Here is a 278,001-nt window from a genome sequence, read left to right on the forward strand (position 1 = left end):
GTGTATTTAAGCCCTGTGTTTCTCTGTGTCCATGTCGCGATCTACCGTTTTCCTAGCTGTGTGTTCTGTCATTTCTCTAGTTTAAGTTTGTTTTGAGTTTTTTCAGTTATGTTATATTTTTGAGTACCTAATTAAAGCCTTTTTGAGTTCACGTCCGTCTCCGGAGTCTGCACCTTGGGTCCTATTCCTGCCTGCACACAGCCACACCTAACAGAAGATCGCGACCATACTATGGACCCAGCAGACTTTGAACTCCAGGAGCGACGCCGAGCAGCCTTTGCCCAGCTGGAGGAGGAACTCCGCTGGAAGCCATGGCTCACCCCTGACGTCGGGCGCATTTTCCATGGCACTCGGCTGGCTCTCGGCGGTCCCCGGAGCTGCCAGAAGTCTCCACCTGTTGCTCCGCTAGCACGCAAGATGCGGCCGTTTCAGTTGGGAGTCCTCCGCGTGGCTTCAGGCACTCACGCTCCGGCCTCAGCGTCACCATTCTGTGCACTGGAGGCTCAGTTGCTCACGCCGCCAGCTACCTCTGCCCGAAGGAAACGGCGCTCACGTCGCCGTCATATGGACACGTCTGAGCAACCTCAGGTGGTGAGTCAAAAGGACTACACTTTCCAAACTCCACCTGAGCCGTTGAACAGTAAAGACTATGAACTCACCTCAGACACTTTTGGGATTTCTTTTCTCGACGAGGATTTGGATTGGGAGGCCAGTTTTGGTTTGAATCTTCCCACGCTAGTTCATCGCAATAAGCATTCGTCTGAGATTTTTAGTTTGAGGTCTGCTCGTTGGGGTGGGAACAAATTAAAACCTCAGTTTGCCGAGTCTGTTTTTTCTGAGACTGTGAACACTGCTAAATCTAAGACTGTACAGACTGTTAAACGTGGTGGGGAAGGGTCGTCACCTGTTTTTGATGAGCCAGTTTTCAGTGAGCCTGCTCCTTTGCCTTCCGGTGCTCCTTTGCCCAGGGCAACTGCGGTCCAGCCATCTCCTGCACCTGTATCAGTTCCTCAGGTGAGGGGGGCTAGGGCCCAGTTTGTCCCTGCTCCAGTTTCCAGGCCAGCTGAGGCTCCGCTAGTCTCTGCGCCCGTGCCTATTCCGCGGGTGGGAGCGGCTACTGCCCAGCAGGCCACTGCACCGGTTTCTGTCCTCGCTGGAGGCTCGGGTGAGCCCGTCCAGCAGTTTTCCGTAGGCTCTGAAGACATAGCTCAGCTTAGTGCTCATCCACCACCTCACCCACCATTACTACCATCTTTACAACAGTCGATACATATTAGACTTCTCTCCATAGCTCAGACATTAGCTCACCTATCGGCTCAGTCACCTGCTCAGTCACCTGTCTCCGCTGGAGGGTCCGAGGGGCCCGTTCAGCCACCCGTCTCCGCTGGAGGGTCCGAGGGGCCCGTTCAGCCACCCGTCTCCGCTGGAGGGTCCGAGGGGCCCGTTCAGCCACCCGTCTCCGCTGGAGGGTCCGAGGGGCCCGTTCAGCCACCCGTCTCCGCTGGAGGGTCCGAGGAATCGCTTCAGCCACCCGTCTCCGCTGGAGGGTCCGAGGAATCGCTTCAGCCACCCGTCTCCGCTGGAGGGTCCGAGGAATCGCTTCAGCCACCCGTCTCCGCTGGAGGGTCCGAGGAATCGCTTCAGCCACCCGTCTCCGCTGGAGGGTCCGAGGAATCGCTTCAGCCACCCGTCTCCGCTGGAGGGTCCGAGGAATCGCTTCAGCCACCCGTCTCCGCTGGAGGGTCCGAGGAATCGCTTCAGCCGTCTCTTCCTGCTGGAGGATCCGAGGGGCCCGTTCAGCCTCCTGTCTCCGCTGGAGGGTCCGAGGAACCGCTTCAGCCACCTGTCTCCGCTGGAGGATCCGAGGGGCCCGTTCAGCCTCTTGCCTCGTCAGCTGGGGGTCCGGGAGGACCCAGCCAGCACGTCCCAGTGTCTGCTGCTGGTTCTGGCGAGGCCGTTCAGCCACCACCGGCTCCACCGCCTGGTCCGGCCTCCGAGTCTGCGGCTCCATCTGGTCCGGCCTCTGCAGCTTCGCCTGGTCCAGTCTCCGAGTGTTCAGCTTCGTCTGCTCCTGAGGTCTCCATGCTGTCTGTTCCTGCACGGCCTGCACGTCCTGCACGTCCTGTCCGGCCTGCACGTCCTGCACGTCCTGTCCGGCCGATGACTGGACGTCATTGCCGTCATGGACGGCCCCCTGAACTACGTCGCCGTCGGTGCCTCCCGCCCGGCCGGCCTCCTGAACTGTTTTCTGGGCTCTTGGACCATCAGCCTCCGGGCCGCCCCCCTGAACTACCCGGGTTTGGACTATCGTGCTGTCAGCCTCCGGGCCGGCCCCCTGAACTTTTTTGGGACTTTGCCTGGGCCTTGGTGCTGTTGTTTTGGACTTTGTTGCTGTTTTTTGTTCTGTTGCTTTCCGGGCTCCAGTGTTTGCATTTTTTTTTTTTGTTTTGTTGTTTTTGGCTCCTTGTTTGGTTTGTTTCGGGCCCTCCATCCTGTTTCCCCCGCCGCCCACCCTGGTTGGGTTGTTTTTTTGTTGTTTTTTTTTTGTTTTTTTTTGATTTTGGTGTTTTGGTTTGGGCTGTCTGGAAGCCAGCCCTTAAGGGGGGGGGTACTGTTAGGATGCCTGGGTCGTTGACCCAGGGGTTTTGAGTTTATTATATTATTTATACTTTCTAGTCTTTGGTTTCTTTGAGTTCTGTTTTATAGTTTATGTCTCTGTCTTCTCTAGCTGCTTTGTCTCCCCTGTCAGCTGTATCCCCTTGTCTAGTTCGCGTCTCTGTGTCCTTAGTGGCTATATCCCCGTGTCCAGTCAGTGTTTGTGTCTGCCCTGGTCCCACGTCTCTGTTCCCTCTGTTGCAGTGCGTGCGAGTCTGTGTCTTTGTTCAGTCTGTGTTATGTGTTTCCTGTTTTACTTTGAAAGTCCATGTCTGATGTTAATGTGTCTGGTTTTGCTTCCCCTTGTCTCGTTAGGCCTGATTTGCCCCAGCTGTGTTTCCCTCCTGTTACCCATTCCCTGATTGCTCCCTCTGTGTATTTAAGCCCTGTGTTTCTCTGTGTCCATGTCGCGATCTACCGTTTTCCTAGCTGTGTGTTCTGTCATTTCTCTAGTTTAAGTTTGTTTTGAGTTTTTTCAGTTATGTTATATTTTTGAGTACCTAATTAAAGCCTTTTTGAGTTCACGTCCGTCTCCGGAGTCTGCACCTTGGGTCCTATTCCTGCCTGCACACAGCCACACCTAACATCTGCAAGATATCTCACTATTTTTGACTTTTCTGAGCCTGTCAAGTCCTTCTTTTGACCCATTTTGCCAAAGGAAAGGAAGTTGCCTAATAATTATGCATACCCGATATAGGGTGTTGATGTCATTAGACCACACCCCTTCTCATTACAGAGATGCACATCACCTAATATGCTTAATTGGTAGTAGGCTTTCGAGCCTATACAGCTTGGAGTAAGACAACATGCATGAAGAGGATGATGTGGACAAAATACTCATTTACCTAATAATTCTGCACTCCCTGTATGGTGGCCCCATTAAGGCCATGGTGGGGACTTGAAACTTCCTACAATGGACTATACTTCTCAGTACAAAGTGTTTGCACGTTGGAGCTCACTTGATTGTTGAGGCTTTCACCAGAGTATCGTAGGGTCTTTACACTGTGGTATAAAGTGGCTTGAGGTAACTGTTGCTGTGATTTGATGTTATATAAATGAACCTGAATTGAAGTGTCTTCGCGCCATGCTGTTCTAGGACAGCCATTTTTAGGACATGAGACATATTTAACAAAAAAAGGTAAATGCTCATTAAACCTTTAGGCCAAACATTTAACCTGTTAAAGTTCATTTTGATTTGCTTTTTCTTAGACAAAGAAAAATATTTGAGACTTATGAATGCAAAACTGTGGGCAACTGCAACTAATCACATTAAAGCATTTCTTTATTGCTCTTGTGTATGACTGATTTTGTCAATTTGCAACTTGATCCCTGTGTATGACATTGCTACAATACTAGACTTTACAAGCACTCATATTGTTTAAGTCTTGGCCAGTACTAAGTGTATCTCTCTTATATTGTAGCTTTTTAATGGCTACATTTATTAGCAATTTAGTGAATTAGTAAATTTAGTGAATTCAGTAATTTAATGGATACAATAAAATACCCCAGACAGTGTTTTTTTCCTTAATTCTCTCTGCCTTGCTCCCATTTTCAAACACAAACACTAGTGTTTCTTGCTCTCCATTTCTACATCTCTCTGATCCTCTCTCTCTCACATACACACACACACACACACACACATTACTGGCGTGCTCAAACACCAGCAGACAAACACCTTAACCTCAAACCACACGCTAGGTGCAGACAGGACCACACATACTGTCTCACACACAAAATGTTTGGAATGCTATAAACATTTATTTCGGTTGAAAAGATGATTTTTGCAAGTGCGTGATGCATACATGTGGGTGTGCACGCATGTGTGTGTGTGTGTATGTCCTCTTTTTTTCTGCTGAACAGGAAGGCAACCAGGTCGAGAGAGATCAAACATGACCAAATATTTTGGGTGTGTTGTCCATAAAATGCGACAGGTTTATACATAAAAAGAGTTAAACCCATAGCTGAGTCATCGCTTACCCACAAAATGTTCCAAAAGAACAGCAAAGTGATTTATTAATTTTGTACATTTATGCTTTTGCTTTTTAGAATAGTTACAGAGTTAGGACTTGAAAACTGTGGGTGGGGGGGGTAAGTTGTAATTTATGATGGCGTGATTATTGTTCATCTGTTTGTTGCACATTTTGGTTATAATACTGTAGTCTATAAAAATCCATGTTTTTGCATTTAAATAATATATAACAAAACAAATTTCCCATGCGTGGGACTAATAAGGGTTATCTTATCGTAACACAGTTCAGCAGTGTAATGTAATGATCTGGTGTTCATCCCCAATATAAAGGTATCAATTAGACTGATTTGGAATGAATGATCTCTAAACAAAAGGTACAAAATGTTCCATATACTTTTGTTTTTATTGCTATAGAGTGTATATATAAAGGTGTGTGTGCATGTGTGTCTGTTCATGTTTGCCCTGTGTGGGTAACAGACCTCCCAGAAAGTCCATCAAACAGAACGTGGCCAAGCAAAGACACACACAGATGCAGAAAGCGAGCTGCAGTTCAGATGATATGGTCAAACTCTCTCTTTTCTTCTTGCAAAATCCTCCCTCTTCCATTAGCACTTTTCCTGTATAAGTCTATATTAATCTTCCTCTGTTACCACCTTAGTAGATCTTTAAAACAGTCTTCCTGTACAGCCTTTATCGCACGGAGACGCTCGAGAAAGGCCTTTACAAACTTGATAATGACAGCCTCTGCATTTGCAGCACGCTTTTTAAAAATATAATCATTTCACTTTTAACAGTTGAAGCTGCTGTACTCTGTTACCGAAGAGCCAACATTTACCCTCAGATTCATGAAGACCACAACTATTTTCGATGTAATTTTCAGAAAAAAGGAATTGTCTTATAATTGAGTAAATACGGAGTCTAGTAATGGAAAATGTGGCCGAGCGATAGACAACAATTGCCAGTATTGTAGCTCAACAGGGAGGGATGCAAATGGATAACATACACAGTCAGATGGGTTATAGAGACCCTCAAACAGCATCTTACAGAGAAAAGTGCCAGCGCCCTGCAGCAGGGAGTTGTCCAGCTTTTCCCACTCTGGCTTCTCAAAACCCAACCCAGATATTTCCTGGTTCTGACACCAGCTTGGCTCTCAGATCCCTCCTGAAAGCAGAGAGAAACAAGAAAAGAATTACTCCAACTGTGTTCAAGTGAAAAGGAATGAATTTCAAAGGTCTAGTGACGCAGACTGTTGAATGTCAGGTGGGAAAAAAAATGACATTTATTTGCGAATCCCCAAAAAACACACTTTATATCACAGTTGTTTGAAATATAACATTTCACAGCTGGTTTTGAGGCTGATGATGAACAAATTTGCATTCTGGGTTTCAGTCCAATAAAACAGTGACAATGGATCTTGTGAAGTATTTCATAACAAAAGGGAGGTTTTAGCATGCAATAAACTAAAGTGTATTCACAGTAAATTAGAAGAAAAAAAAACGAATCACATCAACGAAGGAATGTAAAACAGTTTTTGCATCTCTGCCACAGTGAGACATCTTAATCTTTGAACTGTGAGCATGTGCGTTCATCTCTGACACTGACTGGGCGAACGTGCCGGTTTTAGTTTCCATAGCAGTGGTAAGGGCCCCACAGAGCACTGGCCCTGGAAGTGGAGCAAACACAAACCACAGTGTGTGTGTGTGTGTGTGTGTGTGTGTGTGTGTGTGTGCGTGCGTGCGTGCGTGTGTGTGTGCGTGCGTGTGTGACTTTGTATGCTCTGCAGTACCCACCTCTAAACTCAGAGGGAGGCTTCAAACACACACACAAGCACACCCATGCATGTACACTCACACAGACTCTCGCCTTGGCTCTGTTCTCTCGCTGGGTGGTCTGTGCTACAAATGTTTATGATCTAAACCAAGCTAATCCAACTGGCTTGTTTCAGTGAACTGAGAATGATTTACAAGATGCTGCAACAGAGCCAAGGAGGGAGAGGAAATCAGAGGAAATCTTAGGGCTCCATTTCAAGTCACTCAACGATTAGACCTGCATGACTGTCTCCATGTCTGTTTGCATGCATATCCCCATCTGGTTCTGTCTCGGAGTTGTGGCATTCTGTTTTGGACCTTTTTTCATTTTGTCTTCCCCTAACCGCTCAGTCGGATGTCTTCATTTCTGACAAATAAAGCGTTTTTTGAAAATATGCAAAATACATACGCACAGGGAATTTTTTTAATTTACATGTGATTCCTCTTTGTCTCATTTTTCAATTCTGTTTTCTTCTCCCTCGTTTTCCCCACATATATCAAAGAAGTCAAACTGTGATAAACAATGTGTCTCTGTAGGGCTCCTCCTTACAATGAACATGCTAAATGAAGAGAGAGATTGTTCAATAGCATTGTCGCTATGTGTATGGAAGGATATCCTTAGGGCAGTATATAATGACAAAGCCTATTAGAAACCTTTCTGCAAGCAAACCAGAGTTTTCTGAAAAGTTTCCCTTTTTCTATAGTCAGTCAAAGCTGCATTAAAAATAGAGAGATTAAAATCTTTAATAACCTTGAAAAGCAATAATATAAAGAAACATGAATATGAATGTGGAAGTATGGAAAGCATAAGCAAGAAACATTGATGTCTGAGGGGAGGAGGAGAGAAGCTGAGCCATGTAAAATCTTTGTACTTAATTACATTTTTAAGTAATACAGAACTTAGCATACAACACATGCACATCTCATCAACTGGCCAATCACACTGTCTGAGCAATCAGTTAGCATTAGCCAAGAAGTTATCTATTGCTATTAAAAACTAAAACACTTACCATTTATTCCAGAAGAGAGTTTTATGTAAACAAACACTTTTTTGTTTCCTCACAAAATTCCAAAGCTTTTACAACACAACATTATTATGAGAACAACACCATCACAAGGATTTCACATCCACTATACAGGAAAACTCAAGTAATGTGCAGATGACATCAAACAAAAAACTTCTATACTGACCCCGTTTTTTTATTATTATTATTATTATTATTATTATTATTATTATTATTATTATTATTATTACAAGAACAAACAAACAAACAAAAACCAACTTTGATATCCTTTTAGACATGTTTGCTTTCTTGCTGTTTGAGCTTTTCTTGTAACTAGCCAAGTTCTCTAATGTCTCACACACTTCAGTTCCCTGTGGTTAACCAGCTGAGTTAAGCAATCTTTGTGGTCTTTATTTGACTTTTACTGTGGCCTTTTTTTGTGGCACACACACCTTTATATATACACTCTAATTTTTCCCAGATTCCTTGATATGAACTGAGAAAGATGCCACCTGCCTTCTGACAACACCTTGCAGGCTTGAGAAGGTGAAGATGATAAACAGAAATGATCATATGTCCGTTAAAGTGTGTTTTATAAGATAAATAGCATATGGGATTGTTTGATTTTAGAGTTTATTCTTTTGTTATTTGTCTACATGGCTCTTCTGCACTGCTTCACAGACAGCAAATGCAGCTGGACACCCACTTTTTCAGCAATCACCATTCACGGTGGAGAAATTGCATTCAATAGTTTCAGCATTATGGTGTTTGGGCAACAACAGGCAGTCAGGCCTCTTCGTCTCTTTGTTGTTTTCTTTTTCTCTCCTTCTTCCCACCCTTCTCGTGCTTGCCTGGCTTTGAGCAGGCAGTAACGAGCAGTCAAGCTCATCTCCTGGCCAGAGCAAACAAAACCAGAGCCACATTCCCCAAGCTCAATTTGCTGTTACGTCTCAGCTCTGTGAATTGGGATTTTTCTAAGCTTTTGCTGTTTGGCTTCTGGCCGCTAACCTGCTCACATTTTTACAATGTGTGAACATTTGTAATTCCTTGTACCATAGCTTTAAAAAAAAAAGAATATTCTTTATCTGTTTAATAATGTAAAACAATTATCATCATCATCACTCGGAAAATTAATTTAGTATAAATCATAGTTTAGCTTGCCAGCATGATGATATTATACCCTAGCAGAGTGAAGATTTTTTTTCTTTTTAAACAGATCTGTCCTTCTCAACCACACCTATTCCTCCTTTTCCCCTTGTCTGTAAAAAACTTTAGTCTATGACAAATCATGGTCTAGTTTTTCTTCTATTCTCTGATCGGAACCATACTACAGAGGAAGTAGTTTCCCGCACGGACGTATTTCACTAAAGGCACGCAGGTGTCATCATTAAAATGCTAGTTGCTTAGCGTCTTTTGCGTAATTACTGTTAAATTATTTGGCGAGAAATCTAATATCTGTTATTTACTTGTATTTAAGTTACCTGTCGGTTTTCAGAAACGTGTCCGGTTGGTTGTAATCTATCTCTAAAAAAGCGGCATCGTTTACTGCTCGTTGCTAGTCCTTAGCCGAGTGCTAACAACACTGACGGCAAGTTACATGCGTCTAGCACCGCTGTCATTTCCAGGCAGCCGAACAGCTCGGAGGGATTCTGACAGGTAGGTAAAGTTTTATATCTCAGTGCTTCGGCTTTGAATTAATTCTTAAAGCATGGGTGTGCTCTCGGTCAACAGGGTATGTCCTGAGCACACATGCCAGTTTGACGCTAGTGGTTACTACAGCGATGACATGATGTCTGTTGGATATAAACGTTCAGGAGAGCAGGCGCTGTGTGAAGCACACGCTGTACTGAGACTAAGAAAGCTGTGACTGTGGGAGTCAAATAACTGCGTGATTTTAGATGTCATATTTCATCATGATAAACACAATATGCAGATTCATCCTCTTTTTCCTCATTTTCAGCCATAGGTGCCGTACGTTACAATAAAGCACAGGCATCTTTGTTTACATACAATGAAGCACAGTTGTGCAAACTTGTTGGTGATGCACTGGTATCATAGTGTTGAAGGTCGATACCACTGAATGCTTGGGGGGGGAAAAGACACTAGGAGTCTATTCAACAAGTATTAAGCTGTGCATGCTCTTGGTATGAAGGTGAATGAAACAGATTGTGTGCTGCCAGTAGGGCTGGGCGGTATAACTTCAAAATCAAATCACAGTATTTCAGTGAAACTTGCAATAACAGTATTACTGATGATATAGAAAAGAATTCTGAACAAGATTTTAGTGATGCTTGCAGGCATCAGCATCACTGTAAATAAAGTGTATTTTCCATTCTTCTTTTCCATTGATGAAACACTAATTTAAATTCAGTTCAATTTTATTTATATAGTATCAAATCTCAGCAACAGTTGCCTCAAGGTGCTTTATATTTTAAGGTAAAGACCCAACAATAATGCTGATTGAAGTATGAATCTATTCGGTTACCAGAAGTACCAGCACGATACTGAAGTAGTGATTACATAGCATTACATTCTTGGATGTTGTATGTTGGTTCAACAGCCTTTTAACCAGCTGCTTAAAGTCCTGCTTATTCCACTATATAACCACATATGTAATTTCCATCCACTGTTTGTTCTCCCTGGCATTTAGAGAACAGCTAGTGGTCCTCGGTGGAGCCATTTGTTTACATTTGCACTGTATCTTCTACTTTATAGCCTGGTTGTACAATGTGTGGCCATGTGTATTTCCTCCAAGTGCTGAAATATGTTTGTTGTTTTCGCTTTTAGTGGGAACTACGATATTTTATTAGTATGGTTTTTGTTTATAATAAACCGTCATTGATTCTCACTCTCAGAGATGCCTAGTCTTGTCCCATTGTCGTCGTGTGCACTAGGGAATGTAAATGCATGGCGTTGCTATAGCAAGAAACTTGCGATAAGACATTTTTGTATTGTGTGAAATTTATACTGGTATTATTGTGGTTGTTTTGATGTGGCACTGCCCTAGTTGCCAGCATGATCATGACATTCAGAAATGTTAGAAGCTAACTCCTGTGCTCATCCATCAGCAACGAGATCTCATTAGTGACATCAAGCCAATACCATGAAAGACAGAAAAACACAGTTCTTGATGATCATAATGATGATACTAGTATTTTAGGGAATTCACAGTTTCAGTCTTTTGAGTAGGAGTCCACTGATCCCTAACATTAATGTCCTGACTTTGTAAAATAAAATCCGTCTAGCATCACTGTTCAGTCACACAGGCTTGAGAGTAAATGAATCATAGAGAGCTTGTCAGTTGTGTCAGTTCACGTGGCCACAAATTGCAATTTCACAAACTACTAAACATCTGAAGCAGGTCTGGAATGCCTCTAAACTGCTAACCTTCTGTCATTAGCTTCCTGTGTGCTAGCCAGCTGGGGCCTCTGTGTGGAGTTTTCATGTTCTCTGTGTTCCTCCCACAGTCTGAAGATATTCATGGGGTTAGCTTAATTGGTTTTTGTAAATTGACGATAGATGTGGATGTGAGCATTATCGATTGTCTGTCTGTGTTAGCCTTCTGTTAGACTGGCCACCTGCAATCTTGGCTGGTGTGAGCTAAGACTTTTTGAATACGGTAAACAGGGTAGAGCAGAGGGAGTGTCACTTGGAAGACTGATTGGAGTATATAGCTGAGGCACACAGCATCATCAGTATGTTATATGTGTACATTGAACACACTTTATTTAAAATGAACATAACAGTAGCATTAAATGCATTTAAAAACTAGTAATTAAAGTAATAAAAAGACTTACTTCTTTAACAAGGATCTGTTTGTGCTCTTGTGCATGAACTATATTGAACTGATGTACAATAGCCCATTTACCCATGGTGTCCATTTACATTTAGGAACTCACATTATTGCTAATATGAACATAATTTACTCTTTGTGCTTTTATATACTATTTTACAGAGTATTATACACAAATATTATCGACAGTATTTTAGTGCTGTATTAATTTGTTGAAGTACTAAGTCTACACCTGTGGTCAGTACTGTATGTTATACGTTTTCATTTACAATGTCCCCTCCTCTCTTAGCCATCTGCAGCAGACATGGAGCTCCAAGCGGTGCTGATGGCAGCGGGTGGGGGTTCTCGTATGACTGATCTGACATACAACACCCCCAAAGCTATGCTGCCTGTTGGCAACAAGCCCCTTATGTGGTATCCCCTTAACCTTCTGGAGAAGGTGGGATTTGAAGGTGAGAGCTAGCAATAAATATAATGCTTCTTTATCTCTTGGTTCAGCTATTATTTCAGCTGATACTGAATATTAGAAATATTATTCAGAGGTCTGGGTGTCCATAATATGTGAAAATATTTGTTGCTTTATAGGTCATCTTAAGTTATAAAATCAGGTCTGATATTGTAGCGTACAGCTCACATCAACTGTATTTGTTGCATGTAAGCTTTGTGTAAGTGGTAGCGGGGGAGAAGTCTTAAAGTTAGGGCTAAGTCATTCTTGGTTTCCACATAAAATGTAAAGAAGCAAAAATCCTGCCAGTAAGTTTATGTGGCCCACTTGGAAAGTCTGGAACAAAAAGTGGAAACTCAGACCTATAAGAAAAATAGTTTCACCTCCTATTATAACTGAGGACTCCTTTTTTTCATGTTAGTACTGTCAGGATTAAATTACAGATACAAAAACTGATGTAGAAACTGTGAGCACTCTTAAAGGGAGAGAGTTATTTGTGCAGTGACATAATGAAGAGAGAATGTCAGCGGAGGTCATAAAAATGGTTTTATGATTACAATCATGTCAACTGTGACTTAAAAAATGATATTTCTTTCATTGCTGGTTCATCATTTGGAGTGTTAAAGCCAGGCAGAATCCAGGGAAGTGCAAACTATAGCTGTGTGTTTAATAAATTATCTGTTTTGGGGGATAAGCAATAATTTGCAATACTAGACTTTAAGCAAGATCTATCCTACACAAGTAGTTGTTGACCAACTACTTGGACTCTAAATTCTGGGGAGTTAAAACTGGTTAGATGTTTTTCACCATTGTTAAAACATTCAAAATACCTAAAAGAAACAACAAGTTACTTTAAAATGTGTTATGCTTTTCAAACTCTAAATATGTAAAAGCGAAGCCAGTTGTAATTCTTTATTCTCTTTAAGGTCAGTGAAAGTTTTGCTTTTGTTTGGCACTGAAATCCTCAGTTAACACCATTACAAATATTTTACATTGAGTCAGATTTTGCTCTGGTCTGTTTTAGTTGTACTTCCATCAGCTTGTCAACTTGACATTGTCAGCATGTCAGGTGTGCATTTCCTCACTATTTTTTTTACAGTCAAGTTTTCTGACTCTTGTGCAGCAGCATGCAGTGGGGCTCAGAAAGCCTGACCTTCTAAAGTATTTATTTATTTATTTTTGGCAATATGCTGTTCATTACAAAAGCCTGTGCTAGGTTAAATAAAAGTTGCTTTCTATACATAATCATTCTGTGTGGCCAGCAGTTTACAGTGTGCATTTTCCTAGCCAAATCTGTGCAATTAGGTTTTACTAGGCTGACACAGCTAGAGTGAGCAAATGCCCGGTATAAACCATTTAATGCAGGCAAGGCTAATTAAACTAGACTGATTCTACAACATTTTAGATTCGTAAAGTGGTCTAGTACTGTTCCTACCAACTTTATAAAAAACACAAAAGTGGCTTATTTGAAGCTCACAACATATTATAGCCATGTAAGCATCTGCTGTGGCTTGTCTCCTTTTTTATGAAGGTAAGATAATCAAAGGGATACTTTTGTGAACTGTGTTTTCAGAGGTGATAGTGATCACTACCAAAGAGGTCCAGAAGGCGATGAGCACAGACCTTAAAATAAAGGATGTGAAGATGAAACTGGATGTGGTTTCTATCCAGGAAGATGGCGACATGGGTACCGCTGATGCTCTCAGACACATCCAGCCAAAGATCAAGGTGCGTATGTATTTGTGGGTGTTTTTTGGGGGGGAGGGGGCGGCATATTTACTCTCAATCTCTTGGACCTTTATTTGCTATGTATGGAAAATAAGTATGAATTAGATCAGACTGAATTAATGAAAGGGTTACACTAAAGGCCTCAGTCACAAGGGTCCGGAGCACCTTTTTAAAATGTTTTGTTTGCAGTGATAAGGCACAACATTTATACATTACTTTGAAGGTGAATAGCTTACATTTCCATCATATTTTTCACAGTTTCATTATCACTCTGCAACTACGGGGCTAGTGTTTGCAGACAAGTCGTTGTCTGAAATTGTGGGCAACTGCGGAACCTGGTATAGCACCCATTTGCAAGCGACTCCCAGCAACCTCTAGCAACCATTTCCCAAATGGTGGAAGAATAAACTATTTTTCCCTAGCAACTGGTTACTAGTTTCCAGTTTCTAGTCCTGCATGACTGCGACTATCCTAACACTTGTTCCAGTGTCTACAAAAATATAGGATACTGTTTGCAGTGTTTTTTAAACAAAATATTATGGTTAAATTGTTTATTTGCAGGAAGCATTGGTTTGAGTTTTGCTTTATTATGCAGTGCCAGTAAAGAGTTGCATGTTGCATCCACAGACACTGCATGTTGCATGTTCTGCTCTGTAATACCATTCTCCATTGCTCTGATTGACAGTGTTTTGTAGGGAGTTTTTTTTTATTTATTTATAAATTTTTATTCTGTTTAATGTCACAGCCATACAAAGAATTGCAGAAAGGTTTTAGGTAAGGTAAAAAATTGACAAAGATTGCGGGGGAAGTTTAGGTGGACATTCACTAGGGCTGCCACAATTAGTCGACTATCAAAATCGTCGACGACTAATTTAATAGTCAACGCGTCGTTTGAAGCTTTGTAACATCCCAAAAGACGCAGGGATAACTAGTAGGATTTAAGAGTGTAATAGCGGACTGAAACAGAAGATGGCAGCACTGCATTTACAAGGATGTCAGCTGCCGTTAAACCCCGAAGAAGAAGAAGCTCTGTCCCAGAATTCAAAGCGTGGCCCAGCTCAGTTTCCAACAATGACGGCAGCTAGTTAGTTTTAATATTACTCTTATTATTCTTTCTGGGTCACAAAATAAACGTGTAGCCGTGTAAACCTCAAATATCTGCTCAGTTTATCAAGACACCACATATTTTCAAAAGCGCTCCGACGTTTTCGGAGACGTCTGTTACCCACCAGCTCGATAGCTAGCTGGGGTTCAAGGCTCACTAGAGCCGGTGAGAACACCGGAGTCCTGGCAAATCGTTTTCAAACCCACCGCCGTCTTTCGCTACTCAGGTTAAACATATATACCGTAATTGTCGGGCTATAAGCCGCTACTTTTTGCACAAGCTTTGAACCCTGCGGCTTTTAGTCAGGTGCGGCTTTTCTATAGATTGTCCATGATTTTTGTGATATCGTAAGACGATTTGTTTTGTTTGTTCCGCTGTTGTACGGCACTACGTTGCCTGGCGGAAGGATCGGGGTTCAAGAGTGGTATGTTGGTCACATGTCCATCCGCCAGGCAACATAGTGCCGTACAAGTAGCGCGAAAAACAAACTTCAAAGTAGCGCTACGCGTTCAGCGGGAGTCGTGGATGACGAGCGGCGATAAACTTGCGAAAAGCAAGTTGTGCTCAACTCCACCGGTGGATTCTGACAGCGTGGAAAAGTGTGAAAACATCCACGATCACCAACGGATTTCGAAGGGCTGGACTGCTGCATGATGAAGAGGAGGACACCGCCACGGCCCTTCAGAGGGTGTTCGACTCCGACACTGACAATGACAATGAGGATTTCTTTGGTTTTGAAAGTGACAACGAAGGAAAGAAGCTGAGAGTGGATGACGAAGCCATCCTGATCCTGTTCGTATCCGACACTGGAGAAGAGGACTTTGGTGGTTTTAGAGCGCAGGAAGATGGTGGTGAATGACTGACTTTTCTTCTTGTTAAAGCCGTGTCACTGCACCTGAGCCTAAAAGGTAGTCCGAATCTATTTTTCTGGTGTGCTGTAGGTTATTGTTATGTAATACATTTGTTACTCATTTATGAAGCACAGCACATGTGCAAATATGTACCCATAACTTGTTTTTCAAAATATTAATAAAAGGGGTGTGTCTCCAAACAGCCATCTCTTTCCTGACAATTCCCTTTGTGCATATTCTCTTACATATGATGAGTCAACATTGAAACACCTGCGGCTTTTGGTCAGGTGCGGCTAATGTATGTACAAAACAGGATTTTCCCCTGATTTTAGCTTGTGCGGCTAATATTCAGGTGCGCTTTGTAGTCCGGGAAATACGGTAAGTCACTTAGATAACTTAAAAATGTTATTGTTTGGCTTTTTTTAGTATTTTATTTGTTCCTGAGTAAATCGGTTTGGCTGAGATTAAAGTTATAGTTTTTACACAGCTGAATAAACGTCAAGCAGACAACTGATTATCAGAAGTGTGAGATGCTCGAGAATATACTCCGGTGTCCTGTTATATTTTAGATAGCAAGGAGCAGACGGCTGAGTTTATTAAACTCCACCGAAACAATCTGCAAATTTCATTAAAATGTAATAAACTATCATCTTGTCTTTATTTTTAGTTAGCACATACCTTAAACACTTAAAGCTGTAAGCTAATGATAGTTATATAAGAGCAGATGCATGCTGGTGTAATAAGCTGTACGTTGTATGTCCAATGGATGCATGATCTGATTAGTTGACTAATCGCAAAAATAATCGGTGACTAGTCGACTATCAAAATAATCGGTGACTAGTCGACTATCAAAATAATCGGTGACTAGTCGACTATCAAAATAACCATTTGTGGCAGCCCTAACGTTCACACTGCTGGGCTGACCACCGATCCATGCCTTTTCCTGCTTTGAATGGCCAAGGCCGCCGAGGTACCTCATTGCACATTTTTAAAATACACACAAACATTCACAGGCACACACGTGTACATATGCTGTCTTGGTATCCATGACCCCCAACTGCAATTTCCATACCCCCCTCTATATCCTGCCTGCTGATCCCTCCATCCCTCCCTTCATCCGATTCACTCTAAACAGATGAGGTCATGGTTAAGACTCAAACTCCTTGTGCTGCCAGTTTACCCAGTGCACCATTTATTCTCATGCAGCAGTCATGCACATCTGTGCAACATTTGTGTTTGGGTATGTAAGGGTGTATGGTGACCCTGTGTATATGCCATTGTACTGACTGGCCCCTTGTGTCCATGAAGACATGTTTATATGAGTTTAGGGTTAGTTTGGGGTTAGGGTTGGCCGCTGATGTGTTTCAAAAGCAATTTCTCTTGTTTATTGTTTTACTATCAAAGAATTGTATACCACTGGCTTAGTTAGAAATGTCAGTTTTAAGAATCACAATTAATTCAGACTCATCAAATCTTAAATGAAGGTGATACTATGAATGCTTTTGAGTAATTAATTCATTGTGATTCATGCGTATGTCAATAATTTAAGGTTTTATGGTTGTTTTCAGGCTTTCAGCCAATACATATTTACAGTAATGCTATATGAAATCAGCAAGGTAAATAGTGCTGATCTACGGTACTGTCTGACTCAAACATTTACAAGAAAAGACACATTTTTGGCAGTTACAGAAATGCAGTCCAAACATTTTGCCATACAAAATTAACTTTTGCATCCAGTCACATCTTTATTTAATCAAGACGAGTTTTTGTTGGTATATTTTTTTAATTATATTATGATCTGAACCAAGTGTTGGTAGGTGATTGGCCAGAAGATCATGACTTTTTTTTTCTGGCACAATCACAACTCTTGATCTGGATTGTGATTCTGGTCAGGGGTTTGATCTAGGGCTGAACGATTATGGAAAATAATCTAATTGCGATTTTTTGCCCCAATATTGCGATTGCGATGCGATTATTTTTTAAGGTCTTTGTCTTCTGTATTATTAAACAAAGACAAGCAATACATCATATAGTATGGCCAATACTATATTACATTAATTTTAAACTGTTCTTTCCTGGAAGACAGACCTCTGTTATGATGACATGAGGTGATGCATGAATTGATGACTGACATTTTTATTTAACTTCTTCAATCACAACAGTATATTTGAACATACACAATAGTTTATTTTTAGCTTACAAACATCTGAGCATAAAGTGCTGACAAGGAACCCTGGTGTAAACATTAAAATGAAAGTCAGTACAATGTGCAGATTGCAGAAATATACATAAACAAAATCAGTGGCTTTACCACACTCAGTTTTTCGACATCTGTGAACTACTAGACAGTCATTCAATTAAAAAATAATATTAAATAAATAAAACTAATAAATAAAAAATACACACATCTTACTGATCTCTGCAGTCAGTAACATTACACATAAAGTGCAAACATAATAGCAATTGTATAAACACACACACAAACACGCCTTTAAAATTTAAAGGCGTGAAATTGGACGGTCTAGCCTTCTGATTAGCGTCACCGCTGTCTCGGTGGAGTTTAATAAACTCGGCCGTCTGCTTCTTGCTATCTAAAATATAACCAGACACTGGTGTAAATTCTCGACTGTTTCATACTTCTGTTTAATAAGTTTTCTGTTTGACGTTTAGTCAGCTGTGTGAAAACCAAGGAGGAACCCACCCGGGGGATTAATAAAGTTTTATTTTATCTAATCTAATAACTTTAATCTCAGCCAAACCGATTTACTCACGAACAAACAAAACACTGAAAAAAGCCCAACAATAACATTTTTAGGTTGTCTAAGTGACTTATATATTACGTTTAACCCGAGCAGCGAAACTCCGCGGTGATCTGAAAATGATGTGCCGGGAGTTGTGCCGTTCTCGGCCGCATCAGTAACCCTCGAGCTCCCGGCTAGCTGTCGAGCTGGTGGGTAGCAGACGCCTCTGAAAACGTCGAAGCACTTTTGCAAATATGGGATATCTTGATAAACCGAGCAGATATTTGATGTTTACACAACTACTTTCTCGCCTGAAAATATGTTAAAAGTTTATTTTGTGACCCAGAAAGATTAGTATGAGTAATTTTAAAACTTAGTAGCGGCCGCCATTGCTGGAAACTGGAGTTTGGCTGGGCCGCGCTATGAATTCTGGGATATGGTAGTAATTTGGACAGCCTTCGGTGCGTCGCTGTGACGTAATCGGTCTACAAATGCGGCCTCAGGAGGATGCAGCCCATGAATTTGGACATGTCCAGAGTATAATCGCAGCCTTTGCGGTTAGAAAATTGCACTTGATCATGTCGCGATATTATCGCAAATGCGATATATCGTTCAGCCCTAGTTTGATCCCTCGCTCCTCCTTTTTGGCAAATTCCCAAAGAGTGTGTATGTGCAGGTGGGTGAATGTGTTTGCTTGATACTTAGAAAGGCATACGAGTGTAGCTTGTAGTAAAAAGCTAGATTATTAGAAGAGTCAACTAATTTCACAATACCAGAACCACTTAATTATCAACATATAGAAAAGAGGAACAATCTGAAACAATATCGCCCGCCCTTAATCTTAAAAGGAAGAAAAACCACAGGATCCTAATATTTCCAGGAATTTCCATTCCCAACACTAAGCATCATTACATGCTACATTCCTACTGGATGATAAGTAGATGTAGGGCGTAGTAGGGTTGTCAAAAAAATCAATTCTCAGATACTAAAAATTACTATCAAATTACTCATTTGTATCAGTATCATTACCACCAGTGCAGTCTTTGCCTCCTCTAGTTGACACACTTCACCCAGCACCTCTCCTCACTAGCAGCTGAAATATTTGACATTAGCAACACTGGACAACTTTATTTAGATTAATTTAGAGGGTTTTTTTAGCCTTTTTTCGTGACAGGAGACTAGAGTAGTAAGGAAAGGAGGGAGAAAGCATGGACATGCAGGAAATGGCACAGGGTGGACTCTGCAGAAGCCTTTAGGCATTTGGTTTGACTGTTCAACCCAATGAGTTATACCAGCACCCCAAGACTGAACAAGTCTTTACAAAGAGTAAAGTATTACATACTCATAAACGTTAGCCTGACTGACACACACATTAACGTTAGTCATTTAACTATAAGCAGTTCCTCACAGTTCCTATATTAGCCATGTGTTATTAAGTTGGTAAAGTTTGTATTGTTCTAATCTTTTTCCCCCTGTGCTTTTTTTTTTTTTTACACTGCATTTCGGTAAGTTTGACATTCTAGTATTTTGATAACCCTAGCAGGCTATAGTTTCAGTTACAATGTGAGTTGTAGCTTCTTTAACTTTGTCCCAGGTCAGGTCACAAACAGTCATCTTGAAATCTCTATCACAATCTGATGTAAGACTGTTGTTTTAGAGCCTCAATCACTACAATTACCGTATTTTTTCGGACCATAAAGCGCACTGGATAATAAGGCGCAATGTCGATGCACAGGTCTGTTTTCATACATCAAGCGTACCGGATTATAAGGCGCATTAATCGAAAGCAGAGCTGTGTGTTTTAATTTTTTCAGAAATCTCTCAATCAGAACATGCTATATCATGTTTAGGTGGAAACTAGCAAGCTAACTTCCTGCTAACTTCTAACTCTGTTAAATTTAATAAATTCTGTTTTCATGGATGCCTGCATGTTAAATTTAATTGTTACACCTGGTAAAGCAGCAACGCTGATCATTTTATTAAAGATGAAAGAATTTAGACAGTTTTTAACTATTATTATAGGGCGCACTGTCGATTTTTGAGAAAATTAAAGGATTTTAAGTGCGCCTTATAATGTGGAAAATACAGTAATCTTTTTGGTCGGCCACACTTGACATGTTGCATAGATATTCAAATGGGTTAAAAATCTAGTGATTCCACGTGATTCTCTGGGTGTTATTGTCCTGAAAAGAGAGTGGCTCTTCTCAAGACAGAAATGTTAAATCATGGATAAAGCTGATCATTGAAAACAGCTTTACATTCAAGTTGCCAGCAAAATACTCCTCACAGTGTAGCAAAGGCACTAAATGCTCTCACTGTAATGATAAAGCTTTCAGGGTTTTTTTTCTTTATTTTGTGCCTGTCTGTACAATCGAAGATAAAAATGTCCTTCTGACATTCATTCTTTACAACATGATCAGTCTTTCAGTTCTTTTGGTCAAATGGCTTTAATCGTTTTTCTTTTTTCCCCTTTGAATTGGTGTACAGATTCTAGTTATTTTCTTAGCTAGATTAGTCCTTTTAATAGATGCTTGGAATTACCACATGTACAAATATTCACACACTTAGGCAGAACTAGCTTCAGCATGCTCTCATTGAGAATCGTTGAGTTTCTAATCCTTTGAGCAGCCAGCTGGATGAGAGGCATTGAGTTACAAACACTCACACACTGCAAGGTGATGAGTGAGGAACTGTAACCATGGCCTGCCAAATCCCCGCACAGAGATCACTCAATCTGTCAAACCGAAGCCTGCGCACAGTGTAGACACTCACACATCTTGATGCAAACACCCTTCCATGAGGGGATTTGGTGTAACCGATCAAACAAAATAGTTACAGGAATCGGTGTGTGCTCTGGGTGAGCACAGTCGGCCATTTCTCTCGAACACTGAAAGGAGAGATTACAGGGAGCATTTTTTATTTTGTTCACTCTGCAAACAGTGAGGTTACACAAAAGTGGACGGATATGCTGATTAATGCTGAGTTCTTTCACAATAAGCCAAACTAGTGAAAGGAGTACTTTGCATGCACGTTTTGCTTTGTACGCCAAAAGCCTCTTTGACATTTTTATTATCGTTGAGGCTTAATCACCTGGTATAATGAGCGCGTATGAACTAAAACAGCTATATATACATTGGAGTTTGTGATTCAAGGCTTCACCTTTGGTCCACATCTGTTAGTCAGCCTGTAAGACTTGACACAAAAGGTGAAGAAAGAGAGGAGTGAGAGATGGGACTGAGGCTTTTCATGAAAGCGGCACAGCAAACATGCTTAGATGTGTCTTTTTTTATTTCTTTCCCTCTTTCAACAGTCTTGCTCCACACCCTTACTCCATGTGCATTTTCTCTGTTTTTTCACTGAACTGCAATGTTGAAACTTCATAATCTTAAGAAGACCAGGCAAGACTTGTACATGTTAAAAGTGACCGACATTACTTTTATCCCAGGGTGATGGAAAATATTCAGTGGTTTGTTTTTGTTTTTTTTATGATGAACACATTAGTCAAAGCTTGTGTATCCTTCAAACCTACACTGACTTGATGACCAGTGTCACATAGCCGAGTCATTTCAAGTTCTTAGCCTCAAAAATCCTTTGAGGAATCAAAATATAAAAGAGATTGAACAAATAGACTGTTTTTATTGGAAGTGTGGTAAAAAGTCTGACTGGCGTGCATGCATGCATGCAGCTGAGCGAAAGTATTGTCAGTTTTCATACTGCAGTATACCATAAAGTATACTTCAGTATACCAACAAGTGCACTGTAGCTCAAAACATTCACTGGTACTGAATATACAATTATATGGAAATCGTAAAATAACATTATTTTACCTCCGACACGCAGCTAAACGCTGCTCTGGGCGAATCGCTTCTTTGAAAAAGGTGAAATATTTACAAAAGCAGTCATGATAGAGCTTCAACTCCTGAATCAAACCATGAAATTCTCCCTGCTGCTGTCTTCTCATGGGAATTGGATGAAGCCTGAATCTCTGTTTCATACTTTCTTTGTTTATTATATACATCATAGCTTTCTTTATGTACGTGACATTGCTGAATTTTGTAACTTGTAAATAACAAAGTTGTGAATGTCAGCCTTTACTGGTGGATTCATACCTCATACAACAAAGAAAGTGTCCTTGAAACGGGTCAGGATTGTGCAAGCACTAGTTTTGGATTGAAGTCAGTTACCACTAGGACAAATCCGAATCTGTGTGTGATTGCTTGTGCACCAGTGTGTGTGGTCCTGACCTGTCCAGTGATCCTGGCTGTTGAAAGGCCAAAGTGTCTTTGCCTCTCCAGCTGACTCCACTCGGCTGTCGCCTCTGAGTGTACGCCTGCGTGCGTGCATGTGTGAATGAAGCAAGCACGCCTTTGTCCATTTAATGTGTGTGGCTGTGTGAGAGTGCTCTGTTTCTGAACATGTGTGCGAGCTTATCAGTCTGTGATAGAGCGAGGAGAGAGCTGAAAGGTCTCAGAGTCTCAGGAGTCAGGAGATCTCTTGCAGGCACCTTCAATTTTACTGTGGCAGCTTCCTGTCGCCGGGTCAAGATTAGAGTTGCATGTAAATCTAGGTCAACTTGACCCTTGATCTCATACTCTACATACTTTGATCCTTTTTTAAACCAGATAATATATTACATTTATTCTATATAAATACTTTTTTAAAAACAACTTCACTGTAATCTTTCCTTTTCTTTCTTTTGTTTGACAGTCTGTGGATTCTTTGCTCATGTGTTTTTCTTCCTTATCCCCTCTCTCTCACTCTGTGTTCTCCTTCACAAACAGAGCAATAATGTCTCTGTCATTAAGGCTGCTGGTGCTAATGGTGGGATTAGTCCCTATGCTGACAGCCTTCATCTCTTGACAGACAGATAGATACCGCACACAGACACAAATGTGGCTGCACCCACATGCAAACACACATTCAGACAGTGGAGAACAGTTCAAATGACAGGTACTGCTTTTGCTCTCGCCATAAGAGCAAGTGATACGTCAACTGGAATTCACAGCTGCATATTTATTTGTGTTTCCAAACATGTATTGATTTACATGTGGTTAGATAGTAGGGATACTGATACTAGTTTAAGATAGTCATCTTCTAAAATAAGACCTTTCTCAAAAAAAAATGTGGGCTCTGTTTTAAGCTCAAGTGCATTTTGTTGAACGCTGGCTGGTTTTCTCTGCCTGTGTGTAACGTTAGAGCAGTGTTTTATGTGGATCAGTTCACAGAAATGTACTTAAAACCAGCCAGCCAGGGTAAAATGGAGAAGGATAAGGGAGTTATGTGATATTGTGTCACTGAATGCAGTGAGTGCAGCATGATTTAAAAAAAAAAAAAAAGACTCAAATATGGGCAAGACTTAACATGTGGATGTAAACACAGGGTGGAGTTAATCTTCCTTTATTTAAGGCAGGTTTTTCAGAGAGATAACTGCGTACACACACTGAAAACTAAACAGGACAGATGTCTAATTTGTCAGGCGTTTTCAAGCACTTCAAACAAAAAATAGAAAATTGTGAGATTGCAAAAGATTTAAACAAATGTCCCAATCACATGTAATTTCTCTTTTATACAAATTCAAAGCTTTTGAAAGATGTAAAACTACTCATTTGCAGTAATTAGAGAGAGTAAAACTAGCATAAATGGCTTACTGGAAGAGCAGTAGGCTTGTTGCATAACATTTTATTAAAATGTATAGACTGTGACATAGTGTAACGTATTACCAGCAATGTTAAAGACCTGATAGAAAGCATTAATTTGTTATGCCAGAAATATTGTTCAGTGTATATAATCACAATACAGACTGGGCCGTTTTGTTTTTGTTACAGTTCCTGTTTTTAACATCTGTAGTTTAATCACCTGTTGAGACTTTTTTGTCGTTTCGATCTGCTGTGGGCTTTTAGGTGAAAAATAGAGCAAGGTTTTAAGGACTTCAGAAATCTTAGAAGTATCACAAATTAATACCAAAGTAATTTGACGAAGACCACGTGTTTATGAATTGAATTGTCTGCTTAGATCCAAGCAAAGAGAAACAGCAGAAAAATATAGTTACACTCACTGTTTATGGATTCTGTCTCTCAGACCTGAATGAATGGAGAAGGGAAGGGAGCAAAGAAAAAACAGGTACTCTGGGATTTGTGTAACTCACTGTTGTAGGGTTCTTGGCTTACAGCATAAAGTGTCTGGAGATAACTTTTGTTGTCAAAAGTTGCTGAGTAATTTCTTCGCACCACCTCTGTGCTTTTTACTAGATCAGCAGCTGAACTTTTTGTCTGACATCTGGTTCAGCTTTGTTTCCATGAAGACAGATGCAGAAACTCTTCACTACCTTATACCACAATACCTTTATTCCCTTTTGATTCAGGCTCCTTCCTGTTTTATTTAGATCTGTGCTTTTTGGTTTAATTTTTTTTTTTTTTAATTTACCGTTTAACTGAGCTACTCAAGTATAATTTTTTTTTACCTTTATAAGCTATAACCTATTGCATAACAAGGCAACTTATATTGCTTTCGTATTAAAACATAATGTCAAACAACAAAATCAGAAGAGAAATTGTATATTCTCAAACAGAGATGGTGAATAACAGCAGAAATCATTACTCACTACTCTCTGTAATCAGAGTTTAAGTCACTTTAACAAAGGGCCAACAAGCACCTGCGGAAATAAAGTTTATGTATACAATAGTCTAAATGCTTCACCCTGCCAACTGTATTTCAGCCATTTCTGTGTCTGTTTCAGAGTTTTGTGTGTGTGCCTGCAAGCTCCTGTCAAAAGGTTCATTATGTTAGACATTCTGTTGTGTCTTACCGTTGCGCTGTCAAGTAAATACATCAGCATGAATAGATCACTGTGATTTTCTTTCAAATCTTTCTCTTAAGACCGACATCCTGGTGTTGAGTTGTGACTTGATAACAGACGTAGCGCTTCACGAGGTGGTCGATCTGTTCCGGGCGCACAACGCGACAATGGCCATGCTAATGAGCAAAGCCCACGAATTCACAGAGACCGTCCCAGGCCAGAAGGGCAAGAAAAAGACAGGTAAAATGAAAATAAATCTTAGAAAATGAGACCATTTTGCATCTGCTGTTTATGTAATCTATAATTTTTTTTTCCCTGCAGTGGTTTAACTGGGCAATTTTTTTTTTTGTATTAATAGTATATGTTGTGTATTTTTCCCCAGCTGAGCAGAGAGACTTTGTTGGTGTTGATAAGTCAGGAAAGAGACTGCTCTTCATGGCCAATGAGGCTGATCTTGAGGACGGACTATCAATCAGGAAATCCATTATGAGGAAGTAAGTCTAACCACACATTGCTTATTTATATGTCCAAATGAGCCATTAGAAATTATACATATATGTGAAAATCTACTCATTTCTGATTGGTTATCCACTTTCATTCAATCATTTCACTGTTGAGTCTTTGTTTTTGTTCACTTCAAAGGGGTCTCTGTCTTCTTAAAGGCTCCTGATTCTTCTGTATTAGTGGAATGACAGCTGTCCACAGCACGGTTTGTTAACCAAAGCAAATCAGTGTTCACTTTATAAGTTGCTGAGCATGTGCGGCACGTGTTCTCGTGCAGGTTCTTATTCCTCCATGCGTGGATCAGACTTTGGAGGTTTGCCTGATGGTGACGTGTTCTGTACATCTGTAGGTTCTTAGCTCTGGCAAAGCAGATGTTTAAGTTTCTAATCAGAGTCGGTGTGTTTTAGGGCGAAGGTTCTGTGGTGGCTGTGTGGGATTTTTGTTACAGGAAGAGTGTTCTAGGTAGGTTTTTGTTTCGAACTCCTAAAATGCATGTATGTGTGAAAGCGGGTGTTTTGGGAGCTTGTAAATACTTCATGGAGCCAAAGACACAGTAAATTCTGGCCAATAAGAGGGGGGCCAGAGCAGCTGCTCGCATGCTTCTCTGCACAGAGAAACTCTTGAGGCACACACTAACATATATACACACACACACATTCTGTCTTATTTCATAAACTCAGAAATGCTTATATGAACGCATAACACAACCTCGAGGCGGACATTGATGGAGAGAAAACAGTCACACATTGTCACAGTGTTATGGAAACCTATTGAGCCCACAGCTAAACATTTACAGCTTATACTGAAAGACTTCCAACACTGAAAGCACCTCTGATCATTTATACGCTCGCATGTCACACACCCACACAAAATTATTTTTTGCCTGAGGTAGTAAGCAGAGTAAATGCCAGAGTATGGATTCCTGTTTCCCACCTGTAGCTACCTGACTGTTTTCAAAAGCAGTATCACCCACAGAGTAGTCACAGCTTACACGTACTGTACATACAGGTTATGAAGCGTCTTTTGGATATTAAATGTTCGTATTCGTGTTACATTTGTACACATTAACATTTCACACCTGTAGTATCTTTTGCAGTTGGTTCTTTTCAGTTTCTGTGGAACGTTAGTGAAAGAAAAATGAATCGGTGAGTGCAACCCCCTGAATTTCTTCATTGACTGGCGTCCGTTTAATTTTCCACTTCATTCACTTCATTGAACCAGTTCTTGTTGTGTGCATCCCTCCACACAACCAACCATCTGTTCTTACAGTCTCCATGCTTGTTCTGCCTCAGCCTCTCTGTAATTTCTCTTCCCTTTCCTTCTCTATAGTTTCCACATGGTTGAGGTGTGTTAGCTCAAAACATTCTGCACATGTGAGATTGTTTGACCTGGAAATCGCTTAAACGGTGTGAAAGGAATCCAGCAGAGCTTCCTCTCATACATTAGGCTCCACCTGTCAGAATGTTGTGGATGTAGGTCTGGAGAAATGGTTGACTGTGTATTAATCTGCTGATTTAACAGGATAGTTCGGAAAACTAGAACGTTTCAAGCAAAACAAGCAAAGCCCCAAGTTTAGCAGCTAGTTTTGGGTTTTTGGGAGGTTTTAAAATTATGACATACACTTTAGGTGCGCCTGTTCAGCTGATCTTTAATGCAGATATGTGATTAGCCTATCGCATGGCAGCAAAACAATGCATTTGGGGATGCAGACATGGTCAAGACGTCTTTTCGAAGTCCATACTGAGCATCAGAACGGGTAAGAAAGTTAATGTAGAAGTTTTTGAATGGGACATGGTTTTTGGTGCCAGACTGGCTGATCTGAGTATTTCACAAACTGCTGACCTTCTGGGATTTCTCACACAAGCATCTGTAGATTTCGCAGAGAATGGCTTGTTGATGCTAAAACTGAGCAGTGCTAATATGCCACTGCTTACCTGCTTAGTATGTCCATCCCCTTGTGACCAGAGTGTATGCATTTTCTAATTGCTGCTTCTGACAGCGATAACATCCATGCCATAAAGCACAAATAAACTTTGGTTTCTTGAACATGATAGCAAGCTCACTGTACTCAAGTCAAGAGATGTAGTGAACAAGAGAGTCACATGATGGATGGGCAGCTGATAAATCTACCACAGCTGTGTGATCCTATCATGACGATATGGAAATCACTGGGGCATTTTTCCAGGACCTTGTTGAATCTGTGCCACAAATAACTAATGCAATTCTGAAATCAAAAGAGTGTCCTAGTACTAGCATGTAGTGCCTAACAAGTGGCCAGTAAGTGTATAAAGGAAAGGCAAGGAAGCTTAGGTCAGATCAACTGCAGTGATCTTCAGCAAAACAGACTCGGAGTTACTTACATCTGTTACTAATGATGGCACACGTGGGGCTAAAAGCCAATAAACACAAATATTACACAAAGTACCTTTTAAAAAAAATTAAATAACTTCCCTTCCAAAGATCCTTGTACTAAATTTACTAAACATATGTATCAATGGTCCCACATAATGAGTGTGTTTGCACAGGATTTGACAGCTATCAACATTAGTCTGACTGCACTTGCAGAGCCATGCGCACTGTAGGCTTGCAACACAAGATCAGATATGTGAATTCAATTGAGAAAGCATCTATGGGGCTAGTTTAATATTACGAGAATCGCAAATTTTGCTTTGGAGGAGTGGTTAAATTGTTTTTTTAAAAAGCCCTTCAGCACTGTTGGCTCTTGTGAAAACCTGACTAATGAGGGTATTAACGGTCATTCTGCTGCATCTGACTCACCATCCGCTGTGGGGTTTTAGTTGTAACTAAATAAGACATTATGCTGTGTGTGTTTGAGAGCGAGAGATGTGACTCCTCTCTCCCACTGAGGACTTTAGTGGTACTTTAGTAGTCAGTCATTAATCCAACAGTTGAGTCATCCCTGCCTGCAGAGGCACTAAATTCCTGCTCCCTTCGACAATGAGCTCTACAGCACTCGCAGCAACCAGAAATCACATGATGCTGTTGTTAGGAAAGGCAACTTGATTACTAATGTTCGGGTAATATATGTACTGTTACAATGGTGCGTACTCATTAAACACGAACATTTCAAAGTCAGCATGTGTAGAAGTAGTTAGTGTGCTCATGCTTCAGACTCCTCTTAAAAACTCTGTTTCCAACAGTTTTTTCTGCTCTTGGGTCTGCGGTATGTCAAGGGGAAGGGATTTTCTTAACATGGCATATGCAGACCCCCCAAAGGTGTTGTTCAAATGTTCAGTTTGTCAGTTACAGGCAATCAAAGAAAGTTGACTTTGAGGAAGACGAGCTAAGTAGTTAAACCGAGGCTCAGTATGAGGGAAAATAAGGACTTGTTTTGAATTGGTGATCATGCAAAGCTGCTATAATAGATTCCCAGAATAAAAACATATGGACCTCAAAATTATTTTAACGAGGCCCCCTTAAAAAAAGTTAATATGTTTTGGTTTTATACTGCAACAGTCTTGATATGGTGATACTTGTACCTACTGTGCTGCTTTTTATGGCTACTAACATATTTTTATTATGATTCAGGGCACCTGTTCTTAACCTACAAACACACACACACACATCGTCATTCATAACCCAATTATCCAAGGCTCTGTCTCTTGCCCGTCTGCAGGTGCTAAACAGTGATGTCACATGCTGGGTGTTCTGATGAGTTTTACTTTATGTATGCGATAGCCACACAGAGACTTACACCTGGGACACCCGTAGAGCATGACTGTGTGTGAGAGTGAACATGTGTTTTTATGCTTTTTAATAAAATACCTCAACACAGACAGACACGCACCGAGTTTGATTTAGAGCTTTTACCATCTGGTGTGTGTGTGTGTGTGTGAGACTAAGTAATCCTCCCGAGTCACTCCAGTTATACTGTAAGCCTGGTGTTTGAGGTGGGAGGGGAAAGCTTGTCGAGAAGATCTTTTTGATGGCTCCTGTGGGGTCACCACAGATATTTTTCTCCTCATTTCTTTTATTGCTGTTTTAAAAAAATTGCAGTTTAAATTATTAGTTGTGTGTATGAGGAGAAAAAAACCCAGTTTCAGTTCAAATCAGTTAAAATGATCAAAATAACACTTTTTTCTTTTTCTCTCTTTTTTTTTTTTAAACATTCACTAAATCTTGGTCATATATATATACATAGTAGGGGTGCAACGATACACAAAATTCACGGTTCGGTTCGATACTTTGGTGTCACGGTTCGATATTTTTTCGATACAAAAAATGTTCATGCCTTTTTAATTTGTCATTTATTAAAATTGTAAATATATATTTTAACTCAAACGTACAGTTTTTAAATTTAATGTTGCTGAAACAACAAAGTAATAAAAAAGTAAATCTATCTGTAATAAACTCTCTTTTCCAAAGAGAGTTTTCCAAAGAGAGTTTATTACAGAGAAATGTCTCTTTCCAAAATAAAAGCTATACTATACGCTTCTTCTGGGCTATATTCTCAGCAGCATATTAAACATATCAGGTCCCCATAAGGAGAATCATGTGCTAACAGCTGTCTAAATGACTCAGGTAAAGCTTGTAGCATGCCTGCTTGTTGTTTTTGTCTGCTTCCACTTGTCTTTGCACTAGGATGATGTTGGAGTAAATGTGCAGTCATATTCGTTGTGTTCCCACTAGTGTTGTCAGCGTAAATCTCATTGAAATGACGTTAACGCCACAACACGGCAAATCTCCGTTAACGAGCTACCGCGGATCGCCCCGTGCGTGGGGCTGGACGGCGAACACGTTAACAAGCTAACTGCGCTAATGCACTAGTTCCCACCAATGTAATTGAGCATTGCGTGGCACATCCAACATACTGTTTTACTTTAGTCCATGACACGTAAACCTTCAGGGTCATACGTCACATGAAAACCAAAATAGTTCCAAACGCCAGATCTGAATTAGGGTGGGGGAGGTTTAATTTGCCATGTTGCAAGGAGAGCTTAACTTCTGTCTCGCTAGCTTGCCCTGCGCTCAGTGAATCTGCGTTCGACTACTCCGCCTAGGCTGCACTGTTGAGCGCAGATCCACTGAGCACTCAACACAGACAGCATCGTCAGAAGGAAAGTTGATAAAATAAATTAAAAATTTTGTATTGTTCAATACATATGCGTACCGAACCGAAAGCACTGTATCGAACGGTTCAATATCGATACAAGTATTGTTGCACCCCTAGTACATAGAGGTTGTTTAATCAGTGTTACATGCTAATTCCAAAAATAGGAGAATTGACATAAAGAGAAGGTGAAATACATTTAAGTGGAAATTCACAGACTTACAATCAGTCATGTGAAAAATACAGTGTTCACAGGACTCTACGCAGTCCCATGAAAAACCAAGTACACCCTTATTGCCTCCAAAGGAATTCAGAGAGAAAGAAGCAACCAGGTGCTGGTAATCAAATGCACTTGATTAACTCATCAGCAGCAAGTGTGCGCCTCTATAAAAGAAGTAGTTTTGGCAAGTAGCTGGTGTGAAATATTCAGGTGTGTGTTAACAGAATGCCACAATCTTCCCAGGAGTTGGGGAGATTGTGGCTCAAAATTGTGATGCTCAAAAAATCTGCAAAATCCTAAGAGCTATAGTTCAGACTCTGCAAGTCTCAGTTAGCAAGTTAAATGGAGAAAAAGATGGAACAAGTGTCGGTTGTTTGGAAAGCGTCTTATCTCTAAAAAGAACATGGCAGAACAGCTTGGGTTTTCAAAGTTGCATCTGAACAAAACCTGAAGACTTCTGCAGCAATGTCCTTGGGGTGGATCAGACCAAAGTGGAGATATCGGGCTGTAATGCACAGTACTACTTTTGGTGAAAAACAAATACAGCATGTCAGAACAAACAGTTCATACAGTTTTGGAGGGCTGATGATTTGGGCTTCTTCTGCAGCCACAGGAACTGGGCACCTTGGAGTCATAGAGCGAGCCATGAACTCCTCCGAATACCAGTGTTCCAGAGTCAACTAATGCTAACGCTTGGCCAGAATTGGGTAATGCAACAGGGCAATGATCCCAAACACAGCAGTAAATCTACAACAGAATGCGCAAACAAGAAAAGAATGGAGGTGTTTCGATGACCCAGGGAAACTGCTGTGGTGGTACCTGTGCCTGAATTGTGCATAAACGAATGCACACAAACGTCAATGAACTGAATCAACGCTGTGAAGAAGATTGAGACAAAATTCCTTCACAATGATGTGAAAAACCGATAAATTCAAACAGGAAACAATCACTTCGAGTTATTGCTGTTAAAGGTGGTTCTACAAGTTTTTAAATAATGGGGTGTACTTAGTTTTTCACAAAGCTGCATAGAGTTTCTGCACAACTGCAGTTGATTTGTTTTGGTTTCCTTAATTTTGTATGACTTCTAAATTTTTACACATCTTTGAATAAAACTTTATCACGTCAAAGTAATGTTGGCGTGGCTTCCTGCTGTCACACTCACTTTCCAGGGAGAGTTGTAATTATCATTCCTGTTGCTTTTAGTGTGGAATAATAAATCAAAACTGAACAACTCTGCAAACAGTGGATGTGTCTGTTTTTAATTTGGTCGGAGTTATTGTGTGATAATGAGACAGACTTCAACCTGTTTGTACAACCTTAAAAATCTAAATCACTGCGGCATGCTGTGAAAGATGGTAAGCAGTAATGAAAGGTCTATGTGATTGGTAATAAATGGGCTAAAAGTGGTATGGCCCTTTTAAGGAGGAATGCACCCCACAGTTTTTATTATGTCGTGGTTGAAAGGGCAGAGGAAGAAAGGGTAAGTAGTCGGAGAGGACGTAGGGGTGTTGATAGATTTGTTTATTGAAACGTCTGGGACTGCATTGTTTTCTTTAGGTTGTCGCTTCGTAAATGTCACGTTCAGACTTTTGACTCCGCTTCTCCCTATGTGAAAAAAATTGTGTGAATGAGTGAATGCATGACGGCTGCCCTCGGGGCGACATCTATGGTAGACGGCAGAGGACAATCACGCATTATAGCTGGTTTTGCCGTTTTTTTCATCAAGTGTTATAGTCCTGCGTGCAAAGGAACACAGATTAAAAGTGGCTTGAGCAAACGTGAAGTAAGCATTAAAGATAAAACCAGCAGGTGACGAAGAGAATCAAAGCACACTCCCCCAGAGGTAGCACCCAATTAAGATGGTAAAAGCAGCGCAGGTGTGCAGTGTGTATTTTAATCTATTCGTTTCTGTGCATCACACTTTTCCATTGTGTGCAAACGGTGGATTTTAATGCTTTGTTTTCACGAACTGAGGACACTTTGTGAGCTTTGATTTCCATCTCTGTTTTTCCTTTTACCCACAGACATCCCAGGATGCTCATCAAAACGGGCTTAGTGGACGCTCACCTCTACTGTCTGAAAAAGGCTGTCGTGGACTTCCTCACAGAAAACAAGTAAGTTTGGGGGGGTTGAATCTTTATTTTAACAGGAAGTCCTACTGAGATCAGACTGTTTTACAAGAGAGACTATACAAACTCACAAAATATTTCCAAAAATCTGCAAGAACAAAATACAAATAACCACACCAAGAAACACTAGTGAACTCTCAAGAAAAACATGTCTCCATCACCATATTCTTTATGATGCTTTTGAAGTGAATAATGAATATAAGTATGTCTATGTTTAGATCTTTCTGCAAAGTAAGTCCACAGTGGACATAAAAATTTCCCCAGACCTTTTTCACTTATTTTTGACTGTATTTTTTTTTGTTGAATTTTGAAATTTTCCTGTTTATGTCTGCTCCATGAGAGGTATTACCCAACAGACTTAGACACATATAGACACAAAATATATGCATACGCCCCACACTCAAGCTGACATGAACTCTACCTTGCTGCTTAATCTGTGTGTGTTTAACATGGTTACATGGTGTGTAAGGCTTTGAAAGGTTCTGTTAGCATGGTATTCTAGTGAGGTGTTAATTTGTTTTACTATGTGCCACTGAGACAGGCTGTTAGGCCTTTAGCCTCTGAAGTGAAGCGGTGTGACGGGGGAGCTCGCTATAGCCGGAGGAGTCTGTATAGGAGTCTGTCTCTGTGCTGCATCTGAAAAATGAAAGGCTAAAGCTGTTTTCACTATTTTGAGAATCAGGGTTTGTCAGCACTTGCTCTTGTTAACCTGAAACAGACAACAGGAAGCGGGCCGCTTCAAACGTTGTCACTTCTTGAATGCTGGGTAAATGCTTGCTGTGAATTTCTTTGACAAAACCTTATACAAATGCCTATTTTCACACAGGTAGTGGGAACTAGCACTTTGAAGTCCTAAAATTAGCATTTGCATTCTTACATTTTCCTTTTATATTAAGCAAATTGATGAAAATTGTTTTGACAATTTTGAAACAATATTATTTTCAGCAATATTGATTATTTGTCATGATTATTCGTTCATTTTAGGGTCAGTAATTTTCTAAATTTAACACTGCTTTCACTTCCATGTGATGCAACATGTTCCATCTTTATGTAAAAATAAAACTACTTTTCTTCATTTACCCAAATTGAGTGCATCTTTTAGAAGGAACAAAAAACATAAAAATATGAAAAGCACAAAATTACATGAGAGGGGACTGCTATCTTTGGTCAATGGAAGTGTGATTGCAGTTGTGATTTCAGCACATCTTTGTGAAGGAATATGTAGACGCACTGCACAGCCTGAGTTTTGTGGACGATTTGCGTCAGCAACAAAGCATTGTTTTTCTTGGCCTTCATGCCTTAATTATCCTGCAGTTTGTGGTGGTGCATTTTCAGGCATGTGAATAAGTGGCTTATATTGCTTTGAGGCGCAGACACACCTCTACAGCACTGTTTGCATCTGATTTCTTCTTGGTTAATATCACTAAATCCAAAGTATCTCCAAACAGCAGATGATAGTCCACTTTAAGCAGAAACTCTTTACCGTCTGCTGTGCCATACATTTGATTTTTGTTGTGCGTCTGTCTTTTAACACACTGTTAGTCATCCTGAGTACATCCAGGAAACCTCTAGTTGTCCAGTGCAGGGAACAGCTGTGATTGTCACATGCAGTCGCATTGTCAGGCTCTGATATAGGGAGCGCTTGATTTGCTTTTGCTTTGTGTTCTATTGGCGAAGCATTTACTTTAAATAGTGCTTGATTGTATCCGTTTAATTTTGGGAAGCAAATATAATATTATTTGTTGGCAACTTCCCAAAACTGGGTGGCGATGAGACTTCCACACGTGTATTTTGTAACTTGCACATTATTTCATGAAGAAGTGGGTACCACGCTGAAAGCCGAATTGTGGAAATCATTTATTACCCATTGTTAAAGTTCAACAACTATAAATGGAGTGCATCCACACCAGGCTACTTTTATTCCACTCAATAAATCCAAAGCCAAGCCAACAAACACAAATCCCCTTTACTAATCCTGTGAATATTTTTGGTTAAAGCACTTGAAAGTAGCAATTTGCCATAGAGATGCAGATGTAAATCTTACATCATTGCATCACCAACGCACCCTCTACCGCCACCATATATCATCTCTCTTGTTAGATGACTCATTTCTTTCTTCAGCTCTTTTCTTGGACTCTTTTCACGGCTCCTCTTTGCCTCTCTTCCTTTCTCCTCAATGTTCTTTCTCTGTCTCTTGCTCAAGGAGAGAAATGGACAGAGTAACTGTTGTTTTTCTCCTGTCATTCAGATGGAAATTCTAATCTCCCTTTAAAAGAAAGTAAGAGAGGGCAAGTGGAGGGGTGTGTGGTGTGGTAGAGAGGAACACTGAACACAGCGCAGTCCAGAGAGGAGGAAAAAGAAATTAAGATGAGGATATTGCCTCCTGATTTACACAGAGAGAAACTTCGAAGAAAGCTCACTGTTAGCTCTTTTTATTTTTTTTTAATTAATGTATTTCTTGCTGGAACATCATCAGTCTTTAGTCAGTGCTTCCTTTCCTGATTTTGATCGACGTCTTTATAGGGACAATGACTCCTTTATACATCATTCAATTATTTATTACATGCTGTTATTGAGTGTTACACAATTACTGCTTACAACTACTCTGGTGATATTCATAAAATACAACCATTTAATTCCAGTATAGTCTATATCTTTTCATTTTTACCGAGATATTGTAAGATGTTATGATTGCATAGCATGAACTAGTGTTTCTTACCTGATCCAGTTGCTAAATGACTAAATTAATGTTTCTTTTGTATCCTAGGTCTATCTCATCGATCCGTGGAGAGTTGGTGCCATATTTGGTGCGTAAACAGTTCTCCAAAACTGTTAACAGCCAGAAACTGAAAGACGACACAGACGATCAGACCCAGGAAAAAAACGATGGGCCTGCAAACCACGGTTATTGTTTGCATTCACATAACATATCTTCACGCTCAGAATCAGAGGAGGAACAGCATTTAACAACCCAAGCATGATTCTTCTTCTTTGTCTTTTGGCTGGTCCCTTTAGCGGCGCCACAGCAGATCATCTGCCTCCATCTCACCCTGTCATCAGCATCCTCCTCTGTTACAACACTCTGCATGTCCTCCTTCATTTATCCTTGTATTTTCTCTGTGGTCTTCATCTTTTCCTCCTTCCTGGAGGCAAAATAATTGATATCCTTTGTTCAGTACATCCACTATCCCTCCTCTGCAGATGTCCAAACCTCAGTCTTGCCCAAAGACTGCAACCTTTTTAAAATTCTTCTTCATCTTGCTTATAAACATTCATCATAAAGAACTTCTAGGTTAGGGCATCGCTGCCTAAGGCATCAGCTTCTAACCCTCTTCTCTTCCTGCATCTCTTCCTCTTTTGGTGTCCAGAGCTCCTCATCTCATCTCGGGACGAGCCTCTCCTCCAGCTGGCGCAGGAGCGCTCCTGCTGGAATGACCACCGTGGTGATATGAGTGAGGCCTACCATGGAGGAAAGCTGCGCTGCTATGTTCACATTATGGACCAGGGTCTGTGCTGCCGGGTTAATACTCTAGCTGCTTATATAGAGGTGAACCGACTGGTGAGTCAAACATTCGACTGTTTGTTTTGTTTGTTTGGGGTTTATTTTACGTGTATGGCATGACTACAATAGCCTAATCGTGGTTAAATGCTTATGTGTACATGCTGTTCCCAGAAAGTTGATTCTGTTTGTCTGGACGTAGCAACATCAGTGGGAGAAACGTGAGAAACCAGACTGAAGAAGTCACTTGAATGAGTGATGAAATGCATCTCCCACTGAAAACGCTACATCCAAATGAGTCAACTTTCTCTAATTTCCTTTCTTGGATGACATCACACCGCTGTCAGTAAAATGTCATCTTGAAACTTCAGATTTAGTATTTTCGGTCACCAATTTGATGATAAATTTACTCAGGTCATACATTTAGTAAGAGCTGGTCCTTTTATCAAAGACTTTTTGCAGTTGGACCGTGGGAACTGCCCCCTGATGGCCATTTTTAGGAATGCACTTTTAAGTTGACTTTACTTGTGAAGGAACATTTATGCCTCTCAGCTATTCTAAAAACTACAAACCTTGTGGTCAACATGTTTGGCTTTTTAAAAGAAACGTTGTAAACACGCGGACACTCCATCCATCTTTTGTTTACAGTCTGTTTTCAAACTCATTACTACTTTCTTAATCACTCTTTCACTCCCCCCGTTTTCTCTCTGCTAGGCCCCAAAGCTGTTTGAAGAACCATCAGTCCATCCATCCGCTGACATTTCTGAGAGATGTCAGGTGAATATAGACTACAAGCCATGCTTGTATTTCAGTTATCTAGCATTTCCCTCTTGTTTTGAACTTTTTCAGATTGTCTTCACTTCATCAGAGCCTTTTATTGTCGTCTAAAGGCACTTTACAATACGTGGACTAAAATTGTGTATGCATGTATCTCCGTTGCTGTTTGTGGTGGGCTTTCAGATGGGATCAGATAGTATCATCGGAGCTGTGTGCCACATTGCAGACAAGACTTCCATAAAAAGGTCTACTATTGGAAACTTCACCACTGTAAAAGAGAAGGTCAAAGTCACCAACTCCATCATCATGCATGGCGTTACCATCGAGGAGGGGTGAGAACACACACAGTTGTACACAGACATGCACACACTTGCTGAGGTTGTGTACTTTGAAATGGTTTCTTGAACGCATTAATTTAACCTAAAAAAAAAAAAGGGAATTTCACCTTGAAGGCATGTTTATAGATTAAAGTTTTAATTATCTGGCTTGTTTTTTTAAGTGTGAAGTTGCTACTTGCATGTGGTGGGTGACAAGCAGCAGTTAGCAAGCACACGTTTCTAAACAGAAGCATGAAAAAACACTTTTATCCTCCTGTTCAGCTGTTTATATTATTTACTTGACTTGAAGTGAAGGAACATTTATGCCTCTCAGCTATTCTGAAAAACCACTAAACTTGTCATCAACCTGTTTGGCTTTTTTAGAATTTATAAAAGCATAGATGTGGCTCCCTCTTCATTCGCTGCATACCTTTTTATTGAAGTGTGTGTGTGTGTGTGTGTGTGTGTGTGTGTGTGTGTGTGTGTGTGTGTGTGTGTGTGTGTGTGTGTGTGTGTGTGTGTGTGTGTGTGTCCGGTGATAGGACGTGTAACAGGTTTTTTGTTTTCTGCGTTCTGTGGGATCGCTGAGTTAACAATGTAGCTATTGGTGTGCAACCAGCCAGAGACCAGTTCCAAACAAACACAGAGCTGGTGAAGTGAAACACACAACATCCATACATTTCATTTAAGCGCCTAAATTACTTGGCTATACCCAGTTTCCCACTGGTCCTAGAATTTTTGGAATACCACAGGAGTTCAGATGATGCTTTCCCTAATAGCCCGCCGCTATTTAATAAAATCACGTGTTTGGTTTAGCCTTTAAGGATCAGTTGTCCCTCCAGTTTGCCATCTTTTATTTAAAGAATGGTTTCAGCACAGGGGTCTAATCAGGCTCACCAGGAGGTAAACATTGTAGTTACTTCACACATGCACGTCTGTGCTTACATGTAGAGTGTTGCAAATTGTGTAGTTTTTATTTTTATTTTTTATGATGTTATTCTTCCACTTCGTATCATTTTTAACAGCAAAACAAAAACCCACCATACAGCCAATGTGCTGCAAATTGCATCATGTCAACTTGAGATTTAGGAACTCCAACTTGGTTAAAGAAACACAGAAGCTCAATGGAGAGCATGTCAGATGTTGTAGTTGTGATTTGAGTCCAGTCTGAGTAAGGATGCAGCAGGATTTCTATCCAGTCCAGTTTCAGCTGTAGTCAAGAGTTAAGGTGGAAAGAACTGACTGCTTTGCACAGAGAGCAACAGTGTCTACTGTAGAATTAGCATGTAGATTGATCTGTTTGGTGTCTTAGGGCAGGAATATTGGTTTAAAGGGACTCATCTTGGCTCTGGATTTTAATGCTCTCATTCACAGGCTCCTGTTTCTTTTATCTTAATTCTTCTTCCTCTCTCTCTTTTCTTTACATCAAGGCCTCAACGCCATCTCCCTCTCTTTCTGTCTCTTGCAATCTCTTCTTAAGCCTTTCAGGGACCCCAGCCAGTTAGCATGGGGACCCTCATCATGCCCATGTAGGTGCACGCACAAAGGCGTGAAAGAAAGAGAGACAGGAGAAGGGAAGAAAGAAGCGAGGGGAAAGCAGGCTAGCACGCAAGAAAGAAATTGCAATTCTTTCTTTTCTTTCTTTGAGGACATAAGAAGGAAGGAGAAAGAAGGAAAGAAAGAGCCAGTATGAGGGGATTAGCAGACCCCAGCCATGTCGCAGAAACCCCTCGCGTTTCTGGTTTCTTTGTTTGGTGCTGACCAGAGCTTGTTGACAAAGCGCTGCATGTTTGGGAAGGGGATAGTTGGGGTCAACTTTATAGGGGAGGGTTGGCACAGGAGGTGGGGGGTTGACATGCGTGTGTGTGTGTGTGTGTTTGTGTATGAGTGTAATAGAGAGGGAGGATGGTGGGGGGGGGTCATGGCAAGGAGGAGCCCTGGTGTTAGTAATTAGTGGTGTTTCAGCTTCGAAGCTTCTTTGGTGGTCTCTCTCTCGCCCTCTCTCTCTAATGTTACAAAACTCTGAATCTTGTAATCTCCCATCACCAACTACCACCACCACCACCTTCTAGGTAGTAACTTAAACACACACACACACGCACACACTCTTTTCTCTGTCTCCCTCCAAGCCTAACCACCTGAATAGAATGAGCCAATACAAACCTGTCTGTGTGTGAGGTGCACAGGGCCAAGTGTGTGTGCGTCACTGCCTGGGCAAGACCTACATGTGTTCTCCACTGGGCTTCCCGAGCTTCTGAAACACACGCGCGTTTCTTACCCCACACACACATTCGCAGATACACGCCCTTCATGGTTAGTCGACACAGGACACACAGGACTGTCTGTGTCTCTCTCCAAGAATTTTATGGTGATGGTTTGGCTGAATGTGAGCATGCACAGTCGGTTGGCACTGCCAGCTCAGGTGGGACTCCAGAACGGGGCCTACAGCGTACACACACACACACACATATATGCGCACACAGCGTGGGCGCCTTCCTTAACTTAATAGAGATGCTAATGTTGTGTCATTAAGTTTGTTTGATTGGATAGTTTGGATAGTTTTGAGTTTTCGGAGCAGGTGTGAGGTGGGGAAAACAGTCCGAATGTCTGTGTAACCTCCGGTGTGGCCCTCAGTCCATGACGGTGCAAGTAAAGAAGCTTAGCGCCCAGCTGGAAAGCTGCGCCTTTCCTGTGAAGCTCCCAGTGCTGCATGAATGTTCTTTGCTGTGTGTACCTGCCTGTGCGTATTTACACAAGGGCCCAGAGAGCAAACAACTGAGCTGAAAAATAATGTTTTAGGACTAATGATCTACTGATTCATCCCTTATTCAGGTAATACAAGATTTATGAGTCTTTTAAGAGGATTTTCTTGAACTGTATGTTTAGGAAGGGAAATTTGTGCATTTTTTTAAATATTTTGAGGATAGTGTGGAATAATATTTATGTCAATTTTAGAAGACTGAGGAAATAGTTCTCTTGGACAATGTGACTGCTTTTGTTACTCTTGTAATGGTTTTCCCTCTCGGCCAAATCACTCTTGAAACAGCGATTAAATCCCGATGAGATTTTTAGCTGGATGAACAAGGGTATTTTTCATGAAATCTCTGGTAAAGTGGTGATGCAAAGAGAGCCACAAGTTTGTGGCATCTCTTCATGTAATGTCAGTTTTCTTTCCTCTGTTTAAAGGAGCGTTAAGGTCCCAGTATACGTGCCGCATTGGTCGCTTCGTGTGCTGCCGATAACGTCATCTCGCAGCCACGTCCGTTTATGCTCATCGCCACAGTGTAGGTAGCTGCTGCAGTTTTCTTCTGAACAAATAGGTGTGATCACTCTAAAAACACCTTCCCATCAGCACTGATATTGGAGAGAAGAAGTCAAAACCAGAGGCAAAGAATTTTTTTTACAAAGTCTTATATTTTCAAATTGTTGCAACATCTGTGATTCTATGAACATCTGTACTGATATACCATTAAAACTGCAGTAAAAACCGACATGCTGACGAATGGCATCGTCGTAAGATGCCATTCACCAGGTACCGCACGGCAGGTATAATGTATACCTGTTAGCTCTCCATGCATAGAGCCACCAGCCATCACTGTGGGAACATAGTGGCCAGCACACATGCAGATTTATTGATATAAAATCAAATTCATGCAGTTTGTGTGTGTGTTATTTTCAGGTGTAATATCCAAGGCAGCGTGATCTGCAGTAATGCTGTTATTGGCAGAGGAGCAGACCTCAAATACTGTTTGGTGGGAAATGGACAACACATCGAACCAGAAGGTAAGAGGCACCGAGATAAATACACACATATGAAGAAATGGCCTATCGGTGTTTATCACCTGATTTCATTTTATCCTGTTCACTCTTCTCAGCATGCCAACGTCTTGCCGTTCGATTTTAGCTATATGAAACAGTCTACCTCGGCAGGTAGTTTGTCTGGTTGTAAAGGGTTTGTGAACATTATAATTTCTGGCTTTATAAGCACTTATATGGCTTTATTTATTTATTATTTGACCAGTTGGCAAAGCAGTTTCACCACAAGGTGAGTTTAATAGCTGCTCTGGTGCCCACACTATAGTCAACTCCTGTTTCCTCTGTCAGTACTCGCATTTCGGTTTGTACATTTGGACTTTTAATTCTTTTAAATGACACAGTTAAACAGGAGCATGTTTTCAATCCCCAAACTAAATGGACACTATGGGATAAATGATGGCCTCAGTAAAACAAATATCCTGAGCAATGGGCAGTAAAATCCTAGTATGGACAAAAAAAGCAGAGACATCTTGCACTCTTAACATTTTCCAGCACAAAAAATAGCTCTGACAGGCTGTAACGTCCAGGTTTTGTTGATGCGCTTATTTGTACTTCTCCCTGGCTGACTCGGATAAGGTGTTAATGTATGTGTGTGGTATCTGTTTATAAGTGCCAAGTGTTTGAGCCAACTAGGAAAGTTTCTTCATTCTCAAGTCTGATTTGTCAGAGATTTTTTTTTTTTTATTTCCTTAATCCTCTTGTCCCAAAAGCTAGCTGTGCGTGTGTGTATGTATGTGTGTGTCACATTGATGGAGAGGTTAGAGAGCAGGGCCAGAACAGGACCACCCGGAATTCAACAGCCTCCAGCCACATCCACACACACTCGCATTCACACACACACATACACATATAGAGAAAGAGAGGGCGAGCTCAGCTACCAGACTGAGCAGCCTAATTGAGTGAACAACAGGGTGTTCCAAGAAACAACAGTGTGAATTTGAGCTAAACTTGTCTAAAACTGTTGGAAACAGCTGAAGCCTTTTGGAGCATCCAGTGAGCGATTGCTGCAGGAAGTCTGATCTTGCTTCAGCTGTTTTGTTTTTTTTTCCCCCTTTTTGCTGTTAGACAGTTCCTGGCATTATTATACTAAACACTGGAAACTTGGACCTGTGTTTGCATGTGCTATAAGGCCAAAACAACAGCAAAGATACAGCCTTTCACCATAAATTGTCTCCTTTTATTTTAACACGTCCAGTGTATACAGCAAACTGAAGTCAGATTCATCAGACAACCCAAAGCCAGTCGTCTTCCTTAGAAGATTTTACAGTTTAAGAAAAAAACAAAAAAAAAAGTAGCAGATGCAGCAGAGAGATTTGATTCGGTGACTGAAGTTGCGACATGCCATAAAGGTCCTGGGTTCACTGAAATGTTTGTTATTCCTCTAATTTGGCACATAAACTTACCTTCATATTTTGGCATGCATGTGCTGGATTTCAAAATCAATTAGCAGGCTAGGAAATAAAAACAGACTGAAAAAGAAGAGTGTCACACAGGTTTTTAATATATGTTCGATTAATCTGCCGTAACCTACTTCAAAAGATTTAACACAACAATTCTGGAGATTCAGTTTAACAGTGGCTCGCACACAGCCTGGCTGTGTATGAAGAACGGGTCAGATCAGATTATTCTGTGTAATGCTTTGCAGTAAAGATAAGCCTTCTTTCCCTCCTGCATTACATTGTTACTGCAGGAGAGCACAAGATTACCTCTCACCACCAAATTAGCTGGCTGACAGTGGGCTGCTAAAGACATTACACACCCACTCTGCTGCTGAAGCTGTTAGCAGCTAAGGACCACCCTGACAGTTAGCCACGCACACACACGTGCACGCATGCACGCACGCACACATACAATACACACGTCTACGTCCATCAGGTGTTGATATTTTAAAGATACATACCTCTCCTGTAGATGTTCTGACACTCAGATATGCATTCGCTATTGCAGGTGTCACACATACACTGCCTTTTATTTACACATGCCAACGATGCGAGATCACGCACTGGTCTTAGATGCTTTTGAATGTGTGCTTTTATTCTGTGAGTTACAAAACAATTCAGTGTTTTCTTTAAGAAAGCTCTCTTTCTTTCTGATTATATGTGTAGCACATTTTATGATGTAGGCATAGAATAAGTGGGCTTCAAAAACATAGACAAAAAAAGGCAAAGATTATCTATGACCGAATGCAAACAGCAGCTTTTGATAAGAATGCTTTGCTATAAGAAGGATGGAAAAGGAAATAGTCACAGTAATAATTATTCCAAAACACAGGTTTTTTTACCCCCACGTGTTGGCTCCTTTTATGTGTGTCACAGGCCCAGCAGTAGGAATATGTAACATGTAATGTTACATATGGTCCTAATACATCTACAAACTCTATTAGTTAGTGACAAATTATCTGGCCCAGTGTGAGTAACCTTTCCTCCCTTTCTTCCCAGTCACTCCCTCTTGTTCCCGCTCCTGCTGTCCCATGCTCCATTTGTTCTCCCCTCTTCACAGCTGAGGATAAGCTCATTCTGAGCAACAGATTCCTTCACACTAAAACCTGTCTGTGTGGATGGAACATAACTCTCTGCCACCGTTTGCTTTGGATCAGTACCGACGCTCGGGGATGGAGGGAAAGAGCCATGCACGGGGGAGTCGGGGCTGACTTTCCTCATGTTAAACTAGCTTTGAGTAGAGAATGATTTAAGAAAGGAAAAGAACCAATTAACTCCTTATTGGATGTGTATTCAGTTTGTTAGCTACTAGAAATATTATGCAGAAATAAAAAAACAGACTTTCTATTGCACTAAATATTTTGTTAGTTGATTTTTTTTCTCCTTCAGTTAATGAAGGTTACACTAAAGGGACAAAAGTGTTAGGCCACACCTCTTAATCTTTTAGGTTTGGTGTTTTCAGTAAAGTTGTTACAGGTATATAAGATCAAGCACCTAGCCATGCAGTCTGCCTTGAAAGCGTTTGTGAAAGAGTGGGTTGTTCTGAAAAGCTCACTGGATTCGAACATGGTACTTCAATAAGACACCACTGCTGCAAAAAGTCAATTCATAAAATGAATTCCCATCTAGATATTCCACGATCAGCTGTAAGTGTTATTATCGCAAAGTTGAACAACAGCAACCCGAGGAGCGTAGATTGTAGAAATCACCAACTCTCTGCTGACTGAATAACTCTAGATTTCAAACCTCCTCCAGCAGTAACATTAGCACTAAAACTGTGCTCCGGGATCTTCATGGTATAATGTTTATAAACAAATGATTAAAAAAACTCACGAAGAAGTGCACGAGTAGTCCAAGGTATAAATCTAGCTGCCAAATGACAAATTTTATTATTAGAAATCTTTGCATTCTTACGACAAAAAATCTAATATTTGTTTGGCGCCTGTAGCCAGTGATGTCAGCACTGCTGTGTCTGTGATGCGGAAGGGAAGGTGTTCACATTACAGGCAGTCGTTTTCAAACGATGAGCACATTATGGGTATTGTTAAAGCCCAACAACAACGATCTATAGTCATTCGGCATTTGAAATATTTTTTTTTTAAAATGTGTTTAGTGCACCAGTTGGCAATAAAGTGCAAGTCCATATTGCATGGTGGCAATATTCAGGAAGAGATCACTGAAGCTGACATTTGTGGATTGCACATTTTTGAATTTGTTTTTTCCCCTGTTTATTTTTTCAACTGTGAAGATCACAAGAGCTGCAACTGATATAATCTCTTTGTCATATCTCTTTTCTGCAGCTGAACGGACTAACGAGATCATCGTTGGAACAGACCAGCTCATGGAGATCTAGTTTTCACCTCATTAACCAATCCAAGTGCAGCAAAACACGGCCCTAATTCCCCCAGCGGATAGGCCAATCAGAAGCCTAGACTTTGACCTCAATTGGCTTTTTTGTACACAGTGTCCAAATAAACTCACGTCAGCTTGAACCTGTGGATCCGTGTTTTTATTTTATTTTATTTTATTTCTTTTACTGTTTTTAAGAAATCCTCTTTTTCTTTCATTTTACAGACTTTTTCTGTGGCAGTACCGAGTCAATCTTAGCAATCATGTCACCACATTAGTTATTATCAGATCACTACTGTCTCTTAATAGCAGCAGTCAATTACTCAATTTAGCCTGTTCCAGAGGGAGGAGCGCGCACTCATGCACGTTCGAATGTTCACGGGTGTTTACACATGCACACTGTGCAGCTGTGAAGACCAGAGAAGGGAGAGAAAAGGCAGTGGGAGGGAGACCACAATGGCGTGGGGGTTGAGTTTATTTGTACACAAAAATGGTGTATGTGTAGGCCCCGGACCACCCAACTCGATCCTGTATCAGTTAACACCGACACCCCGCCCTCACACGCACACGCGTTCACGAACGCAGCAAAGGAGGAAGCCGACTTGCACCCGATGCTTTTCTTTCTTCTCCTCTTTCCATTACTGCTCCTTTTGCTGTCACGAGATTTATTGCATTCCATCACTCGACTTTTTTCTTAAATTACAGGTTTGAGGGTTCCTTAGTCACAAAGGAAGAAGATGAGGACAGGGATGTCTGCAGGGATGCTTTTTTGTGTACATGATTTACTGCGTGATTTACTGTCCCCCGTTTCTTATTGTGTCTGTGGCCTTGCATGAGACATTTAGACTGTCTCTTGTGGCCTGATTATGTGATGTTCCCGTGTGTGTAGGAGAGAGATTATCGTGGTCCGGGTTTTTTTTCCCTTCCCCTCTCTGGTGTCCTTTAGATAGCCTTGTTTGTCTATATCAGCTATACAGTCATGTGTTTCAAATACTCACTAAAAATGACAGTTACTTCTCTGACTTTGTATGTAAACTCTTGTAAAGTACAATTTACTGCCATAACAGTTTAACTATGCGAGATATGGACTAAAGTATGAATCATGCAGTTAAAAGTCAAAACTATAGATTTCATTCATTATTTGAGTTTCTTAAAGCAGTAATAGTTGACACAAAGTTTTACCCTTAAAGGGTTGTTTCTCTGATTAATAAACTCAGTCGGTGGTTTGTGTAATGTGTCGAAAATAACCTTGATCGTTTAGGAAAGAGAGCAGGAGCTACTCACAGCTTGATCTTGGAAAACTAAATCATGGATCTTAAATTTGTAGAAAGACATTTTCTTTTTTGTAAGCTTAATTAGCAGCGACTTACTTGTCCTAATTAGCTTGAGAAGGATTGTAATTTCTCTCCATAGCAGTTTGTTTCAGGATTTGTAGAAAACCGGGCGGTCATCTTTAAATAGAAGTTTAGAATATGCATGTAAATGTAAAATGACACTATCATGAGTTCAGATTTAATCTGGGGGGTGTGATACAAATAAGAGTTACACTTTATTTATAAGTGTGTGCATCAGGCTGAAAAAACGAGCTTTCTCAGACACTTATGTGGCTGTTGAGGATGCACCACAGAAATGTCTTCTCACTGTATTTACTGAAAGTACACAGACTAAATTACTTTGCAGCTTCTTGCTTTTTCTGCCTCATTTTATCTTTATTCCAATTTCTGTGTGAAACTTTTGCTAAAAGTTTTACTAATCATTTTTATGCTTATTTAAACGTTAAATCTACCTTTCATTCTCAATGTGAAATTGTCTCATTTTTGATGAAGTATTGCAATCACAGCAGTCACGACAAGCCAGTGGTTTCTGCAAAGGGCTCTTACTTTGGAACTTTTCCTCATATCGAGGGTGACTAAATGTGGTGTTGAAAGACTGCATTTACTAGCTTAAAAATATAAAAACAACAGTTAAGATTCACTTTATCTGTGTTCTTTGTCTTGGCCGTGTTTACGCTTTTGGTAAATTTCCACTCTGACCTCTCTCCTCGACCACATGATGAGATCTGGCGGCCGGGTGTGTTTGGGTAAAGGTTTGTATATTTACGCAAATACCTCGGAGCCCCCTCAGTAAAGCACCACCATGGCTGAACCCGTCTTCCGGCGCATACAGTAGATTTGTTTGCTTGTGCGTGTGTGTGACCATTATTAATCTTCTGTTACAGCAACTAATAACCCTGTGAACGACTGCAAATGCACATGTGCGCACATGCATCCAAAGGTTTGCAAGCTATGAAGACCTGATCGTGTGTTTTATCATAAAACCAGTCATCTGTGATACAGAACCATTTCATAGATGATTACCGGTATTGGTTGTCCACAAGATTTGTCTTAACGGTTGTGAAATTTAGACAAACTTTTAATTTTTTCCGCGTGACTCTGTGGTGAGTGTTTACACCTGGTTGTTGAGTGTGAAGTGTGTATTGTTTTGTGATGGTGTGCTTGAATTTTAAAGACAAAAGTTGACAGAGGTCTGGAGTTCAGCAGACTGGTTCTCATCAGAGGTTTTTTATTTTCCTTTTGTTAAGAGTCTGGGAAGTGGCTCAGTGTTGGTTGGGGAAGATTCAAATGGTTGTCAACATTTAATGCTTTTTGTCAAGATAAATGCATTATATGACACCTCTGGGCATGTTAGACTGATGCTATCTGATTTGTATAATAAAAGACAGCTGGTTAGCAGATTTGTAGTTTAAAAGGGGAAGTTCATGTAAATCTGAAAAAGTGGGGTCTCATTTACCCTCCAGGGACTGTGAACTTTTATAACGCCACACCCTGGCCACCGCCTGAATAAAACTGAAATAAATCAATCATCTTTGTGTTACACAAAGTCATGAAAAAATATATATAATACTTTTCCAGAAATTAGTGTTCCAGAGACTCTTGATAGTCTGTAAATGACTGATTTGCTTTTGTTGGAGCGATACTGTCTACTGAAGATGCTGTGGGGAAAACTATCCAAAGTAAAGTCTGGATCATCCAGAGTAAAGCTGATAGATTTGGTAAAGAAGTAGTTCACTTTTCTAAATTTTAACTTGTGAGTTAAGACGAGTCCTAAGAATCACTGTGTTAGAAGCAGAAAGGAAAGTACTCGAAGTTTGTTGGGAGTTTGTTCGTTTTTTAAAAAAAATTAGAACAAATAGATCAGATTCAGAGTGGCTCAGTGGTGGGTCAGTCATCATGAACTCAAGTTTTAATGGAGAAGTGTGAAATAAAGAGGAGTACAAGATGGGTGGGTCAGATGGACAGTGGAGGCAAATGTGTGGTGCACGGACAAACAGATGCACAGAGAGGTGGGGTGGAGTCTGTGCTCTGGGTGGTGGTGGGGGTGTCTGAGACGATGGGTGGCTTCGTGGCTTGAGGGCTGATTGTGGGTGAGTAAGAGACAGACACACACACAGAGAGAGCAAGCAGGCCACCCAAGTGGCAGTCAGTCAGAAACCTGCGTGTGTTTGCTGCTGACCCCTACACATTAGCACAACACTTCCTCAATTTGTCTTCTGTGTTCTCTGGCCACAAATGAATTTCCTCCCTCCCTCTTTTTTTTTTTCCACACACTATACCTTTTAAGATGCTACCGCCACACCAAAAACACACACAGACACACACACCAGCATTTGAATACATATGCACACAAACACCCCTTTTACAAGTATTACATACAACAGTTGCTTATGCTGCTCGGCCAACAAAGAGTGTGTGTGGCGACACAGATTCAGTGTGTGGGGTAACAACCCCTGTGACATTCCTCGGACACACCTACACTAAGCCAGATATCGCTGTCTGTCACATTGTAACCCCCCAACCTCCCGCACACACCCTTGCCCTCTCCAGCAAATTAACGAAACTTTGATTAGGCGCTCGGCTGGGATCACATCTTTCTCAGCAACATCAAAGGAAGAAGTCTTCAGATACTCCGTTCTTTCTGGTCTCATTCCGCTGTGTGTTTAGCTGGAACAGCCCAAAGTTTGTTTCTCAGACGTTCAGTGATATTTTTCATTTGATTCTGTCCAGCTTTAAGCAAAAGCTGCTTGTTATTGGCTTTAAAATTGTGAGAAAGTCTTCAGTGACGTCTGAAATGCAAGACATCAGCAATTTCAGCCTCAGTTTTCTACTGAAGGGAAAAAAATGTGTCTCATATGAAGAAGAGCTCGATGTTTCACAATCTTTAAGGTGGAGCTTTTCTGATGAGCTTCAACACTTTTAAATCAAGCTAGTGTGGCACTATTTTTTTTGGAAAAGCTATACCATTTCAGCTATGCTTGCTCTCACTGCCATACATATGCATGTTCGCACTTTCTTGTAAAGGCTACAGGTCTAAGTTTCCATTGCCACCTGGTTGCTGCATCTGACAATACCTCTGTTACAACCGCACGAACAAAGACTTAAAGAAAAGTGTGTTTCACTGTCTCTCTCTGGGTTTTGTGTGTTTTCCCCCCAGAAAGGCAACCATTCATTTCGATGACAAAGGGGTATAGGAGTGCATTATCATAATTAATCTTGTGTGAGACTGTGGGTGGCAGCTTTGACTCTGCTCTGAGACTGACAGAGATGCTCAATAAAGAAAGTGTCTCTCAGCACCCGGGCAAATTTTGAGCCTTTTCACTGATATCTGGGAAGTAAAAGTTTGTGTGTGTCATCAAGCTGGAAAAACTTACAGGATCTTCCCACCAATGTGACTTTGTGAACTTTACACGAATCGTGTGCAAATTAGTTTATAACTGAAACAATACAAACATTTTCAGAATTTTAAAACTGATCCGGTGTTTTTGTTTATCTTTCTAAAATATTTGCTTTGGTCATCTGTCAACATAATCTGTGCATTTAAATGGGGCTTGACTTTAAACGTGCTTGTGGCTGTTCTGTTTTATTTTTTTTTTCAGAGATTTTTTTGTTTGTTTGTTTCTTCTTGTTATGTCTGAGTCTTTTTCTCTTTTAGGTCTGGATGGGATGCTCTGATGATTAATGTTTCAGTATACTGAAATATTAAGACACATGACAAAATATTGAAAGATATCAAAATTGTGTAATGAAGGGGTAGAAAATTATTATGATCTTATCGCCCTAATCGCTGACTAGTCTTCTGAAGTTTTGATTGTTTGTTAATTTATTTTATTTTTTATGTGTAAGATACTTTAGTGCCTTTAGGTAATACTGGGAAAGTGTGTAAAATTTGGTTAAATTATATTACTTTCTCTAATTGGCATGTTAACTATTAACTGGACAGAAAAGGACATAATAATAATATGATATGCAGCTCGACACAGAGACACACACAACTTTAGAAGAGGATAAGAGAAGGACAGCCACTTCTGCTTTGACCTCCTGCATTGGTGCATTTTAATGGAAGGATTTTTATTTTAAAGGTCTTCTTTTTCAAAAGTGAATCCAGAAACTTTCTGAGGGTTTCCCACAACCCTCAGAAAGCACTGCAGTTCAGCACTTTTCTGAGCAACATGACTCCCTGCTCCTTTCTTGAAGTATTATATATAAACCGTTTTTTTTGTAATAGCTCATTTTGCTGGCTATATGGGTTTAAGTGTGTCTTCCACGTGAAGACCCTCTTTGCTTTTATTTATTCTTTATGAGAGAAAAGGCGGCATGAGCCTTTGAGAAAATAAACAGCGTGGGCCTGAACACCCAGTGTCTCTGCTGTTGTGAGACGGCTGAGTGCCAGAGTGGTTCCGTAGCGCTGCCTATAGCACATACAGAACCCCGGACGGACAGCCAGCCATGCATGGATGAACGGCTCGATGGATGGAGTCTCTGGGGAGAGATGAAATGGAGGAATGGAGATAGGGGGAGGTGGAGGGGGGAGAGCAGGACTGGGGAGACTGAATGCGAGATGAAGGGGGAAAAAATCTGATTCTGATAAGTGGAGATAAAGGCAGGGAAGACAGACCAGGGGAGATGATAAAGAAAGAGGAAGTTGGGAGAGGCACCATGTGGGACAAAGGACATGGAAAGGTGAAAGAAGGAGAGAGGGCTTGGGTGGTTTGTGTTTAGAAGCCAGGGAGGTGTGATGGCAGATATCTGCACAGCGCATGGTCATCTCAGATGGTTTATTTATCCAAGGCCTCCAGACCAGGCCTCGGACCTCCCTGAGTTTGTTAGGCTTGAAGGGGCCCCCTACCACACAACCCAATTCCTCACATTCCACATGAGCTCCCATTTCCAGCTGCCTGTTTCCCTCTACCACTCAGCCCGGCCCAACCCAGTCCAGGCAAGCCGTGCCCAGTTCCACGAAGGGGAAAAACAGGCCTTCGAGTGCCACTCCTGGACATGAGCAGGTTATAGGAGCAGATGGACGCCTGTGACTGAAGATCAAGATGAAGAAGTGTTTACAATATGCAGCTATGTTGGTGAACATCTGCAGAGTGGCAGGGGTGGTTAATGAGAACCGAAGACAGTACCCTGAGAGTCTACATTTCACCTCCACAGATAGGATGACACACTGAGTGATGGTGAATTTGTGCTGTTTTACTCTAAAAGATGATGAAGATGATGACAATGGTTTTTCTAAGCAGTTTGACAGATTTTTCAAATTCATGAAACCTTTAGTAATATTTACTGTCCTTATCTGAGTTACTCAACAATTAACCAGTGGCGTTGGTCAAAAATAATAGCACATAGTTACTCAATATAAAACCACTTTTTTTTGGTGCAATATTTCATATTAATTGGCTTATGCTATTCACTGGCTGCTGTTTAAAGATGCTAATGAAAAAGAATGATAATAATATAAACATGCTTTGTTTACTCAGCATGTTCTATGTGATTTGTCACGTTATGTTTTGTTCTTACTGCAATTATCAGTGATTTTATGACACTATCCTATTAACTACTTACAACAGCGTTGTCAAACATGAGGCCCAGGAGTCAGAACTGGCCTGGCAGACTTCCAGCCAGGACTCTGGACAGCTTTGGAAAATGTAAAGGAGGACATTCATTTAGGATTTTTAAAAGCATTTTTACAGCTTTGGCTACAGATAAATATCCACCCCATGGCCATTCATACTACACCTAATTAAATACATAATAAATAATCAATGAAATAATAGAAATGTTCCTGTTTTTTCCCCCCATCTACTACAAAAATTTCATTTTTATACAGTGGCTACACAGTATTTTTTTTTAAGAAAAAGAAAGGGCATTTTATAATTACAGGACATTCTGGGCAATGAGCTACCCGAAATATTTATTTCTTACAATTTAAGCTCGAAGAGTCGTGCTGACAGATTTCTTTCATTTACTACAGCAGCATTTCTTTATCATATAGATTACGAGACGTACTTCTTTTTCTTGCATGGGATTAAATGTTCTGCACACTGACAGAAACATAAGATCGAAGTCAGCTTGTAGGTGGCCCACAGTGTAAAATGAGTTTGACATCGCTCATTTAAAATATGTGTTTCTGTTTTTAATAATTCATATCAGTGATGTTAATAAGCCCTTTTTATGCAATGCAATAAAAATATTTATACAAACATATTCAGTGCTGTTTGTAAAACTATCTTACTGAGTTGTATTAAACTTGATAGCGACATGGCACGCATGTAAAAGAATAACAGTATTATTTGTACTAGTGTGTGGCTCTGTTCACTTTATTTAAAACTTGGTACAGGAAGTTCTTTCAAAGGCTCTTGTAGTTTACTTATTTTTTAGGCATTCACAACTGTACTAAGTTGCCCTAACTTAGTTATCTTGAGTAAGCTTTACTTAGTTTTTTTTAGTCAACCAGTTTGCATATTTCTTCAAAGTTCTGGCAACTAATTAGACTTTACATTCGTACCAAATATTTCAAATGTATTTTATTTTATTACTACACCTAAACATAAAAAGAAATTGAAAAAAATCTGAATAATTTGGAAAATCCATAACTCACCTAATATTGTTTTATCATTCATTATATGTGCACAATTAATAGGTTTTGGTCAACCAGAACCTGTACATCAGACTTTATTGTAGACCGATATCATCCCTGGTACCTCATTCTTGCATCGGTGTCTTCTTTCTTATTCTAACTCCGCAATCTGACTCCTCATATGACTTTTCATTATTAGTAGTAGTAAAAAATGAAAAATTGTGAAATAAAGATCATTTTTCAGTCCCCGTGTTATGCTCTTCATGGTGTGCAAGAGCCCCTTTAATGGAATATCACTATAAGCCTGCCCATGTCTCTCTGTCTCTTATTCTTGTCTAGATATAATGCAAACGGTGAAAACTGACATAACAACTTAGCAGCAAAGTGATAAACCAAATGAGCTCATAGCACCGTCACAGACATGTTCAAACAGCTTAACTTTAGCTTCAGATAGTTTTACAGTCACCCAACGGGCCTCAAATTAGTAACAGCCACCTGACAAATGTTCTGCACAGCAGCACAGGTCAGTGTTTAGGTGGAGAATGACTTTGTAATCCAGTAAAGTGTTTGTACTTCACCCCCATACAGTCATGAGTGGGGCCAGTGGAGGCTTACATTAGCAAACCACCAAGACACCCTTTACTTACTTTATGAGAGAGAAAACAATCTTTCTTTCTTTGTTTCTTTCAGACATTATTCTTAGGTGAGCTGCTTTCTGAACTCATGAAACCATGCATGGCGAGACATGGAAACTCTCCAAAAGTCTCTCCAGAGAGATAAGGCTTTCGCAGAGAAACCAGGCGGCACCAAGGCGTTAATGAAAGAGATGCGCGTGTCTAATAATTCCCCCGTCTTTTAAAAGGCTTGCCTTACAGGACTGAGGGGTGATATTTTCTAGGATGTGAGAAACCCCACCAACCTACTTTTAGAAGCTTTTGGCCGTAAGAGGTGAGATTACAGCTGTTTAGTGCTAAGAACCTACAGGATCACACGCTTCTTTCCACAGCTGCCTGAAACAAACTGCACTCACAGCAAAGGCTGGGGAAGCTAGAAATGTCTAACAAATGTGGAGGCTCCAAAACATAAGATGCCCTGGAGTGATATGAAAAGTGTTGAAAGATCTCTAATTCCCCCCATACAAAAGAAGAATCACATGTTTACAATCCTTTATAAAAACACGTTTCTTCTCCTTCTCCCCCCCTTCTTCCTTTCACTGATTGGCTGGTGTTGATGAAACAGAAAATCTGAAAATTGTGTGTGCGTGCATGCCTGTCGCTGTTATATCAATAGATGGCATGTGCGATTGCCTCTACAAACTGGAGGCCAGGCCACTGGGAATAATGCTCACTAAGCAAGTGAGTGGGGCAGGGAGCGAGCTGTGTGCGTAAATGTGTGCGCGCACGCACGCACGCGCGGGTGTGTGTGTTTGCATGCGCGGCCGTGCGCAGTTTATTGAAAGAGTTCCTCTCTCCCTTCCCCTCCTCCCCACCGTCCTCCTCCCCCTCCCTCCAGCCCAGGCAGCAGCAGCCTGGGTGGTCCCCCTCTCTCTCCACTTTGGTGAGCTGTTGCTTAGCAGCTAATAATAGGCGATGTTTGCAAAGTAATTTGCCTCTTCCTTGGCCAATGGGAGCCGGAGCACTTTTCCATCAAACCTTCCTTTTCAGGATTTGCCGAGAGGCGAACTTCTCCAAATGTTACCGCCACGGGATCGGAGTTAGACTTGACACGGACGGCTCAGACATAAGCTACTACTACTACTACTACTAGAGCTACTACTCCTCTCTGAGACGTCGGTTCACACACCATCGGGACGAATGAAGACGGAAGGATCTATACGGACTCCGGCGCATAATGTTGGGATGGAGTTTAGAGACTTGTTTGGCTCAAAGGAAGACTAGAAAACGTTCTTCTAGTTTGTTGCCGGTGCTGCTGGATGCGCTCTACTTCTATGTTGGATTATTGTCGCTTTTTCTGAACTCGCACCGATTCTGTGTCGCTTCGCTCTGCGTGCCGTTCACGCTCTTTGGACTATGGCCTCGGATCGCGGGGTCCCAGGGGCCGGCGTCTTTGGAGATTTACCCCCGAGTTACACACGCTCCCAGCCGCCTGCGAACCCAGACCTACTCCGGAGACCCAGCTACTGCCACGCTGCTTTCGCACTCAAACAGATCTCAAAGGTGATACACTGGTCGCAGTCTAGAGTGGATTTTTCTGTGAATACAGCTTTCATCCAGTAGGCAGATGTGAATGAAAGGTTTCCCCTAAAAAAGGCAGCTTATTTATTTAGGAGTTAGGTTATCTAATCGGGATTTGAGGGTCGCATGTGGGAATGCGGTGTAGACTTTAAGCAGCAGCTATCAAACCGGAGTCCGGGGACCACCAGTGCTCCCCTGAGGGGAGACGACTGCGAAATCGGGATCGGTTTGATTTGACTATTTAATACTGAAGGGAAACATTGTCGTTAGAAGTTGATGTAATATAACATAAATCGTTTTAACTGGACAGAGCCGTGTTAACCAAAAGCCTACCTGCGTGACATTTTGGGAGCGGAATAAAGCGATAACAAATGAACGAGTCTTCTTTTTTAGCTGTATGTTAACTCTGCTGTTTATTTGAACTGACATCGGCTTCTCATTGATTTCTGCTGTTAAAAGCCACCGTGAGGAGAGCGAGAGAGAGAAAGAAAGATAAGGGCTTGTTCCCATACCCTATCCCAGGCGTGTTGTGCGTGTTTTGTTTTTTTTTTTGACTGTGTGCAGCCAGCGGAGAGCGCACTGGCCCGGGGTCTGTTTGGAAATGTGGTGGGTCCTGTAAAGGAATTCACTGATTGAGTTTGATCTGACAAAGCATCTTTGGACCGCCCGGATGCTTGGACGTGTTTCAGCACTGCTGCGAGAAACCACAACACTACAGCAATGTCTCCTAGCGCAGCAGTGACATTTGTGGCAATTCACAGCAAATGAGAGATTAGACAGATGGGTGTAAAATTATTCATAAAATGTGAAGTAGAACCAAATTAAAGCAAAAGATATCCATTAATATTTTTCTGTTGGGCTACAGTTATAGAAATAGCTTGAACTGCATAGTAAATGTGTTAATGGCTCTTTTTCAGTAGAACAAACTCACAGTTTTAACTTTCAGCTTTTTTTAAAGTCACGCATTTTGCTTTGGAATGAAATTGTCACCTCTTATTTTTCTTATTTATGGGAGCTCCTCTAGGCTGTAAGGTAAAACACTGGAAATCTCTCTCCTTAAATAAGGATGTCATTAAGTACAAAATAGTCCCAACACAGTGTCATTTAAATCGTATTATTGGGATAGGACTACAGATAATGTCTAGCCTGAGATTTAACACATAAGACCTGCATCAGAGCTCTTTGGCACCACGACTTGTCTCCATTTTATGAAAAGCATGATATAAATAACAAACATATGTTGTCTCTGAATACAGATGCATGTCTCTTCAAATGTTTAGAATTTACTTGCACAACCTTGTTTGAAAAGATATGCAACTAACCTTTTTGAGACAGTAAGCATGATTATGTGTAGTATAATAGTAATAATAATAATAATGATAATGCTCTTTTCTCATCCTCTTCCTGCTTCCAATCCAGGGGAAGGCAGTAGGTCAGAAAGCTCCTCTTTGGATCCGGGCGAGGTTCCAGGCCTTCCTATTCTCTCTGGGCTGCTACATCCAGAGGCACTGTGGGAAGGTCCTCTTTATTGGACTCTTAGTTTTCGGGGCTCTGTCTGTGGGACTCCGAGTCGCAGCCATCGAAACCAACATTGAACAGCTATGGGTGGAAGGTGAGTGTGTGATATTTCCTGTTTGACAGTGCATGCGTTGCCCTAGGGAGCTTGTTTTGGGTCGTAATCATGCGAAGCAGTTAAATGTTAAAATGTCTTAAACACTTAACTGTATGCTGTCTGGCGCTGGCACTGAGTCTACAGTAAAGCTATCATTCGGTATGCTTCCTCACTACGTTGTAGCTGGTTGGTGGACTTTTTTTTTTCTTTTTGCTTTTGTTGGATCGTGACAGCTGATAAAGTGACATGAAACTAAGAGAGTGATTGAGATAGAGCAAATGGTGCAGACATCCCCTGGTTTGTACACAATTCTCAGTTGTTTTCCACTGAGTGTAGCTGGAGTTCTGATGATGAGATGTGTTGGCAGGAAGATACAGGTTAGTGTCATCTCAGTGCCGTGGGAGGGCACTAGGTGTTCAGTGAGCGACACAATGGCTTGTCTTGTTGAAATCCTGATGACAGAACTGAGGATTTGTGGGACTTAGTTAAGTATTTTTTTTTTATCTTTTTAGGGGCTTTTATTAAAGTTCGAATTACAGCACACATTTCTAATCGCATTAGCAGCATATAAGGAAAACAGTCCTACTTACTACACACCAGTATTAACAGCCTTGGATACAGCAGATTCATGCCACTCTCTCCTGTGCATTGTATATGTTTTTATCAGCAGTTTTTCATGTTTTTTGACTTCTTTATCTTCTACGTCTTTTCATCATGAGAGCAAACACATCCCTGACATTTCTGCCGTGTTTTTTTGGATATCTTACAATTTCCTCTTCTCTTGATAGCGCTCCCATTCCTTACCTCTGAACTTTTTAAGTTAAGGTTATCTGTACATTTCCAGCGGCAGAGGCAGCTTTATTTGGTTTTTCACACTGACCAAATTCCTTTTAAACCCCCAGGCTTCAGTGCCGGGGCTGATCCCTGCAGCAGATGGACTGTGTGAATGGTTAGCCATCTTTGAGGGCTCTGACCCCTCCCCCCCCCCCCCCCCCCCCCCCCCCCTTAGCTCCCTGTGTGGTCCCTAACTATTCTTGGATTCCATTCAACAAGAGGCAAGCAGGCAGGCAGGCAAGCAAGCAGGCACCACCTCCCTCCCTTACCCTCCTCCCTCCCTTCTCTCCTCCTCACAAGAAGAAAAAAAATATAAGTGAATGCAGCTGAAGTTTACCCACCTGTTTTGCACGCTCTAAAAGCGCCACAGCAGTTGGTGAATATAAACAGACTCTATAGGGTTTTTTAAGCCCACCATGTCACTGGAGGACAGGAACAGGCGGCTCCCACAGGACCTGTGTGGAGGTGTTGGTGGAATCACACGCCGCCGGTTGTTGGAAGGCTGTGCGCTTCACTTGCGCAGGAATTTAAATAAGGTTCTCTATCAAGCACAATAAAACAAAAAAGAAACAAAAAGAAAAATCTTTAAAAATGTAGGCACTGAAATTGTTTGCTTTGAAGGAAACGCCTCCATCTGCCACAATAAGAAGGAGAGCTGCCACTGTCCCTTTTCTTTGGTTTCACTGTGGTTAGTGTAAAGCTTCGGGATTACCTCTTGAGCTAATTGGCCAAGCCATCTTTTAAAGGACATGTTTAGATGTTTGTGTGCAAGTTGTTTTGCTGTGGGATTGAGAGAGTTGAACTGGGGGGGTGCTCAAAAGGAATGCTGTGCCTTTAAGAGGCCGTGGCCATCTTTCTAAAGTTTCTGCCTGCCTTGTTTCCACCAATAGCCCATTGACAAAGCTGCTAGGGCCTCAATGGAGAGTAAAGTGGTTCGGTAACAAGGAGAGGTTAGTTCTCCCTCTGTCTCTCACTCTTTCTCTTTTACACACACACGCACGCACGCACACGCAGAAAAAGACACATGCACCAATACACATAAGCCAGGGCACAAAAAAAAATATGCCTTCTAGTAAGACATCAGATTTCAGACTGATGGAACGAAATTATGAACATATATTTTACATTAGTTCCTAAGTTTTATTTGCTGTGTTTTCTAATCTAAACATGTAAATAATTTGGCTTTACATCAAAAGCAACTTTAAGAAGCGGCATAAATGAAAGTTTTCCCACTTGCACCCTAATTTGTTCAGATGAAACTAGCTGTGAATTGACACCTTATGTGTTAACACTCCAAGCTGAATGTGAATGTGTGTGTGTGTGTATCTGAATGTGTTAGGAGCATATGCTTCCCATCATATATTCATACTAGGAGCTGCCCCCTGCAGTTTTCACACACATACACAAACACGCACACTTGTCATCTTTGTCACTTCTGGTGCGTGCAGCTTGCCTGGCCGCCTGTCTTCCCGCCTCAGGTTCCTGACTGCGTTCCCGTCTGTCTGCCCGGGCTTTGTGTGCGCCTGTTTATATTTCTACCTGTCTGTCTGCCTGCTCTGTGAAGTCAGGCCACCAGGGCTTTTTTTTTTTTTTTTTTTAATTGCTTCCTCCCTCCAACAGGACCAAAATACCGTGAAGCACAGCAGTGCAGTCTGTGTCTAGAAAGTGTAGACAGAGAGAAAGAGACAGAATTTGTGCCTACACTTCACAATCAATCAAGCATTCTTTACGTCTTTATTCATATCGTTTACTTCAACCTGAGGACTCTTGTGCATTTCCAGAGCGGATGAGCTACTTATAAGTCGAAGGCTTCATCGTACCTTCAGCTCTCACACCTGTGTAGTGGAGAATAAAAGCTGGAGTATCAGGGTGTTTTGTCTGACAAGGGGATTACGAACTATTTCTGGCTAACTGCCTCTGCTCTAAAGGATCTGAGACAGACATCGCCCATCAAATTACCTTACACCCATGCACATCTTTTTTTCCTTCTTCCTTCTTAAACTGCAGTGCTGGCCCGAGGGATGGCACTTGTTGCCAATTTTCAAAGTGCCTGGATTAAATTGAGTTAAATTGTGTTTCAAAAAATCATTCATGTTATCTAGTTAGAATTAGATAAAGTATACACTGTGGTTCTGCTTATCTAGCTTGGGCCACATGTGAGAATTTGAAAGTTAAGGTATGACCTGCGCAACGTGTGACCCGGCTCTGTATTGTTCACAAGGAGAAAAGAAAAAGATCATAAAAAGAGGCGCAGGAAGAGGACGAGGATAAGAGGAGACAATGGTGTGGGGGGGCAGGAACAGGGTGGAAGGTTTATTGCAAGCTCACACTTTTTTTCCTTTTTTTTTGCTGCTGTTTTTACCTGTCTCATTTGAACAAACATCAAGTGCGAAACGGTCTCGTGGACGTCTTTCTCCATAAAGCCCCGTTTGTTTTATGAGAGAAGTTACTTTCTTAAGCTTTTTTTTGTTTTGTTTTTTTCACTAAAATGTGTAAAACTTAAGGATGCCTTTGCGCAGCCTTTGGATAATTGTTTTCAGGCGCGTATCAAGCCGCAGCCGAAAAGCTGTGTATGGGAAAGAGGGTAAAGAAAATGCCTTCATGTAACAGTGGTGCTGTTTACTCTGACTTTAACTAAACTCATCTTTCTTGGCAGTTGTTTGGGTGAGGCATGACAGACATGTACACAGACTCAAGCTGTCCAAATATGAGCGCAGCGAGACGAGGACTATCCGGGTAGCAGTTGCCCCATAAAAAGTCTTATGCAGGAGAGAGGGAGGTGAAGACCATACAGTGTAATAATAATAATAATAGATACTTTATTGATCCCCATGGGGAAATTACTTGTTTTTCTCTGCATTTGACCCATTCACTCAGTGAAGCAGTGGGCAGCCCACTAAGCAGGTGCCCGGGGAGCAGTGTGTAGGGACGGTACCTTGCTCAGGGGTACCTCAGGGTAGCCGTTAAGTGGATTCGAACCGCCGACCTTCCGATCATGGGGCGACCACTTTACCTACTGAGCTATCCCTGCCCCAAGATATGAAGAGACCGAGGTGTGGACTGATTTAAAGAGAGGAGAGCAAAAAAGTTTGCACAAATGCACACGTGGGCGTTTCACCGTTTGGAGCGGTTTCTCTAAACAAACCTCAGAGTGGCACAGCAGGTAAATGCTATAATTCATTGGAGTGCACACAGCGCCCCAGTTCAGACAGAGAAAGGGAGCTCTATGAGGTATTATTGAAGGTGAATAGTGCGCGGTGGTGCCCCAACTAGATAAATAAACTCCCAGCGTTCAGGGCCTGGGACCTCACTGGTAGAGAGAACAAACAAGACAGAGTCAACCTGGGTCACTTCTAAATGTTTATTTCACCCCCTCTCCCTCCATCCCTCAATCTAAGACTACCTCATTCCATCTCCGTTCTCAGCATCCCCAAAACACACACACACGCTCTTCAACAGAGAGCCCAAGACCACCCCCCAACAAATAAACACACACTGAGCAGCTACAGATACATCTGCATATGACAGATACATGGCTCTTGCTTCTACTGAGACAGGAAGCACAAAAGAGCGTGCTCTACCTTCCCTTTTTTAAAGTCTTGTTTGTTTGGGGTTTTTCTTTTTTCTTCTTCTCTTTTTTGCCTTTGGTTGTAAAACAAAAGCTCTTCATATATTTATTGGGTAATGAGTATCACCGGTTTACAGTGATAACATAAAACAGGTCTTTGGGCTGAAAAAAGGGCACTGGACTGTCAGGCTCTTTGCTACATTGAATGCGATATCCTTAGAAAGGTCGCAATGCAACCGAAAATGGGATAATAAAAACTCAATCAGTATAGTGTGGCACCCTTTATCTCTTCGCTGAAGAGCAACCTTTGTCTCTGGCTGTGGGGTGGGTGCAGGGGGGAATAAAGCGACACCAGTCACCTTAGAGTTTGCACCATTTGCCTCTGTCTTTACACCGTGGAAGTATAAAAAGTGAAGTGAGAGGGGCTGGAGAGAGAGAGGGGGACTGAACATTTTCTTGGTACTTGGGAGGGAAAAAAGAAATGCTTCTGGGGCTCAATAAATTCATTTCTCATCTGAATGAGACCAGCAACGTGGAAAAATTTTGCTTTTCAGGCGGGGATGAATGTATGTTTCAACCACACATTAAGCAGCATTAGCGGTCAGTGGAGTGTCTAATGTGACTATTTTTCACAGTGGCCAACACTGCCCATGATTAGCATAATTAGCAGAGGCAAGCCTATACATATGGAAATAGAAAGTGCCTAAATGCCAGCCCTCGTGGAAATTTATGTGTGGTGGCCAACACCACTGGCACATCTGAATAGAAAGTAAGTGAAACTGATTTTTCATTTTGCTTTTGCTGTTTTATGCAGTTTTTAAGGTGTGATTTGGAGACAGCTTTTTATTTATGTATTTATTTATTTTTTATTTTAATACCAGGGAAAAGTTACAGGACAAACAGAGACCACATTTGTGTTTTTTTGTGTGTGCGGGTAGTTTAGCTCATTTCCTGAGTGAATGGTGTTTTTGACAGCTGCTAAACAGATACACTGTATTTCTATAGGTAAGATAGCAAAGTGCCAGCTTCTCTTTCTTGCCCCTTGCCTCACCCCCCCCCCCCCCCCCCCCCCCCTTACATCCCGACTCTGGCATTGTTTTACAGGCTGGGAAAGTTTTGGTCCATTTGCTTTTGTTGAGGGGAGAAAAAAAAACGTTCCCTCTTTATTTTATTCTGCTGTTTGTTGGGAAACATCTGAAAGAAATTGAAGGGTTGAATGACAAAAGGGTCTGCATTCAGTCTGGAGCTGTACTGACGGATTCTATAGAGGAACAGCCCATCTGCTGGGGTGCAGCCTGCTTTAGGCAGCGCCCTGGCTAGGGGAAGCCATAGGGCAGGACTGGGCTGAAGAATCCAAAGTGGAGATTCTGGTGGGTCCAAAAGAAGGGGGCCTATTTGGGTGCCAAGATGAAGGAATGAATGTCTCATTTAGCTCCATTGCTGAAAATCAAAAGGAAGTAAAGCAGCTCTTTTGTGAATAAAACAGTGGAGAAGGAAGTAAATCATAGGGAAAAGACAGCAGGCGAGGGATAACTTAATCTATTTTTCATATTGTTGCTACGCTGTGATAAAGTAGCGTAGCAACCTTCCCTGAACTATATTTTATCAAAGGAAGTTTTGTGTAGAAATCGGCTGCATATTTCTTCTCATCTTGTCATGCTGTGTAAATCAGGAAAAACGTCAAATGCACTACATAGCAAGTAATAGCATACATGTCACCTTCAGCCCTCTTCTTCTTGAGTCTTCCTCCATAGCAGCGTGGGGCCTTTCAGGGGCCCCCTAATCCAGCTAATCTACCACACTAAACTTTGAAGGCGGCCTGGTCTGACCTAGAATGGCCTGGAACTGGGACTAGGTACCCATAACCACAATAGAATAGAATAGAAACAGGCCTTTAAAGGTGGTCTTGGATCATTCTAGAAGCCAGATGTTTTATTGAGTTAGGAGATGCTGTCTGTTTGGCTTGTAAGGATGGAAGGGTCAGGTGGGTAGGAAATGACTGAGGTTGGTGGAGACCGAGTCCTGTTTCACCTCAGTACACACACACACACACACACACGCACACACACACACACACCGGCACATGAAAACACGCTTTCTTAAAAACATTATTTTTTTTTTTTTTTTTTGTACACCCACAGCCATGAAACCATGTCAGGGCTTGTTATGACATTTTCCCCTCGCTTTTCACTTTCCCAATGTCATAACTGTTGTGAAAGTGCTTTTAGTGGTGAAGCTAGTAAATGAATTCACATGTTGCACCCATCAGAGTCGAATTGTTTGCTAAAATTTGTAAGATGGTGGTCGAGTATCGCGAAAGCATCTCGACAAACCGATGGGATGTGATTTAGAGCTGCGATCATTTGTGTTCACCCATCTCCAAGCCCCCCATTTTTATTTTTTATTTTTATTTTTTTCAATTTTGATCATGTTGCCAAACAAGGACTAATATTTCATGTTTCAGAATCGCTCGTGTAATAAACTTCCCAGCCACTGGGCTGTTAAAACCCAGCTTTACACCCTCAAAGGTGCTTTCTTCCCAGGGTGGGAAGAAAGTTTCTGGGAACTGTCTCTTTAAGGCTGTGAGGAGCGAAGCCTGGGTGAAGGGAGAGGGTAGAGGGGGGGAAACTGAAAAAGAGTGAGAAAGGGAAAAACAGCCTCAGAAAGAGAGAGAGAAAAGGGGGACGAGGAACAGGGAAAGAAAGGTAGAGACGGAGAGGCTTCTTATGAAGAGAGTGGTGAACTTGAGCAGAGCTGAGTGCTGGGGAAGCTTAGAAGTCGGGTGGTTGGGGCCGGACCGGGGGTTGAGGAGAGAAGGCGAGAAAGAGAGGGAGAGAGAAACGAGAGAGGACTGGCTGCCTGGGTGGTCCAGATGGGAGGAACGAGACACAAATAGCTATAATTTACTTCAGGAGGCCTGTAATTACAGAGCCAGAGTCTCTTCGAGCCACCCAGTTCCTGTTGGGATCAAAACCCCACGCTGCAGAGGTTAACATACGAAATGTCAAAAAAGGTTTAACAGATGTCAAAGAGGTCCTCAAACGGAAAGTGTTCAGTTTTTTAGTGGTTTTTTTTCCCTTTTTGATTGGAAATTAGTGGGGCAAGAAAACCCAAGCGGGGCCACGAAGATTAAAATGTTTTACACTAAATCTCGTATTTACACTTCATGACAGTATGAAAATGACTTAATAAAAGTTAAATCTCATTTTCTAACATTTCCAAAATTCCAGGCAGAATTATTTCTTTCACATATGTCCTGCTGTGGTTTATAAATACATTAGCTTTAAAAAAAGAAAAAAAAGAAAAGTTTTTGTGCAAAGAACATCAAACAAGAGCGTGTCCCATTTTGAAGTGTTTTCTTTGTGAGATGCACTAAGCCCGACACCAGTCACTGCAAATAAACAAGGTGACCCGATAGTGTCGAGGCCCTGCGAATGTAATTAAGCCTTGAAAGCGAAGCCTAGAAATATTGGACTGTGTCACAGAGGACCGCAGTTCTAACCTGATCTCACACTTTTGCGGCGTAGGCTGAATAGTTTGTTTTTTCTTTTCTCCCCATCAATTATGGGAGCCTGTTCCAGCCAGGGGGAGGTCCAGAAAGCGTGAGGGAAAAGAGAGAGCGGGAGAGTGTGAGAGAGAGAAAGAGATGGAGAGAGAGGTAGATGGGAGAGTGTTAAAAGGATAAAAGAAATAGATGCTCGGAGCTGCGAAGTGCAGTGCAGTAAAATTGGGTGAACGACTGACAAAAATTAGAATCAAGAAGGTGGTAGCCCTAGTTTCTAAACTCCCACCACTTCCCTCTTTTCTCCCCTCCCTTCTGTCTCTCTGGGGTTGTCGTGTAGTGGGACAGCAAGAGGGGCAGACGGGCCCTCTGTGATCCAGCGCGGCATGTTTCATGTCCACTTGGCACTGGCACAGATCCCCCCAGCTGGCAAACTCTTTTCAGGGCAACCTCCTGTAATTAGGGGGCTGGGGTCTATTGCACAGCACAACATAGCTCGCTCTCTCTCTTGCTCCCTCGCTCTCTCTCTCGCTCTACATTTTTTTTCATCCACTTTCTAACTTTTCTCTTCATCACCGTCTCTGACAGCCATATTTCTTTCCTCCACGAATATATTCACCGTTCTTTATCCATTTGCACTTTTATGTCTTTCAATGCCATATCACAAGAACACCGCTGAGGAAGCGTTGCAGAGAAATACAGAGTCTGAGATGAACACATTTTCCAATAAACAACCTTTAAAGGTTGAAAACTGTGCATAAACATCAGGAATAAAAGATGAAGTGCCCATCATAATTATTTTTTACGAGTTCAGATTGTCCCGGTCTGTATCTGCTGCTCTAAACAGAGCAGCAGTAGAGCGTTTTGGGGGCATCAGAAGGCTGGTTTCACTAACTAACAGGCCACATCTGTTTCGCAGAAGGAGCCAATAAGAAGCTGTATTACTCATTTCTCTTGGCCAGACACTGGCTTGTGTGAAGTGCCTTCAAAACCAACACTGGCGAAGGCCAAGGGCGTTGGTCAATATATGTGTGTGTTCTTGTGTAAGTGTGTGTGTGTGTGTGTATGTGCATATGTACGCACAAAACCTACTCTGTATTAGGATACAAATGTGTGAGTGTCTTTGCGTGTGCATTAAAGAAAATCTATCTATCTGTCTATCTAATCACTTTTCATTTCTACTTTTTTAGCTGGCAGTCGTGTGAGCACAGAGCTTCGCTACACAAGGGAAAAGCAGGGAGAGGAGTCTGTATTTACCTCACAGATGCTTATCCAGACCCCCAAAGAAGAGGGCACAAACATTCTCACCCAGGAAGCTTTGCTGGTTCACATGGAAGCCGCGCTGTCCGCCAGCAAAGTGCAGGTGTCATTGTTTGGAAAGTAAGTGGACATGCTCTGTGAAGATCTGCTTCGCGCACCCATGTGTTTTTTAATAAAACTTTTAATCTAAAACCTTTATTTCTCTTAGATCATGGGATCTTAATAAAATATGCTATAAATCTGGAGTCCCCATTATAGAGAACGTCATGATCGAAAGGGTAAGTCGATGAAGAAATATCTGTTTTGTTTTGTTTGGGTTTTTTGTGTGTCTATGTTTATTTATCACTGATTTGTGATGTTTACTTCTTTCTTTTCTATTTCCTGATCCCAGATGATTGACAAGCTGTTCCCCTGTATGATAATCACCCCATTGGACTGCTTTTGGGAAGGGGCCAAGCTACAGGGAGGCTCTGCCTATTTACCGTAAGTCTTGGAATATTTGCCATAACTTTTTTTTTTTTTTGGGTGCACTTTTAAGCACTTCATTGACAGCTTGGCTGTTTCTATGCACTGCTTCCATCTGATCTGAGTAGAGCTTTTGGAGGGGTCCGTCACTTTTAGCACATGATGGATGGAGACATACAGTTGGGCTTTCAGTAGTCTATCAGTGGGTGCTGTGACTGACAGTGCTGGTCAGTAATAGAGTTCTTTTAGGGCCCAGAGAGGGACTGAAAGGGGGTGTACTGACAGAGAAATTCAAAGAGAGAAGGTTAGAGAGAGATGCAGCGGGCAAGCAAGCGAGGCAGGGATGGAGAGAGAGTAGATGGCTGTAACAGCAACTGGGTGGTGGGTTGGTAGAACGGAGGGCGGGGAGGCGGCGGTGGCGGCGGTGGCGGTGGCGGCGGTGGTGGTGGTGGCAGGGGAGCCCTTTGGGTCAGACAATGGTAAGCATTCTTTCAGTTTACGAGTGAGTGTCCATCAGTGCAGGGGCCCCGGAGGAGGGAGGGGGGCTGGCTTTGTCAGCTCACGGCTAACACTCGGCATTCTCATGGTAATGCCCCGGGCTCCTAGCTCCCAAGTTGTCCAACAAATAAAATGGGCAGTATTCAAGCCCCAAGTCCCCCGAGAAGGACAGAGAGAGCCTACAAGACAGTTAACAGTGGAGTCTGGGCGTATTTGGGCATTTGGAGATTCTATTTTTTTTTCTGCAGGGGATAAAGTTCTCTTGAGAAATTGAGTCACTGAAAGGGATCTCTTTTTTTCCTCGTCAGAAGTGATATTTCAATTGTGTGCTTAGTTTAGAAAAGATAGTTTAGATCATAGCAGATGTTTCTTTGCAGAGGAATTATTTGTTTATGTGTGTGTCTTAGCTGACAGCGGTATGTTGCATGACAAGCCAGCACATACAGAAACAAACACAAGTTTCCCATCCTTAGCATCTCCCTGTTGGCTTGTGTGAAAAGCATAGCACCAGAGAAAGAGAAGGGGGCCTTTGATGAATCACACATCTTCCAAACATTCACACAGTGCTCAACATCTGCTGTTATTTATTAAATGTATTTAACTTCTTCATTTATTTGTTGTCGTCGTTGAGCTTACGAGAGCCTGTTGCATTCACTGGCGGGACTGTCCCTTTATTCAGCTTCTGCTCCAACCATTTTTTTAAAAAACAAAACAAAAAAAACCAACTCAAAAACAGAAGAAATAAGAGTATGATAGAGAGCAAGAAAAGGGGAGGGGGGATCGGGAAAGAGAATGAGTGAAGAGTGGGAGAGAAAGAGAGTGAGAGAACTGGGGAGAACAAAAAGCAGCAATCTATGAAAAAACAAAAGGGCCCAGGCCCGGTCCAGTCAAGCAAAAACTAGCTGATAAAGGAGTGTCTTTGCAACCAGCAGCAAAAGGGGGACCCTGGTATGTGGGAATAGGAGAGCAGCTCTCTTCATGAGCCATCGGGGGGAGATTCAGCTTGGAGTTCAGATACTTTGGGATAATTTTATTTCCCTTTGCCTCGCTGAATCACAAACCACAAACATAATTCCTCCAGTTTTTCCAAAATTCTTATTTTCCTTGAGCAAGTGCATTACATTTCCTGATGTAGGCCACATTGCAGAGCAAACCAGCGCAGTACAGATGAAGCTAACAAACAGGTTATTTGTCCATGTACATTTCATCCCTCGCCCGTTTTCCCTTTCCCTGCCTTCCATCCTCCTGGACTCTCCCTTCCCTCCCTCCTTATCAAGATGTTTGGGAGGCAGAGGTAATTGTTATGACTCAGTGCAGGGCATTGAGGAATGAAAGTGAGCAGGCAGCCACTGTGCCTTTTCCCTGGGCATTGTGGCAGCGTGAAACAGGATAATAAACGCTATTTTATCCTGTATCTGCAGCTAGCCTCCTGTGTAGCCCACCACAACAAAGGAGCGAGAGAGAAACTGAAGTAAAAGTTTTCCTGCCCAGAGTAAACATTAGCGAAGAATTCAAAGCCACGTAGCCGTGTGGGCACATGCTCATAAAAGCTATTTTACGTTGCCTTCCTTCCTTAAGTTCCTACAAATAATGTAAAATCAGTGTGTGTGTGTTTGTTGCCATTATAAAGTGTGTCTTTGCTCTGCAGGGGTATGCAAGATATCCAGTGGATGAATCTAGATCCAGTCAAGCTGATGGAGGAGCTGAGCCAGTTCACCTCACTGGAAGGGTTCAAGGAGATGCTGGACAAAGCCCAGGTGATGCACAGAAAAAATTACATGGATATCTTTACTAAACAAGGCTGCGTGTCATCTATGTTTACACCTCTTATTGTGTACTGAGACATCTCTAACATTGTTTGATTCCTCAGGTGGGACATGCCTACATGAACAGACCATGTCTAGACCCCTTAGACCCTGACTGCCCCCTCAGTGCACCTAACAAGGAGCTAGGAGAGGTAACCTCGCATGAAAGAGTGCAACTTTAGTAATTATTTACAGTGCACACAAAGTAAACCAAAGAGGCGCGCATATTGACATTTCTGCTTTCTTATTCAGAGTCCTGACATTGCTGGCCGTCTCCAGGGTGGTTGCCATGGTTTTAGCCGGAAGTTCATGCACTGGCAAGAGGAGCTCATTTTGGGAGGGCGGGTCAAGAACAGCCAGGATGCTCTGCTGAGGTGTGTGTGTGTTTTTGTGGGTATATTTATACATTGTCTTCCTCTTGTGTGATTAAAGGATCCAATAGCAAGGATGTGACGCGATCACTACCAGCCAAGTAGGCCTCGAGTTCCCCTCTGAATCTATGGAACCCCCTAACAGCAGTGAAGACACATGCTAGGAATGCCTCATATCGAGAGGGATCAGTTTCCTGAATGACCCCGGTCTGGGATCAGCCAATTAAAGATGATTGACAGTCACATAAAGCCCCACCACCCTGCTGCACATTTGTTGTGTGCAGGACCAAAGAAGAAGAAGAAAAACAAGGAGGCGAATAACACTCAAATTCACTTTTATCTAACCCAGGGCTCTTTATAAGACAATCTTCAGAGTTCAACTGGCTATAAAAGCATGGCCAGTACAAATGGAGTGAGAGCACTGGGTCAGAGCCCAGATCAAGCCCCCCTCCACAGACCCAAGAGAGCCTTGAATGAAAGAGGATTCCAGGCCCATCTGCAAGAGCCACACTTATTCTTGGATGTGATTTATGATCATCTCTTTCACATTTTGAGCGGCACTGCTGCTTACTTTGCTGGTGCCAAGAAAACCTGAGGACATCTGGGACTGCAGCCTAGAGATGAGCAGACAGACTAGATAACACCTGCTTTTAGTTGTTTACACTGGCAGATGGGCAAGCAGGCAGGCGGACAAATCTTAGAAGAGACGGCACCTGCTTTCAGATACAAGGAACATCTAAACACTCAGACTTAATGGTTACATTATGGTTTTTTTAAGAGTTGCTCATCATTCCTGATGTGTACTAAACTTTGTTTGCATGTTTTGCAGTGCGGAGGCTCTCCAGACCATGTTCCTGCTGATGAGTCCTAAGCAGCTATATGAGCACTTTAAGGACGACTACGAAATCCACGACATTAACTGGAATGAGGAGAAAGCCACCGCCATCCTTGAGTCCTGGCAGAGAAAGTTTGTCGAGGTATGAACTCGCGCACAGATTTCACGCTCCTTTAAACGCGCCATGCTTCAAGGACAGCAGGGCAGAAATAAAGATATTTTGTTGTCACTGAGATCATGTAGGAGGAGGGGGAGAAAAATTAGAGCTCATTTCCTTGTCCTCATGCCATCTTCACTGACACACACACATAAACACACACACAAGCGCACTGAGACTTTAATCTGCAGTGTCTGAATTCCATCAGTCTTCAGCTCCCTTGTAAACTGAATCGCAGGGCAGACCAGAGCACCGGGTTAGTGTGTGTTTGTGTGTGTGGTAGGCCAATCGTCTCCCTCTCTGTCAGGACCCTAGTTATAGGAACAAGCTGTTGCTGTGATAGCTGACACCCACCACGGCGAGGCTAAGCACAGCGGGAGGGAGGGGCATTTGGGGAGGGGAGGAGGGGTAACAAAACTCAAATGTAAACAGAGACATGAGGCCCCCCCAGCCCGACATATTAAAGTACAAGCGCAGATCTGTACGAGATAGCAAATGATGGTCGAACGCTTACAGGTAAATGGCTTTCAGGCGCTTTGGTTCCTTCATGGGCATGAAGTACCAGGAGACGCCTTCTGAGCCATGCGATCCCATCCTTTTTCACCTTTGACCTCACAACCTCTGGCATCTGTGCTCATTACTCCTCAGTTGTCATACTTATGCACGCACACACACATGCTAGCACATGTAAAAACACACTCGGGCCGTCTTACTCGCTTTCACAGCCATGCACATTTCAAACAGAAATTTTAGGGGGTCCTGAGATATAGGGCTGTAGTAGTTTAGGGGGATTTTGAACCATGTGTGTAACAAGGTCCATATTCCTTCAGTTGCTCTTCCACAGTGCTTAGTTATAAATTGGGTAGTATGTTTTTTTTTATTCTTCAGCAGAACGCTTTAACAGTTGATTGATGTTTCCCCATCAGGTGGTTCACCAGAGTATTCCAGCAAACTCCAGTCAGTCCATCCACGCTTTCTCCACCACAACCCTCAATGACATCATGAAATCCTTCTCTGATGTCAGCGTCATCAGGGTGGCTGGAGGATACCTGCTCATGGTGATTATAGTCACTGACATTTGCCCATTATTAATGGATAATAAGTATCTTGTATCATTTCACTGTCTTTAATAATAATACATTTTCTCCTCTCCAGCTGGCCTATGCCTGTGTGACCATGCTGAGATGGGACTGCGCCAAATCCCAGGGGGCTGTTGGGTTGGCTGGGGTGCTGTTGGTGGCTCTGTCAGTGGCAGCTGGACTGGGTCTCTGCTCCCTGCTTGGCCTCTCCTTCAACGCCGCTACGACACAGGTACAACATAAAGGGAGCGGCGTACATCATTCAGTTCATAAGCACATTTAAATTTAAGGAGGTCCTCCTTTGATTTAAATCACAGAGTTTGATTCCACATGCTGAATGATCATTCAGACCCTTTATTCTCGACTGATGTTTTTCCTATTCCAGGTGCTTCCCTTCCTGGCACTGGGGATTGGTGTGGATGATATGTTTTTGTTGGCTCACTCCTTCACAGAAACTGAAAGCAACATACCCTTCAAGGTACCTTTAAAAGCCTCTTCTCCTCTCTTCCCTTGTCCTGTCCTCTTTTTTGCTCTCTTCTGATTTGTGTCTTCTGTTTTTGTTTTTTGCTTTTGTAAAGGAGCGGACAGGAGACTGTCTGCGTCGCACCGGCACCAGTGTGGCTCTGACTTCCATCAACAACATGATTGCATTTTTCATGGCTGCTCTAGTACCCATCCCTGCGCTCCGAGCTTTCTCATTGCAGGTATGTTTTGCAGACATACACAGACACACGCCTTCACACACATGCGCGCATGCATAAACAAGCTGTACACAATCGCACACCATGAGGCCTTGGGCTCCTTTTAAAATGAAAGAGATAACTTAAAAGAGTTGACATTTATTCAAAGCAAGCAAAGCCTTTGTTCCTAGTTTTATTGCCACTGCACCTAGAGGGCCAACGTTTTTTGTGTGTGTATGTGTGTGTGTGTGTGTGTGTGTGCATGTCTTTGCGTGTAAGTGTGCATATATATTTATATATATATATATGTAATGCGCATATAATATGTATAATATGTATAATGGGGAATAATCAGAGCAAAGACAGCGATGAACAGACAGAGACAGAAAACGGCAGGGAGAGGGAGGGAGTGGACCAGTATATCACTGGGCCGTCAAGGCGGTTTTCTCTGATCTGTGACTAACTGTGGGTGGTCTGAAACACACAAGCTCGCACACAAATACACACACAAAGATGGACACACTCTGGAAACCACAGCCAGTTAGAATGTCAGCTTCAGGGGACGGGTGAGCGGGGAGGCTGTAGCTGAACTGGTTAAGGGTGATGGTTTTGCTCAAACTTTATATTTATATATATCTTTCTATATTTTTTTGTGACTTCTTTCTTTTCTTTCCCCTCCTGGCTCGCTTAGTATTCGTGGCTGGTGATTTAGAGAAGAGCTTTGCTTTACTTACTGTGGTGTCAGGAATTTAAAAAAAAGTCTTGACTCTTCCCAGTTGGGCTGGTGTGTCTGTAATTTTATATCCTGTTCAGTCTCTTCTTAGCTCTATCTTGCTCTTATTTCACTCTGTATTTTTTTCTCCCTCTCCCTAGGCGGCCATTGTGGTTGTGTTTAACTTTGCCATGGTGCTGCTCATCTTCCCCGCCATCCTCAGTTTGGACCTCCACCGTCGCGAGGACAAGCGTTTGGACATCCTCTGCTGTCTCTACAGCCCGTGCTCCGATCGCGTCATCCACCTCTCCCCTCAAGAGTTATCGGACGCCGGAGAACAGCCTCACACGCCAACAACGGCGCACACGCACCAGTACACTGCAGGCTCGACCATCACCACCAGCACCCAAATCACTACGACGGTGCAGGCGTTCACGCAGTGCGACGCGGCAGGCCAGCATATTGTAACAATTCTGCCGCCTACCTCACAGATTTCCACCAGCCCTCCTTCCATCATCCTCTGCCCTCCCTCCCAGCCTCAAGGTAAACTGAACTCTATGATGATTCTGACAATACAGCAATTTATGATACTGGAATGCTCATTTCCTGCTTGTATTTCCTCCTTTTAGCCGCCTCTCCTTCCCCCACCACCTCTGTGCCAGACCCCTATGGCTCCCAGCTCTTCACCCCTACCTCCAGCTCCACACGAGACCTCTTAGCCCAGGTGGAGGACTCCAGATCAGGGAAAAAGTGTGTACCGCTCCCTTTCCTGCACTGGAACCTGTCCAATTTTGCCAGGGAGAAATATGCCCCTCTGCTCCTTAAGCCTAAAAGCAAAGCAGCCGTGGTTGTTCTCTTCCTGTGCCTCCTGGGCCTCAGCCTGTACGGTACCACCATGGTGCATGACGGCCTTTACCTGACCGATATCGTGCCACGTGACACCAAGGAATACGACTTCATCGACGCTCAGTTCAAGTATTTCTCCTTCTATAACATGTACCTGGTTACTATGGACGGATTCGATTATGCCCGATCTCAAAGGCTGTTGATTCAGCTGCACAACGCCTTCAACTCAGTTCGATATGTGGTCAGAGACAGCGACAACAAACTGCCCCGCATGTGGCTGCACTATTTCCAGGATTGGCTCAGAGGTAAGAATTCAGAGTAATGTTATTTTGGGTTTTTTTTTTTAGAGGGAGTTAGGTAATAACTTCTTCTTTCTGTCTCTTTCTGATAATGAGTCTGCTATTTAATGCATTAGGTTTTTTCAGACATGCTTTTTGCTAAAGACAACAGTGAGTGGGTTAATGGGTGTGGGGGTTACAATGTGCAAAGGGTGAGTGGAAGTTCAGTCATATTGTTAGACTGCATCCACCTGGGCTTAGAGGTGACGTACTCGCTCACGGTTTGAGGTCATAGGCTATCTTGGCATGTGTGTGTGTGTGTGTGCGCGTCCTTAGGCTAGAATGTGTCACAGATCCAGTGAAGAAGAAGTAATAGCGATCAGGTCAATCTGATCCAGAAAAGGAAACTTGATATTTCACATTTTCAGCATCACTGCTCACACAGGCAGACATGCAGAAGAACTGTTATGATAACAGAAATCAAAGCATTTATAAATGACAGCCTCAATAATCCTCTCTCTTCTTTGTGTGTTCTACCTCACACACAGGTCTTCAGGCGGCTTTTGATGCTGACTGGCAGGCAGGCAGAATTACCGCTGACAGCTATCGTAACGGCACAGAAGACGGGGCTCTGGCATACAAGCTCCTGATCCAGACTGGCTCCAAGAAAGAGCCTTTTAACTACAGCCAGGTGAGTTAAAAAAAAAAAAGATAAAAGGCTTTGTCTCATAATATGTTTGCTTGGCATTGTAGATGAAAATATGATCAACAAATGCTAATTTTTTCTCTAGCTGACCTCTCGTCGGCTGGTGGATGTCGAGGGTTTGATTCCCCCAGAGGTTTTTTACATTTACCTGACAGTCTGGGTCAGTAATGATCCCCTGGGCTACGCTGCATCTCAGGCCAACTTCTACCCTCACCCCAGAGAATGGATTCATGACAAGTATGACACTACAGGGGAAAATCTGCGCAGTAAGTCATCTGATTTTGGTCAGAGTGGATGCATTTAAAGGTGACTTACAGTGTGAATACAAAATCACTTTACCTTCTTTTAATCTCCTCTCGCAGTCCCAGCTGCAGAGCCCCTGGAGTTTGCTCAGTTCCCCTTCTACCTGAACGGCCTTCGTCAGGCCAGCGACTTTGTGGAAGCCATCGAGAGCGTGCGCACCATTTGCGATGAGTTTGGCCGCAAGGGTGTGTTCAATTACCCCAACGGATACCCCTTCCTGTTCTGGGAGCAGTACATTGGCCTCCGACACTGGTTCTTGCTGTCGATCAGTGTGGTGTTGGCCTGCACCTTCCTGGTCTGTGCGATCCTCCTGCTCAACCCCTGGACTGCAGGCATCATTGTAAGTGGATAGCTCTTCATCCTGCACTCCACTTTTTTATTCCTTCATATCATGCATTTTTCCACATCATTTCTGTTTTGTTTTTTTAATTCTCCACCTCATCCTAACTTAGCATCCTTAACCCCTTCCTCCCTCTCGCTCTCTTTATTTTCACCCTTCTCAGCATAGCTCAATAACACTGTCTAGGGGGCCCCTTTTTTCTCTGTTGAGGGCCAGCATGCACACACACACACACACACACACACACAAGGCCCTTTGTTATTCTAATGTGCGCTCTGCGAGCCTAAAAAAAAAAAAGGAAATGCAAAGGAGCAAGAAAGGCTTTACCCTCCTGAAGCCTCTACCTCCAACTCTCTCACTCCTTTTGTCAAAGGGAGAGGGAGAGATTTGGGGACAGGACAGATCTGCCCAGTTGCGACCTTGGCCTGCACAACCCATCCATCAGGGATATTTGTCTGTACGTGTATGTGCGTGTGGGAGAGTGGAAAAGAGACAATCTGAGTGGTCAACAGATGGATAACATTTCACACACAAGCTGGTGGGACCGGTGGTCCTCAAAGACCCCAAACTCACACAGAAACACATATCCCCATAGCCCCATTAGGGGTCTGTAGCTCAACTACAGAGCCAGTTTCAGCAGGAATGCGTTTAATTTAAGCAGCGGCCCACAGCAGTGCTGATTGAGACAGCAACACAACACAGTCTCTCAGACAGAGAGGCACAGCTACGTGCATGCATGGTCTCCAAGCATCAACCGGCATGTGAAGGCTTCACCCAGCCTGTATGTGGTCGAGCAGTAAAACAGCTTTTATCATTTCCAATTTAACTATGCCCCAGCTAAAAGCCCCAGCTGGGATCAAAAGCTGCCGTTGGCCAGGAACTGCTTTCTCCTCCTTGTTTTCTAAGGATTGTTGTTGCTGTTTGTATTGCGGTGTACAGTAACACCCCACATGAAGGCATTCGAAAGCTGTGGCACTGCATTACTTAGCTGTTGTATTAAATGTCAGAAAACAATAAAATGAGCGACACAGGCTAAAAATCTTGTGGAAAAAAAATGAAACAAGATAATTTGTTATGGACAAGTAAATGTGAATGTGGTGCAAACACTTTGCCTTTGGTGCTGTCAATCTCTGGTGTTAAGCACCTATGGGAAGGAAGAAGAGAAAGAGAAAGAAGGAATATGGGAGTGGGCGAGGGGGATGGGATTAACCCGAGGGTGGGAAATTTGATCTCATGTCATTAAGATCTTGACCACAGGGTCAAAGATTCTGGCAGCAGGACTCCGCTCCATCTAGAAAGAAAAGCATTATCGTAGTTGAAATGCTTTAATTTTACAATCTCGTTTAGCCATATCTTCTTTTTTCATCCTACTGTGTTGGCTGGCTTAACATTTCTTGCACTGGAAAAGTGGTAACGCTAAATTTCATGTGTGCTTTTAGGTGTTTATCTTGGCCATGATGACTGTGGAGTTGTTTGGCATCATGGGTCTAATTGGCATCAAGCTGAGTGCCATTCCTGTGGTCATCCTGATCGCTTCCGTGGGCATCGGAGTGGAGTTCACTGTTCACATCGCTCTGGTAAGGAATGAGCAGCACCTAACCACCTAATCATACCTAATAGAAGAAAATGCATTACAAAATATTTTATTTATAACTGGCGAAAAGTTGGCTATTTTAAAATTATTGAGGTGTTGGCTTGCTCACTCATGGTGGCAACCTGCTTCCGTGCACACTCTACTGTCTTGTAGCATAGTGTTGTAATCCTCAACAAAACCAAATGCAGGAACTAGGGAGCTTGCCAAAGCCTCACCGCAAGCACAAGTTTTGTGTGATCGGCAAGATTTCCAACTCACTTCTCTTCCCCACCTTCCCCCCTCTCTCTTCCGCAGGGCTTCCTGACAGCAATTGGCAACAGAAACAAGCGCTCGGCGGTGGCGCTGGAGCACATGTTTGCCCCGGTGGTTGACGGAGCGATCTCCACGCTGCTGGGTGTTCTCATGCTGGCCGGGTCCGAATTTGACTTCATCATGAGGTAAGTGAGTGTGAGTGTTCATTCGGAAAGGTCATATGCTACCTTTAGAAGAATCAGCATTTTGTGTGGAGCCGGTTGTCTCATCTCACTTTGGGTGCAGTAGGAAACCTCACTTTGGAGGTCTACATGCAGGTGGAAGTCCTTTTTTTGTTGTTTTTGTAGACACACACAGAGACACACAAACAGTGACAAATAAGCACCTGGTTCTGTCACTCTGGGAGCGCACACACATCTGACTCCTCGAGCTTGGAGTGAAACAAATGGGGAAAACATCAAGGGTGTGTGTAGCAGCTGCTTGTAAACATGGAAGTGTTCTGCTGCCCACTGGGTGGTGTCTCCCTCTCACTCTTTCACGCTGTCTCTTTCACACATACACAGGGGAATCTGTAAAAATTCCTATCATCTGTTTGGCATTCCCGCCTTCCACGTTGGATGCCATAATGAAAAAGAAGTGGAGCTAAATTTGAACTGGTCAGATGCTCTGCGGCCCACCAACAGACCCTCTGTTTGTGTGTGTGTGTGTGTGTGTGTGTGTGTGTGTGTGTGTGTGTGTGTGTGTGTGTGTGTGTGTGTAAGAGAGTCTACACTGGTGAGTGTACATTGTGTGCGCATCTGCTCTGTGTGCGTGTGTTTTCTACCACTGTTTCATGGTCAGAGTGGAAAAAAGGCGAATACCTCCATGTTTTTCAGCCGAATGTGGTCTCGGCCCAAACCCTAAACCACAGCCTTGAGCTCACAGACTGCAGCAGGCCTCCATGACATAAAAAGCACAGTTTTCTTCAGAAACGGAGACAGAAGCAGAGGGAGCAGGAGACGTTTTCTGAGGGTGGCTTCCGTACAAGGACATAAGGTCTTTGTGGGTGGCTAGATCACAGCCTGATGAGTAGATCTTCCAAAACTGTTGGATTACACTCATAAAGAAATGTACATATATTTAGGTACCGGTAGCGGGAATTTGAGAATACCTGGGAAGTTGGGTTGGAATTAAGGGTGCCAGAGCAAATTTCCAGTACTTTTTCTCTGCTCACATTTTTGAGAGACAATTTTCAAAAAAACAGAGCGTGAAGGAGAGACAGAGGGGACTAGTCTCTGTTGGAGGTCTTGTTTAGCTGTAGCTGTAGCTGATTGGGGGAAGCCAAGGCTGGCTAGCTGGGGAGTAGCATAAATATACTGCTGTAAACATCTCCTGGCCTTGTAATGCACTGAATAAACAGCACGCCTAATTCAGCTCTGCTCAGAGACCTCTCTCACACACATACTTACGTAGAATGTGCATGCATGCAGGCAGGCCACAAGTCAGTGCGCACGCACGCACACACACGGGTGTACACACGTGGAGAAACGCACATACGTACATGCGTGTAAGCGCTTACTGTCTCATTCTTACACACACACATACGACTCTGCAGGCCTGACAACAAATGGAAAAGATTACAGTTTATATAAACAACAGAATTCCTAACAGTGAGACGCTGTTGGAGGTCCCACCAACGTCTCACTCTCTTTCTTTCTGTCTCTTTTTCCGCCACGTAAAGAATTGTCATTTTGGGGTAAAAGCAAGTGAGCTCAAATGTGGACGCCATTCTAAAATAGTAATGATAATATTGATAAACTATTTATCATTTCGCCATCTGCAGGTGAATGCGCATTAATTCGATTAAGCATGCTTGTTAAATATGTGCGTCCCTGCAGGGTTTTGGCAAAGCAGCTTATGAATATCCTTCTGATAACAGAGGAAAATAAGGACAGCTGCTAGAGAGGAAAAGAGCAAACATATCAGACAAAAGAGTGACCTTTGTCAAGTGAGGTAGTAGTAATAATCACTGTAGTAGTCCATTGAGAGGGAATGTTTCCATAACACTCTGCAGCTATTATCCTTGTCCTTGTTGGCTTTTTTCCCTCATACCAACTGTCATTTTTTTTCCCTCCCTCCCTCTTTTTTTTCTTGTTTTACCTCTTTAAGTCTGGCTGGTGGTTAGCATCTCACTGTCTCCCTGCTTTCTGTTAGTGTTTAAGTGGAGTCCTCTCTAATTTTCTTGGGGAGCTCTTTCTTGTGGCCTGCCTCCACCCCTGGCCTCTTCAGAGCTGTACAGAGATGGAAACACACACACATACACACACACACGCACAGTGTGAGCAGAAAGAAAAAAAGAAAACGAGCGAGAGAATATCTTGTAGCAGCAGCAGTGGAGGCATCAAAGCATGTTTTAGTTGGACTAAGCAGGGAATCAGATTTGCCCCCACCACCCAACCCCCTCGCCTTTGATACACAAACACTGGGCTTTCCCTGTATTCTTCCCCAGAGCTACTTCCCTTCCTCATGTGCCAACTATGTGTGTGTTTGGAGTGTTTGGAGCCGCACACACACGTGTGTTTTTGTCCATTTAAAGAAAAGAAAAAAAAATGTGTTGCATAACAAAAATGTTAAATAGAAAAATGGATAAAGCAAAAAAAAAAAAAACCCAAAAAAACCCCAAACATTTGTCAAATGTTAAATGTCTTGTACTTTGTGTGAAAGTGTCATGAGCTTGGCTGACAGTTTTAATGCATCTGTATTTTAGCCAAATCCCTATAAAACTTAGCATGCAAAAGAAAATAGGATTAAATGAATTGCAGCTCTGTCACTGCACGTTCCAGTTGATTGAAAAAATTGCCAATAGGCTAAAGAGAGATGACAGACCTGCTCTGTCCTTTGGCATTTGTCTGATTTCAGGATGGTTAAATGCATTAACAGCGATCAGTCACTACTGCGTGTTACCGTTTGCTATTATTCTGACACTGATTCTTTGTCGTGTCTGTTTTCGGTTCACGCCCAAACTAACATCTCATGTCTCTCCATCCTTCAGGTATTTCTTTGCTGTGCTAGCCATCCTGACTGTTTTGGGGATGCTTAATGGCTTGGTTCTCCTCCCAGTCCTCCTCTCCATGATGGGTCCTCCGGCTGAGGTCACCCCGGTTGACAATGCCAGCTGCCTGCCGTCACCTTCTCCAGAGCCTCCGCTGCCTCCACCAATGACCCATCATGGGTACTACACAGGCCACCCCAACCCACGCTCTCGTCAACAGGCGTTTTCTGAGTCATCAGACTCTGAGTATTACTCTGAGTTGACCACTACATCAGGGATTGGGGAGGAGGATTATAAGTACTGTGAACGGAGTGCATACTTAGCATCGCACACCAGCGTTCCACCAGCAACATCTCATATACTGCTGGAAGCGAGCAAAGACCCGAGCTTCCCTAAACTTACGGTACGCTGCATGAGCACGCAGACAAATTAAGCTGCCCTATTGTTCATCAAATCTTCTGAAAGTTAACTGTAAACATTTCTTTGTTTTAGGTGGTGAAGCCATTTAGAGAAAATGCAACAGCTCCTGGTGGGAGGATTGAACCATTAAGTGAATCTTCCTACATTGCACAGTCTCCTCTTGGATCCCAGGTTACATGCTGGGATGAAAACAAGCGGGAGCAGCAGAGGGGCTCCCAGAGACTCCAGGCTCAGCCTGGCCAACACTTACCCGGCGACAGAGCCCACTTTCCTGGGAGGACTTTTCAGAGCGGCCCCAGGTTCCAGAACGTTAGAGGGCCTCAGCCAAACAGGACTAAAGGGCTGAGCTATAGCCATAGCAACTCTACCCTGCCAACACAACAAGGCTCCGCTGGGGGACCTGTTACTATGGTTACAGCCACGGCTTCTGTGACAGTGGCTGTCCACCCGACCTTGCCGGGAGCAGCATACCAAGGCTACATGCATGAAGGTTTTGACACGGACAGCGAGTCGGACTGTTTTGAGGCTGCTAAGAGGACATGTGGTGACAAAACAAACTTTTCTTCATGTAAAAGAGACTCTCTAGAGCTCCAGGACTTGGAAGCAACACAGGGCCAGACAGAATATCAGCTTGACAAGACACAAGGTGAGCAAAGTTTTCAGGCTTCTTTGTCACTGACAGTAACATGTGACCGTGACTTAATGTCCCCCGTGCCTAAAGTCTGATCGCTCTCTGTCTTCTGTCTGCTGCAGGTGAGCTGAGGATCCAGGCACCCAAAGACTGCTAGACCCTCTCACACGCCTCGCCCTCTCTCTTCGAATCTCTGGGCTACTCCCCAGAACATCCACATGGCGTCACGTCACACATTGACAGCTGTACATAGACTCTAAAGAATAAATGAGAGGTTTTACTTCAAGGACGTGTTAAGACGAAAAAAATATTTCTTTTAAGAATTATATAAATTTATGAGTATATATTTTAATACTAAACAAGAGGGAAGCTATTTAAAAGAGTACTGTATAACTTGGGTATTCTCTTGTGTAAAAGTTCAGATGTAAAAGATTATCTTCAAGTGGGGTGGTTGATTTTATTTGTTTCTTTTTTGTGTTTTTTTTTTTTTTGGGTTGCCCCCCTGCACTGTATAGAATAAGAAATGTGCTATATGTTTTCACAAAGCTGAGATGTTATTAAGATTATAGGCTATTGAACATACATGGTCAGTGTTTTATTTCTATTTGTATTATGTTCCTTTTTTTGCTGCTACACTTCAAAATAATTTTAAGCAATTTGCCTTAAAAGAAAAATGCAGTACCCCTCCCTCCCCCTTCTCCTGTTAGCATCTATCACAGTGTTGCGCTGTGAGGTATTCTGTATCTGACAGACTCTCTGCCATAGTGTGCACTGTAAAAACTTACACAGCAGATGGTGTTTTCTTAACAGTAGTAACCGCCGTGCCTTCACTACATCACCCTTCCCCTGTTATCACAGCATTCAGAGCTCAGTATTATGTTGTAATTGTATAAATATGTTTTTATCGCTTTCTCTTGTCGAGACACAGAATGTGTACCACGATTGGCAGTGATTGGCTGACGCTTGTCACCATCTATCTGAAAATGGTCAAATCTGATCAGTCAGCCATCATGACACGCTTAATTCATATTGCCTGTGCCCCAACGGCCTCTGCAGTTTTAAATTACTTGAAGGAGCTTTGATGTCTTTTTTTTCCTGCAGTTTTTGTAAGCTCTACAGTGGGTGATGTTTACTTTTGTCACTTTAACAAAAGTGTCGTTCACCTTCTCGTATTAGTTTTGAAAGGGAATCTTAAAATTCACAAATGCAAAGGGAGTTATTTTAGTTTATTATTTTCTTCTCTTTCTTTTCTTTGCTGGCTGCTTTAGGGTTATTAGGGTCTCTTGTTATCGTGACCCTGTGCAATTATTACACGATGTAAACCGGTTTCAATCTAGTTAGCGCTTCGACACGCTCTGACTCACTTTTTTTTTTTCTAATGACTCACTCTGTCTGTTAATGCAAACCTCATATATGTGTCATGTTACATTTCTTTCATTTCATTTGCTTTACAGAGTTTCAGTTGTTATTATTCTTGTTCAGTATTGGTCTAATCACTGCCAGGTTAAATAATTGCAGGGAGAAACTTGCAGATCTATTTGTGTGTGTGTCTACGTGTGTGTGTGTCATTTTCCAAGTGGCAGCTTTGGTTTTTTTGTTTTGTTTTTTTATTTTGGAAATATGAAAAAACAGTCAAGTAGCTACTGCAGCTGAACAAAAACACCTTTCACAGTTTGATCACACCATAGACAGCCAGGAGGTGTTGTCAGTATCTGTGTGTGTGTGTGTGTGTGTGTGTGTGTGTGTGTGTGTGTGTGTGTGTGTGTGTGTGAATGTGCGGGTGTGTGTGTGCGCGCTTGTGGGAAGGGGGTGGGCGAGGGAGTCCTGCATTGATTTGTAGTTTATTTCAGAAAAAAATGTTAATGTCATGCCATATAAATTATTTATATTAAATTTTTATTTTTGTAGTTTGTACAGTTGTTAGTATCTAGACTGAAGTTCTATTTTTAAAGAGTAAATATATATTATATATAAATATATCTATTTGTGGCTGAGTTTGCTTTTATTTTATTGTTCTGTTGACTTTGGGGGGGGGGGGGGGGTGGACTGGAGGGCGGGAGGTCATGGGAGGGAAGGGGTTCACAACACTTTAGAGCTGAGGCCTTTGTGTGTGTGTGTGTGAGAGAGCAGGAGGTGTGCGTGCGTGTGTGTGTGTGTGAAGCAGAGGGGGCGGTTGGAGGACCATGAAGGAGAAGGTGTGTAGGAGTCACTGTTACACCTTGTTTTTGAGTCTCCTCTTGGCCCTTCCTTCTTCATTGTCAGTTTTAAAAATGTTCTTGTCCACGTCTAAAACACTGTGACTTCTGAAAACTATGCTCAAGAAAAAACCCTTGTGTGACCATTATGTTCCCTCACCTGCTATAGAAATTTAACTAACAAAATAAATGGAATGAAAAAAAGTGCTTCTTCGGTCTTTGCCAGTCTTTGCGTGTGTGTATGTCCACCTGTTGCCCTGTAAATAAATAAAATGGGAGCACACATCTCACACACTGTGGCCTGTTCTCTCATCAAGACACGATGTTGAGGTGTCGGGTAGAAGCATGCTGACCCTTCTGGCCTTGACATACAAGCGCTGAGTTACTAAAGCGGTAAAATCAAAGAGATGCTTAAGATAAAGGCAAAGATTTTAATATTATCTTTATTATATTGTCAGGGAAGGATAGACATGAACTTTCTAAGCATGCTCCATCCATCTCATCCAATTTAAGCACAAGATTACACTTCATTTGGGTCTGAAAATTACATTAATTTTGCTTTGGACATTTGTCTTTCCCTTTATTTCTTTGCCAACCTCAGGTCAAAATGTAAATCTTACATACAGTAAAACGTATTTACAAAGCGTGTTGGATAACTGTGTGAGCTGGGGGCCTACCTCAGCTGTCAAAGGGAGAGAGGCTACATCCTTGACAAGATGCCAATCAGTTGCAGGACTAACACAGAGAGAGGCGACCATTCACATCCACACCTATCACAATTAGGAATCCCCAGTTAACCCAACTCTGCATAAAATTTTGATGACCACATTCTTAATTTTCCTCATCCCAAGTCTTCAAGATACTTGCTACATTTGTCTGGTACGCAGTAGTTAAAGGATAACACGACATAAACGCAGCTATTCGCTCACTGTTTTGTTTGTGTTCAAATAAATGTGAGTTTCACAGATCAGAGGGATGATAAACAAATTTATGATGATTATCTAAGGACATGAAAAAGACAGAAAACTCCATGCAGAATGAACTGGATGTCTTATCGGTTTAGATTTATTGTTATCTCACTGTGCCTGAGGTGTTGTGCAAGCATAACAGTGCCCTCAGCTTCCTGACAGTCATCTGACACCCCCTGAAAGCCGCACAGGTTTAGGGTTAGGAAATAATCCGTCAGAAAGAGTTGTCGCACACGGACAAGCATTTAGCAGCGTGTGTCTTCCTGCTGAGTAAAACGTCCCCACTTTGTGAACAATGACTTAACAGTAGGAACCAGTGAACTGGAGCTTTGAACCACCTGTAAGGTGCCTGGGATCACCGGTTGCCTGAATTATTGTTGTGACTCATCTGTCTAAATCTCGGACGCACATCCCCACACACAAACATCAAGCCTCTTGTGTTTATGTGCACTGCAGATTCTGAAACACAAACATAAAACAAGCTACATGCTCTCTCTCTCTCAAACACACACACACCCACATCCCTGCCTCCTCGTGCGCAGATGCACACACATATACACACAGGCCCACCTGTGTAGATAAAAGGTAGATGCTGTAAATTCCTTTGCTTCCCACACAACAGCTCCTCGTTTGTCAGCCCAGGCAAAGCAGCCCATGTCTGAATCTGATACCTCGCTCTTTTGAAGTCGCTGTCATGCACATGCACATCTAACACAAGCCTCATACTCTTGCACACAGGCAGACAGCAACAACACAACGCAGTGTTTATGTGTCTATATTCGGGGTAAGCTAAACCTAAATATCTCTTAGTTTCTACTATCTCACGTACGGCCTCGAGCTAGGAACAACGCGGGCCCTGCTGATTTTGTTTTAAGCTCTTCATTAATGAGAACATTTGCTCAGCGAGTGATGTCATCACATTTGTGCGCAATGTCACAGTTCAGTGACGAGAAAACATGTCCAGTTATGGGTCACAGCAGGGCTGGAGCCTTACCCAGCATGCTTTGGAGGGAAATTATGTAAACAACTGTTCAGACTAATGTTCACACTCATGAGAGACTATTTTGCATGTACCTAAAGAGTAGAAGAAATTATCTACTACTTATCTAAACCCAAACCTTATCCTGAGGTTAATATTAGTTTAAGCTCACCCTAATCTCAAACCCAGTACAATATATTGATTTATGTTGTGGGGACCTGCTCCTCTGAAAAGAAGGTGGGTCCCCACAGATTTATGTCCCCACAGCCGAAGAAACAGGAGTGCTGAGTCATTCTGGGAACCACATAAGATAGGATTTAATAAGATAAAAAATTAAGGTGTGTTGGACTATTCCTGAGCAGTACAAGAACTACTTTTAAACCTTTTCTGCCTCCTCTCCCCAGCCAAGAAATTAAATAACAATATTGTTAGTCGGTAACATCTTTTGCAATTAGGGAGGAATGTAACAGCCGTAATGACGGCAGCAGGCACATCACGGTCTGTCTATGAAGCGTCATAGAAGGGACAGCATTGGACGTAAAACTGCTCAATGTGTCTGCTTCTCGTCAGCATTGCCAGGACAGTGGATGTTAACAGTAAGTAAAAATGAGCTCCTTCCCTCCTTTCTGTAAGCGAGTGCAGTGTGTGGGCCCAGAAGCTGATAGTCCAGATAACAGGATCTTCCAGTGCCAACTCCTGACCTGTGTGAGGTGAGATCAATGAAGGAAGAAAAAACATGATAAAGGAACAAAAGACAGAACTCATGATCTGGTGCTGTTGGTGTGCATGTGTGTGTGTCTGTGTGCATGCACTGCTTGGGTGGCCCGAGGATGAGCGCCTATTGTTGCTGGAATTCAATAGGGCTGATTAGTAAAGAAAAGTGTGTGTGTGTGTGTGTGTGTGCATGTGTGTGAGAGCGGTGGGTGCGTGTGTGTGTGAGTGTGTGAGTGTAAAAACATGCACTGGCATGCGTGTCTGCGTGAAGCAGGGGGTGGTGTATGTGTTTCTACTTTTGCACTAAGCACAGCAGAGAAGAATGGGGGAATTAGCTGTAAAGCCAGTGAGAAAGCAGACTTCAGGGTGACATACCACACAAATCTGGGGAACTAGGATTGCTTCTCTTCACATCCACAGCAGCGCTTTTCCTCAAGAGAATAATTACAGTAAAGTGTAAACTGTATTTTAAAAGGATATCTTTTTTTGTTGGTTTGTTTGTTTGTTTTGTAAGAACTGATAGTTCTTGTTGGAAATCTGAAAATTAAACCCACCATAATCCAGAAATTGGCAGGAGACACAAATGCTGTTCAGTGATTTTTGTTAAGCCAACCTAACAGCCTTCTATCTCTAGCGCCACAGCTGAGATGTAAGAGTGGTGTTGATCTTCTGATCCAAGTCTTGAGGACTCTGGTCACCAGTCCATGCAGACAGCTGTGAGACTGTAGTGATATCCTCGACACCATCTTCCTACCTGCAAAAAAATATCAACAATCAGAAATTAGTATTTCTTAATTACTACTATCTAATGGCTACTATGAACTTTGTATATTCTCCTTGCGTCTACGGGTTGTCTCTAGGTACACTGGCATCCTCCAACAGTGCATGCTAGGGTAACTAGGTGGACTCCAATGATGCATTAAGTGTTTTTTCTTCAGTCACCTTTCTCACTCACTATGTGTTAATAGACTTTTCTGCATGTAATCATACTTGTTATTAATCCACAGCTCTCTTCCACAGCATGTCTTTTATCCTGTCTTCCTTCTCTCTCCCCAACCGTTTGCACAGATGGCCGCCCCTCCCTGAGCCTGGTTCTGCCAGATTTTCTTCCTGTTAAAAGGGAGTTTTTCCTTCCCACTGTCACATAAGTGCTTGCTCATAGGGGGTCATATGATTGTTGGGTTTTTCTCTGAATGTATTATTGTAGGGTCTACCTTACAATATAAAGTGCCTTGAGGTGACTGTTGTTATGATTTGGTGCTGTATAAATAAAATTGAATTGCATTAGATTTTATTTGAAACATGTCATCTTTAACTTTTTGAAAATGAGCTTGTTTAGCATGTGGCTAAAACGTTTTCATCCTAACTCTAAAGGGGTGACCAGCACGATTGGTTTTTGAAGTCTGGTTTTGAAGACAAGTTTTTCACGAGTGTTGGTTCCAAAAATACCGGATGCGGTAAGGAAGGGCTGGTCTGAGTTGTTAGCCAGTAAGTACGTGCTTTCATACCTGTATTATGTAAAAATGGTATTACCGTAATTTACAAAATAGACTTAATTTTTCATTCAGCATCACATAAAATGAGTGATTGAACTGATAAAATCAACAGGAAAACCTTTATAGTGATTAAGACAGAAAGCTGCTCCCCCATAGACTTCTAAAGGTCCGGAGTTCTTTTTGCAACCACATCTATCGTCATCTGGTGGCCTTCAGGTGGAATGCCAATTTAAGGCGCTTCTACATTAGCTTCTGTTTTAAGACGCAGAAGCTAAGGGCTGTAATCATCAGCAACCAGGTGACTCCTAAGAGGTCACTAACATTATTATTTCAAACTTACTCTGTAATAAAGTAAATATTATAACTTATGCAACCACAACTCACTCACCTTTACGAAATTACTTTATTAAATTACTATGATTGAGCTTTTTGTAGTTTTTTTTATATATATTTGTGGCAATATTTTAGGTGTTAGCAATATTTTTCCTTCAGCAAATGTTTAATGAATCAAAGAACATGTTGTTTCACTTATATACGTAGTTACTCACCCATCTGAAACAAAATGCTCCTTTAAGGCTTGAGTTTCTCTGCTGCTGCATGTATTTATATGTGTTCCTGCATAGTGATTGCACACTGTAGCAGACCGCTGCTCCGACGGAGTTCTTCTAATCATCTCTCACAGAAACAGAGGAAGAACGAGATCAATATTTACTGAAAACGCTCTTCAACATAACAAATGTGTTTGCAATCTATGCACCGTGTGTGTGCGTGTGTGTATTTGGTATACCTTGGCCGTGACCGGGCCCGTCGAGGGGTGGCAGGAGGAGGAGGAGGTGGAGGAATGCTAAGTTCCAGGCAATCATGCAGAGAGGCAGGAGGGCCCATATAGTGTAAACATGTTTTAAATAAACAGGAACCAGCGTAATGCCCTTTTAATTGATTCATTCTGTGCTTTGCTGTTTACAGAAGGGCCTAAATATGAGCCTCGTAAGGCAGAGGCCTTGTGTTTATAAGTGATTTGTTTGGTTCAAACAATAACAGTTTGAACGCCAAACGTAGTTGTGGATCAGCCCTGATGGGATGTGCTGTAGTACTCTCTGGCACAGCAATTTCTCTTATGTTTTTCATGTACTCTTTCTTTCTCTACATCACTTCCTTTGTGCATGTGTGTTTCTCCATTTTAGGGGAGAATAAAGGAGCTAAAGCAGCTCTCTACAGTGCCCCACTGTCTCCTCTTTGCAATTTGCAGGCCAGCCAGGGTATGCTGGTGCGTCTGTATGTGTGACTGAAGTTTAAATTGCAGCCACAGTGTAATGATATGGTGGCATGGCATTGAGGGGTACTCCAAAGGGAGGGCGGGGGTTGGTAATTAGACATATGCCGACACAGACACACACAGAGTGTGAGACGTGCACACACAGACACACACAGTGAGGCAGAGAAAGAGAGCAAAGCTAAACACATCCAAGTGGGGTAGTAAAAGCTAATGAAGGCTCAGCGCTAGGCTGGCACAGACAGCCATTTCATGTGGTGAAGAGGAGAAGAGGAGGAGGAGGACTGGGGCAGGCTGGGGAGCAATAAGGCAGAGCCTTACTCTACAGAAAGTTAGGCAAACCAGATGATAAACTATAATTGACAACATGCATGAGCGTGGTTTTTCAATATCGTTTGTCTCAGGGTCTGCCAAATCATTGTCTGTGCAATAGAAAAGGCAAACAATGGCATTAACACATTAACAATAAAACTAACACTCACGTGTAGGTAGCTTATGATGGAACTGAAGTAGTTAAGTGTCAGCTCAGGACCTTGGGGGGAAATCAAGACCTCGGTTAATGATAACAGGATAAATGATAAAAATGTTAGTAGCATAGAAGCAATACAAATACACAATAACATGTATCATTTGCCTTTTTAGACAATATCCAAATCATCGTGTCATTACGAGGTAAAAATGTTTGGTTCCATCTTTTGATAATAAACCAACGTTTGCAGCAATGTTTCTCAAACACACTTCAGCGCTCACAGTGTGGCCAGCGATGTGGTTTCTTTAACGCTTTGTTTTGGGGTTTGTTTGTTTTTTAATGAAATTTGAGCTTCAACGTTTTTTTTTTTAATTCGTTGCCTGTTCATCTGTCTTGCATATGCTAACTAGGGGTTTCTGTTTGTCTCAAACCAAAGTCTGTTGCTCGTTTTATTACAAATAAGACATCACTTAGCATAAGTCAGAGAAGGTTTGACAGGGACTACGTAACTATTTTGTTTTTTAAACAACAGAGAGAAAAAAATTATTTGAGCTTGGTGAGATTTACAAGCTTCGATGAAGAGCTCACTCTTAAGCTTTAATTCCTGAAATATTATCATTGTCTGCGGACTTGGAGCACTGGAAAGGAAATCTTTATCTCATTATCTGATTTCTTTTTCTTAAAACAAGTGATACAATCTGCTAGTTTGGTAACATGACTTCATCTGTCATCCTTTTGCAATTATCTCGCTGAACGGCCACATTTCTCTCTCTTTCGGGGAACTTAGTAAAACACGAAAATTAAGTTGCTATTCTGGAAACCTTCGCAGCGCATCCCTTTGCTGTGGTTTGGGAGAAGGCCGTAAAGCTCTGTGTGTAGGTTCAGTTTTTCTTTGAGAACTTTGGGGTCCACATGTTGTACCCTGCACTATACAAGCAAACATGCCTTCTCTGTTGGCTCCTGTAAAAAAAAAGGGAGAGAGAAAAAAGCCCAAAACACTGGTGGGTTTTAAGGATTAATTTCAAAAGCACACTAACACATTTCTGTGCTATTCACGGTTTGTGGTTTCAATTGGTGTTCCCTTAAAGAGGTCGTATGGAGGCCTGCTGTATTTCAGTCTCTACAGTTTATATATAAAGAAAGTGATTGAATTCAGGAATAGAATTTATGGGCTAATTTCACAGTCATGGATAAAACTTTGTTTTAATCTCCCATTAAACTTTCAATGGACAGATTTACATTAAGATATAACCCTTATTTTGCAACCCCCAACCACCACCACCTCCTTTTTTTGTCAGATAGCTTCTCTACTTTCTGCAGTTTGCTTTAACTTTGGAAACTAATGAAAGCCAATAGGGGAATTGTGATGACAGAATGGCCCTGTGGACTTTTTACCAACCAAATAGAGAAGTTGAGGAACCGCAAGTTGCACTCTGTGACCTAACTTAAAGTATGTGTGAGGTTGTGGGTGTAAAGCCATGTAGATGACATTAATGATATTTCAGTACTGTATCTAAAGGCTATAATGCCTTTTACTTTCAAATTCTTCAAAATAGCTTCACATGTAGGGTGACAATATTTAGGATTTTCACACCAAGCATCACAATGAAGAAGAGAAGTGATTTAAATGACTCTGAAGGTGGCACGTGTGTGGTTTCAGACTTGTTGAGTATTTCAGAAACAGCTGATCAACTGGGATTTTCCCGCACAAACATCTCTGGTGTTTACAGAGAATGGTGTAAAAAAAAAAAGGAGAGAGAGCATCAGTTCTCTGGGTGATAATGTCTTGTTGATGCCAGAGGAGAATAGCTAGAGTGCTTTGAGCTGATGGGAAGGCAACAGTAACTCCAATAACCACTCGTTACAACCAATTCATAAGAGCATCTCTGAAAGCTGCAGAAGACCACACTTAACACCAGTCCTGTCAGCTAAGAAGAAGAACTGAGGCTACAGTTCTCACAGGCTTACCAAAACTGGACAACAGAAGATTAGGAAAAACACTACCTGGTCCGATAAGCCTCAGTTTCTGCTTCAACATTCAAATGGTCGGATGAGAATTTGGCGTCAACAAAATGAAAGCATGGATCCGTTCTGCCTTGTACCAGCAGGTCAGGCTGGTGCTATAATGGTATGGGTGATATTTTCTTCACTCTGGGCCCCTTAATACCATCTGAACACTATTTAAACACCACAGCCCACCATGTTCATCCCTTTATAATCACAGTGTACGCATCTTCTGACAAACTCATACAAAACAAAAATAAACATTTATTCAAACTTGTAAAGCGTGATCCAGTGATGCAATTAGGGTGTTGCTTTTTTACAGTTTACATTAAACGTACAGGATGCCCACAGATGGGGTGTGGTCATATGTCAGATTTAGCAGCTTAAACCACCCAGCCAAAGTCATTACAGGAACTAATCATTCCTTTTAAAGCCAAACACTCAAATCACCATTACCAGTTACCTGGCTACCACAAAAAGGCAGGGAGATAACCATTATGCTATTCACAGGTAGATTCTGTTTTAAAATACAACACCATCACATCAAATTGTTGCTAATTAGTAACTTAATACAGCATATATAAAGTACTACTTACAGATAAAGTATCACTACATAAATACCAGTGGATGCACGTGTTAAGTTTAGTTCTTTGGCCTCAAAACGGCTGTTAAATGAAACCATTTGAATTTTAGCATAAAAATCTACTGGACTGTAAACAATAGTTTTCTGTTTGTTTGTTTGACTTATAAAGAATTTAGTAATAAAACTATCACATGAGAATGTAGTAGAAGCATAAAGTAGCATACCTGTAACTTGAATAAGTGCACTTAGTTCTGTGCCAACACTGTCATCAATCTTGGCTTTAGTTTATTTAAATATTTATCTTACTGAGTGTGCTGACTAGATTCTAGTGGATCTGTAATATTAGCCAGCAGTGTATATAACATACACTGCTGGCTAATCATTAACAAAAAGCCAGTTTTCTGTGCCCATAATAATGATTCTATTAATTGCATTTTTAACTTTAGGTATAAAAATGATAATTACATTAATGTACAGGCCGAAAACACATGCCCATAGTGTTACTGTAATTGCAGGTACTGCATGAACCATTGTTTACTTCTGAGCCAAAATAAATAAATAAAATTATTGCTGAAGAAACAGATATGCATTTGCGAGCAGTGGGGAAAAAATAGAACTTTGTCTGGCTGCACTCACAAGTTCAAAGGTGAGTGAAGTCCTCAGTGAATGACTCCAAAGCTTGAAATGATGTGGCTGAAGAGAAAATTTAGTACTTACTTTTTTAAAATAATGGCATGGAAAGAAAGAAAAAAAGGGTCACTGGCATTATTTACTGGATCTCCACATGCCAAGAATACGAACATGCTTTAATGAGTGAATGTTCCAGTTGCACGTTTAGCTCTCTGGCTTGAGAAGATTTAATTCCCTGCTGGATGCGCAGTGGGTTCAGTTATGGAACAGCACGTACCAACCCAAAGCTATGCTATGGAAAAGAAGAAAACCTGCATTCTAATACTGGATCTTGAGTCCTGTCAGCACTTTTATTTCAAATCCCACAGTTAGCTGTACCTGACTGCATGCTGTCAGTTCTGTTTGTAGTTATATTGCTCTCTGCTGGTCATGTTGTAAAATGCAATACAGACCCTATATATTTAGGGTTTTTATCTTAGAAAGATAAAAAAGATGAAAACCATTTGATAAAACCACACATTACAGACATGATTATAGCAAATCACATGCCCACTACGAACTGCCTCATTGGTCAGTATTTCAGCATCACTATAGGGCTGACACAGAATTAAAGTCCGCTTCATATTTAGGGAAAAACTGACTAATGCTCGCCGACAGCTTACACCCAAATGCTAAACTTATTCTAAAGACCTAATTTCATATTAGTGTTAGGTTTGGCAAGGGTTACAGAATTATTATTGCTATTAATACCATACAAAAAAGAAAGAATATGAAAAAGTAGTTCAGTTTTTCCTTCTCTGTTTCTCTCACTGCTCCTCTCCTCATCTGTCAGCCTTCCTGGGTGGTTTATAAGTGTGCTCAGCTCACGTACAGTATGCATGTGCATGTTTATTTAGTCTGTATAGAGGAACAGAGCTACGGCCTCCGCCAATTTTCTTTACACTGAGAAAATATGCTTTTGGACGGGTGGAAAAAAGGGGAGCGGTTAAACAGTGACAGGGCCAACAGATACAAGACTGCGTTCTTCTTCGGATCAAACACCACCAACAATCGACGCTGTGAAGCCAGCACCTAAAAATGCCGCTGTGTCCTTTCGGCAACTGTGATCTTTGCGTGGCGTGACAGTGTTGAGGCCAACTTTGGTGTTTAAAAGAGGAGACTTGAACTCAAAAACCCAATTTTCAGTTTGTTTTTTTCTAGTGTTTTTCAGCCAAGTATTGAACCCTTATCAGTATGAACAAACAAATGTGGAACAGAGCTGGCTGCTCGAAGGGAAAGCCCACCCTGAAGTCTCTGCAACATGTGCGAGACATTCTCCGCAACAGTCACAAAGTCATGAGAAAAATCTGAATAAACACGCACAAAGGTATATGAAAATAACAAAAGCATAAAGCCACAGATGCTACTGTTTTGTTACATTATTTCACATTCCCGTGACCTAGCCTGTGTATAACAGGATGTGCATTTACAAGAGCTCATGCTCAGTTTTGGGACAGACACATGTGAAGTGACATCACCGAGTGAGTCAATTCAAAGAACATTTTAATGATGTGCACTGTCAGCTGGTTCATGGTTTATTTTGTAGTTTAAAGCTTGAAAAAGAGAAACAATGTGTTATAGCTTTAAATATATATGTTAAAAAGAAGAAAATGTGGATGAGGATGTGTGATACTTTACTAACCCCCCCAAATGTTTTTGTAATCAGGCAAAAATCACACCTTTGTGACAGTTTTTAGCTTTATGTAAATGATGAGGGCATACTTGGACTAAGTGCACACAGAGACAAGGTTTCTTTACATTTTTTCTTATCTTACTCGGTCCACTTGAGGCCACTGGGGAAGTGTTGAGCTGAGGACTATGGCTGTGAGAATGGATGGACTGACAGAGTAAGGGGAGGAAAAGGGGGAAGGAGAACTGCTTGGAAAGGAGAGGAGGGAGAGGAGGGTCTAGAGGTTTAGGGGATGAGAGGGAAAAAAAAGGGAGGAGGGGAATACCACCCACTAAGCCAGTTGTGGAGAGGTTCTGGGGGTTGGACTGCCCACAGGAAACAGTTGTGGCTCCATCCCAGGCCTCACACCAAGCAGCCCTGGGCCACCCAGTCATCAACAGACAGACCTACCAAATGGCCTGGATGCTCAACCGACAGGGATTTGTTTATTTTTCGTCCTTTGGTGGTGGTGGGGAAATTGTTCAGCGCAAGCTGTTTATTAGAGCTTTGATTTGTCATGTGTCAGCGTTCGCTCGTGGAGAATGTATATACATAAGTCTAGCTTGTGTATAGTTAGGAGGTTTGAAAATTGAGAGGGTGTGGGCACGTAGTGGGGAGGCTAAGGGGTGAAAAAGAAAAGAGAAAAAAATGGGAAGCCTCCCACACTGAAGGCAAGGCTGAACTGCATTATGGGTCATTCTCCAGCTGTCCCTGATTGTTGATGTCACGGAGGACTGAAATGTTGTGCCTGGTTTGCAGTGAGTGTGAGAAGAGAGGCAGCGTGTGGATAAACACTGGATTCTTGTGGTCGCAAGCATGAAATGCAATAGGCCAATTAGATCAGCTTTTAGCACATTTGGGGATCACTGTGGAATGATCAGGGATGTGTTCACGGACTGGAATATCTATAAATGTAATATTAAAAGAGGCCTGTTTGGTTTCAGTGATGTCATGATAATGCCCCTACCCTATTAAAAATAGCCTCCCACTGAAAAAAGCTGCAATTATATTTGTTTGCAGCATTTTTATTATATTTTGTACGGATGTGCCAAATCAATAGTCCAATATCGGCATGGCTGCCATTGGACTATGGAAAACAGGACTAAAGTCTGTACTTGTAATGTCTCTAAATTTGTTGTTTAGGTTTCATTGGTAATATTCCTATGATCTAAAAAGTATTTCAAAATTTAAAATAAAATCTTGCACAGAACAGTGTTTTATGTGATCTACATGTAAACAGTTGTTAGCCTGTTCATGTTAAGATAACAAAATCACTGTGTCATAGTGCAATGTTGTATTGCTGAAAGTCTAATTACTCCATAATGTGGCAAATGTGAATTCTGAGAAATGCATCGGTCTGTTTTCTGTCATTATTTTTAATGTCACATCTCATAGTGATCTGTAGCGAGTTAAACTCTAGGCTGCACTGCTACATTTGAAGCGAGTGGGAGTAGTCTGGACTTTCTACCAAATAAGTAGATACAGTCCTGTCAAAACTAACTACACTCCTACTCTTTCCAAAGGAATTATGAGGGTAAGTAACAGCCAGGTGCTGCCAATCAAATGCATGTGTCGTTAATTAAGCATCTGCAAGTGTGACCAAACTATGAAAATAGGGGTTTTGGTACTTTGCTGGTCTGGAGCATTCAGGTGTGTGTTAACACAATGTTACAATCTTCCCAAGAGCGGACATCTCAGGAAATTCATCCCAAGGTCAAGGTCATGCAATGCTCACAGAAACTGCAAAAAATCCAAAAGCTACATTTCAGACTTTACAGTCCTCCGTTAGGATGTTAAATGTTAAACTGCGATTAGAAAAATACTGAACAAATAAGGTTTGTCTGGAAGATTTGAAAGGGGAAAGTCTATTCTCTCTAAAAAGAACACAGCAACACGACTTTCCCAAAGTTGCATCTCAACAAACCACAAGAGTTGTGGAACAATGTCTGTTGGACAGAAAAGACCAAAGTGGTGATTTTTGGTCATAATGCACACTGAAAACCAAACACAGCATATCAGGACAAACATCTCACAACAATTGCAATGCACAGTGATGGAGGGGTGATGAGTAAGGCTTGGTTTGCAGCCACAGGACTAGGGCAGTCACTAAGTTGATCACGACCTCCTCTGTATTCTAGAGTCAAATGTGAAGCAATGACAAGCTAAAGGTTTGCCAAAATTACAGCATACAGCAGGACAATGATCCCAAACACAGCACCAAATCTACACGAGAATAGCAGAAAAAGAAAAGAACAAATGTGTTGCAATGACCCAGTCAAAGTCCAGATCTCAGCCTGATTAACTGATTAAGTGTGTAAGAAATGCCTGGGGGGGGGGGGGAATGAACCAAAACAATGTTGTAAATCAAAGGGCTACAACTGATATGTGAGACAGATAAAGTCATGCAGAAATATATTGCTAAACCATTGCTGGTTGTATAATGATTTTATATCATGTTTATTTTCAGTTTCAGTTAAGGTTTAGAAAATAAAATTTAGTTGAGTTCAGGATAAATATCAGTGACGAGTATTTGGTAACTTTAACTTTAATTCTTAGATTTGCACAACTGTAGCGGTTCTTCCTAACTTGTCCGATGAGTGGCAGTGTAACATCAATTTAAATACCACCTATAAATCCGTAGAAGAAGAACGCCGGACTCTATGAAATGACGAAGACCAATCAGATTCTTAAATACTCGGAAATAACGCCAGTTTAAATTCTGGGCGCTGTTGAGTTTGGTACGGGTGAAAGGTAAGTGTGATTTTTATCTTGAAAGAAACTAAAAACAAACAAATGGAAACAACTGACGGTTTGGTTTTATCAAACTTTACGTTTCCATGAAAAGGCGGCATATTTTCACAGCGACGACAGCACAACTGGTAGAGAATGAGTTGGATACTTAATACGCTAACGTTACCTTCATTATTTTCAGCTTTTTAAGAAGGCGCTATCATGGAGAACAGCCTGTCCCGACTTCTCGTTGGACTCTCTGTCCAGATCAGCCGCAGTGATGGTGAGCTCATGTTGCATTAAATCCGTTCGTATTATGTGTTTTTGTACTTCCCGTGTGCGGTGAGTTTAACTCAGGCATGCTTTTTTATGTACGTGAACTAGGTCGAGTCCATTCGGCCACCGTGAAATCCGTTGACAAGTCCACAGTTATGGTTGAGTGGCATGAGAGGAACATGTGCCGTGGAAAGGGGGTCAGTAATGTCGTAACTGAGGTGATATCAACCAAGTATACATTAACATATCCTATATGCTGAGTCTGCTTCTTCTTCTGTGTTTTAGATTGATCTAAGTGAGTTATGTATACTCAATCCAGAGGTTTTGGACCCTATAAATTCAATCACAAGCTCAACTCCTGACCCACCGACTCGTGTTCCAGAAAAGGTAAGTGCTAGCCTACATTGTTTTTTTCTCATAATTTATTACATTAACCTTGCTGTCAGTCACCAGATGACAGCAAGGTTAGATGATCCTGCTTCCTTGTGTAGCCTCTCCTGTGACATTAAGTTGACCCTTATTTCAGGTAAGGGTGCATGTGAGTTGAATTTGAATGTTCAGTAGAAGCCTTATGCTGTATGAGGTGTAATCCAAAAGGAACTCAACTGTAGTTGTAAATGAACACTTCCTGTGAGCAAACCTGAAGCAATGCTCTACTCCACACGTTGATGACCTTAAGACAGTGGATTAATTCAAATTGAGCATTTTTGTTTGTTTTATAAGTGATAAATGCCAGATGATTTTTAAATACATCATCTGGATTTAAAAATCTCCCCCTGCTTTTATACTGTTTGATGTAACTACATACAGAATGGTCTTCTAATAACTTATATTACACATAAGTACACGGTGCTTCTTATGAGGGAGTTAAGTGGCTGACTGGACTGAGCATTATACAGTTTTCTTTCTGTTTTTATTCTGTAGAAATACGAGGGTCGACTGCGCTCCTCTAGGATTCCTGCACCTGCCTCCTGTATGTAAATATTGATTCTCTGTGTGTGTCAGGTGTAAATGTTAAGTACTCTTGCCTAATGGCTTCTTTCCTTCCAAAAGCTTCTACTACGGCAGTCACAAGAACTGAAGAGTCAGGTCGGCACGGCGTGCATGTTTTTTGTTAAAGCAAATCTGTCCTGTTTTGGTTATGGGTGCAAGGGCGAGGAGTGACAGTCCTGCAAGAGCTGACCTCTGCTCCCAGATTTTAGATGTACATTAGATTAATAATAACGCACAAGGGATGCAAATCAAACACACTTAGGTGTTGGGTGATTGTATATGCATATGCAGCAATGGTTTTTTTTTTTTGTTTGTTTGTTTTTGGGGGGGGGGGGGTTGTTTTTTGTTTTTTTTGTCTCTTCGTCCTTAAATTCTGCCTGTTGAGAAATAAGATCGTGCTATAAAAAGGACCGCTGATTGTTATCACTGGTTGATCAGTTCATTGGAGAATAAACAGTGCATGTACAGTGGCCTCTAAGTCCTTTTTTTAGGACTTAGAACCATTTTAATGACCAGCACATTAGTGTTTTCATATCTTTGTTATTCACTTAAAACACACTTTTCTGCCACTGTGGATGTCTAATTTGGTTGTTCTGTTTTTAGAAAAATAAGTGGTGAATTTACTGTTGGTGTCACTTGTGTTTTGCCACACAGCCTCATACAGCTTTTTTTTTTTTCTTCTTCTTCTTCTTCTCCTTCTCCTCCTCCTTCTCCTCCATTATACCAGTAGTGGCTGTCTTAATCCAGATCAATAATGCTGGTAATAATCAGTCTGAATTGCATAAACGCATATTTCAGCAGTTTGACTTGGTTTTGTGTCACTTTCAGTTGCTACTCGGTCCCAGGCTCGGCAGACGTGTATGTTTCAGGCTCCAGGTTCTGTTCAAGGACCAGTCTCAGCTATAGAATCCTTTTCAGCTAACCCAGAAACCATACATCCCGAGCCCCCACCATCACCAGTCCTCAAAAACTCTGGTTGGTTGTGATTTACTTATTCATTTAAAACAGAAAACAAAAAGATTTTTTAAAATGCATAACGCATTTTAAAAAATCATAACAGAGCCACATCCGTTTCATTTAACAACATGTTGTTGTTGGTGACCATGCCATATTCATTTGGTTATCTGCAGGGTACAAAGTCATATCATGTACCTGTTAAAATGTATTTGAATAAGTTTCTGAGTACTTTAAATGTATGAAGAAATATTTTGGTCTTTTCCTTCTGTTAAATCTGAATTATATTTGTTTTTTGTCATCTAGTAATTCCGAATCAGCAGCGTAAAAAGAATGATACACAACCAGCGACTTTGCAGCCTTTTGTTCCTGAGGCCATAAAGCAAAATGATGAACCTGAGAAAATGCCTCCTCCATCCACAGTTAAAGGTATGTAACCTTACCATTTTATTGGTATTAGGTGTTAACATCTCATTTATTTATTTATTTCAGTGTGTGTGTGTATATTCAGTGTGTATATTGTTTGTTTGGTTTTTCACGTTTCAGGCAGGAGGAAATCTGTGGCTCCCGTGGAGTTGAACAAAGGCAATAAAAGGCTCTCTTGTGTTGTAAAGCCCCCAGATATGCAAACCAAGAGGGGAAAGGTGAAAGATTTCTTCAACCATTTTTATTATTATTATTATTATTATTTTTTTATGTAAATTGTTTTAAACATGAGCAAAACTACTCCTCATTTTGTTACAGTACCTTTTGTTTGCTTGTCTTTATAGTTTCTGGAAGGTTCCCGGCCCAACCAGAAGTTCTTTGAGATGATTCAGGATTTCAGAGCGACTTTGGAAATCACACCCTTATCAACTACTGAAACGGTAGGTTTGAACATGGACTTACAATGTTCCATCCAGAAAGTTTTATTGTAGCTTTGCAAACTGTAGCACAGTCATTTCTCTGCACATCTCTTGCCTTTTTTTAAGATTGAGCCCCAAAGGATTTGTGTGTGTGTTCGCAAGCGGCCCTTTAACAAGCAGGGTAGGTCAGGAATAATTTGTAGATTCTCTATTCTATCATCTGAATATAAAGGAGTAATTGAGGGAGAGAAAACAGTTGCCATGTTTATACACTAACTCCGATACTCTTGTGTATTGTAGAGATTAATAAAAAGGAGATTGATGTGGTGTCTGTACCTGGGAAAGGTGCGTTACTGGTCCATGAGCCAAAACACAAGGTGGACCTCACCAAGTACTTGGACAATCAAGTCTTCCACTTTGACTACTCCTTTGATGAGACCGCCACCAATGAACTTGTCTACAAGTAACTACCTAATTTTTCCTTTAAGCCAACAGTGGCTCTGATTGTACATTTTCTAACTTAGCTTTTTCAACTGGGACATTAACCAGTACAATGGAGACTCGATGTATACTTTTATACATGCTGTAATTTTCCTGTTAATGTTATGATGACTAAAATTCTGATTTTCCTTTTAGGTTCACAGCTAAACCTTTAGTCCAGTCCATTTTTGAAGGTGGTATGGCAACATGTTTTGCCTATGGCCAGACAGGAAGTGGTAAGACTCATGTAAGTCTCCACTTGATCTAAGATTTTGAGGGTTTTTTGTTTTGTTTTTTTTGTTTTTTTTTTGGGGGGGGGGTTTGAAGCACAATTTTGCAAATGTGGAATTTATTCAAAGTCTTTATTTGTTTTTAAGACAATGGGAGGTGATTTCACAGGAAAGCAGCAGAACAGTGCTAAAGGCATCTACGCATTAGCAGGTAGGACCTTAAATGAAACAACTGGATTTTGTACAAAAAACAGACTTTGTCATAATTTGAGTCTATTCACTTCTAGCCCAGGATGTTTTTGCCTACCTCCACCACAGGAGGTATGCTAATTTGGATCTCTCTGCCTACGTCAGCTTCTTTGAGATTTACAACGGCAAGGTAGGAAGACGTGAAGGGAACACCCTTCACTCAGAAGATATCTATTGAATCCACGTGTTCAATTAATCCATATAGCAAACTAGACCTTTATTTATTTATTTTTATTTAGGTGTATGACCTGCTGCATAAGAAGGCCAAGCTGCGTGTTTTGGAAGATGAACGACAACAGGTTCAGGTGGTCGGCCTCGAAGAGGTCTATGTGACCTCAGCAGAGGAGGTCATCAAGATGATACAGATTGGCAGTTCATGCAGGTAGTTTAGTATCAAGAATGTGTTTGATGTTTCCTTGTGCATTTTTCTTTGTGGCTGAAAGGGCACAAAAACGTATTAATTACCCATTAGTGTACCGTAGGTAGGCAAACTCTAAGTTAGAATCTCACTGTCTTTTCCAGAACGTCGGGCCAAACCTCAGCCAATGCCAACTCATCCCGCTCTCATGCAATCCTTCAAATTGTTCTTCGGCGCAATGACCGTGCTACCACGCTGCACGGCAAGTTTTCACTGATCGATTTGGCTGGCAATGAGCGTGGTACAGATGTCAGCAGCAATGACCGGAGTACTTTAGTTGAGACTGCCGAGATCAACCGCAGCCTTCTGGCTCTCAAGGTAAGCGATGGCTGATTAAAAGGCAGAAGTACTCTGTTTTCTCTCCATTAAATATGTATGCACAGCAACTCAAAACGCTGTTGTTTCCTCTCTTGTATCCTGTAGGAGTGTATCCGTTCACTGGGAAAGAACAGTGATCACATTCCTTTCCGAATGAGCACTTTGACCAAAGTCCTCAGGGATTCTTTCATTGGAGAGAAGTCCAGGACCTGCATGGTATGTTACCACACCAAATTTGACTTCCTCTCAGCATTGGATATTTTGAAATCCACATCAAATAAAAATTTTTCTTTGTTTCACAGATTGCTATGGTGTCTCCAGGTATGACCTCATGTGAATATACAATGAACACATTGCGCTATGCTGACAGGTATGTATTTAGCATATGAAGCTCTGAATCTGTGGGCTTGTTTTTTTTTTTTTTTCTAATGGGAATTCTCAGTCGCCTTATTGTATGATGAAGCTTGAAACATTTTCTGCAGAGTGAAGGAACTTAATGGCAATTCCAAAGCCAGTGAAGCACCTAAGACACAGGAGCCAATGAATAGCTCCTCAGAAGAGGTAAGCTTGCACAGCATGAATCCAGTTATAACCTGTGTGGAAGTTTCTCAGATTTAACTTGTCACTCTTTTTGTGATGTAGGAATCAGTTTTGGATACCGGTGTGTATGATGCCATATCTCAGGTGGCTGAGCTGGAGGAGAAAGTTTATTCAGAGCTCAAGGTAGAGTTTTCCTAACTTTGTATGTTTTTTCCCAGGATTCAAGTTACAATGTCATTTTATTTTTTTAAATTAGTAATTTCGCCTATTTTTTATTTTTTATTTTTTTCTACTCAGAGGGGAGGTGACCTCGTACAAGAAATGGGCCAAATCTCATACAACATCGAGGAAGGACTCTCCAATCTGGTTGATCATTCCAAAAAGTTATTGGGTTTGTACCAACCAAAATATTGCTTGATTTGTTTTGTTAATGTAATGTACTAAATCTGCTTGCTCATTACACAAAACTTTACCCCTTCTAACACAGCTCCAGCCTTTTTTCTTTTGTTTTTTTGTTTTAAATAAAGGTGTAGACTCTGTCTTAAAATTCTATTCTTTTTAATGGCCACCAGGGGGCAATACCTAGGGCTTGTAAAAAGAATTTTGTTACTATAGAAAGAAAAACCGTTTCCAAATGTGACCTCTCTAAACACTTTCCTGCTGTATTTAGTCATTATTTTCAGGGTGACATTGGGAGAAAAATGCATAGATGCCAAACAGTCATCTTGTTTTGTCAAAATTAAATGTATAGCCTGACAAAGGATTAAGAAAGGATTTACTTTGGTGTGCTTTACATTCATTTGTTTCATCCACAGAGACAGTGATGGCTTTGCAGTCTGCTGTGGATCAGGAGCGATCAGCGAGGCTGAATCACTAAATCAAGCAGAAAACCTTCTCTTCTGAGTAACGAGCTGTTTTATTAGAAAATTGTGTTTTGTTCTTACTATATTTGTTTCATTGTATTAACTTCTGTGTATTCAATAAAATGTTTTTGAACACTATTCATTAAATATGTGATTTTATATTTTAGGCAGACAGCTCATTTCTAGTGCAGAATTGGATACATGTACATTAAAAAATCGAGACAAGTTTTGGAGGGCTCATTCTTGATGGAATTGGTCATTGAAGTTGTCTATGCACCTCATTAAATGAATTATACCACCACTAAGAATGCAGTATGATTTCTTTTCTGCATCATAGGTGAACATAGTTCACCTCTTTCAAAACTATGATTCAGATTTGAAATTTCAACAGAATTGATTTATTCTTGGTCAGATGTGGCTCTGTATAAATAATTATAAATAATTGAATGACTAAGTTGATGGTTTCTGGGTTTGTTTTTGTTTTTTGTAAAAGCAAATAGCTGCTATAGAATATTTTGCTTCTATTATTTGACTTGGCCCCTGTGAGGGAAGGCTAACTTAAAATCAATATAACATTTTGATGGCCCCTATCCTATAATGAGACTTTGATCTCAAAAGGGGGAATGATGGTGCACAATGACTCCATGAATTTTGCCAGTGTAAGTGTTGCTCCATATGGCCTTAGTAGGTATCCGATCAGCTGCAACACTATTATCAAAACACCCACTAAGGAAATATCCCATCTTTAACCTCCTAGGACCTGGCATCCACATATGTGGACATCACATTTTGGGTTATTTAGACCAAAATACTCAATTTTGCTTTACAGGGGCCTGATTTCCACTTACAAGGTTATATACTGCTACTGTTCTATCAAAATTTTAAACGAATATCCTCATATGGGGCTCTTATTTTTCTTAACAAAAATAAGGTAAAGAAAATGTGGTAATTCTTTGGTTTTACGTTCATTGGGCCCCAATATGCCCAAATATCAAAGAGAAATTAAAAATGCATGCCGTAGAAGAGTTCGGGTCTTAGGAGGTTAAGATGGGGTGATCCATGTTGTTATATTTTATTAGCCCAAAGGCTCTGTCAATCAGTTGAACTGCCAGAGCGGGAGGTGGTGCTAAAGATGAAACCAGTACTAGTTAAAACCTGCGATTGGATGAAGAGGAAAAGGAGGGACCAACCAGAAGCGAAATGTACAGATTAACCTGCCTGCGTACGACGGGTTAAGGAAGAGACCGTCGAAGAGGATAGCCATGAAGTGGATACGGTTCTCGCTCCTGGTTTTGGGGGTGTTTTCCCTGTGCTGTGCCACGGCTGGTGACAGCAGCGGCATAAAGAAAATGAAGATGCAGTTTGCCACTGGACCTCTTCTCAGGTTTCAAATCTGGTAAGCAAATGAGCCAAAAAACTGGCGAGTCATTGCACGCTAGCCCCCGGCTAACAGTATCGCAGGCCTAAAATAAACGCTCGCCGATAGGAGGTTAATTTACCGGATGTTTGTTAGGAAATAACAACGCTCCGGGTTGTTCAAACTGAATAAATAAACAGTTGTCAAAAGCTCTACTGAAATCATTTTCTGGAAGTCGATAATTTTTTGCACTTTTTTCGTAAACATTTGGTGGAAAACATGGCTTCCACTTCCGCTGTTAAACCTTTAATAAACCGTCTACTGTGTGTAGGTTATGTTAATGTGTTATCATTGTTACGCTACGACGACAGGATTTTTTTCCCCCCAGATTACAGTAAAATAACTGGTCTGCAGTTATTGTTGGTAAATTTAACATATTGTTTTCGCTGATAGACTTGGAGATTTTAGGCAAATTAGTCCACTAACTACTCTAAATATTAACCTGACCAGGAGGCGGTGTGCTAACCTGAAAACTCTCACTTTGTTTGACGTTTGTGTACGAGGAAAGTATTTTTTTAAGGCCACGTTTGCAATGTAAATAAGCTAGTCACTAAAGCAAACACAGCCCACAAAGGTGAACATGCAGCTTTCATGTATGATAACGCGCTGCTGCCAAGTCACATATAAAACTTTTGAGTAAATGACCAACAGAGAAGTTTAAAATTCAAATCTTCGTGCTAAATCATCAACGTAACCTTTGTTAGCCTGTCCTGTTTTGACTTTAGACTGTGCTCGGCTTTCTAGCAGTGTCCTTGTTTCTCCCCACAGCATTTCCTGAGGATACAAGCGGGTGTTTGAGGAGTACACGCAGGCCTTGTACCAGCGGTACCCAGACATCCGCATTGAAGGGGAGAACTATCTTCCTGTTCCCATGTATCGGTAAGCGAGAGCGAAAGATTGCCTGCCTTGTTACAAGTGGATTACGTCGAGCCTTATTAAAGTGGGCTGAAAGCTCCCTGGGATTAGCCGTGATTTGTCTAAGGAAGTGAAATTCTCAAGCACGAACATATCTGGCCATGGATTGGTGTCTGGTAGTTTTGGTAGACACTGCTTAAACTGCTGTCCTTTTTAAAGATGTTTTGATCCAGTGTCCTAAAATCACTCCAATGAAGAAAATGTCTACAAATCAAATCGAAATGTCAGCAATAGATAAATTGTTAGATGAACCGGGCTAATTTTACTCCAGCTTACTTCATTTTGCATTCCCAAGTTTTAAAGATGTTAAATGGGTACTCTCCGCAGGAAATCCAAACAACTGTGATGCATTCCTTAATTGCTTAAATTTTCAGGCCATGGGGCTGAAGTTGCATACCTTCCTTGGTGTATACAGTACAGGCATGGATGTGATGGTTTCAGCTAAAGTATTTAAATGTAAATTAAGTGGAATGTCATACTATTTTAGTGTTTTAGTTTTATTTGTCACATTTTAAGTTAATGCAGGGTCAGCATTACAGATAAATTTGTTTCACAAGATATAACAGGTCAAAAAGCTACAGACATAGAAGTTTAAAAACTATAAAGATTAAAAAAAAAAAGAAACAAAAGAAAGAAACAACATAAATGAAGTCAGAAATCTTCTGAAATGTAAATGGGTGGGTGGGGACATGCACTTTTTTTCCTTCAGTTTTTAAAAATGTATAGCTTTGTTATGGTGTAGGATTATATGACATACGTAATGGTCTATTAGGTATTAGTTAATAGTAATGTAGCCTTAACTTGGGAGGGTAATGAAAAATCTGTTCCAAATGACCAAATCCACCACTTCCCATATTTCTTATAGCCCTTTTCCACTCGTACCTACTAAGATTAGCTCGCCATGGCTCAACTCATTTTCAAGGACTTTCCATTGGGTTGTAGTACCAAGTACTTTGGTACCTAAGCCCCTTTTCCATTAGTACCTACTGGCCATGGATTACCACACCTAGACTTGGATCAACTGGTTTTCTATTACAAAGCAGTGGTACCTAACACACGTGACTGTCGTCATAGCTAGGGATGGGTATCGAAAACCGGTTCTTGTTGAGAACCGGTTCCCACTGTTTAAATTCCTTGGAGTTGTTTGCCTTTTTTTTTTTTAAACGATTCCCTTATCGATTCCAGTCGCCCCGAATGACGTCACCACGTTGCGGAGCGTCATTTACCTGGCAGGAAACATGGCGGCTCAAACGCTCAAAAGTTTGATTATACTTTATGAGAACAGATGACAACAGGGCAACTTGCAATACTTGCAAAGTAGACATTTCATTTAAGGGAGGAAACACTACGAATATGGAAAAGCTCACAAAACACGCGATAACCTTAAATGAATGTCGTGTTTTTAATTCCGCTTCGGACCCAGCAGCAGCGGTAACGTTTGCACGTCCTCTCCCGTTAATGTGGCAGGTAAATAATCAACTAACAGTGCATATTATGTTAGCGCGATCTGCCTTATTACAAAACCTGCCATTACTGCGCATTTAGGTGATCATGATGAGACAGACAGACAGTCTGGCTCAGATGCTGGCAGTTCTCGCTGCAGTCTACCGTTAACATCTCCTTTCAGGCCAGGATAGACGAATGTCACAGAGCAGTGGCTAAGATTGTGGTAAAAGGCTTGCACCCATTTGCCACAGCAGATGGTAAGTGAATGTGTTTAATTGTAGGCAGGAACATTACTGGATATTCTTGTGTAATTGCTACAGAATAATTTATGTTATACTTTGTTATTGCTACAGAAGAATATTTATTTTATTATTTTACTTTTTTTTTTTTTTTTTTTTTTTTTTTTTTTTTTAAATGTCCTGGGGACCCTGTGACACCCCATTGAAGAGCCGTAGGCTGGATCTCTTAAGATGTCACTGTTGGGTTTGTAAGGCCATGTTACTCCTAAATTTTTTATCTTGTTCAAAGAGAAGATATAAAAAGTTCTAAGCTATTCGACCTTAGTGTTCTCCTTTTTTTTTTTTTTAAAAAAGAATCGAATCGTTAAACAGAATCGAAAATGGAATCGAAATCGTGAAAATCTTATCAATACCCATCCCTAGTCATAGCACCACGTCTGAGCATCCCACGATGTGAACGCTAGACTCTGGAAACACAGCGTTGTTTTTGTAGCAGTTTCTCTCATTTCCAGATTTTGATTTTTGTGAACGAGATAAGTGATGCTACTGACCAGCCAATCGGTGGCATGCAGTCTGATGATGTCACATTTTAGTACCTGCTCGGAATGCTTAGACCCCTGGTCAAGTATTTACTAAAAAAAGTACCAGGCACTATGACATGCGTAAATGCATAGTAACTAAAACCAGCATATTAATGATCAAGGAACTGACCTAACAGCCCATTATTCAATCAGTGGGCTGGTTTCAGTTATAATGCAATGCAATGCACTGTTTATAAGGTTGGGGAAACCTGCAGTCAGCTGAGACTGAAGAAGTCACTTGGATGAGTGATGAAATGTTTCTCCCACTGAAAACACTACATCCAGATGAACAGAATCAACTTTTTGGGATTTACTTACCTGGATGATTGAGCATGCATCAAGACTTGCATCAGAACATTAGGTATTTAGCTAAACCAACAAGTCCATCTGTACAACAATCAGCACTGTGACTTATGATAATAAAGTTCAAAAGAGAACTTATAAATAACACATGAAATCTTTCTCATTGTATTCTAGTTGCTATGGAACAGTTTCTTTGTGTTTACCGTTTTAGATGGACTATAACTTGGTTTCTGAATAATTAGTCTGTGGCATTTTGAGGAATCATTGCCTGGAGAATTGGATTGTATTTGTATTACATGTGAGATGTATTTGTGTAGCAGTCCCAGGTGTTGTAGTTAAGGTGTGGTGTTACTGAGACTCTTAGGTATTTTTCTGGGCTTCTAATGAATACACACGAGAAAAGCTGTGCAAAAGAAATGGAGATGGTATCAAGCCCCCTCAGAGTCTTTAACCATTGTTTTCAATGTCTCACAATGTAAAACTAAAGATTTTGGAGAGATTTTACTTCAGTAACAAGCTCTGTCTGCTTTATGCTATCACGTATAAGAGCTGTATTCAAATCCATATCTAAACATATTTTTGTTTTGTTTCCACAGACACGTTGCTTCCTTCCTGTCTGTTTTCAAACTGCTGGTGATTGGGCTGATTATCATCGGCAGGGACCCATTTGCTCTCTTTGGTATGCAAGCCCCCGGAATGTGGGAATGGGGCCAAGGAAATAAGGTAAGGTTTCCTGGAATCAAAACTGTGTCCTTATGGGAACGTTTTTACTGTAGTGTTTTTATGTGTAACAGCGTGTTAGACGGCAGACTCTGGCTTTTCAGTAGATGGAGCTGCACGTTGTTTTGGCAAGTTATTGCAGATAGCACAGGCGTGGGTAGCATGTAGAAATGAAGAAAGGTGGGCTCTAGTTTCCGTTTACTTACAGGCTGCCAAGTACAACTAAAACCCGCAGGATTTCATTAGCTCTTCATTTGGTGGCTTCTGGTTGTTTTGTTAAGTATTGTTTGGCTTGGATTTGTTATCTCCAGGGTTAGAGACCTGGCAAATCCCAAAAGCCTTCCTGCAATAATGGTCGTTCTTGCATTTTAACAGAAGGCTGAAAAAGATTAAAAACTATTTTTGTGCCATTGAAACCCAAGCGCATAACAGCAACTCTTGCCTTTAAATACACAATAAAGACTTATTCATTTTGGTTTGGGCTGGTTTTGCTAGTGAATTTGTTCTTTTAAAATTGCTTCTAAGCCGCATATGTTTGATAACAAAGACTATCTTAAGTTTTTCTTCCACTGAGTATGTGTTTGATTTTAAAGCTGCTTTTGGTATATGCATGGAATCCTTTCGCATGATATTTAACATGAATCTAGACTGCTATCACTAAATCAGCTGGCTTGAGAGCAGAAATCTGGTTTTAATGACTGTGCCAGGCCCTGTCATTTGTTGTTGTGTAATCCTACTGCACTGTAATCTCATCAGCCAATATGGGGAGAGCTGCTCAAGAGTGTGCGTCAAAAACAGGCATGCACAACTCTGTCAGTCCCTGTCATGCGAACTGCAGACGGGTAACAAATAAAACAAAACTTAGACCTGCAGTAAAGTCTTAACGGCATAACTGCAGGAGCCCATATGTTACTTGGATTTAAAATGTATTTATTTTGAGAAATAGCCATATACTTCACAATGTTAACATATTGGCAAGTGTTACTCCACTGAGAGTGACTACTGAATTGCACTAACGCAGCGGTCCCCAACCCTCGGACCGGTGCCGGTCCGTGAGTCGTTTGGTACCGGGCCGCGAGAGTTGAGGCTCAGGTGTGAAATGTATGGTTTTCAGGATTTTTATCGGTTTTCAGCGTCATTTTGTTATCGTTTTTATCATTAACTCGGTTTTCCTGGATGTGTGTTATGAATAAATCTTCTTTTTTTTCGGTACCGGTACTAGTTTTATTTTGTTGTAGTTATCCGCGACACCTTAAAGGCCGGTCCGTGAAAATATTGTCGGGCATAAACCGGTCCGTGGCGCAAAAAAAGGTTGGGGACCGCTACACTAACGGATGGCATGAACGTCATATTTTAAAGCAGCTACATGCTAACCTGTTACTACACTTTTATCCTGTGGGGTTTTTGTTCTAATTTCTGCTCACTGAACATTGCAGACTCTGTTTAAATAAAAGAAATCTTTCCTCTCCATCAGATTTATGCCTGCATGATGGTGTTCTTCCTCAGCAACATGATTGAAAACCAGTTAATGTCAACAGGAGCGTTTGAAATCACATTAAATGGTGAGTGTTATTCTAGCACGTACTTAGTGCCCAGTGGATTTGACTTTATTTCATTTTTCTTGCAATAACATTCATAAACTTGAGATGATGGAACAAAATCTAGCCCACAAATTAAAATGAAAATATTCTTTTATAGATGTACCAGTGTGGTCCAAATTGGAGTCAGGTCACCTGCCCTCCATGCAGCAGCTTGTGCAAATCCTGGATAATGAAATGAAGATGAATGTTCACATGAACGCAAGGCACCACCACCATTCATAACCTTACTGTTCAATTCCTAGCTGAAGCTAAAAGCCCATCCATGTAAGTACAGTCATGTGACAAAGACTTTTTTTGTTTGTTTGTTTTGGAGTCACTTCTACTAAAGTGAAGGTTTATGCTTTTTAATTTGGCCTGCTCCTTTCTCTGCCCTTCTAGGTCTGAGGTGGGTTTCTCACTGGGCTGTGAGGTGATGTTTATGAACGTCTGCGCTGAAGGCAGGAACACTGCTAGCACAGACTGGATGTCCCCATCACTCTTCACTGCGCCCCTTAGAGATGACCCGCCCCTGACGCCAGAGTGGGATCCATGGCAACAGTGCTGGCCATTTTGTCATTTTCTTGTACTATTCATACTACTACAGAGTTCATCCAGGTGATATTAGTGAGCCCATAAGGAGAGAGTTAACATTGGTTCTTGTAGTCTTTAACTATTTGAATATAATTTGATCTCTGTGGGGAAAAAAAGAAACAATGTGTCATTTGTACCACTGAGCCAAATGTAGAAATTTGTTTATCAAGTAGTTTACCGTGTAGAAATTTGCAGCACTTAAAAGTCTGTCATCACTGTTGTGAAAATAACATTGGGAACCTGTTGGTATGATTTCTGAATTTTTATATTTACAAACCTTGGAGGAAACTAAGAAGATTAATAAAACATATTGTTAACTATTTAACTCTGAAACTGCGGTGTGGTGTTGAGTTGACATACTAACGCATCTGTTGTCATCAGGCTTATAATTTACTGTGGGTATACTATGCAATGGTATGAAATATCTGGAGTAACAACCTGATTATCTAATCTTTGGGAAGCTCTACACTGATTTTATATTACAAGGCAAAAGAGAGGAGAAATTAAAAAACAAAAAAAACAACTACAAGACCAGCCTAAAAGAAATAAAGTGGTTAATGTGCAACAGATGACTTTATTTAGACAAGGAGTAATGAAAGTCATTTATTGGGTTAATTGTATAATACCTTTACTTGATATTCTCTTTGTGAAACCGGGCTCCATTTAAATTGAATTTAAAAATAAAGGTAAGTCTGGCCTTAAAAATGAGAAAATACTGATTCAGCCAAGCATGCTATAAGGATTATCTCTATATATCGACATGCTGGCACTCAGGTGCTAGTACATAAAATGGTTTTTTTTTTTGTTTTGTTTTTTTTTCCTTTCGTTTTCTGGTAACTAAAGTCAAAAAAATGAGACATGCAAAATGTTTTTCCAGCTTTGCTTTTTTTTTTTTTTTTTTTTTTTTTTTTTTTTTTTTTCAGTCACTGTCATCATGTTCCAATATTACATATACATCAACAATCCTGAAGGCACTTGAGGATGAAGGCTTTGTCACTGTCATTCATCATTACATCATCACTGACTTTCAGGAGCCTTTGAGCAGTAACCTGTAAGTGATGGGCTGGTGTAGTCTTAAGTTTTTGGGGATGTAAGGGCGTCGTCAGGTACTGGTGAAGATGCTGAATTGCTGCGTGGATCCTGATTTTGGCTGCCAATGCCAGCAGCTCGTCTTTAGAGAGCGATGAACCTGAAGTATGCACGTATTCACCCTAATCAAAGATTTTTCACGTTAATGAAGCACTTTAGCATTTGTTACAGTCATTTTGCAAATCATTTAAACCCTCTGTGTAGTTAAATGTTAAAATATTTGCTTTCATAAAGAAAGACATCAGAAAACTGGTAGTAATGCATACCCATATCCAAACTTTTAGACTTATTCCAGTGTCATACTCAAAATGAACATATTTTCCAATTTTTGTTTTTCCATTTTAGCCCTTATGTTTTGTCATATGTTTAATTCTATAAAATAGCCAGTTCACAATGTGCAGACTAGTTGCACAGTGCTTCAGTCTTACCTGAGCGCAGCAGGTACCCACACTGAACTTAGCCTGTTGCCTGCCTGCCAAGAAGGAAACAAACACTTGTTTGTTCCCCAGGACTCGAACTCCAACAGTTTTGTTGAGGGACAGAAAGATGGGCTGCAGGGGTGTGGGAGTACCCCAGCTCCACTTACAAGTTACATTGCCTGCATTGTTTAAGCATCGGCCACCAGACATGTTCAAGGACAGCCTGCAATGCGAGTACAGAAAAAATACATGCATATAAATGGACTGTAGCTCATTGCCATTATGTATTTATGCTCACCTGTGCAAATTTTAAATATCACATTTACACCCCATAGACAAAAACATTTTTTGACAGCAACCTCTATGACAACAACTATAGGGCTAATAATATAATTTAAAGAGGCAATATTTAATAAATGGTAAATATTTTAAAAAAAAAATGCTATCTACCATATGTTTCCATTGGTGTGATAGCATGTCGCTCTGCCATCAGACTGGAATATAGCTCTGATTTGTTGATTAGGGGCACTGACGTCGTCATACACTATACAAACTCTTCCATTGTGTTCAGTGACGACGATAAGTACAGCCAAGAGGCCAGAGGGATAACTGTAACCAAGCTGGTAAGGACAGGAACACTGACTATAGAGGATATTCAATTCAACTGGAATTCACTGGATTTCTTTAATGTTTAAATTGTGCATTTTTAAATCACTTCCGCAAAGTCTCATGATCAATCTGATCAAATCTGAGAGGATACAAGACCTGAGCAGAGCCACCAGGGAACATGGTAAGGAATGTGATGCCACTGGAATAAAATTTCTGTAAAACTCCAGACCCCACCTGTGAATACAGATAAAGTTCAAAAGAAGAAATTATCATGTCTAGAAATTCTATTTTGCACACAATAACATGGACTTTTGAAAAATTATTTTTAAAAAACAATTATTATTCTTATAACCTAATAGTGTGGAGTTTGAAAGAAGTGGGAGGGTTGCTTTATTGCAAATTTACCTCTACATTCAAGTTCTCTTTCAATGTCTAAACTCGTCAGCCTCTGCAGGGTCATTTTGATTGTCTTTTGGCCTTTTTACCCAGCTTTACTAGTTTACGATACTAAAACTGAGTAGTTTCTCTTTATAAATAATAATACTATTTAGCGTAATAATAAAGTCTTGCATTTGTGAAGGTTTTGGGTTCAATGTATTATGTAGACACAGTGTGACCACATGGGGGCATTGTATTAGTGTGTAATGCAGCTGTCTGAGGCCTCTATTCAAACATAAATGAAACCTCTGTGTTGGAAAAACGTCATATATTTACAATATAATAAGACAAAACAAGCTCTGTGGGTCATGAAAAATAGAAGTAATATTAATTTGCATGTTACCTGATGATTACATATGCCAAACTGAACTGGTTTCCAATCATAAAAAGGGAGCAACACCTCCTCCTCTTCCATTTTTAAGCATTTTTCACTTGTGCTACTGCAATACGTTGTCCCCTTTCCTGGAGCATGTGAGAGTCTTAACCTGAAGACCCCTGGTGCAGAGAAAGCTAAACAATAGCAAAATAGACTGCATTAGTTTCACAGAGCTTTATAAAATCAAGATGCAGTTACCTGTCTGTCTGTCTGTCTGTCTGTTTATTATGACTGTATGCAAAAGTTTCAGGCTTCCAGTGTGAATGTTGCTAACTACTCACAGGTCTTCCCTGCAAGCAGATTAACTGGGTAACCACCGTAGATTGTAGATTCTCTTGATTGTATTCTATGAAAAAATACAAAATAAGTGCTACTCATATTAATTTTGCACATTATTTGAGTCATATTTCTGTTCCTACTTTCATTCTGTTTACAGGCATTTTCATGCAAAATCATACAAAAGTGTACCTAGGTTTTCTCAGAAAGCCTTTCATAAACTTGTGGTAAGCTTCACTCTCTCTGGATTTGTGATACAGAATTTCCATCTGGTCTTTTGAAGTTAGATTACCAAAGGTTAGGTTAGATCGCTCCTCAAACAAAAGTCTCTGCTTCACCAGGATTTGACATAGCTGCTGCCGCTGAGCACAACAGAAGTGGGTCTGTGATGGACACAGAGGAGGGGGTAAGGAGGTCATGTAGTACAATAGGTGAATTTAGGGATTTTGACTTGACCATTTACAATCTGCCTCACCTCAGGATTATGTACCCATGTTAGAACAAGTAGAGGATGAGCCTTTTCCCCACAGTACTCACATTGTGCTGGGTATTCTGTCTGGGACTGAATAACATTTTTTTTTTTTATCAGAGTAACATTATCTGTAACACCTTGCTTCCTTCCTTAAAAAGTAAGGAGATATTTGACTTTTAATTTATTATTACCCTTTGGGGAAAAGTTGTTAAATTCATCCTGTGATTGTCAGACTCACGATTGTACCTCAGAACTCCCGCAGCTCTGATACAATAGGTGGGTGGGTCACTGACAGGTTTTGGGCAACTGCATCGCATCCTCTTACCAGACAAAGAGAAAAAATGACAAATAAAAGGAAACATTCAATGATTTTAGAAAGAGTGAGATATTAATCCATATAATAATATCAAGATTATTATATGACCATGTGAAACCAATCAAGGTCTTATATGGTCGTCTGGAACATGGAGTAGATCACGAGCTAATGTAGCAGTGCCATTTAATGAAACACAGAAGTCTGAATAAGAGAACTGTTAACAGTGTTGGTATGTATTTATAAATATACACTCACTGGCCACTTCATTAGGTATTCCTGTTCAACCGCTTACATCTAACCAGCCAATGTGGATGTGGTCAAGATAACCTGCTGAAGTTCAAACTGAACAATAGAATGGTTATAAAGGGTGATTTAGTCCAGTAGAGGGCCTTTGGGATGTGGTGCAATCAGGGATTCAGCTGACAAATCTGCAGCAACTGTGTGATGCTATCATATCAACATGGACCAAATTATCCGAGGAATGATTCCAGCACCTTGTTGTCTCTGTGCCAAGAAGAGTCAAGGCAGTTTTGAAGCCAAAAGAAGATCCACCAATCTAATAAAGTGACCAGTCAATGTACATGTAGGAGATATTTTAGTACTTTGAACAGACTTGCAGGAAAAGCTGGACTTCATCTTTTTGTCTTGACTGTGTTTAGTGTCTTTATCCCAAGATAAAACAATCCATCCTCAGCTCAATGAGCTAGTCTCATGTGCTACCAGGAATCAAAACTTATTCCTAGCACATACACACCCAAGTATAATACGTCTAATATATTTTTTACATATATAAAAGCAGTCATCATTTAAGGAGGGAAAAAAGACAGATAAAGCTGACAGTTGGTGAAAACAAACACCTCTATACATAGTCTATGAAGATATGAAGATAAGCTGAAGACAGCACGACAATAAAACACCACGTACTTGCCGCAGTGGTAGTCAAGTATTGAGCGATTCTTCAGACTAGCCGGTGTTGTTAGTAACCATGGAGATGAAATAGCTGTATGGCAATGTGTAAACATAACAGCAGACCTCATCTGTGTTGCTGTCTGACTGGTTATGCTAACATTCATAAGCGTTCTGACATAAATTTCTAATAAACAGTAAAATCTATGGTAAGACCCCGGATTTTAAAAAAGCCAAAACCTTTCCACAATTATTGTAATGTGTAAATATGGTAATCTAGTGTTTGCAAAGGATTTGGAGGCAGGGAATAATCCCACCTCAGTGGTTCATTTAACAGCCTTTCTGCAGCTTCACCAGCAGGTGGAGCTTTGGTGGTTGCCATGGCATCGTAGATGTTCAAATTCTCGATATTTTCTAAGCACGTAAGAGGTTGATCCCCAGTTTTCATTGGTCAGCTTGGAAACTGCAGCTGAAACTCGCTTCCGTGACCGAAATTGTTTTTGCGCCTTCCATTTATGAGTAGCAGAGGTTTCTGAACACATGCAATACTATTTTTAGATGGGACAGCGGTTGTGCATTTATTTTTTTTAGTTTACCTCATTAATTATTACTGTGTGTCTTAATTAAACTCTCTCTCTCTCTCTCCCTCTCTCACTCACTCACTCACTCACACACACACACACACACAAAGCCCGTTAAGAATAAAATGTTAACTAGACATTACTCAGGTGCATATAGTGCAGGTAATTAGAGAATCCGTTGATGTCCCCGCAGCGGCTTCTGATTCGCTGTGGCAGCACCTGGCTTGTTTGCTGCCGCACAAATAGCCATGGCGAAGTCTCGCCTTCCAGCTCTTAACATTTCTAGGAGACACGCACAGCTAAACGATGCGTAGAGAAAAAGGGAGACGTGCCTCCGTTTGTTGTGCTGTAGCTGTTATTCTGATGTGCCATTTAGTGCAAGCAATAGACTGTTACCGACTAACGAAAACAGAGAGGCGAGGAGGGCGCAAAGAGGCCGATGCGTTAGGTGCACGAAAGGGGAAAGTCGTATTCGGAAAATCTGTCGGGAAAGGCTCAGGCCTTGAGTCAGAGGTTAAATATGGGAAAGCCTCTACAAACTCATCCGTGGAGGAATCCTATCAAGCAGATTTTATAGGTAAGCTTCAGGTCCACAGTTTATGTAAGGACACTGGCTGCAGGAAAAGCGTGCTTATTTGGAGATGTACTTGCATTTTTATTTAAAAGCTCTATGCCTCTGTGCATAATTGCAAAACTTGCTCTTCTTGATTTTTTTCCCCCCCACGTCAGGCTGGTCAAAAGGCCAAACGTATGACACCAGTTCCAGAGAAGCAGCATGGAGGCGCATGGTACCTTTGCTGCTGTGCGGTGGGGATCGGATGAAGTTCAGGGTAGCGGGAAGAGGAGTGTCAGAGCTAGCAGTGGACCAAGGTAAGCAAGCAGGGCTCTTTCTTTTTTTCTTTTTTCTTTTTTTTGTAAAGTGTCCATTTGGTTGCATCGTCATGTAAACTTTTTTTCCCATAGCAAATGCACCGCCAGTACCTCTGAGCCAGGTCCCTCCCAACTGTGGCTACAACATGCAGAGGAACTTACGGTCACTTGTTATGAAGGTTCCCTATGATGGCTGCAGTGTGGTTCAAGAGGTAATTTTAACTGAAATTAAGTCTTATGCTATATTTGAATAATTGGCAGCCTGCTGTTAAAATTGGCTAGTTTTAGGATTATTTTTTTAATTATCAAAAGTAAATTAAAATTATGCAAAATCTTCCTTAGATGGCCAAGGCTTTAATTTGCTAGTCATGGGTTTGGAACGGTCTCTTGGCTAAACATAAACACTTAATATTGTGATCTCTAACAATTATGGCTCTTTTAAAAGGGGGTAAATAACTTTAACTCCTTGACTGGTAACACGCAAGTCCTGATATTCCTTCTTGTTTTAAAGGGTGGCAGTTATGTGCTTCCAATGCGGTGGCAGGGTATTCCAATCTCCCTTTGGTGTTCCAAACCTGCAGCACCAGCTCTTATGACAACTGCCTCTCAAACCCCTCAGGACCCCGCATCAAACTCCCAGATGCCCTACACTAGCAAAAATCCAGACCAATTGTATGCCCATGTTCCTCAACCCTTTTTCTTTCCACAACAAATGCACTATCCATATCCTTCAGTTCCTGTATCGGATCCTGCAGAACCCATTAAGCAGTCAGAAATGCCCCCATTCCAGCAATACCCTCCACCCTTTCCCCCCCTCTATCCTTACTTTTATCCCCCACTTCCAGCCACAAGAGCAGCCCCAACCACCACTGCAAAGCCAGAATCCTTCATTCCTCCAGAGTTTCTCTTACCTGGTTACAAACCAGTTGGTCCACCTTTTCTTTTGCCCTTTCCACTACCTGTGCCAGCAGATACTGAAACCACAACTAACGCTGACGCTTATCCCCACTCACTGCAGCGTCCACCCAATGTGCATTTCCTCTCCCAGTATCCTCTCTTCCCTCAGTTTGTCCCTCTTCCACAATATCCGAACAACCCTAATGCAGATTTGGCGGCTGCTACTGGAAGCTCGGACACCGTACTCCCTCAATATGTTGTGCCTTTCCCTCAATTTGTTCCTCAATATCCAAACAATCCTAATCCAGACTTGGAAAGCGGAAGCACAGACACTCTGCTGCCTCAAGCTCAGTCGCACAATTTTCCACACTTCCATCAACAAGTTCAGTTAATGCCCTTTCGTCATAGTTTGACGAAAATATAATAAAGGCTTTAAATAACACCAGTTCTTGGTTTGAAATTCTTTGTTCAACAGCTCAACTCAATCAGCACCACAGATTCAAACTCAAGAATCATAAATGTTATGAGCATTTAGTGCAAAGGTGATTGGAATTAATAAGCAGACTTGATGATATTTGGATGTTGGGGGCTCAAATTTAAATGATTAATGTCCCTGTTGTCTGCAACCACCCACCAAACAAAGGGGGGTCGGGTGGATATGTAATGTTGGAAAGTCACTATTTTATTGCACTATGCTGGGCTTATGTAGCCTGAACTGTTAAGCTTGCTTTTTACTAATAAAAAGCAATGTTCTGTTATGCTGTTCCAACTTAGTCAAAGCAGCAAATGGACTATCTTTACAGGACTTAATCATGTACAGTTGTACACCAGGTCCTTTACCTGGCATGCTGGGTCCTTCAAGAGATCAGTTTTACTCAAATGGCACCGGGGGAAAAAAACAAGTCAGAAAAAAACAGCTTGTTGCTTGTCTCTCTCTCGCTCTCTTAAAAAATACATGTGACATATAATGTAATTGCAAGGAGGTATTTCTGCAGTCTATTGATTACTAGATAGTGGAAAGGGGGTGGGATTAAATAAGCTTATGCTTCTTCCTGCTCCTTTTTGAACATGAAAGTTATTTGTAGTTGTGGTTGCTCGTTTTCCTTTTGTTTTGCTTTGTCTCTGTTTAATTCTATGTTGTTGTACTTTTTCAACATGTTCAAAATAAAGATTCAATTAATCAATAAAAAAATATTGACTCATTTTTGACAATTTCTATTTTGCCCCACCCTCCCAGTTTTCTCTTTACACTCTTCATTTTGTTCCTTTTAATAAAAATGAAAAAACAAACTAACACAATTTGTAAATACAGATAACCAGGGTGACTGTTGCTTAGGAGGCAAAGGTGGTCATCCGACAATTCAGAAGTTGGTAGTTCAGTCCCTGGCTGCTCCAGTCTGCATGCCAAATATTCCATTATAAGTACCTTGCATCCATTGGAGTGCAATGTTGCAAAGCTTAGAATAAAAACTGCTCGAATGGGCGGGTGTGAATGAGGCATATTGTATAAAGTGCTCAAGTAGCGTTGAAATACACTAAACCAGTCCATTTACCATAACCACCACCTTAGGCCACACATTGGATTTATTCTTTTTTTCTTGGAGTTGTTTGAGCCCATCCTTTCTTTCAGTTAGCTGTTTGTAATAGTTTGCCAAGCTCTGCAAACAAGCGTTTTAACGGCACATTAAAGAGGTTTGGGCATTCCTTGCTGCCCAGACCTCTACATTGGAGAGACCAAACAGCCACTTCACAAGCGCATGGCACAACACAGAAGAGCCACCTCCACAGGACAAGACTCAGCAGTCCATCTGCATCTTAAGGACAAAGGACACTCTTTCGAGGATGCCAATGTTCACATTGTTCACAGGACAGATGGTTTGAAAGAGGAGTGAAAGAAACCATCTATGTCCACTGTCAGCGACCATCTTTGAACAGAGGCGGTGGTTTACGACACCAACTGTCTATAATCCATAATCCAGTTTTGAGTTCCCTCCCCAGACGCCTTAACGCCCACTCACATCCTGGGCCATCTGACCTCAGGAATTCGCATGATAAGGTGGGGCCAGGTTTCACAATGAGCTCACCTGAAACTCTGGCTGATTGGGACCCACACCCAGTTTCACACCTTGGCTCAGGCGATTAGAGGATCATCAGGGGGTCCTTTTGTCCCTCTGTGGGGGGTTACTCCCACTAGGTTTAAATCTGGGACTCCCCACCATTTGACCTTAGAACTGAAGAAGCTTCTCGGATGAGAGGTGAAACGTCTTCAAGTAACTTAAAGAAGTCCAGACGCTTTTCTTTGCAAGCTCCTTTGACTATGATGATCTGGATGACTGAGAACCTTCACAGACATATTTTAACGGCACACTTTGCACATACAGGTTTATTCAGATATTAATGTTAGTAATGCAAATTACAAAGTGATTTCATTTTTCTTTTAACTTGTTAACCTGCAATTGATTAAAAACAACACATATTATGAGATGTCAATTTTTGTATGAATTTTTTAAATCACATTTGTGGTTTGGTTATTTGCTACAAAGTGTTTTTTTCTGCTTTATTGCAGCATTTTATTGGGTAGGCATTTATAAAGTGGCACCATGATGAAATTACTAGTTTGTACTTCTGGTTTCATACTTCTGCATGCATTCTGACAAATGCATATATGGTGTAAAGATGTAACTAAATGGTGAAGCAAATACTACACAACTGCTGCATTTCAATTTTTTTTTCAGTTCTTTTTCTTTTACAGGATCTTATAAAACTCTTCTCTGCTCAGTCATTCAGTGTTCAAGCTACGGTTAGATGGTGTTTACTACTGTAATTCTTGAAACTGAGAACTTTTATTTGATTATTAATCGAGTCAAAGAAGAGTTTCTTAAGCTCATTGGAATAACCTACCTAGACTTATTTGAATTTTTCTTTATTCAATTCACTTATGTTCCAAAGGAGAATAATTTTACTTTAACCAAAATTAGTTTAACAAGAGACAGAGCCTACACTTGTCTACAGTATATCTAAATAGGATAATCTTGTCTGCAAACTCATGAGTTATGAAGACTATAGAATTCCACGCATTTCATGCTCCATAAAAAATGTTCTACTTATCCCAGGACAACACTAGAGTCAGCTGCCAAAGGCTCTTAATGAGGCCACAGGTGCAAACTGTAACTGTGTTGATTAGCTGGTGACAAATTGCAGACAGCATCAGAAGCTGTGATTTAGTTGTTCTGCATCGCTGTGAAGTGCTTTCCATCTGCACTGTGTCACCACTATGGGAGGTGATAGAAGTGGGAGATGTAGAGCATGTCAAACTGTGGCAGTCACATTACTCCTGTGCTCTTTAGCCCTTTGTTTAAACTTGCAAGTGCTGGGCAAAAAAGTTAAACATGAGGGATCTAGTGAGACTGCAGTGAAAGATGGAAGAAAGGGAAGCATTCTCTTTAATGGAAAAAGGCTTAAATCCCAGTCAGGACCTGCTTCTTCTGCAGCTGCCACAGGACATGCGTTGCTGCAAGTTGACTTGCATCACAGGTAACACTTGGCTGTTTCTGCTAATTTGATATGCTCGGTACACTTGAGGCAAAGGTTGTTGCAGTTAACTTTGTGTTGGGATATCTTTCTTCCTAAAGCAGAGAGTAGATCAAAGCTGAAGAATGACACTGCTAATGAAGCAGCATGGAGGCAATTAAACTCTTCACTACACTGTAGTGATAACAAGATGAAGCTGAAGGCCATGGGGCCTGGTGCTGCTGATCTACAACTGCACATAGGTAGAAAAAATATAAGTATGCAAAACGGTTTTTAAAAACTGTCATTGAATACTGGCATGTTTTCTCCTTCTCTCAGAAAATGCACAACCCTTACCACTGAAGCATGTGCCTGAAAGCTGTGGTTTCTCAATGCAGCAGAACGCACTGGGACTAGTTTTAAATGTCCCATATAATGCCTGCAGTGTGCTAACAGAGGTATGCTGCTTTTTTTTTCTTTTTTTTCTTTTTTTCTTTTAAAAGGACCTGGACTTGATGGAATGTGGTTTTCATATCTGCACTAATTGATGAATTCTATATTTTCTTTTGGTAGTTTTGAAAAAGATCTCTTCAAACTTAGAGTTTGAAGAGATAACTGCTTGATGCTAAATTTGCCAAAAAAACAAAACCCAGGCCAAAACATGTTTGGTTTCTTTGTTTCAGAATGGAAGATATGTGTTGCCAATGAATTGGCGGGGGATGGCAGTTGAATTCATCTGCCCAGTTCAACAGTCCAGGAAATTTCCTTTCTCTCTCAGGCCATGGCACTTCCATCGCTCAAGACGACAAGCAAAACAGCCCTATTATCCTAATCTATATAATTCCTACTGGTATAACTATTACATGCATATGATGGCACCAGGTGCTAAAACTAACCCAACTACCACTCGCCCTCACACAAAGCCACCTGGATATTCATACCCTCTGTACTACCCATATAACTTTTATTACCCCTACTACTACTCCTCCTTTCTCCCAGTGAAGACCACTGTGCCACCACCTACGGCTGTTAGACCTAGTGGCAACAAAATTCCTTCCAAGAGCCCTGCCTATTACCCTGCACATTTTCCTAATATGCACTACCTTCCACCAGTCCAACAGTTGCAAATGATCCCTGACAAAACTCAGGTTTACTACTACAACCCGGAGACTGGATATTTCTTTGGAAAGCCTTCATACCAACAAAAACCAAATTTGCCAAAGCAACCTACTTGGTCTCAATTTACCCCAGTTGCTATGCCAAGTTACCCAGCTTCCCCTGTGAAACTGAGTTACCCAAGCCCTGTCAGCCCAGAAACCTCTGCAGCCCCTATAGCACCATATGTTCCATTTGACAAGCTCCCCTTTGAGCCATATGTTGTATACAAGGCTAAGAAACTCCCCGATGACCAGAAGTACATGGCCAAAGCAGGTTTTAAATCTAGATTCCAAACACATTCAGGCTTCCCTTTGCAAATTGCTTCCAGGTTTCCTCAGTACAGAGGTCAAGGAGGTCCCTGACTGAATTAAGCAGAGCTGTAAGTGCTAAGGGTTTCTTGTTGGTGTGAATTTGGTAATGGTTGAATTGTTCTAAGAAAATCTTGTGTTCTCGCGGAGCATGATGATGATGAAAATTAAAGATTTTTCTACTGTGAACTTGTTCTCATGTGTTTGGTGTGTTTTTTTTTTTTTATTATTTTTTTTTCTTCCCCCCCCCCACTACAAAAGACTACACTCTTCATTCATGTGAAAAGGACTGGTCATTTAATGATGGTGAAATGCGCAGTCCTAAGCATGTTGGTTGTCATGGTACACCCCTTTCTAAAACGCCAAACTGAATTATTGTTCAAACGTTTGACCTATTCATAGCAAGCCCCGTCAATACTTGTTAGAGCTTATACTAAGACAATGAATCAAAGTCTCTAGAGGGCTACCTTTAGTTCTTGTTTATGGAACACTTTTTTTTTCTTTTCTTGTCTTTGCAAAAAAAAAGTTGGTGCATAAATCCCATTCACCCACTGCACATACAGACCCTATTCTGTCTGCTCCTATATATTTTTACAGTGCTCTTCCCCCTTGGGCACTCCGTGACTGTGTGTACGCACTTCGCTGAAATTCAACCACACGTGACAACTGAACGACGTGTAATGCTGGACTCTGAATCCAGACATGCTCATTGTCGTTCAGCCACTTCATTTTCTAAACGCTACTTGGAGGGTCCAGAGCTCCAGAACAAGAAATCAAGTAGATCATTCATGCAACACTGCGTGTGTCTTGCTGCAGCTGGTTAAATTATTCAATCATTTAAAGAAGTGGTTTCATCTCTTTAGCCAAGGTGAGCGTTTTGTGGCACACAGGATTTTGCTTTATCTTTTTACTAGTGACAAAGAATTTGGATGTTTGTATCAGGCTATAGATTTATTTTGTGGCTTTGTTTAAATGAACTTAATGAAAGGATTAAAATCAGACTGAAATTCTACATTTTTTAAATCTCATTTTGTTATATAATCTATTTTTTTCTATCCATGCTACCACAGGAAACATTAAGATACCGTGCATTAAATAGACTGGAACAGCCGTCGTTTAAACAACTAATTTTGGTCAAAGATCTGTATTCCTCTCCTGTTTATGTCTGGCTAGATTCCCGACCAGATCTCTCAGCTCCTCCTCCATCTCTAAAATTTGCTCCGCCTACTCTACTTTGTATCTTTATGGAGGACTATGATGTGGACATGGATGAGGAAGAGGAGGGAGACGTATTCACTAGAAAGGCCACAACGTGCCACTGGTGGGAAGATGCACAGCATCAGGGAGGAAGACTAGGATGCATGGTAAACAGTCACAGCTGGGCAGAGGAGCTTAAGGATATCTTTGCACCACAGGCAGATCACTGTTACAGTGTAGCAAGAACCAGGCTGTCCAGCATCTCTGTGAGTGATTCACTGTGTCTGTTGTTTGATCCACACATGGAAATAAATGAGGACACTTATTCTGATGGCTACGTCTCTTGTAGCTGTTGAAGAGACTTCTCCAAATAAAAAGGAATGGGCTATAGGGAAAAAATTAAATTTGGGTAAAAGACAAGTGCAACAACAGGCTGTGTTTATTGCCATATTTGCAATATGCAGTTCTGTAACTGTTTTTATATGCATGCAGCATTCATATATATATATATATATGCAGCATATTTTCCATAAGCAAAAATTCCTGGCATGGAGAGACTGAGAATATTTGGCTTGATGTTGATGAAAGAAGGAAGATGACTCAGTCTTTAGTCATTTAATCAGTGAACAACTGCACTGTGGGAACTAACTGCAAGCCTGTGTGTGTGTGTGTGTGCAACACTGGTTGTTTATGCACATGTGGACAAATGCGTCATGTGCTTCCTTATGCCTCTTACGGCTCATTACACTTGTACCTTTGATGTGGGATGAGGCTGTAGGAAATTCCTCCAGAAGACAAAACAAATATAATAAATCTACTACGCTGTGTAAGGCCAATAATCAGATGTTGATCTATTAGAGAACCAGCTATGGCCTCTAAGTATTTTGTTGCATTCTCATCCATTAGGCCTTCTAGCCTAGTCCACCTGCCATTTTTTTTGTAGATCCAAAATGTCTGCCTCAATTTATCAGAAACACAGATTTATTATTTGTCCCTCTCCTTCCAGTAAAGGAAAGGTGAAGAGGAGAAGACAAGAGAGAAAATAGAGGAAGATGGAGGTACAGATAACAGATCAGGAAAGCAGTGGCAGCACTGAGCAGCAGCTTCTTTCCCCTCCCTTGATTTCTCTCTCCTCCTCTGCTTCCGTCGCTGCCCACTCCTTCCTCTCTTGCTCCCACGTCTCCCCACCCTCCCCTATCTGCTGCCTCTCCCCTCCCCGCTCTGTCATCCCTTCCTCCCACCCTCGCTCTCCTGCACGGAGCTGCGGTATAAGAGAGGGTCTCCTGGGTCTAGTTTCACTGCAGTGTAGAGGAGGGCAGGACGGCTGTTTTAGTACGATGCGCTGAAGGATGGTGCACCAAGAGAAACGCATTTACCAGGTGTGTGGATTTGTATTTGCTTGCATTTAGTGTGTGATTCTGATGGGTCTGTAGCATTTAACAAGCTATTTAAAGGTATACATGATAGGTATCCATCATGGGTGTGATGCTGTAGATAAATCAGCCGTATGGGATGAGTGGAAAAGGGAGTGGGCGTGTTCGTATGTGGTTGTGCTCGAATATATCTGTGTAATATGTATGCTCCTGCATTTGTTCAGTCAGATTTGACACAATTTTCCATCTCAGATCATTGATATCTATATCATTGTATGTTATACTATCTTTTGTTTGAATAGGAACTAAAATCTTTCTACATTTGCATTCATCATACCATGTACATTCTTTATAAGGGGTACAATTTTGGGCTTGTGGGGGTGCATGTGCTCGTGTAGTCATTTTGTTAGTAAGGAGGGCATCTGTATGTCTGAAGTGGGTGAGCAGGGGCCAGCGTTGGTTTGGAGAATGATGGCGATGAACTCATTTATGCTTTTACGTCACATCCTCATCTAAGGATGCGTCACAAAAAAAGAGGGTGTAGTGGTGTGTGTATGTGTATGTATCAGTTTTGCAGCTATTTTGAGTACAAATGCTGAAACATAAGAGAAACGTGCCTAATTTTAGAAGTGTTATTCAATATATGTGTGGTTCCAAAGAGCACACACAAACTCAGGCAGCTTTAGCAGATGTTTTTGGCTCAAATCCATCATATATAAATACTTTCCCTTTGATGCCAGAATAGAAAATCATGTTGTGAGGATCCAAGGGGAAAAAATGAAATCGGTTCAAAGGGGGAGCTACAGACTGAAAGCTGAGATGAAGTGAAATAAAAGGAAACGAGATAGAAGGCTCGGGTGTGGAAGCTCAAAAGGTTAAAGGGGAAAAGAATGAGAAATACAGATGAGGGAAAGGGGGCAGAACATAAAGATCCAATGTCATTAAAGTGAAACAAAAAGTATGAAAAATGGGACGTCGGTCAAAAGAAACTAGTCACATAGGAAGAGGAAGCTGTAAAACACCAGCCCACAGTGACACGGCATTTTGAATCAGCAGCACTAAAAGAATGCAATGGAATTTTTTTAACCAGTTTAAATAGTACCTGCTGTTTTGATGATGAAATGTGATGCATAAATTAGTGAAAGAAGCCATTTATGGATGATTCACCGTCACTACAATCCTATGATTGTAATGAACAAAGATCTTTAATAAAAATGCATTCAGATGCACTGACATAACTGGATAGATACACCTATTTCTTGTTTCATTCTTCAGTCTTTTCTGGGCCTGGCCTGTGGGGGGAAAACATTATGTGCACTGTCTCTCAGAATTGAAACAGTACGTTTCTCTGAAGTGTTAATGAGGACTGCATCTGCCAGATTCATTCGTTTAATCATTTTCTATACATCTATTTCAATACTACTGTTTACACGCATCAGATGAGAAATCCTGGACAGGCTGTCAGCTGGTAGTAGTAGCAGATAATGAATGTTTTAATACTCATATTCATACATGGAATCAAAAGTAGACGGTAGATGTGAATTCATCACATTTTCCCTCTTAATCGGGTGTAACCGGATTTATAGTTGATTAGAAGAAATGAGAGTGTCCTCTCATTTTGGTATTACCTGAATTTATGCATTTGTTTATGAATTTCATCAGTCTTCCTTGTCAATAAGCGACCCACTTGGCAAATCAAGCAGAGAGAGACGGCAGCACAGGAGCCTCGTCTGTGTTAATATTCTTTGTGCTTCCACGTTTCTCTGTTTGTGGCAGGCCCAGAGGAATGAGAGAGAGTCCATCAGGCAGAAACTTGCCCTTGGCAGTTTCTATGACGATGAGCCAGTCATCTACACCAGCTGCAGCAAGAACGGCCCTTCGTCTCGGTGCGTTTGACTGAGTGTATGTGTGAGCAAGCAGAAGAGAATGGTTCATTTTGAATAGTAACAGTAATAATGTGATAGATTGTTGGCTTTATATGTCATTCTGACTGCATTTGAACATCTTCCGAGCGCAGTGATGTACAATAAAATAAAAATAAAAAATAAAAAAATCACTGAAATTTGGTGAACTGAATTTCATCAAACTCATTTGGTTTCCTGAAGCTCTCAGTTCTCACAAAGCCTTTTCATATTAAAGTCTAGCTCTCATGAAAATATTTTTTTTATGTATGTATTTATTTATTTTGTTGGCCGCGTCTCTGAGATGCCAACTGTATCATGGAAGCACCTTAAGTTAACCCTTTATTTACAATAGGCCTTGTGGAGGGCCCATTTTACAAGCTCTTTCAAATGACCTTGACTCGGTTACCATTTCTGCTAGAGACAAAATTCAAATGGTTTCAGAAAGAAGAGAAGAAGAGCTTTTGGGGGGATATTTAGTGTATCATTGAAGCAAAAAGCATTCACAAAATACTGCAGTGTAAAGAAGGACATAAAATTCAGCTCCGCCTAGGTTTTATTACCTGCATTTTACATTACTGTAAGTCCTCAGCCATTTTTGGGAGAGGAAATTCAAATGATTCACAGTAATGAGAGTTATCTGGTGATTTTACAGAGAAAATGTACAAAATAACTCCACTTAACCTGTATTATACTTGGGTGCTAAAGGGTTAAGACCTTTACAGCCAGGAGAGGGGATTAATCATCAGATTACGTCATTTGTTGACTAACAACTGTTAGCTGAAAACTACAACAAACAAATTAGGGAGGTGGAATAGTTTTCCTTGGTAGAAATTTATCTAGAAGCAGTGACGTTCTGGAGTTGTGTGTACGTTTAATTATCATGGCTGGTTTCATACGGACTATGCAACAACAGAGGATGAGAGTGAGTCATTTAAGTCACAGACATGCAAAGTGAAAGTGAAAGCTTTCCCGGAGTGCCACAGTTATGTTTACAGTCAGTCTAAAGGGACTGACATTGGGCTATCTAGAGAGTATGGAAAGAATGGGAACGTAGAGCATGGCACTGTGGTTAATCTCTGTTGCATGATGAGCTGCCCACACAGAAACTAAGCGATGCCCCAGCTTCATGGTGGGACACAGTTCAGACATGATGTTCTCAAATCAGACAGCTCTCTTCGAACTCTGTGCCACCAACCTGCCCGTTAAATCATTAAATAATAAAAATAAAAGGACAGTGTAATATTTTTTTAAATATCCGAAATATCCAAATATTTTATTTTTTAAACATTAGTATTCAATGTTTTTTTTTAAATTTGTCAGACTTGTTGTTTATTTTTGCAATGCAAATAAAATAAGTTGATCAGTAATTTTTTTACTTACTTAGAGAATATTTTATATCTTCTTATAAAATATCATTGTAAATAGTACTATATTTGATAGAAATCAAATAACATACTAGTTTCCATGGAAATGACATTTCACGTCTGCAGTTTTGGATAGAAAAACATGTAATGCAACTGGAACGACTTGCATTATGACAGACTCCCCGTGGTTAACCAAAGCCGCAGCACTTACATCAGTACTCTTTCTCTCCGTGACACCAGTTGACCTCCAGTAGCTTTTTGGCTCCCAACTTTTTTTTTTCCTTTTTCCCACAATACCCTTTAGTTTATGTCACACAGTGGGGCTGTCCTTCGTTACTGTAGATGTTTGAGAAAGTAGTTTCGTCAGCTTGCGAAAGAAGAAGTAATGCCTGACACAGTTATCCACAGCTACAATTGGTGGAATTGAGCATGTGACCCCCTCCCCCGTTGGAGGTAAAGGTGTAACGGGGTGTAGTTTAGGGTGGAAATTCCAAAAAGAGTTAGTGAGGTGTTGTTTAAGTAATTGTTTTTGTCTTAGTGTAGGGGAAGGTTACTTTGGGTTGTTAGGTTCTTTCAGTATCATGATCTGGAATTGAATAAATGGTGTTTTGAACCCTTGGAAAGGCTGAGGTTAAGGTTTTTTTTCCTTCACTTCTGTATAAGAGATGTTACCGACCATTTTTAAAGACCTTGTTTATGAAATGGGAAAAAGAGTCTTTGCTCACATTGTTGTAAAGTCGGATGAATTGTTTCATAATGAATACTATCCTAACCTGCTGTGTGACCTAAAGTAACAGAAATCTGAATAAATAAAAGGCTTTATGCTTTACTATGCTGTTTCCATATCTGTGATTAAATCTTTGGATCTAGCTAAACAATTTTTGGGATGTGCCAAAAATTCCAATATGGAGGAACCACTGGAAATATGAATATATGCAGAAATTCAAAGTCAATGGGCAAACATTTTACCTTGATTGCGATTAATTAATTAGGTTTTTTATTGTAAATATGCCGCTAAACTAAATGTTTAATATTAATTAAAGCTTGAGCAGTTAGCTAATGTAATATTGTTGTGCTCCAAGTGTTGAAATATACTGGCGGTATTTCTGTTAGTCGCTTCAACCATTTTTCTCTCAGTTTTCTTCTTTTTGTTTGAGGTTGACTCTCCTGTAGCCAAAAATGTCTCCAAATAAGGGACACATTAATTTTATTTGGCCCTATGTTTAACTTTTCCTACATGATGCTTCCATGTGGCAGACTGGACAGGGCAGAGTGTGCTTTAAACGAATTCTGTATTGACAGAAAAATAAAAATAATTTTTAAAAATAACCGACATTCGTAAGATTAAATCAGTTAGAGGTTCTAAATGTTGGTTTTGGTTCATTTTAGGTGAACTGACCAGCCCTAACCAATGTGTACCCAGACTGCATCACTGACATGTGAATCCAACAAATGTCAACAAAAATGAATTAATATCATGTGAATTATTGTTAGCCAATTTCGCATTCATGTGTTAGCCAGCAAAAACAGTTGATTAGATTAATTATAAGTTAATATGAGAATGAATGTGTGGACCACGCCATTGTAATGAAGCAACATCTTGGGAAGCTTTAACAGCTGGAAAAATCAGGAAATTTTTGTTTTGCTACACTGAGTTACAGACTTCAAAATTCAGATACATTGACAGGCAGGACACCAAAGCGTAACACACAGCAAGATTAAATAGGCCTGTAGACTTAGCTAAGCATCAAATGAAATAACTCAAACATAACCTTTATTGTCTGATTTTCACTTTTTCAAATGCATTTATAAGTTTTGCCCTAAACAAATGAAAACAAAGAAAATAGACAAGAAACTAAACAAATGCAAATGACTTTTTGTGTTGTGGTGTAAAAATCCAGTTGGTCTTCCTCAGAATCACAACTCATAAGCAAACTGTGAAACTTTCTTCTGACGCTGTCTTTTTTTTTTTTTTTTAAGTGACTGTTTTCACTAAGCGGAAGAGAATGGATGAACTGTTTTCACTCTTTGCCTTACCACTTTTCATGCTTATATGCATTTTAAATGGTGTTTGCTTCTTGTGTGCAAACAGCATTGGCCTGTGCTCTCTAATGTGTGATTCTGACTAAAACGGGTGCGATCTGAGCGCCTCTGAATATTGCATTTGTGTTCTCAGGCTGCAGAGTGGGGTGAACCTGCAGGTGTGTTTTGTTAATGACAGCAGCAGCGACAAGGACAGCGATGCTGAAGACAGCAGGACAGAGACCAGCCTAGACACACCGCTGTCACCTGTGGTATGTGTCCGAGTCTCTCTGTGTCACCATATGTGGGTTTTATGTGTGTTTCTGTTCCACTAAACTCGTGAGGTGACCGCAGTTGTTGTTGCATCACAGTATCGCTCACTTCCTATACAGAGTAAGCAGAGCTCATCTCTGTCGGACCGGGATACTGGAGAGGAGGATTCAGATCCTTTAGATGACTGCGGTGGGTTTTGGCGAGTGCAGCGAAGGCTGCAAGAGGAGGCCCGGGTGGCGTTGGCTCTGGCTCGACCCATGGCCCGCATGCAGGTGGAGGTAGAGAGGCAAATTCAGCTTCACAGACGTTCACCTGTGGCTGACTTGGTGAGTCAGAGGGGTTTTATGCACAGAGGTCTTAATTCCCTCTTCCATGGAAAATTCAATGTAGGAAATTATTAAGGGCACTAAAATATCAAGGAAAATAAAGTGAAAATGGAATGTAAGTTGGTGTTTCAGTAAATATGACATAATAAAACTACATAGGCACATGAAAAGGTCAACACTCAAGTTTTTATGTGTACGTGAGACGTGGGTGCATGTTACCATGAGAAAGCCCCTGAAACTGGTGAACAGACGTGTTGCAAGTTGCAGTTAGAGGCTGCGTCATGTAAAAATCCAGAGATCCAGTTGATTAATAATCAACAACACTTTTTAAGTCTTTATTTACACTCAAATGTTTGACACATTTTGACGTGCAGTAATTTCCCGTCTGTGTGTGCTTATGCGAGCAGCTTCCCCATTTGCCCCACATCAGTGAGGGTTTAATGAAGAGGAATCTGAGGCAAGGGGACATGAGAGACATGAGTCTTGGACAGCTGCAAGTCATCACGAATGATTTGCATTCACAGATTCAGAGTGAGTAGATGACTCACGCATAAAGACACAAATTAGTTATTAAAAACCAAGCCAAAAGCCTGATCTGTACTTTATCAGATTTTAATATTTTTATTCATGCCATCTATGCTATTATTTCTATCAAATAAAGTATCAAAAGACATTCAGTCCACTTAAGAATTTATACGATATCTTTCGGGATTGTTTTTCTCTTCCTCACTTCCTATTTTTTAACACATTTCTGTCTAACATCATCACAACAAAAGCACACACTTGGCACGATAAAATACAATCATACAAGGGAAACAAACATTCAAAGACTGGATTTGTATCTTCAAACAGGTCTAAATGAGGAGCTGGTACAGCTGCTGCTGATGAGGGATGAGCTGCATGTGGAGCAGGACGCTATGCTAGTGGACATAGAGGACCTCACCAGGTGAACCACAGTTTTTCTCCACCTCAGCTTCTTAGCTGTCAAAGGTATTGGAAGCGCTGTCACTTCACAGTATGTCCTGGACTCACTTTAACATATTTCTTCTTGTTTATTATGGCAGGCATGCACATAGCCATCAGCGGCACCAGCCAGAGAAAGGCATCTCTAAATAAACACCTTGTCTACACATGTGTCTGTATGCACGCCGTCCGATTTCCCACTCTACGGACTGCTACCAGTGTTGCTAATGAAACTTCATCTGTGCTCACTGTATCTGGAGAGTTGAATGCAGCATATAGAGTAGTATTAAGACACATGTGATACGTTGCGCCACATCTTAGAACCTCAAAACACAACATCTACATGTGTAAGATCACTAATTTCAGTATTGACAGATGAGTTTGTGCAGGCGTTCCACTTCCACTCAGCATGATTGTCCCCGTCATATTTCATAAAATTAGGGGAGTCGAGTTGATTCCGTCCCTGATCTTTATTTAGCACTCAATGATTTTGGCACGGCTGGGTTGGAGAGAGCACCACCATGCCTTGTGTCTCTTTTTTTTTTTATGAAAAAGGATGATGAGTTGAGATCTTGAGGTCTTTTGTTTGGCTCTAATAATCAACAGGGTTCTTAGAAATGCTCTGTTCACTTGTATATCGTTCACTTCACTAAAAGCACTGTGACATTGCCGTTTATCACTCTCATTCACTATCAAGCATCACATACCTGATCTGGTATAATAGGAAACGATAAGTACTCTGTATTTGTTACATTTAAGCAACTGCTTTCCAGAAAGTTCCTAAAAAAATCTTTAAGACTCAAACCTTAATATAATTAAATAGCTGCTACAGTTTCCACCTCCTTTAAAGACATTTAGAGCTTTACTGGACAGTATTTTGACCTTTATTTGGGCAAATCTGTATTTGTCAAATGTGATGATCTGCTCAGTAGAAGACACAAAAAGTTCATTTTTTTTCAAAGTTTACACAAAGCTGTAAAAAGGAACAGGCATCTCCACACAGATAGTCTCTTAATAGAAATATGCAATTCCATTTTCTTAATTTAATAACGATCAGAGATGGTAAACACAAATGTAAAACATATATTAATAAATCGCAGCCTAAGCGTATATCTATTTTATCTGTTTCAAATGTTTATGTATGTAAATGTTAAAATATACTTTATTAAAAGGATTAACAACATGCCTTGTTGTGTTTTAGTGTTTTAATTCTAAGCTTTTTAAGAATGTCATTTAACACAAAGTCACTTTTTTATTTTCCTTGATTCATGAACACATGTATTCTATAATGATTGTAAAAAAAAAAAAGACCAGAAAAAAATGATTCCGTAATAAATGTTTCAAGTGTGTCGACTTTCATGAGATTTATTTTGCTTTTTTTCTGAATTTACAAGAAGAAAAAAAATCCACACGTTCCAAGGAAAGCATCACGCCTTGACACTGCAACTGAATGACTGCAGGCTACACAAGGAAGGAAGCGAGGGCACCGTCTAGTTTCTATTCACATTCACACTTTCACGTGTGATGTGTTGACACTTAAGTTTTGTAAGGACTTACCGCCAGCAACGGGGGAAAAAGCCGTGGTGACAAAAATAACCTTGGTTAGTGTTACATAGTTACAACCAGTGGGAAAATAATCTATGGCAAAAACTAATGATCACTTAACTGTTTATTATAAGCCTTCATTATACTTTTTTTCTCAAAATTTGGGACATTGCTGTTAAAAAAGCCCAAAAATGGGACAGTAAAATTAAATCAATGCAATATTACAAAACAAAGTATCTCAGGAAGTACACACACACACACACATACACACACACACATATATATATATATATATATATATACATATATATATTACGTGAAGTACCCTCAATTACGTGAAGTACCCTCAGAAGGTCTGCTAGATGATGTTAATGCAGCACTACGGGCAATACCTACAACCACGATTACCGACACTAACAAGCTGATCTACAATACGGCAGCAGTGATCAGTGAGATGCTTGGCTACAAGTTGAACAGCGACAAGGGGCAGTACCCTCCATGGAGAAGGAGGCTAGAGGGCAAGATCAAAGTAGCACGGAGGGAGGTTAGCCAACTAACGGAGTTGCAGAAAGGTGCGACAAATAAGGTGCATAAGAAATACAGCAAACTGTCCATACCTGAGGCCTTGGAAACTGCCAAGCAAAGACTCACAGCCTTGGCCAGCCGCTTGAGGAGGTACACCAGAGAGATAGAAGGCAGGAGAATAAACCAGCTGTTCTCCACAGAACCAGCAAAGGTGTACTCTCAGTGGCAAGGGAACAATAAGAGAACAGCACCACCAAGGCTGGAGACGGAACAATACTGGAAGAGCATATGGGAGAAGGATGCAACCCATAACGGCAATGCTCAGTGGCTAGAGGATCTGAGGGCAGACCACAGCGACCTCCCTGAACAGGGTCCAGTAACCATCACAGTGGCAGATATCCAAGAAAGGGTCTCCAGTATGAAGAGTTGGACAGCACCAGGGCCCGACATGGTTCACGCCTACTGGCTGAAGAAGCTGACTGCACTCCACGAGCGTCTGGCAGCACAAATGAACCAGCTGCTAGTTATCGAGAGACACCCGGAATGGCTAACTGAAGGCCGGACGGTCCTGATCCCCAAGGACCCCAAGAAGGGACCGGTCCCCTCCAACTACCGACCAATAACCTGCCTCAGTACTACACTGAACAAAAATATAAACGCAACACTTTTGTTTTTGCTCCCATTCCCCATGGGATGGACGTAGAGACCTAAAATTCATTCCAGATACACAATATAACCATCCCTCCCAAACAGTGGTCACAAATCAGTCCAAATGTGTGGTAGTGGGCACATCTGCTATATTGAGATAATCCATCCCACCTCACAGGTGTGCCACATCAGGATGCTGATCTGACATCATGAGTAGTGCACAGGTGTACCTCAGACTGCCCACAACAAAAGGCCACCCTGGAATGTGCAGTTTTTTGCGCTATTGGGGGTCTGGGGACCCAGAACCGGTCAGTATCTGGTGTGACCACCATTTGCCTCATGCAGTGCAACACATCGTCGCATGGAGTCTATCAGATTGTCAATTGTGGCCTGTGGAATGTTGGTCCACTCCACTTCAATGGCTGTGCGAGGTTGTTGGATATTCGTGGGAACTGGTACACGCTGTCGTATACGCCGGTCAAGCACATCCCGAACATGCTCAATGGGTGACATGTCCGGTGAGTGTGCTGGCCATGCAAGAACTGGGACTCAGCTGCCATCTGCCCTGAACAATGTGAACCATGATTCATCCGTGAAGCGCACACCTCTCCAACGTGCCAGACGCCATCGAATGTGAGCATTTGCCCACACAAGTCTGTTACGGCGACGAGCTGGAGTCAGGTCAAGACCCCGATGAGGACGACGGGCATGCAGTTGAGCGTCCCTGAGACGGTTTCTGACAGTTTGTGCAGAAATTGTTTGGTTGTGCAAACCAATTGTTCCAGCAGCTGTCTGGGTGGCTGGTCTCAGACGATCTTGGAGGTGAACCTGCTGGATGTGGAGGTCCTGGGCTGGTGTGGTTACACGAGGTCTGCGGTTGTGAGGCCGGTTGGATGTGCTGCCATATTCTCTGAAACGCCTGTGGAGACGGCTTATGGTTGAGAAATGAACATTCAATGCACGGGCGACAGATCTGGTTGACATTCCTGCTGTCAGCATGCCAATTGCACGCTCCCTCATTGCTTGTGGCATCTGTGGCATTTTGCTGTGAGACAAAACTGCACATTCCAGGGTGGCCTTTTGTTGTGGGCAGTCTGAGGTACACCTGTGCACTACTCATGATGTCAGATCAGCATCCTGATGTGGCACACCTGTGAGGTGGGATGGATTATCTCAATATAGCAGATGTGCCCACTACCACACATTTGGACTGATTTGTGACCACTGTTTGGGAGGGATGGTTATATTGTGTATCTGGAATGAATTTTAGGTCTCTACGTCCATCCCATGGGGAATGGGAGCAAAAACAAAAGTGTTGCGTTTATATTTTTGTTCAGTGTACATGGAAGCTCCTGTCAGGCATCATATCGGCTAAGATGAACAGGCACATGGGTCAATACATGAGCGGGACACAGAAAGGAATTGGCAAGAATACCAGAGGCACAAAACACCAGCTACTGGTAGACAGAACAATCAGCCGAGACTGCAAGACCAGACTGACCAACCTGTGCACTGCCTGGATTGATTACAAGAAGGCCTATGACTCAATGCCCCACAGCTGGATACTGGAATGCCTAGAATTGTACAAGATCAATGGGACCCTAAGAGCCTTCATCAGGAACTCAATGGGGATGTGGCGTACAACACTAGAGGCCAACTCCAAGCCCATAGCACAAGTCACCATCAAGTGCGGGATCTACCAAGGAGATGCTCTGTCCCCACTGCTGTTCTGCATAGGCCTGAACCCCCTCAGTGAGATCATTAACAAGACTGGCTACGGATACCGACTACGGAACGGAGCAGTTGTCAGCCACCTCCTGTACATGGATGACATCAAGCTGTATGCCAAGAGTGAACGAGACATCGATTCACTGATCCACACTACCAGGCTATACAGCAATGACATTGGAATGTCGTTCGGACTGGAGAAGTGTAGTCGGATGGTAACAAAGAGAGGGAAGGTAGTCAGAACTGAGGGGATTGAACTACCAGAAGGCAACATTGCAGACATAGAGGACAGTTACAAATACTTGGGGATCCCACAGGCGAATGGGAACCATGAAGAGGCCGCTAGAAAAGCTGCAACCACCAAGTACCTGCAGAGGGTCAGGCAAGTCCTGAGGAGTCAGCTGAATGGTAAGAACAAGATCCGGGCCATCAACACGTACGCCCTGCCCGTGATCAGGTACCCTGCTGGGGTAATAGGCTGGCCAAAGGAGGAGATAGAAGCCACTGACATAAAGACAAGAAAGCTCCTTACCATGCATGGAGGGTTTCACCCCAAGTCCAGCACCCTGAGGCTGTACGCTAAGCGGAAGGAAGGGGGCCGGGGACTGGTGAGTGTCAGCACCACAGTCCAGGATGAGACAACGAACATCCAAGAATACATTAGGAAGATGGCCGCAACTGACCGAGTGCTCAGTGAATACCTCAGGCAGCAGAAACCCAAGAAAGAGGAGGGAGACGAGGAACCATCATGGAAGGACAGGCCCCTGCACGGTATGTACCACCGGCAGATAGAGGAGGTGGCTGATATCCAGAAATCCTACCAGTGGCTGGACAAAGCTGGACTGAAAGACAGCACAGAGGCACTAATCATGGCAGCACAAGAACAAGCTCTGAGCACAAGATCCATAGAGGCTGGGGTCTATCACACCAGGCAAGACCCCAGGTGCAGGCTGTGTAAAGATGCCCCAGAGACAATCCAGCACATAACAGCAGGGTGCAAGATGCTAGCAGGCAAGGCATACATGGAACGCCATAACCAAGTGGCCGGCATAGTGTACAGGAACATCTGTGCCGAGTATAACCTGGAAGTCCCGAGGTCAAAATGGGAGATGCCCCCAAGGGTGGTGGAGAATGACCGAGCTAAGATCCTGTGGGACTTCCAGATACAGACGGACAAAATGGTGGTGGCTAACCAACCGGACATAGTGGTGGTAGACAAACAGAAGAAGACGGCCGTAGTGATCGATGTAGCGGTTCCGAATGACAGCAATATCAGGAAGAAGGAACACGAGAAGCTGGAGAAATACCAAGGGCTCAGAGAAGAGCTCGAGAGGATGTGGAGGGTGAAGGTGACGGTGGTCCCCGTGGTAATCGGAGCACTAGGTGCGGTGACTCCCAAGCTAGGCGAGTGGCTCCAGCAGATCCCAGGAACAACATCGGAGATCTCTGTCCAGAAGAGCGCAGGCCTGGGAACAGCTAAGATACTGCGCAGGACCCTCAAGCTCCCAGGCCTCTGGTAGAGGACCCGAGCTTGAAGGATAAACCGCCCGCAGGGGCGTGCTGGGTGTTTTTTATATATATATATATATATATATATATATATATATATATATATATATATATATCCTGCTGGCTTGAAATACCAGCATGATTATTAATAAAGACTGAATAAAATGTGACCATTTAGAGTGGTTTTGGGGTTTTTTTTTTTCAGTTTTTTGTCACATAAAAAAATGTTTCAGCCTTTTTCTTTTATTATTTTTCATCCTTAAAAGGCTATATAAGTTTAGTTGTGATTAATGATATCTTAGATGCGATCAATATTTTGAGAAATATTAGACGTAACTGTGCACAATCAAAGTTTAAAAGAGCATATGTGATGAACTTTCAATATGTTTTCTTTGGTAATCGAACAATGAACAGACATTAGTTTCAGCAAACCACGGTTATATGGTGAGAAAGGAAACTACACAATTTTGAGCCCACACTTTCAACTTACAGTGGATCTGCTCCATTGACTGATGCAGGGATTTCCCTGCATCAGTCTGAATATAAAACACTGCTCAGCCAGACACAGTCAAAGAACACAGCTTACCACTCTGAACCAAGATGCCCCTCATCAAGCTCTGTGAGTATAACGTATCATGATTGAAGAGTCTAATCTTCCAAGAGATATTTTACAGTTATCTAATTTTTCTCTTTTTTTTCTAGACTTCACTCCTGCACTGCTGCTCCTAGTGCTCACTTGTCCTTTATGGCAGATCAGCCAATCTGTGCCACTGATGGGAATGCAAGACTCCTGTGTATTATACGCAAGAACACTGCTCCAGAACATCACGGATGTACTCAACCAGGTAGGCCTACAACGAATGCAAATCCACAGGGTTTTTTTCTTACAGTTTACATTTTATTAAATATTACTTGTCCTCAAACAGAAAACCCTGTTTAGTGGAATTGACTGCACGAAGCAGAACATGGAGCTGTACAAAAAAACCAGCACACCATCAGCGTGTGCACCACAGGTACCCACTTTAAATACCAGATTGCTTCCATTTTGTTTCAGGATACATTGTGAAATGGAAACAAGACATAACAAACATTTGATAAGTCTTTTTTAGCTGTGCCTCTGATTACTTAACTGTGTTTCCCCCACAGGGATCAGCATGCTCAGAAATCACTACATCAGGATTTGATCAGGTAGGTTTTTGTGCCACTTCATCATTTTTTTCTTTACTTTATATTCTTGATAAACATGTTAAGGTCTAGACATGGAAGCCAAATAATTCCAAGCAAATCTAAAATGATGTTTGACATTTATTGTGGTTGTGCTTGCTGTGTTTAGAGCTCATGTTTGAAAAACATTCGGGAGGATCTGAGGTACTATGACGAATTTCTCGCAGCGCAGCCTGTTGGTACTCTTCTGTTCAGTCTCAGGGAACTCATGAAGGTATGTGATTGTACACAATTATTATCATTTTTACTGTGATTTTACATAATTCTCAATAAATAAATGCAGACTCTTTCATAAAATGACTCTCTGAATGTTGTTTTATCGTACTGTGATTTGCCAGGGTACTAAAATAAATTTTAAAATCTTAACAAAGGAGAAATCACAAACTACCAACATTTACATTATTTATATCATATAAGAATTTTTTTGCTCTCAACAGAACTGCTTCGGAATATTTCCGGCATCAGATTCGACCTTAAGGGAGGTAAGAGATCTATTTATTTTTAAATCAAGCTTGATTTCACACTTCTTCGGGTCTTTCTCATTAATATTTTGAAAAAGAAATTTTAGGCTTGTTAGGGAAACAAAATTTAATTACATAAATGTTTCAAATCATTTATAATGTTTCTGTGTTTCTTTAAGGCTGCTGCAAACATCGGAACCTCCTTCGACCAAAGACTTCACCTCTGCAAAGTGCTGAAGGGCTTCCAGGTCCGTGCCATCACAATAAACCGAGTGATTGCGTACATGACCTCTGATGAATACACTAAATGAATCGTCACTGAGCTCCAGAACAATACTCAAGAGGCTCCAGAAAGAAATTACAGAAACTACGGTGACAGTCAGTTAATGTTGCTGTGACAGAAAACACTTCAATATACTTTAAAGTTTCATAAATTACTTAACTCATATCTTAAAATTGACGACTTATATTTAACTGTGTTTACTGACTTGAAAATGATATTTATTTATTTATTTTATTCTGGACTATTTATTTTCAAATGTTGAACATGTTGTTATTTATTTGATTCTAAGAATCATTGAATAAATATTTTTTCCTGCATACTACCTGCTGGTTTACACTTTTTTTGTTCACTGATTAATTTATTTATTTTTTTCACTTTAAATATGTTACAACAAGATAACTGCTTTAACTCTTTATAAGAATCTAAAGACATGGTTAGTTTACGGTCAAGCTTGAAAACAATAAAAAGCATTTGTGGACTATAAGAAAAAAATATTCCTTAATACATTTTAAACAACAAAAAAATGTAGATTGCACATTGATGGATTTTGTTTTGTTTCTTTGTTTTTGCCACAGAGCAATCACAATGCTCTATGTTTCCTATAAACATGTAGCAAACTAAACCCACCATGAAGAACATTTACAAAGAGACCACAGTATAGTGTTTGTTCACGCTTCATTTGGAAATCCCCAAATTAAGATAATGACAGTCAGGTGACTATTATTGTCATGATAAAATAGTGATAATAAAATGCCAATAAAACGTGGTCTGATATCAAGAAGGAAAGTCAATCAGTATCTGTCCAAGGGGTTAAATTAAACTTAAAAACTGGATTATGACACTTCATTATGGTGCCATTACAGTCAATGTAATAAGAAATGCATCAAATAGTTAATCTGTTAAGACCAAGATTTACAGAAAGAATCATTATTGTAATTGTTATTTAGTATTATTGAATAACCATGTTCTGATTTTAACACTATATCCACAAGCAGGTAATTAAATAATAATAAATAAATCCAATCTTCCATATCTGTGAGACGCACATGTGTGTGAACTTCAGTGATTAGCCATTAATTTAAAGGTGAAATTAGAGTCAGGTGCTTTCAGTCAGCAGGGTGCGAGTCAGCTATGAGTCAGCAGCCTGTGTTTACTAAAAAAACATTCAGAAAAAAAATCTAATCTTCCCAACATGTGTTTGTGGAAGTGTTTTACGATAAAAACAAACAAGATTTCAGAGTTGTTGATAAGTATGGACACAACCAATCCACAATCGGACAGATTTCCTACTGCAAATGGAGGAAAGCACCTATTCCGGGGTTGGGAGGTCACAGTGGGTAACCTTTAAGCAGCTAAAACCCCCTCACACATTCATCTTCATGAACACAGTGTTACCTGTGGAGAAAGAAGAACACTGCATTTCAGAAGAGGAAACGTCACTCATCTGTGAAGCTATATAGTAGTGACATCATGCTTTGGGCTCGTTTTTGTAGCTGTACTTTGATGAATAAATTTTAAATTATAGCAATAAAAAAGAAGGTGCGGGTCATGCAGCAAGACTGCAACCAAGTCTTCAGCTTGATCCAACTGAAATGTGGAATGAGCTGAAGTCAGCAGTTAACATGAAGAAATCAACAAGTGTCCTGAAAATGCATTGTATGGATTGAAATTGGTTAGAAGTACTCCAAGACAGTGTGCAGGACTGATCAAGAGCTGACTGACCAGGAAGTGTAAGGCTGCACTTACTGCTACACAAGGCTGTACACCAGACACTTCACATGTTGCCACTTAAATATATGTAATGTTCAATCTGTTTTTGTCTCTTTTATTTAATTTTGTTCCCTTTTTTTTACTTTTAGGACTTTATTTTTGATGTTTTGTGTCATATTTATACAGAAAAGTCCACACAAAATTATTAACAATGAAATACCGAGATAAGCTTGTTTTATTTCTCATTATAATTGCAGGTTTTAGTCATATCCAGGCTGTGACGACATTCAGGATACAGCACTTCCATGTAACACGATATATACTGGGTGTTTCCTAAATGATGTCATAGATTATGCAGGGTTCTGGGTGTGTGCAGTAGCGCATTGATTTCTCACAATATCAACTACTGTATTCGTTATTTACAAAGGAAAAAAAATCCGAACATGCCACACTTTCAGTTTCGATATTGAATTTAGTGTAGGTTGCTTAGACATGCTTGTGCAACAGACAAACAGGATACTCTAAAAAACCATCGTCATCGTACTTGTGAGCGTGTAAAACGCTGTTGATGTTTTCTTGACTCGAACACAAACTTAATTGATTTAATCAGGTCAATGCCCTAAAGTGCCACCTGAAAGTTACACAGGTTAATTGTGGGAACGATGGTTTGAAAGCAGAGGTAAGGCGAACTGTTTATTCATAAAACCGAACTGAAAATGAAATATAACTTTGTTTCCGTCCGCATCCCTTCCCTGTTCGTTTGAATTGTCACAGCTGACATTTGTGGCTTATGAGGCTGAGAAAAGAGGTGCGACATTTTTGCCACAGAAACATGTGAGGTAGACAAAAAAAAAAAAACATTTAAAAAGGGGAAAAAAGGATCACAATCAGGCACAGAAGATAGAATGAGATGGAGGTCCAAATACATGTGATAACATGATAGGAAAGAAAGCACCACACAAGCAGAAAATACCTTGTTAATTCATTTAATACTATGTAAATGTATGTAGTTTCATCAGTATAGACTTAAAAGTGTTTATGATGGGGCAACCTGAATGTAGACTAAGGGGGAAAACCCAGGTTAAAGAAGCCCCACCTGCTTCCCCTTCTAGTTTATAAATGTAATTTTTTTTTTGTTTAGTTGGCAGGTTCAGTTGGAATTAAATCAGACTATTTTTTATTTACTTTAGGTAGTTATTAAGTAATGTCATTTCACGAACATCCCAGTAGAGCTGACGTAATAAATTGGTACTAAAATCGTGAGGCTCAAGACAAACTTCAGTGCAAAAACAGTCACTTCTAAACAGAGGAATGAAGTCATCATTACATCATCCAATCCCTGTCGACAAACTGACTTTAAGCTGTTTTAGTGCCACCTGGTGGAAAATATATACAATAGCATTTATATTTTCTAAACGACCACACAATCGAAATGAATAAAATTATGCCGAAAACAAGGTTTTCACTTGTTGCACTTTAGTTAAACTTGTTGTTTAGCAAAAAATCACTTTTGTGTCGTCACGTTTCAAGTAACGGGCACGCATGCTCAGTGAAACGGTTATAATCAGTCAAACCAGGTGTGTTGGAGAGCAATCACTTACAGCGGTGGTGCTTTTTCTTTCAGAGGCTGTGTTGTCGGGGGACTTATCACTCCTTCCAAAAATCTGACTAAAGCATGGACTGTTACCTGCACGGCCTCGTTTCTTGGTGCTTTATCATTTTGTATTCCGTTTGCGCATTGGCACAAAGCAGCCGGTTAGTTCACAGCAGCGAGTCAAGCGTGGCAAACTCCTTGAGCCAGGGTGGGACATATGGCCGCATCCAGCCTCAGTTTGGTGCGGTAAAACAGAAACCGAGCACGGAGCACCGGGAGCGCCCTCGTCCGGTCACGGTAAATTGCCAACCGGATGCCATGGAGGTCGTGGTGCAGGCTGACATGTTTGACACAGGCCTACAGGTGGACGGCGGACATCTGAGACTCGGCTCAGTTTCCGCGGGTGAGGAGAGAGTATGCGGAGCAGTCCCATCGGGAGAGGCGGAGTTCACCATCCGGGCCCAGCTGGTGGATTGTGGAACAAAGCTCTCAGTAAGCACTGCTAGTTCTCTGGAGCGTGGCTCAGTCACTGCTGTGTTCTGGTCAAAAGTTTCTCCTTTTACAAAACAAAATGAAGTGTGAGTTGCAGACTAAAATGTTAACATTTTCTTTCAGTCCACAAAAGAGAAGCTTATCTATGCCAATGTGCTCGTCTACTCACCTGAGCCCTCATCTGATGGTTTGCTTAGGCTGGGTGGAGCTGCTATTCCAGTTGAATGTCATTACAAAAAGTATGCCTATGCACATGAACAGAAGTTTGCAGTGTGCTGTGGCAATCTGTGTGTCTGTGTGAAATCTGTCTGTTTCCAGGAAGTATTCTGTAGGTGGCATTTCCCTGCATCCCACCTGGGTTCCACTTGTTGCAACAGCTTCAGCAGAAGACCAGATAGACTTTCATCTGCTTCTCATGACCGGTATTACAAGGATGACAGCCATGAAACATTGTTCTGCTGTTGCTAAGAGTCATACTTAACGTCATCACACAAAGATTCATCTTTAAAATGCCATCACAGGTTTTAGGAATATTCATTAGAGGCTTACAAGTACTTTTATTTTTTTAATTGTTGCCATCTTGCAGATGATTGGACGTTTCAGAGGGGGTCTTATACATATTTCCTTGGTGACTCGGTTCATTTTGAAGTCTCTGCTGTTATTGGTAACCACATGCCCCTGCGAGTGTACATTGACCATTGTGTTGGCACAGCAACTCCTGATGCAGACGTAGCATTAAGATATGATTTTGTTGAGCATGGGTGAGTTCTACTACTAAATCTTTAATTCTCAATAAAGAGGCCTATATTTCCATATAGTAAAACTCATATCATGTCATAGGCTTTCATTTTTAAATTGTCTTTATTTTTTTTACATAACAGATGTCTTACTGATGCTTACCTGACAAACTCCAGCTCGCGTTTTCTGCCAAGAACTGAGGAACACAAGCTCAGATTCCAGCTAGAAGCCTTAATTTTTTACCAATCACCCAGCAACCAGGTTGACAGTAAATAATGGCTTTCCACAGTACATATGTTCAATATGAGACCTGTGTTTTACTGTAATATACAGTTGGACCCATAATTTGTCAAATCAAACATGCTATTTTTGTAGTTTTGCTTCTTTACAACACCACAGTGGATTTTTAAATCAATGTGCCATTGAAAGCTTTCGACTCTAATTCAAGGGTTTCACCCAAATTTTTGCATTGTTGTTTAAGAATAACAATAATTTTATATGTAGTTGCACACTTGGCCAACAGGCAGTGCTCTCTCTTTGTTTTTATGAAAAATGGAGACATCATATCTGAAGCTGATTTAAATTGTTGAGTTTGTATTTGATCTTTTCACTAGAAGTTTAAATATAAGGGCCAAAGAAATGTCTGTGCATATGAAGGTAGCCATCATTGGGCCATGTCTTTGGACAGATGAAACAAAGAAACTATTCTTATCTTGTGCATATATGGGAGAAGGACAAAAATGGGTTCAGTCAAATGCTGCAAAACCGATCAGTGCTTCACAGTGGAAATGGGATAATGACCTAAAGCATACTGTAGAAGCTACTCAAGAGTTTCTCAGAGCAAAGAAGTGGGATGGCTGTTCTGCAGTGGTGTCCTTAGTGACTTAATCTCAACTGTCTTTGGCCAAATTATGTCCCTAACTCTTGTCTCATTCACAGGTTTATATAACCTGCCATGTAAAGGCTGTTCCAGCCACAATGACTGCCACCTCACAAAACCGGGCCTGCTCTTTAACTGAGAACAGGTACCAAAATCATGTCATTTTTATGTGCAGCAATGGTCAGTTGCCCATTTGTGCTACCATGTTATCAGAAAATAAGTCATGATGGACAAAATCAAAACAATGTCTCTAAAATCACTAAAATCTAAAAGTACAATATATTTAGTTTGTTATATCAGATTTCACAGATGGGTAATTTTATTTTACACATGTAAAATTTCACATTATCCAGGTGGCGTTCAGTCGACGGGAATGATGAGGCATGTAGGAGCTGTAATATTGCCCACCAGGTTGAAACTCAGTCCACCCAACCTCCTAAAACTACTATGAATGCCAAAGCAGGGCCCACCTTGTCTTCACTGGAAGGTTTAGTCCAGAACAGTCCCAAACATCATCCAGCAACTTATGTCCGTTTCCGTCCAAGATTACACCAGCGCAGGCACACAAAACATGAGCAATCCTCTGCTAAATTAATGAAGGGAGGAACAGACTATGTAGCACGTGAGTACAATCTTAAATCAGTGGGTTTCTGCTATTAAACACCTTTTCATTAAAATTGGATTGCTGTTGAACTTGTATTTCAGAGATTTAATAATTAAACCTTGAGTGGAGCTCAAAGAAACCTGAGTGAGACACTGTGATCTGTAATTTATTTTTATTTTTTCCCTGTTTTTACAGGGAGCCTCCAGCTGGGACCCTTAACTGTGCTGCCATTCAGTCACCTCATCACAAGTTTAGCAGACCCAAAAACAGTAGTTTCAAACAAGACCACCTGAGACTCGGGAGGCTTTACTGGAGAGTGAGGGTTAAAATAAAGATTTCTCTGCTGACTTTACAAACATGTTGTGGATGCTGTACACAAACCCCATGAATGTAGCTCATCCTGTGCACTAGAACACAATCAGGCCTGTTACATTTTTCAAATAAAGTTTTGTCTCAACTTCTCCAGCCATTTAAGTGTGCTGCTTGCCGTCAGTTTCTTTAAATTATGTATTTTGTACCTCAAATAACTCTTTGCTATAGACAACAAACATGAACAAATCCACAACATCCTGTAATTTTCAGTCTGAACTTGATATGGAGCTAGCAAATAATTTAATTAGCATCGGGTTTTTAAGCACTCAAGCTCATTAGCCCCGAGCAACAGAAGTGGATGTCAAAATGATGCATTACTTGTGTACTTGAACGCAAACAATGCATCCTTTTGCCAGCTGTAAAGATTCATCTAACATGCCAACCATTATCAATTAAGAAGATATGCAGACATGCTATTAGAGAGCGCTTCCTTCCATTACTACCCTCAGCCTACTCATGTAACCACATTATTGTCACAATGAGGGGTATTTGATGCAATATAAAATCCTGGCTTTTCAGATATATCCAGTAACGCATTAGTCACAGCTCCCTGGAGAGATGGATTACTGAAACTGTTGCATCTTTGTCTTCTAACTTTTTATTCATAAAAGAGCAGCTTTACACTTTATCAGTAAATATGTTTAATAAACATTAGAAAGTGTCACTTCTGTGCTTTTGTGTAGCAGCCTTTTAGGGTTTTAGCAAACACCTTCCAAGAGCAGCACTTCCCTAGTAGCACTTATTTCATCATGTACGGATCATCTTAAATGGACGTCCGCTGAACATTGCGGCCTTTTAAGGGGGTGGCCTGGCTTGACCCCTTGATGTACGCAAAGTGGTATTAATATTGCAAATGGAATTTTTTTTTTGCGCTCGTGCCAAGTGGAGCATTTATGCTCTTTGGATTTTGTGGTGTCAGCATCTCGGACAGCGCCCCTTGTTGTTGTCCTCGGTGGGCGTGATGAGCGCTGTCCGCGGTGCTGAAACAGTCTGCACGGGCCACTTTGTTTTCAGCGTCCCCTCCCATCTCCGTGATTAATTGCCATTCTTCAGCCTTTCTGACACGACTTGTCGATTTCCCGGGCGCCTGTTTACTTGCATATCAGATGAACAAGCCACTATATGTATGCTGTTTACGAGTTGCTGTACCAATAAACCTGCTAAGTGCATAACAAATCAGGAGCGCACTGAAGTATCACTTAGGAGTTCAGTGCCACTGCTTTATTAGCATATTCATGCGTTGCAGGGGTTACAGATGCAGTCCAGATCTCTGCCTGATCGTTTTCAGTCGGGGAATGCTTACAGTTTATCGTCTGCCGATTGGTACTGTTAATACGTAGACTTAAGATTGTTGATTACCCACCCTGGTCCGTCGTTTTATCCATGCTCTGGGGATGCGGTGAGTGGATAATGCTCTGCGTCAGTGTTTCAGTCCGGGCATTTGCGTCGTCTCGCCTGCATCCTGTTTCAGGGCTTTAGCTGTTGTCTCTCACTGGGTTGTTTTATCCCGTTGAACACATCGGCGATGTTTTCCCTCAGAAACCAACTGCTGGCGTTGTTCACTACTTGCCTTTTTGTTCACACGGTTGTTGATTGCAGCCGGAGATGCGGAGACGTCCTTTGCAGAAATGATCAGATATGCTGCACGCAGGGAAACAACACCTCTGTTGTCACCTGTTGCCCGGAGTTGGTGAACTATACGTACTACAGCATCGCCATGGTCACCCGAAAACTTTCTGGAATACTTATTCTGCTGCTTCTCTTCGCGTTGGGATACTTTGTCCAGAGGGTGCTGTGTTCAAGATCAAGGCAGGACATCCCACCTCAAAATGGACAGCCAGCGGCCACCACATCGCAAGAAATGCTTATGGAGAGCTGTACACCGGACAGCTCGGCGGATCCAGCTGCCGCTGCGCATTTGCCAACATACGATGAATGCAAACATCTGCCGACATATGAGGAGACGGTTCGGGACGGGAAGAGATCGACGACCGGAATCCTGTGACGGACAAGCTACAAGGCGCGAACACGTAGCACTATAGATTCAAGTATTCGATATTCGAGATATTTGTCACTATAGTGCGCATTTTTGGAGAAGAACGCACAAAATATCGCCAGGTGAATTTCCATACAACATGAACTGTATGCCTCTGGAAAATGTTTTCATCCAATTCCTCCATTTCTTCCAAAAAAAGTGTGTCCAAGTGAGTGTTCAGGTTTAGCTTAATTTTCTGCTAAATACTCTCAGCACTGAGGCTCGATTTATTATCATATCGCATCTAATGCTTCATAAATTCGATGTGATATGATATAACAAAGATAAAGAAAACAAACAAGTATCTGCTCTTTAATCAGCCAGACTCTAATACAGCCTATGAATACAGTCAGCATTTACCACATTTAGATTGTTTTTGCAGACTAGCCATTTAGAAAGCGAAAAGCTAATCAGTGGATTATCAGCATATATCATTTCTTACATAAGTGAAGTGAAACACTAGCCAAAGGAGACTGTTTACAGCCGAGAGTCAGCGCAACGCAACTAAATCATCCAAACCTATTTGCACTTGTCTTTGTTGCGCTTTTCCCCTGGGTTGACGATGCTGTCAGTGAGATACACGACTGTGAGATAACAGAATTGCGTTTAATAATTAAAAGGAGATACGGATATGCAGTTTCTAAACGCACACCTAATAAACAGCTTACCTGTTTATATGATTAGTGCATGTCTCTGTGGGCGTAAGAATCATAGAAATGTAACCAAAACATGGCATTTCTTTAAATACGATTTATTGTTGATATAAAGGAATTAAAGCAGAAGGTAGTGTCAGAGCTCATTCGTCATATTGTCAAATAACACATTGCTTATAAATAAATGTTAATGTTTGGTGTTTGTTCTGAGGTAGTGCACTGTATCCTTGATATTGTCTTTCACTGCACCGGGCTCTGACGGAAGTTTGACCACTTGGACCACTCGTTTAAAGGCCTCCTCAACTCCAAATCCCGTCGACGCAGAGCATGGCTGAACGAAACAATCCCGCTCCTGGCAGATCTTTCTCATATTGAATCTGTCCTTCATTTCAGTGACATTCAGCGCGCCGTCGACGTCCTGTTTGTTGGCGAGAAGAATCAGCGGACGGCCCCGGAGCTCATCATTTCTCAGAGTTCTTTCCAGCTCCCTTTGCGCCTCGTTCAGGCGCTCCTGGTCGGCACTGTCCACAACGAACACGATAGCTCCAGCGTTCTGGTAGAAATTCGGCCAGTGGTCGCGCATGTTCCCTTGACCGCCGACATCCCAGATGGTTATAGCTATTTTTCTCCTGTTCTTTCTGGCCTCGAGCATTTCCACGTTGAAGCCGATGGTAGGGACGGTGCTGACACTAGTGTTGTGCTTCAGTTTGTAGAGGAGAGTCGATTTTCCAGCGTTGTCCAGACCCAGAAGAAGAACTTGCACTTGAGGTTTGGAAACCCATAATCCCATGGTGAAGTGCAGATACAAAGGCTGTTAACTGACGCGGGACAGTCACATCCTCCGCACTGTGCCCGTCTGACGCGGTGTTTGCTTAGTGCGTTTACCGAGGTTTAATGGATAAGCCATTAGTTCCCTGCTAAGGCACTGTGTTCCGATAAGGCGTCACACCAGAGGGCAAAGTTTCCCGTTCCCCAGTTACACTTTTATTGGTCATGTATTCCATCACTTTATGTTTGTTATCCGAAGATATCAGGCTGACTAATGTGCATTCGTAAAAGTGTCAAAAGCGCACTGAGAACAAAACCGGGTACTCAAACACTTAAATATTAAAAACTAAATAATAGCCAATTGCACCAAACCAGTTAAAGTTAAAAAGGACCGTAGTGGAAGGTGCCTTAGTGACTGGGATGCCTCAAACTGTTACAACATTTCGAAATTTGAATGACATGTCCAATCACGGAATTAAATAAGTGATACGTAAATTAATAAATAAATAAATAAAACGTTGAAGCTCTTCCTGTTTGCATACACACAGTTCTTGTATTCGAACAAATTTCTACACGGGCTTGTCAGCCATGTTAAATATGAGATGGATGTTTCAACGCTGACATGCACATTAAAAAAATCAACTCAGATTCCAGTGCTTCTAGAAAACCAGAAGCAGCCAAACATCATAAACTTGAGGTCACGTCACGCACAACTTGCTTTTACCCCTTGTGGACATTCCGTCCTAAATCAAGGTCACTCCATCACATCCAAAATGCCATCGTTATTTTAAAATATTGTATTTTAATACTCGTGTATGTTGTATAGCACATACACGCGTAATTATAAACAGAAATAAAAGTCAAATAATTTTTAAAAAAGGAAAGTGGACAAAATCAATAATGGTTGGTCAGCCATTGGTAGGGTGCAGGTTTCACCATGACACCATCGACCAAAGCATTACAGCCAGGCCCCTTCCCTTTGTTTACTCTGCTTCACATCATTCAGAATAATAGAGCACCCAAAGACATAGACTCGGTGGCTAATCACCTCCCCTCACCATCCCCCTCTCAGTCTAACACTGAACATGTAAACAGAATAAAGAAACATCCGTTCATCTCAATGATCCGTCCAGCCAAATCCTCGGTAAGGAGAAGGTCGATTGAATCCACCTCACTGCATTGCGGGCGGGCACAGTGGAGGCTCACCTCACAGCAGGAAGATAAATCAACAACATCTGCTACTCTGTAAGATGCTCAACTGATTCCACTGATTAAATCATTTGTATTTCAGTTTTTTGTATCAAGATCTGGACCATTTCTCCTCCGGCTTCACCCACACCCCGCCGGTTGGGTTATCCATCACGTACACCAGTCCTCCGGTGTCACGGCGACGCAGGGGCCAAGAGTCGAGTTCTGATTTCTGCCTTGTCCGGGGGGAAGAGTGAAGACAGGCCGACTGATTGGTCACCCTCTTCTGAAAGCGGACAACTGAGCCTGGGGTAGAGCATGTGTCCGCTTTCTGGCACATGTCCGCTGCGCCATCGCTCTGAAAAATCGCACGGGCTTCAATGGAAGATTTGGAGCCATGCTGTCCCATGTTGTTTGGAACTTCGAGAAGATTCCTAAAAACGATCTAAGGGGGTTTTTTTTAAGCCAGAAGTGGTGTATTTCTGCTTGTTAGTGAATCTCACGTGTCTTCCACGCGCACTGATCTCTCGTATAGCATGCCAAATTTAAATAAACAGCGGCAAAGCGTTCCCGTAAAGCCGATGAGTGACGCTGTTGATTTTTATAGTTATTAGACCACACTGGTCTTAGGAATTTGGATGAAGTCGTGTGGAGGCTATTCTGAGTTTGGCCACCTGGTGCAGAGTGTCACTGAACTTGACATCGCTGAGCTTCAAGGCTGAAGACTGCGGTGTTGAGTTACCTTGCAGACGGCAGCTCTGAGAGTGAGAGAGCTATTTGTGGTCTGGGAGAAGCATCCCAGAAACGCTCGGGTCACGTGTTTTCCCTCAATCTTGGTGTGACCTCACCCTCCTAGCCTTTGTGACTGTTGTTAGCTAGATTCTTTAAAAGAAATGTCTTGAGGTAAACATATGAGAAGCTGTTTGCATCTCCCCAAAAGCTATATTTGCAACGGAAGGCACTTAAGACTGGAGTGCTCCAGTGGAGCTCTCCAACAGACCTGGCAGCAGGTGATGTGCATTGCATTTAATATATGATAAAATGTGGAAAGAATAAACACATCCAAATTGATCATACCTGTCATGAGATGATGGAGATGAAAACGGTTGATATATTTCAGAGGAAAGAGTTTAATGCTTACAACTTTCTCACGTTAAAATCACGGGTATTTGTTTTATTGTAAACTTCTGCTCATGTACAGAAGGACAAAACTGAAAATACATCATACTGGTTTGGCAATCTGCCTGAGACATCCAAAAAACATAACAATAAATAAGGCATTGGGTAAACTGTTAAAATAAAAGAAAGAAAACAAAAGGAACAAAACTCCCCTCTCTCGACTGATGAAGTCATGATACACAGTGGTAAAAGGTGAATTTAAAACAGCAGTAAATCAAGCACGGTTTACGGTAACTTTCCTTGACAGACTGCGTCATTGACACCAGTTGTATTGCTTCGGGAGCATATCGTATTTCTAATCACAAGCATTCTGGCTGCAGCTGTACAGTTCGTGATGCGACATCGTTTAGTCTTTCAGTCTTTCGTGGTCGAGGTGTGTCCGTTGCACCTCCTCGCTTCGTGTGCTTCGCAGGTCGAAGACAGCCACCAGTGTCCGTTGCTGCACGCCGTTAGGTCATTCGTTCGTGAACATGGTTAAGCTGAAGCACATGCCCTGATACAGACAGTGTAAGTCCACTTGAATGGAACAGTTTGCGTTTCCTCCGTAGCCTCGCAAACAGGTGAGTGTCGGGCTCGACGTAGAGTGAAACCCGCTTGCGTTGCTGAGGGTAAACAGTGTTTACGTTTGCTGATATGTAAGAATTTACCATTCCAAAAAATAAACATCTGAAAAGTGCATTTTTTTTTAGAACCATATGTATTTCTGTGGAAGTTACATGTATAAGCCACAACATTTAAACCACTGACAAGTGGAGCAAGTAACCTTGATGACATCTCACCCACTTAAACACTGCTGCAGACCAAGAATGGCCTCTCCCAGCAAGGCAACGCACTTTCAACCACTATATAAAACTGCCTACGAATAACTCCAGGGACCCCAAAATCGAGAGCCAACTGGGCATCAGATTAGAGCCACCACCGTGAAACCCACATGAGCCAAAGCATCCAGTGCCAACATCCCTGTCCCACACACCAACCTCTCAGAATTCCAGTGAATACACTCTGATGGATCAGAGGTGTTTGGCAAGGAGGATCCACACAATATTTGATAGGTGGTTATAAGATTGTGGCTCATGTGTGTGTTGTAGTTAAAGTCACATTCCACACACAAATTTCACTTTTGAGTATCACACACCTTCTACAGACTTGATAAATTTCTTTCAAAATGTTACGTTTCAGCCTTTATAGTCACTCGGTTAGGGTAATGTTGATTAAGGATTCTTCAGAGGTGAAGAAAATAACACCAGGTTTCCCAGGTGTGGATTGAAACAAGCCCCAGACTAAAAGAAAAATTAAATGAAGATCAACAGTGATTAAAGTTTATGGTTTAGGATCAGGCTTAATCCATGTCTGGGAACGAGATGTAAATGTTCAAATAGCTGAAGAAACATCTGAGTCCACTCTATTGGAGATCTTGAAGGATAAGAACCAGAACGGATTTTTTGTTGTTGTCAATTTTAATGCAATGAAACAACTGACCCTCAACATTAAAACACATTTTGAAAAAAATATGGACATTCAGATCATCTTTATGCCTATTCTAAGTTGATTAAATTGATGTGCAATATTAAAAAAAGGCTTATTTAGCATTTATTTGGTCAATGAATTATCAGATACTCCAAAATTGACTTCAGGCATCACTTTAAAAAAAGATATTTCATTTAAAGATGTTTAAAATGTGTGTCACCTAAAACGAAAATTTTCAGCTCAATAAGCCACGAGCCCTTGTCACTGCTTACCTTCTACCCCCTTCTCTTTATGTGACTGCTTAGTTTTAAAATCTGCTGTACTGAGCATGAATTTTAAATAAATGCAAAAACAAATCTCCCAAAGCTTTTACCGTCACTCCTCAAGCCACAAAATAGGTGCTTAATACTCAAAAGTCATATGTGTGTATTGTCATCAGAAATTAAGTAGAGGTATGGATCCACTGGAGTCTTCTTACATTTGAGAAATTATTATTCCTGTTGGAAAGTCTAACAAATGCATACAATCAGAGAATCATCAAAATGCAGCAAGCCGGGTGGTGTTTTTGCAGATGGACAGTAATTGTTGTGCAGGCACTGGTTGAAGCCTTCTCTGAAGAAGCCTCCAGTGGACCTGTACCATTCATGTGCGTGTGCATGTACAGTAAACAGCAGTGATGTCATCACAGTCTAATGTGTGCTGGTTAAAAGACCCCACCCCCCTCCCCTGTGTCTGGTAGTCTTGGTACTGTACTTCAATATTTTAATCAATTCCTCATCCGTTTAGCAGATGGCTGTGAACTGTATTGAATTTAAATGCCCCTTTTCTCCATCAGGTCAAATTAAATTGAGCTTCATTTTCTCATATCATTGCATGTGTGTGTGTACATTTCTCTGTATGTGTGTGCATTAGTTAAAAGCCCAGTCGAAATCTATACTTCTCCCAGTCCTTCCGTGATGATGTACTTACTGATACATCCAGAAGATGGGAGGAAAAAATATACTGATCATGACGCAAGCTTTAAACTCGACCCTCACCTACTCCCCTGCCTTGCTGTTCCCCCCTGCTCCACTTTTAAACTTCACTACCATGACGGTGATGTTATCAGGGCAGCCACGATAGAAAGACTGTAGGACGATGCTCTTGGCACCAAAGTGAGGCTCATCCAGGCGCTCGCGGACAAAGCGCACTGCCTCCTCGTTACTGAAGGCATCCCACAGGCCATCAGAGGCCAGGATCATGAACTCTGGCTGCAGTTTGTCCAGGTCAAAGGTCATTATGTCGGGGTCGGGAATGACTACGTTAAGGTTCTTTAGTGGGTAATCCCCGAGGGAGCGGGACATAGCGAGGATTCCCTGGACTCTCCACGATCCATTAAAACTGATGAAGCCTCCTAAAAGTAAAAAGAGTAAAAATTCAAATTTAAAGTTTAAGAAATAAGTTTAATCACAACCTATTTCTAACACTGCATTAAATTTAACTCAGTGATTTCCCAGAACAGACCAACAGATGGCGACAAAGGACCCCATAGCAACAGCAGGTACACAATGCCTAAGCTTTACATTACACTCTTATACTCATTATTTACCTGCCCTCTTGATTCTCTTGCGCTCTTTAAGCTGATACGGCTTGTGGTCATGTGATAGGGCGACAGCATTCCCATCTTTGTCACACAACACACCACGCGAGTCTCCAACGTTGGCCACTGTGAGCTCTCTATCTGACAGCAGCGCCATCAGACATGTCGTTCCTGTGTGGGAAATTCAAAGAGAAGACAAAAACAAAAATCCAAACACTAATCATTAGTGATTTTTGTACTGTAACCAGCTACAAGTTAAAAAAAAAAAACCTTAGAATTGTTACAGGCACATCTTTGTGATCTTATATTATCCTTTAACTTTTTTATTTTAATCACACCACAAAATATAACAAATCATTTTTATGCCAGATTAACAGTAATACTTAAAACTAGATTTTGTTTTGTTTATGCTGGCTTTTGAGAACGTAACTCATGACTTCAGATAGCTCCAAATATTTGATTAGGCAAATTTTTTTATTCCAGCTGCCCCTACTGATGCAAAACTCAAGGGATTTGTTTTGCTGCTTCACAAACCTGTGCACCACTACACTACAGCAATGCACACAGTCGATATGTTTCAAGTATGGGGTGTTTTTTGTTGTTGTTTTTAAGATTTATTTTTTGTATTTTCCCTATATTGTACAATGTAGAGGGGTGGACAGAAAAGCAGGAAGAGGATGGGGGGGTGACTTGCAGCAAACGCCACTCATCCCAGTGAGCTATAGCAGCACCTTTCCTGTAATGAATTTATTTTCACACTACCACAGAGGGCTTTCAGAGGATAAAACTTAAATTACACCTTAAAGAATATGCTCGATGACATGTATGAATGTGAGCTTTAAAATAAATAAATAAAACATAAATAAAACAGAGTTTTCCATAATAAAGTTGCTAACCTGTGAGTCAATACTAGATCAAGCTCAATTATTAAAATTAATTTTATAGAGACACCACTGTGCCAGTGGCCAGTCATTAACTGTATCTTCACTATCCTGAGGAGATGATGTGGCAGACTGTCACCAAAAAAAACAAAACATCAATGATGAAAAATAATAGTAGGTCAAAAATATGAGGAAACTGTTTCAAATGCCACCAACCGATCAATCTGAACTGTTTCTCTGAAACATCAGCGTAAATCTGGATCAGCATAGTGTTACACAACCATCTCACTCTTCTAATTCAGCCAGCGTTTCGAGTGGGCTGTAGAAGGACTCGGTCAGAGACGTAAATGTCAGGTGGGAGTACGGAGATGAGAGGGTATAAGACAGGAAATTGTGAGGATTTTCTTTCATAGGTGAGGTTCTGCAATGCAACCGAGTCCCTTAAGAGGAGAGAGCGTGAAAATGAGAGTACTCGAAAGCATCGTTCTTAACATGCCAACTTTCACGCAAACAGCCAGCTTTATTTTAAAGTGCACTAAAGGAATACTCTTGACACTTCTTGGCAAAAGTGCTTGCACAGTGTGTTTACAAGACATGTGAGACGTGCTTCCTCTATTTGTCTCATGTGGCAATTTTAGTTTCAAAGTTTCCCCCACACACACACTGACCACATATCTTTTTTTCCCCATTTCCTTCCACCCTCCTCCTCCTCCTCCTCCTTCTGACCTGCTTCATCGTGGTTTGCAGAGAGCTTGTCCAGCATGTCACGATCCACAGCCAGGATGCGCTGCTCGAGAATGCTGGCGTACGAGAGAGCGCTCTCTCTTTTCTCTCTCTCAAAGGCCTGCAGCTGCTGCTTCAGGGACTCGGGCAGGTGGGCCTTCACATAGTCAGCTGCAGCCTAAGACGTCAGAAGGGGAAGAAGGGAGGCACAGAGAGGATTAGACACAGGACAGTGCCTGTGATCATAACAAATAAGTAGAAAGAAATAGCAAACAGATGTTTCCTTAAACTGGTGCTGCCCAAAACAGAGCCAAAAATAAACAAATACTGAAAAGTGGTCAGCAGTCAAACTCTTTTTATTTAATGCCTGCTAGATTTGTATATTGGATATACTGTTTATAAATGTAATGTTGATTTCTGGTGACTTTTCATATAACTTTTGGTGCCGTAATATATGGATAGATTTCATCGTGTTGAATAAATACAATGTTCCCCAGCTTTGAAAGACAGAATAAATAAGGTTATGATTCAGATTATTTTTTATGTCTCGCCAGGCAACACAACTTTAATTTAGAGGAGTGCTTTAACACCAGGTGTTCAGAGCTGAATTATTGAGCAACCTCCTCCTCTTCCAGCCCACTCCTCCACCTCCTCCCTTCACATATCTGCTTCCACCCTCGTTTTCTCCGCCAAGATTTCCATTATGCTAATGCTGTCAAATCAAATCTAAAAACGGGAGCATTTTACACCATCTTGATGTCCCTGCATTCATATTTCAGATTCACAGCTCCTACGAAACGAGGACACTTTGTGCCCTTCAGTCCACGCGCTTTCATTTTGCTCCCTTCTGACGTGATGCAGTAATAAAAAATAATACTCGGGTTTATCAGGTTTATCCATGAGCGCAGTTGACATTTGAACCGTGATATTGCTCAAAATATTTACCATGAAGTATATGGAATGTCTAATTATGTCTAATTATCAGGAGGGACAAATCAAGTCCCTGTCTGCTTCCTGTGCTCAATGATCTATTTAATGGAGGAGAAGCACTGAGGGAGGCTGGATCAGGGAAAGAGCTTCAAGTGTAAATTTCCATTTGCAGTAAATAGCAGGAAATGCCAGACTGAGTGCAGTTACAAACCTCACGAAGGGCTCCAATATTTTACAGCCTTTACATTTAATCAGCTAATGTAAAATATCATCTAAGCCCCATTTAAAGTGAAAATACAGATTATGGATCTTGATTTCTTATTAACTGTGCTGTTTTATTAAATTCTACTTCTTCCCAGAGCCAGCATGCAGGATTGAATTTTAGTTTGTACAGCAAAGTAACGTGAAAGCCCGTTTAAGGTGTAAACTAGTCAAAGCAAATAGTCTTGTGCTGACTTTTATATTTCAAGGCCACAATTTGTGCCTTGATAGAAAATAAAAACTGCAGAGAAAAAACACAGAATGTTTGAGGAATGTTGCGCATATTTTCAGAGCCAGGACACCCTGCACTCAGAGACGGCCTGTTCTATCTGCCCATATTTGGCTTGGCAGTATGGCTTCTTTCAATATTGGTGATGTGTGAGGGTTTGTGTGTGCTTCCAAATGCACGAAAGTGCAAAAAAAAAAAAAGATCAGCAGCAAACAAATGTCACTTCCTACAGTTTGTGCCTGCATATCATTAGCATTGAGGGTCCCACGTAGTTTGTTTTTACCAGAGCCTAGTTTTTATACTGGGAATTGTGGTTACTGTGTTTGCATGTTACAGCATGTGTTCTGTGCACTGATGCTAATGACCCTAAAGCAGCTGAGGTCGATGTCAAAGCAACCCAATACAAGTCCAAAGCCTTTGTGACTACTGATAAAAAGAAGGGGGGCAAACCTGAGTAAAACACATATAAACAAACCAGACAGAGCAACACAAATCTGACTTGTGAACTACAGAAAATAAAGGGAGCAAAGAAAAACAGTAGACACTGAGTGTGAAAAGGAGAAAGAGGGTGCAAGATCGGGAATTAGAGGAAAGAAAAATATTTGTTTACACAGTGGAAAGAGACAGAAAGGCTAAACACAGTCTGTTTGTTTACCTCCCTGTGACTGAACACATCCGGACGCCAACAGTTACAGCATTTCTGGGAGCTAACAAACTAATGCCTGTTTCCTTAAGACAGAAAATTAATTGCCTGTGTCTAATGAATCCCTTAAGATGTGCTTAAAAGAGAGGATAGACTGGATGTAATCACTAACTCTTCTGATTTACTGTTTCAGACAGTTTTAAGCAAAAATCCCAGTTTCACTGTTTCAAGTCAAATGTGAACTACAGTTTGTTTTCTTGGCCTGTTAATGATACTAAACTGGATATTTAAAAGCTCTGAAGCGAAATAAGTTAGATTAAGAAATGAAAAAACATTTTCACAACTCCTTAATTTTCAAAATAAAAATAAAAACTGATATATTTATTAAGAAAACAGTAACACTTTATAATACGTCTTAGCCCATATTTCCTCAGATTTAATGTGGAATTTGAATGAAATTTGTTCTGAAATTAGGGTGCAATTTTATTAGGTACACCAGAATAAAGGGCTAAAACTCAAGTTTTGCTTTATACGTATGCAATTTAAACTTTTTGATATGTTTTATGGTGACCCCAATGAAAGCAAGAAGCTGAAACATGAACATTAAAGCTGTTCTTAACACTACAAGTGCTGCTCGAGCTTATTTCTCATAGGGCAAGGTTAAATACTCCATAATAGGACCCAAGACCATAAAAAAGGTGCAGTTACAACATTAGACAGGAGGTTAAACCACTCTTTAACACAGCCCACACACCTTAAAGTAGAATCTATTTATTATTATTCAAGATGGGGAGTTTAAGGTACTCCACAATACAACTGCCACCTCTAAAAGTAAATTATACTTATGATGTCAGAAAGGGGTTTAGGCCACTCTACAATACAGCCCATGGCCCTAAAGGTGGGGCATATTTACATTGTAAAACTGTAAGATTAAGCTACTTCATAAAATGGCCCACAAGTACATGTAAAGTACTTCAACTTACTCACTAACCTAAAAGTACTTACAGTAGAATTGCTACCCTTTTAATCACATGTAGGTTTCTTATAAGTATTTGCAGGTAAATAAAAATTCACCCAAATTTCATCCAGTTTCAAAAATAAATGTAAAATTTCAAGTTAAATCTGGAGGAATTACAAGCCAAGTCATGGACTGTATCATAAAGTGCAACAGATAATACATGTGGAAAATATTCCAAATTAGAAATAAGATTTATGACTCAGGCTCGTTCCTATTTGCTCTACGGGAACAGCAGACCATTTTTATTGAGCATATACTGCATTTAGGGACAAAACTTCCTTTTTTCCATACTTTTATAGCTGCATGGCACTCTTATTCTTAGACGTTATCACTGAGTGAAATATGCAACAATATGTCCTGTACTGGGAGCTCTGACAGTGGTGATGGTGTGACAGATGGCGCAGGACATTTGCTCTTCAGGCAATCCTGAGAAACAACTGACCCTTGATAACACGGGGACTGGAGCACACACACACACGCACATACACACACATACTACAAACCATTGTTCTTACACACACACACACACACACACACACACACACACACACACACACACACACAAAGCCCTTTGTGATGAAATCCAAGTCACCTTCCTGATTGGCAGTGGTGGAGGTGTTCAAACAAGGGAATACAATGCCGGAGTGGGGAGGGGGAGCTCTCTACCACCCTTGTGGAAAGTTTGTAACCTTAACTTTTGTTATTTCAAACCCTGATTGGTAGCAAATTAACCCACTCAACAAGGCTAAATTAAGAATTTATTTTAATATATATAAATGTAGCAGCATTAAATAAAACTGCACTCTAAGATACATCACGTTCTCTTTACCTGCCAAATTCACTGTGCTGCTAAAAAATAAAATAAAATAAAAGGGGCCCTCGTAACCTCTTGCTTCCAGCTTACCTCGCCACCATGACCATCAAATATCCCGAATATGGACGGGTGGCTCTTGTTGGTGATGTCGGTGAGCACCTCGAAGCGATCCTCCATGTGGTCTCTCCTCCCTTGTATGGAGTACACGGCTACGTTGTTATTCTTGAACTCCCAGGTTTTGGAGAACTCTGCATCCAGGACACTGAGGCCTCCCAGCCGGTCATTCTGCATCATCTCCGCCACTTTCCCCTTCACCATCTTCACCGCATCCCGGCTGGACTTGACGATGGTTTTGACTTCGTCCGTGTGGAAGAAATAACTCCACAGCGCCAGGCTTATGCATAACAGAAACAATGTCTCCGGCCTGAGGAGAAAATAACGCATGATCCGACCCAAAAGAGACAAGAGCGTCATTGTGTCTCCTATCATCACACGCAACCAAACTGCGGTCTGTCTCTCCCCCCGTCTGCACAATTCACTCCATCCGCTCAGCGGAACTATGAAGAAATCGATTAACTACCACTGTGTCAGAAAAAGACAAGATTTAAGCATTTGTTCGGAGCTCGGTCTGCCTGCTCCGAGCGCATTTACGCACTGTGCACAGCTTGGCTGCCAGACACCCGGCCGAAAACGGAGGACAAAAGAGAGGAGGCCACCCTCATTGGTTCAACACAGCGTCTTGGTCCTATCCCCGGCTCTCTAAACAGTTGCAAGAGGATTCTCCGAGTTCAGCCGATCTCCCACAACCCATTGTAAAACGACGGATTTTCTGGGTTAGACCCACCACGCTGACAGACATAGGAGTCACCAGGGGGACGAAGTGACTGCAATATGTCCTTCTTTTTCACCGCTGACCCCGTTCCTACTGTCAGATATGTGCCGATTCAGTCTCCGCATCAACAACACATTTCACATACACACACACACATACACTTTCCTACTTAAGAACTGTCAAACCACCAACAGGGAGCGCGAACAATATCGGAAATCCGAATGTGTGTTTAACGAAGCAAAATAGTAGAAGAGGCAGGAGCTGCGAGCAATGCGGCCAAATCAGGTGCTTTATGTTGAAAGACCAGCGGAAACGGTTTATTCACAGCGAGAAACTTCACGTCCACTCGTTCCTCAAATGCAGTCGGCACTGACGAGACTGCGCAGCCGCAAACTCAGGCCATGCGCAAGCAGAACGCTGGACAAATGGTGGTGACTGCGGAATCGGATGATGAGGTCATCTAGTGTAACACATCACAGTCATAATCTAGATAGCGGCATTTTCACTTCGTATGACTTAAAATACTGTGTGATGATGTGATGTTTTATGGGGCTGCTGACTGTTATGGAGAACATTTAACGAGGCCCAAAATAAAAATGCAGCAGAATAGAAAACAGACATAAATTAGTCCCAATACTCATGCAACAGTATTTAAAAGTAGATAAAATTATGTGGTCGTTTCAAAACAGGCAGCTTTTGGCCCTAAACTAATGGGAGGCGATGTCTTTATGTTTTACAGCAGTGGTTGAAAAATGCCACCTCCTGGTGGCAGTTTAAGGTATAACATTCACTGCTAATTCTATAATTTACATTCTTGGAGTCAAATGATGGAGGGGGGGGCACATAAAGTTGTAAAGGGACAATTCCAGGCAGAGAAATCATACCAATTAAAAGCTTTAAATTTGGATTAATCACTCAATTAGACCTATTGGCACCGAATGTCAGTCCAGATCTTGTGTTATTTGCATACCTAATCCTTTCCCCCCTATTTCCTCTCCTTAAGAATGCCTTCTTGACAACTACCACTGAGACTATTTCTGATCAGGCTTTGATGAACAGTAGATGGATCAATTGCAGGGCCCGATGCATGTCTCAGATCAGCATTTTAACAGACTCTTGTTTAAAGTTTTTATCCCTCAAGGTTGTACAGAACGTATAGATAATAAAGCAGGATATGCTCAGTGGCGGCGGGAGCTCAGGAAGACCTCCGCTCAGTCTGACACCATCAAGTGCCTTTATTCTTTATCTTGGTTATATTTCTTCAGCAAACGGGCCTTCATCTGGGTGAAAACACGGTCCATGAACACACTGAATCTCTGCTCCTTAAGGGGTCTTCGACATGTGGTGTTCCAGAAGTAGAAAACTTCCACTCAGGGTGAGAGTGGAAAATTCCACCAGTAAATCTTCAACAATAGGAGGAGTCCTCAGTAACCTGGCAGATGCAAGAGCTCAAATTCAATCCAAGTCAGACAAAAGAAAAGACAACAGTGAAATCAACTAATGATAACATATATGCATCTTCAAAGGGACAATTTTTAGTGGCCTGTATTTTACAAATCCAAAAAGGTTCATTTTGGTTAAGACTTCTTTGTCTAGTACCTCTCCGTACTGAAAGAATAATGTGGTTAATTCAAGCCCCTTATAGTGTAGAAGGATTATTGTTATGAAAGTCCAGGTAGTGCTTAGCCATGGGGTAAATAATGTTACCTGTGCGTATGGCATATTCGTGTTCTGCTAACCTATACAACCATCTTTTTATTCTATCAATGTAAAAAAACACTTTGCAGCTGGGACACTGGCCTAAAGATTAAAAATGAGGTTTTAAAATTAAAATGGTTTATAGTAAACTCATTTTGTGAAGCAGAATCAACAAATGTCACACTTTGTACTACATTTAAGCAACGATTGCAATGAGCTTTAGGTTAAATACAACAATTCTTTGAGAATAAACTTATATAATTTCCATATGAAAGTGCCTTGAAGTTTTTGGATATCTTAGTGTACATGTATTCCTTCCAAAGACCATCTAAAATGGGAGTGTTCTGAGTTCAGGAAGCCTTCCTTCTTAAAACAATTTGAAATATGTTAGGCCTTCAAACTGTGTTGTCTTTGGCATTTTGTGTAGATTCAACTAAATAAATGGGAACACATTATGTGTTTTTGTGACAGGCTGCTGGTAACAAACTTTTATTATATAGACACACAACACCGGCTCATCCCTTAAGTTAAGTGCCTTTCTTATGCTTGAGCGATTCAAAGGTCAGTGTAAGGTGGCTAAAATAGTAGAGTTCAAGGACTCCACTGTAAATTAGTGTAAAAGCAGCCAATGCCAAAAGAAAAAGTTTGAAAAACCTTCAGAAAGCTGAGAGAATTATTGCTCAAGATCATTTTAAAACATTACGAGAAAGTCTGGCTGCTTGGAAGCACTGAGCAGCTCCTTCAGTGGGAGACTGCGGCACCCACGGTGTGGGACGGAGAGATTTCGCAGGTCTTTCCTCCCCACTGCTGTCAGACTCCACAACAAAGACTTTAACTGAACAAACACACACATCCACACATGTGCAATAATACTAAGTGCAATAATCCTTTCTGGCATCGTTGTATTTTTACTCAGTTGTATATAGCATTCGTATTCTATTTTTATCTTATTGTATATTTTTATTCTATTTTATTCTACTGTATATAGTATATTATTTTATTCTATTCTGTACAGCTGTGTACTGTATTTATTCTTATTGTATTCTAATTTTTGCGTCATAACTTTTGCACTGTCCACTTCCTGCTGTGACAAAACAAATTTCCCACGTGTGGGACTAATAAAGGTTATCTTATCTTATCTTATTTTTTTTTTCTTTTCAGATTAAGGAGCATGCTTAATCAGACCTAACCCCCGAGTTGTGCTTTTGTTTCAATCTTACAGCAAATTATTTCATATAAAATATATTTCAGTCATAAAATTTGCCAGGATGTCTACTAATGACCTCCTCCTTTTTATTTATTCATTTAATTTATTATTTTACTTTACTGGGAAAGTCCTCACTGATCAACTATTTCTAAATATCCAAATCTCTCATGAGTTCATTTCAGAAACTGAAATGACATCCAGCACAACTTTCGAGAGATGTGAAGCTCGGTTCACTGGTGCCAGGTTTCTGTGAGGTGTACTTGATTTACTGGGTTTACTTTTAGATCAAGGAGATGACTAGTTAGATTACTGGTGCCTGTTTTAGGACACTGATCCTTGTCCCACTGTATCTGGTGATCTGTTTGCTTTGAGGTGCTGCCAAATGGTGTAGTGAGTTGACAACTCTCACTTGGTACTGCACTTGGTAACTCTCATATGAAACGGTATTCATTACCAACAACGTGTATGTTTTTGTGTATAAACAGTCAGTGTATGCAGGCATGTTCTTTGACTGTGTATCTGTCTTTGTAACTTTATATTGTCTCCTGTTTCTGTACAAAGCAAGCATGTGTGTGAGCAACACCTAGGCAGGTTGCACACTCCTGGGCCCTGGATTCATATCCAATATCACAAAGACATAAACTCTTGCCTTGTACAACAATCTGCTTTAGTTCGCATCCCTCAGGAGTCATGTAATCTGTTGCTGCCAGCCCACCTGCCACCCAATAACCCCAGAGTTTTCTGTCCCTTGTTCTGTCATTGGCTTAGAGGCACATAAGCTGGAGAACCAGGGCAATAAAAGGAAGGAAGAAAAACTGCACCGACCACTTGTTCTGAGGGACGGAGTGAAGAATCAAGTGTCATCAACAGGTAAGATGCCCTCTGTGCTATTTGTCTGTGATGCAAGATAAATGATCAGCGCTTCACCCGTTTTGCCTGAATTCTTCCATTAGATTATTGTGCCCAGCCGTCAATATGCCACCCCTTCGGGCTGTTGTGCTGACCACTCTCTGCATGGCCCTCATGGCCATGCTGGCAGCTGGTGCCAGAACCACACGCTGGCCCAAACCCCAGAGCACCAAGAAGCCACCTCGAGCTGGCGCCAGCGGTGATGGAGGTGGACGATTTGGACGAACCACGACAACGACCCCATCCCCTACAAGCAGCCTGAACACTGAAGAAACAACTGACATTATGATGGATGCATATTCCCTGCCCTCTACAGATAGCACGACATACTCCATTGACACATACCCCACTGAATTTCACACTGATGCTATAGTGCCCCCTGGGAACATCCTTTCAAACTTTACCCTTGACTACAACGAATGCTTCTTCAACTTCTGTGAGTGCTGTCCACCAGAAAAAGGTCCCGTAGGGCCTATGGGAGAAAGAGGGCCAACGGGGCCACCAGGTGAGAAGGGCATTCCAGGTGAGACGGATTTTAACTTTTTTTATTGTAAGGGAAATTACAGTTTAAGTCAAAGATTTTATTCTTTTTACTCGCGTGTGTTGTCAGGGTTGCCAGGAGAGAAGGGAGAAACAGGGCCCAGAGGACCTCCCGGACCAGCAGGATTACCTGGAGCCAATGGACTCAATGGCGACATAGGTACAACGAGGCTTGACAGCAGGAGAGTTCTTGAATGTCTAAGGGTTTCTCTCTCTGTGTCTCTCACTCCTTTTGTGCGAAACGCTGTTTTGTATAAGTACTTTTTGGATGTCATTTTCTACGCTTTATTTATCAAAACTGCTGCAGGTGAAAAAGGTGATCCAGGACCTGCAGGTCTACCTGGTACCCCTGGTATGCCAGGAAAACCTGGAGAAAAGGGTGTGTAGTTTCCTGTAAGAACCTGGCTACACATGTGCAAAAGTCATGATTTATAGTTATTGTTTCTCAAAGTGCATTGAGGTACATAATAACATATTTTCATTCAAACCTTTCTTCCTAAATAAACATAAACCCTCCACACACAGGTGATCCAGGCCCCAAAGGAGAGAAAGGTGAACGTGGCTTCCCTGGTCTAAAAGGGGACCCAGGAGAAAGAGGAGAGCCTGGCCTGAATGGGACTAAAGGCATCCCTGGCCCAGAGGGGCTGATGGGGCCCCCAGGGATTCCTGGGTCAAAGGGTCAGAAAGGTGAACAAGGGCAGCCGAGTGAGTGTTTGCCAGGTGAGAAAGGAGAGAAAGGTGATCATGGACCCCCAGGTCTAAGAGGTGAGATGGGCCCCCCAGGACTGAATGGAGCTGACGGTGCACAGGGAGAACGGGGGGAGCCAGGGCCTCCAGGAGGGAAGGGTGATACTGGACCCAGAGGCCTCCCAGGTGGGAGGGGACTGGCAGGGTTGAGGGGAGAGAAGGGGCCTAAAGGTCCTCGTGGGCCTCGGGGTCCCAAAGGACCTCCGGGTCAGAGTGCCGTTCAGGTTCGATCTGCCTTCAGTGTAGGTTTGTTCCCCAGCCGCTCCTTCCCTCCGCCGGGCCTGCCTGTGAAGTTTGATAAGGTGTTTTACAATGGGGAAGGACACTGGGACCCGGCACTCAATAAGTTCAACGTCACATACCCCGGGGTCTACCTATTCAGCTATCACATCACTGTGCGCAACCGGCCTGTGCGTGCAGCCCTGGTGGTTAATGGAATGCGGAAGCTACGGACAAGAGACTCTCTGTATGGCCAAGACATCGATCAGGCATCTAATCTCGCGCTGTTGCAGTTGAACGAAGGTGACCAGGTGTGGCTGGAGACACTGAGAGACTGGAATGGAGTTTACTCCAGCAGTGAAGATGACAGCACGTTCTCTGGCTTCTTACTTTACCCAGACATAAAGACCAAACCTACTGAGCTGACAAACCTCTGAATGCATCCTTGACTGAGCTCTGATTTGAGCCTCTCGCAGACTCTGCAACTTTCAGCCTTTTGCACTGCTCTGTCATTTTAATGTGATTCAGCTAAGCACTGCTGCTCAGTATCTGCTAGCTCCCATGCTAATCAAACCAAATGCTTTACTTGCCTTGCTGTACCTGGAGACGGGTGAGGCCCAATTAATCTTCTGTATGCAACATTTCAGCTCTTTGTAACACTGCATTAAAATTGACTCTGCTTGAAACTGATGACCCTTGGGTTGTATTTACACAGAAACAGCTTATACACTCATTTAAAAGCTATTTGCCATTGCAAAGAGAAGGGAAAAGCTCAACGCCAGTGAACCATTTGTATTACTTGGACATAATTTAAATAAATGACGTATTGCATTTGTTTCCCACTAGAGGGCGCAAGGTGTTCAATTTTTGGACAGAAGCTCTGGAGATTAATACACAAAGACAGTAGGCTAGAAAAACATAATGGTCCCACAAATATTTCAGGTAAAGATTGAAAGTGATACCTCTGTCGTGATGTTATTGAAAAAACTGCACACTACGGCAACGATATACGACAAGGAGAAAAAGGCAAGTCCGGATGATTCACTGGAACGCAGAAAGTAATATGATTTAAAAACCACATTATATATACATGTATATACACATATATAATTGATATTACACCCCCATAACGTCATACACCTTAGTCCTGAGCAGAGATGATAACCCTCTGCAGTAGATCAAGCTGCACCATAAATTATACTCTAATGCTCCCACACTGCACAATGAAAAATAGAATAGAATAGACTTTTACAAATACTATATCTCATTAGACGTTAAAGAGTCAGGACCTCTCACCAGATTATAGCCGATAATAACTCACTTACTTTTATACAGCAGCAATTCATTCTGAAGATAAATTACATTCAGTACATTCGGTATACACTCAGCCACACCGAGATGCTCTGAGACTTTTTATGTTGTGACGTGTTCGTTAAATGTAGGAGGCAGGGGAGCTGCATTAGCTGGTTTTAAAGCTTTTCTTTATGCAAGGTTGTAATTAGGCACAGTCACATATTTTCTAAGCACATATGATACACTTACACATACAACAAAATGTATAAGCAAGATGAAGTTTTAGATACTAATAATGTAACTTGTGCAACAATTTTTACAGAAATGTATCATCAGATTAGTGATCAGTGTATCTAAGTATCAACATTTCATTGGGAGTGAAACAAATAAATGAGATTTAAATCATTTTAATTTATAAAAACTATTAAATAAATATATTCTTCAGGGCTTTCTCCCACTTGGAGTCTTAAATAACAACAAAGCTTTAAAATTGGACATATACCTGAGAAGTGTATTTTCACTCTTCAATGCAATTTAATAAAAAAAAGTACTTCGTGTGTGTATTCATTTACAAATCTGCGTAACACTTTGATTTACTCTGGAGAACATGCGTTGCCTGAGGGGGATTTATATTTCAGGTTGTACACTCAACCAAGACTGCTGCCTGTAGGAAGATAAACAGTTACTATAATCAAAAACACTGTATCATAGCAGACACAGAGGATTTCTATTTACACTGATGTCCGAATTTTAAGGCAGCATTTTTTTTCTCTGGTGTCTTTCGTGAAAAGATTTAGGAGGCAGGTAATGTTTTTCTTTTTCAGGTCTATCATCCACACTGCAATTTAAATACAACTGTAAATACAATTGTGAAAACTTTGAAAAGAATTATGTAGTATTTATGTAGCTGATCACCAGTGATTATTCAAATAACATTTAAATACAAAAAACATTTAAATTGTTCAGACAAAGTTAGAATTTTCAACACCAAAACTTTCCCCGCTCTTTTTTTTTTAAAATTTTCTTTTAATTTCATCCTGATCAAACACCACCAGACTTGGTTAGCAATCAAGAAACATTAATGTTTGGCCAAAATGAAGAACCTTAGAATTACTAAGAACTTTAGACCTAGTTTGGAAATCTCCTTATCCTTACCAGAGTGACATTTGAAGAACTCGAGTTAAACTGACATGTTTTTTTCTTTCTACCTAATTATAACAGTGAATTAAAGAGTAAATGACAGCTTTATAATAAGGAGTCACTGATGCTGATGCTATCAAACTTGATAAAAATAGTCTCCAGTGCAACTCCATCAAATTGGATGTGACAGAAATGAAGTACAAACAATAGCTGCTTTCGTTTAAGTAGTATTAGGCGTGCTCAGCAACTGCCTGTTCCCTGTATAGGAACCTTCAGACAGGAAGTGGTGAAGGTAGAAATATCTCTCAACTGGAAAAGTTTTATTGATTGGAAGATTGACTGGAATATTATGAATTAATTTACTTTTATGAGGAATATTGAAGGGAAACCTGTTAAAGAGGAAAGCCCAGAATAACATCTCCATCTACTGGTGAAGGATGTATATTTCTGTCAAAGTTCCACCTTATTCATGCTGCTGTTCATGTTGATGGTGGTGTGTGTGCGTTTGTTAAATGTTATTTTGCTTGTTTGTTTATAGGCCTATCTGCGGATATGTGTGCATAAGTGTGCGTGTGTGTGTGTGTGTGTGTTTGCATTTATGTATTTTCCTACTACTCTGTGTGAAAATATAAATAACTACCTTGGCGGTGTGTGCAGTGTAATCTGCTCCCAACAGGCTGGATTCCCACTGTGAGAAAGACAGTATATTGTTCCTGCAGCACTACAGATAACAACTCATTAGCATACTGAATCATTTGGCAGCAAGAGCCACTCTGCCACCCATCTGCACTGAGCTGATAAACACACACACACACACACCAGCTCTCTCTCACACACACACACACACACACACAGATCCATGCAGTGGGCATACGCATACACACAACGCTGCTCTCACAAACACACACACACCCGCAACAATCTTCCTCTCATTCGCTCTCTTTCAATCCCTGTACACTCCCTGTATCCCTCTCATTTGTGAGTCTGTGTCTTTTTGGAGAGTTAGGAACACTGGAGCAGGTAAATGTTTGGCAGGCACTAACCCAGAGAACCCCTCCGCAGAGTCCCAGCACAGCCAGAGCACAGCACGGGAGAGGTCTCCAAACACCTGGATGTCTCTGATGCTCTCTGGAAGCAATTATAGCTTTCAGAAATGTCTAAGTGCTGATTCTGTTGTAGCAGTGGTGGCACAGTCCTCTGTGAAAACTTATGGGATATAGGGAAGAATCCTTGAAAAAAAAAGTGCTTAAGCTACACCTACAAAGCTAATTTGTTTTTATTAATGAACACAGGCTGGGGAGCATAACTTCAATAAGTAAAGAATTTATGGGCGGTGGGGTCTTGATCAGTGTGGCTGTTTCACAGTGTGTACAGACACAGCAGCAGACAAACGAATGCAGTGGAGGTTGTCAAAACCACTTTCACAATGGCAGGATATCCTGAAGGTCACCGAGCCATGTTAACCTCCACAGGAAGTTGTCACTTGGTGGGAGAAACAGAGGATTCCAGCATTCATTGGAGGAGTTTCTCTGAGGAGGGCTGGCTTTAGCTATAAACCAAGCAGATATGGTGGGAAACAGCTGCGAGGAATGTCATTATAGGAATTAATCACTGAGATTATGCAACTCTTAAATATGGTGTAAAATTTGGAAAATATTTCACATAGTATGAGAAGGGCCACAAGACTACCGTATGAACTCAGCTGACTTGAAATGCACTGCAGTCGACCCACAGCGTGTTTGAGTGAGATCAAATATACAAGACTTTCCCTCTGTTTGTTTTATTCATTTTTTTAATATAAAATTCATCAATTTAACATTGGATATATTTATAGATACAGCTATAATACAACAAATATGTCATTACCAAACGTACAATGTCCCTTTACTGCAATTCATAAAATACCATAGTTACCAAAGGTACCAATATAGGCTACTAGGTCCTGCTGAAAAAGCAACAACAGTGAGCAATACATAAGTGTCTTTGTCAGAAAACTGCTGGTGTTCTTATGATATTAACACTGTGTGGTGATGGTGTGCATGTGTCTGTTTGCACGTGTGTGCGATCCAGATATTAGTCACGTTGCGGGGCCCTAAATCTGTTTATACACTCAGATTGTTGGCATTTCCTTTCCTTAAGAGAACAAAAGGCACATCTCCATTAAGTGCATCATTAACTTCTAAAATGAAGACAAGTTTCAAAGGAGAGTCAGGGTTAAGGTTGGAGAAGCTGGAACTGCTGTTAAGGTTAGAATCGGCTTCCCGGATGGCTGTCACGATCTGAGACCGCTTCAGTATACGACTGCTGTGCTTAGAAGAATTTGCAATATCATTAGTTTTGCAAGATGTTTAAATTTGACATGACAATAATAGTAATGTCATATTAATTCATCTTTAATTCTGATTATTGTGTTTTTGTTTCCTTTTTCTTCAATGAATTGCACTCAAAATACTAGCGGAGAGAATCTGAAACCACATCTGTACAAAAGTGTACAAAATAAGAACAATTACATAAAGCAGTATCGTATGCGTATCAACAGTAAGCTATCAGTGGTCAACACCAAGATGTGGTGACACAGCCCGTCTCCGGGAAATCAGTGTAAGTCATTTTCATATACTCTTAAGTCATGGATGTGCAACTTTGTGCGTGTGTGTGTGTGCGCGTGTGTTTTAATGTGTCGTCTGTACATGTAAGTGTAGAATATGGCAATGAAGGGATTTATTTGTGTACCTTACTAAACTACAACTGATTTACAGTTAAAAAAAAAAACCCCAAACAAACAAAACAAAACACTGCAACATTCATATAAAAAAGGACTGCATGAGTCATGTCGTGATTTCATTTGACCCACACTTTGTACACTGCATGTCTTGTACCTCCACAGCAATTTCAAATAGATATATTCATTCCAGGCAGTGTGATTGTTTTCTGCTGTCTGCTGACACATTTGGTGACATTTTCTCATCACCAAAGTGTAACAGAAGTCAATTGTACCACAATTGATGTACTTATACGTTCAGTCGCTTGCTTTACTTCTTTTTTCTTTCCTTTTTTTTTTAGTTCATCTAATTTCTCCTCCTTCTTGTCATCCTGTCTCCTAAAAGACAATTTTGCTAGTAAACCCACTGACAAACACACTATGGTACATCTTAATCCACATGACTTGAATTTGAGTCACTATTATTACATTGTGCAGTGGAAATATATATGCTATTTACAATGCATACGAATCGCATGGGTACAATTAGGGTCCACTCAGTGTTTTTATGGCCTCAGAGTGAGGCAAATTTTCCTTTGTATCTTTAAATTAAAACACCGAACTTGTCGAGGATAAATCTCCTGGTGTGCTTGTTACTTTCGGCGCCGTGCAAGCAAGGTGGATCAATTCCAGTGGCATCATATTGTAATTAATAGTGTCATCAGTGAAACATTGATCCTCTGAATAAAACGCTTGTCGTTTGAGTGACGATTGCCTGATTATTATTAGTTTTTGTTTCTTTGCTCTTTCTTTCATATATTGGGGTGTTTTCTATTGTGTAAGGATATCCAGTCTTTGGCGCTTTCAAAGCACTGAAATCCGCAGGTCTATCAAAGACATGAGACATGCAGAATTTACAAGTCTTAAATTCATCAAACTGTTCAGCGTGGAGACGAGAACACGCTCGTCGTCCATTTTGGACAGCACTATCTCAATATGCGGAGCTTAATTCTCCTTTCTACACTGATGACTCAAAAATTACAGGGTCTGAGTGTGTCCGCCTCTTTTTTCTTTTTTTAGTTCCTCCATTTCACTCTCAGGTGCTGTGTTGTTGTTTGTTGGCGTCAGCATCATCGGCGACTGGAGTTATCTAACGGGCGTCCATTGCGCCTCAGATCCCTAGTAGCTAGATGAAGTGGGGGTCCGCGAGATGTTGCTAGAGTCCTTGGAGCTGGAGGCGAGTCCTGGTCCTCCATGAAGCTTTCAGGACTGCCTTCAGCATCGCCATCAGGTAGGCTTCCGCAGCTGGAGCCTGGCGACATTGTCTCCAAAAGATCATCCCTGGCTAAGCCCACTACTGTGTCCTGGTGCGGTTCACCCTGAGGGCCCCCCTCGTGGGCGGCAACCCCAACCAACAGCCCTGTGTCCCCATCAGTTGTGCTGCCAACATTCCTCCCACCATCCTGATCCTCGAGGAGGTTGGAGAGGAAACTGATGTACTTCATAGCGAGCCGCAGTATCTCGTTTTTACTCAGCTTCTTGTCGGGAGGGTGGGTGGGAATGAGTTTACGAAGCTCTGCAAATGCCCCATTTACATTCTGCTGCCGCCAACGTTCACGACTGTTTGTGAAGATGCGACGTACAATCTTTGGCTGGCCAGCTAGCAGAATGGAAAGAAGGAGAAAAAGACAAGAAAAGGGGAGAGTAAGGAGACAAGGCACCAACACATTCGCAAAAAAACCAATGAAATGCAGAGCTGAAGCAGAAAATATGGTTTGTAAAACAATAAATCAACAGAAGCGCAAAAGTAAGAGTGGGAGAAGAAGCAGCAGGAGATGCACAACATTTATTTGCGAGAAAGTACAGGATGAAAATAACAAACTTCAACAAATTCTAAAGCAGTAACTTTTAAAATTGTCCTCCGTATATGGCCACAGATTTTTTTTAGCTGATGGATCAGATGTGTGCCATATGTGATACAAGTGAAATGGTTGGTGTGGCATGCCAATCTCCTTAAAGGTTGTCAGGGAGCATGTGTGCTCCCTATTTGACATTCTAAATATTTTTTATTTAGTTAGTCATAGTAAAATGCTTCACTGCAGGTAGTCACATCCTCTCACCCTTCAACAATGGTGTCTTCTAAGCTATTGTTGCCCTTGGAACACACCCAGTCTATCTTAATCCTTCAGCCCACTCTGCAGTAAAACCTTGGCATGGAGGCAGGAGCACCCCCATCCTCCACCCCTGTACATGGCAGTGAGTGGGCAGCAGTGGAAAGGATGTTTCAAATGAAATGAACCCCAAATCCGCCTGAAAAGGGTTTACTTTAATGGCATGCAGGTACATGTATTTGACATTCAGATTAGCATTTATTTAGCCCCGTGAATTATGATGCATTTATTCTTCATGGGTGAAGCCCTTTCTGAATTTTCCTTTGGCAAGGCATCTTCTGCGAGACTCAGATTAGGTACGGTATAGCTCCATGTCAGTGAATGAATGACAATGGTGATGGAGAAGGGACGTTTGGGGGGGGGACTAAACTGGCAGAAGGAGGACACGGCAGAAGTGCATCTTACCATACTTATAAAGATCTAAAATGCGCCTACCCTCGTCGAGTTCAACCTCATAAGGCGCCGGGCGGCGCTTTACCCTGTTGCTGGGGTACATGCTGTACTGCTCCGACTCTCCTCCGAGACTATGTCAACAGAAAGGAGACAAAAGGTGCACAGGTACATTAGGTCACATGAATTCCACTGTACACAGTTTCCTTCATTGCTTCTAAAAGATCTTAATGCTCTCCACTCATTGCAGCAGGACACACACACACACAAACACACACACATCTGTCACATATGCACATGCTCAATAATGTAAACATAACGTAACCTCAGTAATACAAAAAGCATCTTGTCCCCTATCCTTTTACAGAAAGGCATAATTGTGTCTAATAACCATCAAACTTTCTATGTGCATTCATGAAACTGTATGTTTTTTGTTTTGATTCCCCCCCCTTCCTTCAGCCTTTACCTGTTGATGGCGGCGAGAGGCTGTGCCAGGTTGTAGAGCATCGCCCGCGCTGGGACAGGGAACGCGTTTGGGCTCAGTTGGACCATTCGAGCGTCGTCTCGTTGCGGCGGCGGCAGCGGCAGCGGTGGAGGTCTGCGAAGTTCCGTGATCGGCACCAAATGGCTCTCAGTCCTCTGTTGCACCGCTTTTATAGCGTCCCTCCTGGAGAGCTCGATCACCGGCACTTCCCTTTTCAGGTCAAGGGCGTTGTGAGAGGCAGTTTCCTTGGCAACGCCGTTGATGATGATGCTGATGCTGGTCCCGTTGTTCGAGTTCTGCAGAGGAACGTCATCCGTCTCCTCAACCCCCTTGAAGCTCCCTCCCCTCTCCTCCTCCTCATCCTCCTCCTCTTCTTCCTCCTCCCCCTCCTCTCTCCTCGGCTCCCCGTCCTCCTTGCATCCGTTCTGTCTGGAGATGATGGCGGAGTCCTCCTGTTTATTAGGACCGGACCCTGCATCGGGACTTTCGGGACAAAGCTCCTGTTGCCGCTTTTCCATCATTTTTATGCCGTCACCACTCGCTAGAGTCCACTACGTCCTAAATGAGATTTCCCTCGATTAATCCATAGTTCAGTGCATCGTTTGTGGCAAAATGTCAGATATAACCACGCATTTGCTGTCCACGCAAGCCTAAAGAAAATTAACAATAAAACATCATCACCGAGCTATTATCCTGGCTCGTATCCTTATTCAAAGTACTGTTCTTAAACTGTAAATGATATGAATACTGTAAAGCTTAAATTAGCAAATTGAATGAGCAATTAGATGACCCCCCCCCCCCCCTCAGGTGACACATTTTATTCGACATTTTTCAAACTGAATAAGAAAAGGCCAAAGATTTTCCTGTGATATTGTTCCATGACAAAGAAATAACTCGGCACTCTATGACCATCACATTCAAACATCTCGCAGTTTTCCAGGATCAAACCATTATTTCTCAAACTATCCAAGGTGAGAGTGTTTTCAAGCTAAATAGAAACACGATGAATTCTTTTCAGGGCTCACTGGATTTTATTTTGTTTGAAATTTCCACGGTTGATTATTTTGTCACCATTTAATTTACAGCTGCAGGTGTAACCCGTTATTGTATTTATTTTATTAGGAGTCTTGTCTGCTCCTGTTTGTTTTATTGCTATTATGAAGCTCTTATCAAACGCTTGCATGGCCTTCACTGCTACAGTTAAGGCGTTACGCCTATATCTTACAGGGACGTTAGATGTCCGCGTTAATTATAAGATCGGAAATTAGAAGCATCATTTTCGCTACTGTTAAATGTAAAACTATCGTGGAGGAAAGCTGTGGATGCGAGGACTAAAAGGAAGGTTGATAATGACCACTATTCGTCGAAGTTAAAAAAATAAGAAAAATAAAAATCCACCTTTCTGCTTTTCCTTCCTCCCCTTGCAAATGAAAAATAATAGTCCAAAAAATGCTCGAACGTGATCGTTTTCACGCGCAAAGAATTAATAGCAGGTTGTCTAATTTTTTTTTTGTTTTATCGAGGGTAAGGCCATATTAGTGCTGGTGTTAACACCGAAAATCAGGAGTTTCCCACAATGACCAGTTTCAGGTGTTTCAGACGTAACTCATTTGATAAATTTCCTGGAAATGTTTTTCCTTTTAAACGAACGGCAGACGGAGAATTAAAAAAGAAAACGCACCATAATTTCTGGGAATTCTCCAGCAGGCCTCGCATCCGTTATTTCATGCCGTAGACTCCAACCATCCGATCGGACAATAGCAGAAAATATAGGCTAAAAATGTCGCTCATTACAGCAATAAAACCAAGACGAACGCGCTGAAATTACCGCGTACAGAGCGAAAAATGCGCTGGTTTAAATGAAGAGATGTGTTTTGGGGGGGACTTACCGTTCCAGCCGTGTTGTTGATGTTACTGTGTAAGTGGAGCCATTTTGTGAGTGGGTCATCCATGTCTGAGGTTTTTCTTTTTTTTTCTCTCTCTACCAGTTGTGGAGTAGTGTGTGTATGTGTGTGCGTGTGCATATGTGTGTATGCGTATGTGTGTAGCTGAGTTATTCCTCGCCGCATCCAGTGCGCTCCCTCAGTATGGGGAGCGGAACACAGGCCGCAATGTGGCCGAGTGAGATAAGCGCACGGCAGCGGCCTCTTCATTCCCGATAAGCCCCTAAACCCATTATTTATGAAATGATTCATTATTATTTGGCTGTCGTGGGCTATATAGTCTTGTGGAGGGCAAAGCATTTAAAAAAAAAAAAAGCAAACAGGCACATCGCAACGGCCTGTATCAACGTGAGGTGGTGTAGTGTAGCCTGAGCTACAGTTGAGGTGTTTTAATTTTAATTTTTTATTTTTTTACGCAATAAACAAAAGCTCAGGTTAAGCTTTTGACCTATTTATATTTTCAACAAAGGTTTTTTTTTTCCGCTAAGCTCATTTATCCTGCAATAAGATAACTGATAATAACAGAGGGCCCTCTACCTTTTTTCTTTTTGTATTATTTATATTATTTTATTTTTTTGTTCAGTTTATTCTGCCCATTAATCCATATCCATTTCTGCGCCCCGAGGATGAATGCGCCACTGATACAATGGGCTGGTAAAAATGAGGTGGTCTAATCATTTTGACACTATTAATTGATATTTCTTTATCGATAAACACGTTCATAATAAAATGTGCTTTGTGTGTGTGTGTGTGTGTGTGTGTGTGTGTGTGTGTGTGTGTGTGCCATTGGAAATGTTGGGGATGGGGCCGGCGGTTCCCCCGGGTCCGTGGGGAGTCGTGGCTCGGGGAGATAAAAGCGGATCGGCTTCTGGTCACATCAGATAAACGAGCAGAGCATCAACGGTGACATGCTATCAGAGTACATTCAGTAGAGCATAAATGGTGGCAGGTACATCCTAATAACGGATTTTTAACACATTTCAAAACACTTTGCGAAAGTAGAAAATAAGCGCATTTAACCAAATGAGCAGGATGATTGAAGCTATAGATAGATAGATAGATAGATAGATAGATAGATAGATAGATAGATAGATATATAGATAGATAGCGTTTCCATGGTGAATTAATGATTTAAAGATCGAACTCCACACTGAGTCACGACCCTATAGCAGGTCTGTTGAAGCAGAAGTCACGACCGTGATCCTACATCCTGTTCTGTGCCTGAAACAATTCCCTTTCATGTGCTTATTTTCATAATCTTCCGCTGAAACGTCACTCTTCTGCGTAAAAATGCGACAAACAGTCATTAATCGAGAAACTAAATTAATGCACGTGACTGGAAACTTTAAATAAAACATATAATACGCCATAACAGAGTAAGCATTTCTAAGTGTGCGATTTAGTTGTGGAATGAATGTGAATGATTAATTAATTTGTTAAATTAAAGGATAAACATTTCGACAAAATAAATCTCTATATTATTTTATTTAGAAGCAAAACGGCACCCGGTTCATAAAAGAGTACTTGATACAACACAAGCAAAATGAAGAGACCATACAGAGCCCCAGGGAAATATGATGCCCTGAAGAAAAAAACAAACAAACCCAAAATGAGATAATTTTTTTTTTCTTTCTTTACACACCAGCTCAAGGGTCTATTGATCAAGCATGTGCCACACCCCTACAGATAATCAATTATTTGACCAATAAATAAATAAATAAATAAATAAGCAACAGTACTTAAAAATATATATCTGTATACAATTTCAAATAAGTGACAAAATACAATTCCAATCACTAACCATTTGAGATCTCGTGCTCTGTGTGACATAAAGAGCAAAATGAATCACAAGAAAAATTCACGACAACTAAAAAAGAAGAAGAAAATAAATCATTTTACAAATTGAAATTGCATTAGGTTTGAATTTTTCTTAACTTTCAAATACATTAAACTTTTCTAACTTGCCTACTCTGTGTACGGTTGGATTTGTATGTAATGTGCTTTAGTTTCTATTGCAATCCTTTGTGATGTCACATAATTAAACGTTGATTTGCACTATGAGAAAAGAAGCCCTCACCCTGTTTTTCCATCTACGCATTTGCAAGTGTGCTGCACTGACTACAGCACGTCTACCATTTGTTGCAGTCAGTCCGCAGTGTTTGTAGCAGTCAGTTACTCTGCGTGTCTCCAGGAGAAGTGGCTGTGTGCCATGCCTGTCCTGTCAATCAGCGCTGATTGCGTCGGGCGGGCATGATTCGAAGGGAAGCAGTGCTTTCCCTGGTCATGAGGCGCGTCACCTGGTCTAAAGTGAGTCCGGCCACTGCTTCTCCATTCACCTGCAGAATTTCGTCACCGATGCCAAGGAGGCCTATGTACGGGCCTTCTCCGCTGCCATCACCCACTTTTTCAACATATACACCTGCACAAAGGAGAAAAAAGAGAAGAGAAGAAAGATGAATAGAAAGAAATGAGTTAGAAGTAAATGTGTCTTTGGGTTCATAGAATTTCTACTCTTTTTATTATTACAAAAAATGAAATTGAAAATGTAAAAACATACCTGTGTCTGGTCGACCTTTGCCCCTTGAAATAACAAAACCATAAGGACCGTTTGGGGGTTTGATGAGCTCCAGGAGGATACTCCCATCAGGGAAAGCCTGAGTGGCCCGGCCCACCGGACGTGCGATTCTAGAGGGAAGTACATCTTCAACGCTCAAGGCCCTGTGAAGCTCAAGCTGAGGGCTGTCAGGGCTGAGGAAGCAGAAATTCATTATTTCAATAAGAGTGTGAGAATTTATATAAGTCATCTTCATCACTCAGTTCTTCTGCTTGGTTTTGTTTGCCACAGTCACCTACCTGAGTGCCAGGCCGTATGGTATTTGCACCTCCCCAAGTATGGTTGAACGCTCTGTTCTTCTCTCTAAACTCTGCACAGAGGAGGCTTTACGCAGCTGGGCCAGTGGCAGCACCTAGTGGCAAATGAATGGCACTGTAATAAACTGATTTTATTTCTTTTCACCAAACCAGCTTCCAGAACCATAATATTTTGCCTTTATTACACCTATAAAAATATGGTCTGCTTGGCAGCACACACACACATACAAAAAAAGGATTAATTCCACTAGTGTATTCCTGAAACTGCAGAGAAGGCAGCAGACCTGTACAAAGTAGAAACTTTGGCTGGTCCACTGTTGAAATGAACTTTGTACAGGTATGTGAGGAAAATGACATTACTTTTTACCTTCTGCCTGTATGAGGTTAAATTTGTATACATTTATTGTGGCCAATCATGATGTTAAAAACATGAGATAAAGGAGCGCAGCAGTCAACAACACAACAAAACATTTAGACCTCTTGCTCACCGTATTCAGCGTCTGCAGGGAGGGTGTCCTCTGTATGCGGATAGTGGGCTGCGGTCTCCGTGTTGGGCTTGGTGATGCTGAGCTCGCCCGGGGGGCAGTGGGTATACTGAGCTGTTCCATACTACTGGAGCGACCTCCTTTCACAAGCCTACCGACACTGTTCAGGCCAATGGAGGAAAAGAAGCGACGTAGGAAGAGCTTTGGACGCCCATCCAGCTTTCTGTAAAAAGAAAATTGTGATTTTTCTTTTAAATTAGACCTTAGCACAGACTTTAAATATATTGATCTAGACACTGTTGCATCACAGTGTGAACTACACACACACTGAGAATTGTTATTATGGACTGAGATTATTTTTAAGAGCTGTGAAAACAATTTTATAAGTGTCTTCCTTCTGTAAAGGATCGTAATGACTACAGCTATATACTGTATTACCAAAAGAGGGCAGGATTGCTCTGGTATTGAAAGAAGCTTTCTAACAACAAGAACAACAGCCTGTCTGCTGAATAGGGTTTTAATCTACTAACTGCTGCACAACAGTGTTGGTGGGGGCAAGGGATTTATTGTCTAAGCTATGGCAAGAACATTGTTATCTTGGCTTACCTAGACCCATCACAGTTTTCCTCCCACAGGGCCTCAGCTTTCAGATGTTCAGCCCTCAATAGCTCTGCTCTGAGGTCCTCAGCCCGAGACATACCCAGGCCACGTATTGCACGGCACTCTGAACCAGAACCAGAATCCCCACTTAAGCCTACAAAAGGAAAAGAGTACATAATTAAATGTCAGTATTATCCTGATCTTTGCTGAAAGTAAACTTCTAACTGCTCTTTTCCACACTACAACATTTATCTATTAGTGCACACAAGTAAAGTTTATAGGTAGCTACAGTTCACTTCAGAAACACAACCAAAAAGGCTTCTTTATACTTCCACTTGTCTGCAGTTCAGACAGACATATTGTACTTTTTCATCAACATTTATTAGGTAGTCAGAGTAACATTTACTTTGTAGCTCATGCCTTTTTCATTTCCTTCTCATTACTTTATTAAGGCTTCATTATAAAGTTAAATATCCCTAAGAATAGAAATTACTCAGAGTTAGTTTCTTGCTTAGTTGCAACATAGGACCATGACTACATTTAAAACATTAATGATAAACGAATAGTATGTGTAATCGTATAATGCTGCTTTATGTACATTACTGTTGCCACTCACCTGCACCATCTGGAGTGGCATCCCAGAGTTCAGAGGCTGGCAGGTCTGTGGCTAGTCTGGCTGGGGAGTACCTCAGAGTAGAGGGTCTGATGCAGGACACTGGGCTGCTACTAGCAGGCACCCCTGGGGTTAAAGATGCTGGAGACTCCCTCCTTGTGTCTGGAGAATCCAGCAGAGATTGAGCTCCACCCTCTCCTCCCTGATTTGAGGTCATCTGGAACTGAACCGTGGACTGACCAGCAGCAGAGCGATTTCTTGAGCTTGACTTGAGAGCTGACTTGATAGGCAATGCAGGGGTTGGTGACTCCCTTAGTCCACCAGATGCTTCAAGCAAAGGTGGCTCTAGAGAAATGGGGCTATCAGGTGCAAATGAAACAGCTCTGCTCAGGTTGACTCTGTTACGTGGATTTGAGTTACGCCGCTGAGCCCACGACGGGCCATAAGGGCCATGACCAGACTCTAACCGACTTTCTCCTTTCCTGCTCCTTCTCCTAAGTTTCCCAAACCCTGATGACTTCCATCCTGTACTAATTTCTCTATTTTCGCCCAAAACATAAGCGCCGGCGAAGGTGACAGTAAGAGGAGCTTTAGGACGAGTGCTTGCCTCCGCTTTGTTTGGTGACACCCAGCGAGGAGCCACTTTTCCTCTTGGGTCCTCAGGGTTACCAGGCTGCTGAGGCTCAGCGTGCTTTGGATCTGGTGGCGATGAAACTGGCTGAGGTTCTCTCACCACAGAACCACATGATTCACATTTCTTCACCAGCACTATTATCTCTTTAACCACTGTTGTAGTTTCACCAACAGCAGGCTCATCCTCTTGCTTCTGTGTAGGAGGCATAGAAACACTTCTGTGGTTTCTGTTCCTCTCTGAACCGCTGCTGCTGGAATCTATATTGCTGTCTTTACTCTTGAACCTGGGTGTCCCGGGCCTGCCACGCTGTCTCACTCTGTCCAAGTAGCGAGACTCTGCTTCTTTTTCTGATTCATCCTCAAAGCGTACACGGGTGGGTGAGCAACCGTACCTTCTGCTTCGACCTACTTGGTCGCTGGGTGAAGTGTCTCTCTGACTGGGTACAAGGAGGGGACCAGATGAGACTTGAGCTGGGAGCTCTTCTTTGGTTTGAACAGCTTTTTGTGCTGTTGTTGGACTGGGAGATTCAACTTGCTGTTTCCTCCTGTAAAAAATGACAGAGGTGTGGGTATTGGAGACAAGTTTAAAGCGCCAGATACTTTGTCGACTTCTCCATTTTTATGTTATTAGTTTATCAAAGTCAAATGTGAAAAATGTAGGAAAGCTGAATCCATCATCTCGGTATCAGATGGTAGCAAACATACGACTCAATAACATGTGCACCACTGGGCACATAATATCAAAATATAAGGTGCTAAAATGACATTTACATAAACTGTAATAAGACATACTGTATGTGTTACAACTTTGTCTGTCTCAGGCACCAATGACCAGGTTAGTGAAGCAGTCAGGAATGTAGGGTATATTGCAAATTCTCCTAATCCTAATTTAAGTGAAAACTTCCTGCTGATTTAAAGGGATTTCTGAAACAAAACTACACAAAGTACACACTATTACATAAAAAGAATAAAAGCAAACATTTTCAAAACATTGTCAGCTTTGCTTATGTAATTACAAAGCAAAAGTCAAGTTCTAAAGCTTTAACTTGTTTTCGGTTATGCAACATTAGCTTTGCAGGAAAGGGGCAAGTGCAAAAGAAGGATAGACAAAGCACAGAAGAAGTGTTGGGAGGGAGACGTAAGGATGGGAGCAAAGTGATAAACAAACATAAGAAGTGCATAAACAGGGAAAAAAGAAGAAGCAGACACGCTCAAAGTGGGACTTTCACAGTCTCTAACCTCAATCCCACAAGCTCACACAGGCCTTTTAAGTTAACTTACACGGTGGATCTTTGATCAGAATGGGAGCGTCTGCTGGGGCGATCAGCTTTGATGTGATTGGAGCGAGCCTTGAGTCTTGCTCGCTCCAGAAGAAGCTTGGCCTGCTCGTGTCTTGGGCTTAGAGGTAGTTCATCGCTGATTACAAGAAGTGACCTGAGGAGCAATGGGAAGAGAGACAGAGAGTGGAAATTAGTACCGAACAGCAGGGAAATGGATAGAGTTTAACTCGCTAATGAGACAATCTGCCAGCATCTGTCTGAGAATGCTGGATTTTTGATAAAGTGTTCAAATTTTCAAAGCTTATTCTGTGCTGACACATATCCAGAGACATCATATTTCCCCAAAGATTGACTTAACATGGAGCCCAGCAAGCTGCGTCTTCCTAAGCTGTCTTATGTAATATCAGATAAAAAGACTGGGGCGTGGCTCTAGTGGTCAGCAGCAAAGGGGAATGTCATCCATCCATTTATCCATTCATCCATCCATCTTTATGCCCAGCAGCTAAGCTGCTCTGCATTGTGCTTCATCGTCTGTACTTCTCTTTATCCCCTGGCCCAGTGATAAAGATAGCATGATACACCAGCCACGTGGATTATCTTTGTAATCTTTGTAAGTGTGATTCATTCTCTCCTGTGTGACAAGATGAGAACATATTGTCTTTCACCAGATTACAGTTTGTTGTGTCACCACAGTATTCAAACACCAGAAAAAAGAAATCAACAAAGTTGGATCCTGTCTTTAAATATCATATGCAACTCTTTATTCTACAGTTTATAACCATGTTCAAAATAACAACCTTTACTAAAAGGATGGCTTCCAAAATTGTGCAACTGGTGAAAAAAGATAACAGTGTGCTAGGTCGACAAGTGTCGAGCGAGTATCAAACATTACACATATTTGATACTCGCTCAGTATCGCCAGTGCACTGCTTTTGACAATACTCGACATCATCTCTTCCCTGTGATTAAACCTGATTATCAAAGTGTTTGTTTGGATTGTGCACCACGCATAGTTGCCTCATTGGGTAGATTTTCTCAAGTGCAGCTGTAAAAGTGAAATTTATGAGGAGAGGATATAAATAGTCCAAAGAGATTATCTGTCACTACCCTTGCCAGGAACTACATTGCTCACCTTAAATAGGGTTCAAGTTCCTGGGCCAGAATGGCTGAGTCTGAGGCGTCCAAAACAGGATGGGCACCTGCAACTGGTATAAAAAAGGAAAAAGATATGAGCATATATAAAAGTGCAGTCAAAATTTCTTCCAGATGAAAGAAGGATTTCTTGTCTTTGTCTCTTCCTTCACCCAGACATAATGTGCTACAGCGCATTAAATTATTGTTTAATGTTCCATTTTTTTAGGACTTGCCTTGCGGCAAACACAACTGCAGAGAGAGCAGTCAGCCATGACGTGACCAACAAGGACATTTGGGTATCAAAGAAATTGGGACTTGCTATGATCAAAAGGATTTTCATAAACCTTATAACATTAGGTTCAGATTACACTCAGTGGCAGTCTCGGAGGTCATCCCTAACTCATCTTTAATCTCGGACAAAAAAAACCCCAAAACAAAACAAAACACACACACGCACACATACACACACACACATACACAGATTATGTAACTGCTGAAGGATAAAAGCAGATTTCCCAGAGACAAGAGGGCAAAATCATCTCATCATCACGAACTTGCACCTGCATCTCCCGTACTGGGCATTGAAACTGAGATCTGTGCAATACCACATGATCATTGCATGGGAAAAAATATCATCTGTCATCCTACAGACATACAAAGACATCCATTAGCGCGCCGGCAGAGATAAAAAAGACAGGGACACTTCCCCCACTGCTCTATTAATAGTAACACCCGTATGCACATCTGCACATCTGACATCTGTTCAGCACTGGGAACCAGCCAGGTTACATTCTGCGTTTCAATACAACATTGTAGGTAGGCAGACTACAGCTGAATGGGGCACTTTAAATGGCTGCAACAGATGGAAATCATTCTAAGCAGACAATGTGCATAAATTATTGACAATTTTCCAGCTTTAGAAGGTTGTTAGGGGAAAAAAATCAAATGCAAAATTTAACCTTTTCTGTCCTCATCCAAAATGCTAACACGCCACAGGAGCTGATCCAGCTCATAACATTTGACTACACTTCATGAGGAAGCTAAAGTAATAGAGAAAAAAATATGACTAAGTCACAGCCTTTTATTGAAACTATATCAAGTATTGTTGTCATAAATATAGCAGCATGTGTTTTGTTGTCTTTTTTTAAATAAAGGCACGCTACTAAAAATGCTATTATTGTATAGCATAATAATACTGCAAAAGTAAAGTTATGTATTTCATGCCATGGCCAGGAGTTTCAAAACACTCTACAGCTTATTTATCAGTAAAGCATTACTAAACCCCTTCTCAGATGGCTCCATGCATTACTTTTTCGCTTTCTCTATTATTTTCCTTAATAGACCTACCGTTATAATCCACTCTGTACGTCGTTTCTTCATCATAGCCAGTGATTTCTCCTTCTTGCAGTTCTCTCACTTCCCTGTAGTGTTGTTGTCTTTCCCTTAACTTTGCATAGGCCCTCTCCTTCACCCTCAGTTTATCATCAGCGCAAAGGATTCCACTTTGTGAAGACATGCTCTCCGAGCTGTCTGAACTGCACAGTCCTTTATTGGGATCAGTCACATCTGTCTCCCTCTGCTCATACCACTCCACACTACCACAGTTTTGGATTTCAGAAGACACATCATAGTCATTCTCCAGACCTCCCACATCATTCTTGTTGCCTGCTTCAGCCAGTTTAGGCTTTCTCTGAGGCTCTGCTACTGCCTCTGTCCGAGTGTAGTCCTTTAGTGGTAATGTGGGGGGTGTATTGTGAGGGTCAACCCCATTGAGAAGCAACGTTTCTGGGCGTGCTACTCTCCAGAAGCCCTTTGGAGGGGCCCAGTGTCTTGCTGAAGGAGAAGAAGTGGAGGAAGTAAAGGATGATGCTGTAGAAGCAGAGATGTTGGAGGAGAGCACAGGTGGTGGTGGAAGAGGAGGAGGGGAAGGGGATGGGCCATCCTTGCTAGTGCTTGGGTTGTCAGACGGAAGACTCTCCAGACTGGTGCCCTCTCCAAGCCCACAAGGCTGACCCGTTGGATGACTGACCTGTCCATCATTCTTTTCTGACTGCTCCTCTTCTACTTCCTCCCCCTGCTGTACAATTTGTGCTTCAGCGGGAGGACTGTGGATCTCCAGCCTGACTTGTACCTCTACCTCCTCCTCTTCATCACTGCTGCTTAAGTCCTTTGCACCACCTGATCGCCAGGAGGGAGCAGGCAGAAACAGCTGGCCTTTCACTTTGGGTCTCTGTCTAAGGAGGACTTCAGATGAAATGTGCCCCGCTGGGTTGCTCACCAACACCTCCGTGTCAAATCTTCCTCTGTCTTTCTCCCTGTCTCTTCCCCTTGTTCTTCTCTGCGTGATCGACTTCACCTTGGTCTGCGGGGCGTGGACAGCTGAACTTTGAGCAGGGGGAGGAAGAGAAGCATTCAAAGTGGTGGTGGGTGCTGGGAAAACAGGCTCAGGAACAGGACCTGTAATGAGTCCCCAGTTTATGGGAAGCCCAGTGGGCAAAGGGGAACCGGATTTTGATTGGATATTATCAGCAGCTTTCTCTTCCTCCATTGGCTAGTCATGTACAAGAAATTCCAAAGAGATTCTGAAAATAAAGAACAAGAAAGATAAAAACCTTTCCTATTCAGGGTATTCTACATCTCTGTTACCAGATACTTTTTTCCTGTGTGCCGGGTAAGGAGATATGTAATGTGGACTCTGTCACGTTGCCTTATCCAGTGATTACTTTGCAGGGCACAGGATAATCCTTTGGAATCAGAATAAGCAACTGCTGCCTGCAACTGAGACCCTACAGGGAATAAGCAGTATTATATGTTTATGTTTGGTTGTATATATCAGAAATAATCAACCATGTTTTTCCCTGTTTACCATTCATTAATAGAAAAACTGGAGGAAAAATCAGCTAAAGTATTTAAAATTCATTATTTACCCATAAGAAATACGCACAACAGCAGTTTTCTACAGGCTACTGTTGGTAATTATGTAAACCGCCTCCATAAAAGCAATTTTAACTCATTATTATCATTAACAAAGTAGCTTCTCATCACATTAAGAGACAGGCTGGTTTCGCTATTAGAAGGCTAACAAACATTTTTTAATGTACCTGCACTTTTGCTGAACACGGCGTACTTTGACATGCAATCCCAGCGTCGATGGTCACGAGAAAGTTGCCATAAATTCTTGGGCAACCGCACAAATTAAAGTTGCCCTCCATAATAAAAAGCTGCGCCAAGCGTGCAGTTATTGCAGCGCGCATCCTCGCTTCACCAACAGGCGAGACGAGCGACGTCCCCGTGGATGAAATAACAATGATAATAACAAGATTTCCAAACGTTTCTCCAGATTTTGAGGTTATGTTTTCACTCTCCCTCTTTCTCTGTCGCTCTACGTAGCTCCGAGCGGTGTCAGGCGCGTCAGCGGTCTCTCAATCGTGCCTGGTCTGATAATCCCCTCAGAAATCAGTGGGATTAAACAAAAATGGAATAAAAAAAATGCCTGCTTTAATTTCGCTCTTGCCTCATGAGTGGAGCTCGAGTAGAGCTCTGTGTTGCGCAAGTGCACACACACCGATTCCCTCCCCGCTGTAAAAAAAAAAAAGAAAAAAGAAAAAAGAAAAAAAAAGAATAAACCAATGAAAAAGAGAAAACATTTCTAGTAAAATGGCTTGGTGACCTCTCGCCCAAATGAGATATCCCAGACACTTTTCACTCTTTATTTCGGTGGCTCTGGTTGCAAGGAAGTGGGGTAGGCTCTGCTGCGTTTTAGGGAGCACGGGTCTAATTTTGTCTCGAAAAACAAAAGTCAGCTGATTCTTATTTGTCAATACAGCTCCCTCCCTCCATCTTAATCTTTCCGAGCTCCCCCCTTCTCTTCGTTTGTCTAATACAGATACACAAAAATTTTAACATATATGCACCCGTGCAAACTGAACAGTTTAACTGTGAAAATGTTCCCAGATGTGATCTTCTCAGCACCTGCCCAGTTTTGGTATTTTGTGTGTGCGGCTCAATTTCAACAGAGGGCGCCATTTGCCCACAATCCAAACGCGCACACGCAAAAAAAGAAAAAAAAAACGCGCGTGCACGCACACATCTTTTCCAGCTAGCTGTAACCGGCTAGCCAGTCTGTTGTCGAGTTGACACCCTCTCCTTTACCTTGGCAGCAGTTAAGCTGCACGGTCGACATGGCAAGAAAATATCGCAGCAATTTCCTTAAAAAAGATGAAAAACTTCCAAGTCTTTTGGAATAAGTGAGTAGCATCGACAATAACAATTTATCTGCTCGGTGAAAAACCCAAAGTAGTAGTTGCATGTTTAGTTTTAGGCACATTAGTGACGCATAGAGATTGTTAGCGAGCTAGCTAAGGAGCTAAGCGCTAAGAGAGTGGAGAGAGTAACATTTGTTCATTAGCATGTTAGCCCTCTGTGCTCATTCCGACGATAAGAGCCGTTGAGTTATGTGCCCCTCAAAACAAGAGTAAAGCACAAACCTGGTCAGTTCTTAAGAACTTTATGGTATTGAGTTGTTGTCACTGTGTCTGGTGAATATAAAGACATTTTGGGACAGTTTTGTTGCTTTGAAGTTATGGGCGCTAGCGTTACATAATCTGACTTGTTGTCTCTTAGATCTCGTTTCCTTGAACAGCGCCTCCTCGAAGGATAATTAATATCATTAAAACTGTAACGTATGAACAACTGTGACTATATTCAGAGCAATAACTGTGTGACAGTCGGTTAGCGATAGGTTTCAGGTCGTTAAGTAACTGTTTGCTGATCAAACGACGTTTACCCATAGCTAAGCTAGGAAACTAGCCACCCATAGCTTCCGATGCTAAAACTAAGCTAACGTTACCTAGAGTTAGCTAGCTATAAAAGCGTCTCGTATCACTCGTAAGATTAGTGGGTGCATAACGAAACATCGAGATGGTCACAGCAAGGATAACAAACTGGGCAACAGCGCAATTGTTGGTACAATATTATCGAGCGCTATCCCCAGACTCTAGCTTTATATCAAGTTAGAGGGACTTGTGTGGTTAGCCTATCCTATACCCTTTGTCCATAGTCATAGCGATAACCAGCTCTTTTTTTTTTCTTTTTTTTTAAACTAGGCCACGCCGCAGTTGTTTTGGTCCATCTCAACCATTTGTTTCATTCGGACTTTACAAATATGTGTTGTGTCACCTCTGATTTGCCGTTACATTGTTTTGTTGGGCTTGAACAACGTAATTGACAGGAAGAGGCATATTTTCAGTGCGGTTAGTTGTTCCACGGGAAACCTGCTTTATAACCACACTGCCTAGAATGCATTTCTCAGCTGCAAATGCACTCATGCACAGTGTAGCCATGTTTTATAGTGTACTTCTACAATGTTTTGATGAAAAACTAATAACATTATGACACGTTTTATAAAAAAAAAAAAAAAAAAAAAAACAACAACGAGAGTTTATGAATGCGGGAACAACTATAATTCCGTTTCTCTTTCTGCTTTACAGTATTCATCACGAGATGTGATCCACAATCCACAATGTGTGAGGACATTTAAGAACGATTGAGTTCGGAAGAAAAAAAAATTGATTCCAGTGGAATCTTTCATTATATATATATATAAAATTATTATATATTTTCCGCTGTGTTTAAGCTCACATACATTTATACACACCCATCCCATCAACATATAACCATGCCAGTGCAAGCACCACAATGGACAGAGTTCCTGCTGTGCCCGATCTGCACACAGACATTTGAGGAAACTGTTCGCAGGCCCATCAGCTTAGGCTGTGGACATACAGTCTGCAAGATGTGCCTGAACAAGTTGCACCGAAAGGCCTGTCCCTTTGACCAGACAGCCATCAGCACAGACATCGAGCAGTTACCTGTCAACACAGCTTTGTTGCAGCTGGTGGGAGGCCAGGTAAGAAGTTTGTTTTTGCGTGTTTGTCATAAATTGCTAAACAAATATACAGAGATCTGACTTTATACCGTCTGTGCTGAGATTTTGTTGACGCTATCTTGTGGTTAAGAATACTAGCTCATGGGTATGTTTTTTTTTTTTTTTTGTTTGTTTGTTTGTTTTTTCAGTAGTGAAACATTTTTAGACACCAATCCTGGTTTTAAAGGATGACGTTTTCTGTAATTACTTTGGATTGTATTCGTGTCACACATGGGTTACTACATGGTGTACATACTTTTGGGATTTCTTTCTGAGTCACCCTGCAGTCATTGAGCAATAACTTGAATTATGCTGCTTTACTGAGTGCTAGCGCATTCACTAAAGCCGTATTTCTCAGAGGGAGTGTTATACCAACAGGGTGAGGCACAGCTAATGGTGTCTGGCTTTGTTGGCCAGGTTTCTAAGTTAAGACTGCAATAATGGATAACGTCACTGCATCACTTGTAATGCTGAGATGTGTCTTCTCTAGTCATCATGACTGGTATAGCGTGTCCCTTAAACACATCTTGGTTGTATTGCACATTTGTGCCAATAGGTAGGGCTTCCTTAAACGTTCCATATATATATAAAAAAAAAACACCCAGCACGCCCCTGCGGGCGGTTTATCCTTCAAGCTCGGGTCCTCTACCAGAGGCCTGGGAGCTTGAGGGTCCTGCGCAGTATCTTAGCTGTTCCCAGGACTGCGCTCTTCTGGACAGAGATCTCCGATGTTATTCCCGGGATCTGCTGGAGCCACTCGCCTAGCTTGGGAGTCACCGCACCTAGTGCTCCGATTACCACGGGGACCACCGTTACCTTCACCCTCCACATCCTCTCGAGCTCTTCTCTGAGCCCTTGGTATTTCTCCAGCTTCTCGTGTTCCTTCTTCCTGATATTGCTGTCATTCGGAACCGCTACATCGATCACTACGGCCGTCTTCTTCTGTTTGTCTACCACCACTATGTCCGGTTGGTTAGCCACCACCATTTTGTCCGTCTGTATCTGGAAGTCCCACAGGATCTTAGCTCGGTCATTCTCCACCACCCTTGGGGGCATCTCCCATTTTGACCTCGGGACTTCCAGGTTATACTCGGCACAGATGTTCCTGTACACTATGCCGGCCACTTGGTTATGGCGTTCCATGTATGCCTTGCCTGCTAGCATCTTGCACCCTGCTGTTATGTGCTGGATTGTCTCTGGGGCATCTTTACACAGCCTGCACCTGGGGTCTTGCCTGGTGTGATAGACCCCAGCCTCTATGGATCTTGTACTCAGAGCTTGTTCTTGTGCTGCCATGATTAGTGCCTCTGTGCTGTCTTTCAGTCCAGCTTTGTCCAGCCACTGGTAGGATTTCTGGATATCAGCCACCTCCTCTATCTGCCGGTGGTACATACCGTGCAGGGGCCTGTCCTTCCATGATGGTTCCTCGTCTCCCTCCTCTTTCTTGGGTTTCTGCTGCCTGAGGTATTCACTGAGCACTCGGTCAGTTGGGGCCATCTTCCCAATGTATTCTTGGATGTTCCTTGTCTCATCCTGGACTGTGGTGCTGACACTCACCAGTCCCCGGCCCCCTTCCTTCCGCTTAGCGTACAGCCTCAGGGTGCTGGACTTGGGGTGAAACCCTCCATGCATGGTCAGGAGCTTTCTTGTCTTTATGTCAGTGGCTTCTATCTCCTCCTTTGGCCAGCCTATTACCCCAGCAGGGTACCTGATCACGGGCAGGGCGTATGTGTTGATGGCCCGGATCTTGTTCTTACCATTCAGCTGACTCCTCAGGACTTGCCTGACCCTCTGCAGGTACTTGGTGGTTGCAGCCTTTCTAGCGGCCTCTTCATGGTTCCCATTTGCCTGCGGGATCCCCAGGTACTTGTAACTGTCCTCTATGTCTGCAATGTTGCCTTCTGGTAGTTCAATCCCCTCAGTTCTGACTACCTTCCCTCTCTTTGTTACCATCCGACTACACTTCTCCAGTCCGAACGACATTCCAATGTCATTGCTGTATAGCCTGGTAGTGTGGATCAGTGAATCGATGTCTCGTTCACTCTTGGCATACAGCTTGATGTCATCCATGTACAGGAGGTGGCTGACAACTGCTCCGTTCCGTAGTCGGTATCCGTAGCCAGTCTTGTTAATGATCTCACTGAGGGGGTTCAGGCCTATGCAGAACAGCAGTGGGGACAGAGCATCTCCTTGGTAGATCCCGCACTTGATGGTAACTTGTGCTATGGGCTTGGAGTTGGCCTCTAGTGTTGTACGCCACATCCCCATTGAGTTCCTGATGAAGGCTCTTAGGGTCCCATTGATCTTGTACAATTCTAGGCATTCCAGTATCCAGCTGTGGGGCATATATATATATATATATAATATATATATATATATATATATATATATATATTATGTGTGTGTGTGTGTGTGTGTGTGTATATGTAATGTAAAATTTGCTTGGTGGAAAAATATAACTAACCCTACCACACGTGGTGTGCTACACACACATGTATTTGGGCAGACTGAGTGATAATAATGGTGGCAGACATTAAGTAGCACTCAGCTTTGTTATGACCTTTCTCAGAATTGGCCTTAATGTGCTGACGTTAGCCTTTGTGAGCTTTGCTTGTGGAAGATTGCAGCAACAGATTTTGCTAACATTAACGAGAGCATCTCAGCATATTAATATTTCAATACATGTTGTTAGTATATAGTTAAGTGAAACTCTGTGGACAAATGAAAATGCCTGGTCTGGGGGTCTTTGACAATCTTCAGCTGATTACTTAAACATTCTAATACCAGTGATTAGTGAGAATCCACATAATTTGAAATTAAATGTAATATATTTTAAGTAGGGATTATTTTAATTGTTGTACAAAATGAGTTGTAACGCGTTAAATTGGCCCTCAGTCCAAATTGTTTCTTACCGTAAGAATAACCATACACAAAAATGTTGCAAAAAATGACTACCGGTACTTAAGCCACCAACATACACATCAATTTTTTTAATTAATTAATTAATTTTTTAAATATGCTTGACAGCTCACTGTCATTTATTTTTCCAAAGTTATGATTTGTTTCAGTAAGTAATGTTTGCTTTTGATACTTATTAGATGTTGGAAATTCAGGCTAGTTTAATGTATTTCATTATGCAACTTCACATTATCAGTAAGAATACATAGATCACTTTGTCTTCCAATACACATAAAGAGGCATTTACAATTTGTGCATTCAGCTTTGTTGAGCTTTTTAGCTGCTACATTACACAGTGAAATGAAAGTGATGGTGATGGCGGTTCCACTAACTCTGCTACAGCTTTGTTGGGACAAAATTGTACTGAAACCTATTCATCTGTTGCTACTGATTTTCTAAATTCCTCCCTTGCATTCTGCTTCAGGTTCCCAAGGCTCAGCCAGTTGCTTTGATAACAAGTCCAGAGGACTCACAACATTATGAGGAGGCCAGGCAGTGTGTGGAGGAGCTGGCCCTCTACCTTAAACCCCTCAGCAACACCCGAGGTACTGGACCTTGCTGGAACTATTTAGCTCTGTGGTTTGCTCTTTCTTTTGTTTAAGTGGACAGACCTGGGACCTTTCAAATATGGAGGTTGATTTTCGGTATGAAAGACCACTTAACAATTTTCTTGTTCTCAGAGGGTGGATAGATTGGGAGGTAACTGTTAATGGGTGTAGACTTCCCTTTCAAAAAATAGCATAAGAGTGTTTGCTTTCTTTGTGTTAATCTCATGCTGGATACCAAAAACTGTCTGGCAAACAAAAACTATATAGGCACTGACAGTTTGAACAGCACCAGCATATATCATAGCTCATGAAGCTGGAGGTGTCTTTGAGTGAGAATGCTCTTAATAAGACATAACTAGATTGTCGAAGTCACCCTATATATAAAAACAGCTAAATACAGTCCTACTGTGTATCATAATTGATTTAGTGCAAGTGTCATTTGTATACCTCTTGATTTTTCATTCAAAAGTGTAATACATTTTAATATTGTATAGTATTCTGTAGAGGTGGGAATCACCATACATCCCACGATACGATATTATCACAATACTTAACTCACGATACAATATTATTGCAATTTTTTAAAATATTTTGCGATATTCAGATTCTGTACATAAAGGTTAACTTTATCAATATTCATTTTATCTAATATCAAAGTCTCGCACTCAGTCTTTCTCTCATTTCAGTCAGTTTTATTGTTGACAAAGTGAACGGTTTGTATTACAGTCTAGTCCAACTTAACTGAATGCAACCATCTGGTACAATTATAGCTATTCTGAACTATGCAATTTATGAAAACTATGCAGCCCATTCAGCAACTGAAGAATTTGAAAGTAAATTAAAACAAAATATAATTTTACATTAAATAAAAAAGTTTTAAACTTAATTAAAATAAAACATGTCTTAAATTAAAATAAGTAAACTGACATGTTTATTGCTGCCAAAAAAGGTTAAACACATTTGGACAGTGAAGGAATGTCAGGATTCTTGCTCAGAAAAAGGAGCTGATCAACATGCTCTGAAGTCAGGGCATGTTCCAGTCCACAAAAACTTTTTTTGTAACAAAATATCGATTTCTGCTGTCCCTGTATCGATACATTATTAGCAAACAAAATATCACGATACTACACAGTATCGATTTTTCCCCCACCCCTAGTATTCTGTATTTATATGTAATGCAATACATTGCAATTGTAAAGTCACAATGCCAAGAACGAGCAGACAGTATTACCTCAGGACCAAGATTACCTATACTAATGTTTTGTCCCTACTTTTGAAATGCCTTCAAAACCTTACCTGTCTTTTACGGCAGTAATTCTAGTTCTGTTAACATATTGCATTGAGGTTTGTTAACACTTTGGACAATAAGTGTTATCAAGTTTTATGCTTGATAAACAAAAGCAATAATCAAGCAACATTTCTGTACATGTATTTAGTAATGGTTGTATTACTGTAGTTTCTTGAGTACGATATTACTATACTAGATCACTATTTTTTTTAATATATATGTATATGGAAATATCTGAATTGCATTTAAGGTGCAAGGTTTAAGTAGCAAAACAGATTATAAGCTATTAAGTCTGAAAACAAATTACAGTATTTGCACTGCTTATTGAAATATTCAATATCAATATAATGAGTTGTATCTGCAAGTTGTTTCAGTGCAGAATATTGTGCATGATGCTGCCCTCAAGATTGTTGAGTCATAAATGTATTTAAGGAGCCTCAGTGCAACGGTAACAGATGGGACATCCTGATTTCTTGGGATGGAGCAGAAATGTTCATTTAGCGTCTTGTTTGGATGTACATTGGATCAAAATTCTTGAAAAAAGGAAGAAAAAAAATTTCTTCATTCCCACTAACAGTATTTGACTTAAGTTGCATGTAAATGCATTCAGTTTGTCAATGTGTGTCACTCTGATCTTTGCTGCAGAGTGGTGCATGTTTGATGGATGAAACAAGAATGAACTAATTTCTGAGTTTTTAATGTAGTTTTTCTTTATAGTTACATTAATATACTTTGTCCAGACTGTTAGGATAGCCAAACCTTGTTTTCTGGTGACATCAAAGAGCATTGCCTTTTCAACAATGGCTGCTGGCGTCTGATAATTTAAACATTGATACTGGTACTGAACTAAAGTATCTTAGCAGTACATCTTTTATTGCATTCTTTTTTTCCTCTCCTTGCCAGGTGTAGGGCTGAGCAGCACCGCTCAGAGCATGCTGAGTCGACCCATGCAGAGGAAACTGGTTACTCTGGTCCACTGCCAGCTGGTGGAAGAAGAAGGCCGTGTTAGAGCCATGAGAGCGGCTCGCTCTCTGGGCGAGCGAACTGTCACTGAGCTCATCTTGCAGCACCAGAATCCACAGCAGCTCTCGTCCAACTTGTGGGCTGCTGTCCGTGCACGAGGATGCCAGTTTCTCGGCCCAGGTAGATAGTTTTTCTTTACCCACAAAGTGAAATTTCCCTGAAAACAGTCAATTTATTCTCAGTAAAGACTAATTTGGAATGTGATGACTACTGAGTGTTACTCATCGATTCTGTGTTTGTTTTTCCTTTCTCAGCCATGCAGGAAGAAGCCCTAAAGTTGGTCCTCCTTGCTCTTGAGGATGGCTCTGCTTTGTCAAGAAAGGTGCTGGTTCTATTTGTAGTCCAGAGGCTTGAGCCACGGTTCCCTCAGGCTTCCAAAACTAGCATAGGCCACGTTGTGCAGCTTCTCTACAGGGCCTCCTGTTTCAAGGTATTAATCTGGCTGAAAACCAGAAGAAATTTATTTTATTATTTTGATATTTTTTATAAATGTTATTTAATATTTGTTTTGCTAAATATAGGTGCAACCCTTTCTGTGCAGAATTTTCTGTTGTATGTATGTAAGAATTTCTTTCAGAAAATAAAGGTAACTAGCTCATTTTGTGGCTTTCTACTAGGTTACCAAACGTGATGAAGATTCATCCCTAATGCAGCTGAAAGAGGAGTTTCGTACTTACGAGGCTCTGCGACGGGAGCACGACTCTCAAATTGTTCAGATTGCTATGGAGGGTGGATTGCGGATTGCTCCTGACCAGTGGTCTTCTCTTTTGTATGGGGATCAGTCTCACAAGTCACACATGCAGTCTATTATAGATAAGGTGTGTACTGGAAGTAAATCTATTTCAGTTTGTCGTTTTCACATACTGTACACATTTCAAAGAATCATTTAAAAAAAACAAAGTATTAGCTCTGTTGGTCATAACATGTTCTTACATATGAAAGCTGAAGTACCAAAGCATTAACTATTTATTTTTATTTATTTTTTTGTTATGTGTATAGCTGCAGACCCCAGCATCTTTTGCTCAGAGTGTCCAGGAGCTGACAATTGCGCTGCAAAGGACTGGAGACCCAGCCAACCTCAACAGGCTGCGGCCCCATCTGGAACTTTTGGCCAACATTGATCCCAGTCCTGGTGAGAAACACACCCGCTATTGCGAGGACAAGTTGGTACATGCAGTGTCAGATGCAAATCCAAACTATGGCTCTTGTGTTTTCCCAACCCTCTCTCAGAAATCTTTGTTATTGGCCAAGTTTTGTTTTTTTCAGGAATCAAGTTAAAGTTCGGGTTACTTGAGTGATTTATTTATTTATTTATTTATTACACATAAGTAGCTTAATTCTGGAGTCATAAGTCACCCATCCTCACATGCACACTCTCAACAGACAACAAATAAGCATAGTGCAAAATACTGAAAACATGCCACAGTGTGTCTTGGCTGATATGTTTCTACATGGATCAAAGTTATTTGCCCTTCCCTTTACTTATCCATATTTTTTTCTTCCCATAATTCTAGTAGAATTGATTTCATCATTCATGTCTGGGAATCTTGCCACTGAACTGTTCTGTCATTTCTTGAATGTCATTAATTCTTTGCATATTTAGGTAAAACCTGACAGTAAACTTTGACAGTGATATACCTCCTTTTATATTGAGAATGTGCTTTCTGCACCAAGAAGTCAATTGTATATTTTATTCCTTTTTGAACTACTTGGCTTTTGGTATCGCTGAGGTCACCATGCATTCCTTTTTTTGAAGCAAATAACACAATAGTAAAGTTTGTCACTGGTTATGTCTTTCTCATAGGTCTGTATTATCTATTCGGCCAGAAAGTTGCCTCTTTTTGTATATAATAAGACTTTATTCTATTGTGGAAAGCTCCACTGAACAGTTACCAAATGCATATTCAGCCCTTGGAATCAGCTACTGCAGGCTATCGCAAAGCTTGGTCATAAAGCTGGTTATTAAGCAATTGTCCAGTTACTGTTGAGCCTGTAAAAACGGAGCAACCCTGTTAAAAAAAAATCAAATGTTGTAATAAATTGTCCTGAATTGACCTTGAATTCAAGCTGAAAGTCTACACCTCAGTAACCAAATTCCTAAAACTATGCTAACGACCAAATACTCCCATCAGTATGTTGGATTTGTCCTGTGTAGTGTGACTTCTACTATGTGGCTCAAAGCACACATCTGTCTCAGCTGATAGAGAACAGCCAATTTAAAATGTATTAATCCTTTTTTCCTGTATTATCTATTGTTTGTCTAGATGCTCCTCCTCCTACATGGGAGCAACTTGAGAAGGGGTTGGTAGCAGTGAAAACAGTGGTACATGGCCTGGTGGACTTTATCCAGAACCACAGCAAGAAAGGAGCCGATCCTCAACAGGTTAGTGTTTCTATTAAACTGCAAATAATGCTTGGAAAAAACAAAGCCAGGCTTTTAAACGGTCTAATAATGTTTCAAAGGCTTGTAGGAGATTTAGTCATGGTGGTCCAAGACATTGTTATGACACTTGATTTTTGAATTTTCCGTAATTTGTAGCAAACCCAAATTTTTCAGGATTGTAAATACAGATTTTTTTTAATAAATAACTATATGAATAAATAAAAATGATTTTTGTAACGTTTCATCTTGTTGGATATAACATTTGTTTGCATCTGTTATTCGATGCAATTTTCGTAAATGGAGTTTTTACTTTTTGATCATATGCAAAAAAATCTTTTTTTAAGCCTCCTCAGCACAGCAAATACAAGACTTACATGTGCCGTGACATGAAGCAGAAGGGAGGCTGTCCTCGTGGAGCCAGCTGCACCTTTGCACACTCTCAGGAAGAACTAGAGAAGTGAGTCTTAACAACAACTTGTCAACGTAGTGTGTGTGTGTGTGTGTGTGTGTGTGTGTGAGAGAGTGCGAGAGAGTGCGAGAGAGAGAGGGGTTTTTTTTTTGTGTGTGTGTGGGGGGGTAAGCTAGTTTCTGTTCCTCAATTCAGTCACTATTACCACAGTGGTTTTTATACACTCTCAATTTTTCAGAAATATATGTGTATGTTGTTGTTTTTTTTAATATCTAAAAAGAATATGATATCATAATTTTTATTATATTTTATAATACCTACCTATTTACTTATTTATTTACCTATTTTAAGGTATCGTAAGATGAACAAGCGTCTGGCAGCTCGCCTCCCTGGCTCAGGAGGACTCTTGTCAGATGATCCTCTCGATGTAGCAGTGACCCGAAAGCCTTCACCCTTGGCCAATGGGACTGGTGGATCCTCTTTGCCCACGCTTATTGCTCGTGGCACCGACCCAGTCTCATATGAACTGCCGCGTAAATCTGTTAAGATGGACGGAGGGAGTCCCAGTGCCCCAGGATCACCTCCTGATGTGTGAGTATAGTATGCAGAAGCCAGAGAGTTAGCATCTTCATCAAAGCCACGGGTTTTCTTATCCCTAGGTCACAGAATGAGGTTATTCAGTGAAATTATTTGCTCTGTTAAACAGAACAACACAAGATACATCAGATGTTGGAAAAATATTTAACAATGTGGGTTTATTCTTGTAGCCTGGACACTGTGCCCAAACATGGCATGACTCTGCCACCTCATGCCCTAGCCCACCCCAGGATTTCAGCAGATAACCTGTCAGTGGTTCCCAGAGGATCACCAGTGTACCCCCAGCAACAGCTCGCTGAGATGTACGGTGACACTCGTCCACCACCTTCTGCCTCTCAGTATGAGCCCCAACCATATTCTGCAGGTAGGCATAATGTATGCGTATGACTGAAATTGTAGCATTATTTTTATTATTATTATTTTAATTTATACTTAGAAGTAAATTGGAAGATTTTTTTTTTTTTAAATACTGTGACATTTTGTTTTCCAGGTTACCCCTACCAGCAGCCACCACAGTATGTTCCAAGAGATTACATCCGTAACCCTCCTCCGCATAGTGAGTCAGGACCCCCTTACCCGGATCCTTACCCTGGTTATGGCCCTCCAGAACGAACCTACCCGGCCCCTCACTCTGGTCAACAATTCTCCTACCCTCATCCTTCACACTATGACAGAGGTCGCCATATGTCCTACAGTGGTCCGCCACCTCCCCCTCAGCCTTACCCATCTCAAAGGGAAGGCTTGGTCAGAATGAGTCCAGCACCTCTAGATGTGCCCCCACCATCAACAGGGCATTCCAACTCTGTTTACCACCCAGAGCCCAGTAGCCGGGATAGATATGCAGCAGATGGCTACTATCCACCAGGTGCTCAACCTATGAATATGAGGCCCTATGTGAGGGTGAGTATGTTTTTAGATATGCTTTGTGCTCATTTCTCTTGGTGTGGATATGGGGGGGGGAGAGAAAACTGTCAGCAGTTCAGCAGTCATTATTTGTGTGTGCATCTCATAGGGGCCATCATGTGGTGGTCCTCAAGCCAGCCTGGACTATCTGCATCGACGCCGGCAGGAGCTGTTATCCCAGCTGGAGGAAAGGAAGGTCATTTCGCCTCCACCTTTTGCTGCTTCACCCACTCTTACACATCCCTTCCCCAACGACTACCCTCCTGATGTTAGTACCCAGGAGATTTAATATACATCTGCTGTTTATGTCAGCCATTGTAATATTTAGCCTCTTATTTCAGGCTTAAAAGCCTAAAATAATCCTGAATGTAGTTGGTGAAGTAAAGCTTGAGTTAACTGTGAATATGGGTAAGTTTTAATAACTGCATGTGTTGTGTCTGCAGTATGACGAGGATAACTCCAAAGCAATTCCAAAATGCAGACTAGCCAACTATACGGGGCAATACTCTCCCTGGTCTTGTGAAACTATTGGCTCATACATTGGCACAAAAGATCCCAAACCCAAAGATGTTATGGTTCCTCCTCCTGTGGAGATGATGGTAAGCCTCAAGTGACAAACGAACTTTGTGCTGATTTCTTGGGTTTTTCATATAATAATAACCTTTCCTCTCTTTATCCTTTTCTCTCCTTTTATCAGAATGTGGATGCTAAAGGCCTGAGAGAACCGTCGTTGGAGGCCCCTCGGAAGGGCACAGAAGTAAAGGATGATGACCCCATTATTCCATTTGGTACCCTGCCCACTGTGTCGCGCTTTGGGGCCATCTCTCGCACCTCAAAGACAGGCTATCAGACCACTGGACCTGTACAGGCCATGGCCTCCACTCCCCAGAACCCAAATTCTAAACACATGGCCATGCCAGGTAAGAGCCCACATGGACCGCAGTCTTATTGCTTTACTGACACTGGTAATTAAATGCAGCATATTGTTTCTATTGCTTTGTCTAGAGCAATACACACACAAGAAGAAGAAAAAGAACTTAGCTCTTTAATTCAGTGACTCATTGAACCTCCTTGTGCAACAGCTTTTAGCAGCTACAGCATTTCCTGTAGGCCATTCCATAGCGCAAATTATCTTTGTTGAATTACTTGTGTGCTTTTGGTCACCAGGCGCTTAGACAGCAAAGAAACGCCAAACTATCAATACTCCCTCCTAGAGCAGGGCGATTTGACTAAAAATATTTATCATGATATACATTTGAAAATTTGCGATAACGATATAACTGACGATATAATTGACACTAGACAAAATACTTTACAACTCTTCAAATTTATTAGTGCATTTCCAGTGGAAATTGGCTGACAAATCCTCAGCATAACCATGTATAATATCCACAAAACTTAAAAAGAGGTTATACACACACAATACCATATTATGTTGAAGCACCGTACATATCACTCGGCGAGGCTCCAGCCTACGGTAGCCGTAATGCTCCGACAATCCATCAAGCGGTGCGGCTTCGTAGCTTAGCAAAGTCGTACTGAAACATTTGACAGATTTTTGAGCGCTGTGTACCACATAAAATCATTTCGAGGTCAGTAAACACAACCAGAATTCATACTTAAGGCACACGGGATTATAAGGGGCACTGCCGATTTTCAGAAAAATCAAAGGATTGATTTTAAGTGTGCCGTATTTTCCAAAAAACACAGTACCGGTAATAACGACAGCCCGCTAGCATGCTCTACCAAAACTAGTGCTTTGTTGCGTATCTGACAGATGAAAGCCAAACCAGTTCCACACCACTGAAGTTGCAGCATTTTTACAAACCAATTCTGGTTCATCCGTTTCATTTAACGATCCACTTTCGCTCTTCTCATTCTGCGTAGCTGCCATGTCCGTATGTAAACAAAGGCACTGCGCATGCGCGTTTTACCCATATTCTATTGCGATATTTCATTTTCCTATCGTTGCCCAACATTACACCGGTATTACCATGAACGGTATGATATAGCCCAGCCCTACTCCCTCCACCATGCATCATATGGAAATACACTAATTTTCGAGGGTGGTGTAGCTTAGTATCTATTCGTAGAACGTTTTATCAGAAGTGGCACATCCTGTTTTTTGGTTTTTTTGCTTTTTTAAGGCAGTAGGATCTTTCCATTTCTACATTTAATCACTTTTTTCTTTTCTTTTTTCTTTTTTTTTTTCTTTTTTTAAATCAAGTTCTAGATATTTCTGCAAGTCATTTTGCTGCATTTTGGGTACTTTTTCACTACTTTCAAGATTGCTCATTGTGCTCTTGGTGTGAGGTTTTTTTGTGTGTTTTTTTTTGCAGGACACCCACTCATGAAGAGTAGAAACAGTCCTGAATTCTTCTTCCGTTTGTAGAAAACATGCCTGTTGCAAACTGAACAGCATTTTATTTAGAAACACTTCTGTAGCCCTTCTGTAGTAATTCTTATAAAGTGCTTTGAAAGCTGTCATGCTCACGTCACAATGCACATCAAGCAATTGTTTTTAAGAAGAGCGGCCTTGTCAGATCAGCTCCGGCTATATTTATAGGAAGCATCACCTGTACAAGCATACTTCTAATCTGATTTTGTCAATTGTGATACACAAAGTAGTTTTTGAAGAAGGTTTATTCATTTATTTTTGTCCCCCCACACACAGGATTATAAGATAAGACAACTTTTATTAGTCCCAGAGATGGGAAATTCACATTGTTGGAGCTGCAAACAAGTGTAGTATTCAACACACGGGAATACTCAGAGCATAGTCATTTCACATAATTGTAGTGTTTCATAATTGCAATTGTTAAGAACATAGTTCTGTTATACAATTTACCATTTTCCCTTCAGCAGAATACACATATGGAAGCCATGGAGGATGGGGTGGAACTTCATACCCCACCCACCAGAATGCCTCCTCCTCTCAGGGACATTTTAGTGAGCGGTAAGTCCTATATTTGTTTAATCTGTTTGTTATTCTTGTGGTTGTGTTTTGTTTTTTTGTTTTTTTATATATAGTCAGTAGATCATCATGTGAATTGTGTATTTGCCAAATATCAGAAATGCCTTTGTTAAAGATTGTGAAGCAGTTATTTTTTTGCTGTTGTAGTCTACCCATGGCAGCCTCAGACAGAGAGCAGTTAAAGATTGAGCTACAGCAGGTGAACCAGCAGATCAGCCAACAGACACAGATGCACAGCATGGAGGTTTGTACAATCTGTTACTAAGGAGTATCTATAAATGTCTAGAAAGACCCATATCGTTTTGATCAATTTTTACACCACAAGAGGTGTGAGGTGCTCAATATTATTGATTTCTTGATTACCTGTTTATGGCTCGACTCTCCTTTTTAGATTAAAAATTGATGTGGCGAGAAATACAAACTGTTTACCTGGTGTCTAGTTACTATCAACATATATTCAACACTGAAATATGTGTAATGAATAAAATGAATGTCCCATTTTAAACCATTGTTTTCCTGACTATTGCTAAAGACTTCCAGATTGCACATTCACCCTCCTACTCCTTACTTCCTGTCTTTCTGCTACAGGCTGCCAGTAATTCTTTACTCCTGCAGAGGGAGGCCAGTGCATTGGCTACTCACCCTGGCCAGGGCCAGGCAGCAGTAGCCTCACAACAGCAACAACCCAAGTGGCCATCAGGGGGAGCAAGTGCAACAGCTGTCTCCAGTGAACAGCTTAGCCTGGAGCTTCACCAGGTTGAGAAAGAGATCGGCAAAAGGACCCGTGAGATGGCTATGGTAGGAGTGGTGGCGAGTTGTTGAACACTAACGAGGGATGTAACAGTTTAACCATGGATTTTGAGAGAATTTGGGATTAGTGTGGATGTGGTTAAAACGTCTTGATGGGTGGGTTTTTGGCAAATTGACATCTAGATCTTTATGAGCTGTGTGTGATGAAATATTTTATTGGGGGTTATATCCATTTCCAAACCAGGAAAACCAGGTGGTCCATGATGTTCAGCAGTACAAGATGAAACCTGCTGAGAATGGACAGCCAGAGCATAAGACTCCACTGGAAGAAATCTCCTTGGCGCTTGCGTGAGTATGAACATGCTTAAATATACTGCGTCCCCCTGAATATGAATATTTTATATTATTTCCATTCATGTCTTGTTCTGCTTTGTCTGTTTTCTCTTTTCTTCATACAGTGAGGTGTCAAATGGCTCCAGCGGTCTGCCGGAAAGTGCAGTGGGCGGGTCCATGCTGTCACTGACGAATAAAGCATCTGCATTGAGCTTATGTTCAGATCCAGGTGTCACTGGTTCAGAGATGCAGAAGAATGGTGTTGTCCATTCCTGCTCTTAGGAAGTACACATTTACACACATTCAAAAGCATGCACAGGCACACATACACCCATTCTATTTAGAAGATGAGCAGTATCTGCCGTGATGAATTTTCTTTCTTTTTGTTCTGTGAATGAGCTTTTTTTTTTTTTTTTATGACTTTCCTTGCCTGGAAACCAGGGCATATGATAACATTTCTTGTGTGTGTTGTTTTTTTTTTTGTTTGTTTTTTTTTTGTACTGGGTTTAGATTAACAAGGCTCACAGTAGATTCAGGAAGAGAAAATGGTGGTGACGTTGACAGTGTCATTACAACTTTATTTAAAAAGTATATGCATATTCAACCTCAACGGTAAAATTATAGCAGAGTATTTGATCCTCCTGAAGAAAGAATGTTGGGTTAGTTGAACGGTTAGGTAAATAGGAGCACCTTGTAACATCGCATACACTCTGAATAAATTCTGTACGATCTGGTTTATGATTGACGATGGCAGAAATGTCACTCTTGGTACTCACCCCCCAAAATCGTAAGAAAAAAACAAAAAAAAGAGGTTGCCCAGATCTGGATGTCTGAGAAGGGAAAAGCACTTCAATATTCCACCTGGATTCAGCTAAAATGGGCATGCAGGGTGTTTTTAAAAATGCAGTGTTACACCACATGCACTTCCGCACCTGCCATGAGAAGTATGACTTTTATTTTTGCATTTTATGAACACGTGTCTGTTTCATATTTGAAAGCAGTTTATAATATATTTAATTGGAGCATTCTGTTTTAAAGATTGCATTAAGTCTTTGATAATGAGCTTTCCGTGTTTTCTATAAGGGAACCTAAGTGCTTCTCTTGATTAATTTTTATTTTTTGTTTTTTATGTGACCCTGATGTGATTTGGTTGCCTTTCACCAATGCTCCTGACTGTCTGCTGCATTCAGTTCAGTCAAAATTGTTGTGAGCTTGTGCATGCAGGTTACCAGACGGAGATGGTGCACTTTTTTGTATCAGGAGTCACTTGAATGACTGTGAAGTTGACCTTAAAACATCAAGGCAAATAAGGGATTTCCCTCCTCAGAGATTCTCATCTGGCCACACAAAAGGCCTCCCCATTGGGATATCTTGTCATTTGTTCTCCTAACTTCTATGAAGTTGCCTTCCCTTGTGTATGTTTTGTTAAAATTTGTCTTACTTTTTTCTTGCTTTACATTGTTACGATTTTGGGCGATGATGCTTACCCTGTGAAGGTTTTATCCAGCTTAGTTGAAGACACACTCTCCTCTCCGTCATGAAATGGCTATAATTGGCAGTGAGTCCAGAAAGGTTGCTGTTGTAGCGTTCTTGGCTGCATTAGTACATTTGAAATCATGTTTACAGCTGAAGAAAGCAGTGTTATTTACTGAGGAGTGGCTGGAAACCTTCAGGAACGGCTGTGCTTCGATCAGATTAATAAATTCATTCACCTCGCATTGAGTGTATTTGAGTGTCTTTGCTGACTGGTGCAATATACAGCTCACTTCGTCACATTTTTTTTTTTTTTTTTTGTTCACAACCTGCTGTCATCATCACCATCATTAGAACCATTATTGCTCTTTCTCCATCATATAAATTGTTTACTGCTGATGCTCAATAGAGAGCTCGTTGCCTTTTTGTAAACAGTTAGCATGATTGGCAAAAGTTTTACTGCTCTGCTGACAACGGGTGAGTTCTTGTTCTTGAACGGTTAAAGCATGGAGGAGACTCTGTGGGTCGAGTTGTTTTAGTTTAACATAAAACCTTTTCTTTCACATGAGGAATGCTGAGAAACTGGCACATTGTTGACACCGGATGAGTCAACTATTTTAAGGCACAAATGTTTTTGTGCTGTGCAACATCCTCATCTTGGCTGTTCAATGGGTATCTTTTCCAGTTTGTCAGCACCACGACAGCAAAAGTTGTGGATTTTCTTTCTTTCTTTTTTTTTAAAAAGTTTTCCAACCACACTTAAAGCCTCTGGCTGCTCCTTGCTACATTTATTGTTTAGGTACACAGCTCACTTATACATATGAGTATGTATCCATACATTAATATACTAAAGCACTATTAACGTGCCACCTCTTATCCTACTCGCTCAGCATTTATATTAAATGATCTCTACTTAGAATCAGCAAAATGTTTTTGTTTTTTGTTTTTTTAAAATTTGTTTTCGGTCCACTGGTTGCCAACACAGACTTTATCCTTTCCCAGACGAAGGACTTCTGTGTGAATTGATGTGTGTTCACTTAAATCTTTTGTGTTCAAACAAAGATTAGACTATGCTTCCGAAGAAGACAAAATTCATAACTTTTGGAAAATTTATGGAAATGTTTTGTGTGTGTGCTAGATTGTATTGTAGATGTATCCTGGATAAGTTGTTTATTGTTGTTCTCCCCCTTCATTGTGCTGTACCGAGTGATAGAGTTGAGGTGTTAGGAAAGTTTTGGGGTTTAGCCCACCATTGCCCCCAAGAGAATTAGCAAGAAGTCTTTGATGAAAGGTTAGCCTCAAGTCTTCATCTAGCGCGCTCTTTTTTTCTTTTTCTTTTTTTTAGGAGTTAATTAACACTGAATTGGCATGATGGACTCAGACCTTGGTCCCACCACCCAAAAAATGCAATGATACAATAATCTAAATCTGTCAAGATTTGATTAGCTTTTTTGTTTGTTTGTTTTTAAAGAATGTTGACTTGGCTTTTTGTAGATTTTCTTTTTTTTCTTGGCATTAGTTGAGTGAATTTATTGACATGCAAGTCTTAGTCAACACCTGACCTGATGTGTGCAGCTTTATGAGCACTTGGTGACATTCACATTTTGTTTTTGTGTCTGTCTGTGTGTGTGTGTGTGTGTTTTCTAATTTTTATTTGGGGGTTTTTTGGCGGGGGGGGGGAGTTTTTTGTTTTTGTTTGTTTGTTTGTTTGTTTTTTACAACTATTCGCAAGAAATAGGGCCATCAGCTTAATTAAAAAAAAAACAACAACAACAGGGAACTGAGTTAATCGGTAATTGGCTAAAGATTTAATGGTGTTAATTCAGTATTTTGTTTCTAACAGAAGTTGATGAAATTTCCCACAGTGCTGATCCTGCCAAACGGGTCACTGCAGGTCTGAATGAGCCGAAATGACTTTAGCTTTGCAAAAACTGGCATACCGTGATATATGGGGTGTTTTATACAGCGAATAGCAAAGACGTTAATTTCAATATTCGGTGTGTTTTTTGTTTCTGAGTGGAACCGCCGCCTATACCCCATATTTGCATAACCAGTTAAACCCCTCCTCTACCACCCTTGACCACTGAACTCTGTTACTGCTGTTTGAGGCTCACATTTTATTCCCGGACTTTCTGGGGAAATTCGCAAATGGCTTTTTTATATAATTACTCCCGTGTAAAATATCTCTTAAATTAAGGTACAGGTTTGATTTCAGCAAGAAAAATTTTTTTTATATGTATATTATACTCCATTAAGGAATGTCTAGAATTATCTTCCTCCAATGTGGATGTAGCCATTATTACGCCATTTTATGACTTTGTAAGAGAATTCACTGTGTGAAAATTGGTTTGCATTTTTGTATAATACAATCTGCTTTTTTTTTTTTTCTTTTCTTTTTTTGATATGAGAGGGAGGTCAAACTGGAAGTTTGAAGAGGAAAACAAGAACCTGTGAAATTGAGAAAACAAAATGTAACTTATGTACAACAGTGATTCTAAGCTGAGGGAGAAAGAATAAATGATATTGCTAACTCAATGATTTTGTCATTGTTTTATTTTGTGAAATGGTTCAGTATTTTTCAAGATGTGAATGCTGGGAGTGGACTCATAGGTGTGGTCTTCAGCACAGATTCCTCGTGGTAGCCATGTCTGTTCAACCTGTATACTGTGGTCTTGAGCAGTGTTTTCTGAAGATCTTTGAGATTTGTTCTTTGGAAGTTGTCTGCTTCTTTTTCCCCCATATCATTTTCAGTCCAGTCCTTGTATGTGATCTTTGTACCTGAAAGGAATTGTTTTGTTTTTGGGGGGGGGGTTGAGCCACACTGAGGCCACATCATCATTCAAGCATTGAAAACGTGCCTGCTTCAAGAGATGAAACTGTGTTGTGACTACATGTAAGCCAACCTGGCAGAGAACCAATTTTAAACATTTAGGCTCTTTGTTGCCAGCCGCCTGGTAGAAAAACACATTTTGTTTTCTTTCCTTTGGCATTTTTTTGTAGATTAAACTAAAGGTAACAGTATGACAAACATAAAATAGTATTTTTGGATTAGCAACATGACTCCCAAAGAACTGTTAGTTGAAAGCTTGGGTTCTTTTTGCATGGTGTGCAGTGTGTCCTTAAGAAATTTGAGGATACTGGACATGTGAAGCACAAAAGAAGATCATTAACATCATGTCTTTTAAAAAGACAGACCTGAGAGATATCTGGCCTTAATGTTAATTAAAGCTTCATCAAAAATGGTCTCAGTAGGAAGGGACACGGGGAGAAAAGACTGAGGTATGCCAAATTACACAAGAACTAGACTGAAAATCAGTGGTGACAGGTCTTGAGTCATTAATCCAAATTTGAAATATTTGGTTTAAATACTCATGTACAGATGATGTCAGAAGAGAGGTGCAACACTGTATGTGTATACCCATCTGTAAAACACAGTGGAGGCTCTGTGATGCCTGGGTCTTCATTTCAGCCATGTCAAAATTGATGGAATTATGAGTACAGATAAATGCTGTCAGATTTTGATCCACAGTGCAACACCATTTGGAAAGCATCTGATTGGCAGCAGCTTCGGGTTTTTTTTTTTTTTTTAAATATCACAATGATACCAAACACACTTATCAATCATGGGTTGGACTGAACTTCAACATTAGTGATGTAGTGTGAGATCACTTTGACAGAAAATGGACAAAAAGTAGCCAACATCCAAAGAAGAGCTTTGAATGTCCTGAATTTAATTTAATTCTGTTCAGTTTATTTATATAGCACCAACAGACTGGGATAGCTCAGTGGGTAGAGTGGTCGGGGGTTCAAATTCACTGAACGACAACCCTGAGGTACCCCTGAGCAAGGTACCGTCCCTATATCCTTCCTGGGCGCTAGATTGGTGGCTGCCCACTGCTTCACTGAGTAAATGGGTTAAATGTAGAGAGGAATTTCCCCACAGAAATCAATAAAGCATACATTATTATTATTATAAACACACAGCAACAGTTGCTTCATTGTGTTTTGTATGGTATATAAGACTACACAGAAAACAGGAGAACAAAAAAAAACAAAAAACAGATGACCTATGAGCAGGGACCTTGGTGACAGTGGGATGGAAAAACTCCATTTTAACAGGAAGAAACCTCTTGCCGAACCAAGCTCAGGGGGAACAGCGACTAGTTTGGGATGAGGGGATGAAGATAGGACAAAAATGCGCTGTGAAAGATCCACAGATTAACAATAATAAAGAGAGTGTTCAGGCTGTGCTGAGGAATAAAGGTGGACATGAGAATCCACCTCATACTAAATTATGTAAAATATCAAAATTGAATTTAACGTGATAACATGATAAGGTTTAGTGAAGTTGAACGTTACCAGAGCCAGTGTAGCCAGCAAATTATTTGCTAAACCCTGATAGCTTGTGTTATATAAAGTTACAGTTACAGCTGACTTTCATGCCTCCCAAACCTGGTTAAGCTTTGGGGCCGTTTTGTTTTTCTTTTGTCTCATGACTTACTTGTAAATGATACATGTTGCTTAAGGTATTTTGATAATCACGTACAGATTTTACAGGTGAAGTAAACTAAAGATTTCATTTGCGGAATAAGAGAAGAGGACTAATAAAAGGTCACAGCCTTGAGTTTACATAGTTGTTTTATATACTGCAACCATGGATACGATACCAAGGTCCTCTCGTCTTAGAAACCACTTGATCCCTCCCCTTAATTTGAATGTGAAAAAAAATAATTTGTAGATTTTATTCAAGATCAAGTCAAGCTCACAATCACAACCACATTTCTGGAAAGGTAAAGATACCATTATCTGCGTTTACAACACCTTTCTTACCACACACACACACACACACACACACACACACACACACACATATATATATAAAACACCCAGCACGCCCCTGCGGGCGGTTTATCCTTCAAGCTTGGGTCCTCTACCAGAGGCCTGGGAGCTTGAGGGTCCTGCGCAGTATCTTAGCTGTTCCCAGGACTGCGCTCTTCTGGACAGAGATCTCCGATGTTATTCCCGGGATCTGCTGGAGCCACTCGCCTAGCTTGGGAGTCACCGCACCTAGTGACTCCACATCCTCTCGAGCTCTTCTCTGAGTCCTTGGTATTTCTCCAGCTTCTCGTGTTCCTTATATATATATATATATATATATATATATATATATATATATATATATATATATCACAAAAAAAAAAATCAACATTTCTATAAAGTAAGGCACTTGGAATGGTTTTGTCCTTCGTGTGTGTTTGTCTACACATTATCTGAAGATGTAGCTCAATAAACTTTGACATTACAGTCAAGTCTATTTCCAGGAAAACTGCCAGAAAGAAAAATAATTAACCAAGAACATATTCAAATCAATTCCTCACTCAGCCATCACCAGTTCATGGACAAACATACCCTCCATCTTCCCACTTATTCCACATTTGTTGGATCCCAAGTAACATGTCTTCCATCATGCAAGCTTCCTAAAGCAGCCATGTCCTCGTCCTCCAGCTGGAATCCAAACACCTGTTTGTGTGTGTGAGAGAGAGGACGATAAGATACGGTGGCCCCTAGAGACAAAGCATGTACAAACTCCAAAACACGTACAAATTCCAAATAGCACGCACAAACTGCAAAACACGTACAAAATCCAAAACACATGCAAACTCCTAAACACGTACAAACTCCAAAACACGTACAAACTCCAAAACACGTACAAACTGCAAAACATGTACAAAATCCAAAACGCGTACAAACTCCAAAACACTTAGAAAACACGTGCAAACTCCAAAACACTTAGAAAACACGTGCAAACTCCAAAACACGTACAAAATCCAAAACACACGCAAACTCCAAATCACAACGGAAGTGCTCCAGGACGCTAGGGGCAGTGTTGAGCTCGATTTGCAAAATAAACGGCAAGTTTGTTGCAAACACATGGGCTGTATGGGACGGTCTAGTCTCGGTCGTGCTTCCCAGGTTGCCTAGCAACCATGATACTAACCGCTGGAAACGTGTCATACAACTTTGTTTGACAGAAATGAAGGAGAACATATTTTGTTCATTTGTTTGTTTGTTTGTTTCTACAAGAGCTTTGTGTGATTTGATAAGTATCTGAGGCTGAGACCACAGGACTGTAAAACATGATTTTTGGGCTTCATTTCTGTACTGAACAGTCATTTAAGATTCGTTAGTAAATAACAATTAGCTAATGTTGTTCATGAGACTAAAGTCATATCACTTTAGTAGTGTAAATATAATATGGCCAATATTATAGTTATTATATTAATCATTATTAGCTATTACAGCAGTGAACACGAACTCTGTGTCAAATACTGAGCTTCAGTACAGTTTCAAGTTGCAGTTATTTATATGTCTTATCACCTTAAATCTTCACTCAAGACAAGTATCTTTGACAGTGCACATATAGGTGTATCATATATAAGAGACAAATGTTGTTCCTTCCCAGTCCCAGTGCACTTGTTAGCATGTTTTTGTTCGTGCAACTGGTCCGTTGGGTTATTGTCTCCCCAGAAACATTTCTGTTGTGTCTTGTGTGCTTTTGCAGCGTTTTTCTTTTTGCAGCGTTTTTCTTTTTGCAGCATTTTTCTTTTTGCAAGTGTTTTTCTTTTTGCAAGTGTTTTTCTTTTTGCAAGTGGTTTTCTTTTTGCAAGTGTTTTTCTTTTTGCAGGTGTTTTTCTTTTTGCAGCATTTTTCTTTTTGCAGCGTTTTTCTTTTTGCAGGTGTTTTTCTTTTTGCAGCATTTTTCTTTTTGCAAGTGTTTTCTGAAGTTGCAGTCCGTTTGGCCTCTCAGGGCCACCGTAATAAGAAGAGGAAAAGGATCATATGAAAAACGAAAATGCCTGTGGCATTAAAAGTGAGATTGGCTTCTCTCAGTTGTGATGATAAACTGCAGAAGTTATCTGTCTTCTGACTGGAAAGATGGACACATTATGCCATTATTTAAACTATTTAACTTGTCAAGATCTCTTTACATTTACTAAACCTCAGTTAAGCCAGATGCATAAGTTTATTATGATGACCTCTAGTGGAAGCTACCAAACAAGGCACATCATTGTGTAGAAGTCTTGAGCCACCTCCTTTTTAAAAAAATCTGTATATTTTCTTAGAAAAATGTTAATAATTCCATACATTTTCAATTTGTAATTCATCACTAAATCCATCAGTTTTAACAAGATGAAGAAGAAGAACACAACTGACTGAAATGCAGGTGCAAACAATGACAGAGCCTCCACCGTGTTTTTAAGATGGCTGTACACAATCAGTGTCATACCTCTCTCCTGACCTTTGCATAAACTGACAATTATTTGAACCAAAACTTTCAGATTTGGATTCATCACTCCATTCATTGCTACTGATTTTAAGTCCAGTTCTTGTGTAATGTGGCATACCACTTGTTTTCCTCCCTTAAGAATGACTTCTTAACAGCCAGCCTTCCACTGAGACCATTTCTGACGAAGCTTTAGTGAACAGTAGATGAACCAGATGCATCTCTCAGGTTCTGTCAGGTCTTTGCTTTTTTCCTGTTTCTTAAGATACTTTTCTTCTGCTGCAGAAGAACTTCTTTTGTCCTCCATTTGTCGTGTTTCCTTAAAATTTTTAGGACACAGTGCGGCAAGTTTTCCACTAATAGCTCTTTCTGAATCACCCTGTTGTAGTACAATTTTTACATCTGTCAACTGTGTTTGGTGTTTTCCATAGATTAGACTAAAGAAATTGGAACAGACAGGCTGCTAGTAACAAAGTGTGTAAAGATATCATTTAAAATTGGTTCTTCACCAAGTTTTCTCTGTATTTCAATGTGTAGAGACAGCACTGATTCACCCCTCGAGTTTGCTGCCTTTTTTGTGCTTGAATGATTTATTCCTCTGAAAATGGTCAGGTACAAGGACTGGACTAAAAATGGGTGTAAAAAGAGCCAGTGCCCAAAAGAAAACTCTGATACCAACTTTAGAAAGCTGGCTCCTTAAAGGCAAAATATAAAGAAATTAAGGGTGGTTCAAGACCTTTGCACGGTGTAACTGGGTTTAGATGAAGACATGATTTTGACTGTCTTGTCAAACTTAGGCTACAGCTAAGCTTTATTTGAAAAAATGTTCGATCACAACATGAACTTTTATTTTGGTTTTTCATTTTGTAGACTTTTTTAAAGGGTTCAAGAAAGTATGGAATGATCTTTAAACTCACTTCACAGTTTTCTTGTATCCTCTTCTTTTTGGTCGATTTTGGTATTGTCACAACTCCGTTCTTAGAAACACAAAATTGAAAATATTCAAGAATATTTAGAATTTCAGTAGACACAATATTTTCACACCAGGGATGGAAATCATGTGATGAGCGTGACAACCTGAATACTCCAGCGGATGCAGATCTGAGCTGGCGTGCGTCTGTGCTTTTCCGCTATCTGGAGAACAGTGGGATTGTTGAAGACTTGACCCTTGGCCAGAGGACTATACCCTTCAAACACAATTCCCTCCTGACGACAGTACTGAATCAGGTGATTTGGCTGCTGGAAAGGATGGTACTCAACCTGATCAGTTAAAACAGCATATAAAACAATAAAGTCAATGAGCTGAAGGAAGTTTTATGGCATAAAGAAAGTCAACCTGAGTATCTTTGCACAGATTCTAGCTTAAATAAATGCTAAATGGATAAAACTACCTGGTTAACATGTGGTATCACAGTACAGTCTTCTTTCAGCTGTTCCAGGTGGTGGACCAGAAAATTGCTGACCCCAATAGCACGGCACACACCTATATTAGCAAACAGAGATATGTATGCTTTGTGAAATAAACTCTTTTACTACTATTAAGTGATATGTATTATCATCACTACTTCAGTGATTATCCAGCTGTAAAACTGAAGCTAGTCTTTTAATTAAATTATGAACATAATTCCCAAGGATAAAATTAATATAGTATAAATAAATAATTGCATTGTATGGTAATTCTGATAATCTCTCTAAGTTAATACCATGCATTTAGCATTTATAAATATAAATATAAATGCAAATATAAATACAGGCCATTTACCTTCCTTATAAAGTTCTTCCAAAGCTCTCCAGGTCTCAGCTCTCATCTCCCTGTTGGAACCACCAGGTGTCTTTGACTCTGGCCAGTGCATCAGGTACAGATCTTTAAAAACAACAGGGGTTAGAGGTCATGATGTAACAAAAGACAGCAAACTGCATTCGGTGTGGTGAACATGGATTAATTCAACTACATCACGAGCCATCACAGGTTTATTCAAGACGTTTGTCCTGCAGTGACATCCCAGAAAACTGTTTAGCTGTTAACTGTTTTTAACTTTATCAATCAGACGGCATACCAAAATACTCGACCCCCATTTCCAAGCAGGAGTCCAGACAGGCCTTTTTTGCAGCTGTATATCCGTAGTCGCCGGGCCACAGTTTATTCGTGAGCCACAGATCACTTCGTGGAAGCCCACTTTCTCTGACAGCTTTGCCCAATTCGGCCTCGCAGCCATAACGCTTTGCTGTGTCAATGTGGCAGATGCCACATTCAGTGAGGGCATACATAACTGCATCGTGGGAGTAACCACCATTATGTGATGTGCCTGGCAAAGAGAAAAACACACAACATTTATACATTAAAAAAAACCCCAATGGTAATTATTATAATATAGACTTTATATTTCCCACAGTGGGGAAATTCACGTGTTACAGCAGCACTAGAAGACATTTTAATGATAGTGTTATGTAGTTTAATTCAAACTTGACGGCGTATTAGCGCTGACATAAATATACAGTGTATTCATAAAAGGTATAAATACATACAAAATATTCACATATCCTGGATTAAAGGATACTGAAAAACCCGTTTGTGTACGCAACTGTAGTATCAACTGTATTGGAGGAATTAGACCAAACGTTTGCCTGTGGATAAACTGACGAACAGTAACACTACATATTTTTTTCTTGAATTAAAACTTGATAGGTGTCAGTTTTACTTGTGGATTTACTTCCCTATTGCATTACTTAAAAGTTTTTAAGCCAACCGATTCAGTTAACAATCACTGTGTCCTAGGATTGCATAATGCTTCATTCAGGTTTGTGCTAGCTGATTTAAAAACAGTGACTGCCAGAGTAAAACACACCCAAACCAAGCACGGGGATCTGCAGACCATTGGAAAGTGGTACTGTAGGACAGTTCAGGACCGACGCCAACGGCATGTTCACTTCACCAGAGCTGAGCAATCTGGAAAAACGTTTTTGTTTTGTTGTTAACTTTTCTTGCTTTAACGAGGAAAGTCATTCCTCGTTAACATATGTTATTCTCCAAAAAAGAATACTATTAATACACTCTTTTTTCATTAACAGTGCATTAGATTAACTTACCTTTGTTGTAACCACTAGGTAGACTGGTTTTGAAAATTTTTCATTTAGTTGATTCTCCCTTTCTCTCTCGACCAACTATTATTAACATATTTGTAGAGGCGAAGATATGCCCCTGAATTAAAAATCAAGCCGCTGAACAAACATGGCGACAGTTCATTAGAAAGTCGGAATACGCGAGTGAAAATATATTTACGAGGTTGTAACGTAGAAAATGTATTTATAATGAGTAAGAACAAAATATTCATTTAACAAGAAATTTTCTCTATAATAAAATAGCTGCGTGGCTGTTGAGTACCATAAATTACGGCGGGTGTTAAATAGGAACCGCTCTTAACTTGTACACTCTTTGGACAAAGTCAGCCAACATGGCGACCGTTTGAAAGAAAGGGGTTGAATGTTTGTAGTGCCAACAAAAATGAGGTGAGTTCTCCTTTCTAGAAAGAAAAATAGAATATGTTAAAATGTAACAGGCTAGATATGTTACGAGACAGCCGACTAAACCGTTGTGTTCAAAACAAACGCTGGGCTAAAATCACGTTAAAGTTAGCTAAAATCAGTGCAACTACAACTACTTGCACAAGCTAAGTTGTCATTTCGGATACCCAAGATGGCTTAATTGATTTGCATGTTTAGTTATGGATGCCATATAATCCTAACATTTATCACAGGCCATAGATTAACTAATTTCTGCTTAGAATACAACAAATCAGTCATAGAAACTGCATATATTGATTTTTTTTCTCTTTTAAACTGGAGCTGAGATGGAAATATTAATAAATACTGCAAATCTGTGTGCAGGCTGCCCCGTTGTTGCTTTGGGCTCCGACGAACCTATTTGTTTTGGGCAATTCTGCTGATCCTCCTGGTTGGTGTAGTCTTGACAGCTCTGCTGCCACCTGCTGAGGACCAAAGAGGTGTTGCTGTCTTGGAGGTGCTACGAAGGGCAACCCCGCAAAAGCAGAATCCCGCACAGGTTCACCACGCTGACAGCTCGGAGGAGAAGAAGTTTACCATCATCATCCAGACTTACAACCGCACAGACGTTTTGCTCAAACTCCTAAACCATTACCAGGGAGTACCTCATCTTCAGAGAATTATCATAGTATGGAACAACATTGGAGAGCAGACACCTGCAAAGCTGTGGAGCTCCTTGGGGCCTCATCCGGTCCAGGTAGTCTTCAAGGAGCAGACCAGCAACCGAATGCGCAACAGGCTACAACCATTCCCTGAAATTGATACTGATGGTCAGTACATCTGTCAGCTTGCACCGTATGTATTATTTGTTATATTTAAATACATTTTAGTCAGTGAACAGTAGTATTTTTGTTCTGCTCCTGTAGCTGTTCTGATGCTGGATGATGACACTCTCATCAGTGTACCTGACATCAGTTTTGCTTTTTCTGTCTGGAAGGTAATGAGTATCATAAACTTGAAAAATTTAACTGCAGATTTTAGCCGGCAAACCCTGAGTTGTTTTACTGTTGGGTTCCACAGCAATTTCCAGACCAGATTGTTGGATTTGTACCGAGGAAACATGTCTCAACGGCAGCAGGAGTGTACAGCTATGGCAGCTTTGAGCTGCAGGATCCAGAAACAGCAGGAGGTGACGTGTAGGTTGTTTGTTTTTGGTTTTTTTGTCCACATACCCTGCATGTTATTTGGGCCTGTACTACGAAGCATGCTCGACATACCCAGAATGTTTGTTGCTTATGTGGCTTCACTTATTTTTACATCAGTGTACATCAGTATACTTCTGTGTTTAATTTTAAACATATCAGTGAGAGAATAACAATCATATCTTAGTATAAAGAATAATGATCATAGCATTTCTATAAGGATTCACAGATGTCAGAAAATTCGTGCAGGGAGATTGCCAAAGCTTTTGGAATGGATGTGAGGTAATGTGCAAAGACGGGACATATGTTTGCCTCTGGAACAAAAACCAGCCACAACAAATAGTGGGGAACCATGTGGGAAAGAAAAGTCCCAGAATTTTATTTGTATTGTTGTTGGCACAGCATATAAAACACTGGGACATGACCACAAGGTAATTAACGAATGATGCGCCAAGGACAAGCATGACTGCTGGCAGTAACGTCAACCACTCATATGGGTTACATCAAAAATCCACAGCAGAAGTCTAAATCAGCGTTAAGCTGTCACAAGAAAGTGGTTATAAACTTAATAGGTCCACTCTAGGTTTACCAGTCTGTCATGTGTTCATGTGAGCATGAACACATGAAAGAGGCAACTTCTGACCAATCACAGACGTGGGCAGATCTAACAGATCTGAGCGGCCTGATTTTAGAAAGGAAGTTAAAACTGTGTCAGACCAGGCAATGTTAAGCTGTGTACAGTACAGGCTCAGAGCAACACGTGTTGCCAAAACAGTAGCGTGAGATTACAAGTGTACGATTTAAATAGGCTTTATGAATGGAAAAGCACTATTATATTTATAAAGCCTAAGCTGAAGCCAGGAGGAAAATCTGGCAAAAATGCCATCTGTGCGAGTTAACAGACTTCTCAGTATCCTTAAGACTCAGGATAATCTGTTATATCAATGTTTAAATGTGCAGAAAACAATTTTAACTTTATCTTTTCAGCTGAAACTGTGCTGGTGGTGTTTAATGGCTTGAGTGCAAGTTAAGAAAATATATACAAATAGAAATTAAAGACAGGCATAGCATGCTTGCAAATTTGATATCCAGTGTATATCCACATTATAAAGGCGTGGAAGACAATACAATCATTTTAGAAATAGAAATAAAGTTGCTCCTTTAGACGCTAGCTGTCCGTGGACATGTCCGACATGTGTTCCAGGAATGGTGGCACCATTTCCCAGAGAAACGATTGGTCAGTAGATGGTGAGTTTGTACTTGTTGACTTTAAATTGAACATGAGAAAATTCAAGGCTTATTCAGGTAACTTTGGCATAAACCCTGGTTTATGAAGAGGGTTCATTTCTTAGGGGGTAGTTTACCTTGAGAATTTGTGCTGCAGACCTAACCAGTTGTGGAACAGGTTATATTTGAGATCAAGAGATAAAACGTCACTTCCTACTGCCCAATTCACTAGCGGGGACTACATTCTCATTTTAGGTTTGACAGCATTCCTAGTAAATAATGGCAGATGGCTTGAGGATGAATTGAGGCTGCAGTTTGGGGAAGGCCTCAGGGGGGATTGGCGATGGCTCCCAGGCTGGGAAGATCCTCATGTACTAATGAGAAGTGAATGAATTGTAAAAAAGGGAAGGGAGGGTGGGGCACAAAGATGAGAATGAACAGCTTGTAGTGCTCGGGAGGGTCATATATTGATGGATTACTGGAAGGGATGTGTATGGAGGTGTGGTACCACTCCTGAAATTTAGATAAATTCTCTCCACTTAGCTTTCTGGAAAATGGTGTTAACATTGCTGTAAAATCCCCCGAGCCACTCTGAGCAGATAGTAAGAGGGTCTAATGTTTTTCATGAGTCTCTAAAGTCTTCTTTCCATGATGAGTAATAAATATAGATTCTTAGACACAACTAAACAGCAGCTGTTTTTCTTTCAACCTGCATTATAAATTTCAACAGCAGCGAATCACCATCGTATTGCTGAAAATGCAGAGTTAACCCTGAATTTGCATTGCTGCGCCACTAATCCTGCTTCATAGTACAGGCCTCTGGCTAGGTGTACTTTGTTTTTTAAGCTTCCATCTCCCTGCATTCCCTGCAGATACTCCATGGTGTTAATTGGTGCTGCCTTCTTCCACCGCCGCTATTTGCAGCTCTTTCAGGACCAGCCTCAAGCAGTGCATGCTTTAGTGGATGAAACGCAGAACTGTGACGATATTGCCATGAACTTTGCCGTAGCTCTGTATTTAAGAAAACAATCAAAGTTGGGTAAAATGAACAGAGCCTCTGGGGTCTTTATCAAACCCGTGGACCTCCGCAACCTAGAAAAGGAGGCCAGCAGTGGATACCAGGGGATGTGGCATCGTCCCGAACACCTTCTCCAGAGGTCCTACTGCCTGAACAGGTTGACACAGATCTATGGCTTTATGCCTCTTTCCTTCTCCAACCTGATGGTCTCCCAGTTTGGCTTCCCCAGTTATGCAAACCACAAAAGCAGGGGCTGAGGAAGTGCTGTATTACTGATTGCTCTGGATAAAAAGTAGACGATATAGTGTTCTGGTAAGTCTGTTTGATTAACATCATGTGACAGGGTGGAGGATAAGTTTGAATTATCAGTGAGTGAGTGAGAGAGAGAGAGAGAGAGAACGAACGAACTGTGCCTGGAAACTAAAAAATGAAAACTTTAATCTCATTGTACCTCTTTGATTTTTAGCCTACTCTTTTGAGTTTTAGGATTCTGAGCAGTTTTCTCATTCACAGCCCGACAGTGATGGACGCCTGATTTTTGGACAGCGAGGATTGTTAGAAGAATTTGCTGCACATGCCCTTGTCTGATGAGACATCCATATTTGATAAGCTAATCTGTATTGTTTACCAGGAACTGCCTTAAAGTTACCTTGAAGCCAAAAAAGTGTCAGTCTTTGATCTATTTTGACAACTTAACCTGCTTTATTAGTAACAGATTTAGACTGTCTTAAGATGTAGGTATGCTGTAGTTGTATTTAACCAAAAAAACTTTCCACCAACGTATCTGAATAAAAAGGAATTGTGAAAAGCATTTAACAGTGACTCTTTATGTCCAGGACAGGAATGTGATTTGATAAATAAAATGTTTTCTCAGGGCATGAAATCATTATTATAATGGTGAAAATAATTTATTCCCTGTTGAATTTGTAAATTTGCTCACTCACAAAGAAATGAACCGTTTCTAATTTTCTATGGCAGTGGTATTTTAATGGAGAAAGACAGAATATCAACCAGAAAACCAGAAAAAAACCCCCATCAAATTCAGCAGGGGGTGAAATACTTCCCCCACTGTATGAGTTCAGGTAGTAATCTGGAGATGTCGGCATCTGAAGAATTAACTGAGTGTGTTTTGGCACCATGAGTCGTGGTATCTTTGTTCCAAATTCTCATATGTGCCAACTATAGATTAAACGCTTCCAATAAAACTTATATTGTCATGAATAGTTTTGTCACAGCTTTAATTTTAAACATATTGCCCTGCTGTGAGGAAAGTATTTCTAACCAAAATAGTTAAACTGCAGGTTTTTGGTTTTTTTTAAAAAAGTGCCTTGGCCACTTTTTACTGTAATAGAGGGCACTGATAAAGAGATTTGTTACCAAATGAATTATTTACATTAGTAGGTATACGTGGGAGTGCCCATTTATCTAAAATCATTGGATATGCTTATTTGTTCTATTTTTCTCTCAATGTAAAGCTAGTAGTTTGAATGAGAGTGTTAACAGAGGAAAAGGATCAGACAATAAAATTCTTTGTTTTCTAATGTGGAAATTTTGGTCTGATGGCTAATGCAGTTTTCCAGAACAACATGGACACAAAAACATGGATAAAAAGGTTTTTAGCTTTGGATTACTAACACCTGTTTTCCACCAGTAATGTGCCTAGTCTGGTGCTGGTCGATGGCCATATTTTGGCAAGTGTCAGAACTTAATTTTTGCATACTATATCAGACGTTAGTGTCACACAGGGCCGAATCTGAATGCTACATTTGGAAATTAGTGGTAAATTACTTGCAGTAATATTCCCATTGCTTCTGAAATCACTGAATCCAAGTGTTGGGAGACTCATTTTTGTGGTGCCACCATTCTTTGTTGGTGTAAATGTGTAGAACCAGTTTGAGATTTGGCAAAGCATTGGTGGAAAATGGCTAAATGAGGTAGCAGAGTTACAGATTACCGGTAGCATAACAGGTGCTTAAAGTCTACAAAGTAAACATCTCGACTGCAACGCTAGACATGAAGTTTCACCTGCTTTTAAATTTCAAGTTTGCAAGGCATTAAATCAGCAAATGCTCTTTACTAACTTTGGATGTGAAAACTAGATTTATTTATTAATAACAGTCCACTCCATGTCATTGGATAAAAGTGTCCTTGCATATTCGTTTGGATGGGTTCCAGTTCTTTCACAAAGAATTTCAGGGACTTATGATGTTGGTCCACCACCACCACCCCCGGGTCCACGTCCAGGCCTGGAACCTCGGCTGCCTGGTGAACGAATGTCATGCCACAACTTCACAAGGGGCTCCCTCTTCCTCCACATGAGTTTATGACCATATGCCACATACCACCTGTATGAAGAGATGCATGGCACGGTAAAATGTGGAGAAAGCAGAACAAGATGCTCCCATTAGGCCACATTAAGACATTAAAGGATTTAGACTGATCAAAGCAGTGCAGAATCATTGGATTCTTTTTTTCATGACTGAGTTCAAAAGCACAAAGCCTTCAAAACAACATTTTAATAATATTAGATATGTTCCACAGGCTTTAAGCTGTATTTGTGACTACACCTGCAACTGTCACATAACCACAATTTTCACACTTGGGCCATGTTATGAGAGCAGGATATTAAAACTGGGAAAAAAATCTGTCTGCTTATGTAAGTCTAAGAAAACAGTTAAACCCTCCAGAAAAAGTAAGTAATCAGATTTGGGATTAAGACAGTTTCATATGCCTTGAAACTGTATTTCATATTGTTAACATGGACAGACTTTGAGGAAAGGGTAAAAATAAGACCTGACTCACACTCCAAAGAGGGCTCCGCCAAGGTGAGCTGCATGGTCAAACAGCCGCCATCCCAACAGAAGTCCTGCTGTGTCAATGGCAACTAGCGCTTTCAGAGCCTAAATATAAACAAAGGCAAAGCTGCATTCAGTGCGCTGGCATGCATACTTCCACAGTCACTCGTACATGTACCTTTTTATTTGGTCCATGCACACTCACATCTCTTCCTGCAGCAAAAGCGGGAAGGAAGACAAAAGCAACTCAAGCAACCACTCGTTATATCCGAGGTAGACAGAAGAACATCTCTGAATGCACATGTCCAACCTTAAAGAAGATGGGCCACAGCAACAGAACCCCACAGTGGGTGCCACTCCTGTCAACTAAGAACTGAGGCTACAATTCCCATGGGACAACCAAAGATTGGAAAAACAACATCATTTAGACACAACAGCCTGCCTGTGTATTGCTGCTGATCATGTTCATATGTTTATGACTACAGTGTGCAGGTCTTCTGATGGCTGCTTCCAGCGGGATAACACACCATGTCACAAAGGTCAGATCATCTCGAACTAGTTTCTTGAACATGACAATGAGCTGACTGTAGTCACCGTGTTGAATCAGTGCCATGAAAAACTGGGGCATTTCTGAAGGCAATATGGATTCCAATCGAGCACTTGTAAGGTGTACTTCATAAAGTGTATGTAGGAAATATGAAGTGTGCAGCACTTACTGTTCCTGCTGTGAAAGTGACCATGGGAAGGAAGATTATGCCAAGCTTGGCCTCTGGCATCTTAGAGCAGATAGCAGCGAGCACTGCCATGACGGCGCCGGACTGTAGATCAAAACAGTTACTATCACAGCTGTCCATCATTTGAGTTGAGCTTTAAAATGGATTTTAGCAAATATCTTACCGCCCCTAATGATGGATAGAGACGCCCGGTGGCTGCCTTACATGTGTAACTGACCATAGTGGAAACCACACCTGAAAATCAAACATTTGGTAGCCTTTCTTACTTCCTGTTACCTATATTCTCAATAATCAGCCATGCATAGTACTGAAAGGCCCTAAACGTTTGAGTGTCCCAAAATTAAAATAAGGTTTTTGTGCTGTAGTAAATGATGGATGGAATAACAGCGAGTTTCAGTCAAACATGAAGCAAAGAGATCATTAAACTATCCACCCTGGATTAAACACTAATGTTAAAAATATTCAAGTATTGTGTTTAGATTTAATAAATGTTATCAGACTCCAGTTGTGTGCTTTATTTGACTCACCAGCAGACAGGTAAACTGCAAGAAATTGCTCTTTCCCCAAAAGAGAGACGATCCCTGAGGAGAATATCCATAGGACATACATGTTGGCCACCATGTGGATGATGGAGTAGTGACTGAAGGAGGACAGAGCCATGGGAAGGCAGCGTGTTTCTGGAAGAGGAAGAGGAGAGGGGAAAAAAATGCACACACTGCAAACACAAAAGAGGTCATGACCATGTAGCACAGGTGAACTCACTGGAAGCTGGGTTGGACGTGAAGTACTTAAGCATACTTCTTTGCATTGAAGGGATTCGCCAACAGCAGAGGACGGCGGCATTTAGTGCGATAATACCTAGAAAAAAATTAATAAATAAAGGTGCCAACTATGAAGAAATGCAAAGAGATAAATAAAAAAACAAAAAAACCCAGACACATAGGGTTGGGTATCGTCACTGATTTCTAGAATCAATTCGATTCCCATTCACAAGCGCAAGGTCCCGAATCGATTCGATCCATGATTCGATTCCATTTGATTCGGGGAAATTTTGCCTCAGACAGTCAGAAATATTATAATTCTGATCACTAATCAGTACATATCCATATTTTATATCTGTAAAAAGAAACCTTACACTTGTGAGACTTTATCAAAGGTGTGAGCATCACAGCAGATGCCTTTGTGTCAAAGTAACAGAGGATAAAACACAGACAAACATGAAGGCGATTTTCCTGGCCTGACTTTTTATAGCAGATAACCTTAAAAATATTCTGCGGTAGAACAAAAACTGAAGAAAACCATGAATCAACATGAACATTACCTGATGCTGCTGAAGCGAAGCAGAGCAAAGTTACAGAGGTTTCTATTAGAGATACAGTTAAGCATTTTGCAATTTTGCATAATTTAAAAAGTTTAAATTTCTTCAGTATTGAACAGCAAAAATGCGGCTTTCTTGTCGGAAGTCATTTAAGTAGAAAAGAAAAAAACAACACAGCGGCTGACAGCACTGTTTACAATGGTAGACTGGTAGGTAATAAGCAAGTGAATGGGAAACTGTTCTTGAAGTACACGGAGAGAGAGAGCTGTGCAAGTGTGATTTTATTGTGGTGGAGGCAAAACCGCAAATAAGGGGGACTTCATGATGATGTTTATGTGAAGCGTAGTTTGGATCTTCTTTTCGCGACTGGTTCAATCAACTTTGGTTGGAGAGACACAAAACCTGCAGCTTCAGAATCTAGCGCAATAAAAGATTTAAACACAGAGCGCGGACCAGACACATGTCCGTGTACGTCCCGTTGGGCGAGAAAGCGTCGGGTCCGCGCTCTGTTTACGTCTTTGTGCAGAATCCGTGTGCCTGCTCTCATTTACTGTTTTAGCTGTTTGGTGGTTGTCAAAATTTTGTGAGATTTATCCTGAGATTCTGGCATTTTGGGCAAAATGCATTTATATTTAAAAATCGATTCAGGATTTTAATGAATCGATATCACGCTATTCAAGCTAGAATCGATTTTAAAATCGGAAAATCGATAATCAAAACCGCACACACACTGCAAAGATGTTGACTGTGTAAAATAATACCTGTCACAGTCTTCTGTCCCTCTGTGAGGCTGTTCCAGAAGTCATCCACCATGGACACCAGGAGAATGAGCTGTCGCTGGAAGCTGGACAGCTGGTTCCACCAGTTGTGCCAGTATGCCATGTCCTGGGTGCCCTGGGAACATGTGAAAGGTTCACAGAGTCTCTGTGAGCAGCTTGTAAATCAAACCAGTAATGCGATCTGCAAGCAAAGGAGATGTGCAATAATGTGGATCATCAAAGTGCTCACCTGCATGCCTTTTTCTGAATTCTCTTCATCTTTTGCAGTCTGAAGTCTTGACTTTAGACTCTCATACTGGAGAATGGCCGCCGCACCAAAGGAGCAGCCTGTAAACTGAAATGGAGTCAGAAAACAGCCAGAAGCACTTTACTGTCCACAAACAACAGTGTACCATGCATCCATTTCATCACTACACAGCAGTAGAAAACTGGGGGGGACCTACCCCTACTGTGAACATCAGCGGTGTGAAAAGTGTAGGCCTGGGGACTCTAGGAGGAGGCTGGGGCACCGGGGTGCCAGCCTCAGTGGCTGAGGTGTTTGTTTCCTGCGTGGCATTTTTTTTCTTTATGTCTGGCCTTTTGGCCTCCCGACGAAATCCACACCTCTGCTGGTTGTAGGGGTTAAGACTGCCAGGAGAAAGAGGCAGCTTTTAAAGCAGGCAGTTGTTGAAATATACACAAAAAAGTATAAAATCAATGTTCATTTAGGGGAAGAACATAAAAGTCCTGCTTTGAAAACTAATTTTACTTTTTTGTTGTTGTTGTAAAATTACAGCTACTGCTGGTTGTAGAGTTACAAAAAAATGAATGCATCCGTAATAAAAGCTAATAATACTGAGAACAATTCAAGCACCCACAATGTATGAATCTACACGGGTAGCATGCCTCACAGTGGCTCCATAACTACTTATTGTTAGTATCAGTATCAATAATAAAAGCACGACATACTGTTTAAGGCACTCAATTCATTTACTGAAAAACAGAAAGACTACAGTAACTCGTTTACGCTTCGATATCGCAGGTTACGGATGAAACATGAAGCTGTCTTCAGCTTTGTGGATCTCCTTGCAATGACAGTCGGAACAGTTAGGTAAGCACGGGCTGCGGCTGGTGGAGAAGTAAACACACACATCCTGTCAGTGTTACGCCTGTGCAGACAGACGCTGCGACCACAGCGACCTTGTGTTTGCTCACCTGGAGCTTCGTGGAGTGGTGTTCTGGGATCTCACGAACTCTGTTTTGGCCCATTTTATCGCGTATCCTCTCCACGCCATGATTGTGTTGACCTTCCGCTTCAAGCCCGTCCCACCACCACACTGTAGCTGATGCTGCGTTCACGGACTCATGTAAAAGCCAGCATTTGTAACTTGGTTGTATAATTCTGCATCTACAGGCAGCTCTTGCGCTGTGTCTGACTATATACATTCGGTTCACAGTATCTATTTAACTTAAATTGGTTATCTTATATTTAGTTGTGGCGTTAGTATTGTCAGTTTGATTTTTATTGGGTGGACACAGAGTTGCACAACACCAAAGGGTCAAAATCCTTGCATGCTTATAAATACAATAGAAGGTTATTTTTGCCATAACCGTTCAGCTGTGCAACAGTAAATACTCCACAGGCCTCTGTTAGCGTCTCTTTTGTTTGGTATAATCAGCTCCCTCTAGTGGCGCATTGACGAACAGATTTGTCAGAACAAAAGCGCTTTCAACAGTGGTTAAATTGTTACACGTGTAGCAACTATTCAGTTTTTGTTTGTTTGTTTGTGATGGGATGTGCTACAATATCCGCAAATTTAAAAATTTAACAGTAAAACAGTTTTTTTTACTCCAGTGTGAGTATCTCAGACTTCTGGATGCCTATCCACAGCGCTGATTTTTAACCAGTAAAATATAGTGCTTCATCAAAATATAATTTATAGTTTGTGGTAGTTGTACTTTCCGTCTTTTGTGTTTATTTAACTACATTTCAGGGCAATAATATTCACTGTACTATCTTTACAGCTGACTCCAGTGTCTGACAAATACAGCAAGGATCTGTAGGTGACATGAAAATGTCACGACCTGCGGGGTCGGCAAGGCACTGATCAGCAATCTCTCTCCCCCTCCCCTGTTTTGCCGGGGCGGAACTCATGGCGGGTTCACGCCCTCGGCCCACGCCCTCCCAGATCATGCACACCTGGGCCTCATCAGACCAGCTGGTATATCAGAAGGAGGAGATCAGCTGTTCAACGCTGGATTGTTGTGAAGACTCAAATTCAAATTCAAATTTAAATTTTATTTGTCACGTACACAGTCATACACAGTACGATATGTAGTGAAATGCTTGGACAACTGCTCGTGACCTAAAGAAAACAAAAAAGGAAAGGCTATGAATAAGATAGGAAATAAATATGAAAAATTAAAAAGGGTAAATTTAACTAGGAAGGAATAAAATATAAATTAAGGTTAAAAATGAAATAACTGTACAACACAAATTAGAATGAAGGGTAAATTTAACTGGGAGAATAAGATAAAATATATAAATTAAAGTTGAAAATAAAATAACTGTACAACAAAATACACAATACACAATATAGAACTATATAAGAATGTATGAAGAAATCTAAATATAAATATAAATAAATATATACACAATAACAGCAGCTGTACAAGTATTAACTGGAAATGAAGAATATAGTGACCAGTGTTGTGCAAAAACAAAGTCCAGAAAGTCCAGTGTGTGTGTAAGAACCATATGTGTGGGTCAGTACTGTACTGACTCCTGTCAGTACTGTACTGACTCCTGTCAGTACACGTCGAGCCCTAGTTTCCCCACACTTCCGCCTCAGAAAGTAACATTTGTCTCTCTGTTCTAGATTCCCCGGACTCGTCCCCGTGTTTCCCCGTGTGGAGCGTGTAAGAGGTGGCTGGTCACTAGCGGAGAGAGGTTGGCGTGAGCGTGTGTGTGATCCCCTTGTTTTCCCTGGAGCCCTGGAACCCGTCCTCGCACATCTTGTATATAGCACTGTCCTCGCACTGCCTGTAAATACACTTGGTGAAGATTTTTGTGAATAAACTGTCTCTGTTACAACACACTCCGGAGTTCAGTTATTACCAGCAAAATAGTTGCATGTTTAATCATCTGGGAATTTACCCAGATTTATTTATTTATTTAGACAGAGATCTTGACTCCCTCAATGTTCAGCACAAAGTTACACCGATGTATGCACTCACTCAGCAGTATTCAATTCGATTTTATTTATAAAGTATCAAATCACAACAACCGTTACCTCAAGGCACTTTATATTGTGAGGTAAAAACCCTACAATAATACAGGGAAACACTAACAATCAGACAACGCCCTGTGAGCAAACGCTTTGGCAAAGGTGGGAAGGAAAAACTCTCTTTTAACAGGAAGAAACCTCTGGCAGAACCAGGCTCAGGAAGGGGCAGCCTCGTGATGCAACCGCTTGGGGGTGAAGAGAGGAAGACATGCTGTGGAAGACAGCCAGAGATTAATAATAACTCATAATTAAATGCGGAGAGGTGTATAAACACATGGAGAGTGAAAAGAGTTGAGAGCGAGGGGCCTGGAAGCTGAAGGTTCTGCCTCCCATTCTACTGTTAATACTCTAGGAACCACAAGTAAGCCTGCAGTCTGAGAGCAAAGTGCTCTGCTGTGGTGATACAGCACTATAAGGTCATTAAAATAAGATGGGGCCTGATTATACGAAGCCTTTTATGTGATGGGAAGGGTTTTAATTTAGATTATGGATTTAACAGGGAGCCAATGAAGAGAAGCCGGTATAGGAGAAATATGCTCTCTCTTTCTTCTCCCTGTCAGTACTCTCGTGGCAGCATTTTGGATCAACTAAATGCTTTCAACAGTATTGATGAACAAGATGAAGAGAACTGTATTGGAGCAGTTACTACACATTGACCTCACAACTTTAGGTTGCCACCAATGACATGCTGAAGAGCCATTGTGCATTTCATCTTCAACAAAAGAAGCCAAGATGAAGTTGGATCAGAATTAATGGGAAGAGAAAAGTATAGCGAAGGAGAGAGACATTATTTCTCAAACGCCGTGGAGGCAATGTACGGTAATTGCTGCTGGTGTTCAGTGTTCGTGTGACTGCTGATAGAAGCAGGAGGATGAATTCTGTGGATGTGTACAGGTTTCTGCTCAGATTCAGACAAATGTTGCATTGGATGATGCTTCACATTGCAAATAGATAATGACCCAAAGCATACTGCAAAAGCAACCTAAGAGTTTCTCGAGGCAAAGATATGGGATGGATATTGTTCAATGGCCAAGTTAGTGCCCAACAGAGTGTGCTTTTGAGTTACTGCAGACAAAACTAATGTTGTAAAGGCTCACCTTTCAGCACATTCACTTCACCAGATGCACCTTGTTTCTTTTCCTCACCTTTGATTGGGTGTGGTGCTTGGCCTTAATTGCACTCACCTGTCACTCGTTATATAAGGACTGCACTCACCTATCCCTCACTCTTTCTTCACTCCCACATGGGGCGGCAGCTGAGAGATAGCAGTCCATGTGTGTCTTTCTTTCCTTTACCTGTTATTCAATAAAATGACAAAACCTGCAAATGATTGATGACTGCTTATTCTCATTCTAATCGGATGAGCTCATGATGATGACTACTTAAACCCTGAACCTTCCTTCCTCCAAAACAACTAAAGACAAAAAGACTCACAAACAAGCAGCAACTGAACATCTCGAGGGAGGAAGCAGTCTTTGCTGATGTCCATGGGTTCTAGACTTCAGGCAGTCACTGACAGCAAAGGATTTTTATCCAAGTACTAAAATGTATCCTTATATTTAAAATGACCTTACTTTATCCAGTTGCTTTTGAGCCCCTGAAAACACTGGACTGTGTATAAAAGTGGATGTATTTTCCCAATAATTAATACATTACTTCTGTTAAACCCCTTAAATTAAAGCTGAAAGTCTGCACCTTAACCACAACTTGATTGTCTGAATTAAAATGCACTGTGGTGACAGGTAAAATTAAAAAAGCTGTGTCACTGTCCAAAACATTATGGACCTAACAGTCTTTCAAAATCCTATCGTGTATTGAACTAATTAAGAGAATGGGGGACAATGACTCTATGAATTTGTCTTTTTATTTAACATTTTCAGAGCCTGCTTAAAGAATTTCCCTAATGATTGCTACAGCTATTAACATGTTAGGCTTTCACATGAGCAAAACATTGAATGAAAGACTTCCTTACCGCTTCCTTTCCAAAAAAATCCAATTTCTTCCAATTAAATTATAAATACACAAAAGTTTGCCTTCATGAAAACAAGAAACACTGTAAAACGTGGACAGTAACTGAGCAATATTGATGACATTAGGTAATGCTATTGGCATCTGGACAAGTTCCACAAACTTCTCCCAGGCCAGCCACTGACTCCAGAAATAGGTGAAGAAGGGAGAATTTTGCAGCGGGAAGGCTGCACTGCAGTGTCTGCAGAGGAGAGCTCTCCTCCGATGCAATATCTGCACTTGCTGGGCTGTTATAGCTCTACACAATACTGCACAGAGAAAGCCAGAGAAAGAGTTAAAAGGTAGGACTGATGGGGCACACAAGCGATTCATCTTAAGTGAAGCAGACAATGCATCTCCTGGGTACATTATAATACAATCTGACTTCTGCGAGAAAATTATATAGTCATACAGAGGGAACAGGGTGTGTAGGTGTTTCAGGACAAAGATATTGTGTACAAAGGCAGGGACAGCAGCATGCCTTTGCCACTGTATGGGGCAAGGACACACTGCCAAGTTAGATGATATCCTATGGGTGCAGGTCTGGGGCAGGGGAGGACACAGAGATACACAAGAGAGGAGTTAGGGGAGGAGAGATGAAGAAAGGAGAGGAAGGAAGGGATAGGAGACAGGCAGAGAGACCGGATGGGAGAGGTAAGAGAGTAGACAAAAAAGGAGGGTGAAAAGCATGAATATTTCAGGCGTCAAAGAGTAAACTTAAAGCTGTTGCTCATTTGGTTTTTCATTAAAGAGATGAACACACATACAAAGCTCTCTCTGAATCTGTAGAAGACTTTAGGTGTCTTTCTGATCAATGCAGTCCATTTCCCCCCCAGCAGAGGTGTTCTCTTTCAGGTCCTCTCATTGATTTGCTGTGAACTGACGCCCGCCAGGATTCACCTGTGTCGGCAGCAGGGCAGCCAGTCCCCGGCACATGTGACAGGAAGCATAACGTCTGAAATCAGAGCAACTTTTCATTCACGTATGACGGCCTCTCGTGCCACTGTAACTGTGACCACATGGAGAAAATATTAAAGCCAATCTGACATTCAACCTCCCGGCTTTGCACTGTGATTTGGAGCTACAGGCGGAGGCATGACGCGGAATGTCATTTGGCCTTCAGGTTTCTATTACAGCTCAAAGGCTAGAAACATCTTATACCAGCAGCTCATTCTTTTTATACCATCATAGGAAACTCTAGCTGTTGTCATAGCGTCCCATCAGAGTGCTGACAGGGCCCTTTCCAAGACACTGATCAATGGACCAGTTAGATGATACCACACTAGTTGTTTTCTGTTTTTTTTCACTGCATACATTTTGAGACTCAGTGCAGGATTGTGGTATTCTTCTCGTTCGGTTGATAGACAGAATCATGCTGTGTGAATTGAAGACTTGGGATTTCAGTGCTAATGTTGGTTTTGCACAAAATAACAGAGGACAGCAACAAAACACAACAACATCAACCTTCCAGTACTCCTACTGATTAATAGGAATACAACAAATCTGTTTGTGTGTGTGTTTCCTTTTTATTTCACAAGGGATAGAAAAAAACACTCATCACAGAACAAGAGCGGCACTTGAATAAAGGTGAAAGCAGTGTACTCTTACTCACAGACTGTGCCTTTGTGCACATATCTGTCCTGGCAGTTCATGATGACGTGATTTCATTACACAACACTAGTTTACACTGAAACAGCTCACTCTGAATGCACAGCCTTTGTGTTCACTGTTCTGTGTATCTATCATAATTCTGCTGCAGTATAATCAAATAACAGGCACAATAAAGCGTCAAATGCTCAGGACACAGTTATTGATCTGATTCATTCATTAAATATTAATGTCTCTCAGCAAAAATATCATATACCTTTGCAACAAGTAATACAACATGTACATTACGTGGTCAGCAACTGTGGGAGGGAGGGGCTCTTAATTTTGCAGAGATCCGTTCAAAATATGAAAGAGAATTGAATTTATGGGGTACATTTGCCCTCAAATGGTCCCAATAAATAAATATATAAAAACCGAAACAAAACCCTGAAATATTCAGCTGCAGTGAAAATATTCCTGCATAATTTCCATTTTTCTTTTGCAGAAAGGTATAAAAAAATTGATATGTATATAAAACAATCTCCCTAAAAACAGTAAAAAACAGAAAGAAAAAAGGGGGGAAGCCTGGTTGCTATGTCGATTGCTTTGGAGTTGAGGACAGATGAACAGACGAGAAGGCAGAACTCATCCTCTCGCAATGAAACAGTTCATTCATTATAACCATTTCTCTGCTGCATGCCAAATCATTTCTGCATCAAGGCACAATGCACACTCTGCATCTCCTCCTGAAAAGTCCCGCCCCCTCCCTCACTCACTCTTTACCTGAGCCACCAGTCCACCTTACTCAGAAACTCTCAGAAGCACCAATGTGTGAGCTCACTCGAGAGCTCTGCACTCGGTGTGTCTCCGGCCAAGTAGGGGTCCTAGAAGGATCTCATTTGGGGGGAAAAAGAAAAAAAAATACAGTTGAAAATAATATTAGGCTTACTTGAAACAACCAACTTGCCTCCCTCTTCTCAGCTGTCCTGACGGAAGAAGAGAGCGCGCACGCGGCGAACGCATAGTCCGCATCGGCAGTATCCAACTTCGGCACCACAAGAGGACATGGGTGACAAAAACGCCGGTAAGAAACTTCCACGTGCTTCTTTATGAATAATTTACTAGCACATTTTGCTTGGGTAGTTGTTCAGACGCAGTGTTTAATGGATTTGACTATTTAAGCACGGACTGCGCAACGTCAGAAAAAGCCAAACAAAAACTCTAAAAAAAAGGAAAAAAAATACACTTTTTGAATATGGGCACGAATTTGACCCAGTGGATGCGCAAGATATCCTGCACACGCCATAACCAACCACACATCCTCACCACATGGTTCAGTGCTGCAGGGCGATGCTGCTACTGCTGCTGTATCCAGACTCTCTCGCTCAGTCTACTGCCTCTTATAGTTTTGTCACCCCAAGCATACACTCTGCAACCCCAGTGTGCACCCTAAACTCCCCAGCACTGGTCATAATTTAACATTATAAGGACTGCAAATCACATATGCAGTGCACATATACATTTATAGAACCAGTGTAAATATTACATTAGGCTTTGGTTGTTTTCAAGCAGGCTGCTGCGCATGGTAAAAGGTTTGGTCTCCCTTCTCCTATAGCGTCTTTACTCTGTCAGTGCTGTCAGCTGATTTAGACAAAAACTGCTGCCTCTCCACTTTTTTTTTTGCGGTGAAACGACTGCTCTGCTGTTCTCCGTGCAGCGGCGGCAGTGTTCCCTGAACGATTAGCATGCGTGTTGTTGACAAAGCTTTTCAACTTTACCAGTAATGGGTAGAGAGGCTGCAGTTTACACCTGCTGGATGCTGAGTCTGCTCCCTGAAAAGCTAGATGTCCTTAAAGGCGTTTCACTCTAAACAGTGATGTGCTTCATTGTCTTTATGTTGTGGAGGTTTTTTTTTTTTAGTTTTTTTTAAGACACATGGGGGTTAAAGCACAAAGGGGGGTGTTCCCTGTGTAAAATACATTTGGATTAGGGACAGAGTGCCCTTGTTTAAGTAGGGTAACCTTCAGGCAGGGTCACATTGGCCTGTTTCGCTCAGAGTTGTTCCAAAGCAAAGTGTGGTAACATAGCAAAAAAGCCTATAAAAGTAGTGGGGAAAAGCAGGTTTCATGCCAAGTGCACAGTTTAGATTCCACTTACATCATTTGGAGCACGGATATTAAACTAATCTTACATCGTGGGCCACAAACAGCCTACTTTGTTTTTAAGTTGGCCAAAACGGTAAAAATCAATATAAGAAAACGAAGTGTGAGGTTCTTTTACTTGGCAAAGATATGCTGCTGTAATTATTGAAAGAAATCTGTCAGCACAAGTCTTTGGGCTTACATTTTTAAAATAAATGAAAGATAGTGAAAGTTATTTGTTAACTTGCAGAAAATGTCCTATTTTATTTCTTTATTTTACTGGTGACACACCGTAAAAAATATTTATTTTTTGTAGTAGATACAGGAAATACAGGCTTGTTTCTCTCATGTAATGGTTTATCTAGCACTTGATTACACTGGTGTATTATGAATGTCTGTAAAATCTATTATATTTAATGTTTAAAGACAAAAATTTATATTCTCCTTCATATTTTCCAAAGCTGTCCAGTGGGTCGAACTAGAGTCTTTGCTAGACCGATTCTGGTATAAACCTTTTTCAACCCACTCTGGGATCTCTAGTGTTTATCACCTAACGAAGCAGTTACAACCACCACCAACCTCTCAATTGAAGTTTTTCCTGTGCATATGTACTAAATCTGTGGAAGTGTAGTTTGAACTGTCACTGTTTTCAGATGCATCACCTCTCATCACTGGTTTATTACTAAATTAAGTGATTGCATTGTTTGGTTGTAGTTTTTTATGCTGACATGTGTTGGATGCTATTGTCGTTTCTCTCTGTGCATGGCATGGGTTGATTCCCTGAAGTGTGATCTCATATAAAGTAGAACATCAGCTCACGGTTCCTCAACTTAAGTATGGTGCTTGTATAAAAATGTTGTTTTATGCTGATGATTGCGTTTACATGGATGCTTTGGTGGGTGTTAATTTGCTGTAGATGTGACCAAAACAATCAACGCAAAGCTGAAAACAATAGGCGGCTTTGAGTGATTGCCACCCACATGCCTGTAATTAAATAAAGAAATAATAATGAATAAATACAAAAATCTCAGTTATCTCTGTGCAATCTGCCACAAGTGTGTTGTTGTTGTCCTACGGTCAAATTGAGCCGCTAACCTCAAGTTTGCACACTTGTCATTCAGCAGAAAGGTGTTTGGCAGCATTACTTGTTGCAACCATAAACAGTTTTGAAACAGTGTTGATTTAAAAAGCACTGTTTCTTTAAGCTTTGCAGAATACTAGAATTTCAGCAAACAGTAATAACCATCAGCAGTGACTCTGGGGTTTTGTGCATTTAAATATCTTCTCAAATCTGTGACTGTTTATCTTTGTATAGGTTATTTTAACTGCCCATTAATAAATATTGTTGTAATATTTAACTATAGAGATGGCAATAGATTTCCACACAGAAATGATTTATTGGCATCTGTAGTTTATGCAAAAGTTTTGTCTGGTAGAATAAAGTTATTGTGTTGCTGTCAAAGCAGCTTACAAAAACAACATATATGCTATTATTATTTACCCTCAGCCAAAGATGTACGATATTACACTATATTATGCATCACTGCTGACTATTTATATGATATTTTAAAAGCAAGTAAAAGCCTTAATTTCTACTTCAAAATGAAAATTAAATACAGATAGACCGAGTTTGATTTGAAGCGTCCATTACATTTCCAAATAACTAAAGCACATATGATGCACTGGAAGTAAAATTTGAATTTCAGTTAATACAGAACTGGCAACATTAGCTTTATTTATGGCATATGAATTTTAAGGAAAGTCAAGAACTTCACTATTTGTGATGGAAGGTTTTTGATTGTTCTCTTCGTTTAGATGAGTGTTAGCACTGCTAATAAGGCTAGCCTTCTAGTAGTAGTACTAGTTGTAACTGTGCTTTTGTACCAAGCAGACTTGCAAACTACTTTATCAGTTTATATAGGCCTATAAAATGATACATGCAATAAGCTCAAGGTGGTGTGTCCTGTGTCATAGTGCCACACCACAGTTTTCTGTTTCTGAGGATGCTTAGTGGCCTAATTGTGCATGGCTGACATATCTACTCACAGTTGATGGCATATTTTGTATTGCACTAAAGTAAAAACTAGATTGTTGGAATGCTAGTGAAAATGTTGAATGTGTACAAAAGAGAATGTGATTTTTACTAAACAGGCTAAAATATTTAATATCACTGGTCACAACTTAATTCTGATAAGACAACCATTTAAAATTGTCAAATGAAGACCCAGGTGTTTGATGCCTTAACATGACCTTTGTGCACCAAGTATTAAATAACTAAGTGGATTTTTCATATGTTTTGAAATGTTTTTCTCATCCATCATCCATCATGCCCCGCTGTGGGCAGCTTTGCTGCAAACACTTATAAACAACTGAGTCATCCTTGCAGTAATTTTAAACAGGGATTTATTTGTTGCACTAAACTCTGTACTTAAATGTAATATAGACACCTCTTGCTCATATTCAGATGTAAAAGGGTTTAAGCCTTTGGTTAATGTATTTACTAATTTATTTTTTAATGTCTTTGTTCTGTTATAATCAATGGTCATTCAATGCTAGGCCCTGTCTTTATTAAAGGATTCATATTTTTTAATAGAAATAAAGATGATCTAAAGCTGTAAAGCCCATGTGATTTGGTTATTACTAAGCTAAACCCAACTAAGATGCTAAATATCTCAAAAACTTATGAAGTAACACACACAGATGCATTCTTGTGCTCATTTTCACCACTGCAGTGATATCTTCAGAAATTTGTTAAGTGGTTCGGTGGAAGACTTCATCCAGTGGTTTCAGGGAAGGAGTGTTATGGCCACAGCTAGACATGCTGTGATGTCTGCCTCCATGGGTGTGTCCTACCACCTGTCCTGCCATAGGTACTGCCCTTCTGCACAGCTGTACTTAAGGCCAGAGTGAGGAGCGCTGCAGTGTCAGAGATCCTCTTTGGTTTGCCACGTGTGAGCTGTGTGTTCTGGATATTTACTCCTATGTTGTGGAGAGGAGCATGTTTTTGGTAGTTTACACTTTTTAACTTATGCTTTTGTTTAGTGACCAGTGTCTGTGCTGTGCTGTTTGTTTCTTTCCTTGCCATCAGCTTGCCATCTCTTTCAGTTTGATTATTTAACTTTTTTTTGCCTCCATGTCTTCTTCAACCAGGACACTTTTTTTGCACATCTCCTGGGCTTTTTAGGGGAGAAACGAGGAGAAACAAGCTCTGTTGTTTTATAAGAATCCTACTAAAGCAAACACTTCAACATGTGTTGTAGGACAATCCAGTTTATGTGGATTTTTTAAGTTTGTAAGGCTCGACTCTATCTTTGAGCTCTCCAGTCAGTGCCTGGGTTGGATTGGGAACAAGTGAAATGTAAACAATGTACACATTTTCTCTTTTTGAAGCTTTAAAATTAAACTGAAAGGTCTGTAAACAACAGGTCTTATGATAATGACAGTTTTACTGCTGTCAGATTGATGATCAGGTGATTTAAACAAGTAAAGCAAACATCAAAACTGACAGCAAATTTCAGGGTGTGAAGTATCAAAAACTTTGAACATATTTACATTAATGCCAATAAATGAATGGAATGATAACCAACTAAGCATAGCCGTAGCAGGGAACTGACTGTAAATAAACATATCAGAATTCCATAAAACCATAGCATTTATGAGATATTTATTAGAGCTTATCATACAAATCTCATGCCGTGTCAGAAGCATGGTGCTATAACTCTTGTGTCATATTAACGAAATGGAATAGATCAGTGCTTATTTACTTTGTGAGTAATAATCAGGCACACTAAGTCCTCCCATCATTAAGTGACTGTCATTGTGATTGTTTTGTCCATTTTTAAATAAAATTGATGCTAATAAATGAAAATGTTCCACAATTTTGTCCCTGGGACAAACACATTAAAACTAAAACTACATTTTTAATTAGCATAATTAGTAATAGATTTTGTTTGGATGCTAAAGTGTTGCCTCAACTACAGTGCGTTTTTGTCACTTCACGTTCCCTCTGCGCTATAGCCCCCGTTTCATCTCTATTCCTCCCCTCATACCTTCTTTGGCTCTTTAGCAACTAGCGATTGACTCTGCAGTGGTACAGTATAGTGAAAGCTGAGTGTACAGTACAGCACCATCACCAAGTCTGTAACTCTGGGTCTGATGCCAGCTCCCTGCACCCTCTACCCATTCTCTCTTTATTCCTCTCTGACCTTTCCTTATTTGCATGTGGATGCTGTTGTTGAGGCATTTTGCTGACCTATAACGTCCTGTTATGTTCATTGTGTAGATTTTACATAGCGAGGGAATGTTCCCATGGTAGCTGTAATCATATATCTCATTGTCCTTGTGGTGCAATGTCACATGAGCACAAGAATTAGGTTTTGAAATATAGTAAAATGTTGCAGTATATACTGTAAAGTACTTTTTAGCAGTGTGCTGAATGAGACGGCAGAGATTGGCATAGTGTTTGTTTGGCTGACTGGTGACTTGGAAAAATAAAATAAAACCCAGCATCCTCTTTAATTTGTTTTGTCTTGTGCAAATCTAGTGTTAATGTTTTAGCAATTTGAGTATCTATAGGCAACTCTCTTCTACTTGGATATGCTCGCTTTAATTTTAATGGTTTATGCTATGGCACCACCTGGTGTTGAAAATGGCACATAGCGCTCTAGTCATCATGGGTCAAAATGCGTAATGAGATCGTGAACCTTCTCGTTTGGATAGTGAGTCATAACTGAAAACACATTTTAAGGTCATTAGAGCTTGAAGTGCACACGGTGAGTGTCATCTGGAGATATAGTGTGATATAAAATATATGCAAAGGCTTTTTATAGAGTCACAACTCCACTGTCCAGTATTGCAAGTACCTAATTCAGTTCGGGACCGCATTTACGCCACACTGTGATGTTCCAACAAATCCTCATCCTGGAATTGACTTTCCCTGATTTAGCAGCTGACTTTTCACTTTCACGCATTAACAAAAGACGCAGTGGGACTCCGAGATCTTCCACGCAAAGTGCTGTAGCGAAACCAAACTGGTTACTTCTATTGTTCTTGCTCTCGTTGTTTCTGCACACTGTTCCTGTTGCATTCAGGAGAAAGATTTACACTTTTCACAAAGTCATGATCAGCTTAAAGCGTATATGCTGATCTATATCAAATCCATATATGGAATTTAGCGAAATAACAAACGCACTGCTGCCGCACTTGGAAGGACACTTCGGTGGCCATTGTTGGGGTGGCTGTAGCTCAGGCAGGTCATCTACTGATCGCAAGGTTGGTGGTTTGATTCCCGGCTTCCCCTAGTCCCTAGCAAGATACTAACCCCAAATTGCTCTCCGGTGTATAAATGTGTGTGAATGTTAGCTAGAAAGCACTTAGAAAAATGTGCTTGTGCTAATGGGTGTGAATGCGCTTTGAGTGCTCAGAAGAGTAGAAAGGCGCTATATACGAACCAGTCATTTACCGTTACTCACTCTTTCATAAGCAGTGACTGAGCCATAAACTTTCTGCTACTCTCACGCATCGCAAAACATCATTGACTTCAAAGCGATGGCCTGCAGCTGACGTTGTCCGCTTCTTCCCGGTGATTTGTGAAAACGTAGAAGGGGGTAAAAAAAAGAAAGAGGAAAACTACTGGCTCTCGGAGTCCAACATCTGTGCGGCCAAAGCTTCGGATCGTGCAGCCTTTGTCGCTTTTTAGCTGTCAGCTCCGCATTACCTCACTCGTGGCCTGCCACTTACCCCTGCAGTTTAACTTTGGCGTGCGCTCTCTCTCTCTTTCTCTCTTTCAATCTTCACTCTCTCTCTCCCCCTTCCCATCTCCTTTTCTGCTATTACGTCCGCTGCTGGTAAAGACGCGGAGGCAGGAGGAGGAGGGGGGTGTACAATTAAGAGCACATTGTAACGTCCTTGCGTTGCCTGCTGTGGCGGAAGAGGAGTGTGCCGTGAACGCGAATGACCGTCGGTGGACAAGAAGAGGAAAGACAGAGAGAGTTAGAGGGTTAGAGAGAGCGAGAGAGGGGGGAATCACTCAAGATGCCTCGTTTTAGCGTAATTTGTCCTGCAGACTGTGCCCTTCCGGCGTTTTGAGGGGCTGCTGTGAGAGCCAGTAGAGAAAGGCTGGCTGGCTGGCTACGCTATGCTGCCTGACCCTGCTGTGTTGTGATAGCGTTGTCCGATTGTTTGGATTGAGGAAGGCTCCCATCAACCCAAATCAATGAGGATTCTGAGGCCATTCCTTCAGAAAGGAGCGCATATGCTGCAGTGTTTCTGTGGACAACGATCGAAGTCGACCACAATCACCAACGGTGAGAGACATAGCATTATAGCTGTCTTTGCTTTGCATGCTTTCTCTCTTGAGTGATAAAAGAAAAGGGGAAAGGGAAAGGAAAGGGGGGATTTATAGAGAAGGGGAGGAGGGGATGAGTGGTTTTATTAAACACCAGAGTGTGTGTGAGTAACATCTTCCGAGTCTGCAGTGGAGGGAGGCTCTCCTTGTGCTCCTCGCGTCTGTCCTGAGTTTTCTGTGCAGTCTTCGGCCGTCGGGGATAGCTGCTGGCAGTCAGCTGTAAGTCGCACTACTCTGGAGAGGAGAGGGGTCCTGATACTGTACAAGCCCGTGCTATATTTGTTTCTAGTGGTGCAACTGAAGCGGGCCAAAAATGGATAATGCAGGGATCAAGTCATTAAAGTTCAGGGGCCTGGAGAAGCAGCGCTCCTTCAGGGCCCCAAACGACCAGCACCACGGATAGCGCCACAACAGAAAGGCTCCTGTTCCAGTCAGAGTTTTTTTTCTTTCTTTTTTTTGTATATGCCAAGCCACATTGATTGATTGGTTGGTTGGTTGATTGCATTTTGTACAATTAGATACAGTACAAACTCAGTTTAAAACTACTCAACTCCCTCTGCGCTTCACTGGTACATGTTTTTTGGTATGAGGTTAGGCCTAATTAAATTAAATTCGAAGACCCCTCTGAAAGTCCCCAAAAGTACCACTGTAGCTTTAACTACTTTAATAGATATGTATACAGCTTTTTTTTTTTTAACGAAACCTATGCAGCTTAGAATTTGTATATATAAAAAAGACCACTTGAGGATACAAAACTGCAATGACATGCATAAGCACACACACAAGCCCACACACAGCCACCACTTATCAGTCTTTGGCAACAAGCCTAAGATCCCTGCCATGTCCTCTAGTCATGTCTCAGGCAATTCACTGCAATGCTGCTGTTGTTCATTCATAACACAGATCTACTGTCTCCATAGGCGTGGAGAATTCCCCAGTATTGCCAGTGCAAACCAGAAGTTTTTTTTTGTTACTGGGAAACAAATGCAACACCTCCTCTTGTCACTTGCAGTACGTAGGCTCTCAGCTGGAGCAGTTTGGAAATTCAGGGCAGACAATTAGAAACTCCATTAAGCACAGTTGATTCCTCTGAGGTAGTTGGACCAAAAGCAGCATGCACCCTGGGATCTGTAGGACTCGGATATGAAGCACTATCAGTCCTTATTCTGCATCTGTGCTCACTGTTAGATGAACCCTTTGACCTCAATCAAAACTTTATGAGTCAGCACATGGGTGTTGAAATGACACCCATGTGCTGCGAAGCATGACTGTGTGGATTGAGTTAAGGATCGTTATAAGATCAAATTGCTTCAGATAAATAGTTTGTTTAAACCTTGGACTTTTTCAATCATTTTGAAGGTTAATGTTTGATTTTCTGTATTTATATTATTATGGTGGTATGGCTCAGACAGTTTCATTTCCAATTACAGCTAAAATATAAGGGAAGTATGAGTTTTGAGTGATGCTGCCATGCTGGCAGCATTTTTTCCCCATTTTTCTCTCTGATAACTTCAGAATAACTCAAAAACATTGTCCATAGAAAGTGAAACAAAGCCATTTAATTGATTTAACTTTCTATACAAAGTTGCCAAAGTCTGCATTTTGCATGGCAATCTCATTGCATCATTCTCTCCTACAGTCTGAACAGTATAAGATCATGGAAGCAACAAGGAGCAGGAAGTGAAGTATTAAACACTTCATTTTTTAGGCGCAAAATTCACCCCGTAGGGACTTCTGGTGAACTATGTGTGTGTGAGCAGGCTTAAATGTTTGCACCTGCTTTCCTTTGTAGTATCAGATTTGCACCTGGCTTTTGTGGTGTTAAAGTTTTCCCTCTTTGTCTCCAGTCTTGGAAGTGTGCTGCTTAGGGCTATGGTGTGAACAAAACAAACACACTCGGGTGTTGTAAACTACTGCAAACTACTGCATTAAATATGAACGGTTTATAATGTCCCATAATAATGTCGCAGCAGCCGATATATTGAAATAGGAGCAGTGGGTAAAATATATCAGTAAGGGTTCCACGGCACAGTAGAAGGACGCCAGATGTCAGGAGCACCTAGAGCCCCAGTATTGTGGTTAATGTGTGGCAGGTACAGGATACTGTGTGGTGGGTGTCATACTAGCAATGCTAACAGACCCAGCAGCACTTTATATTTGCCACTTGGTCAGTTTTCAGTAACTGATGAATATAACATCAGGTTTAGGTTAAAGTTCTTTTTCTAATGTCAGTATATAATGTTTTGTAACATTAGGTTTAACACTCATAGCAAATGCCGATGTATATATATAATTTGAACTTGAACTGCTAAGGTCACAGAGGATTGTGACCTCCTGAATGCAGCAGTAATGGTAGAGGACGTACAAGAACACGATTGGCTAAAGAGCTGACACACACACACATACAGAGATTCCTTCGTGTATTAGTTTCCAAGGCAGACGTCACGGTCAGTGGAAAGTTTATTAAAAGATTCAAGATGAATTTTAATCTTCGGCACAGTGTTGCACAACAAAATTGCAAATCAATCAAAAACACTAAATAAATACAATGAAAAACATTCTAGGTTTGAATCCACTGCTTTGTTTTTTTGTGTTGACTTTGCATGGTTGCCCATGTGCCTTTATGGATTCTCTCTCGCCTCCTAAACAGTCCAAATACATGCTTGTTGATGAACTGGAGGTTCTAAATTGGACATATGCGTGAATGTGAGTGGTTGCCTGACTCTGTGTGTTAGCTTAACACCATCATCTTACTGTAATGCCTAGCTCCATGTGCAACAGGCTCTGCTGACCAACAGCTTAGAAACAGGAAACCCTCTTAAACTTAGTGCTGCATTTCCTTTCCTCCCCAGCAATATACACACCATGTTTGCAGTCAACTGGATGATGATTTGACTAGAAATGTGAACACACACACACGCGGACAAACGCACATCACACATACAGACATGACTCGATTTATCGGAGCGAGATGCAGGAATCTAGACTTTGTCTCATATTTTGCTGCACTAGATGTGATTAAAATTAGAATCTGATTGTTTTGTTCAGCCGTACGACTCGGGCTTTTATCTCCTTTTCATGTTGATTCATGTTGTTTATGTAGTAGAAGTTTTTAAGCAGCATTTTGAGTCACAGAATGTCTCATATTCTCTCACGTTTCTACTCTGCGCTTCTCGAGGAGCTGGCATGACATTACGCTATGACAACCAGTTCTAGCTATTGTGAGTCAACAGATCTGTGAGGTATCTCAAGGACACAGAGAAGTGACAAACTTCAGAGATAGGAAACAGTGAAAGTAGTTTCTCTCCAAAGTGGTTGTGGTTCATTTATTCTCCACAAGGGGGCAGCAGATATACAAAAAAATGTTTCTCTGAACAAGCTGCACCTCTGGCAAGGCCAGAGACTCTGGCTGTGGTTTATTTCTGTTCACTGAATTGATTCATCACAGTTAAATTTGTACATTTAATGAGAAAGTCTCACATAAAACATCTTTTTAAAAGATAAATGCTCCAAATGCATCCTCAGCATACTTGCTTCCATTTTTGCCCTTAATGTTCATATTATTTAACCAAGAAAAAAAAGAAGAACATTTGACAATAATAACAAACTCACACAGTCTCTGTAACCATGACAGCCAATCTTCAGAGTCAAAATCACTTGAAATGTCAATTTAAATTATTACTCTGTACTATCTGCAGTGTGTTTCATAACAGCAGTGTTTCACTGATTTTGGATGTATCGTTTCTGGAGTGAAGGGAACATTAATTGTCTCTGGTAGAAGGAGGAAGCCAAACAGATCCTCATTAGGGAATACTTTATCTTTCCCCGACAAAGACGTATGTCCATGTCTGTGGTGCGCACGAGCTCCCTCCCATTTCTGAGAAAACTCACTTTGTACTCGGAACCACAAGCTCTGTTTTTTCTTTCTTAGAAGCGCGCAGTATATCACATCCAAAGTGATGAATGTTGTATTGAGACTATTATTATTATTTTTTTATACTGCAGTGTCAAATTAATATCTATCACTCACTGGCAACTCAATAGGAATACAAAAGGTTTTTGATTTAGAATCTGATTGAATCCAAGCCTCGGTTCCTAACTTTCTTTCCTTGCCTATCTTAGTATGTAAGATTTTATCTGCCCTCCATCTCCCTTTCTCTCTCTATCAGTCTTTTCTCTCTCTCTCTCTCTCGCAGATACTTTAGAAAAATGCAAATGACTGACGCGGGTATCAGCACTTCACATTCACATTCCTTCATCCATTTTATCCAAATCTTACATAAAAGGGACAGACAATAGCCGGCAAAAGAAAATCTCTCTCCGTCTTTCGCTCGGTCTCTCCTCTTTCCTCGTCTTGCTGTCTCTACAGATTCAGTTTGGTGAGAGAATGTCAAACCAAGTCCTAGAAAAAGCCTCTAAATGTTTCATGCCCTTTCATCACGGGGATGCTGCTAAAGACACGTGTGTTTTTCCTAACACAGAATGCATCTGTGCTGTGCTGTGTTGTGTTCTCCTTAGCCATGCAACAAAAGGAATGAAACCAGAGGCACATAAACATGATGTCCATCATGCCTGCAGGTTATTCTGGCTGGTGCGTTTTACATTGATTTACCTTTACTGCTACAGTGATCCTCGTCCTCTTAATTGTGCTGAAGACAGCCGCAGAGAAACAATCAATTGGTTTGCAATTGTTCCTAGTCAGATGGAAACACAGAATAGGCCTACAGGGTGCTCTCACGATGCTTTCACACGAACTGAGGGGCCAAGATGTGTTTGAAGGCAGTTCAAAGCTTTAGTGTCACAGTGTTATTTGTTGATTGTTGTCATTTGTGTTCATTGGGGCTGTACTTTCACTTCCATCACATGAATCCATCTGTTGTGTCACTGTGTGGATCTTGAGTTTTGCCTGAATGTGTGTGTTTCCTGCTCATACTCTGCGTGTTGGACCCTGTTGCGGTTGATCCTTTAAGCCAGACTTAACATGCTCTTTGCGTGGCCACTGTTTTCTTTACAAAATAAAATGTGTGCTCCTATCTCTTTGATAGGCCTATAAGCTGTGAGGGCAAGAATGCCGTGTAGTATAAGCCAAAGCTGATTAAGAATCAACTTTGTATGCAGTTTGCAGTTTCATGCAGCCTTCTCGCATTTTCAAACTGCTTTGCAACTTCGGATTTGAAGTGTAATTAAAAGAGACAGTTGTGAGATGAGTCGCCCCAGTTTGAACGCGCACATAATCCAAAAGGACGCACGTGCACGCGCATCCATTTCTCAAAGGGAAGAAGAAGAAAAAACACCCAGCCCCTCCCCCCTTTTAAGTTTACATTTTGCAATACAAATTCCAATATTCGCAAATTTTCGAGATTGGGATCATTCATTTGTCCCGTGCAACTCCTGGGAATTACTAATACTAACCTCAATCACGTATGATTGCGTTAAAAGAGTTGGAGAGGGAGACAAGGGGTGAGAGAGACAGAGAGGGAGATCGAGAGAGAGGGAGGGAGAGAGGGAGGGAGGCAGGGAGAGAGAGAGAGAAGCTGTGGACCGCCACCATTCACTCGCACATACATACAGTATTCATTCGGGACTCGCTGGAAATAATGCTTAGGTCACTTTATTATTTGTGCGCTACAATGAAAAGCACTCCGGCGTGTGTTCGCCTCAACTAATTGTTGCTTTTCAGACGGGAATCACTGCCTGCAGGCTTAAATTACATCTCTGCAGCATCCTTGCAGAGTAGCCTCTGCTCGCCGATTCCATTTTTTCCCCGACTGCATTTAAGCGGTGCCATCGACGGAACCGGAGACTGGTTCACATACACGGGCTCCTACACCGCATCCTGGACCGGCAGCGGACTTCTCTTTGAGCATGGAGTAAAAAGATCATTACGGAAAGAAAAAGTTAGTAGTCTTCTCCACGCACGAGCAGTGCCCCTGGGTTTGGGTTTAATGCTTATCGAAAGGCGTCAGGAACCCAGAGGGTAGGCTGGTGTGCGGATGAGGAAAACGATGTCGTGCTCGTCAGCCGCGGCGCTGTTCACCTGGAATACCTGAAGCGCTCTCGTCTATGGCACGCAGCAGCATCAACTTAGAAACACTGTTGCATGTTTTCATGTCTGATATCTGGGTCCTTGTGGCCTAACCCTTAGATATTTTATATAAGATCGGTTGCTGTTGATTGAAAAGCCCGAGTGTCGAAGCAAAACTCGCAGCAGCTGATCATATTTATAGATATATATCTAAATATACTCTACTGTCCCCACAAGAGGATGCTGCCCGAAGCGCAATGATACCCTGGACTCGAAGGATTTTCGTGATCAGTATGACATTTAGTTAAAAAAAAAAAACAACCCAACAAACTCGTGGACCTAAGGACAGAATCAACGTTCTTATTTTTATTTCCGCCACACGCCAATTACCTACAGTGAGATCCGACATCTGCCGAAGTAGACTTTCCGTTTTCAGACTCGGTTCGGGGAGATGGCCGCGATCGCCAGCTCCCTGATCCGGCAGAAACGCCAGGCGAGGGAATCCAACAGCGACCGGGTCTCGACTTCGAAACGTCGCCCCAGTCCCAGCAAAGACCCCCGCTCTCTCTGCGAGAGGCATTTCTTGGGGGTCTTCAGCAAAGTCCGTTTCTGCAGCGGCAAGAAAAGACCCGTTCGGCGGCGACCAGGTCAGTGCCGTAGATTTTTTTTTGTTCTTGTTGCTTTTTTCTTTAAACTGATGTGTGTTACGTCTGTGTATGGAAGCGGTTTCCCCCAACCTCCCCCCACCACCACCACCACGCGCCACCCCGCCCCTCTTTGAAGCAGCAGAGGCATTATACTGCAGTCAAGGGCTTCAATCTGAACCGGAGGAGAAGGTAGATTTTCTCCGCGGTGCGAAAAAGAAAGAAAAAAGAATCCACCTGTTCCATGAGGTCTTCTTGTTGTCTGTCTATCCCACCGCAACCCTCCCCCACATACCGAGCGGTACCGGCCAGAATGCACGGTGGATGATCTACATGCCGTGACGTTACCGGTTTATGCATCGTGATAGTGCTCTGATCAGAATAATAAATTAACCCCTGAGCAAAAAATTCTTCCCCAGCCAAAGCTCGAGCGGGATTTGACTCAAAAGCATTACAATAAATCTAAGCCTCTGATTTTTTTATTTCCCCCCACACATAATAATCCCCAGCCCGACCCCCCAATTACACAATTACACAATTGCAACTTGAATAGCTATATGGAAGAAAAAGAAGAAACCTGCTTTAAAATGGCCCAAATTCAATATTAATGCAGGTTGGGGGTAAGGAGCGGAGATAAGTTGCACTGCAGTGCACCAAGGCTCTTTTCAGATTAAATGTTTTAATGGTAAATGTTTATTGCTTATTGCAGAGAGGGAGCTTTACTGCAGTGAAGGGAGGTATAGCTTTAGTGATTAAGAGCTGCCCTGGCTGTATTGATATACAAAGACTCAGGTACTACTACAATTCACGTAAATTCACGTAACCTTCTCTCTATCTCTCTCTTTTTTTTAAACAATTCGAAATGTTTCTGTCCTGGTGCACAGATAACAAGCCAAGAGTGCAAGTCACCTCCCCCTCCTCACTATCCAGATAGTTCTGGTTTGTGATGAGCGACAGTAAGATCCATTCAGTGTCCCAACAGACAGATGAGGAGTGAGACAGACGGGCAGTCAGGCATCAATATTTAAGGCAGAAAGGGAGAAAAATGGAGACAGTCACCCAGCCAGCCAGACAGCCAGCTTTAAAACCCTGTAGTCTTGCAGCTTCCACAGACAATCCAACCTCATAAACTGCAGCAAATTACTTGATTAAAAACATAACCATTCAGCCAAAGCAGTCAGTCCTCCAAACACTAACGGGCAGGTAGGTAACTCCTTCCACATGGCCAGTCACAAAGCAGACAGACAGACAGGGAGGCAGACGGATGCTGTATGTCCTCTAATTGATTATCCATATATTTCCACTGATGTGTTGCCATATATTTGCTTATAAACAACCGATACACTGGAGAATTTATGAATTCTGCCTGTTTAAAAGCCTGTTGTTTTTCCTTCTATTCCCCCACCCCCACCCCCCCCACCTCGTAAGATGCACCCTCGAAACCTCCACAGGTGTCCCATAAGGGCTGCAGGCTAGGTCAGTAGCTCAGCCTCCATCCGTGTGTGCTGTGTTTCTTTTCGTCTCCACCCCATCTCGCGCCCATGTCGACTTCCCCCTCGGCCAGGGAGGGGTGGGGAGGGACAGAGAGGGAGGGAGGGTGGGAGGGACCTGGGGCTTCAACACCTGTCTGACAGCCGGCGACCCTCTCCCTTGCTGACTTTCTTCTTCTCCCCCCCTTCATCTCTCCTTCCTGTGTGGCTTTCTTGGACTTTTAAAGCTTCATTTCTGACCTGTTTCTAGCTAAAACTCTCCTATAGCCAGCCGTCTGTTGCTCCTCTGTCTCCTCTCCCTGCCTCTTCTCATTTCGTTTCTGCCCCATTCTCTTTGTCAGTCAGTGTCGGATCAGTCTCTATCCTCGCTCCCCGTCTTGTGTCTGTACTACTGTGTAAATGTTCTAGAGGTTTTTTTTTCTTTTAATTGTAGTGTATATTGGTGTATATGGATATGATGTGTTCCTCCCTGTGAAGCGTTATAGAGCAGGTGATCATTCACCATTTCATGGTCATGACGCCATTTGTCAACGTACCTAAATGTTTTTGTCCTTCTGTATTGGTATGAAGTAAATCTGTTGATGTTCTAGTGGCCCGTGCACTCACAGGGTGGCCTTAAGCTTGTTGCAGCTGAAAGACGCACAAACACACGTTGGAAACACTGGAGTTTATCTGGAAGTCTGTTCATGCCTACACACACACACACACACACACACACACACACACACACACACACACACACACACATGCTGATTCTGTAAATGATTGATGATTGAAGCGATGAGGCGTTGGCAGTTGCTCAGGCCTGTGCTGAGGCCTTAATTCATGGAAGTGTCTTTATCACATGTGATTTACTGATGTGGCCACTCCCAAGTGCTTACACACACACAAGCATATGCTACATTCTCTACATTACCCTCCCATGATGGATGATGAAGGGCCTGTCCCAGGAATTGATGCCGCTAACCCACAGGTAGGTGAGATGGGGAAGTGACAGTTAGGATGATGTACAGAGGAACTCACACTCGCTGGGGAGTCCTTCTTCGAGCCCTCTCCTCTACATTTTGTCTTCTGAAAAATAAACATAACTAGAGTTTATGCAACAGTAATTATTGCAGTGATCAGCTTTCAAGTAAGTACCTTAACATCTGTCAGTGCTTTTTGAAGTCTGATCAAAAACCATCCTTCTGTCCTGATAGCAAGCTTGAAAAAACGTTTCTTCTGCCAATTCATTTGGGACTTTTTGGGCCTGGTTGGACTAAAATGAATTGCACGTCCTCCAAGAATTTGTATGACCTTGGTGAACAGTCAAGCTTCTTTATTCCAGTCACATACACTATTTATCAGAATGTTTGTGCCTGCAAAGCAAGGATTTCATTAAATGAATGTTTATTTAGGTGCACAAAGAGAAACTAAGTGCCAATTAAATTGTGACAAAACGCATAATTTGTTCCTTTTGTGAGACAGACTGAACTGAGGATTAGTCATCTTTAGTATCTATTTGTTTTTCCCAGACTTTACACAAAACAGCGCATTACTGTGCCGCTGTAGAGTAGTATTACTCACGATGAGCCTCAAGAAAACCATGAATGTATATATACTCATTGCATGATCATATCTTTTATTTTACCTGCTTTAAAAATAGTTTTATTTTATTCTTAATCATCAGGATATAATGATGTCATCTGACTTGGACTTCCTGCTTTTGCACAAAATCAAACAAGAGAAGCATGTTTTTTTTCTCAGATAAAAACTGCTTTCCACACATCAGCTTTTACTCAGCATTGCCTGAAGCTGAGAGGCTTTTTTTTTGCCCTCAGCTAATCCTCGCTTCCACCTGCTCCACCTGAAGAGAGGAGCATTTTGAGCAGCACTTTGGCCACGCGCCAGAAGTCATACCCTCCAAAGTTGGAGGTCGAAACAGGGTTATCTTACTGGGAAACAAAAAAAATTAAATAAAATGAAACCTCCTCCAGAACTTCCTTTCTGTTTCCTTTCAGGAAATAAATAATAAGGAAATCATTTGGAGCGCAGCATAGAAACATGCCTGTTCAAAAGATTGATTTCATAAAAAATGTCAGTCATATTATTTCTAAAATGCATGGTTGCTTCATACCAAAGAAAGTACTGGCATGTCAGTGTGCATTAAATGTGATTTTAAAAGGCTGTTGAAAGGTAAACCACTGTGGTTTACTTATTATTGGTTTTCTGTTAACGTGTTGTCCTTGTAAAGGTTTTCCTGTCAAACAGCTACTTAACCTTTTATGGGCTCATGTGCTGCATCAGGTGATTCACAGCAAATTGTCCTTTATAGTGTTATTGATATTAGTGATGCAATATATATATTATTGAAATTGTTAAATGTGTAGTGCTTTTTGTGGGCAATTGTGGAAGCTGGATTGTGCCACAGGAATAATAAGAGTTCCTTTAAAATGGCTTATCACAATTGAATAGATACACAAGTCATAAAGTGAACAGTGAACCATCGTTAACCTTTTAGAGACTTTAAATACGACAAAAGAAATGAACTGTAAATGTTTTTAAGTAGAGTAAGTCTATAATTGTTCTGCTGATACGCTCCATCCTCCACAGCCAGCTTTTAATTAATCATGCACTACATTTTATGATCGTGAAACACTTCTTTTGGATGATTTTTTTTCTGAGTGTTAGCTGAAAGCGGAGGTATCAGCTAAATTGTGCTTTTTTCTCACCATTATGAGACTGTTGTTCTGACATATTCTTGGTGGGGACGGGGCTGGGGCCGACGGGTGTGTGTGTGTGTGTGTGTGTGTGCGTGCGTGCGTGTTACGTGTGTGTGCACGTTCCAGAGCCACAGCTGAAAGGCATCGTGACACGACTGTTCAGCCAGCAGGGCTTCTACCTGCAGATGCAGCCGGATGGAACCATCGACGGCAGCAAGGACGAGAACAGCGACAACAGTGAGTGGAGCATTTTGGAAGCCACAGCTTCCAGCGTAAAACATTTAATGGCCACGAGTCGGTTATATAATAGATTGCTGCCTTTATACGCTTTAGCATTTTTAATTCTTATATAACTCGTGCTATTTGGGTGACCTAAAGCACTCTAAAATTAATTTATGACACCCTCGCTAAATTGGATTATCTTGATTGAAAAACAGATTTTAAAGGCAAGAAATACCCCAGAGCCAAATGCTCTCTTTTCTGCATATGATTATGTAATAATATGCACATAAATGTGCCAAAATCTGCTCAAATGTTTTATGTACTCCAAGCCTGTTTTCTCAAAAATGATGTAGTCTCTAAATATCATATTTATCTGGTAACTATAATTAATTTGCTATAGTAAAAACAATTCTGGTATCCCCACCAGGTCCCTACTAGGTAAACCATTTCTACTGTGTACACTTCATGATTGAAAGTGTCACATTGTTTTGATTGATACGGCTCCAAAGCACGTGTGACCATCACATCAAAATTTCCTTCCTGGAAAAAGCCATTGCTAGAAGTGGTTGTAGGCCCATAGCTTCACTCCATGCCACAAGAACCTCCTAAATAGTCTCTGGGGTATACCCCATCCACCTCCACAAGAACAGAAAGGAGTGCAAAATCAGCCGTGTCTGTAGAGAGTCTCTTATATTAAAACTTGCAGCTTTTTGTTAAGAGTTTCCTATAAAGGATCAAGGAATAGACAGCACATATGTCAGGGGGGAACAACTGTCAAAGCTATAATGATGACACTCCCAGTCTGGAGTGAGGCCAATACAGGAAACCAACCATGACTTTTCTTCTTCTTCTCCTGCCTTACTTACAGAAAACCGCAGCCACAGCTGCTGGACCAGGGCAGTTATGTGCTGAAATGAATGCTTCACTCCTCCATTGTTGTTGCTGTATATTTTAAGAGGAGATAGATCTTTAATGAGAACCACTTAGGGCATAAAGTGAGGGTCTTCAGGACAAAACGGATTACTGCATAAGGGGGATGGGAAGGAAAGTGAGAAACATTCACATATAATGCATTTCATGTGTTTAGCTTGAGCAAACAGCTGGTTTTTTTTGTTGTTTCTTTTGAAGGTTTCCATTGTGTCTAAAGGTTTTAGCTGGTTGAGGGTTTAGCTGCATGTGAGGATTTCCCCACCTTTAGGTAATCCTCTAGTTAAGCAGTCCCCCTGGCCCAGGGATGGAAGAATGCAGTGAATAATTCAGCCACAGCAAACTAAAAATACCATCTTCTCCGTTTGTACCCAATGAATAATTCTCTATATTAGATGCCTCAAGCATACAGACTGTCTAAAGTAAGACACACAGAGGGAAGAGGCGAGCAGGAGGTGCCACTAGAGGAATTCAAAGTGTAGAATAGAGGAGAAGATGGAGACAGTAAGAGGAAGAGAAAGGGGAAGAATAATCGCTGTCAGAAAAAGAGAAAGGAGATTTTGTATTCAGGTCTTGCACTGAGCCATTGATCTCTTAGCTGGATTATTAGAATAATAGATTATCCTCCACCCTTCAACTACGACATCCTCTGACCCGCCTCATCCACAGCTTTAGCTGATAGAATACAGCAATTTATTTTCAGGGGGTGCTTCAGTGGAACCGATGGTAGTGAGGAGCATGATGGCGCCTGAATAATAGCAGTGACCTGTACCCAGAGTGCACTTGGTTTCCATTTTCATTTTTATCAATTGCTTCATTTCAGTGCGGAACGGGAAGCGGTGAAACAAGGACACCGCTGAACAGGAAACAGTTTTAGTGACAAAAAGGAGGAAAATGATGATGAAAAATGAGAAAATAATGGAATTTCTTCTTTAATCATGCCTCTCTCATTTTTAAATAGCTCGATTTTATTATGGGTTTGGCAAATTGTGCAAAGTGCTCGACTGAGTCACAAAGTTGCTGCCTTCAGGCTCAATATACAGTTACAAGTATGGAAAATTGCTTTAGTGGTAAGCATGACTGGCTGGAAGCTGTACGCTTAACTAACAGCGAGGGCTTAGGAACACCGTTCCATTAATTACCATCCATGTTCAAATTTGAACAGTTATTAATTTGATTGTCATCAGTTGATCGCCTGCAGTAATTATCTGCACACTCTGAAGCCCTAGAAAGATACTGCTGGTTATGAGACACCTGCGGTTTCAGGCAGTCACGCTTCATCTATCTCTGATGCTCCGGGTTTGATGGATGGAATAAGGATAGACTTCCTTATTACCTGAAGACCCATACGCTAATTTCAAGTGCTTTCAGTTTCCAGCTGGAGTGTGGAAAAAAAAAAAAAGCTCTATATAATTGCAAATGTGACAGTGTATACCTGGATTTCTCTCTGGATTTGGAGATATGCCCTTGGCATTTGAAATTTGGCTAAGTTTCTTTCTGAAACTTTTCCTGCAGGGTTTATTTCCTGCTGTGCTAGTATTCCTCACATGAAATTCACTTGCCTGAGTCTAGCCGTTGTTTGAACCTATTTTGTCTGGCCCTTTGACGATAACAGATCCCTGGAGAATCGCTTAACTCTTCCAGCGCCAGCCCGGCCTCTCTTTTTTCAGTGAGAGATAGGATTGAGGTGATTAAGGAGGAAGAATCAGTGTGAGAATAGTCATCAGGTAGTTATGGAATCAATCAAATGCTGGTGCTGGCATTTAGATGATAACTGAATGACAGCTTCTGTCAGCTCTCAAATTTTTTGGCAGGCAAATGAGAGCAGGGATTGTGGATCGTAATTATAACATAATAGTGTAGTAGTGGGCCATATTTTATGTCTCTTTTCCTCCCACTATTCAAGCAAGGCCGAACTGTTGATGGTGCCTCTGACAGACACTGCCAGACATCGACGAGACAAACGCAGCAGCGGCTAATGGAAAGAGGAGTGAGGGAGCATACAGAGGAGGTAAAGAAATGACGGAATAAGAAGCAGGGAACAGATGGAAAAATAGCTGAGAAGTCTTAGAAAATCAAACTGAAGGGGCTGAAGTACCCATTCTGTCTGGCCTCAAGGGTATATGTCCCTGCATAGCGGCCGGCAGGTATCACGCGCACCACTGGCCCCGAGGTCAGGTTTAAACCATTGGCAGCACGTCGATATTTATTGAGTGAAATAGAATCTGTTCAGAGGACAGACCTGTGTTGGCCCGATGCCTTTTTTTCCCCCTGCCAGCCTTTTCTGGTAGTCCCCATTGACACTTGCAGAACAATCACTCCAACATCACGGGGAGTTCACAGTACGCAAAGCACGCCCTCACCAAACCAACGCCCTTGATGGTTCAGTCCGCTCAGGAGATTCAGTAGCATTTGCCTGCAGCAGTTTAGTGATTGATGGGGTCTTAAATCAAAACACAATTTCGGTTGTTTGCTATCACAGATCTATGTCTACGCTGTTTTATTGACGCTCGTCTCACTGCTTTAAAGATTATGCTGCATACTTTCAGGTATGGATCAGCGTTCAGTAATCACTGAGTCAGAAGCAGGTTTTCAGATTGCAGTGGAATATGATCAAAATGAACGCTGATGACTTAAAACCTGAACATTTGTGCCTGGACATACTAGCTGCACTCATAGTAAGCCTCATTTCTACCGGTATGGCAGCTTATCAATTCCTTTCTGACTGGCAGTGCCAGTTACAATTTCTCATATTGGAGCTGCTGCAAACAGAGTCACATATGTGTGCATAAATAGTACATAGTTGCTTTCATTTTGCAAAATCTAAGCCATCCAGGAGACTTGAATTCAACTAGATGTACAAAGAATCACAGGATGCTTTGTGATTCTTTGTGCAGTTACCTCAGCTAGATGTCATTAAAAAAGTTTTGGATTCCTGCTGTTATGCGTCACTGTGCATCAGAGTTCCCTTTGTCTATGTCCTGCACTGTTCACTTTACCGCTGACAGACAGCCAAAGAACAGAGATCAGAGGGTGTTGTGTCTACAAGAGTTAAGTGAAAACTCAATTGTCCTATTCTGTCCTTTGTGTCTGATGTCTCTCTTTCGTCTCTGCCTCTTTGTAACTGTTTCTCCTCCACTCTGTCTGCTCTGCAGCCCTGTTTAATCTTATTCCCGTGGGTCTGAGAGTGGTGGCCATCCAGGGGGTGAAGAGTGGCTTTTACATTGCCATGAATGGCGAGGGCATGCTCTACAGCTCGGTAAGACGCGACTCCTCGCTCCAGTCACGCCGCCATGTCGCGCATGTTTGAGCGGTGCCAGCATGCGTATTTCTTCATTAACACGTGTTGTGTTTTGTTCTGTTTGTTGTCTGTTTTAATATCCCATTGCTGCAAAGACTCAGCCCTGCCAATCCCTTTCATCTCTGCTAAATTTAAGAGCTCTTCAGATGTGCCTTTGTGTTGCTGTGCAGCACTTATCTCTCCCAACCCCTCCCCATCCTTTGTTGCACCTCACATGCTTTGCATTTAATTTGATATTAAGTTCAGTGCTCAGTGAAGTGCTCTCAGTTTGTTTTGTATGAGAAAAAAAGTGTAGCGTAATCTTAACATATTAACAGAAAGACTCTGGGGTAAACGTTACAAACGTAAATGTGTAGAATATATGCACCGGGAGTTGGGGGGTCTCCAGCCAAAAGATGTGGCTGCTGCATTGAAGATCAAGACATGCATGTCTTAGGAAAATGAGCTGCAGAGGGAGCGTGTTTGTAAGACAGCGAGAAAGAACTGCAATACATATCCCAGTTGGGATGGTTATATAACCTCTAGTCTTAGCAGAGGATAGTGCTACTGAAGAAAGAAGCTGATGGGAGGGCTGCATCACTCCCAAACCTCTGCTGAGGGACTTGGTGATTGCTGTGTGATTGCCAGACAGCCATGATAAATGACTGGCGAGAGCTGGAATTCAAAATACTTGAAGGACACAGTGAAGCCTGTGTCTGCTAACTTGCAGCTTACATTTATTGATAAGGGCGCCGCTTTACTGTTAGGGTGACAAGGGGAAAAGTTTGAGTTGAGAAGATGAATGGTGGACACGATGTCTTTTTTTTGGTTGTTTGTTTTTTTTAAATGTGCTCTTGAATAACTGAAAAATTAGCTCAATTTACCATCGTTATTTCAGAATGACAAGCAGTTTTTACTCAGTACAACTTGAACACAACTCAGTGCCTAGACAGATGTATGAGGCACTCACAAGTTCAGAGAAGGACATACAGTAAATGCTCATGGTTTTATGACTCACCCAGTAGACAGATTCATTCATAACCAAAGGCTCATAAACAAGTGCACATCTCTCAGTCCTACTGTGAAGCTTATAATAATTCTCCTCCCACCTATCTATGTCTAATTAAAGTTTAATCCTGCCCAGACAGCAATCTTTTAATTTATCAAATTGACTCAAGTTGGGGATGCTGAATGACCCCCACACAAACCCGCTCTTTATAAAATCATCATTTGTGTCAGAGTACTTTATTATTATTAATTATAAACCATTTAGTACTTCAGTGTCAAGAGGCAGCTTTTGGTGTAACAAACATTTGTCTTTACTTATCATCATTTTATCCACATTTTTTTCAGATGCAGAATCAACTCTTTGAGCCTTCTAAAACAGCTAGAGTAATTTTTAATTAGAGGTTAGGATGTTTCTGCTGTAGCAGTCGAAGGACCGTTTTAATCAAAGCCACAAACTAAATGAATTTTCTAGCCATGTGGAAGGGGTCCGGTTCCTCAGATGTGAAGCATGGACGATTAGCATTGGTTATTTCCTTACCAATGCCTATAAGCCTATAAGCCTTGGAGGGGCTCATAAAAAGATTAAATTAACATGCAAACTACGTAAAAGCAAATATAGCCTCTGTTGTTTACCAGTACAGGTTATGTATGCGGATAAATAATAAAGCGTTGCAGGAATGGCATTATGGGGAGCATTTCTGTTCTTTATTCATGCATTAATGAGAGCTTTCTTGGTGCAACCACGGCCATAAAGTAAGTCCTTCATTCATTCCTCATTCTTAGTCACATTTACTTTTATTATTATTTGTCTGGGTCTTCATTGTTTTTCCGAGCCATCCTCGCTTATTCACTCTTGCTCCTGTCCTCCTGTCCTCTCTAAGATGAGCCTTCCATTTTACTATTTTGACTCCACCAACTATTAAGTTTGTCACTGCTTGTTTTGTCGTCTTGTTTTGCCTTCCTTACATCTGAGAGCAGAGATACATAGCTCTCTCCCGTGCCCCCCCCCCCCTTGGGAGATAATTACTGAGGGATATCCTCCTACTTCTCTAACACTGCCTCCCTTTTACTTTTTTCCTTCCTGCTTCTTTGTGCTGTCTTGTTAGTGAGAGAACGCGACAACCCTTTCTTCTGTTGTTGTTTGAGATGCTTCTGAGAAATTGCACTGCACCCTTGAGGACCTTTTCTGTCAGTCTTTTATCTGGGTGTCAGGTATCATTTTTTTTAGTACTATCACTGCTGATCAGTTAAGTCGTTACATATATGCTGCCTGGTTTTTCTTGCTTGCAGAGCTTGCTGATGAGGATTGGAAGCTGATGTAGCTGAGGGTGAGCTGGGTGATGGTGCTTATGTGGAGTGTTTAGTGATAAAGTGCGTGGGGGCTGAACATCTACAATGAAGAGTTCCCTTCCATTATTTATAACACTCAATATGACCTACTTTGCTGCACAACAGTAACCACTGCTACCGTCTACAGTATCTATCTATCTAAATATGTTAATTTATGTTGCAAAAAAATTGTAAATCGCACACTGTTTTGTTTTTAGATAAATGGCTCAATAGAAAATTGACGAAGGTTTGGTAGTTTGTCATTCTACTTGATTACTTTATGAGCTAAACTGGTGCTTCTGTGTGTGCAAACAATGTAGCTGCTCATGGTGTTGAATCTATGCTAATGCCATGTACAGCCACCTCCCCCCCCCTTCCCCCCAAAGGTAAAAAAAAGTAGGTGCGATTTAATTGCAGACAATCAAACACATCATCTGTGGAGAAAATTGAGAAAAGACAAAAAATAACACCTTGCTTCAAAGTGACTGACTCCAGAGTCAGACAGAGGGAAAAAAGATAAGCATGGAGGGAGGGAAAATTAGAAAAAAGTGAGAAAGAGAGTTTTCAGTTTAAGTAACGTCTAGACGATCCCAGACCTAAATCTCTCCAAGAATAATAATAAGCTCCCCGGGAGTTCCATGGCAGCGCTGGGATTGTCACAGGGCCCAGATCTCTCAGATACACCAGTGTCTCAAGCCCATGTTTAAATTGAGGTCCTCGCCGTATCCTCCACATCTTTATCCAAATTCAAAAGATGTCTGTCGGCAGCTGCTCCTCAAAGCAGAGCCAGAGAGTTGCCTCCCTCCTGTGATGGAGCCAGCAGCTGATTTAGATTCAGGATGCATTCAGCTCAGTTCTTTTGGCAACCCAGTTTGGCAATCCATTACATCTTGTTCTCATTCTTCGAGTTTCATTTTACATTCCATACATTGGCACTCACACCTTTCATAAGCCCCAAACACACACGTTACCTCACACTTATCTGGACAGAGGTGCAGAACCACCAGAGGTGGTGATGGGTATGAGGTTGTTTTGCTGGTTTTGCAGCTGGTATTAAAGTTAAGATAACCCGAAATCTAGATAAACATGATGTGAGTAACACTATCATGTCCAAAAAATCAAGGATGATGTGAAAATAGCAGCATTGGTCTTTAAAGTTCTCTGTGGAGTTTTTGAAGACTTCAGCGATAGAGGGGTTTTTATTTCTTTATTTTTCTATGATTTTCTATAAGAAGGTCACAATTTAGTTATTTTGAGGTAACACACAAGCGCACATTTAAAAACTTTTCAAAGGTTGTTGGCTGTCTTTTGCTCAATTCTCTGTCAAGGTGATCCCGCATTGCTTCAGGAATGTTGAAGTCCAGCTTCCGGGCCTCCTTCTATTCATTTTTACTGTATTGGCAGTGTGTTTGGAATCATTGTTTAAAACTAAAGCAGTTTCCAATCAGATTCTTTTCAGATGGTGTTGCATTGTCGGTCAAAATTTGACAGTTCTTTTCTGTGTTTATAATTCCACCAATTTTAACAAGCACCACCCAAAACCACAGATCACAGATTGGCTGTAGACAATCACTGGTGTTTTGACCTTCTCCATGCATATTGATGCCGATTTGGTATACCTTAGCCTTTTGTTACTGTTTTTTGTGAGAAGCTTCTTGACAGCCACCTTTCCATCGAGACCACCTCTGATGAGACTTTGACAAACAGTAGATGGATCAACTGACAGGCCAGATGCATCTCAATTCCTGTGTCAGGTCTTTCATGGATTTCCCCCCAATTTTTTAAGGACATGACATTCATTGTTCAAGACTGCTTTAAAAAAGTTGCTAGGAAGTCTGGCTCCTTGGAAGCAAAATATAGCGAAATGAGTGGTAATTCAATGCTGTAGTGCTACATTTATACCTTGTGCAAAGCAGGAATTGCAAACTCAAAAGGGTATTGGTGCGTTATTGTCCTTTCAAAAATCAGTTTGATGTTTGTTTCTGTCAAAACAGATGATAAGCTTTTATATTAAAAAAAGAAAAAAAATGTTGTGAAAATATGCAGAAACAGCCAAAATATTTGCATTCAGTTAGCAGTTTTGCTGTGTTTATTCACAGCGTCTCAGGTGAAGCTTTTTTTTTTTTATCAATCCGTAGGTCCAAACTGAGGTCCAACTAAAGGTGCAATGTAAGCACATGTCCAGTTTTGCTAACAAGTCTTCTGGTTTTGTCCATGAGATTGCTATGGAATATAAATAAGCATCCTTTCAATTACTTTAATATCAGCTTGCAGAGCCTGTTAGCTCTTTTTAAAAAACTTGTTTCAGTGCAGTAACAACTTCAATTAATTATGAGCTCCTGGCAGAGGAAGTGACAGGGCAAACTTGTTGTCCATATATTTGGGGCATTGAGAATGTGTGTTGATGTGTATTTTTGTGCTTTTTCTTTGTCCCTGCGGTTCTGTGGTTTATGTCCATTAATAAAATCTCATTAATCACAATAGAGTCTGACCCCATCTCTTCACCTCGCATTTCTACTCAGTCATCCGTGAACAAGGTTCTCTGTTAGAGACTTCAAAGTCACTTACATTTCACCCCAGTCATTCCCAAACTGCATCCAGGGTGCTTTCTAAACCGCTCCAGCTTTTCATGGACAGCACAGGGCATTGTTGCCGTGGAGAATGTGGAGGGAATTTTATAATGTGTCAGCAAAGCAAGTGGCTAATGGTGAATGGTAGGTTAGTACTTGGGTGCGTATGTATGTGGGTGTGTGTGTGTGCTCTTGGCCTAATTTGAGCACCAAACAGATGAAGTAGCGATGAAGCCTTCTGCTGTGTAATGTATCACTGTCTGCCCCCCACCCACTCAAACACATACATTCACACATAAACACACACAGAGCCAGACAGGCACAACGTGACCCCAGTGCCCTGACAGATCTTTGCCGTTTGACAGCGTTTCAGCAGGCATTCAGATACACTCTGCCGCCAGAGCTTGTCCTCTCTCCTGCTGACCAGTGAGACGTTTCCACACTGTCGACCATGTGACCTCCACTTTCCCTCAGTCCATTACTCAGCCTGCAATGCACTGAGGTCATACACACTGGGACTCATTACTCTCAACTGCGGCGTGCCATCCAAAAAGAGACCACACACACACACACTCTTTAAACTGTACTGAATATGACATAAACTAATTTAAAGCTACAGATTTTATTTATTTATTTATTTATTTTTTGCATGAAGAATCAGCCAAATGACTGTGTGTAATATACAGGTGCTGCTTAAAATGACTAACCAACAAAGCTCTACACAGATTTTTAGCACTCTTTAAATCCATACCACCTGCTGAAAAGATACCCAGATGACAACTAGCTGATAAACACAGTTTGGACTGCACAGTAAAGATGCCAGATGCTTTCCTCGGGAGCTGGTAAAGCAAAACAGAACTAAAAAGTAAAGCAGCTATAAAACTTACATTAAACATGTGGTCAGAAACAGCTTTAAATTATTCCTGATTTGTATCAATTACTTCATAAAGGACATTTACACATGCATTAATCTCCCGAAGACGTAGAGTATAAGTATAACTGCTGTTTGTCAAAGCCTTACCCTTATCCTAACCTTAAAGCATGTCACTAACCATAAAATGCATTGATTTATGTTATGGGGACTTTCTTTTTGTCCCCACAAGGAAGACACGTCCCTATAACGTGATGGTATAAACAGATTTAGGTCCCCTCTACATGAGTAATACCTGGACTACACACACACTGTCACCTCCAGCAGGGAGCAGAATTGGGCTGTCACTCAAACAGACAACCTTAAAAGGGCACAGAACCTTGCAGGAGACATTAATAAATGAAATATAGCAGTGACACAAAAACACACCCATAGTACAAAGTCTGGCTTAGCTGAGATCTGAGATGGCCCAACATCTACCAAACCAGCTGTTCTGCCTGCATTTTTTTTTTTTTTGGCACACACACGACTTCCCTGCCCTTCAAATTGACTGGCATTAGATTTTAATTTAGTCTCGAAGAGGACATTGTTGTGAACAGGGACAAGGACTGAGGGGTTGGCAGCCTCCTTGTCAGCACACATTAATCAGCACATGTGTGGTGATAAGTAAAGATTTTGTGCCGAAAAAGCAAATTTGTGCATTTTCCAGCCTTTCTAACACGATTGCCAAAGGTGACAAATGACTGTGCATCTTTACTGTACATCTGGAATGGGTTACAGAGTCAAGAGCATTGTTTCCTGTCTTGCACTGTCATGGCAATAATCTGGCATCGCACGCAGGCATGGCAGTGTATCCAGTATCTGGTTCTTTCCAGTTTTCCAGTCATTACTGTGAGTCCCCTTGCCTCTCTCCTTGACTTACTTTGATAATGAAACCAAGAGATAGAAATCTTCCATTGTCACATTATTCTAATAAGACTATCGTTCTCATTAGTCTCCTGTGTGTGTGTGTGTGTGTGTGTGTGTGTGTGTGTGTGTGTGTGTGTGTGTGTGTTACTGGATGTTTACCGACCTTGGCAACTTTCACATACTGGTCATGAGTTCTTTTTTTATTTTGCTGCTTTCAGCTTTCATGTGGGTGAAAATGTATTTTCTGTTTGCATTGACAAATATCTATAACATTTTTACCTTCCTGCACTCAATCTTTTTGCAGGAGGTGTTCACCCCAGAGTGTAAGTTCAAGGAGTCAGTTTTTGAGAACTACTATGTGATCTACTCGTCCACTGTGTACCGACAGCAGGAGTCAGGTCGGGCCTGGTTCCTTGGTCTCACCAAGGAGGGACAAGTAATGAAGGGCAACCGGGTCAAGAAGACTAAGCCCTCATCGCACTTTGTTCCCAGGCCAATTGAAGGTATCATAAAACTTGTAGAAGCACATTTTTGGTACAGCTTTAATGTTATTTCTTTTTGATTTCATTTTTTTTTGTAATGCATGCACTTCCCATCACGTACACTAGTATTATCGTGCAACACTGGTGGTTAAAGCAGCGATCCACCAGCTCTAATTAGCCTTTGAAACCAGATAATGTCTTATCTGGCTTTGGAGGACCTTCATTACCAGCTGGAACTGTTCGGTTTGTTAATACGTTGGCATTAAGGAGGAGGGAGAAACTGATGAAACATAGTATAGGTGCATCATGGGAAATGAAAAAATCAATGTTCTTTTTTTAAACTTAGCAAATCCTTTTGACACACCTAAAGGTAAAATATATTGACATCCGCTGTTTTAGCTCAAACAATCCTTGGTATTCTTCAAGCTTTATGAGGGAGCAAAATGAAATCATTTGCATTGCATTCCCATTCTCCAAACCTGGCTTCTAAAGGGATTTATCATTTTGAGCATTTATTTTGCTCTTGCTTTGTTATTTGTCAGCAAGATCCTTAATCCTTAAAATTTTGTTGCACATTCAGGCACAGTTTCTCACAAGTGTGAAGCAGGACTTTGGACTTGGCAAGTGATTCACTTTCAGTGCCCCAGTAGTTTACATATCTTTTGTGGGAGCTTTGTTAAAATATCACATAGATATTGTTGTAATAACTTGTCAAGCAATGTGATAAAAAAGTGCAGACATGGCCTAATTCCCCTGTCTTCTCCCTCTCAGCCTGGTATAATTGTCCCAGCCTCACACCTGACCTTGTCTCTGTCTGCACATCCATCTCTTCAATCTACTCTCTACTGTCCCCATTCTCCTCTCCTCTCCGCTCCTCTCTGCTCCTCTTGTTTCCATCCCTTTCCTTGGCTTTCCATCTTTTCCACAGTTTGTATGTACAGGGAGCCATCACTGCATGAGATAGAGGACAAGCACCGCTCCAGGAAGAGCTCAGGGACTCCCACCATGAATGGAGGGAAAGCTGTCAATCAGGACTCCACATAGCATCTGAGGGAGGGGCTTCCAGCAGGGGGGAGAGGCCTCATCCTGAATGAAGGGAAGGGGCCAAAGGAAACTTCACCCGTCCCTCCCAATGTACGCACCACCATGGCCCGTGACAAACAGAGGGGTTTATGATGACAACGAGGAGCTATTACTGTACACCCAAGACAACGAAAACAAAAACTGATGTCTTGCCTGTGAAAACCTTTTAGATGAATTAATATGAAAAAGACTATATATATATATATATATATATGGAGAAGTCATTTTCAATCAGGACTTGACCAACCATTTTATGCAAAAAAGTATAAAAACGCTGTGATAAACAAAGAAATGGTGGTCTCCCTTCACGTAAATACAAGTATCTGTCATTTTCGATTTATGCTGTGAAAAACAAGCTTTAATACATGTTCACTTTTCATACATTGATTTTTTTTCTACATGCTATTGCATTCTCATATGCTTTATTGTGTTGTTGTCAATAATAACTATACCATCTTCATTATAATCGTCATTACTAATCTGTTGCTCGATCATCTTATTTACTAGCTTTTTGTTTTTGAGACAAAATACTTTTTTTTATTACCCTTATGTGTTTTTTTTCTCTCACAGTTTGATCTTGAATGCACTGTCACACCACTTGCACTGGTGTGAGGGTAAGACTAAATATATTGATAGTTCTCTTTGCTGGACTTCAATGGAAACAGAGTGCTTAGGGTGGGATGTAATTTACTCAGGTGTGTATTGTAAGTTAGACTAATGTGACTATAGGACACAAACTTCCATATGTTGCCCTGCTGTGGCAGGACGGGACCGATACAAGCAATATAACAGAGTGCAGTCTAGTATGTCTCTAAATAAAAAAACAAAAACAATAAAACACTGACAACACATCTCCACGGTTGGTGTGTTTGTCAGTAGAAAAGACAAAGAAAGTTGTATGAGGCATTAAAAGTTGGAAACGAGTGAAAACCTGTTTTGATACAGTTTCTGTATTATCTCATCACTTAAAATGAGCATTAGGTTATAAACAAAGAGATGTCCAAACTTGTCAAAAATGACAAAGAATAATATTCTCTCCAAAAGCTGAGAGGATGGCAATGACCAACATCAGCACTACGAGCCATGGCCAAAAACGGTCACTTCGCATTTGCACCTCGAGAACCACAGACCCCTTTTTCTGCTGTTAGCTATAACAACAACTCAAAATATAACTATGTAACAGTAGTCGTGCTTTTGAACTATATGGACTAAACATGAAATAACCTTTGATTAAAGACTTCTGCAGTTTTTCTACGCAGAAAGAAAAGAAGTGGCAATTTTTTTGGCAAGCCCGGCCGTGAAGGGTTGTGTTGACTAATTTCCAGAAAGTTCTACTATTTCTATTATTCTGTTGTGAAATGACCAGAGACTTTTTCAACACTGGTGGACAGGGTGCCTGACTGTTTAATAAATCACTGACCTAACATGTTGAAAATTTGTTCAAAAATTGTAAGGTCACAATCATTCAAACTTTGCCATCACAATGGAAGCTAAATGTTTCATTGAGGAACCAGTACATATGGATTTGGCCAGATTCGAGGAGGATGTCTTACCGTCTCAGTGGGATTTTCTGAAATGGTAACGCACGCCATCTCTATTCCCACTGGTTTTGTGACCAATGAAATGAGCCACTTGCTGCATTGTGGAGGAAAGTCTCTCTCTTTCATAAATCAACAGATTGACAGGGCTGTATAAACGAGTTGAGTTGACTGGGACACCACATACGCTGTGTACGCTGCTGAGCTTATTTCTAAACCCCAATTAGTTTGTCTAACTCAGGAAGTCCTACAGTTGTGCAGTGAATGGGCCAGACGTAGAGGCTGGATGTCCACTGTCCAGCACTAGTTGCACAAAGACTGGCACCAATGTGGTGTTTGGATTGGGGTTAATAGTGTTATTTCTTTTTTACTATTATTAAAGATGACGTACAGCTAAGCCTAGCCAAGTTAGGAAAGCTGAAAAGGGGAAACGGTTGAGATCAAGCATGACCATCGCATGACTGTAGAAGTTGATGTAAGTTTGGTTTAAGTTTGAGGCGGGATCCAAGAGGAATGTCTTTAGATTTTTGGGAGCATATGTCCAAAATGTTTTATGCAATAGTTTGATCAGTATTTTAGCGAGAGCTCATACATCTCTCCTACATCTGGTTAGAAACCGGTTGCTAATTTGGTGATATGTACAGTAAATAGCACACATTCAGCTGCACGCAGCAAACTACAGTGGCATAGGCATCATTATGGATCTAGGAAAGTCTTCCATCTTGGACCCGGGTCCGCAGCTGATGCAAGTTACCTGTAAGAGCTAACAGTAGATTAGTTCAACTTCCACAGTACCTACTGAATAACAGTGATACATACAGTATATTAGACATGACACTGAAAGTCAGCAGGCAAGACCAGCATACAAGTATCTTTATACAGAGGTTTATACTGGTGCATATGACACATGTGTGGACTTAAAGCAATGCATGAAGTTAAGTGTACTGAAGGTCAACTCTTGACAGATGAATGAAAGGATCTGAGACAGGAATGAATACATGGAGTCAAAAAAGCTAATGTGAGAAAGCAGTAAAGCAAAGCACTTTTTTGTGGGTTTCTTGATGTGTGAAAGGGGTTAATAAAGGCTTTGATTGTATGAGATAATAACTATTATTTTAATATTTTTATGTTTGCAGATGATTCACTGCATTGGAACATGCTCATATATGCATTATGAATTCTGAGATGACAAAAAATATGCATTGATTATATAAAAAACAGAATGAAGTTAGTGATTGTTTAAGAATAAAGACTATGTTATCAAAAACTCTCAGCTATACAGTGACTGATTCATTGAATGTGTTGTTGATCATGACTGAATTATCTTTTTTTTAAACTTATGTCACTCTTTGTAACAGGAACATAATTAGGATAATAAGCAGACAAAACTGAATCGATCAATGTGTCATTTTTTATTTAATGGGATTCACATTCAATTCAAATCAGTTTCCTCTATCGTTCACAGAAGTGATTTATGCTCTACCTAGCCTCTAAATCCGATATGTCATTTTGGGATGGCGCTCTTTCGCCCTTAATTCTCACGTTGTCATGGAAACAGACCTTCCATGTCTGCAAGGAGAATGAGGAGGAGGAGGATGAAGGCTCCCCTGACTTTCAGGACGTGGCTTGTATTCTCTCCTGCATGATGGCTGCAGCACAAGACTACAGGGTATGGGGGGGGTATTTTGTTCTCTTCTATTTTGGTTTTTCCTTCACTTACAGTACACAGCTGAGAAGAGTGCAGGCATGCAACCTCAGGGACAATATGTACCAAAAATGACATGGAAAAAGATGAGAAGCAACAAAAAGAGAGAAGGGAGTTGAGGGAAAGACATGCTGCATTATTCTGTTTTTTGCATTTAAGAAATCCACTTTTGCAAATATGAAATCTCATAGACTTCTAGTTGTAATTTTTTAATGCACCACTGTTGCAGCTTTACTTCAGAGTTTTCTTAATTTCAAAGAAAGCCAATGCAGTAATTTAAAAAGTCTCTGTGAGGCTGTGCTTAGGTACAGAAGTACATAAAGTTAATGCTGATGCAAATATTAGGTTCCTAATGGCAACGTACTGATGCTTAGGGCTTTTTCCTGCTATCCATCCATTTGCTTCCGCTTATCGCAGCTATCCGCTTATCGCAGCTATCCCAGCTGTCATAGGGCAAGAGGCGGGGCACACCCTGGACAGGTCACCAGTCTAACACACAGGGACAGACAACCATTCGCACTCACATTCACATATGGGCAATTTCGATTTTAAATGTTTTCAATTAACCTATCCCCACAAAGTGCATGTCTTTGGACTGTGGGAGGAAGCCGGAGTACCTGGGGAGAACCCACGCAAACACAGGGAGAACATGCAAATTCCACACAGAAAGACACTGCTGGTGGAATCAAACTCAGGTCCAGTGCTAACCACTGTGCCACCGTGCTGCCTTTTTCCTGCTAGTATGTGTTAAATAGTACCAACCAATTAATGTACCAAAAATGCAACTTTAAAGTTATAATTTTGACTAAATGGGGAGTAGATCTCTAAACAGAATTACATGTTAAGACCATACCTCATGGAGGCACTAGAGAAAAAGTCTGGGGATCTTCAAAGTTTGAAGTTTGACAACAAAAACAACAGAAAAAGCCAGCTGGTGGAGGGCGTAGTCAGAATAAATGGCTGACATTCTCACAATCATATAGTGTGAGAAACAAATTTGTTGTCAGAAGTGTTTTGGAACAAAATATAATTTTATTGCTAATGACCTGGCTATCCCCTCCCCCAAAAATAAGCTTTATATTGTAACGTAAAGACCCTACAATAATAGAGAGAAACGTCAATAGTCACACATTTCATGGCAAGAGATACGACATCCTCATAGCAGTACATACTGTACCTTTGTAATCAATGTTCACAAAGAGTAGAAACAAGTCAAGGTCAGCTACTTAGACATCTGTGGGTGTTAGCAGTCTAAACAGAGTCATCTGTTTGGATACACATAGGACAGCCAAGAGCTGTAAACAGCTCGAAGGCCATTCTACCCATCTCTGTTAAAACTGACCTCTGCCATGTGTTCTCCCACCCTATCTCCTTTCTTGTGTGGGCGAGGCCACCTTCACACATATCCTACAGAACAGACTAGGAACTTTGCAGCTTCAAAACAAAACTTACAAGTGACTCAGTATTGTATTAATATCAGTTTTGACCCTTTTTTAAAATAAATCTAGCGACCCCCAAATATTATTTTGGAGGTTAAGCCTCACATTGTGATTTTCTCACATGAAATATGCCTAAATCAATATAACCTTGCTTTCAAAGGCACATTACATAGCCATGGAGCATTTTAGCCACAATATTTTAGTGTCTGCCCAAAGGGGTAAAAGAAAACTGTGAGGTTAAGTTTCACTTGGGAGCTTTTCTTACTAGATTCATTGAGGTGGAAAGTTTTTTTTTCTTTGTTTTTTATTTTTTGTTTGTTTGTTTGTTTGTTTGGTTTTTGCTTTGTTTTATTATTTTCTTCAAGCCCTGTGTACAGGAGCTGCATACAAAAAGATATTTTGTGAAAAGGGTTGGCGTAATAAGCAAATGCTTAAGCCAATACCTTTTGATTAGCCTTGTCTCATGCTTTCTTTCTTTATGGTAGATTTTTGTTCTGTTTTCACTGTTTTTTTTTTGTTGTTTTTTTTTCACTGTTTTCACTGAGATTTGAATTTGAATGCTAATCAATGCTAATATGCTAGTTAGCTGATATATTGTGTTTGTCAGATTAGCACGCTCATGTTTGCTAGAACTAAAGCCAAAGGACAACCAAGCAGGCTGGAGTTTTGTGAAATGGTGACAGCTGATAAGACGTTATTAGAACTGGGCTACCGATTCATGCTAAAAATCTATTTTTACTTGGGTAGCAATAAGGGATGACATTAGCAGGACTCACTCTTTCTTCTGGAAAGCATCCAAGATGGTTGCTTCGGGGCAGGATAAAACAGCACTCCGGCTTGTTTTGGCTATTTATCTAGATTGGATGGCTGCTACACACTAAAAGGATAAATGAATAACAAAAGCAAACTCAAAACAAGAAAAAAAACCCCCAAAACTAAACAAAAGCACGAACACACGATACCTGGATAATGTATGAGGACTAGGGTGTGCCTAAAGGTATCTATAGATTATGAACACATTTCAATAACAAAATAAAAACTCAAAGAAAACTAAAAAAACTCAAAGTCTTGCATATATCTGGATTTTTAAAAAAAAGGACAAATAAGATGCCTAGAATGTTTTTTAGAAAATTAACAAAGATTTGAGAATAAACAAACAAACAAAAAATCATACACATGGCGCTGTCAAGAGCTGATGACAAGAGCTGGTTCTCTAGTTTGTAAAAATATACTCTATTTGGTCAAATGCAGCAGAAGCTTGGTCATTATGTTTTTTGACATTCGTGTGGTCGTGAATCATAAATTTGTACACTATGGTCTAACTGTCAGTGCATTACAAAGTGTTACAGGCATTAAAGCCTTACAAAGTAAGGCATTACCCTGCGGAACAGTGATACTGCTTTTTTGATAAGTGGCAAACTTGACATTACTTTTATTTTTATTTCACAGAAGGACAAGAGTGAGATGATAAAGTAGAAACTGCATCCAGGACAGAAGCAACAGCTTTATACTGCTAAGATAACTAAGACTCTTTGCAAGCATCTGCACAGAGAGCATGCTAACACAAAACTAGCCAAAACCCAGAGTGAGGTTAAAGCTGAGTGCATGCTGACCCCACCCCAGCAGCCAGACTCAATAAGCAACAAAAGTATAGACATTTCAACATTATGCACTCCACACTGTATATAAATGCCACTTGTTTTGCACATATTCAACTCTGTATATTTTATATATTTTATTATTATTATTATTATTATTATTATTATTATTTATTTATTTTTTTTTTACTATTTAATTTGTAAAAATGTGTATACACACACACACACACACACACACACACACACACACACACACGTAGGAAAATATTTAGTATACACATCCAGAAATGCATACACTATTATATATTGTACATATATTTATTAGTTTCAGGTTGGCCATTCTTGTATTTTGCTCGTTTGTGTAAGATAAGATAAGATAAGATAGAACTTTATTAATCCCTCGGGTGGGTTCCTCTGGGAAATTCGACTTCCAAAAAGCACAGCAACGACCGAAGTTACAGTTACAGAATTGTTATATATATATATATATATACACACACACACACACACACACACACACACACACACACACACACACACACACACATATATAAATACAGAGACAAATATAAATAAAATATACAAAGGGGATAAATAGAATAAATAGGAATAAAAATAAAAATACAAGTGAATTGCACATTTCAAGTATTGAGTCTATTGCACTGTTGACTATTTACAAAAAGTATTGCACAAGGTATTGTACAGTGAGGTGAAGAGGCACTACAGCTTAGTTGTTCCCCCCTCCTTTGTCCTCCTGTTTCCCCTCCCTCTCCCCTCCAGAGAGGAGTTAAACAGTTTGATGGCGTGTGGGACAAAGGAGTTTTTAAGTCTGTTAGTTCTTGTCTTGGGGAGAAGCAACCTGTCACTGAACAGACTCTTCTGATTGTTTATGGCCGTGTGCAGAGGATGCCCAGCATTGTTCATAATGTCCATCAGTTTCTTTAATGTCCTTTTCTCTGCCACTGTCACCAGAGTGTCCAGCTTCATGCCGACCACAGAGCTAGCCTTCCTGATCAGTTTCTCCAGCCTGGATGAGTCCCTCTTTGCTGTGCTGCTCCCCCAGCACACCACAGCATAGAAAAGTACTCCAGCAACCACCGACTGGTAAAACATCCTCAGGAGCTTCCTGCAGATGTTAAAAGACCTCAGCCTCCTGAGGAAGTACAGTCGGCTTTGGGCTTTTTTATACAGGTGCTCTGTGTTGCATGACCAGTCCAGTTTATTTTCCACCCACAGCCACCCACAGCCCGAGGTACTTGTACTTGTTGTACTTGTCTGTGTTGTTGTGTTTGCACATCTCTGTTGCTTGTGGGGCTCGCACACAAGAATTTCACTCGCATGTGCTGTGCCAGTGTGCCTGCACATGTGATGTGACAATAAAAGTGATTTGATTTGATTTGAAAGTGTCTTTTCTTTTTTATTTTACCTTCGCTTTTGTGTTCATAAGTAAAAAGTAAAAGAAAGATTGTATAAGTATTTCATAGAGTAAGGTGAAAATAATGTAGCAAGTAGTGTATCAAGTAGTGTAACAAATTAATTAATGCACTACTTAAAAAAAAAAAAGTAATAAGTAATGTGTAATACATACATTTTCTTGAAAAATGACCCCAACACTGGTGAGGACCTCTACTGTAATGCGATCTGAAGTAGAAGACTTACCCTCACACTTACCCTAACTCTTAACCATTTTCCACTCACTTTAAAGCCTTACTTGACAGATTTTTAACACAGGTTGCACTGTCATCATGGCGATGAGAAAACGGAGATCCACCGTGTAGACATACATGTAATGACAACCAGTTACAGCGAGATGATCTTCAGCATCATAGCAGACAAATCGTTTTATTGGTGGAGCTTCAGACGTTTTCACAACATTTCAAACTATTCAAAATTCCACAATTTACATTTGATGTGTAATTAGGTTCTGCTCACAACTGTTGTTTGGACTTTGTACATTGCCGTAAAACTAAGCATCAAATAAGGAACTCGGCTAGTTTTGTACTGTTTTTCTTTTGCAAACTGAAAGCATTGCTGTTTCATCTGTGTGTGCCTGCTTTTGTCCTGTTGTTTTGATATGTGCCTATGCCTCTGGGACAGGAAACTCCTAGTCAGAAGTGGGATGTTCAGCTCTGCTCATTAAAAATAATTACTCTGTGTTCAATTAAAGCTCAGTGATGCTCCTTTGATCCAGCCAGCTCAGTATGTTTTATCCAATTGTCTGATATGAACATTTGAATGAAAGGAGCCCTGATGGTTAAAAAGACTGAATTCAACTCTTCAGGTCTCTACTTCTGCACCTTGTTAGGCAGTCCACTTTAACAAGATGATTAAAAAGAGATTTAAAGTCACTTTAACTTTACTTTTCCACGTCTCACTGTTTCTGGGATGCTCTGCTTTTGGCTTCTCAGTATGCTGGATGAAGACCAGAGGGATTACCACAGGCAGGCATGCTCATAAAAGGCAGAATACACATAAAAGTTCATGCACATTGTACACATACTCCTACACGCATTATAAATTCACTCACCCAGCTGCCCACCCACAGCTGCCCACGTATCTTTTTTTTTTTTTGCTCTCTCGCATACTCTTACTTGACTACTTTAAAAAAAAACTTTACTGAAGGAGCTCTGCCGCATGAGCATGTTAATGTGCTGACAGTGGATCCTGTTACAGAGGAGAGCTGTTCTGCTGAATCCCAATTGCCCGGGGACAGAAAGGATACCAAGCCAAGCTTTGACTGCAGTTATGCTTCAACGCTGTTATTTTAATAATTTTCTCTCTCATCCCTATGCTCATCCACTTTGCACTCTAGCTTCCTCTTTTCCTCTGCTTTCTCACTTTCTTAAGCTCTATTCCCTGTCTACCCCTCTATCCTGTTTGATAAGTTTCCTCAATCAGGCCTTCCTTCTCAGAACGCTGCATCGATTCTCTTTATCTCTTTTCTCTTTGTGTTCCCTATGCAGTATTTACCTGTTTGTGATTTATGAGTTCAGGTAATTCTCATCAAGTAGGCTCCACTTTACAACCCTAATTCTATAAAAGCGTAAAACCGTAAATAAGAACTGAATCCCTCACTAATCTTCATTTTTATTGACAGTAGAAGATCAAAAAACATGAAAAAATGTACCATTTCATGCAAATATACTAGGTGATTTTGAATTTTGGTAAAATTTTGCTAACAAGTGGGGACATGGTCATGTTTGCCCTGCTGTATAGCTGCATAACAGTCACATACTTTGTCACACATTTCATTTCACCATGTGCCAAATGTTTTCAGTTAGTGAAATGTCTGGACTGTAGGAAGGACAATGCGCATCTCGAATCTTCTATTATGAAGCCATGCTGTTGTAATGGATGCAGTATGCGGTTTCAACTTGTCTTGGTGAAACATGCAAAGCATTCCCTAAAAAACAACCTTATCTGGGTGGGAGCATATGTTCCTATAAACCTGTATATAGCTTTCAGCACTGATGGTGCCATTCCAGATGTGCAAGCTGCCAATTTCTTAGTCACTGGTGCACCTCTGTCCCATCACAGATGCAGGCTTTTAAACTGAGAGCTGAAAACAAGCTGGATGAACCCTCTCCTCTTTAGTCAGGGGGACACGGTGTTCATATTTTCAGAAAATAATTTGAAATGTAAATTTTTTTGACCACAGAACAGTTTTTCATTGAGCCTCAGTCCATTTTAAATGAGTTTTGTTCACAGAGAGCTTTAACCAGCATTTGTGGATAACACAGTAAACTGTTTTCACTCTAGTCCCTTATGCACAGTGATTTATCCAAATTCTCTGAAGATTTTGATGGTATTATGCACTGTAAATGATGAGATATTCAAAGTCGTTGCAATTTCACATTCAAATTATGCACTACTTAAGAGAAAAGTACTGGTATACGTCAATGGTGACAATGGTGTTAAAGTGGTAGGAAATAGAAGATGAATGGGTGTCTGGTTTATTGCTTTGCTGGACTACCATGAATATCACTGGGAAACATCAAATGTGGTGCTGACCTTTATTACATTCTGAATTTTAATGACTCTAACAATGAGAAGAACAGCCTCTTCTGCTTGAGTGGAAACAATGTTGCAGAAAAGAGGACATATAGCACATGCATAATCAATCAAAACACTACAAGTCTACAGGTCGGTGGTGCAGCATCATTGAGGAAGCTTGCCCAGTTTTCCAGTTGTCTTCAGAGCTCATTTAGATGCCTCTTTCCACAGTCAGAACAAACAGGGCTTTGGAGCAGCACTCACACCTCGACTGCTCATTTACTGATCATTAAATATTCAGTGCCAGACTGTCTGTGGTACATTAAACAGTACAGGTATAAAGGATCAAGGTCAATCATTTCTAAAGCACGAATGAGAGGCTGAAGTGTCCACATCTCAAAAATAGCCGAGGCATTTACTGCATTACAGTGTGCACAGGTTACCTCGAATAATGAAATTAATTCTACCACAAGGAAGACTGTGTAACTCTCGTACACCAGCCACTGTGGCCACAGTTGAAATTTATGTGATAAGTATAACTTCAGCTTGAAGGAGAAGAGTCAAAATGTCAGCAATGTGACTCAGTAATGCTTGTCACAGCAATACCATTTCAAAGGGTTTATTTAGCTGTTTGACAGAATGACTTAAGTAAAACTGTTGCATGAAATGCCTGAAGTAATAAACGTAGCCACCCATATAGTCTCACTTAAAAGTCACTGATGTTTGCAGGGTACTAACAAGCCAGTGCTAGATTCATTCAGCTGTATATAGACTGCAAATATATAATGAAATACCACAGTAGTGTTACACAATATTACAACTGATCTTAGCCTCATTTAGCATGCCCTGATTCATCTGTTTTAATATGTCTTGCACTTGACTGAGATGGTAATTAGCAGGACACCCAGGATTTCCAGAAGAAAACTCACAAATCAAGCCTGTTATAGCCTGTTTCTTACTTGATTTCTGTGGAACGAAACATTTTGAAATGGTCCAAACTATTGTTGATCACCTAGGTTAAGGGAGAGAAAATATTAAATCTAAATTTAAACAAAACTATGATCTTTAATCCAATCTAATTTCATGGAGGTAAAAACTAGCACTTTTAACATACCAGAAGAAAACAACTGTTGGACACTTATAAGCTCAAGCTGTCTTTAATGAGATTTCTGCTCTATTTAACTGTATTGCATCTGAAGATGTGTTTGTCATGGGTTATAATGATTTTGCACTGGCACATGATTCAAATTTACAGCTGTATTGTGTGGATAGAAAATGTAAGGATGTCTTCTAAGTAAAGTCATCACTCACAGGATTATCCCATCTATCTTCTTTGCAAGTATACAGTCCAAACTGGAATACTCTTTGCAACCTAAATCTGTTATACGTTTGCGTAACTATTCTCCCATCAAGATCTAACCTTTTAAAATATGGGCAGATGTCTTTTTAGCCTATGTGAGTTGCGCAGAGAAAAGTGCAAGGATGTGTCCTTCTAAAATGGGCGATAACCTTGAAGTGCATCAACCTTTCAACAAGTCGCAATCCTAACCCAATTATAGAGGTGTAAAAGCTTGATATAGCTGGCTAAACAATTAGAAAGTGCACTGTCAGAAGCAGAATAATCCTGTTAAGAAGGCTACAGAGCAGCACAAGCGTTTCTATCCTCACTGACAACTGTCTGTACCAGAAGATTTGTATAATTCAAGGTGGCATTCAAGGAGTTCTGCATAATATATTAGGAGTTTCAGATGTTTTGAAACCTTTAAGCTCAGATTTGGTTCCAAAATATCCACAAATATGTAACATATTTGTTTTGTTTTGTTTTAATCAAATATTTGCTTTACATAAAAGGTCACAGCTCTTCTTTGTCTCTTACTTGTGCTGGCTGGGTTTCTTATGCAACCACCATATTTATTTATGACTCTCAGCAATCAATATCTTGGAATATATGTGTGCCAGAAAAACCACAGGATTTTGAATACAGTAGCATTTAGGGGAATCGCTGATCTGTTTCGTATCCAGATTTTGGAACTTTTAATTATGGTGATAGATATGCGTGAGTGAGCTTGAATGACTGCTCCTTTGGGGACATCGCTGTAGTGATAATTTTCAGTGAATAGCTCAGAGAAGAAAGATGTTATTAACACATTTAGTACGATTTTGCACGAGGCCTCTCTTATAACTGTCAACTACTTCTTATTTCATTTGTATTTTATCCTAATATTAGCTCATTCAAGTTGCAATTTTAAATATTGAGAATAGCAAAAAATATTTGACAATACTTCGATACTTCAGTTCAAGATCTAAATGTCTGATTTCACTTATATCTTTTTCTGAAGACACCAGTTTGATTTCTCTTCTGCCTCCCAACAGTATATTTATAAATGGATGTGAGTCATAATGCTTAATCTCTCCATGCACCATTCAACGTGTTGGTATTCAAAGAATTGCTTTGAGGAGTTACTGTTCAAATAACTCCATATTTGTGTGTATGAATAAACAAATTGAAAACTCCAGATTTACAGCATACATATGTAGCCGGGTGGAAGTTCGATATTATGGGACATGCCACTGGATGGCACTGTTTTT

General features: G+C 41.1%; 21 protein-coding genes across 29 annotated transcripts; 14 read left to right on the forward strand and 7 right to left on the reverse strand.

The window, feature by feature from the left end:
* The first annotated feature begins 231 nt into the window (after positions 1-231).
* Positions 232-9,303, forward strand: LOC146613464 (uncharacterized). The gene is made up of 2 exons (XM_085377824.1): positions 232-1,547; positions 9,168-9,303. The coding sequence occupies exons 1-2, from the start codon at positions 232-234 to the stop codon at positions 9,301-9,303; spliced, it is 1,452 nt and encodes a 483-aa protein (XP_085233950.1).
* eif2b3 (eukaryotic translation initiation factor 2B, subunit 3 gamma) lies at positions 8,818-45,148 on the forward strand. The gene is made up of 12 exons (XM_085378042.1): positions 8,818-9,092; positions 11,519-11,681; positions 13,248-13,402; positions 24,976-25,135; positions 25,278-25,389; positions 32,715-32,804; positions 35,587-35,723; positions 36,188-36,378; positions 37,033-37,095; positions 37,279-37,427; positions 41,092-41,195; positions 44,968-45,148. Exons 2-12 carry the CDS (start codon positions 11,534-11,536, stop codon positions 45,018-45,020), a joined length of 1,362 nt encoding a protein of 453 aa, XP_085234168.1. The 5' UTR covers positions 8,818-9,092; positions 11,519-11,533; the 3' UTR covers positions 45,021-45,148.
* Positions 45,149-54,561: 9,413 nt separating this feature from the next.
* Positions 54,562-81,198, forward strand: ptch2 (patched 2). The gene is made up of 23 exons (XM_085376943.1): positions 54,562-55,107; positions 56,545-56,737; positions 65,832-66,021; positions 66,110-66,179; positions 66,293-66,384; positions 68,513-68,621; positions 68,735-68,821; positions 68,922-69,043; positions 69,870-70,017; positions 70,959-71,090; positions 71,188-71,343; positions 71,497-71,589; positions 71,690-71,815; positions 72,665-73,046; positions 73,133-73,654; positions 74,176-74,318; positions 74,419-74,599; positions 74,696-74,976; positions 76,416-76,553; positions 76,865-77,007; positions 79,854-80,256; positions 80,346-80,919; positions 81,027-81,198. The coding sequence occupies exons 1-23, from the start codon at positions 54,961-54,963 to the stop codon at positions 81,059-81,061; spliced, it is 4,467 nt and encodes a 1,488-aa protein (XP_085233069.1). The 5' UTR covers positions 54,562-54,960; the 3' UTR covers positions 81,062-81,198.
* A 15,661-nt stretch (positions 81,199-96,859) lies between these two features.
* On the forward strand, positions 96,860-102,833 carry kif2c (kinesin family member 2C). The gene is made up of 22 exons (XM_085377686.1): positions 96,860-96,936; positions 97,038-97,126; positions 97,215-97,316; positions 97,854-97,902; positions 97,983-98,018; positions 98,751-98,897; positions 99,183-99,305; positions 99,423-99,520; positions 99,647-99,742; positions 99,848-99,902; positions 100,022-100,184; positions 100,358-100,448; positions 100,579-100,642; positions 100,719-100,810; positions 100,920-101,062; positions 101,203-101,416; positions 101,522-101,632; positions 101,719-101,786; positions 101,899-101,977; positions 102,059-102,139; positions 102,254-102,347; positions 102,772-102,833. Exons 1-22 carry the CDS (start codon positions 96,876-96,878, stop codon positions 102,831-102,833), a joined length of 2,118 nt encoding a protein of 705 aa, XP_085233812.1. The 5' UTR covers positions 96,860-96,875.
* Positions 102,834-104,032: 1,199 nt separating this feature from the next.
* Positions 104,033-111,175, forward strand: selenot1a (selenoprotein T, 1a). The gene is made up of 6 exons (XM_085377350.1): positions 104,033-104,215; positions 105,005-105,115; positions 108,317-108,443; positions 109,915-110,002; positions 110,139-110,305; positions 110,420-111,175. The coding sequence occupies exons 1-5, from the start codon at positions 104,082-104,084 to the stop codon at positions 110,261-110,263; spliced, it is 585 nt and encodes a 194-aa protein (XP_085233476.1). The 5' UTR covers positions 104,033-104,081; the 3' UTR covers positions 110,264-110,305; positions 110,420-111,175.
* Positions 111,176-111,567: 392 nt separating this feature from the next.
* Positions 111,568-114,087, reverse strand: LOC146613469 (glutamate-rich protein 6). Its single transcript, XM_085379059.1, has 7 exons — positions 114,011-114,087; positions 113,824-113,888; positions 113,510-113,676; positions 112,880-112,962; positions 112,570-112,728; positions 112,129-112,342; positions 111,568-111,822 (listed from the first exon to the last, which is right to left on the reverse strand). Exons 1-7 carry the CDS (start codon positions 114,085-114,087, stop codon positions 111,568-111,570), a joined length of 1,020 nt encoding a protein of 339 aa, XP_085235185.1.
* Positions 114,088-116,399: 2,312 nt separating this feature from the next.
* LOC146613470 (uncharacterized) lies at positions 116,400-118,284 on the forward strand. The gene is made up of 4 exons (XM_085378984.1): positions 116,400-116,670; positions 116,823-116,963; positions 117,057-117,175; positions 117,475-118,284. The coding sequence occupies exons 1-4, from the start codon at positions 116,400-116,402 to the stop codon at positions 118,282-118,284; spliced, it is 1,341 nt and encodes a 446-aa protein (XP_085235110.1).
* Positions 118,285-121,134: 2,850 nt separating this feature from the next.
* On the forward strand, positions 121,135-122,890 carry LOC146613471 (uncharacterized). Its single transcript, XM_085379035.1, has 4 exons — positions 121,135-121,394; positions 121,482-121,633; positions 121,710-121,828; positions 122,054-122,890. The coding sequence occupies exons 1-4, from the start codon at positions 121,135-121,137 to the stop codon at positions 122,888-122,890; spliced, it is 1,368 nt and encodes a 455-aa protein (XP_085235161.1).
* Positions 122,891-124,080: 1,190 nt separating this feature from the next.
* On the forward strand, positions 124,081-132,411 carry LOC146613472 (schwannomin-interacting protein 1). 3 transcript variants are annotated; one of them, XM_085378237.1, is made up of 7 exons: positions 124,081-124,299; positions 127,183-127,292; positions 130,851-130,968; positions 131,089-131,295; positions 131,703-131,826; positions 132,148-132,241; positions 132,360-132,411. In XM_085378237.1, the coding sequence occupies exons 1-7, from the start codon at positions 124,081-124,083 to the stop codon at positions 132,409-132,411; spliced, it is 924 nt and encodes a 307-aa protein (XP_085234363.1). The 3 variants fall into 3 exon arrangements, with proteins under 3 accessions (XP_085234363.1, XP_085234364.1, XP_085234365.1); XM_085378238.1 differs by having other exon boundaries at positions 124,081-124,200; XM_085378239.1 differs by lacking the exon at positions 124,081-124,299 and adding an exon at positions 125,383-125,412.
* A 6,437-nt stretch (positions 132,412-138,848) lies between these two features.
* On the forward strand, positions 138,849-140,209 carry LOC146613473 (interleukin-12 subunit alpha). Its single transcript, XM_085378438.1, has 6 exons — positions 138,849-139,058; positions 139,140-139,226; positions 139,360-139,401; positions 139,547-139,651; positions 139,875-139,919; positions 140,078-140,209. Exons 1-6 carry the CDS (start codon positions 138,849-138,851, stop codon positions 140,207-140,209), a joined length of 621 nt encoding a protein of 206 aa, XP_085234564.1.
* Positions 140,210-143,566: 3,357 nt separating this feature from the next.
* Positions 143,567-146,492, forward strand: LOC146613474 (zona pellucida sperm-binding protein 3-like). The gene is made up of 8 exons (XM_085378178.1): positions 143,567-143,977; positions 144,101-144,216; positions 144,296-144,399; positions 144,564-144,738; positions 144,859-144,976; positions 145,655-145,740; positions 145,949-146,217; positions 146,395-146,492. Exons 1-8 carry the CDS (start codon positions 143,567-143,569, stop codon positions 146,490-146,492), a joined length of 1,377 nt encoding a protein of 458 aa, XP_085234304.1.
* Positions 146,493-149,344: 2,852 nt separating this feature from the next.
* On the reverse strand, positions 149,345-151,810 carry arl14 (ADP-ribosylation factor-like 14). The gene has a single exon (XM_085377461.1). The coding sequence runs from the start codon at positions 150,047-150,049 to the stop codon at positions 149,447-149,449; it is 603 nt and encodes a 200-aa protein (XP_085233587.1). The 5' UTR covers positions 150,050-151,810; the 3' UTR covers positions 149,345-149,446.
* A 2,081-nt stretch (positions 151,811-153,891) lies between these two features.
* ppm1la (protein phosphatase, Mg2+/Mn2+ dependent, 1La) lies at positions 153,892-161,899 on the reverse strand. Its single transcript, XM_085377460.1, has 4 exons — positions 161,030-161,899; positions 157,048-157,222; positions 155,450-155,611; positions 153,892-155,254 (listed from the first exon to the last, which is right to left on the reverse strand). Exons 1-4 carry the CDS (start codon positions 161,426-161,428, stop codon positions 154,899-154,901), a joined length of 1,092 nt encoding a protein of 363 aa, XP_085233586.1. The 5' UTR covers positions 161,429-161,899; the 3' UTR covers positions 153,892-154,898.
* Positions 161,900-165,651: 3,752 nt separating this feature from the next.
* On the forward strand, positions 165,652-167,528 carry otol1a (otolin 1a). Its single transcript, XM_085376921.1, has 4 exons — positions 165,652-166,108; positions 166,196-166,285; positions 166,433-166,504; positions 166,651-167,528. The coding sequence occupies exons 1-4, from the start codon at positions 165,652-165,654 to the stop codon at positions 167,526-167,528; spliced, it is 1,497 nt and encodes a 498-aa protein (XP_085233047.1).
* Positions 167,529-172,831: 5,303 nt separating this feature from the next.
* On the reverse strand, positions 172,832-175,788 carry tal1 (T-cell acute lymphocytic leukemia 1). The gene is made up of 3 exons (XM_085376923.1): positions 175,250-175,788; positions 174,829-174,917; positions 172,832-173,882 (listed from the first exon to the last, which is right to left on the reverse strand). Exons 1-3 carry the CDS (start codon positions 175,786-175,788, stop codon positions 173,353-173,355), a joined length of 1,158 nt encoding a protein of 385 aa, XP_085233049.1. The 3' UTR covers positions 172,832-173,352.
* Positions 175,789-179,179: 3,391 nt separating this feature from the next.
* On the reverse strand, positions 179,180-188,386 carry LOC146613479 (uncharacterized). Of its 2 annotated transcripts, none has more exons than XM_085376918.1 (10): positions 187,928-188,386; positions 186,174-187,408; positions 184,825-184,897; positions 183,694-183,846; positions 181,783-182,957; positions 181,173-181,320; positions 180,570-180,789; positions 180,064-180,176; positions 179,768-179,958; positions 179,180-179,629 (listed from the first exon to the last, which is right to left on the reverse strand). In XM_085376918.1, exons 2-10 carry the CDS (start codon positions 187,372-187,374, stop codon positions 179,436-179,438), a joined length of 3,468 nt encoding a protein of 1,155 aa, XP_085233044.1. In that variant the 5' UTR covers positions 187,375-187,408; positions 187,928-188,386; the 3' UTR covers positions 179,180-179,435. The 2 variants fall into 2 exon arrangements, with proteins under 2 accessions (XP_085233044.1, XP_085233043.1); XM_085376917.1 differs by having other exon boundaries at positions 186,174-187,612.
* A 577-nt stretch (positions 188,387-188,963) lies between these two features.
* On the forward strand, positions 188,964-208,913 carry rc3h1b (ring finger and CCCH-type domains 1b). Of its 2 annotated transcripts, none has more exons than XM_085376919.1 (20): positions 188,964-189,073; positions 190,316-190,734; positions 194,135-194,255; positions 196,450-196,689; positions 196,824-196,999; positions 197,187-197,387; positions 197,569-197,701; positions 198,834-198,952; positions 199,297-199,409; positions 199,713-199,952; positions 200,129-200,322; positions 200,449-200,858; positions 200,971-201,129; positions 201,305-201,460; positions 201,559-201,781; positions 203,724-203,817; positions 203,983-204,079; positions 204,424-204,633; positions 204,830-204,933; positions 205,044-208,913. In XM_085376919.1, exons 2-20 carry the CDS (start codon positions 190,504-190,506, stop codon positions 205,198-205,200), a joined length of 3,378 nt encoding a protein of 1,125 aa, XP_085233045.1. In that variant the 5' UTR covers positions 188,964-189,073; positions 190,316-190,503; the 3' UTR covers positions 205,201-208,913. The 2 variants fall into 2 exon arrangements, with proteins under 2 accessions (XP_085233045.1, XP_085233046.1); XM_085376920.1 differs by having other exon boundaries at positions 203,727-203,817.
* Positions 208,914-211,815: 2,902 nt separating this feature from the next.
* LOC146613481 (putative oxidoreductase ZK1290.5) lies at positions 211,816-216,598 on the reverse strand. Its single transcript, XM_085376925.1, has 7 exons — positions 216,523-216,598; positions 215,734-215,982; positions 215,439-215,540; positions 215,068-215,159; positions 214,754-214,936; positions 214,594-214,653; positions 211,816-211,911 (listed from the first exon to the last, which is right to left on the reverse strand). Exons 1-7 carry the CDS (start codon positions 216,596-216,598, stop codon positions 211,816-211,818), a joined length of 858 nt encoding a protein of 285 aa, XP_085233051.1.
* Positions 216,599-217,124: 526 nt separating this feature from the next.
* Positions 217,125-221,246, forward strand: extl2 (exostosin-like glycosyltransferase 2). 2 transcript variants are annotated; one of them, XR_014907041.1, is made up of 6 exons: positions 217,125-217,183; positions 217,562-218,007; positions 218,104-218,174; positions 218,258-218,373; positions 220,479-220,936; positions 221,138-221,246. XR_014907041.1 is itself a non-coding variant. In XM_085376924.1 (5 exons), the coding sequence occupies exons 1-5, from the start codon at positions 217,158-217,160 to the stop codon at positions 220,879-220,881; spliced, it is 1,062 nt and encodes a 353-aa protein (XP_085233050.1). In that variant the 5' UTR covers positions 217,125-217,157; the 3' UTR covers positions 220,882-221,022. The 2 variants fall into 2 exon arrangements, 1 of the variants encoding a protein (XP_085233050.1); XM_085376924.1 differs by lacking the exon at positions 221,138-221,246 and having other exon boundaries at positions 220,479-221,022.
* A 1,578-nt stretch (positions 221,247-222,824) lies between these two features.
* On the reverse strand, positions 222,825-227,525 carry parla (presenilin associated, rhomboid-like a). The gene is made up of 10 exons (XM_085377827.1): positions 227,445-227,525; positions 226,694-226,877; positions 226,480-226,584; positions 226,233-226,365; positions 224,916-225,011; positions 224,681-224,830; positions 224,317-224,387; positions 224,136-224,237; positions 223,427-223,524; positions 222,825-222,969 (listed from the first exon to the last, which is right to left on the reverse strand). The coding sequence occupies exons 1-10, from the start codon at positions 227,522-227,524 to the stop codon at positions 222,825-222,827; spliced, it is 1,164 nt and encodes a 387-aa protein (XP_085233953.1). The 5' UTR covers position 227,525.
* Positions 227,526-234,124: 6,599 nt separating this feature from the next.
* fgf12a (fibroblast growth factor 12a) lies at positions 234,125-265,100 on the forward strand. Of its 4 annotated transcripts, XM_085376926.1 has the most exons (6): positions 248,074-248,269; positions 249,695-249,742; positions 252,585-252,695; positions 256,763-256,866; positions 263,879-264,077; positions 264,985-265,100. In XM_085376926.1, exons 1-6 carry the CDS (start codon positions 248,074-248,076, stop codon positions 265,098-265,100), a joined length of 774 nt encoding a protein of 257 aa, XP_085233052.1. The 4 variants fall into 4 exon arrangements, with proteins under 4 accessions (XP_085233055.1, XP_085233054.1, XP_085233052.1 ...); XM_085376929.1 differs by lacking the exons at positions 248,074-248,269; positions 249,695-249,742 and adding an exon at positions 234,125-234,194; XM_085376928.1 differs by lacking the exons at positions 248,074-248,269; positions 249,695-249,742 and adding an exon at positions 241,466-241,556.
* The last annotated feature ends 12,901 nt before the right edge of the window (positions 265,101-278,001 follow it).

Source organism: Diplotaxodon limnothrissa, linkage group LG18 (assembly GCF_057381915.1).
Source record: "Diplotaxodon limnothrissa isolate DT_005_m linkage group LG18, D_limnothrissa_male_GT1.1, whole genome shotgun sequence".
In the NCBI taxonomy this organism is placed as follows: domain Eukaryota; kingdom Metazoa; phylum Chordata; class Actinopteri; order Cichliformes; family Cichlidae; genus Diplotaxodon; species Diplotaxodon limnothrissa.

Coding starts and splice junctions, on each gene's coding strand:
- otol1a (XM_085376921.1), top strand. CDS start 165,652: ATGCCACCCCTTCGGGCTGTTGTGCTGACCACTCTCTGCATGGCCCTC. Junction 166,286..166,432: donor TGGACTCAATGGCGACATAG/GTACAACGAGGC, acceptor AAACTGCTGCAG/GTGAAAAAGGTGATCCAGGA. Junction 166,505..166,650: donor AGGAAAACCTGGAGAAAAGG/GTGTGTAGTTTC, acceptor CTCCACACACAG/GTGATCCAGGCCCCAAAGGA.
- ptch2 (XM_085376943.1), top strand. CDS start 54,961: ATGGCCTCGGATCGCGGGGTCCCAGGGGCCGGCGTCTTTGGAGATTTA. Junction 71,091..71,187: donor CTGGAGGATACCTGCTCATG/GTGATTATAGTC, acceptor TCTCCTCTCCAG/CTGGCCTATGCCTGTGTGAC. Junction 80,257..80,345: donor CGAGCTTCCCTAAACTTACG/GTACGCTGCATG, acceptor TCTTTGTTTTAG/GTGGTGAAGCCATTTAGAGA.
- LOC146613479 (XM_085376918.1), bottom strand. CDS start 187,374: ATGGAGGAAGAGAAAGCTGCTGATAATATCCAATCAAAATCCGGTTCC. Junction 180,177..180,569: donor CCCTGCAGACGCTGAATACG/GTGAGCAAGAGG, acceptor ATTTGCCACTAG/GTGCTGCCACTGGCCCAGCT. Junction 179,959..180,063: donor CCATACGGCCTGGCACTCAG/GTAGGTGACTGT, acceptor CTGCTTCCTCAG/CCCTGACAGCCCTCAGCTTG.
- ppm1la (XM_085377460.1), bottom strand. CDS start 161,428: ATGATAGGAGACACAATGACGCTCTTGTCTCTTTTGGGTCGGATCATG. Junction 155,612..157,047: donor TGCAAACCACGATGAAGCAG/GTCAGAAGGAGG, acceptor TTTCCCACACAG/GAACGACATGTCTGATGGCG. Junction 155,255..155,449: donor CAAGAGAATCAAGAGGGCAG/GTAAATAATGAG, acceptor TTTTACTTTTAG/GAGGCTTCATCAGTTTTAAT.
- kif2c (XM_085377686.1), top strand. CDS start 96,876: ATGGAGAACAGCCTGTCCCGACTTCTCGTTGGACTCTCTGTCCAGATC. Junction 100,449..100,578: donor CAGGAAGTGGTAAGACTCAT/GTAAGTCTCCAC, acceptor TTTGTTTTTAAG/ACAATGGGAGGTGATTTCAC. Junction 101,978..102,058: donor TGAATAGCTCCTCAGAAGAG/GTAAGCTTGCAC, acceptor TTTGTGATGTAG/GAATCAGTTTTGGATACCGG.
- LOC146613464 (XM_085377824.1), top strand. CDS start 232: ATGGACCCAGCAGACTTTGAACTCCAGGAGCGACGCCGAGCAGCCTTT. Junction 1,548..9,167: donor CCACCCGTCTCCGCTGGAGG/GTCCGAGGAATC, acceptor CTCGGTCAACAG/GGTATGTCCTGAGCACACAT.
- LOC146613481 (XM_085376925.1), bottom strand. CDS start 216,598: ATGCCGTTGGCGTCGGTCCTGAACTGTCCTACAGTACCACTTTCCAAT. Junction 215,160..215,438: donor GGAAGAACTTTATAAGGAAG/GTAAATGGCCTG, acceptor TTGCTAATATAG/GTGTGTGCCGTGCTATTGGG. Junction 214,654..214,753: donor GCATCCGCTGGAGTATTCAG/GTTGTCACGCTC, acceptor TGTGTTTCTAAG/AACGGAGTTGTGACAATACC.
- LOC146613471 (XM_085379035.1), top strand. CDS start 121,135: ATGGGAGGTGATAGAAGTGGGAGATGTAGAGCATGTCAAACTGTGGCA. Junction 121,395..121,481: donor CAAGTTGACTTGCATCACAG/GTAACACTTGGC, acceptor TTGGGATATCTT/TCTTCCTAAAGCAGAGAGTA. Junction 121,634..121,709: donor TGATCTACAACTGCACATAG/GTAGAAAAAATA, acceptor TCCTTCTCTCAG/AAAATGCACAACCCTTACCA.
- arl14 (XM_085377461.1), bottom strand. CDS start 150,049: ATGGGATTATGGGTTTCCAAACCTCAAGTGCAAGTTCTTCTTCTGGGT.
- LOC146613474 (XM_085378178.1), top strand. CDS start 143,567: ATGGACTGTTACCTGCACGGCCTCGTTTCTTGGTGCTTTATCATTTTG. Junction 143,978..144,100: donor ATTGTGGAACAAAGCTCTCA/GTAAGCACTGCT, acceptor ATTTTCTTTCAG/TCCACAAAAGAGAAGCTTAT. Junction 144,400..144,563: donor TCATCTGCTTCTCATGACCG/GTATTACAAGGA, acceptor GCCATCTTGCAG/ATGATTGGACGTTTCAGAGG.
- tal1 (XM_085376923.1), bottom strand. CDS start 175,788: ATGATGGAAAAGCGGCAACAGGAGCTTTGTCCCGAAAGTCCCGATGCA. Junction 174,918..175,249: donor CCTCTCGCCGCCATCAACAG/GTAAAGGCTGAA, acceptor CTGTTGACATAG/TCTCGGAGGAGAGTCGGAGC. Junction 173,883..174,828: donor TGAGGTTGAACTCGACGAGG/GTAGGCGCATTT, acceptor CCATTCTGCTAG/CTGGCCAGCCAAAGATTGTA.
- LOC146613472 (XM_085378237.1), top strand. CDS start 124,081: ATGGAGGACTATGATGTGGACATGGATGAGGAAGAGGAGGGAGACGTA. Junction 127,293..130,850: donor AAGAACGGCCCTTCGTCTCG/GTGCGTTTGACT, acceptor TTGTGTTCTCAG/GCTGCAGAGTGGGGTGAACC. Junction 131,827..132,147: donor TTTGCATTCACAGATTCAGA/GTGAGTAGATGA, acceptor ATCTTCAAACAG/GTCTAAATGAGGAGCTGGTA.
- parla (XM_085377827.1), bottom strand. CDS start 227,524: ATGGCGTGGAGAGGATACGCGATAAAATGGGCCAAAACAGAGTTCGTG. Junction 226,878..227,444: donor ACCACTCCACGAAGCTCCAG/GTGAGCAAACAC, acceptor TTCTCCTGGCAG/TCTTAACCCCTACAACCAGC. Junction 224,831..224,915: donor CACGTCCAACCCAGCTTCCA/GTGAGTTCACCT, acceptor TTCCTCTTCCAG/AAACACGCTGCCTTCCCATG.
- fgf12a (XM_085376926.1), top strand. CDS start 248,074: ATGGCCGCGATCGCCAGCTCCCTGATCCGGCAGAAACGCCAGGCGAGG. Junction 248,270..249,694: donor ACCCGTTCGGCGGCGACCAG/GTCAGTGCCGTA, acceptor CCACCTCGTAAG/ATGCACCCTCGAAACCTCCA. Junction 252,696..256,762: donor GGACGAGAACAGCGACAACA/GTGAGTGGAGCA, acceptor TCTGCTCTGCAG/CCCTGTTTAATCTTATTCCC.
- eif2b3 (XM_085378042.1), top strand. CDS start 11,534: ATGGAGCTCCAAGCGGTGCTGATGGCAGCGGGTGGGGGTTCTCGTATG. Junction 25,390..32,714: donor AGGAAATCCATTATGAGGAA/GTAAGTCTAACC, acceptor TTTTACCCACAG/ACATCCCAGGATGCTCATCA. Junction 41,196..44,967: donor ACAACACATCGAACCAGAAG/GTAAGAGGCACC, acceptor TCTTTTCTGCAG/CTGAACGGACTAACGAGATC.
- extl2 (XM_085376924.1), top strand. CDS start 217,158: ATGTTTGTAGTGCCAACAAAAATGAG. Junction 218,008..218,103: donor CCCTGAAATTGATACTGATG/GTCAGTACATCT, acceptor CTGCTCCTGTAG/CTGTTCTGATGCTGGATGAT. Junction 218,374..220,478: donor GAAACAGCAGGAGGTGACGT/GTAGGTTGTTTG, acceptor CATTCCCTGCAG/ATACTCCATGGTGTTAATTG.
- LOC146613469 (XM_085379059.1), bottom strand. CDS start 114,087: ATGGAAATTCTGTATCACAAATCCAGAGAGAGTGAAGCTTACCACAAG. Junction 113,889..114,010: donor GGCTTTCTGAGAAAACCTAG/GTACACTTTTGT, acceptor ATTTTTTCATAG/AATACAATCAAGAGAATCTA. Junction 112,729..112,879: donor GGTGGCTCTGCTCAGGTCTT/GTATCCTCTCAG, acceptor GCTTGGTTACAG/TTATCCCTCTGGCCTCTTGG.
- rc3h1b (XM_085376919.1), top strand. CDS start 190,504: ATGCCAGTGCAAGCACCACAATGGACAGAGTTCCTGCTGTGCCCGATC. Junction 201,461..201,558: donor CTCCTCCTGTGGAGATGATG/GTAAGCCTCAAG, acceptor TCCTTTTATCAG/AATGTGGATGCTAAAGGCCT. Junction 204,634..204,829: donor GGACCCGTGAGATGGCTATG/GTAGGAGTGGTG, acceptor TTTCCAAACCAG/GAAAACCAGGTGGTCCATGA.
- LOC146613470 (XM_085378984.1), top strand. CDS start 116,400: ATGCGTAGAGAAAAAGGGAGACGTGCCTCCGTTTGTTGTGCTGTAGCT. Junction 116,671..116,822: donor CTATCAAGCAGATTTTATAG/GTAAGCTTCAGG, acceptor CCCCCACGTCAG/GCTGGTCAAAAGGCCAAACG. Junction 117,176..117,474: donor GCTGCAGTGTGGTTCAAGAG/GTAATTTTAACT, acceptor CTTGTTTTAAAG/GGTGGCAGTTATGTGCTTCC.
- LOC146613473 (XM_085378438.1), top strand. CDS start 138,849: ATGATTGAAGAGTCTAATCTTCCAAGAGATATTTTACAGTTATCTAAT. Junction 139,227..139,359: donor CATCAGCGTGTGCACCACAG/GTACCCACTTTA, acceptor TTTCCCCCACAG/GGATCAGCATGCTCAGAAAT. Junction 139,402..139,546: donor CTACATCAGGATTTGATCAG/GTAGGTTTTTGT, acceptor TGCTGTGTTTAG/AGCTCATGTTTGAAAAACAT.